This window comes from Pseudorca crassidens, chromosome 10 (assembly GCF_039906515.1).
Source record: "Pseudorca crassidens isolate mPseCra1 chromosome 10, mPseCra1.hap1, whole genome shotgun sequence".
Taxonomy (NCBI): domain Eukaryota; kingdom Metazoa; phylum Chordata; class Mammalia; order Artiodactyla; family Delphinidae; genus Pseudorca; species Pseudorca crassidens.
The window spans coordinates 56,541,430-56,829,787 of record NC_090305.1 but is presented as its reverse complement, the minus strand read 5'-3'; the positions used below and the strand labels follow the sequence as shown (position 1 = coordinate 56,829,787).

Below are 288,358 nucleotides of genomic sequence, written 5' to 3'. Positions count from 1 at the left end.
TGAGAAGATTCCTTTAAAAAAAATTAATACAATGAGTTATATTAGGTTTTCTCATGTCAAACAACTTTTTTTTTTTTTTGTGGTACGTGGGCCTCTCACTGCTGTGGCCTCTCCCGTTGCGGAGCACAGGCTCTGGACGCGCAGGCTCAGCAGCCACGGCTCAAGGGCCTAGCCGCCCCACGGTATGTGGGATCTTCCCGGACCGGGGCATGAACCTGTGTCCCCTGCATCGGCAGGTGGACTCTCAACCACTGCGCCACCAGGGAAGTCCATATCAATCAACTTTTGACGTCTTTCAAAATACTACTTATTAACAGTACGTAGTTAAACCTTATTTATATGAATATTCTAGTTGAGATTGATCTTCACATTTCCTGTTAGGCTATTTTTCTAATCTAATTTAATTTTAGGGTTATGCTAGCTGTATAATATTAATGGGAAAGCGGGCATTTTTCTATGTTCTAGAACTTAATGTTGCCCTTGGAATTATCATTCTCTGAAGGTGTTACAGACTTCATCCATAAAACTATCTGGGCTGAGGACTTTATTTGCAACTTTATTTGCAATCATCACTGCAAATTTACCTTTGCAAATAAAGTATGTGTATTTTAATGAAATAACATTTTAGAGACACGCACAGCATGAATCCAACATCTCCTGTTGTTTCCAGTAGATTCTATTTGTGTATCCCAGCTGTGTGTACTTCTTGAGTAAATAAATAGAATCAATTGGAACTCTTATTACTAAGGACCAGCAAAGAAAGATGATTTTTAAATTTCTTAAGATTCATAATTTCAGCAATAATCTTTATTTTCTAAAAATTCAAATGTGTTTCCTGTAATGCATTACCTATTTCAGAAGGGACATTTTAAAGCAATGTGTTTTTTTCCCCCACTCATTTATAAAAATTTATCCAGGAAACAGATGTCCATATGAAATTTATCTTTGTAAATAAAGTATGTGTATTTTAATGAAATAACATTATAGAGACATGCACAGCATGAATCTAACATCTCAGATATATAATCTCCTAAAAACAAGGCATTTCATCTTGATTTTCAAATGTATTAGCATGGCATGGTGTATATAGTGTGTTCTTACATTTCATCTTTCATATGTCTATGACTATGTCCTCAATAGTATTTCAAAATTTTTGTAATTGTAGACTATTTTTATACTTGGTGGATTCTTTTCTTTCAACACTTTCAATATTTCACTCCACTCTTTTGTTGCTTCTGTGTGTTCTGAGGAGAAGGGTAGGTATTTTTTACTAAGATGAAAAATAAAATAAATCACGGTACATTCATATAACCTGCTGCAGTTAAAAAAAGAGAAAGAAATGTAGATCTGTATATACTGGCATATAAATATTAAAATTTAAATTAAAGATATTTAGAGTTAAACAAAGGAAGACATTTCCAAAAGACTATACTTATATATGTTGCTACATGATTAGACTTTAAATATATTAATATGAATATATATTATACATATATGTTCATATATATGTATATGCATATGTATATGTATACACATACATGTATTTTTAATATCTTAAGGTATATCAGTTAACTTGTTAACAGTGGTTAATTCTAAATAATTGTTTACAGAAGATGATGAGTTGGAAAGATACATTTTCACTTCATACTTCATGTCCTACTTATTGCATTTTATTTGTTTGTTTAAAGACCATGCATTATTTTGATGATGATCACGTAAAGCAGTGTCCATTTTGAAAACATAAATGAGTCCTAAAGTTGGAATTCCTAAACTGATAACTCATTTCCAAACCTATGTCTGCCATAGAAGAACAGAACTCAAAAATCACCTCAGGAGGATAACTCTTGGGGTAATAGCAAGTAGATCACAGAGAGCTGGATTCTAGAGTAAAACATAGAACTCTCAGAAAAATAAAAACCTACAGTTGATCTTGCTAGGCACAGAGAACAAGGTGACCACGGGCAGAGGGCTATATCCCAGAAAGCCACCTCAGTAGAATGGTCTCCTCAGAAGAGAGCGCTATGAGCTGACCACAGAGTAGAAGGCAATGATGCAGATTCCATGATAGGACCCATGGAAGCATATGCAAAACTATGCTTCCTAAAGGCTGAAAGTGACATCGTGCATGATCTTTAGGGGATACAAATAAACTATAGGATTCTGTGGGATTACATGTATCTAGAACTTAACCATTATTAGCTAACAGTATTCTCTAATTTTAAAAAAAATTAATCAAAAATTTTAAAGATACCAAATAACATTAAAAGAAAAAAAATCATAGTATATCTGTTTAGATTTTTTCCTCCCCTTCTCCTTCCCCCCAACCTCACCCCACCCAGGATTATGGTGAAGAGATGCCCAAAATAACTGGAATTTTTGGCGCCACAGCTGTCCCCCATACAAGGAATAAATAGATACAGACACTGTTAGATTTCTTTTTTACCCTAACGTCTTTCTTGACTTGTGTGTAGTTTCTTACCCCAATATATTTTCCAGTTGAGTGAATTCTTCAAATAATTTTTGTATTGTAGAAGTGGACAGGTGTGTTGTTTATTTGTGCTGCAAATAAGTATTTTCTTTCAACTAGGAAAAGGAGTGGGAACCCATTTACTTGTTGAAAAGCAATTCAATTTCATTGTCGACTGTCAAATAAGCCAGGGATGAAATTGATCAATTTCAGAAAAGTAATGAAAAGAACTGTCTAGGGATTCTAAAGGGTCTATTTTGGGAGAAACATCAGTATGTAGATACACTTCAAGCTAATAAAATTATGGCCAAACTGAGTAACTACAATTTTTTATATTGACATCATTATCAGAAAAATATTTATTGGGTTTCATACCATGTACAGTATAGATCTGAGACAACATTCTTTATGGCCCCTCATATGCCAAGGTCCTCATGTAATGCTTTGGGCTTTGAGTTATGTCATCTGACCCCTGTAGCACTGGTGAGATTTCTGTTGGGTAAAAGTAAACTGTGAATCTATGTGTGTGGATGTTTGTATTGTGAGGTAGGAAAGAGCTACTGGAAAGAGGTATAGGAGCAGCTGACAACAACTGGGTAGAGAAAACAGGTGAAGGATTTACTTGGGTAGAAATTATGATGCCACCTTCAGACATACGACAAAACCAAACTAGCCAGTGAATATGTTACCTATTGGATCACAGTAGGAGATACATTTTCCCAAGTGATAGTCTGACATCATAAAAAAGTTTAAAATGTAGTTGGAGGGATTAATTTTATCTTTGAAATATTTATGTTGTTGATTGTTTTTAAAGCTAGAGATTAAGATTATGATAATAGTATATTAGAGAGATTTATCTAGTGCTAAGAACAGGATTGATTGGAGCAGCAGTCAGTGAAAGACAAAAAAAACAATTACCAGGAGCTTGACATGTTTGTGTGAGAAGAAAAGACTATACTCAAGGGCTGGAAAGGATAAAACTAAAGAAGGGAAAGTTTGAAGGAATTGTGAATGCGATTTGCTACAGTATGGACGAAGTAAAGATAATGTGACTCTTAGAATTAGATTTTCTTTGATATCTGAACACTGTGTTCCTAGGACTCAGAATATCTGGTTTCTCTCTCCAGCAGTGAGATCCACTAGCTGTGTGTTAGAAAGCCAGTTATTTAAACTCTTAGAACTTTAGAACCTTGAATTGATAAAAAGAAGGCCAATGGACTATAACCAGAGTGTGCCATTCCTAGTACAGTCGACCTCACACTGTAGTCCCGTGACTGAACCGGACATCGTTAATCAATCATGGAGCTTTCCAACTGGGTACAAATGAGGCCTCATTATCCTGATCAACTAGGTTCTCAACAACCAGTACCAACCGAAGGAATTTTGCAGTCAAAACAAAATCAGTTTCCAATGTAGAATGCAGGTGTTTTCCAATGTCTCTTCCTGTTCTAGAGTGTTTAATCCTCCAATTCTACTGTTTGCAATGTATGCAAACAAAGGAACGGAAGATCCTTTGATGGAAATAGGAAAGTTGGAAAAGGGAGTGGGGCAGGGGAGGCTGGAGAAGGGGTGTGTGGAGCAGGCTGGTACCAGTGGGTGTTTGTGTTAGAAGTTCAAACTTTACTGCCCTTGGTTACCACAGCTACAGTCTTTCAATCAGGAATAAGAATGCTCAACAGAATGAGTGGTACTGGATAAAGAGCAGAGAAACTCAGGTCAGTGCACTGAGAAGCCAACAGGAAATTGATGTTGAGATAAGCAGGTACCAAAATGAAGGTCCTTTCCTCTTGTCGGGGAGAGGAGGTGAATATTATCTTTCCTGCTTAAAAGAGCAGTTGAGGAATCAGGCAGCTGGTTACGAAGGGCAAGGGTTACATGAGACCCTTGCAAAAGGTGGCAAAAGTAAGAGCAGCTAGATCCAGAATCCTGGACACTCTCAACAACAATTCACAGAGATGAACGATGTCGCTTCACCACTGAACGTCTGGTTGTGATACTTCCGGTCTAAGTTAGTTTCCTATGCATATTTGCATACCTGGGCACAGAAACCACAGTTGGCACCCCTCCCAGGTGTATTCACTCCCTACCTGTTGCAAGGTCTTTGGCTGATGAACACACACACGTACAATTCCATTTTAATTGCTTGTTTTTTTCCAAGGAAGAAAATCCAAGTCAATAAGATTCTAACTTTGTAGCCTACAGACTAATGTCTATGATTCAGTATATAATTACTGCAATAAGCTTTTTCCTACAGAGGGCTTTACTACCTGTCCTGAGTGTGAATGAAGGTGATGTACAAGTGGAATGAACTGAAGGTTTCGGATCTTAGGGAAACATTGGATCTGTATAAGCAAATCCCATCTCATTTGTCTTCATTAATAAATTCCTTCCCGGGAGAGGGGGAAGTTGGCGGAAGAGTAAGACGCGGAGATCACCTTCCTCCCCACAGATACACCAGAAATACATCTACACGTGAAACAACTCCTACAGAACACCCACTGAACGCTGGCAGAAGATCTCAGACCTCCCAAAAGGGAAGAAACTCCCCACGTACCTGGGTAGGGCAAAAGAAAAAAGAATAAACAGAGACAAAAGAATAGGGACGGGACTGCACCGGTGGGAGGGAGCTGTGAAGGAGGAAAGGTTTCCACACACTAGGAAGCCCCTTCACGGGCAGAGACTGTGGGTGGCGGAGGGGGGAAACTTCGGTGCCGCAGAGGAGAGCACAGCAACAGGGGTGTGGAGGGCAAAGCGGAGAGATTCCCGCACAGAGGATCAGGGCTGACTGGCACTCACCAGCCCGAGAGGCTTGTCTGCTCACCCGCCGGGGTGGGCGGGGCAGGGAGCTGAGGCTCGGGCTTTGGTCGGAGCACAGGGAGAGGACTGGGGTTGGCGGTGTGAACACAGCCTGCAGGGGGTTAGTGCACCACGGCTAGCCGGGAGGGAGTCCAGGAAAAAGTCTGGACCTGCCAAAGAGGCAAGAGACTTTTTCTTCCCTCTTTGTTTCCTGGTGCGCGAGGAGAGGGGATTAAGAGCACTGCTTAAAGGAGCTCCAGGGACGGGCGCAAGCCGTGTCTACCAGTGCGGACCCCAGAGACGGGCATGAGACGCTAAGGCTGCTGTTGCCGCCACCAAGAAGCCTGTGTGTGAGCACAAGTCACTATCCACACCTCCCCTCCCGGGAGCCTGTGCAGCCCGCCACTGCCAGGGTCCCGTGATCCAGGGACAACTTCCTGGAGAGAACACATGGCGCACCTCAGGCTGTTGCGATGTCATGCTGGCTTCTGCCTCCGCAGGCTCGCCCTGCATTCCATACCCCTCCCTCCCCCCGGCCTGAGTGAGCCAGAGCCCCCTAATCAGCTGCTGCTTTAACCCCGTCCTGTCTGAGCGAAGAACAGACGCCCTCAGGCGACCTACACGCAGAGGCGCGGAGGCGGGGCCAAATCCAAAGCTGAACCCTGGAAGCAGTGCAATCAAAGAAGAGAAAGGGAAATCTCTCCCAGCAGCCTCAGGAGCAGTGGATTAAATCTCTACAATCAACTTGATGTACCCTGAATCTGTGGAATACATGAATAGACAACCAATCATCCCAAATTGAGGAGGTGGACTTTGAGAGCAAGATATATTATTTTTTCCCCTTTTCCTCTTTTTGTGAGTGTGTATGTGTATGCTTCTGTGTGAGATTTTGTCTGTATAACTTTGCTTTCACCATTTGTCCTAGGGTTCTGTCCATCTGTTTTTGTTTTACATACAAATTTTTTTTTCTTAATAATTATTATTTATTTATTTGTGGAATGCGGGCCTCTCACTGTTGTGGCCTCTCCCATTGCGGAACACAGGCTCCGGACACGCAGACCCAGGGGCCATAGTCCACGGGCCCAGCTGCTCCGCAGCATGTGGGATCTTCCCAGACCGGGGTACAAACCCGTGTCCCCTGCATCGGCAGGTGGACTCTCAACCACTGCACCAACAGGGAAGCCCTATTTTTTATTTTAATAACTTTATTTTACTTTATCTTACTTTATTTTATTTTATCCTCTTTCTTCCTCCCTCCCTCCCTCCCTCTCTCTCTCTTCCTTTCTTTCTTTCTCCCTTTCTCTCTTTCTTCCTTCCTTCCTTCCTTCCTCCCTCCTTCCCTCCCTCCCTCCCTCCCTCCCTCTCCCTCTCTCTCTCTCTTTCTTTCTTTCTTTCTTTCTACTTTTTCTCCCTTTTATTCTGAGCCGTGTGGATGAAAGCCTCTTGGTGCTCCAGCCAGGAGTCAGGGCTCTGCCTCTGAGGTGGGAGAGCCAACTTCAGGACACTGGTCCACAAGAGACCTCCCAGATCCACGCATTATCAAACGGTGAAAATCTCCCAGAGATCTCCATCTCAACACCAATACCCAGCTTCACTCAATGACCAGCAAGCTACAGGGCTGGACACCCTATGCCAAACAACTAGCAAGATAGGAACACAACCCCACCCATTAGCAGAAAGGCTGCCTACAATCATAATAAGTCCACAGACACCCCAAAACACACCACCAGACATGGACCTGCCCACCAGAAAGACAAGATCCAGCCTCATCCACCACAACACAGGCACTAGTCCCCTCCCCAAGAAAGCCTACACAACCCACTGAACCAACCTTAGCCACTGGGGGCAGAAACCAAAAACAACAGGAACTAAGAACCTGCAGCCTGCAAAAAGGAGACCCCAAACACAGTAAGATAAGCAAAATGAGAAGACAGAAAAACACACAGCAGATGAAGGAGCAAGATAAAAATGCACCAGACCTAACAAATGAAGAGGAAATAGGCAGTCTACCTGAAAAAGAATTCAGAATAATGATAGTAAAGATAATCCAAAATCTTGGAAACACAAAAGAGAAAATGCAGGAAACATTTAACAAGGACCTAGAAGAACTAAAGAGGAAACAAGCAACGATGAACAACACAATAAATGAAATTAAAAATACTCTAGAAGGGATCAATAGAAGAAAAACTGAGGCAGAAGATAGATAAGTGACCTGGAAGATAAAATAGTGGAAATAACGACTGCAGAACAGAATAAAGAAAAAAGATTGAAAAGAACTGAGGACAGTCTCAGAGACCTCTGAGACAACATTAAATGCACCAACATTCGAATTACAGGTGTCCCAGAAGAAGAAGAGAAAAAGAAAGGGACTGAGAAAATATATGAAGAGATTATAGTTGAAACCTTCCCTAATATGGGAAAGGAAATAGTTAATAAAGTCCAGGAAGCACAGAGAATCCAGTACAGGATAAATCCAAGGAGAAACACTCCAAGACACATATTAATCCAACTATCAAAAATTAAATGAAAAGAAAACATATTAAAAGCAGCAAGGGAATAACAACAAATAACACACAAGGGAATCCCCATAAGGTTAACAGCTGATCTTTCAGCAGAATCTCTGCAAGCCAGAAGGGGGAGGCAGGACATATTTAAAGTGATGAAGGAGAAAAACCTACAACCAAGATTACTCTACCTGGCAAGGATCTCATTCAGATTTGATGGAGAAATTAAAACCTTTACAGACAAGCAAAAGCTGAGAGAGTTCAGCACCACCAAACCAGCTTTACAACAAAGGCTAAAGGAACTTCTCTAGGCAAGAAACACAAGAGAAGGAAAAGGCCTACAATATCAAACACAAAACAGTTACGAAAATGGGAATAAGAACATACGTATTGATAATTACCTTAAATGTAAATGGATTAAAGGTTCCCACCAAAAGACACAGACTGGCTGAATGGATACCAAAATGATACCCATATAAATAGTGTCTACAAGAGACACACTCCAGACCTAGGGACACATACAGACTGAAAGTGAGGGGATGGAAAAAGATATTCCATGCAAATGGAAACCAAAAGAAAGCTGGAGTAGCAATTCTCATATCAGACAAAACAGACTTTAAAATAAAGACTATTACAAAAGACACAGAAGGACACTACATAATGATCAAGGGATCGACCCAAGAAGAAGATATAACAATTGTAAATATTTATGCACCCAACATAGGAGCACCTCAATACATAAGGCAAATACTAACAGCCATAAAAGGGGAAATCGACAGTAACACATTCATAGTAGGGGACTTTAACACCCCACTATCATCAATGGACAGATCATCCAAAATGAAAATAAATAAGGAAACACAAGCTTTAAATGATACATTAAACAAGATGGACTTAATTGATATTTATAGGACATTCCATCCAAAAACAACAGAATACACATTTTTCTCAAGTGCTCAGGGAACATTCTCCAGGATAGATCATATCTTGAGTCACAAATCAAGCCTTGTTGAATTTCAGAAAACTGAAATCATATCAAGTATCTTTTCTGACCACAACACTATGAGACTAGATATCAATTACAGGAAAAGATCTGTAAAAAAATACAAACACAATACACTACTTAATAACTAAGTGATCGCTGAAGAAATCAAAGAGGAAATCAAAAAATACCTAGAAACAAATGACAATGGGGACACAACGACCCAAAACCTATGGGATGCAGCAAAAGCAGTTCTAAGAGGGAAGTTTATATCAATACAATCCTACCTTAAGAAACAGGAAACATCTCGAATAAACAAGCTAACCTTGCACCTAAAGCAATTAGAGAAAGAAGAACAAAAAAACCCCAAAGTTAGCAGAAGGAAAGAAATCATGAAGATCAGATCAGAAATAAATGAAAAAGACAGGAAGAAAATGATAGCAAAGCTCAATAAAACTAAAAACTGGTTCTTTGAGAAGATAAAATTGATAAACCATTAGCGAGACTCATCAAGAAAAAAAGGGAGAAGACTCAAATCAACAGAATTAGAAATGAAAAAGGAAAAGTAACAACTGACACTGCAGAAATACAAAAGATCATGAGAGATTACTACAAGCAACTCTATGCCAATAAAATGGACAATCTGGAAAAAATGGACAAATTCTTAGAAATGCACAACCTTCCAAGACTGAATCAGGAAGAAATAGAAAATATGAACAGACCAATCACAAGCACTGAAATTGAAACTGTGATTAAAAATCTTCCAACAAACCAAAGCCCAGGACCAGATAGCTTCACAGGTAAATTCAATGAAACATTTAGAGAAGAGCTAACACCTATCCTTCTCAAACTCTTCCAAAATATAGCAGAAGGAGGAACACTCCAAAACTCATTCTATGAGGCCACCATCACGCTGATACCAAAATCAGACAAGGATGTCACAAAGAAAGAAAACTACAGGCCAATAACACTGATGAACATATATGCAAAAATCCTCAACAAAATACTAGCAAACAGAATCCAACAGCACATTAAAAGGATCATACACCATGATCAAGTGGGGTTTATTCCGGGAATGCAAGGATTCTTCAATATACGCAAGTCAATCAACGTGATACACATATTAACAAATTGAAGGAGAGAAACCATATGATCATCTCAATAGATGCAGAGAAAGCTTTCGACAAAATTCAACACCCATTTACGATAAAAACCCTGCAGAAAGTAGGCATAGAGGGAACTTTCCTCAACATAATAAAGGCCATGTATGACAAACCCACAGCGAATATCGTCCTCAATGGTGAAAAACTGAAACCATTTCCACTAAGTTCAGTAACAAGACAAGGTTGCGCACTCTCACCACTCTTATTCAACATAGTTTTGGAAGTTTTACCCACAGCAATCAGAGAAGATAATGAAATAAAAGGAATCCAAATCGGAAAAGAAGAAGTAAAGCTGTCACTGTTTGCAGATGACAGGATACTATACATAGAGAATCCTAAAGATGGTACCAGAAAACTACTAGAGCTAATCAATGAATTTGGTAAAGTAGCAGGATACAAAATTAATGCACAGAAATCTCTGGCATTCCTATACACTAACGATGAAAAATTTGAAAGTGAAATTAAGAAAACACTCCCATTTACCACTGCAACAAAAAGAATAAAATATCTAAGAGTAAACCTACCTAAGGAGACAAAAGACCTGTATGTAGAAAATTATAAGACACTGATGAAAGAAATTAAAGATGATACAAATAGATGGAGAGATATACCATGTTCTTGGATTGGGAGAATCAACATTGTGAAAATCACTCTACTACCCATAGCAATCTAGAGATACAATGCAATCCCCATCAAACTACCACTGGCATTTTTCACAGAACTAGAAAAAAAATTTCACAATTTGTATGGAAACACAAAAGACCCGGAATAGCCAAAGAAATCTTGAGAACGAAAAATGGAGCTGGAGGAATCAGGCTCCCTGCCTTTAGACTATACTACAAAGCTACAGTAATCAAGATAGTATGGTACTGGCACAAAAACAGAAAGATAGAATAATGGAACAGGGTAGAAAGCCCAGAGATAAACTCATGCACATATGGTCACCTTATCTTTGATAAAGGAGGCAGGAATATACAGTGGAGAAAGGACAGCCTTTTCAATAAGTGGTGCTGGGAAAACTGGACAGGTATATGTAAAAGTATGAGATTAGAACACTCCCTAACACCATACACAAATATAAACTCAAAATGGATTAAAGACCTAAATGTAAGGCCAGAAACTATCAAACTCTTAGAGGAAAACATAGACAGAACACTCTATGACATAAATCACAGCAAGATCCTTTTTTGACCCACCTCCTAGAGAAATGGAAATAAAAACAAAAATAAACAATTGGACCTAATGAAACATAAAAGCTTTTGCACAGCAAAGGAAACCATAAACAAGACCAAAAGACAACCCTCAGAATGGGAGAAAATATTTGCAAATGAAGCAACTGACAAAGGATTAATCTCCAAAATTTAAAAGCAGCTCATGCAGCTCAATAACAAAAAAACAAACAACCCAATCCAAAAATGGGCAGAAGAACTAAACAGACATTTCTCCAAAGAAGATGTATAGACTGCCAACAAACACATGAAAGAATGCTCAACAACATTAATTATTAGAGAATTGCAAATTAAAACTACAATGAGATATCATCTCACACCAGTCAGAATGGCCATCATCAAAAAATCTAGAAACAATAAATGCTGGAGAGGGTGTGGAGAAAAGGGAACACTCTTGCACTGCTGGTGGGAATGTGAATTGGTACAGCCACTATGGAGAATAGTATAGAGGTTCCTTAAAAAAGTACAAATAGAAGTACCATATGACGCAGCAATCCCACTACTGGGCATATACCCTGAGAAAACCGTAATTCAAAAAGAGTCATATACCAAAATGTTCACTGCAGCTGTATTTAGAATAGCCTGGAGATGGAAGCAACCTAAGTGTCCATCATCGGATGAATGGATAAAGAAGATGTGGCACATATATACAATGGAATATTACTCAGCCATAAAAAGAAACGAAATTGAGTTATTTGTAGTTAGGTGGATGGACCTAAGAGTCTGTCATACTGAGTGAAGTAAGTCAGAAAGAGAAAGACAAATACCGTATGCTAACACATATATATGGAATTTAAGAAAAAAAATGTCATGAAGAACCTAGGGGTAAAGCAGGAATAAAGACGCAGACCTCCTAGAGAACGGACTTGAGGTTATGGGGAGAGGGAAGGGTGAGCTGTGACAGGGCGAGAGAGAGTCATGGGCATATACACACTAACAAACGTAGTAAGGTAGATAGCTAGTGGGAAGCAGCCGCATGGCACAGGGATATTGGCTCGGTGCTTTGTGACAGCCTGGAGGGGTGGGATAGGGAGGGTGGGAGGGAGGGAGACGCAAGAGGGAAGACATATGGGAACATATGTTTATATATGACTGATTCACTTTGTTATAAAGCAGAAACTAACACACCATTGTAAAGCAATTATACCCCAATAAAGATGTTAAAAAAAAAATTTTCTAATTACGATATTATTTACCAATGTCATTATTTGTGGTCTATAATATCTTTACTTAGAAAATAACAAAACACATGTGTATCTTTACCCAGACCAGCTATTTGTTCAAATATATTTTGGGTGGTCTTCCTTGACTGATTTCACACCTTGTCTAGGCCCTATGTGTGCCATTATCTTCGAGCCGTATTTCAATACTACTTTTCTATCTCCTTTTTTGTTGTCAAGAGCAGCAAAGCAGACTTAAAAGAAAGGGCAAGATAGGCAATGTTTTAGGGTTTTAAATATGGAATGCTTACTCATCACTGGAAAAGTGATTTTCAAAAGGCATTTTTCATGTGTTTTTATTAATGATCAGGGAGAATTTTCTTTGTGCTCATTCCTGTATTTCTCCTGGCCATGGCAAAATAATGGCAAACTAAAGATTTTTTTCCTTCTTCTTTGCATCGTAATTATCCACAGTGACAGGTATGCTTTTTGTTTGTTTTTTTCTAAAGGGGTTTTCAGCTTCTTTACATTTGACCCACAGTGGATTTCCTCCATTCACATCCTTCCTTATGGGGCTATCACTGAGGTGTTTTTGCTTCATTTTGTTTTTAAAGACGTGATCTTCTGCCCTGACTCATTAGTTAAATTTGAATCATACGGGGTTTTATAATATTGGTACATTTTAAACTTATATTGATATATTTTGTTAGTTTTTGGAGGAAGGTGGTATAAATCTGCTTTTGTGTCATTATTTCCTCCCAAACTGAATTCTCCTTCTTTCGTCATCTTTTTCTTGGTCATTAAGTGATGACAAAGACTAATCAGGCAAGCTATAATTTTCATCATGGAAATTAAAGACCCTGTGGTCCCTGAGCCCATCTAAAAAACACCTGTATATCACAGGAAGACCTCTATCGCAGTGCAGATAGTACAGCAATCTCCTTTCAAATTATTTGTCTCCTCTATCATGAGAGTAAGAGCAGTTGGAGACAACATTATGGTAAACATGATACATTAATTCAATAATAAAGATTCATTGAATCCCTACTATTGGATGTAACTTAGGAAATGATGAGCAAAAGAGACATGGGCCTGATGCAGCTTACAACCCAGTGAAATATGATCGTTAAACATACAGTCACATAAACTAGAGAAAATTACAATTATATTAATTGCTAGTGAAAAGAGGTGTATGTTGCTTTGAAATGCTATAAAGTTGATATTAAATCTCATCCGGAAAGTCGGGTAAAGCTATTTTAAGCAAGCAGACATTGAGGTGAGGTCTAAAGGAATAGAGTTAACTAAAGAGAGAGATGGGGAGGGAGAGAGAGAGAGAGAGAGAGAGAGAGAGCGAGAGAGAGAGAGAGAGGGAGAGAGAGATTGGTTAGGAATTAAGGGAGAGTGTTTTTAGTCATTCAGGTAAAGGGAAGAATATGTGCAAAGGCACTGAAGAGTTTTTATTTTTTCATGAAGGCAAAACTTTCATAAAGAAGTTTATTAAATATATATGTATGTGTATATATATATATTATATATATATATTCTTTTTCAGATTCTTTTCCATTATAGTTTATCACAAGATATTGAGTATAGTTCCCTGTGTAATGTTTGTCATTCTTAAAAAATTTCTGTTTCATTATGGATACTTGCCTTACATCTATATTCCATTTCACCAATGATTTTATACTTGTAAGTTGCATAAGTCAAATGTAATTGTTTTATATGTATGTGTACAGACATATATACTTAATTATAGAATTTTATGTTGTTCTTTTCTCCCACTTCCTGATAGTATTTATTTCTTGCAGTCTTTATTTTTAGTTTTTTAGTTTTAACTAAATCATATCATATTTTAACAAATTGCTTAATAAACAAAACTGCATAAGTAATATTATAGTATAGGTTTATCTGGCTTCTCGCTCATTTATCTCGTAATTAATTGTAATTTGGAACTTGAACCCATGTTTAGAAGGCTGTGTTCAGACAATCTTGGAGATGTGGATTAAAGGCGTGTGGCTGTGTCTGCCAAGTGTTCCATGGGGAAGGCCATGTTTACGTTAGTGCCTCTTTAAGAGTTTCCAGATCACACAGGCTATTTACAGTGGAATCCCAAATCCAGGCAAGGTGGCCACTACATCTGTTAATTCAAAGATTCTGTTTTTGTTTTTGTCTGCAAAGAGTCCACTCAGATTCTAACAATCTTCTTTGTCATCTTTTTGGGCCAGGTGAAAGATTTTTCTAGGCTTCAGTTTGCTGCACATGGACCATTCTGCTGTATCCTGCTTCAAGAGAAGGTCTCAATACCAGGACCACACCTAGAAAGGGCATAGTAAACCATCTCCTCTACCTGATTGTGGACTGTGGTATCCTCTTATCCCCTGACTGCAGGGAAGCTGCAGAAGTAGATTATGAAATTACTTTTTTGGCTTTCAGTTTTCTTTATTCCTTCCCTGTCCTTGGCAATTTTCTTTGGAGATTAATTGAGGTCATTTGTGAATGTAAAAGGCTGTTTGTTGTATTTCATCTAACATTTACAGTTATTTATATAGAGTGCTTTTGAAAGTATACAGTTTTCCAGAAAACCTTTTCAAGGTGCAGGTGCTAGTTTAGTCTTAAGGAGGTAAGAATTATTAGAGATTTGCATAGATCTAACACAACCCTTTTTTCATAACAATCTCTTTTATAAAGTAAAATATTTTTCCATTCATAAGATGCTAGACTCTCAATCAACTTACTGTGAATAATCAGTTACCAGCAGAGACAGACAATAAACCTACACTGATAAAAAGATGTCCAAGTACATACTATGATTCCATTTCTATGCAGTTTGAGAACATACAAAACCAATCAATGGTTACAGAAGTCAGAATGGTGGTTACCTCTGGGGTTAATGACTGGGAAGGGGTTCAAAGGAAACTTCTGGGATGCTTCAGTCAAAGTGATCAAGGTGGTGTTTACACAGATCTTTACCTATGTAAAAATTCATCAAGCTGTATACTTCAGATTATTATTCTTTATGCTACACACATTACAGCTCAATTTAAAGGAGATGTCCAAGGTCTTTGATAAGCCATCCTCAGAAATTTTAGAGTCATTAGATTAATCTTAACCTAGCTATTTTCACTTTATTTTAGCTTAAAAAAGTTCATTGTTCACAGAACTAGAAGAAACAATCCTAAAATTCATATGGAACCATAAAAGACCCAGAATTGCCAAAGCAATTCTGAAGAAAAAGAACAAAGCAGGAGGCATAAGCCTCCCAGACTTCAGACAACACTACAAAGCTACAGTAATCAAAACAGTATGGGAGGGAGGGGTTCCCTGGTGGTGCAGTGGTTAACAGTCCACCTGCCAATGCAGGGGACACAGGTTCGAGCTCTGATCTGGGAAGATCCCAATGCCGTGGAGCAACTAAGCCCGTGTGCCATAACTACTGAGCCTGCACTCTGGATCCCGTGACCCACAACTACTGAAGCCCGTGTGCCTAGAGCCTGTGCTCTGCAACAAGAGAAGCCACCACAATGAGAAGCCCGTGCACTGCAATGAAGAGTAGCCCCTGCTCACTGCAACTAGAGAAAGCCTGCACGCAGCAACGAAGACCCAACGCAGCCAAAAATAAATAAGTTAATTAATTAAAAAAAACACAGTATGGTATTATTCTAAATTCAGAAAGCAGAGGTAAACACTTTTGTTTATAAATCAGTGGTATTACTAGCTAATATGTTTTAGTTAGAACACTATACCTGCACTTCAGAAGTACTGATTGGATTCCATTAAAAAAAAAAAAGACATTCAAATTAATAAAAACAGTCTTCTAACAGCAAAAACAAAAACAAACAAACAAACAAAAAAACAGTGTGGTATTGGCACAAAACAGGCATACGATCAACGAGACAGAATAGAGAGCTCAGAAATAAATCCACACACCTACAGTCAATTAATCTTTGACAAAGGAGGCAAGAATATACAATGGGAAAAAGACAGTCTCTTCAGCAAGTGGTGTTGGGAAAGTTGGACAGCCACATATAAATCAATGAAGTTAGAACACACCCTCTCACCATACACAAAAATAAACTCAAAATGGCTTAGAGACTTAAACATAAGACATGACACCATAAAACTCCTAGAAGAGATCATAGGCAAAACACTCTCTGACATAAATCAAACCAATGTTTTCTTAGGTCAGTCTCCCAAGGCAACAAACATAAATTCAAAAATAAACAAATGGGACCTAATCAAACTTATAAACTTTTGTACAGCAAAGGAAACCACAAACAAAACAAAAAGACAACCTACAGAGTGGGAAAAAATATTGCAAATGATGCGACTGACAAGGTCTTAATTTCTAAAATATATGAACAGCTCATACAACTCAACAACAACAGAAACCAAACAACCCAATCAAAAAATGGGCAGAAGACATAAATAAGCATTCCTCCAAAGAAGAAATACAGATGACCAATAGGCACATGAAAAGATGTTCAACTTCACTCATTATTAGAGAAATGCAAATCAAAACTACAATGAGGTATCACCTCACACTGGTCAAAATGGCCATCATCAAAATGTCTACAAATAACAAATTGTGAAGAGGGTGTGGAGAAAAGGGAACCTGCCTACACTGTTGGTGGGAACGAAAGTTGGTGCAGCCACTATGGAGAACAGTATGGAGGTTCCTCAGAAAACTAAAAATAGAATTACCATATGATCCAGCAATCCCACTCCTGGGCACATATCCAGACAAAACTCTAATTCAAAAAGATACATGCCCCCTATGTTCATGGAAGCACTTTTCACAATAGCCAAGACGGAAAAAACCTAAATGTCCATCGAAAGATGAATGGTTAAAGAAGATGTAGTACAGGTACTTCCCTGGTGGTGCAGTGGTTAAGAATTCACCTGCCAATGCAGGGGACATGGGTTCGAGCCCTGGTCCGGGAAGATCCCACATGCCGCGGAGCGACTAAGCCTGTGTGCCACAACTACTGAGCCTGCGCTCTAGAGCCTGCAAGCCACAACTACTGGGCCTATGTGCCACAATTACTGAAGCCCGCGCGCCTAGAGCCCGTGCTCTGCAACAAGAGAAGCCACCGCAATGAGAAGCCCGCGCACCGCACCAAAGAGTAGCCTCTGCTCACCACAACTAGAGAAAGCTGCGCACAGCAACGAAGAACCAAGGCAGCTAAAAATAAATAAATAAAATAAATAAATTTATATATAAAAAAACAATGAAATAATGCCATTTGCAGCAACATGGATGAACCTAGAGATTATCATACAAAGTGATGTAAGTCATAAAGAGAAAGACAGATACCATGTGATATCACTTAGATGTGGAATCTAAAATACGACACAAATGAACCTATCTTTGAAACAGAAACAGAATCATGGACATAGAGAACAGGCTGGTGGGAGGGGGGAGGGGTGGGGGGAGGGGGGAGGGGTGGGGGAGGGTTGAGTGGGAGTTTGGGGTTAACAGAAGTAAACTTCTATATACAGAATGGACTGTCCTACTCTATAGCACACAGAACTATATTCAACATCCTATGATAAACCATAATGTAAACGAACATAAAAAAGGATGTGTGTGTGTGTGTGTGTGTGTGTGTGTGTATAAAACTGAGTCACTTTGCTATACAGCAGAAATTAACACAACATTGTAAATCAGCTATACTTCAATTAAAAATACTGAAACTGAAAAAAAAGTTAATTGTTTTGTTATAATATAAATCCCAACATTATAAGAATTAATGACTTCTAGAAGTGGAGGTTAGAATCAGGATTCTTCGTAAACTGACACTCTTCCTATTCAGGCCACCACAAACGTTATTAATCCATCTCACTCACTTTTCTCCTGTTTCTGCGCAAAGCCCTATAATCCTTCTGAACATGGCTAACCACGCAGCCATTACCAATCAATTATGGTTGGAAAGTGAAAATAGCTCCACTTGGGATGCCTGAACCGGATGATGTCTAAGGGCATACCAGTCTCACATTTTGTCTATGACTGACTTATATTTTTCATCTATCAGTAGACTAAACAGACAGCCTTCAAGAGAAAGTGAATATTCACTGATGACGTTTTATTTTTGAAAGCAAGACCTACTATTCATATATCTATGTCGGTTTGTTAATTGTTTATCCGCATACGAATTTGTTCTTAAAATCCAGCATCCTACTGGTTTCCCTTCAAATTCAGTCATTTCCAGGATGTTGATTATATTGACTTAAGTTCCAGTAAACTACAGAAGGTTAAAGAAAAAAAAACCTAACAAACAAAACCACTGCCTCACAATTTATAATCATCCGAGAACACTGCGATCCAATCCAAGGTTTGCACCAATTACAGGAATATGGGCTGCTTCCCTTTTTCTTGCTGTTTTCACAAGAATCTCTGTGCATCTAGATGAAGCATCGCAGGTCTTTATTATATACTTAGCAGAGGCAATAGAGGTATGAAGGGGAAGCGGCAGAAAGCTCTCTTTTACTGTGCTTGGTTTTTGCTATCAAATAACTTAGAAGACTTGAACCTTTATTTGACCAATTATGTGCTCAAATTCCTTTTCAAGGAAGATCTCAGAAAAGAGTCAGATTTCAGAATCAACTGATTTTGTCTTTTGTTCCCTTTGGTGAAGTCTTTGCTTTTCCGTAACAAATCATGTATCCTTAAAGAAATGGTTCTAACATTTATACACCCTTACATTGCTTTTACCTTCACGCATATCATCTTTGAAAGAAACATGTTCACTTGAAAACTGCATTTATTTAATAATACGTATTTTTCCAATTTTTATAAACCACAGAATGTTGTTTTAGTTTGAGTTCCACATAAAGAGAGCCCAAGAAAAGGACCTGAGTACGTACAGGGTGTGCCGTTCATGTTGGTGTTGGTTGTATCAGGTGTAGGTTATCATATTTGATCCCACATCAAACCATGTATAGACCAGGAGACTGAGTTTCAGAGAGACAACAAGTGATAAATCAGAATTCAAACTCAGCTGTGTGTGTGCCCAGGGAACTCAGAGTTGCTCTGACAGCCGGATGTTCATCCTGGACCAGCTATGTGGTATGTGATCTTGAGCAAATCACTCAACCTGTGTGAACCTCAGGATCCTCAACTGTCACAACACAATCTCTGCTTTGCCTGTCAGACATGGCTATTCTGAAGACCCAAGCCATCAATGAACCTGTCTCATGCTTATTTGGGACAGCCAGTGTTTAAAAAAATTGGATTGCAATGTCCTGGATCATCTCAGGGTTGAAAGTTCCTGTTGCCCCATCAGTCACTGATATTTGTCAAGGACGTGTTGTGTGCTTCTGGGTCTCCTGCAACAGGGTACACAGCTTCAAAAACAAGGAGAAAACAAACTTTGTCCCATCATACTTTTTGGGGGGAATTGCACATAGAAACTGATGTCTGCCTGTGTGTGAATAAGGAGGTCAGTTTAACAAAGGGCCAAAGTAGGGGACGTTCGGCCACTGATACCTGAAACTCTGGCCCGGCTGCCCTAAAAATACATCTAGTTTCTCAGGGTTTCCAGCATCACTTAGGACCCAGCATCCCTTGCCTGTTTGTACTAGATTTCTTTCTTTAACAACAGGTGCCTGTATTACAGAGAGAGGGTTTTATTGCATCTTGATGTCATGACTGCAGCTGCTGGTATATAAATAAACTGGAAGCCACCCCAGGGGCTTTTCAAAAATCTAAGACCTACAAAGGAGAAATGTCTTAGAATCTTAACAGAGGAGACTGAAAACTTCCATTGAAACTGATTTTTAGCATTTCAACTAAGATTCGACACCAGTAATTTCTTTGTAGATATCACGTGACCATTGTAGGCAGAATAAACTAAGTGTAGATCATGCTAGTGTGAGTTAAACTATAGTAGCCACTTAATTTTTCACAGATGTGTGGATTTCACTCCAATAGTATCCTTTCTTGATTTCCTTCCTTTTCTACTCTCTGACTTTAGCACCATGTAACACAAGAGAAATTACGATTATTAAGAGGTTGGTCCATTTGTTGGCAGAGGAAATCCTAAAACACTCCAGTTAAACAAAACACTTCTCATTTGAATTAAACAAGGTGAGGGAAGAAAAGATGAAACCCTTGGAAAACTGTTAGGTGTATGCATTACTGAGGTTTTCTTTTTTCCTCGATATATGTATGTATGTGTATGTGTGTGTGTGTCTGTAGGTGTGCATGGGTGTATATTTTTTCTCTCTCTCTTCTCCATTGCCAAAACTGTGAGATTGAATTTGGTGGTGCAGTCTCTCGTCTGTAACTAATAGGAAAATTAGCTATGGCTCTGGGGAGCTTTTAAAGACTGGCTACAGCAATGGAGTACTACATTCTGCCACCATCCAGTCTTTGAGAATGGAAGGAACTGAATTTTAAGTAAGTCTTTCAATACCTCCTTTTCAATACTTGTTTAATAGTACATGTCCTTTAACCAAAGAACACAGATGGTACAATGAGGTTTTAATTAGATTTCACGTTCAATGCAATTAGCTACATTTGCAAATGTAAAATCTACAATAGAGCCTTAAGAAATAACTTTATCAAGTCACTTCAATTTGTTAGGTCACTGGCCTTCCTGGATTGCAGTGGGCATACAGCTCAAGATAAGTGTTGTGAATTCCTATTTAAAACATACGTCAGTGGTTAAAATTGTGTCTGATTTGCAGGTTCAGAAATGGTCTTTCTTGATTTCTCTACTTATGAAAATATGAATAAAGATGAAAATCTCTCCAACACAGATATAAAACCTAAGTCCGGAATTTGGGAAGAACTTATTCTAACAATCAAGTCAATTGGGCTGGATTAGAAATTAAAACACAGCCACAGAGGTATCTGAAATGCACTTTGTGACGTAAGTAGGCTTTTCTTCATATGACAGGATTTGGGAGGTGGATGGGTAGCAGTGCAAGAGCTAGAAAGACAATTGGTATATCTCTCATGGTCTTGCTTTGAGGAAATAGTCAAAAAAGTAAATAATGAAAAATAACATGCCTGCTACACCTCTCCCACTCTTTTTCCTAAAGTGTGTTGCTTTTTGAGATGTCTGAGCATGGTTATGCCTCGCGTGCCTCCTACATCTATCCCCTCATCTTCACTTTAAAAAATATTAATTCAAAGCAAGAATCAGGGGGAAAAATAGGCTTAAGAAGTAGGGTAGGAATGGTCAGACTGCTAGGCACTGCATCTTGATAGGCTGTAGCTCCTACACTTAGAGCAGGAGGTGCTGACAAAAGGAGCATGGTAGTAGGGCATGATGACGGTGACGGTCCATATACTGTATCATCTCAGAGTAACAGAGGAGTAGGAGGTGGGGAAAGACAATAATTTCACAGCAGTTGATCAGAAACACACAGGATGAGAAAGAGGAAACATTTCTGGTGACACATCAACTCTGGCTGACAGTAGGGGTCCTCGGTGGCTCTGTTTAAAAAAGCTCTGTTTCTCCATTCTTAGAAGGAAGGCCCTGATAACATACAAGGGTCTGTCACGGGTGAAGGAGGATTGATAGTTAAGTTCCATGTATTTAACAATCACCTAAATATTCACTCATAAAATTTGGTTAAGTAAATCAAGGCATATACATTATGATGGGTAAACTGTATGTGTCAACTTGACTAGACCATGATGTACCCAGCGAGTTGGTCATATATTATTCCGGGGTTTCTGGGAGCATCTTTTTGCCTGAGACTGACATTGAAATCAGTGGACTTTGAGCGAAGCAGATTGCTCTTCATAATACAGGGGGGCCTCATCTAATCAACTGAAGGTCGGATTAGAACAAAAAGACCCACTCTCCCTTGAGTCGGAGAGAACTCCCCAGCTGATTGCCTTTGGATTTCATCTGCAGTATTGACTATTCCTGATTGACGGTCTTTGAACTTGAACATCAGCTCTCCCTGGGTCTCCTGTACCAGTGGCAGCAGATTTTACCAATCTTCATATTCATGTGAGTCAATTTCTTATAATAAATCTCTCTCTATACACACACACACACACACACACACGTGGTTCTTAATATACAATATGTAATATATATATATATATTATTGGTTCTATTTCTCTGGAGAACCCTTCATATACATTCATGGAGAACAATCTTATTCTTAAAATCACATTGTAAAGAATATTTAAGCTCAGAAAACATTATTTGATGTCAAGTATAAAGGATAAAAATCAGGACTTTCCTGGTGGTGCAGTGGTTAAGAATCCACCTGCCAGTGCAGGGGACACAGGTTCGATCCCCGGTCCGGGAAGATCCCACATTCTATGGAGCAACAAAGCCCATGAGCCACAACTACTGAGCCTGTGCTCTAGAGCCCGCAAGCCACAACTACTGAGCCCATGTGCCACAACGACTGAAGCCTGAACGCTTGGAGCCTGTGCTCTGCAACAAGAGAAGTCACCACAATGAGAAGCCCATGCACCACAACAAAGAGTAGCCCTGCTTGCCGTAACTAGAAAAGCCCACACGTAGCAACGAATACCCAACGCGGCCAAAAAGAAATAAATTAAATAAATAAATTTATCAAACAAAAGGATAAAATCCAACACTCTCCATATAACATTACTGCATTTTATGATATGTATATGCAAAGAAGGCTTGAAAGGAATTTAGCAAATATACATAGTGGTCATCTCTGGGTATTAGGATTATTGGATGATTTCATCTTTTCTTTTTAATTGTCCATATTTCTAAATTCTCTATAGTGAATACACATTGCTTCTTAATCAGTAGAAAAAATGCTATCACTTTTAAAAAAATGCAAGTAGCTTAAAAGTCAAGTATCATGGTTAAAATTCTGCTGCTTGCAAGGAAGAATAAAGAGTAATCAGTTCCCACAAGAACAAAAACAAAGTGTATGTCAAAGAACAGAAGTCACAGTTTCTTTCAGCAGGTATCCTATCTGAGCAGATGGTATTTAAGAAGGAAATCACTGCATCTTAATGGAAGGCAGAGATACAATTTTCCCAAAAGCTGACGTTAAAAATAGATGACATTTGGGGGCATCCCATGCCTTTTCAGCAGTCCACTCTACATATTTGTAGCTGTTCCTTTTACAGAGATTTGTTTTCAGGGGACCAGACATCCCTAGTCTCCAGTTCCTGGTACTGTGTAAAACCCAGGACACTACACACCAGTCAGAATGGCCATCATTAAAAAGTCTACAAATAATAAATGCTGGAGAGAGTGTGGAGAAAGGGAACCCTCCTACACTGCTGGTGGGAAGTAAACTGGTGCAGCCACTATGGAAACCAGTAAACTAAACAAAAAAACTAAAAACAGAGTTGCCATATGACCCAGCAATCCCACTCCTGGACATATACCCAGACAAAACTATAATTCAAAAAGATACACGCACCCCTATGTTCACAGCAGCACTATTTACAATAGCCAAGACATGGAAGCAACCTAAATGTCCACTGACAGATGAATGGATAAAGAAGATGTGGTGTACATACACACAGACACACACACACACACAGGAATATTACTCAGCCATTAAAAGAATGAAATACTTCCATTTGCAGCAACATGGATGGAACTAGAGATTATCATACTAAGTTGAGGTAAGTCAGAAAGAGAAAGACAAGTACAATATAATATCACTTACACGTGGAATCTAAAATACAAATGAATCTATCTACGAAACAGAAAGAGACTCACAGATATACATAGAGAACAGACTTGTGGTTGTCAAGGGGGAGGGGAAGGGGGAGGGAGAGAAGGGTTGGGAGTTTGGCATTAGCAGACGCAAACTATAAACAACAAAGTCCTACTGCATAACAGAGGGAACTATGTTCAATATCCTGTAATAAACCACAGTGGAAAAGAATATAAACAAGAATATATATGTATATGTATAACTGAGCCACTCTGCTGAACAACAACATTGTAAATCAACTATACTTCAGTAAAATTTTTAAAGAAAGTAATAATAAGGTCAGTAAAAATAAAAACATAACACAGGACACTAAAAAATCAGAGAGAAAAGGATTATGTTTCCGACTGCGGGGTTGTGATTTACTGTTTTTATTATAAGATTATTGGAACATAGTTTACTGTACAGCTGAGCACAAATCTCTCCCCTGCCTACTCTTCTTTTAACTTTTTTTACTATTAAAATAACATAATTTATCCAAAGCTTAACTTGTGTGTATTTATATGTGAAATACACATGCGTAACTATACGCCTACATTTTCTGTCTTCTTTCACCTTCTCCCCTTTTCATTTATTTTATCTTCTCTCTGCAAATGAAGGGACTGTGTATGCTGGTGTTTGCCTGAAAAAATCCAGCACAGGTTTATGGTGTTACCAAACACAAGTTCATATGCCCAATGCACAGTGAGGCCAAACAAACCAAAATGTTGGAGTTTGGAGCAGAGGAAGGTGTACTGCAGGGCCAAGCGAGGAGAACAGGTGGCTCGTGCTCAACAATGCGGACCTCCCTGATGGTTTTGGGGGAGAAGCTTTTATAGGCAAAATTTGGGGTGAGGGCTGCAGGGTGTGTGGCTTTCTTCTGATTGGTTGGTGGTGAGGTAACAGGGTGGTGTCCAGGAATCTTGTGCTCAGCCTGAAGTTACCATCCTCCACCTGGGTGGGGGCCTGAGTTCCAGCAGAAGAACTCAAAGGTGTTATTATGAATATCCCTTGAGGAGGAACCAGGACCCTGCCCCAGGGTGGCTGCATTATTGTTTCTTGACTGTTCCTCCCATGTTCCTGCATCCCCTCCCTTCCCTGATTAGCAAGTGTTTGAATCTGCCCTTTGGAACTCAGGGAAGGTCTAGGAGGCTGAATGAAGCCTATTTCCTATAAACATGAAGTGTGTGGGGGGGTCGGGGGGCAGAAAGGATTTGTACCCTGGAGCCCCACAGAGTCCTGCTTGGTTTCACTAACAGAAGTTGAGAGATGCAAGGAAGAAATCCGCCCCCCGCCTCGTTAGAGATTCTGGAGGGAACCTGGCCCTGCTAACAGCTTGATTTAGGCCAAGTGAGACTGATTTTGAACTTATGGCCTCCAAAACTGTGATAGGATAAATTTTTGTTGTTTTAAGCCACGGTTTGTGGATATTTATTCCAGAAGCTCTAGGAAAGTAATATAGGGTACAATTAAATTCTGTGGCTGGTGTCAGGTAATTTAGAGAGGACAAGTTCTCCCTCTGAAGTTCTAATCTGTCCAAACCCATCAGATCTCATTTTCAATTTCATGGATCCAATTGGCTGCTGCAGTGGACCTTCAGGAAAGCCTGTGAACTTGCACATTGACATTCTCCTAAATGCCTGAAAGTGTAGTGATGTATGGATATCTCTCCCTGCCTGTGAGAACACAGCACCTGCATGCTCTGTGTGTTGAACAACTCAGACAGAAAACACACACACACACACAAACACACAAAATCCAAAGACTATCCTACACATATCCCCTGGTCTTCTTTGTATCTACTAAGTGTTTTCCAGGCAAGCAATCCTACCCAATTGTTCCTCCCTTCCATACCAATTATCGCACAATGAATTCATATGAAAAAGTGAGTTCTGATATGTACCAGATTTCACTCTGATCCAACTTGATTCTTTTGACTGTTGTTCAAATTTATGACACCGTTTTTGACCTCCTGAAGACCTAAAATATATGTCGGGTATTTAAATCTATATGTCAGACCTTTCTTTTTGTTTTTTCAGTTTAGAAGAAAAGCATGAGTTCACACTGACCCTGAGGTTTAAGAAATACATGAAAAGGATTTCTTCTTTACACTGTCTTTCTATTTCAAAGTTCCTGAAGACTAGTGCTAAAGCAAATGGCTATTTTGATAATTAAAGGTGCTGGTGGGGAAGCAATCACAGGTCATTCCCCTTCCCTATATTGTGCTGATGGGCTGTGCCTATATGCCTAGGTGGCTGTGAAATTCCCTTTGTCACATTGACCTCTACTGGATGGAATGTCTCACCAACTCAGCTCACTTTAGAAACTTTCTCCTATCACCTAAGGCTCCAGTCTAAAACCCTGCTAGAAAGCGAAGGGGACAAAAAAAGGCAGAGGGAAATGCAGTGAAGAAGGAAGGAAGACAAGGAAGATAAGTGGAAATAGTGAAGACCAGAATACAGCAAAGCAAAGGAAAAAAGAGGGGAAACACAAGAGGCAAAAAGTTTGAAGTGCTGAGGAAGAAAGCTCACTACCTGGTCAGTCTTTAGCAATCTCTGCCTCCTCAAAAGGGGACAGAAGCAATTTTGCTACCAAACCAAACTTGGGTCCGCTTGCCTGCGTGCAATAAAGCCAATCTACTGGATTGTGGTGAAGGAAAGTGTGGCGTTTATTGCAGGGTGCTAAACAAGGAGTCCAAGACAGCTAGTGCTCAAAAAGCCCAAACTCCCCAATGGGTTTCAGGGAGACCTTCTTTTCTTTTTTGGTTTTTGTCCTGTTTGAATGTATTATTATTTAAAAAAATTTTTTATTGAAGTATAGTTGATTTCGTGTATCAGGTGTACAGCACAGTGATTCAGTTATATATATATATATATATATATATATATATATATATATATATATATATATATATATATATATTCTTTTCCCATATAGGTTGTTACAAAATATTGACTTTAGTTTTTAGTTCCCTGTGTTATACAGTAGGTCCTTGTTGGTTATCTATTTTATACATAGTAGTGTGTATATATTAATCCCAGCCTCAGGGAGACAGTTTTAAGGGTAAGGTGAGGGATTGGGGTCGTAGAGTATGTGATCAGCCTGTGCACAATTCTCTGATTGGTTGATGGTGACGTAACAGGGCAGCATCACAGAGGTTAACAGTATCAATCCTTAGCCTCCCCGCAGGTTTGGGGGCTATGTGCTCCTGGTCATCAAGTACAATAGTTAACTTCTTCCATTTGGTGGGGGTTTTAGCATGTGTAAAACAACTCAGGAAACGTGCATCACACATTGGAATCTAGGTGCTTCAGAGAAGAGCTACAGCAGAGAATCTGAGGGAGGGGTTAGTCTTGGGAAGGCCTCATAGGGTTCTGCTCCGTTACAATTTGGCAGCTGTCTCATTTGATCATTTAATTAATTGGAGACACCCCTGACTATTTAGATTGTTCATTTGTTTTTTTTGTTAAGGTTACTTGAATTACTCAGGTTGAATGTCTCCATGGACCAGGCATACGGGCACTTATTAAGTCTCCACTTATTAAGTGTCCATTTCACTCTGGGCTCTACAAACCCTGCCTAGAAGGAGCCAGCAATGCAAAGTCTAAGAGTTCGACAAAGTGAGGTGTGCGCCATGCCCACTGCCGTAAGGACCTAAATCAGGTATTTCATGATGAATCTGAGAACTGGGCTTTGGAAAACCCAACTGTATCTTCCAAAAGTGTGTGCTCCTTGCCCACAGCCTTTCAGGACAGAAAAACAACAGGGACCGTGAGGTGGCCCCTTCCTCAACAGGAGGTTGCTATGTCACTGGCCAAAGTTTCCTCTCTCAACTTTTTAGATTCATGCCACTCCCACATCTAGGTTCCTGGTATCCTGCAGGGACGCTTTTCCCTGTGCAGCCCTGGGAAAGAGGACATCATCAATGCTGCTGGCAACCTCAGTCTCCCTGTCCCATCTGGACATAAGGTGCAAGGCCCTCCAGCCCCACCTTCTTTACCATCAAAAGAATCTGTCCAATGGGGCACCTTCTCAGGTTTGTATAAAAAATCAGAAAAACAAAAACCTGCCCATCTATCACTTCATTTTGTCTTTCTCTCTTTCTACTCTTCTCAACTTTTTTTTTCTCACCTCAGCTCAGCATTCTACCGTTGAGAAAGGTATGCTTCATAATGCAGCTTGACTTAAATTATGACCCTGCTGCACTACTTCTTTGAGCTGCTATTTTCCCTGCCTGTTCCAGCTGCTGAGCACAATTGCTACAGCTCAATTATTAAAGAGATGCTAAAAATAGCCAAGTGCAAGGCTGTCGACAAAGAACAATCATTCAAACACAGCAAGAGACACAACCTGGGCAGTGAGCTCTCACTGTTATTAGATCCTTAATTCTCCCTACCACCCCCCCTCCCTTTATGCTTCTCTTTTCTTTCTTTCAGCAATAATAAACTAATAGGCAACTTAAAATGTCCCTTTTCTGTACCCAGAGGAATCTGCATAAGCTGATGACTGCTTTGCTGCCGCAAAGACTCCTTAATAAAAAAAGAACAGCCTTACTTCAGGAGCCCCTTGAACAGCTGCACACAGAGGTACTTACAAATGATTCTTTCCCTGGTAGGTGGTGTCTGAGTCCCATCCACTGAAGTGTGACAGTCTCCAATATGCCCCTCCTCAGATGTATCCCTCTGAACTGTTAAAATCAAGAGTTTTCCACCTGCAGCTTGTTTTAGAAAAAGTATTTTAAAATGGTAGGCATGGGCTTCCCTGGCGGCACAGTGGTTGAGAGTCTGCCTGCCGATGCAGGGGACACGGGTTCGTGCCCCAGTCTGGGAGGATCCCACATGCCGTGGAGTGGTTGGGCCCGTGAGCCATGGCTGCTGAGCCTGCGTGTCTGAAGCCTGTGCTCCGCAACGGGAGAGGCCACAACAGTGAGAGGCCCGCGTACCACAAAAATAAATAAATAAATAAATAAAAATAAAATGGTAGGCATTAGAAAAATGAGAAATATTAGAAAAGACAGCCACAAGTTTAGAGAGTTACAGTATTTGTATTTTCTCCCCCTTCCCCCAATATACTATGTGACACTGTTCAACAAAAATTACCTGTCTGAGCTTTACTTTTCATATATATATATATGTGAGCTTTACTTTTCACATATATATGTATACATATATATATGAAAAGTATATATATATACACACATATATGTGTATACATATATATATACATATACATGCTAACTGAATATATTCCTTTTTTCATAAAGAAGATAGGAGAGTTGTAGTCTGATCAGTTTGAGAGAGGTGTAAAATTCTCTGTGCCCAAGTTTCTAAGTACCACTTTTCCCTTCAGGGAACTTGCCCAGTTAATCTATGGAAAGAGGCTGAGAATTTGAGGAGAGGGTTGCTGCTAAGAGTCACAGAATCGGAAGACTTTACAGCAATCCCATATGATTGGGAAGCAAAAATTGCATTTCTGGTCAAGGCATCCAAGATGCAAGAGCCCAACATCCCAGAAAGAAGGGAAGTGAGAAGTGAGTGCAATATTTTTGGACTCTTTTTCTCTAAACAGTTGCTGATACTTAAGTTTCCCAGGGCAAGAGGCCCTAGAAGCTATTCAGACAATGGTTGAAAAACAGAGCACAATTTCAGCAGTCTCACAGTGGTGGGGATTGAAAAAAATAGAGTACAGATCCCGGCAAGAAGGGACCCAATATATCCACCCAGTTCTCATTTGGAATCCCTGGTGGATTAACAACAGAGTTAAATCAATGTAGAAAGAGTCTTATCAGTACTGCAACTCTTACACAATACTAAATGAGAACACAGTTGGAAGAGCGGCATTACCTGATGTTAAGACTTACAATAGGGGAGACCTTCAAGATGGTGGAGGAGAAAGATGTGGAGATCACTTTTCTCCCCACAAATACATCAGAAATACATCTACATGTGGAACAACTCCTACAGAACACCTACTGAATGCTGGCAGGAGACCTCTGACTTCCCAAAAGGCAAGAAACTCCCCATGTACCTGGGCAGGACAAAAGAAAAAAGAAAAAAGAGAGACAAAAGAATAGGGAAGGGACCTGCCCCTATGGGAGGGAGCTGTGAAGGAGGAAAAGTTTCTACACACTAGGAAGCCCCTTCACTAGTGGAGACGGGGGGTGGCAGAGGGGGGAAGCTTCGGAGCCACGGAGGAGAGCGCAGCAACAGGGGTGTAGAGGGCAAAGCAGAGAGATTCCCACACAGAGGATCGCTGCCGACCAGCACTCACCAGCCTGAGAGGCTTGTCTGCTCACCCGCTGGGACGGGTGGGGGCTGGCAGCTGAGGCTCGGGCTTTGGTCAGATCCCAGGGAGAGGACTGGGGTTGGCTGCATGGACACAGCCTGAAGGGGGCTAGTGCGCCACAGCTAAACAGGAGGGAGTCTGGGAAAACGTCTGGACCTGCCTAGGAGGCAAGAGACCATTGTTTTGGGGTGTGCAAGGAGAGGGGATTCAGAGCACCACCTAAACGAGCTCCAGAGACGGGCACGAGCCACAGCTACCTTCGAGGACCCCACAGATGGGGAATGAAATGCTAAGGCTACTGTTGCCACCACCAAGAAGCCTGTGTGCAAACACAGGTCACTATCCACAACTCCCCTCCCAGCAGCCTGTGCAGCCCACCACTGCCAGGGTCCCGTGATCCAGGGACAACTTCCCTGGGAGAACGCACAGCGTGCCTGAGGCTGTTGCAACGTCACACTCGTCTCTGCCATCACAGGTTCACCCCACATTCCGTACCCCTCCCTCCCCCCAGCCTGAGTGAGCCAGAGCCCCCTCATCAGCTGCTACTTTAACCCCATCCTGTCTGAGTGAAGAATAGATGCCCTCCGGCGACCTACACGCAGAGGCGGGGCCAAATCCAAAGCTGAACCCCAGGAGCTGTGCAGACAAAGAAGAGAAAGGGAAATCTCTCCCAGCAGCCTCAGGAGCAGCGGATTAAAGCTCCACAATCAACTTGATGTACCCTGCATCTGTGGAACACCTGAATAGACAACGAATCATCCCAAAATTGAGGCAGTGGACTTTGGGAACAACTGTAGATTTGGGGTTTTCTTTCTGCATCTAATTTCTTTCTGGTTTTATGTTTATCTTAGTTTAGAATTTAGAGTTTATTATCATTGGTAGATTTCTTTATTGATTTCATTGCTCTCTTCCTTTTTTTTTTATATATATAGATACATTTTTTCCCCATTTTCTCCTTTTGTGAGTGTGTATGTGTATGCTTCTTTGTGTGATTTGTCTGTATAACTTTACTCTTACCATTTTTCCTAGGGTTCTGTCTGTCTGGATTTTTTTTTGTATAGTTTTTAGGTGGATTTGTTTTTTGGTTTGGTTGCTCTCTTCTTTCTTTTTTTTGTTATTACCTTTAAATTATTTTTAATAATTATTTTTATTTTTTATTTTAATAACTTTATTTTATTTTTTTCTTCTTTCTCTCTCTTTTTCTCCCTTTTCTTCTGAGCCGTGTGGATGACAGGGTCTTGGTGCTCCGGCTGGGTGTCAGGCCCGTGCCTCTGAGGTGGGAGAGCCGAGTTCAGGACATTGGTCCACCAGGGACTTCCCAGCTCCACATAGTATCAAACAGCAAAAGCTCTCCCAGAGATATCCATCTCAATGCTAAGACTCAGCTCCACTCAACAAACAGCAAGCTACAGTGCTGGACACCCTATGCTAAAAAACTAGCAAGACAGGAAGTTCTACTTGGAGTTGTACTCCACCCATTAGCAGAAAGGCTGCCTAAAATCATAATAAGTTCACAGACACCTCAAAATACACCACCAGACACGGTCCTGCCCACCAGAAAGACAAGATTCAGCCTCATCCACCACAACACTGGCACCAGTCCCCTCCACCAGGAAGCCTACACAACCCACTGAACTAACCTTACCCACTGGGGGCAGACACTAAAAACAACGGGAACTACGATACTTCAGCCTGCGAAAAGGAGACCCCAAACACAGTAAGTTAAGCAAAATGAGAAGACAGAGAAACACACAGCAAATGAAGGAGCAAGGCAAAAACTCACCAGACCAAACAAATGAAGAGGAAATAGGCAATCTATCTGAAAAAGAATTGAGAGTAATGATCGTAAAGATAATCCAAAATCTTGGAAATAGAATGGAGAAAATACAAGAAATGTTTAACAAGGACCTAGGAAAACTAAAGAACAAACAAACAATGATGAAAAACACAATAAATGCAATTTAAAAATCTCTAGAAGGAATCAATAGAGGAATAACTGAGGCAGAAGAACCTATAAGTGACCTGGAAGATAAAAGAGTGGAAATAACCACCGTAGAGTAGAATAAAGAAAGAAGAATGTAAAGAACTGAGGACTCAAAGCTTTTGCACAGCAAAGGAAACCATAAACAAGACCAAAAGACAACCCTCAGAATGGGAGAAAATATTTGCAAATGAAGCAACTGACAAAGGATTAATCTCCAAAATATGCAAGCAGCTCATGCAGCTCAATAACAAAAAAACAAACAACCCAATCCAAAAATGGGCAGAAGACCTAAATAGACATTGCTCCAAAGAAGATATATAGACTGCCAACAAACACATGAAAGAATGCTCAACATCATTAATCATTAGAGAAATGCAAATCAAAACTACAATGAGATATCATCTCACACCAGTCAGAATGGCCATCATCAAAAAATCTAGAAACAATAAATGCTGGAGAGGGTGTGGAGAAAAGGGAACCCTCTTGCACTGTTGGTGGGAATGTGAATTGGTACAGCCACTATGGAGAACAGTATGGAGGTTCCTTAAAAACCTACCAATAGAAGTACCATATGACCCAGCATTCCCACTACTGGGCATGTACCCTGAGAAAACCATAATTCAAAAAGAGTCATGTACCAAAATGTTCACTGCAGCTCTATTTACAATAGCCCGGAGACGAAAACAACCGAAGTGTCCATCGTCGGATGAATGGATAAAGAAGATGTGGCACATATATACAATGGAATATTACTCAGCCATGAAAAGAAACGAAATTGAGCTACTTGTAATGAGGTGGATAGACCTAGAGTCTGTCATACAGAGTGAAGTAAGTCAGAAAGAGAAAGACAAATAACGTATGCTAACACATATATATGGAATTTAAGAAAAAAAAATGTCATGAAGAACCTAGGGGTAAGACAGGAATAAAGACACTGACCTACTAGAGAATGGACTTGAGGATATGGGGCGGGGGAAGAGTAAGCTGTGACAAAGTGAGACAGAGGCATGGACATATATACACTACCAAACGTAAGGTAGATAGCTAGTGGGAAGCAGCCGCATAGCACAGGGAGATCAGCTGGGTGCTTTGTGACCACCTAGAGGGGAGGGGTAGGGAGGGTGGAAGGGAGACGCAAGTGGGAGGTGATATGAGGATGTGTACAGCTGATTCACTTTGATATAAAGCAGAAACTAACAGACCATTGTAAAGCAATTATACTCCAAAAAAGACGTTAAAGAAAAAAAGAAGACTTACTATAATGCTACAGTAATGATGACAGTATGGTATTAATAAAGGAATAGACAAACTGATGAATGGAACAGAATAGAGAGCCCTGAAATAGATTCACGTAAATAAAGTCAACTGTTGGGAGATTGGGACTGACATATACACACTACTATATGTAAAACAGATAACTAATAAGAACCTACTGTATAGCATAGGGAACTCTACTCAATACTCTGTAATGGCCTATATGGGAACAGAATCTAAAAAAGAGTGGATATATGTGTATGTATAACTGATTCACTTTGCTGTACAGCAGAAACTAAAACAACATTGTAAATCAACTACACTGCAATAAAAATGAATTAAAAAATATAACTGATAAGAACGTGCTATATAAAAAATAAATAAAATAAGTACATACAAAAAAATATATATATATAGTCAACTGATCATTGAACAAGGAGCAAAGGCAACACAATGGAGCATTACAATGTAATGGAGTTGTGTCTTTTCAAAAAATAGTACTGGAACAACTAGAAATCCACATGCAAAAAAAAAAAGAATCTCGACCATCCTTACGCTCTTAACAGAAGTTTACTTAAAAATTCATTGAGATTACATGAGGAACTTGACAAAATTATTCTATAGCTCATCTTCAAGAAAAAAATAAAAGACTGAAATTGAAACTTTGGGAGTAAGAAAGAAGAATGAGGGCAGAAACAGAGCAGTGAAAATGACTATGCAGTTGAGAAATAGATCCAAGAACTTATTATAACAACTTATTACATAATACAATTGGAATTTCAAGCAATGGGGAAAATAATTCAGTAAACTGTGTTTGGACAAGCTGAGGAGGTATGTTAGAATTCTATCTAACATCAAATTAAGTATAGATGTATTAATATCCAATTGCAATAAAATATATTTATAAATAAAGAAAGCAGAGATGTAATTTTGGATTGCTGAAGGTATTTCATATTATAAGAGTAGACTGTGAAACCATAATATAAAATACTGATAGATTTTATCACATAAAAACTAACATTTCTCTTAATACAAAATGCTGTGAGCAAAATTTAAAAGCAAGTGACAAAATGAAAGATATATTTAACAAAGAAGGGTCAATGTCAGAGAGAGATTACATGATATATTTGTGTATATATGTATGTATGTGTATATATAGATGTACATACACACATATACAATCTCACACATTTATTTTTTAAAAAACAGGACTCTAGTAGAAAAAATGGTGAAAGGATTTGCAGGAGTAATTAACTAAAAATAACTGTAAATCACTGTTAAGTTTATAATGATATTTTCTTACTTATAATAATTCAAGAAGTAAAGCTTCAAAGAACAAAGCCGCCCCATGTTCAGTTTCTGACTTTTGGCTAAGATATAATTATTATTATTTTTTTTTTTTTGCGGTACGCGGGCCTCTCACTGTTGTGGCCTCTTCTGTTGGGGAGCACCGGCTCCGGACGCGCAGGCTCAGCGGCCATGGCTCACGGGCCCAGCCGCTCCGCGGCATGTGGGATCTTCCCGATCCGGGGCATGAACCCATGTCCCCTGCATCGGCAGGCGGACTCTCAACAACTGCACCACCAGGGAAGCCCAGATATAATTATTCATTAACCACTAGTGCCAGAAATGAAGCAAGGTCGTACACAGCCTCACATAAACTGAATTACAAACCAGTGCAAATTTTGTAGAAGGCAATTTGCTGAAATGTAATAGAAGTATTAACATATTCCCTTTAACCTAAAGTTCTACTTCTAAGTTTACTTCTTTAAATGATGAAGCAAAATATTCTTTGAAAGACTGTATAAAATAACAAACAAGGGGGAAATCCCTAAAGTAAAAGTAAACACTGGATAAGAAAAATACATTAAAAATATGATGAACTGCTGTACTACGAGCCTTAAAAGTAAAGATGTCAAAAAAAATAAATAAGTAAAATAAAATAAAATGATGCTTACAAAAAAAGAAGATATACTGTTGTAAAAGGAAGTAGGCTGGTATAGAAAGAAATTCGTTATTTGCTATATATTTTTATGAAAAAAGGAAAATTAAAAATAATCTGTAATGTATATTCATATAAAGTATAAAAGAATGTACATAACAAATTAATGTGCTTATGCATGGTAGTGGGATTGGCTGGACATATCTTTTTTCCTGTTGCTTTTGCTTATATATTTTAAAATATTTTTTCCTCCAAACTTAATTATAAAATACAATGCATAGAAACAAGGTTTAGCAAAGATTGAGAACCATCATCTGAAGAAACCCTATATGTTATGAACTGAGTTATCCAATCTCATGCTTATACTGTTCAGTGAAAGCCCCGTACACTGGTCACCATGTCACAGTGACTTCCTAAGACCTGATTGAACTTGCTGAGATGGAAGACAGAAGAGAGGCACAATTGATTCATCCATGTTTAAAACATCCAGGGTAGCCAATAATTAGTAACCCAAGAATTCTGTGGTATACCTGACTGCCACAGAAGCAAGCCTGAGAACTAAAATAACTCCAAGGATAAAGTCATTATGATAGCCAGTATCCACATTCACACAGGAAGATACGCTTTCACTGATTCTGAAAACAGTGTCCATACATTTCATGCTAGTATCTGGTGTGAGGATTTTTAAGAATTTCCCTTCACCAGCTTATAGCTATGCTCTTCAGTGGGAATGCTGAGTCCCAACCTACCTTTATAATATATTGTGAAATCAATACAAATCAAGCAGAACATCATTCTCAGGAAGCAGAAACATCAATCATAGCTCCAAATTTGAAGTTTTCTGACATTTCTGTCTCTATAGTTTCCCACTGAAAAGTCCCTCTGATATAGCTTTTCTCTATTCTTTGAGTCTGTGATTTAATCCTACTGGCCACCCAGGACAGAATGAATGCAAGAGTGGAGAATGGCAGGTAATTGGAAGAGAAAGAAAAAAAGAAACTGAAGGCACATCACCTTGTTATTTATAATTCAGCCTCCTGGTTACGGGATGTAGCTGAAATGCTTCCCAGTGAAGGACAAAGGGGACCAGATCCCCAGAAAGTCACCAGATCACAACACAAGCTTCTATAACTGGCTGGGATTCTTCATGAGACTCACAAACCATCCAGGCAGCAAAATCCCAGAGGAAATGTGTCTTCAGAACAGAGGGAATATAAGATTTGATATGAAAGCTTTGGGCAACTAACCACCCTGTAGGTTTCAGACCATTCCAGCCTACACTCCTGCATTCCCCACAGTCTTTCCCAGCATGTAGCTAAATACCCCAATTGCATATTTATAATGAACAAAATGGTATCAGCATAAGACCTATGCACAGACGTTGACATTTATAAAAACCAGAAGGAGAACAAAGACATACAGATGGCCAAAAAGCACATGAAAAGATGTGCAACATCACTAATTATTAGAGAGATGCAAATCAAAACTACAATGAGGTATCACCTCACATTGATCAGAATGACCATCATCAAAAAATCTACAAACAATAAATGCTGGAGAGAGTGTGGAGAAAAGGGACCCCTCCTACATTGTTGGTGGGAATGTAAACTGGTACAGCCACTATGGAGAACAGTGTGGAGGTTCCCTAAAAAGATAAAAATAGAGCTACCATATGATCCAACAATACCACTCCTGGGCATATATGTGGAGAAAACCATAACTCGAAAAGATACATGTACCCCAGTGTTTACTGCAGCACTGTTTACAGTAGCCAGGACATGGAAACAACCTAAATGTCCAACGACAGAAGAATGTATAAAGGTGTGGCACCTAGATACAATGGAATATGACTCATCCATAAAAAAGAATGAAATAATGCCATTTGTAGCAACATGGATGGACTTAGAGATTGTCATAGTGGGTGAAATAAGTCAGAGAAAGACAAATATCATATGATTATCACTTTTTTGTGGAATCTAAAACAAGGATACAAATGAACTTACCTAAAAAACAGAAATAGAGTTACAGATGTAGAAAACAAATTTATGGTTACCAGGGGGTAAGGGGGGGGAGGGATAAATTGCAAGATTGGGATTGACATATACACACTTCTACATATAAAATAGATAATGAATAAGGACCTGAACTCTACTCAATACTTTGTAATGATCTATGTGGGGAAAGAACCTAAAAAAAAGAGTTGATATATGTATATGTATAACTGATTTACTTTGCTGTACAGCAGAAACTCATACAATATTGTAAATCAACTAAACTCCAATAAAATTTTTTAATGAAAGAATAGTAAAAGAGTAACTACTAAGATAATGGAGAGAAAAAAATCAGAAGGAGAAAAAGATAATGAACAAAATAAAAGGGTAAGCTTACATCAAGTGAATAATAATTACTCCAGGAGACAAATGAGTTTTCCATAGTGCCAGGAAAAAGTAATGAAAACACATTTTTCCTGAAAAGGGAGATAAAATAAGAGATGTTGATAAATTAAAACAAGATGATGAGACAACCAAAAGTGATCAAAATGAGCTCCACAAGATCTGGAAAGAAATGGAAAAGAAAAATAAATCCACTACAAAGATGAAAGTGACATCAGAAAAAAAGTAAATGGGGAAAGAAGTCTTTCACCATAGTCAGGTACATGCTGGAAAGGGAGAGAGAGAAAGAATGAATAGATAAGAAAGATAAGGAAGAAAGACAAAGGAGAAGAAAAATAAGGATACATGACATTATTCCTGGGAATGAAAATTAAATAAATAGAAACGAGAACAGAAACTTCAAAATTATAAGACAACACTTATGTGAGAGAGATTTACACCCACACATCAAAGAGGAACATGGTTTCCTAACAGTAACTGGCAACAAAACCAAAGTGTGACATACGAATTTTGTATCTAATGGAGTAATGCTTCAATTGTAGAAACTATGATCTGACAAGGTCAAACATGAAGGGTTTAGGGAGTATGCTATCGATGAGCCTTTCTTGAATCATAATAATTTTAAAATACACTATAAAATGAAGTCAACAGAATCAAAAGATGAATAAAAATAAGGAACTCAAAAATGTCCAAGTCATGGTAAAAGAACGAGTGTGTAGTAACCCATGTAAATATTAAACTGAAACTAACATACTCTGTGAATGTAGGTAGAAAACCAAATGTAAATTCTATAAATCACAATGCTGTTAAAATAATAATATCGGGCTTCCCTGATGGTGCAGTGGTTGAGAGTCCGCCTGCCGATGCAGGGGACACGGGTTCGTGCCCCGGTCCGGGAAGATCCCACATGCCGTGGAGCGGCTGGGCCCGTGAGCCATGGCCGCTGAGCCTGCGCGTCCGGAGCCTGCACGTCCGGAGCCTGTGCTCCGCAACGCGAGAGGCCACAACAGTGGGAGGCCAGCGTACCGCAAAAAAAAAAAATAATAATAATAATAATATCACTAAACAAAAACTAGTGGAGGAAAGAAGGCTAGCAGGGGGCAGTTCAAGAGTTATTATTATTATAATTATTAAGGGATCAATAAATCTTCTGGCATTGAAGCAGAAGATACAATGACCCTAAATTCCAGACTTTACTTTGAGCTATGTATTTTAAATTAAAAAGTAAAATTTGGAAAAATAAACATTACATCCGTATCTGTCTGTGTCCATCTACCTACCTACCTACCTATCTATCATCTATCTACCTGAAGCAAGAGGAAAAAGCAATATGGATTCTATACTTTTTCTATCATGAAGTTTGGAGGGCGGTAGAATGGGGCGGAATTCTATTCAAACAGCTGGGTAAAGGTTTTAAACTTGCACTCTGGTGAAGCCCTTTCTTGGAGAGTAGGAGAAGGGTCTGGGTCTGGTTCGCGATGGTTATTCTTCTCCACCCCTGCCATGGCCATAAGGGGATTTCTCTTTCTTCGCCTGGAGGACCTGGTGGAATTCCTGATGGAGGAACCCACACATGTATAGACGCTCTCCTAACACTGCTTCCTCCAGAATTTACCCACTTTCACTCTCTTGCACACTCAGCCTCCAGCAATTCATCAGAATGACCATTTAAGTTTTTATCAGTTAGTGGCTTCAACAGCTTTCTCCAACAGCTTCTCCTCCAGCTAAGCAGATCTCGGTGCTGTATCTCTCCGGATGCACCTGTCTTCCCAGCTTTGGGGGTAACAATTAGCTTTGGATCTTAGTTCCCTGATGGACCCAAGAAATCTAAGGACAAGGCTGCCAACTCCCAGGCATTGCAGAAGCCTGTTACATACCAAAAAGAATACAAAAAACTGCTGTTTCTTTCCTTTATCTATTTTTTGAAGGTCATTGTTGAAAATTTTCTATATTTTTAGAGTTTGCAATTCATTCTAATCTCTAATGGAGCCATAATCCAAAAATCAATGGGAAGTAAACCAAAAAGACTATGCTTTGTCATGTCTGGTTGATATAATTTGGTCTGTTCTTTTGGTCTTTTGATCCAAGTAGATTGGTGGGAAAAAAAACAAAAAAACCTTCAGAAAGAAATTCTTAAGAACAGGGAGGATTTTAAAGGAAGATAGGTACTTATCCTTGCATATGCGAAACAAACCAGACTGGTTCCCACTATACCCACAGAGCCAGTTCATGGTACGATAAATAACTCTTGGATCCATGAGTTTGTGACACATGGAAATGCTGATTGAACACTACACATGGGATCAACTCCAGGTTCATGCAGAAATACAGCAAAACATCTGGTACTTCAATTATAGTTGCAATGACTGTATAAATGATATTGGGGAAACTATTCATCTTAAAACTATTGAGATAGACTCTATGAACCCAATATATCTTTCCATCTATTGTTTTCTCTTAATAGTGTTATTTCTAAACGGAATTGTGGTATCCACCTTATGTATCTCTAGATTAAATTTAGATTGGCATGCAGTTTTCCTTTCTTGTAATATATTTACTACATTTTTGTATCAAGGTTATATCGGCCCCATGAAACAAACTGGTCAGTATCTCCTTTTCTTTTCTTTCCTAGAAGAGTCTGTGGAGACTGTTGACTTAACTGTCTGATAAAATCCACCAGTGAAGTTCTGGGGCCCAAAACTGGTATTTTACTTTTTATGTCTGGATGGCTCAGGAAACATTTCTTTAACCTTGAAATTCAGTAGACCTGTGTGTCATGTTTCATTTTCACAGATTCATTTTTGCCTCACGTAGGTGGATAATCACTGTGATACAGCGAGTCAAGGAAACATTCCAAAAGTCATGTTTATCACCCAACAGATAAAGTGTAAACAAAGTCCGATGCCAGTGTCTCCCAGTTAGGTACTCTTGCCATGTACTTTGAAACTTCAGGAATGAAGCGCCTTAAAGAATACTTACACTCGTACACATAAACCCCCCCCCCCCACACACAGAGTGTATCACAAGGTTCAGTACAAGCAGTGGCTTAAAAAGAGAGAGAAAAAGGTATGTACAGAAAGCAGGAAAAGCATCTGTTTTATTTCCTCTCTGATTCAAGGTTATTTTGGGGTAAAGGAAATGTCAGCAGGAGAAATTCCCTCTTTCTTTTATTCCAATTTTATATGAGTCCTCTTTACTCTGATGGAGATACTAAGAAAAAAAGTCCCCCACACATACCAAAAGGCAGGGAATGCCAAGAAAGCATCTATTTCGGATGTTCACATATTACTCCCTTCCTCATTCTTCTCACCAGCCTAACCTTCTATACAAACCCACTCTCTTTTCTTTCAAACTCATTTTTTTTTTTTTTTTAAAGCAAAGAAGCACACATAGAAAGAGGGTAAGAGGTCTTGATACAGTGGCAATTTGCAATACTGGCATGAGTCCCAGTCGGAGTCAGTGATGGATTGTGTTAGCTGATCACAATTCCAGAGTGGAGAGAGAAGAAGTTTTTTTGTGTTTTTTTTTGTTTTTTTAATTGCAGGTGGCAATTTCAAAGTTCGCACAATTTGAAGTGTCTGGTTGCTCTTCCCATTTTTTTTTAATTCAAAAGATTTTGCAAAAAGAAAATCTAAATTAGTTCTTAAAGTATTATGAGGTACTAAAATGTCAGCATTTTAATTCCTATGTATGTTTGCTGTGGGTACTGAAAAGAAAAATAACAAGCAAATTCTCTCCCTTTCTTTTCTCTCTTGAAATAATTGGAGACGGTCTTAAATCAATTACCATGTCTAAAATCCAGACCCAGATTGTACTGGGACATTTAATACTATGACATGAACTGTCAGAGTCAGATAATGATTGATGATAGAAAGTCTTAAAAGAGTCCTCCAGGTGTTGATTTCTATAAACGTGTATGCCTCATGTCCTGAGGCATTTCCTTGCACGCAGATGTAACCAGAGATGTACGAAGCTGTCTGTCTTCATGACATGGAACCTCTATATGTGGGCCAGGCCATCAATCAGTTGATTAACGGGTAGTTGCTTAGTGCCTACTATGGACTAAAAAGACTATTCACTCCTATGTAGGTTACTGTTTCACAAGTCTCACACTTACTCTTTGAAATAGTGTATACTGTGTTTTCACAGAAGAAATTTTGGTTTGTTTTGGAAAGTTATCTTACAGCTTAACCCCAGTATGGCTAATAAAAATATAATCCAAGATCTGTAAAATAAAGTCATCTAAAACGAGTAAAATAATAAAAATAAACAAATTCTATTAACCCTTTTAGATATTACTAAAATATAACCAGATACTCATCTCAAATCAGACTATAGAGTAGATACAGCAAAGCTCTCTTCCCCTTCCACTGACTTCAAAGAGAAAAATTTTAAAATAAGTTTATGGAAGATGTTTTGAGGGGTAGGGATTACATGTGTTTGCAGATTTTATCTCAATGGCCAGTGTGTGCATCTTCATATGCTTTCTAATATAGATCAATGAGAGCATCCTCTTCTGAGGAAGGATTATAACATTATTTTAAACTACACATTTTCCACTATTTAAAGGTTGTTGTAGTTACATATTGCTGTGTAACAACCTCTCCTGCTCCGCAAATGCATTATAATCTCTCACGGTTCTGTGCATTGCAGGGGTCATCTGGGGGTTGACTGCTTGGGAGCTCTTATACAGTCGTCTTCCAATGGTCCCTGGGGCTGGCATCATGCAAAAGTTCTGTGGTGCTGGATGGTCCAAAGGCTGGGTGGGAGCTGGAGCTCAACTAGCCTGTCTCCTGGAGCGTCCATATAGGTATCCTACGTTTCTCACAGTAAAATGGCTGAGATCCCAGAGGCAGCAAACCAAAAGAAGACAGGAGTGGAAGATTTTAATCCTGGACCAGGGAATTATCACAAAGTTGCATCTGTATTCTACAAGTGAAAGCAGCCACAGAGCCTTCTATCTTCATGGGGAGGGGAAGGAAATCCCAAGTCTTGATGGAAAGGCTGCCGCATAATTTGTGGTCATCTTTAATTCAACAGGCAGCTCATCTGAGCACCAGTTTGAATCTGGCACTTTCTAAATGACTACATTTGCAGATTGCAGCATGAAAATACCCCTAATAAGAAGGTTAACTCTACATCAGGACCTGAGACAGAGAGGGGCCAGCAGTTGTAATGATCATTGATCTTTCTCATGAGTTAGCTACTTTCTAACCCATGCTCCTGTGTCCTCTTACAAGTCAATTTAAACCAATTTTCTGGGTCATATTTCATGACACACTGTAACAGGCATTTTACTGATGTCAAAGTGCAGAGCTTCTACTATGTTCCCTGTTCTTTACATGGTAAGAGATGCTTTTAAGGGAACGACAGTAATTTGTGTTTGATTTAGACAATTAAATACAGTCAATCTAAGTCTTCCCATTATTGCTTCGGCACACAAGATATTATTTTTTATCCTTTACTAACTGTCCACAACTTTTCGCGTCTAATTTTGTTTTCACAATGGAACTTTCATTACATTAACCCTCACGGAAAAATAGGGTGGAGGTTTTAAGTCAGTTTGGCAGAGTTAGAAACAAAGAAACAAACAGAAAACTCCATTTATCAACTGTACTGATTAGAACCATTTTTTAACAGCATTTACCGTGAGTTATCAGTAGCCTAAGGAATTTCATCCCCAATTACAACCCAAAGCAAGCATCATGAGTTAAGTGAAAATTTATTATGTTTGTAGAAAACACTGCTTTTAATTTTTGAGATCTTCTTTCAAATACTGTAGGCCTGTCCTCCATGGAAAGACATGGGACCACGGAGCTGTGCAAAATACCTGGCTGCGCATTCTACCTCTGGTTCAGAATAAATAATGAGAAGAGCCATGGTTGTCTCGTTATGAGCATATGCTTTGTAAGGGGGTATTGCTAGCTATTATTAGCATATCTATAAGGGAAATAATAAAGGAGTAGAGGGCCCCAGAGGCCAATTACAAAGTGTACAGTGGGTCATTTAAAAGTGAGAATGTCTAACACAGAACAAAGAAGTTTTACATTAGAAGTAATTACTATCTTTGTATGTTCTGAAGTGTCATGTGAACTTTCTGTGTGATTTCATAAGACTGAATGAATAAATATTTCAGGGGATAAAATTCTGACTCAAATTTAAATATATGTACATCGATATCTATATCTTTATGTATAAAACTACTAATCCAGTTCTAGAACAGCACAGAATGAAATCTTTTGAGAGTTACAAAGTTCTCTATTTTATGGAGTTTTCCATAAGAAAACTTGGGAGGGAAATTATGAAACAATGGATGCAAAATGAATCAGCTGGATCAGGGGCCCTTGTAATGCCTCTTTCCAGCATGAGAGGGTAAAGTGCTGATGGGTTCCAATGAATATTATCAGTGCTGATTTCTCCCCAGAGCTGCAGAAACACATAGTAGATTACCTACTTAAACTTCCACTTGGATACAGGAAAAATAAAACACTCATATATTAAATTTTAAAGTAGAACTCTTGTCTTTTAAACCCCTAGTCTACAATCTGCTCTTTCTTCAGTGTTCTCCATTTTAGTAAACTGAACAGTTATGCAGACTAAAAACTTGTCTTCTCAGGTTCTCTCAGATCATACACCACATTTATCAGTAAATACATCTGGAGTAGTACCACATATGGCAATTCTACCATTATCATTCTCCTCCAGGACACCATTAACTCTAGCTTGGATTCAAACAAGAATCTCCTGCATAATACTCTTTATCTGTACAGTTTATTCTTTGCCCAGCAGCCTGGATGATCCCCTGCTAGACACCATCTGAAGATTTCAATCCCAGAGCCTTCTCTTGCCCTGAAGCCTCCATTAGTGCTTGACTTTCTCTTCTGACCCCCACCTTCTTCCACTCTCCCAGCTGTTCACAGGCTTCAATACTGGCCTCTTTGCTGTCCCTACGACACTACAAAGCGCGCTTCTACCTCGGGACTTTTGCACTTGCTGTCCACTCTGCTTAAATGCACTTGCTTATCTACCCCAACTGCTTGTCCCACTGTATTGGGTCTCTTTATTTCTTTATTTTTCCCTACCCCATCACTATAGCCTGGTCTATGATTTATCTCCATTATAATTTTTAACACTATCTGACCAAATATCTGTGTGCTGATTTATTTTCTTTCTCCCCCACTAGGCTCCAAGCTCCATAAATGTGAGAACTTTTTTATTCACTGCAATGCCTGCTATGTCTAGAGCAGTGCCAAGCCCATAGAGTTCGCTGATTATACATATACGTTGAATTATTTTAATAAAACAATGATGGTCGAGAGATATTAAGTGACTGCCTAAGATGCATGGCTTCTCAGTGGCCTCTGGGACCTGGCACTTTCTGCAATAATGCCTATTAATACACCTATTCTGCAAGATATTACATTCTACGGAATTGTTTTAAAGCAAGTTTGGGATGTATTATTAACCAGAACCGAAGGCCCTCATGAATTCACCTCTTCCAAAATCTTGGTGAACCCCTTGCTTTTCTTCTCTGGGACACTTTTAAGCATGAATAATGACACTATTAATACCCACAGAAGGACAATCGGTATAAACAGTGATTGTTCCAGGCAAACCAGGACATGTGGACACTTACTGTGTTGTATTATGAAGACTGAGAATTGATCATGGGATTTACCAATGTGGAGGTCGGTGATGAACTTGAGAAAAGATGATTCACAGGAGCGGTGGGGGCAAAGTCTGATTTGAGAGAATATAAGAGAAAAGATAGGAGAGATATAGTGGGTATAAAGGACTTGAGGCATTTTGTCTTAAAAGATGGCAGGGAAATGAGGCAGTAGTTATAAGTAGGATCAAGAGTTTTATATATACATACATACATACATATATATATATTTTTTCTTTTTAAATACAGAAAATTCCCAGCATGTCTGTATGCTTACTGGAATGAAGCAATCGGAAGGGGAAGATTGATGATGCAAAGGGAGAGTGAAAGACTGCTAGAGTGATGTTCCGGAGGAAATGCTGGAAGGAAATGCATCCTGTGCACAAGTAAAAGGGTGGCCTAAACAAGGAACACAACCAAGGCATCCACAGTAATAGGTGGGGAGGCAGATTTTCGGTGTGTGGGTTGGTATGAAGGTATGGGTATATGCCTTGCAAAAAGTCTCTTCTACTTGGTTGCATTTTGTCAGTGAAGGAACAAGGTCATCATCTGAAAGTGAGGCTGAGGCTGGGAAGAAGATGGGAGAAAGTCAAGATTAGAGGGAGAAATTGTGCCTACAGGGCAGCATTACTGGTCCACTTCAGATTATTGCCTAAGACCAGTCAGCATACACCTGTATTTTTTCCTACCATACATAGCTATGCGAGTGGATGCACAGAATAAGTGGAAACTGCATTTTACTGGGGTTATTGGCTTTCCAAATAACCATAATAAAGTAAGAAAAATAAAGAAAAAAGTTAATTGAAGATGTAACACTGACTGTGAAATCTTTGTTATATAAGGAAGCATTTGAAAGCATGAGAATGTACGGGTCATAAAAATAGGTGGTATGATCAGTAATGAATGTTTCATGTGTCCTGGTGGGGCTGAAGGATGATGCTGGTGCGTACTGAATTAAGTGAACTGGAGAGACAGTAGGTTAAGTGTGAGATTGTAGATCGGTTTTTATCACTGGCAATGAAAAGTTTCGGGTATGACCATGGCTCAGTTAGTGTGGAGGACAAGTTCATCTGAGGAGAGGTCAAGGAAGTGAAAGATGATTGTACTGGAAAATGACGTGAATGCTGGCATCACCAAGGGTCGTGGCAGGCAGAGTATAAAGGAGAGTGACTGAGGTGCTGGAGCTAAAATCTTCAAGAAAGGGAGTGAAGGTCCCGAGTCTTGGTAGTTTACTCAACAGCTTAAGATAATGGATGGTATATGAAGATCTTAAACTTAAAGCTGGCTTTTAGTGGCAGGGGAAAGAGAATGCTCAAACAAAGTTATGCGGGCCAAGAAGCTCTGGTCTTAGCCATTTTACATCATTGCATGATTTTTCTAAGAAGTTATAGTTGCTGCTGACATTTCTTAAAGGAAGAATGTGGAACATTCTAGCACTATTAAAAAACCATAGGCTTCTCTGTTGAATCTCATATTAATGTGGAGAAAAAAAAGCAATGCCCCCTTCCTTACTTACCTTCCCACCTCCCATTTCTACCCCAACAAATAGAGAAGATTCCCCCCTGCAAAGAGCCAACTATTCCTACAGGCAGGCTCATTAGCTCTCACGCTTTCTCCATATCCTGGTTCTTGTCCTGTCATCAGCATGTGCAGCTCAGATGTTATGAAAACGTTCTGAGTCACAATTTAATGGTTAGCTTTCCACATTCTGAACTCCTTTGGTGGTGAAGCTCATTATAAATAATATCCTTTTATCAGTAGAACTGAAATTCCCATTACTTGTTACAGGTGCTTAAATAGCTACAGTTTAATTAACTAATGATGTCTTTCTGAGGACAGTCAAATGGCATCTTCTAAATTGCGTTTTCACAGGTAGTCACTGGGGCAGCTCTGGGAACAACAGCATGAGGCTTGTGGCAGACTCAGCTTCTCTCTGGCTCAGCAGGGAGGGATGCTCTGTGTACCCGAGTGAGCTTTCTGAAGTTATGTGCTACCTGAAAACTTTGAATTTTATTCCCATTTCATTAAATTGTCTTTTGCATTATTTGTGCATTTCATTTTGACTTAAGGTTTTATGTTTTCTTCTCTGATTGGGGTATTATTAGTTTGTGCTGGAATTCTTCAGAGGATGCTCTTAGGACAGGTTTTTCCTAAATTGAGATGTTAGGAGTCATCAACTCATCCAAAAACATGTTCAGTATTATTTGAAAGGTGCTGAATTTCACCAGAAGATGCCAAAGTATGACAGAAAGACCTCCAAAGATAAACATTAAATGCTGTTTTTTTCACACCTCTGGATAAGAGCACTCATTGTGATAATAAAGAAAGGGGGTGGGCGTGAATTTTAAGGGAGTGAGAAAAGCCTAATGCAATGTTTACATCTATATGAAATAGCTCTCTCTGAGCTAGTCTTGAGAAACTTAAGCCAAACCTACACCGCCAGCTAAATAATCCTCCCTACTTAATCTGCTAGGCAGAATGGTCTTACCTTGATTATAATACCCTGGAAACGCCATGATAACCAGGGGGAGAGAGGTTAATGTGTATAAATGGACATACATATTGACATCCTTGCACATAAGTGCCTCAGTTAATCATTACTTACATGTGCACAATTTTTGCACACGTCATTCACAAGTAATTTACTTAAATGGCTCTACTTCCTTGGCAGAAGCAAGAATCACTGCTGAGTATTAGTTTCTGTGTTTATTTACACTGCTTCTATATGGTTACTACTGGATAAAATTAGGAACTCTTAGACCAGAGACCCATTGTTCTAGGACAGGGACCCATTTTCTATTCAACAATATTTTTGCCTCAAAATTTTAGGCTGCTGGATATTTTTGAACTGTACCTCTTTTGTATATTTTCCTTTTGCTCTTGAGATGTGGGTTCCCAATCTCAAGACTGCACTTTCTTGTTGGCTACTTGCTTCTAGGGGCAAGTCTCGGGTCTCTCTGGGCTTTAAAGTATCCAGACTGTCGGCTGACATTTACACACTGCTATATTTAAAACAGATAACCAACAAGGCGCTACTGGATAGCACAGGGAACTCTGCTCAATATTCTGTAATAACCTAAATGGGAAAAGAATTTGAAAAAGAACAGATACATGTAAATGTATAACTGAATCACTTTGCAGTACACCTGAAACTAACATGACATTGTTAATTAACTATACTCCAATATAAAATAAAAATTTAAAAAAAGCAAGATCAAGGGAAAAAATAAACTAAATAAATAACTTAAAAAAGAAAGAAAAAAGTATCCAGACTGTCAAAAATCCAGAAATAGTAAAAATTAAAACCAGATCAGTAAAATAGCATTTAGTAAGACTGTATTGTGCACAAAAGAAGAGTTTGCAAACTATGAGTCTTCAAATCCCAAACTAATATGAAGCCCAGAAGCATAACATCACAGAATGGCTCATAAATGAGGATGAGGAAGTTGTTAAACCTTTACAATGACTGTTTATTACAGTGGGGGTTTCCAGACAGCAGGGGATTGGTTAAGAGATTATCTTAACACCAGTTTAGAAAATGACAAGTTTCTTCTGTGATTATGAGAAGCATTTACAAGAAATAACCTAAGCTGAGTTTTGCTTATGTTCATGAAATAAGCAAGATTTAGTTTTGCTCGCGTGGCTTATATGATTTTGTCTGTCTGGGGGATTTTCAAGCCTATTCTCCATTTTATCTTAACAACATCTAGCTGCATTGGCAAAAGCATCAGTGCTGCCACTGATTATATTTCTAGTCTTTTAAGTTCCACCTCTATCAGCTGTCCCTGATCTCAGAAACCCCTTGAGCTACATAGATTGTTCTTGACATTGACCATTCATCTGTGTGGACTCATGGCCAGGGTTGACGTGCACAAACCACTTTATCTTTCAGGGATTCTACTGTTTCCTGTTTCCTTCTATACGTGGTAAAGTTTTCCATGCATGTCTGCTTCCTCAATTTGGCCCTTGGAAGAGATGTTCCCTCTTGGAACATCCTGGGATTTAGCAGGAGTGTCATTTCTTTTTTTTTCTTTTCTTTTTTTTTTTTTGCGGTACACAGGCCTCTCATTGTTGTGGCCTCTCCTGTTGCGGAGCACAGGCTCTGGACGCGCAGGCTCAGCGGCCATGGCTCACGGGCCCAGCCGCTCCACGGCATGTGGGATCTTCCCGGACCAGGGCACGAACCCGTGTCCCCTGCATCGGCAGGCGGACTCTCAACCACTGTGCCACCAGGGAAGCCCAGGAGTGTCATTTCTAAGACTTTTCCCCCAAGAGAAACCCGGATCCATCTGTCACTGCAAGTGACCCTTTTTCCTCTCACACTTTTACCTGTTTGTTAAAATCCACACGTTAGTCTTGGAACCAGATTCACTTCAAATTGACAGAAAGTGAACACACATGCAGACAAACAAAACTTCTAACTAAACAAGAGAGAGTCTCGTATCATCATGAGAGATGGTTTACAACATTATCAATATTAGAATCCTGCCCAGAAATATTTTTACCGAGGATCCCTTTACTACAGAAAGAGATAGAGAAGATTGTTTAGAACTACTATTTAATGTTGGTTAAATACTACAGGAGAGTACTTCAAGCCAAATAAAAAACCCCCCCAAATATCTAGATTTGTTGATTTTTAACCTTCCCTACTTGTTATATTTTAAAAGCACATCTATTTTTATATGAAATTAAATTTCTCACTTTTTTTTAACCTCACGATCTTTTTTTTTTTAATGAATCATGGAACTTTATGCTGTAAATGAATTCCAGTACCAGAAGCCCTTCAGAAAAATGGATTCAAATTCAAGAAATATATCATTTGTACATTTGGAGTGAAAAGTAGGCTCAGTTGAGAACTGCCCTGTGAATATTAAAAATTATGCTGAAAATAATTTTGAGACAACACAGGAGCAACAGCTGATGGGTGCCTCTGTTTCCTTTTTCTACTACCAATACTATTAAACCTGGTTGTACCTACTGAGGTTTGCTTACAGCAGAAAACTGAAATGAAGGGAATTTCAGAATTCTATATTAGCAGCACTATTTCCTCCACTGTTGCAAATACTTTAGATATATCAACATTTTAAACTCTAAAAGGTAAGAAGAATTACAATCTAGGAAGATCAGATCTAATCTAATGATCTATACTTGGATCATTAATCCAGTCCCTAGTCTAGAGACTGGATTAATGATCCCAGTATGTATATTCTACACAATACACTTCAAACAAAAGAACTGGGCATCTAGTTTTAAAATAGTGGCATAAAATCAGCATTCGCCTTTTCGAGAAATCCTCTCAAAATATCAAGGGGGATCAGAAATAAAATGTAAATGTGGACTCAGCGAAACATGGAGAAAGCTAAAAATATGAACCGCAAGATAAGAGGAATGACTACCCCAGGTAGTTGAAACTGGAGGAGGAACTTTGGAATGTACATCTAGGGTGGCAGAGTTCAAAAAGAGCCAGCAAATTACATTTCTACAGGTGAGGAGCATACCTGAGTGCCCAAGAGAGATCTCTCTTCTTTAACAGTGGAAATGAGATGCCTAGTGTCCAGGGAAGACCCTTCCTAGACCTATTTTAATTCTTTAAATCAGAGGAGGGAGGGTGAATAAGTTTTCCACACATGAGCTAAATTTGAAGGAAGCAGTCTCTCTAAGTCAGGAGAAAGAAAGAAGCTTTGCCTAGAAAACTACCTTGCCGCCACCATCTCCCTTGACTGGGAAAAATGAAAGACTGAAAGAACTCACATGCATAAATATGTGTAAAACATAAAATGTCTCCCAGGTTTGAATATTGCCTCACTGCAATTTCCTATATTCCTCTCTGCAAAAAAAAAAAAAAAAAAGTTTTAAGAAAGTATTACTTCCTAAAAATAAGAGAGGTAAAAAGATCCATCCCCTCAAAATTACTACCATTTAAAAAAAAAAAAAAGACAAAACAACAATAAAAAAGACAGAACAAGAGAGAAAAGCTGGGACTTATTTTATTAACTATAGACTTATTTTAGTAACTGTATCTGGGCTGCCTTAGCTTTTCCTCTGCCATAAGACCACAGAATAACCAATGACTCAAGAATTTTCTTATTCAGGATTTTCTCTTTAAAATGCTTTTGGCACAGTCCTTCAGTTCAGCAAATAATCTCATTTGGCAATTTTTGGAGCATTTAAAAATTCTGTACATCTTTACCATATTTTCCAAAATTCTGCACATTTTGGTGTGCATCCCTGGAAGCAAGAGGTCACCTAGTGAAGTTGTGGATGATTTATTTTTTAGTAACACAAATATCATGAGGTTCAGTGAAGTTCCTGGCCTATTATTGTAGAATAAAGTTTATGTCAGCATTTATAATTTATATATATGTGTAGATATATATATATATGTATATATCTAAAGATGTAAATATAGATATAGATAATGGATATATATCTGAAGCCTGGGTACCTCTATAGATATGCAGGATACGACTGAGGGGAAACCCAAGTCCCCGTAAGTATCTTTTCTAGTGATGCTTGGGTGTAGGATCTTTTGGTTGCTTAGGTTAAGAGGATATAACTTCTGCCACTCCCATAAGTAGCAAAGATTCCCCATAGTATATCAGAGAGCATGTGCCATATTAAGACTCAAATATGTGAAAGTTCTAGTTTAGTTCCAGGGTTTCCACTAAACTTCCTTCCAGTGGCAAAAACACCCAAAGCCTCCTGGCTAGTTGCCTTAACTTCCGCACAAAAGCATCACTGTATGTTGCTGTAACACTCTCCCTGGCCACCCTTCTTCCCTTACTCAATAAGGACAACCATGTAATTTTTACTTCCATTAAGAATAAACTATTCACACCCTGCATAGACCTTGAGAGACTTTCCTGGATAACCCTGGTTTAATTTTGCAGGTTGATAGTTCATATTTAAAGAGAAAAAATAAAGATGTCAAGTAGACTATGTTATTTCATATCTAAATTCACATTTGAAATAATAAGCCTTTCCCCCAATTAAACAGTTTCAGAAAGCAGTTAACTGGTTTTTTTTGCCTGAGCCTACTAACTAGAAAATTTTAAAGGGCAAACATTTCTGCTAATCGTGGCTATAATTTTCAGTTTGTTCACAATTGTGTAACATTTAGGGAAAAAGAGGTTTCTTGACCTCTACAGGAATCCCTCTAAAATAAGACATCAAGTTGAAGAATATTTAGATGCTTTGCTACTGGAGTAGTTGCTGATTACCGGGAGCAGCCTGACTGTTTGGTTCTGGCTCAAAGTCTTTCCTGAGCTACAGTGAAGCTGTCAGCTGGGAATGTAGTCATATGAAGACTTCCAGGTTCATGTGGTTTTGGCAGGTTCCAGTTGCTCTCCGGCTATAGGCTGGAGACCTCATTTCCTTGCCACATGGTCCTCTCCATAGGCTGCCTGGATGTCCTGAAGACATGGCAGCTGGTTTCCCTAGAGTGAGATATCCAAGAGACGGAGAGAAAGAAACCCAAGATGGAACCTGCAGTCTTTGATAATCTAGTATCAGAAGGTGTTACCGAGTCCAAGTTCATACTGCTTGCTGCAAAACAGGTCAATAAATCGAGAGATGAGTTGTTGAGGCAAGGAATAGCGGCTTTATTTGGAAAGCCAGCAGACCAAGAAGATGGTGGACTAGTGTTCCAAAGAACCACCTTACTCAAGTTAGAACTCAGGCTTGCTTTATACCAAAAGGGGAGGGGGGTTGGTTGTTGCAAACTTCTTCATGTCAGAAGCCTTTGTTCCTGCATCTGTCCATGTAGAACAGGTCATGATGCTCCTGTAACCCTCCAAGAAGACAAATGTTATTCTCTGTTCTGCAACTTTCTATCTCTATATGATTGGGAAAGTGTTATACCTTTAAAGGTCAGAGCCTTGAGAATGGGCTATCCTGTATATTTCAGGCTATAGGCAACATTCTTAACTTGTAGCCAAAGCAATAGAATACCAAGGTTAAAGTAAAAGAAACAGATCCGAGGACTTTCCTGGTGGTGCAGTGGATAAAGACTCTGTGCTCCCAATGCAGGGGGCCCAGGTTCAATCTCTGGCCAGGGAACTAGATCCCACATTCATGCTGCAACTGAGTTTGCATGCCACAACTAAGGAGCCCACGTGCCGTAACTAAGGAGCCAGCAAGCCACAACTAAGAAGGCTGCCTGCCACAACTAAGGAGCCCAAGTGCTGCAACTAAGGAGCTGGTGAGCCACAACTAAGAAGCCCACCTGCCACAACTAAGGAGCCCACGTGCTGCAACTAAGGAGCCAGTGAGCCACAACTAAGAAGCCCACCTGCCACAACTAAGGAGACTACATGCTGCAACTAAGGAGCTGGTGAGCCGCAAATAAGGAGCCTGCCTGCCGCAACCAAGACCCGGTGCAACCAAATAAATAAATAAATAAATAATAATAAAAAAAAGAAACAGATCCAACATGGAGTCATATTTGTTCTTCCCTATTACAAAACAAAGGGACATGCCATCACTTCTGCCATATATGTAGTAAGTGACCATTTTGTACACATAGTATGTCCACCATACAGTTACAATATGCTTTAAAATATAGAAAATAGTAAAACGTAGTAAAAATATTTAGGAAGTGATAAATTTTGAGTATTCATCACCTTTGTACTATAATTTAATTAGCTAATGTATATAATTTAATGTTTAACAATGGCTATATTTACATAGCTTAATATTTAACAATGTGTTTAACACCAGCTGTTGAAATTTCTAACAATTTAACAGTCAACTCTCACAAGGCAATGTGAATCATCCCTACACACCCCGGATTCTTCTCCAAAGTGAGCACTTTCAGTTCCAGGTCAGTTTTGAAAGATTCCTATTATCTTCTGTTTGCGTTTTTAAATGTGATTTCTTGCAATATATTGGGAGTCAATGTGAGATTTCTGAACGAGGTCAGGCTTAGTGTCAGGAAATGTATGTAGGGTCTGATGTGTTACGAGTGTCAATGAGTGTAAAAATAGCCAGAAGGGAAATCTCTGTTTTGCAACCTTCCAGCTCTGCAATGTTAGACAGTTTACTTAATGTTTACTGAACCTGAACTCTCATCTGGAATTGAGAGTTAAACACACACACTTACACACACAAACACACACACACACCCCCAAAAAACTGGTCTACCCTCCCACTGGTATTGTAAGAATGAACTGAGATAATGCAGGTGGTTCCCTTTCTAAGTAATGAGGCTCTTTCACATTCACTATATATGTAATCCTGACAACAACTCTGTTTAGCAGGCATTAATAACTGCTTAATAGCAAAAGTCACAGGGGTTAAGTGACTTGCCCAAGGTCACAGGACTAATAAAGCTGTTGTATAAATACAAAGTCGCGATGACAGTGTTGGCTCACAAACAATAACATTCCCTGAGAACTGAAATTCAATGGACGGACTTTAATTATATCAGGAAAAAGTTATTGTGGGACTTAAACACCGACAAAGCTTTTTCAGCATCCTCCCTTTATCAATGAGGTACCTTGGGCAGATAGAAACTCAGATTTAATTAAATGAAAAATCCTACACCAGCAAATACTATACATGCTGCTCCTCATTTAGCCACTGCAATGAACAATGAGATTTCTTCTGTGTTCACTGCACAGGTGACGGAAGGTTACAGGCCAAAGACTTAGGTCTCCCAATGCCACAGCCTCCTCAATTACATGACAGATATATTTCCATTGATGCCCCATCAGGGACAGGATCTGTTGTTATTTCAAGCTTGCTGAATTTCAAATGGAAAAGAGTAGGCTAAGTGCAGAAAAGGGTGTTATCTAGCAAAAAAAATAAAAAAATAAATGGACCTTTCGTGGTGTGCTCCATGTGACAGGCAATTGAGCAAACAGGAGAGGCCTCTCAGGTATCCACTAGATGGGTTCCTAGTTGTGAGAGATTAGCCTCACATTAGTGTCGAATCTGGGAGTGTGCGAACATGAGGAGGGTACCTCTTAAATGCAATTGGTATGTATCTATAAATAAGCCCCCCAAAAGATGTTTTTTTCAGCTGCAGCCTAGAAATGATTCTAGAATCCATGGAAATGGAATACAAGGCATACAGCCAAACGAAACAGGGCTGGAGTATCAGAACAGCTAGAGAGATAAACAGCCTACGTAAAGACATCCGAGACAGCTTTTCTTGAACTTTCCATAGACAATAGGGCAAATGACATTTGACATCAAAATATTCCTCATAACAATGTGTATTCAGATGAACTGTAAGTCTTGAGTCTTTCTTTTCTTCTGAGTCATATAGTCGCTTAGCAATCTAGACAGTGTAGTATGTGAAAAAACAGACAAACAGATCAGTGGAACAGAATAGAAAGCTCAGAAATAGACTCACATAAATAGAGTCAATGAACTTTTGACAGAAAAGCAAAAGTAATAGCATGAAGCCAAGACAGACTTTTCAACAAATGGTGCTGAAACAACTGGACATCCACAGGCAAAAAAAGAAAAAGTATCTAGATACATACTTTACATCTTTCACAAATAGGTCAAACCTAAATGTAAAACACAAAACTATAAAATTCCCAGAGGATAACATAGGAGAAGACCTAGATGCTCTTGGGTATGGTGATAACTTTTTAGATACAATATCAAAGCATGATTTATGAGAGAAATAATTGATAAGCTAGACTTCATTAAAATTAAAAATGTCCGCTCTGTGGAAAGCAATGTCAATATAATGAAAAGGGAAGCCACAGACTTGGAGAAAATATTTGCAAAAGGCACATCTGATAAAGGACTGCTATCTAAAATATACAAAGAACACTTAAAATTCAATAGTAAGAAAGCAAGCAATCTGATTTTAAAATGAGTCAAAGATCTTAAGAGACACCTCACCAAAGAAGATATACAGATGCAAATAAGCATATGAAGAGATGTGCCACATCATATCTCACTTGGGAAATGCAAATTAAATCAATAATGAGATATCACAACACACTTATTAGAATGGTCAAAATCCAAAAAACGGATAACATCAAATTCTGGCAAGGATGCGGAGCAACAGGACCCCTCATTCCTTGCTGGTGGGAATGCAAACTGGCACAGCCACTTTGGAAGACAGCTTGGCAGTTTCTCAGGAACCAAACTTACTTTCACCATACAATCTAGCAATTTGCTCCTTGGTATTTGCCCAAAGTAGTTGACAACTTACATCCACCCAAAAACCTGTACATGGATACAGCTTTATTTATAATTGCCCAAACTTGGAAGCAACCAAGATGTCTTTCAGCAGATGATAAATAAACTGTGGTACATCCAGACAATAGAATACTATTCAGAGCTAAAAAGAAATAAGCTATCAAACGATGAAAAGACGTGAAGGAAACCTAAATGCATTTTACTAAGTGAAAGATGCTAATGTGAAAAGACTACCTACTGTATGATTTCAACTATATGATATTCTAAAAAAGGCAAAAGTATGGAAATAGTAAAAATGCCAGTGATTGCCACTGGTTGGGGGAGAAAGGGAAGGATGAATAGATAGAGCACAGAGGATCTTTGGGGCAGTTAAACTACCCTGTATGATCCTGTGGACATTGGATGATTATGATGTGTCAATGTAAATTCCCCATTGTAACAAATATACCATCTGGTGGGTGTTTTTGATAGTAGTGAAGACTCTGCATTTGTGGGGCAGTAGGTAGATGGGAAGTACCTGCCCCTCAATTTTCTGTGAACCTAGAACTGCTCTAAAAAATAGTCGTAATTAAAAAAAATTAGAAAACAGATAAATAATGAAAATCAACTAAACACAGCCAACCAGATAAGCGCACTACCCTGTAAAATGAAAGCTGTCCAGAAGAGGAATTTGCTATTTGTTACATGAGGATTTAGTGAGCTCATGGCACTGGAGACTGCCACGTACATATCGATCAGAGTGTGTCTGCTTCTTGAAAAGGGCACTTATCCATCTGGGAGAAATCTGGACCAAGTGACATTCAAATATGTTCCAATGCTCAGACTCCAGGAACCAAAAATGTCCATTTTGTAGGGAAATGTGGCAGAAGCATTATAACGTAGAAAGGACATTGCAACATGTTTAAAGTGTGATCACATATTATGTAAGTCCCCACAATCTACCGCTAACATATTTAAATGAATAAAGCAGTCATAAATAAATAAACAAAGTGGGCAAAATATGAAATTGGATATGGCAACTAAATACAGGTTGTAAGTAAGGTAGAAATAACATTGACTTTGAGGTTGGAGTTGGGTTGCTTTGAAAAATAGCAGTGTCCTAAAAAATAATAATGCACTTATTATTATATATATGTATATGTCCAATTGTTCCACTTGCTGGCAATGATGCCTCTTTATTTTTGTTCGATTCCCTCCCACAGAACCCAGTGAAGTTATCAATAAGGGTTTGTTGAACAAATGAGAATACATATTACCAAAATATCTAAAGTCAACATTAAACAAGCCATGGCTATTTTGCCAAGAATTAAGAAGTCTTTTTCTCAAGTTGGCCTTTGTGTTTGATCTTTGGTTGATTTGTTCCTGGAATCTCTACTGCAGTGAAGCCACTGCTTCTCTGGGTCTTGTCTGACAGGGGCAGAGTTACAGGGAAGGCACACAGCCAGTTGGGCTGATCTGTCTGCCAGATTAGGTTGCAGCAAACACATATTCTTCCACTGAAGCCCTCTCAGCACTTGAAGAAACCAGGCAGATTTTTCAGGAAATTAGAAAGTTGTCAGCATTTGAATTTGATACTAGTATTAATGTATTGCTCTCTATTATCTGTACCACATACATCAGGGTTTGGACGTGCATGACGATATTCATGAGTGTTTGACATTCATTTAACATTCATTTTGGGGGGCCAACAACGCATCAAATATGGGTGTTATGAGTCTGTTCTACTGGGAGATGAGTGAACTATGTTCACTCTTAAGTTAAAACCAAGACAAAAAAGCCCTTAGAGAGAATCAGATCAGATGAAATGAATTCAGAGGACGAAAAGATTGCTTCTGGTTGAAGAGGGCCAGGTTAACAGTATAGAGTAAGTGATGTTTCATTAAGCTTTAAAAATAGGTAGACCCTAGACGGGCAGATATTGCAGTGAGGGCAGAGTGGAAGGAAGGGCATTTGGGGAGGAAGGCAATGCCTGCACAGGGGTGAGGGCGTGCATGTTCTGTCTGTCTGTCTGTCTCACACACACACACACACACACACACACACACACACACACACACACAGGCAGCACTGAATCTTTGAGGATTCACACAGTGCTCTTTGTCCAGTCTACCTGAAGAGTTACAACAGATGTTTGTAACTCAGACGACTCTCAACCTGATCCACTTTAGCAACAATGCCAGAGAACAATCGCAAGCTATTTTAGTGGCATGTTACTAGTTTCACTGAATCCAGTGTAGAGCCTGTGTAAAAATTTTGCTTTTAAAATTTTGAAAGGTTCTCTTTTCCTGAGTATTACTAGCATACATTCAGCCCCCTGCACACACACAGCATAAACAACACTGAGAATTCAACGGTCATTGCAGAGAAGGAAGACATGGGTCAGGTACCCTCCATACAAGCATCTTGGCCAAACTGGCATCAGAGGAACTTGAAACATACTGTTCCACTCTTGAGGCTCTTTGCTGTCATCTGTTACTGACAAACAATCAGTACTTAGGACTTCACCACCCTTCTCAATTGTTGGTGCTGACAAAAGAAAAAATATTGTCCTTCAAAAGGTCTATGGACAAATTTTACATCAGCCAGGTGGATAAGAACCACAGTTTATAAAGCTGAACATGGGAAAGACATCTCCGGGTTTCTCCTGAGATTACCAACGAGGCACCAGATGGGATCTAACAGCAAAAGCTGCTTGGAGCACCCAAATGTATGAAATGTATAAATCAAAGCACTCCACTAAGAGAGCTCTGCCTAATGGTCCACCAGTGTGTGACGATTAAGACCACCAAGAAATGCCAGGGATGGCTGGGGACACCTGACCTCCCGTTTACTTGAATATGATCCCAGGTGGTAGTTATCTCAAGAGGAAAGGGGGGAGATGTAAAGTAATAATAATGATGATGATAATCAGACCGTTGTCTGCTACATTCCAGACAGGCAGTATTTCAGTGGAGATAGTGTATCAACAGCTAGAAGTAATTTAAATTTAAATAAGTCTGTAGTATTGTTTTTCTCTCCACGGGCAAATACAGCTAGTATTAAAGGGACAGGATGGGCTACTAAAAAGATGTTCTTTCTTTGTTTATAGTCTCTCTTGCTCATGTTATCTCTGGTGAGTTTGAAACCTGGAAGAAGATGGCTATTTATTACTATTATTTTGACTTTATGGATTTCTCTCCACGCACTTTGGGGATTAACATCCCTGCTTTGGCCTAACAGCACGAACTCACATTTCTCTTGATGCTCATGTTGTTGACTGCCCCGCCCTCTTGGCCCCACCAGCCCTGTGGATCAGAGAAGGGCTCTGGGATTGATATGGCATGTTTGTTTACTCTCATCAGTTGCAAAGCCAGCAGGAAAATGCACCAGGGATGGTGGGTATTAAAGATGCCTTTACAGGAACCAAGGAAAGGTAACAACGTATGTAGAAAGATTTGAATGGATTTCAGTTTCATGCAGTCCTACCACGTTGTAATTATTTTTAGATATATGCAACAATAATCTTAAAAATCTAGGAAACAGCATTATTCATATAATACATTTTGATTGGACAAGAATGCTATACTATTTAATTGTTCACCATGAAATATAATCCTTATGTGGTCCTTTGCTAAACAGATCATCATGTCTTAGCACCTTTATCATTTATTACATCTTGATTTGTCACGAACATCTACATAGTATGTTAAATACCATAACACGCAGAATTTTCGCCCCATTTTCCTTAACCAAACTCCAGATAGCTCTAGGAGATGGATAACCCATAATCAAAAGAGACTTGTACGACTTTGATAGTAGCTACAAATTTGTGAGCGATCGAATCAGTCCATCCTATTTCATGTAGATTGTGTTTTCTCTTCTACAACAGCCTAACAGTCTCATAAGGGAGATGTTAGTATCTATTTTTACAGACAGGGAATCCAAAGCTCAGAGAAGTTTAAGTAAGCAAGGTCGGACAGGCTGGGATGAGAACTTGAATCCCGATCAACCAGACACCACAGACCCCTTCTTTATGCTACACCAGGCCACTTATTATGCATTCTGCCCAGGCACAGATTACGTATCTCCATCCACCAATTCAGTTCAACACCAAATGTTGAACCAGCACACCTTTGAGAATGCAGACGTGGAAATGTCATGATCTCTGCCCTTATGGACAGTGTAACTTGGCAGAACTAATTACACCCAAGGCAGTTCTAAGCGTCTGAAGAGGAGGCTAGACTAAGTGTTACATGGGCTTCAGGAGGACATCTGTCCGTTCTGGTTTCAGAAGCCAGAAGTGCTTTCGAAAGAAGGCTGCCACTGCAATAATATTCTGGCCTATTATCCTGGATATTGGTCAAGGTAAAGTGAATTTTGACTAGTATCCAGTAGTTTTATTTTTTAAATAAAGACAAAGATGAGGACTTTATTTCTTAATGTCGAGATTTCTCTGTGTTGTTGTCAGATCATCGTTCCAAGCTAGTCTGAGTATAATGTTGAAAGTAAGCTGTGGAGTCAGAGCCCATTAACTGCTTCTTGTCTCAATTTAAATGCATGTGCATATTCTTCACAGAGTCTACCTTATGGCAAACAGGTGCCTGTGTTTTCCCCTCTCAGAGTGTGCTGACCTTTTCCTTTGGAACATCACAACTTGTAACAGTATAATGAGTCGTGATTTTATGCTCATGTTTTGTGCATCTCGTTTAGTGGACATTTTACGAAGAAAGAAACTCTGCTTGCCTTGTTCATCACTGTGTCTCCCTTGCCTGGCTCAGTGCCTGGCACATAGTAGGTTTTCACGACCTAACTGTTGAATGAATGAAGAATTGGATTAGAGTCCTACCTCTTAAGAGCTGAAGTGGACTTGGGTCATTTCATTAACTTGATGAATCTCAGTGTTCTTATCTGTAAAAAGAAAGAAACATCATTCATGACACATAGGGCTGTAAGGATCTACTGGAAAACGTAATGATGAAAGCACTTTGTCCATGTTCAAGTGCTAAGCCAATATTTATTACTATTTTCACTGTGGTTATAATTTGGGATGAACATAGAGCCAGGAGCATATGCTAAAACCAAAGTTAATGCAGGGTGTAAAACATGCCACCCAATTTCTGAAATGACACTGCAGATCCTTCTGAGAAGATCTGTGCTAGAAAGCATTAAGTTGCAGAGAGCTCAGTGGAAACCTTTAATAACCCTGTATTTACGTGCCATCATGGCTTCCCCCAAAATTATATTCTGTGACCATGACAAGCCCTAGTCTAAGGGTCTGGTAATTGCTTTTGCCCAATCTGAGCAAAATCTGTTCCGCTACTTTTGACTTATGCAAGGGTAAAATAAATATAGAACAAGCTTGCAAGCGACGTTAAAGAAATTCAAGACGTGTTTTGCACACCGATAAAACTTAAAAACACCTGAACTTTCAAAGTCAATCCAGACAAAACTATAATTCGAAAAGATGCATGCACCCCTATGTTCATAGCAGCATTATTTATAATAGCCAAGACATGGAAATAACCTAAATGTCCATCAACAGATGAATGGATAAGGAAGATGTGATACACACACACACACACACACACACACCGGAATATTACTCAGCCATAAAAAAAAATGGAATAATGCCATTTGCAGCAACATGGTTGGACCCAGAGATTATCATACTAAGCAAAGTAAGTCAGAAAGGGAAAGACAAATACCATATGATACTACTTATATATGGAATCTAAAATATGATGCAAGTGAACATATCTATGAAACAGAAACAGACTCACAGAAACAGAGAACAAACTTGTGGTCACCAAAGGAGAGGGGGGATGTGTAAGGGAAGGATTGGGGGTGTGGGATTAGCGGGCACAAACTATTATATATAGCATGGATAAACAGCAAGGTCCTATTGTATAGCACAGGGAACTATATTCAATGTCCTGTGATAAACCATAATGGAAAAGAATATGAAAAGAAATATATATCTCTGAATCACTTTGATGTACAGCAGAAATTCACACATTGTAAATCAAATATATTTCAATTAAAAAAAAAAACTTTTACAAGGAAGAGTTTCAGGAGTTAAATTTGGAAAGCCTAGTGGAAACATCATGGAGTGCTCTGAATGCAACGTGTGACATTATGATGTCCTCCAAGATGATTTCACAAGATGAAGCTTGCCTCCCACTCCCACATCACAAAATACAGAAATAAGATGAGTCTTAAGTAGTTCTCCCCCCAAAGAAGAGCTGCTCCTCCAAAGGAATATCTACTGTACTTTTATTTTTTGCCTATCAAGGACAATGTAATAACTAAACTAATCACATTTCTCTTCTTGCTCAAAGCAAAATGAAGAGTCCAGTTTTAATAATTTGCAGAAAGTTTTACTCATCTACCTAAAAGTGTCCTAAGTTTTTATATCATTCATATTATCCATATCGTCCAGCATATGTTATATATTTAGTTATATCATTTATGTTTCAATTTGATTCCATTCTGATCTTTTTTATGCATTTCATGGTATACAGAGTATTTTAAGAAAATGTAAAAAATCATTTCAATCACAGAATGTTAAGCAAATCAAACCCAAGTAAAACCTGAATTAAAGTAGTAAGCTGGTGACAATGATCTACTCTCAGGAAGAATCATAAAACAATGACTGAGAAGGTGTGACAAAGTCTGTGTCGGTTAAAGTGCCCAGGGCAAAATCTCAGGAAGGTGAAATGCATCAACATATCTGAAGGTGTAACTAAGAAGGTTATTATTTAGGCAGTTAAAATAATCATGATCATCATGATCAATTCTAATAATTGGGCCTGAGGAGTCCCTTATGAGTGACAGTAATAATATTAATATATCAAAAAGCATTAACAATAGGAACAACAATAACTCTATCCAGCTTAAAATACATAGGTCTACCATCACCAAACAGAGATACGGAAATTACAGAGTGCATGATTAAATTTCTGAGACACTTAGCGCATAGGTATCTGTGATTAGATTCTGGAACTAAACTAATCTCAGTCACTTTTACTAAATGGCACTGTGCATAGATGTGTTTCACAAGTAAACTCTGTGTCTCAGAATAGACCAAATATTGGACAGTGAGTGATTTGAGTGAAAATCTTCCTTCTCAGCAACCTGTAGCATGTTGTATATATTTGCTGTTATTAACCTGAATCCCCAATATCTAGCCTTACATGGAGCACAGTTGTGATACATTTTTCTCACATTTTGTTTTTCCCTGTTGATTGTAGTTTGTTGACTATTCACGTCTAGCACCTCTCCTTGATGAGCCTGGTGTTATTTCATTATTCTCTGTATTTCTGACTGTTCTTTTTTCTCTTCTAGGATTGTCTGACCTTCACTGTGGTTAGTTTCCTTTGAGAGTCATGGTCTACATTAGTTCTCTTAATTTTGTTGGAAATTCTTCTGGAGTTTCTCAGACTTCTTACACACTTTTGTAACTCATAAAATTTAAAAACACTTAAAGAAATGTTCACCCAACAATTCATATGATATTTCAAATTTTAATCTCCATTAATTTCAAAACAGTTGATATACTGAACAAATTAATAACATTCAAATGCATGCAATTCTTAGAGTCGCTTCTGACCTGTCACCTGTCAGTATCAGCATGTGATCACAGGAAGCTAGCCTGTTAATTGGGTTGAATGATCATAAGAAAACAATGCACAGCTGAGTCTAGGGACAAAATAGCAGAACAGGAGAGAGGGAGGGTGGGAAGGAGGGAGAGAGAGAGAGATAGAGAAAGAAAGAATGGCCTAAACAGAGAAAACAGCTTTTATGTCTAATTGGGAGTCCACTATGTGAGAAGCATAGAACTAAGTGCATTATTTCTTTTATCCTCACAATATACCTGAAGACTAGGTATAGCTTTTCACATATAATGAAGCAGGCTAAGAAAGTAATCAATTTGTTTAACTTGTTCAAAGTCACGCAACTCATAAGTAAATGCTGACCTATCTGACTCCCAAACTTATCATACAGTGCATTTTATATGTTCATGTGCTTTTGACTACAAATAAAGAAGGCAATTTGAATTGTGCTCAAAGAAAGTTGAGCAAAGAAAAAGTAGTCAGTGACTGGAAGACTGTCCAAGGGAGATCCACTGGACAAGGCAATGAACATCTGCATCCTGGAAAAATACTCTGACGTGGGGTAAAAACATTTCAGCTGGCTTTGAATGGGTGAGTTATGCCCCCAAACCTTCCTTCCTACTGCCTGTGCCCTGATATCATGCTTACCAGATGCCTTCTGCTCTAATATGGCTTCTGCTTACACTAGAGAGGTGTATAATTTTTTTTTTTTTTTTGTGGTACGCGGGCCTCTCACTGTTGTGGCCTCTCGCATTGCGGAGCACAGGCTCCGGACGCGCAGGCTCAGCGGCCATGGCTCATGGGCCTAGCCGCGCCGCGGCATGTGGGATCTTCCTGGACCGGGGCACGAACCCATGTCCCCTGCATCGGCAGGCGGACTCTCAACCACTGCGCCACCAGGGAAGCTGGAGAGGTGTATAATATGATGGACATGAAAAATTGGGTCAATTCAAAGCCATGAAAATTAAATTAGCTTCCTGGTTTGTTTATAATCCTTTTGGGAATTCAGTTAAGATAGTCACTTCCTCTGAGTCAGCTCTAGCACTAGGACAACATCAGATTTCCTAACCAGTAAAGCTGAGTTCCAGATCCAGGACTGCAGTGACCCAGATAAGGAACTGCTTTGGAAATTACCTTAGCACTTAAAGTGTGACCCTAGACAACATCTCTTTCACCCTGTTCTCTTCTGTTCTTTCTAAATACAAACTAAAGTCTAAACATGAGGACAAGGCATGAGGAAAGGACTTTGAATCATAATTTCTTTGGTTTGAGGCTTTGTGCCTCTCTTTTTATAAACATCCTTATCACCCTGGAAGCTCCTAATAATGGTCTGTAGAGAAGACTGACGTTTTAGAGGGCCATCTCTCTGAACGTTTTAACCTGCCAGTTTCGGTTATACTCTTTCATACAATGAAATATATCTCCTGAGCTAATCCCAAGCACTCAACAATGTTCTAACTATAAACCCACAACTCTTATTTTTGTTTTCCCTTTAGTGTATTTTTCTCTGAATTTTAAAGTTGATAATTCCTTGTAAAGACTCCTTTAATCTTCATGACGAAACTATGAAACCAAAGGATAGGATAATTTGCCCAGGTTTGCACAGCTGATTTAGCCAGGATGCAAACCCAAGATTTTGAACTCCAAATTTCATCTATATAAAAATATTTCTGTTAACTTCTTGTGCACAAAATTATTAAAAAGAATAGATGTTCTGTGTTGGGGTAGGGTGTGGGGAGGCAATGTTCACTGGTATAATAGTATACACATTTCATACCAACAGATGCAGCGCACCAGCAAGTCCTGTCGGCTCTCCATTTAAAATGTTTCAAGAGGTTGATGTGTTCTTGTCATCTTGCCTGTTACAATCTTGAAACAAGCCAATTATCACCTTTCATCTGTCTCACTGTTTCCTAATTGGTCCATCAGAGCTGTCGGTTGCTCAACCAATGTCTCCTCCTGTTATATTCTCAAAATAACAGCCAGAGAAGTTTGGATAATATGTAACTCAAAACATGATCTCACCTGGAGTAAAAGCCGCAGTCCCTGAGGGATCTTAAAGGCTCTGCAAGATATGCTACTTCCTCTTGCCTACTTCTCTCTACACTCCTTGCAGTTTGTTGAAAATACGAAGCGCATTTCCACCACAGAGACTTTGTATTCCCTCTTCCCTCTGCCTGGAATGCTCTTCTCCCAGATCTCCTCCCATCTCCTTCTTCCCTAAGTGTTCCATTACCTTGTTCTCTGAAACAACCACTCCTGATACCAGTGGGGACTTAGTATTTATTACACACGTCCAGAGGGCATCAACACATGGAATGCAATGCATGTCAACCCTGAGGTCTAACAAAGACACTCTCTATTCTCTGTACACTGTTTTATTTTTTCACAAAACTCATAAAACCTAATGTTTTGTATAGTATTTGTCCATTCCCCTAAAAAGTAAATTCCACAAAAGAAGAATTTGTCTCTTTTTTTCTCTTCTATCCCCATGCCTAGACCAGTGCTCAGCATGCAGTAAGTAGATAAGAAAAACTGAATGAATTTATAAATGAATGTAAAAATCAAGGAACTAGGGCTTCCCTGGTGGCACAGTGGTTGAGAATCTGCCTGCTAATGCAGGGGACACGGGTTCGAGTCCTGGTCTGGGAGGATCCCACATGCCGCGGAGCAACTAGGCCCGTGCGCCACAACTACTGAGCCTTTGTGTCTGGAGCTTGTGCTTCACAACAAGAGAGGCCGCGATAGTGAGAGGCCCATGCACCACGATGAAGAGTGGCCCCCACTTGCCACAACTACAGAAAGCACTCGCATAGAAACAAAGACCCGAAAAAAGCACGAGGGGGCTTCCAGGAAGATGGCGGAAGAGTAAGACGCGGAGATCACTTTCCTCCCCACAGATACACCAGAAATACATCTACACGTGAAACAACTCCTACAGAACACCTACTGAATGCTGGCAGAAGACCTCAGACCTCCCAAAAGTCAAGAGAGTCCCCACGTACCTGGGTAGGGCAAAAGAAAAAAGAATAAACAGAGACAAAAGGATAGGGATGGGACCTGCACCAGCGGTAGGGAGCTGTGAAGGAGGAAAGGTTTCCACACACTAGGAAGCCCCTTCGCGGACGGAGACTGCGGATGGCGGAGGGGGAAAGCTTCGGAGCCGCGGAGGAGAGCACAGCAACAGGGGTGCGGGGGGCAAAGCGGGGAGATTCCCGCACAGAGGATAGATGCCGGCTGGCACTCACCAGCCCGAGAGGCTTGTCTGCTCACCCGCCGGGGCGGGCGGGGCTGGGAGCTGAGGCTCAGGCTTCGGTCGGAGCGCAGAGAGAGGACTGGGGTTGGCGGCGTGAACACAGCCTGCAGGGGGTTAGTGCGCCACGGCTGGCCGGGAGGGAGTCTGGGGAAAAGTCTGGACCTGCCAAAGAGGCAAGAGACTTTTTCTTCCCTCTTTGTTTCCTGGTGCGCAAGGAGAGGGGATTAAGAGCGCTGCTAAAAGGAGCTCCAGAGACGGGCGTGAGCTGCTGCTAACAGCGCGGACCCCAGAGACGTGCATGAGACGCTAAGACTGCTGCTGCCGCCTGTGTGCAAGCACAGGTCACTATCCACACCCCCTTTCCAGAGAGCTTGTGCAGCCCGCCACTGCCAGGGTCCCGGGAACCAGGGGCAGCTCCCCCGGAAGAACGCACGGCTCGCCTCAGGCTGGTGCGGCGTCACGCTGGCCTCTGCCGCCGCAGGCCCGCCCCGCACTCTGTGCCCCTCCCTCCCCACCGGCCTGAGTGAGCCAGAGCCCCCGAATCAGCTGCTCCTTTAACCCCATCCTGTCTGAGTGAAGAACGCCCTCCGGTGACCTACACGCAGAGGCGGGGCCAAATCCAAAGCTGAGCCCCTTGGAGATGTGAGAACAAAGAAGAGAAAGGGAAATCTCTCCCAGCAGCCTCAGGAGCAGCGGATTAAAGCTCCACAATCAACTTGATGTACCCAGCATCTGTGGAATACATGAATAGACAACAAATCATCCCAAATAGAGGAGGTGGACTTTGAGAGCAAGATTTATTATTTTTTCCCTTTTTCCTTTTTTTCCGTGTGGATGAAAGGCTCTTGGTGCTACAGCCAGGAGTCAGTGCTGTGCCTCTGAGGTGGGAGAGCCAACTTCAGGACATTGGTCCACAAAAGACCTCCCAGCTCCACATAATATCAAATGGCGAAAATCTCCCAGAGATCTCCATCTCAACACCAGCACCCAGCTTCACTCAACGACCAGCAAGCTACAGTGCTGAACATCCTATGCCAAACAACTAGCAAGACAGGAACACAACCCCACCCATTAACAGAGAGTCTGCCTATAATCATAATAAGCCCACAGACACACCACCAGACGTGGGCCTGCCCACCAGAAAGACAAGATCCAGCCTCAACCACCAGAACACAGTCCCCTCCACCAGGAAGCCTACACAACACACTGAACCAACCTTAGCCACTGCGGACAGACACCAAAAACAATGGGAACTATGAAACTGCAGCCTTCAAAAAGGAGACCCCAAACACAGTAAGATAAACAAAATAAGAAGACAGAAAAACACACAGCAGATGAAGGAGCAAGATAAAAACCCACCAGACCTAACAAATGAACAGGAAATAGGCAGTCTACCTGAAAAAGAATTCAGAATAATGATAGTAAAGATGATCCAAAATCTTGGAAACAGAATAAACAAATTGCAAGAAACATTTAACAAGGACCTAGAACTAAAGATGAAACAAACAATGATGAACAACACAATAAATGAAATGAAAAATACTCTAGAAGGGATCAACAGCAGAATAACTGAGGCAGAAGAACAGATAAGTGACCTGGAAGATAAAATAGTGGAAATAACTACTGCAGAGCAGAATAAAGAAAAAAGAATGAAAAGAACTGAGGACAGTCTCAGAGAACTCTGAGACAACATTAAACGCATCAACATTCGAATTCTAGGGGTTCCAGAAGAAGAAGAGAAAAAGAAAGGGACTGAGAAAATATTTGAAGAGATTATAGTTGAAAACTTCCCTAATATGGGAAAGGAAATAGTTAATCAAGTCCAGGAAGCACAGAGAGTCCCATACAGGATAAATCCAAGGAGAAATATGCCAAGACACATATTAATCAAACTGTCAAAAATTAAATACAAAGAAAACATATTAAAAGCAGCAAGGGAAAAACAACAAATAACACACAAGGAAATCCCCATAAGGTTAACGGCTGATCTTTCAGCAGAAACTCTGCAAGCCAGAAGGGACTGGCAGGACATATTTAAAGTGATAAAGGAGAAAAACCTGCAACCAAGATTACTCTACCCAGCAAGGATCTCATTCAGATTTGATGGAGAAATTAAAACCTTTACAGACAAGCAAAAGCTGAGAGAGTTCAGCACCACCAAACCAGCTCTACAACAACTGCTAAAGGAACTTCTCTAGGCAAGAAACACAAGGGAAGGAAAAGAACTACAATAACGAACCCAAAAAAATTAAGAAAATGGGATTAGGAACGTACATATCGATAATTACCTTAAATGTAAATGGACTAAATGCTCCCACCAAAAGACACAGATAGGCTGAATGGATACAAAAACAAGACCCATATATTTGCTGTCTACAAGAGACCCACTTCAGACCTAGAGACACATAGACTGAAAGTAAGGGGATGGAAAAAGATATTTCATGCAAATGGAAACCAAAAGAAAGCTGGAGTAGCAATTCACATATCAGACAAAATAGACTTTAAAATAAAGACTATTAGGAATGAGAGGAAGATGGCGGAAGAGTAAGACGTAGTAAGAGTAGTAAGAGTAAGAGTAAGAGTAATAAGAGTAAGACAGACCTCCCAAAAGTCAAGAAACTCCCCACGTACCTGGGTAGGGCAAAAGAAAAAAATGAAAAAGCAGAGACAAAACAATAGGGACGGCAGCTGCACCAGTGGGAGGGAGCTGTGAAGGAGGAAAAGTTTCCACACACTAGGAAGCCCCTTCGTGGGCGGAGACTGCGGGAGGCGGAGGGGGGAGCTTCGAAGCCGCGGAGGAGAGCACAGCAACGGGTGCGGAGGGCAAAGTGGGGAGATTCCCGCACAGAGAATCGGTGCCGACCGGCACTCACCAGCCCGAGAGGCTTGTCTGCTCACCCGCCGGGGCGGGCGGGGCTGCGGGCTGAGGCTCTGAGGCTCGGGTTTCGGTTTCGGACGGAGCGCAGGGAGAGGACTGGAGTTGGCGGCTTGAACATAGCCTGTAGGGGTTAATGCACCACAGCTAGCCGGGAGGGAGTCCGGGGAAAAGTCTGCACCTGCTGAAGAGGCAAGAGACTTTTTCTTCCCTCTTTGTTTCCTGGTGCGTGAGGAGAGGGGATTAAGAACGCTGCTTAAAGGAGCTCCAGAGAGGGGCGCGAGCCGCGGCTAAAAGCGCGGACCCCAGAGACGGGCGGGAGACGCTAAGGCTGCTGCTGCCGCCACCAAGGGGCCTGTGTGCGAGCACAGGTCACTCTCCGCACCCCTCTTCCGCGGAGCCTGTGCAGCCCGCCACTGCCAGGTTCCCGGGATCCAGGGACAACTTCCCCGGGAGAACGCACGGCGGGCCTCAGGCTGGTACAAAGTCACGCCGGCCTCTGCCGCCGCAGGCCCGCCCCGCACTCCGTGCCCCTCCCTCCCCGCCGGCCTGAGTGCGCCAGAGCCCCCGAATCAGCGGCTCCTTTAACCCCGTCCTGTCTGAGCAAAAAATAGACGCCCTCCAGCGACCTACACGCAGAGGCAGGGCCAAATCCAAAGCTGAGCCCCGGTGAGCTGTGAGAACAAAGAAGAGAAAGGGAAATCTCTCCCAGCAGCCTCAGAAGCAGCGGATTAAAGCTCCACAATCAACTTGATATATCCTGCAGCTGTGGAATACCTGAATAGACAACCAATCATCCCAAATTAAGGAAGTGGACTTCAGGAGCAAGATCTATGATTTTTTTCCCTATTCCTCTTTTTGTGAATGTGTATGTGTATGCTTCTGTGTGAGATCTTGTCTGTATAGTCTTGCTTCCACCATTTGTCCTAGGGTTCTATCCGTCCATGGTTTTTTTAAAAATTTTTTTCTTAATAATTAATTTTAATTTTAATAACGTTATACTTTATCTTCGTTCTTTCTTTCTCTTTCTTTCTTTCTTTCCTTCCTTCCTTCCCTCCTTTAGACAACGAATCATCCCAAATTGAGGAGGTGGTCTCTGAGAGCAAGATTTATGATTTTTCCCCCTTTACCTCTTTTAGTGAGGATGTATGTGTATGCTTCTGTGTAAGATTTTGTCTGTATAGCTTTGCTTCCAACATTTGGCCTAAGGTTCTATCCGTCCCTTTTTTTTTCTAAATAAGAATTTTTTAATTCAATAACTTTATTATACTTTATTTTATTTTTACTGTATCTTCTTTCTTTTTTCCTTCTTTCCCTCCTTCCTTCCTTCCGCCCTCCCTCCCTCCCTCCTTTCTTTCCTTCTTGCCTTCTTTCCTTCTTTGCTTCTTTCTTTCTTTCTTCCTTCCCTCCTTTCCTTCTTTCTTTCCTCATATTTCTACTAATTCTCTCTACTTTTTCTCCCTTTTATTCTGAGCCGTGTGGATGAAAGGCTCTTGGTGCTCCAGCCAGGAGTCAGGGCTCTGCCTCTGAGGTAGGAGAGCCAACTTCAGGACACCGGTCAACAAGAGACCTCCCAGCTCCACATAATATCAAATGGCGAAAATCTCCCAGAGACCTCCATCTTAACACCAGCACCCAGCTTCACTCAACGACCAGCAAGCCACAGTGCTGGACAACCTATGCCAAACAACTAGCAAGACAGGAACACAACCCCACCCATTAGCAGAGAGGCTGCCTAAAATCATAATAAGGCCACAGACACCCCAAAACACACCACCAGACGTGAACCTGCCCACTAGAGAGACAAGATCCAGCCTCATCCACCACAACACAGGCACTAGTCCCCTCCACCAGGAAGCCTACACAACCCACTGAACCAACCTTAGCCACTGGAGACAGACATCAAAAACAGCAGGAACTACGAACCTGCAGTCTGCAAAAAGGAGACCCCAAACACAGTAAGATAAGAAAAATGAGAAGACAGAAAAACACACAGCAGATAAAGGAGCCAGATAAAAATGCACCAGACCTAACAAATGAAGAGGAAATAGGCAGTCTACTTGAAAAAGAATTCAGAATAATGATAGTAAGGATGATCCGAAATCTTGGAAATAGAATGGACAAAATGCAAGAAACAGTTAACAAGGACCTAGAAGAACTAAAGAGGAAACAAGCAATGATGAACAACACAATAAATGAAATTAAAAGTACTCTAGATGGGATCAATAGCAGAATAACTGAGGCAGAAGAACGGATAAGTGACCTGGAAGATAAAATAGTGGAAATAACTACTGCAGAGCAGAATAAAGAGAAAAGAATGAAAAGAACTGAGGACAGTCTCAGAGACCTCTGGGACAACATTAAACGCACCAACATTCGAATTCTAGGGGTTCCAGAAGAAGAAGAGAAAAAGAAAGGGACTGAGAAAATATTTGAAGAGATTATAGTTGAAAACTTCCCTAACATGGGAAAGGAAATAGTTAATCAAGTCCAGGAAGCACAGAGAGTCCAGTACAGGACAAATACAAGGAGAAATACGCCAAGACACATATTAATCAAACTGTCAAAAATTAAATACAAAGAAAGCATATTAAAAGCAGCAAGGAAAAAACAACAAATAACACGTAAGGGAATCCCCATAAGGTTAACAGCTGATCTCTCAGCAGAAACCCTACAAGCCAGAAGGGAGTGGCAGGACATACTGAGAGTGATGAAGGAGAAAAACCTGCAGCCAAGACTACTCTACCCAGCAAGGATCTCATTCAGATTTGATGGAGAAATTAAAACCTTTACAGACAAGCAAAAGCTGAGAGAGTTCAGCACCACCAAACCAGCTTTACAACAACTGCTAAAGGAACTTCTCTAGACAAGAAACACAAGAGAAGGAAAAGACCTACAATAACGAACCCAAAACAATTTAGAAAATGGAAATAGGAGCATACATATCGATAATTACCTTAAATGTAAATGGACCACATGCTCCCACCAAAAGACACAGATTGGCTGAATGGATACAAAAACAAGACCCTTATATATGCTGTCTACAAGAGACCCACTTCAGACCTAGAGACACATACAGACTGAAAGTAAGGGGATGGAAAAAGATATTCCATGCAAATGGAAACCAAAAGAAAGCTGGAGTAGCAATTCTCATGGCAGACAAAATAGACCTTAAAATAAGGACTATTAAAAGAGACAAAGAAGGACACTACATAATGATCAAGGGATCGATCCAAGAAGAAGATATAACAATTGTAAATATTTATGCACCCAACATAGGAGCACCTCAATACATAAGGCAAATACTAACAGCCATAAAAGGGGAAATCGACAGTAACACATTCATAGTAGGGGACTTAAACACCCCACTTTCACCCATGGACAGATCATCCAAAATGAAAATAAATAAGGAAACACAAGCTTTAAATGATACATTAAACAAGATGGACTTAATTGATATTCATAGGACATTCCATCCAAAAAAAACAGAATACACATTTTTCTCAAGTGCTCATGGAACATTCTCCAGGAGAGATCATATCTTGGGTCACAAATCAAGCCTTGGTAAATTTAAGAAAACTGAAATTGTATCAAGTATCTTTTCTGACCACAACGCCATGAGACTAGCTATCAATTACAGGAAAAGATCTGTAAAAAATACAAACACATGGAGGCTAAACAATACACTACTTAATAATGAAGTGATCACTGAAGAAATCAAAGAGGAAATAAAAAAATACCTAGAAACAAATGACAATGGAGACACAACGACCCAAAACCTATGGGATGCAACAAAAGCAGTTCTAAGGGGGAAGTTTATAGCAATACAAGCCCACCTTAAGAAGCAGGAAACATCTCGAATAAACAACCTAACCTTGCACCTCAAGCAATTAGAGAAAGAAGAACAAAAAAACCCCAAAGCTAGCCGAAGGAAAGAAATCATAAAAATCAGATCGGAAATAAATGAAAAAGAAATGAAGGAAACAATAGCAAAGATCAATAAAACTAAAAGCTGGTTCTTTGAGAAGATAAACAAAATAGATAAACCACTAGCAGACTCATCAAGAAAAAAAGGGAGAAGACTCAAATCAATAGAATTAGAAATGAAAATGGAGAGGTAACAACTGACACTGCAGAAATAAAAAAGATCATGAGACATTACTACAAGCAACTCTATGCCAATAAAATGGACAATCTGGATGAAATGGACAAATTCTTAGAAATGCACAACCTGCCAAGACTGAATCAGGAAGAAATAGAAAATATGAACAGACCAATCACAAGCACTGAAATTGAAACTGTGATTAAAAATCTTCCAACAAACAAAAGCCCAGGACCAGATGGCTTCACAGGCGAATTCTATCAAACATTTAGAGAAGAGCTAACACCTATCCTTCTCAAACTCTTCCAAAATATAGCAGAGGGAGGAACACTCCCAAATTCCTTCTACGAGGCCACCATCACCTTGATACCAAAACCAGACAAGGATGTCACAAAGAAAGAAAACTACAGGCCAATATCACTGATGTACATACATGCAAAAATCCTCAACAAAATACTAGCAAACAGAATCCAACAGCACATTAAAAGGATAATACACCATGATCAAGTGGGGTTTATTCCAGGAATGCAAGGATTCTTCAATATACGTAAATCTATCAATGTGATAAACCATATTAACAAATTGAAGGAGAAAAACCATATGATCATCTCAATAGATGCAGAGAAAGCTTTTGACAAAATTCAACACCCATTTATGATAAAAACCCTGAAGAGAGTAGGCATAGAGGGAACTTTCCTCAACATAATAAAGGCCATATATGACAAGCCCATAGCAAACATCATCCTCAATGGTGAAAAACTGAAAGGATTTCCACTAAGATCAGGAACAAGACAAGGTTGCCCACTCTCACCACTCTTATGCAACATAGTTTTGGAAGTTTTAGCCATAGCAATCAGAGAAGAAAAGGAAATAAAAGGAATCCAAATCGGAAAAGCAGAAGTAAAGCTGTCACTCTTTGCAGATGACATGATCCTATACATAGAGAATCCTAAAGATGCTACCAGAAAACTACTAGAGCTAATCAATGAATTTGGTTAAATGGCAGGATACAAAATTAATGCACAGAAATCTCTGGCATTCCTATACACTAAGGATGAAAAATCTGAAAGTGAAATCAAGAAAACACTCCCATTTACCACTGCAACAAAAAGAATAAAATATCTAGGAATAAACCTACCTAAGGAGACACAAGACCTGTATGCAGAAAATTATAAGACACTGATGAAAGAAATTAAAGATGATACAAATAGATGGAGAGATATACCATGTTCTTGGTTTGGAAGAATCAACATTGTGAAAATGACTCTACTACCCAAAGCAATCTATAGATTCAATGCAATCCCTATCAAACTACCACTGGCATTATTCACAGGACTAGAACAAAAAATTTCGCAATTTGTATGGAAACACAAAAGACCCCGAATAGCCAAAGCAATCTTGAGAACGAAAAAAGGAGCTGGAGGAGTCAGGCTCCCTGCCTTTAGACTAAACTACAAAGCTACAGTAATCAAGACAGTATGGTACTGGCACAAAACCAGAAAGACAGATCAATGGAACAGGACAGAAAGCCCAGAGATAAATCCATGCACATATGGACACCTTATCTTTGATAAAGGTGGCAGGAATGTACAGTGGAGAAAGGACAGCCTCTTCAATAAGTGGTGCTGGGAAAACTGGACAGGTACATGTAAAAGTATGAGATTAGATCACTCCCTAACACCATACACAAAAATAAGCTCAAAATGGATTAAAGACCTAAATGTAAGGCCAGAAACTATCAAACTCTTAGAGGAAAACATAGGCAGGACACTCTATGACATAAATCACAGCAAGATCCTTTTTGACCCACCTCCTAGAGAAATGGAAAAACAAAAATAAACAAGTGGGACCTAATGAAACTTCAAAGCTTTTGCACAGCAAAGGAAACCATAAAAAAGACCAAAAGACAACCCTCAGAATGGGTGAAAATATTTGCAAATGAAGCAACTGACAAAGGATTAATCTCAAAAATTTATAAGCAGCTCATGCAGCTTAATAACAAAAGAACAAACAACCCAATCCAATAATGGGCAGAAGACCTAAATAGACATTTCTCCAAAGAAGATATACAGACTGCCAACAAACACATGAAAGAATGCTCAATGTCACTAATCATTAGAGAAATGCAAATCAAAACTACAATGAGATATCATCTCACAGCAGTCAGAATGGCCATCATCAAAAAAATCTAGAAACAATAAATGCTGGAGAGGGTGTGGAGAAAAGGGAACCCTCTTGCACTGTTGGTGGGAATGTAAATTGATACAGCCACTGTGGAGAACAGTATGGAGGTTCCTTAAAAAATTACATACAGAACTACCATATGACCCAGCCATCCCACTACTGGGCATATACCCTGAGAAAACCTTAATTCAAAAAGAGTCATGTACCAAAATGTTCATTGCAGCTCTATTTACAATAGCCCGGAGATGGAAACAACCGAAGTGCCCATCATCGGATGAATGGATAAAGAAGATGTGGCACATATATACAATGGAATATTACTCAGCCATAAAAAGAAACGAAATTGAGCTATTTGTAATGATGTGCATAGACCCAGAGTGTGTCATACAGAGTGAAGCAAGTCAGAAAGAGAGAGACAAATACCGTATGCTAACAAATATATATATGGAATCTAAGGGAAAAAAATGTCATGAAGAACCTAGGGGTAAGACAGGAATAAAGACACAGACCTACTAGAGAATGGACTTGAGGATATGGAGAGGGGGAAGGGTAAGCTGTGACAAAGCGAGAGAGAGGCATGGACATATATATACTACCAAATGTAAGGTAGATAGCTAGTGGGAAGCAGCCGCATAGCACAGAGAGATCAGCTGGGTGCTTTGTGACCACCTAGAGGGGAGGGGTAGGAAGGGTGGGAGGGAGACGCAAGAGGGAGGTGATACGAGGATGTGTATAGCTGATTCACTTTGATATAAAGCAGAAACTAACAGACCATTGTAAAGCAATTACACTCCAATAAAGATGTTAAAAAAAAGAGAAAAAAATGAAACACAGCAACACAGCAAAAATAAATTAATTAATAAACTCCTACCCCCAACATCTAAAAAAAAAAAAAATCAAGGAACTAAACCTTAACGGTCTTTGGATCATATCAACTTACCTTAGAGTCCATGATTCACCTGTGGCAATGCCATAAACTCCCTTGCCTTTTCCTCTCACTTATTCAGCAAAATCCCAACCCTGCATTAACCCAAATCACCATTTTGACATGTCTATAGACAAGAATCTTATCACTTCTAGAGAAAACCATCTAACAGCATAGACTAATTCCATTATCAGTTTCTGATCACCAATCCCAAGAGGGTATGCAACACTGCCTACTGCTCTACATATTTCTTAGCTTAATTTAGTATCTAATTCTTCACCCATGTAGTATTGCACTATCTTTTAGTAAAAAATAGTGTAATTTTCCAGGATTAATGAACAAATCTTCATGTATTTATTCTATTCATTCTCTTCTTTTAGTTGTATTGTTTCCATGCATTTCAACCAACTCAAGACTCTCCTATAATAATAATTTTTTTAAAAAGCAAACAAAAAGAAAAACTGTCTAGCTGTTACTCTTTACCCCTACTTTTTTTTCTTTTTAAAAAAAATAGATTCTATTTGTTAGAACAGTTTTAGGTTCACTGCAAAGTTGAAAAGCATATAGTATAGAGTTTGCATACACCCCCATCCGCACACCCATATAGCTTCACCCTATATCAACATCTTATACAGAGGGGTACATTGTTACAGTCCATGAAACTACATCCTTGATACATCATTACTAAACAATGTCTAGGTTCCCTCTTAATGTTGTGCATTCTATGGATTTTGACAAATGTATAATGATATGCATCCACTATTATAGTATCAAAGATAAAAAAATACTGCCTTGGAATGATAAAGAAAAAAGCAGAAATGAAAAAGAGTAAATGTGCTGACGTTAGGTGTGTTTGCTTATGAAAGACCAAGAGTCAGATTTGAAAATACAGGCAGAGGCTACCTTCAGTTCCATGTCCTATATATAAATCCCAGAGTGGAATTTTACTTGGGGGTGGCAGCACTTGCAGAAATGACATCTTGGCCTATAAAGAACAATCCTGGGTGTGTACAGAGAAGGCTCTCTTTCAGCTAGGGAACAGATAATCCTAAAGAGTCCACCAGTCTCGTCTGGGCCAACAACCTCAATCTGGAATTCATAGACACTTAATGACATACTGAACATGGACTTGCTTATTTCTCACTGTCTGTCTCTGGGATGCCTATATTAGTCCAACTAAAAGACTCAGGGGGCTACATTTGTTTTTAATATACATGTGAAAGGGGAATCTAATCCTCTCCCCTGTTTTGTCTTTCATTTGGGCTACGTTGTCATGGTTGCTCTGTATTGAACTATGTATGACAGTGGGGACAACACAAACATGCACTGATATAAATTGGGGAAAAGCCTCACGATGATAGGAGCAGGACATCTTGAGACTCTTCTGACTCTCCCCTCAGTGACTGAATATAGGCTTGAGTGTTAAGCTAAATGGATTAAAAGAAGAAAACAGAAGGGGATTTTCCAAAGTTAATTGCTTTCTCTTCATATATCAGGCCTGCCTTTCCTCTCCAACCAAAACAGAAAGAGTTGCCAATATTACTGTCATAACCTTGGTTAGTCCTGTGCTCCTATGGGCAGAGTTACTGTGCCTTAAAGAAAGGAGACATGCTTCAGATTTGGGCACAATATACATCTTCATTGGGAAAGATAACCATCCTCCTGTGTCTCTTTTTCACTCCATGAGGTTTTTGTGGACATACACACTCAGGTCCTACTTTGATCCAAGCCAACTATCTTGGAAGACAAGGCTGAGGCTACTGGCTTCACATTTAGATTCAGTGCTTTTTTGTTGTTGTTGTGTGTAATCCGTTTGTTTCTTTACTGGCTTATTTTTCCTTCCTTTCTGGTGGGGGTAATGTGGAAAGTGAAGAGGAGAATAAAGAAGTATGGAAGACCTGCCTAGGCTTCTAAGTCTGAGCCACTTGCTCTTATTCTTTTATTTTTGTAACATCTTTATTGGAGAATAACTGCTTTACAACGGTGCGTTAGTCTCTGCTTTACAACAAAGTGAATCAGCTATACATATACATATATCCTCATATCGCCTCCCTCTTGCATCTCCCTCCCACGCTCCCTACCCCACCCCTCTAGGCGGTCACAAAGCACCAAGCTGATCTCCCTGTGATATGCGGCTGCTTGCCACTAGCTATCTATTTTACATTTGGTAGTATATATGAGTTCATGCCATTCTCTCACTTCGTCCCAGCTTACCCTTCCCCCTCCACGTGTACTCAAGCCCATTCTCTATGCCTGCGACTTTATTCCTGTTCTGCCCCTATGGTCTTCAGAAACACTTTTTTTCTTAGATTCCATATATATGTGTTAGCATGTGGCATTTAGTTTTCTCTTTCTGGCTTACTTCACTCTGCATGAAAGTCTCTAGGTCCATCAACCTCACTACAAATAACACAATTTCGTTTCTTTTTATGGCTCAGTAATATTCCATTGTATATATCTGCCACATCTTCTTTAACCATTCATCACTCGATGGACACTTAGGTTTCTTCCATGTCCTGGCTATTGTAAATAGAGCTGCAGTGAACATTGTGGTACATGACTCTTTTTAAATTATGGTTTTCTCAGGGTATATGCCCAGTAGTGGGATTGCTGGGTCATATGATAGTTCTATGTTTAGTTTTTTAAGGAACCTCCATACTGTTCTCCATAGTGGCTGTATCAATATACATTCCCACGAACAGTCCAAGAGGGTTCCCTTTTCTTCACACTCTCTCCAGCATTTATAGTTTGTAGATTTTTTAATGATGGCCATTCTGACTGGTGGGAGGTGATACCTCATTGTAGTTGTGATTTGCATTTCTCTAATGATTAGTGATGTTGAGCATGCTTTCATGTGTTGGTTAGCAATCTGTATATCTTCTTTGCAGAAATGTCTATTTAGGTCTTCTGCTCATTTTTGGATTGGATTGTTTTTTTCTTTTTTTTTTTTTTTTTTGATATTGAGTTGCATGAGCTGCTTGTAAACTTTGGAGGTTAATCCTTTGTCAGTTGCTTCATTTGCAAGTATTCTCCCCCATTCTGAGGGTTTTCTTTTTATCTTGTTTATGGTTTCCTTTGCTGTGCAAAAGCTTTTAAGTTTCATTAGATCCCATTTGTTTATTTTTGTTTTTATTTCCATTTCTCTAGGAGGTAGGTCAAAAAGGATCTTGCTGTGATTTATGCCATAGGGTGTTCTGCCTATATTTTCCTCTAAGAGTTTGATAGTTTCTGGCCTTACATTTAGGTCTTTAATCCATTTTGAGCTTATTTTTGTGTATAGTGTTAGAGAGTGTTCTAATTTCATTCTTTTACATATAGCTGTCCAGTTTTCCCAGGACCACTTATTGAAGAGGCTCTCTTTTCTGCATTGTATATTCTTGCCTCCTTTATCAAAGATAAGGTGACCATATGTGCATGGGTTTACCTCTGGGCTTTCTATCATGTTCCATTGACCTATGTTTCTGTTTTTGTGCCAGTACCATACTGTCTTGATTACTGTAGCTTTGTAGTATAGTCTGAAGTCTGGGAGCCTGATTCCTCTAGCTCTGTTTTTCTTTCTCAAGATTGCTTTGGCTATTTGGGGTCTTTCCATACAAATTGTGAAATTTTTTGTTCTAGTTCTGTGAAAAATGCCATTGGTAGTTTGATAGGGATTGCACTGAATCTGTAGATTGCTTTGGGTAGTATACTCATTTTGACAATGCTGATTCTTACAGTCCAAGAACATGGTATATCTCTCCATCGGTCTGTATCATTTTTAATTTCTTTCATCAGTGTCTTATAGTTTTCTGAATACAGGTCTTTTATCTCCTTAGGTAGGTTTATTCCTGGGTATTTTATTCTTTTTGTTGCAATGGTAAATGGGACTGTTTCCTTAATTTCTCTTTCAGATTTTTCATCATATGTGTATAGGAATGCAACAGATTTCTGTGCATTAATTTTTTATCCTGCTGCTTTACCAAACTGATTAGCTCTAGTAGTTTTCTGGTAGCATCTTTAGGATTCTCTATGTATAGTATCAAGTCGTTTGCAAACAGTGACAGCTTTACTTCTTTTTTTCCAATTTGGATTTCTTTTTTCATTGCTGTGGCTAAAACTTCTAATTGAATGTTGAATAATAGTGCTGAGAGTGGAAAGCTTGTCTTGGTCCTGATCTTAGAGGAAATGGTTTCAGTTTTTCACCAAGAATGATGTTGGCTGTGGGTTTGCCATATATGGCCTTTATTACGTCGAGGTAAGTTCCCTCTATGCCTACTTTCTGCAGGGTTTTTATCATAAATGGGTGTTGAATTTTGTCGAACGATTTTTCTGCATCTAGTGAGATGACCATATGGTTTTTCTCCTTCAATTTGTTAATATTGTTTATTACATTGCTTGATTTGCATATATTGAAGAATCCTTGCATTCCTGGGGTAAACCCCATTTGATCATGGTGTATGATCCAATCACTGTGCTACCGTATTCTGTTTGCTAGTATTTTGTTGAGGATTTTTGCATCTATGTTCATCAGTGGTATTGGTCTGTCTTTCTCTGTGACACCTTTGTCTGGTTTTGGTATCAGGTTGATGGTGGCCTCATAGAATGTGTTTGGGAGTGTTCCTCCCTCTGCTATATTTTGGAAGAGTATGAGATAGGTGTTAGTTCTTCTCCAAATGTTTGACAGAATTCGCCTGTGAAGCCATCTGGTCCTGGGCTTCTGTTTGTTGGAAGATTTTAAATCACAGTCTCAATTTCAGTGCTTGTCATTGGTGTGTTTAAATTTTCTATTTCTTCCTGGTTCAGTCTCGGAAGGTTGTGCTTTTCTAAGAAATTGTCCATTCCTTCCAGGTTGTCCATTTTATTGGCATATAGTTGCTTGTAGTAATCTCTCATAATCCTTTGTATTTCTGCAGTACCAGTTGTTACTTTTCCTTTTCTAATTCTATTGATTTAAGTCTTCTCCCTTTTTTCTTCTTTTTTTTTTTTTAAATCTTTCCTGGAGTATAATTGCTTTACAATGGTCTGTTTGTTGCCGCTTTATAACAAAGTGAATCAGTTGTACATATACATATGTTCCCATATCTCTTCCCTCTTCTGTCTCCCTCACTCCCACCCTCCCTATCCCACCCCTCTAGGTTGTCACAAAGAACTGAGCGGATCTCCCTGTGCCATGAGGCTGCTTCCCACTAGCTATCTATTTTATGTTTGGTAGTGTATATATGTACATGCCACTCTCTCACTTTGTCACAGCTTACCCTACCCCCTCCCCATATCCTCAAGTCCATTCTCTAGTAGGTCTGTGCCTTTATAACTGTCTTATGCCTAGGTTCTTCATGACATGTTTTTTTTCTTAAATTCCATATATATGTGTTAGCATACGGTATTTGTCTGTTTCTTTATGACTTACTTCACTCTCTATGACAGATACCAGGTCCATCCACCTCACTACAAATAACTCAATTTTGTTTCTTTTTATGGCTGAGTAATATTCCATTGTATATATGTGCAACATCTTCTTTATCCGTTCATCCAATGATGGACACTTAGGTTGCTTCCATCTCCTGGCTATTGTAAACAGAGCTGCAATGAACATTTTGGTACATGACTCTTTTTGAATCGTTTTTCTTAGGCTACATGGCCAGTAGTGGGATTGCTGGGTCGTACAGTAGTTCTACTTGCAGCTTTTTTTTGGTTGTTTCCTTTTTTTTTTTTGCGGTATGCAGGCCTCTCACTGTTGTGGCCTCTCCCGTTTTGGAGCACAGGCTCTGGATGCGCAGGCTCAGCGGCCATGGCTCACGGGTCCAGCCGCTATGCGACATGTGGGATCCTCCTGGACCGGGGCATGAACCCATGTCACCTGCATCAGCAGGCAGACTCTCAACCACTGAGCCACCAGGGAAGCCCCTATTTGTAGTTTTTCAGGAACCTCCATACTGTTCTCCATGGTGGCTGTACCAATTCACATTCCCAGCAGCAGTGCAAACTGTTCCCTTTTCTCCACACCCTCTCCAGCATTTATTGTTTCTAGATTTTTTGATGATGGGCATTCTGACTGGTGTGAGATGGTATCTCATAGTAGTTTTGATTTGCATTTCTCTAATGAGTAATGATGTTGAGCATTCTTTCATGTGTTTGTTGGTAACCTGTATATCTTCTTTAAAAACATGTCTATTTAGGTCTTCTGCCCGTTTTTGGATTGGGTTGTTTGTTTTTTTGTGATTGAGCTTGTACATTTTTGAGATTAATCCTTTGTCAGTTGCTTCATTTGCATATATTTTCTCCCATTCTGAGGGTTGTCTTTTGGTCTTGTTTATGGTTTCCTTTGCTGTGCAAAACCTTTGAAGTTTCATTAGGTCCCATTTATTTTTTTTATTTCCATTTCTCTAGGAGGTGGGTCAAAAAGGACCTTTCTGTGATTTATGTCATAGAGTGTGCTGCCTATGTTTTCCTATAAGGACTTCATAGTTTCTGGCCTTACATTTAGGTCTTTAATCCATTTTGAGCTTATTTTTGTGTATGGTGTTAGGGAGTGATCTAATCTCATACTTTTATATGTACCTGTCCAGTTTTCCCAGCACCACTTATTGAAGAGGCTGTCCTTTCTCCACTGTATATTCTTGCCTCCTTTGTCAAAGGTAAGGTGACCATATGTGCGTGGGTTTATCACTGGGCTTTCTATCCTATTCCATTGATCTATATTTCTGTTTTTGTGCCAGTACCATACTGTCTTGATTACTGTAGCTTTGTAGTATAGTCTGAAGTCAGGGAGCCTGACTCCTCCAACTCCTTTTTTCGTTCTCAATATTGCTTTGGCTATTTGGGTCTTTTGTGTTTCCATACAAATTGTGAACTTTTTTGTTCTAGTTCTGTGAAAAATATCCGTGGTAGTTTGATAGGGATTGCATTGAATCTGTAGATTGCTCTGGATAGTAGTGTCATTTCCACAATGTTGATTCTTCCAAACCAAGAACATGGTATATCTCTCCATCTATTTGTATCATCTTTAATATCTTTCATTAGTGTCTTATAATTTTCTGCATACAGGTCTTGTGTCTCCTTAGGTAGGTTTATTCCTAGATATTTTATTCTTTTTGTTGCAGTGGTAAATGGGAGTGTTTTCTTGATTTCACTTTCAGATTTTTCATCCTTAGTGTATAGGAATGCCAGAGATTTCTGTGCATTAATTTTGTATCCTGCTACTTTACCAAATTCATTGATTAGCTCTAGTAGTTTTCTGGTAGCATCTTTAGGATTCTCTATGTATAGTATCATGTCATCTACAAACAGTGACAGCTTTACTTCTTCTTTTCCAATGTGAATTCCTTTAATTTCTTTTTCTTCTCTGATTGCTGTGGCTAAAACTTCTAAAACTATGTTGAATAAGAGTGGTGAGAGTGGGCAACCTTGTCTTGTTCCTGATCTTAGTGGAAATGGTTTCAGTTTTCACCATTGAGGACAATGTTGGCTGTGGGTTTGTCATATATGGCCTTTATTATGTTGAGGAAAGTTCCCTCTATACCTACTTTCTGCAGGGTTTTTATCATAAATGGGTGTTGAATTTTGTCAAAAGCTTTCTCTGCATCTATTGAGATGATCATATGGTTTTTCTCCTTCAGTTTGTTAATACAATGTATCACACTGATTGATTTACGTATATTGAAGAATCCTTGCAATACTGGAATAAACCCCACTTCATCATGGTGTATGATCCTCGTAATATGCTGTTGGATTCTGTTTGCTAGTATTTTGTTGAGGATTTCTGCATCTATGTTCATCAGTGATATTGGCTTGTAGTTCTTTTTCTTTGTGACATCTTTGTCTGGTTTTGGTATCAGGGTGATGGTGGCCTTGTAGAATGAGTTGGGTAGTGTTCCTCCCTCTGCTATAGTTTGGAAGAGTTTGAGAAGGCTGGGTGTTAGCTCTTCTCTAAATGTTTGATAGAATTCGCCTGTGAAGCCATCTGGTCCTGGGCTTTTATTTGTTGGAAGATTTTTATTCACAGTCTCAATTTCAGTGATTGTGTTTGGTCTGTTCATATTTTCTATTTCTTCCTGGTTCAGTCTTGTCAGGTTGTGGATTTCTAAGAATTTGTCCATTTCTTCCAGATTGTCCATTTTATTGGCATAGAGTTGCTTGTAGTAATCTCTCATGATCTTTTGTATTTCTGCAGTGTCGGTTGTTACTTCTCCTTTTTCATTTCTAATTCTATTGATTTGAGTCTTCTCTCATTTTTCTTGTTGAGTCTGGCTAATGGTTTATCAATTTTGTTTACCTTCTTAAAGAACCAGCTATTAGTTTTGGTGATGTTTGCTATCGTTTCCTTCATGTCTTTTTCACTTATTTCTGATCTGATCTTTATGATTTCCTTCCTTCTGCTAAAATTGGGTTTTTTTTGTTGTAAGTTTAGGTTCTTTATTTGACGTGTTTCTTGTTTTGAGGTAGGACTGTATTGCTATAAAGTTCCCTCTTAGAACTGCTTTTGCTGCATCCCATAGGATTTGGGTCATCATGTTTTCATTGTCATTTGTTTCTAGGTATTTTTTGATTTCCTATTTGATTTCTTCAGTGATCTCTTTTTTATTCAGTAGTGTATTGTTTAGTCTCCAAGTATTTGTATTTTTTACAGATTTTTTTTTCTGTAAATGATATCTAGTCTCATAGCATTGTGGTCGGAAAAGATACTTGATATGATTTCAATTTTCTTAAATTTACCAAGGCTTGATTTGTGACCCAAGATATAATGTATCCTGGAGAATGTTCCACAAGAACTTAATAAAGTGTACTCTGCTGTTTTTGGATGGAATGTCCTATAAATATTAATTAAGTCCACCTTGTTTAAGGTATGATTTAAAGCTTGTGTTTCCTTATTTATTTTCATTTTGGATGATCTGTCCATTGGTGAAAGTGGGGTATTAAAGTCCCCTACTATGAATGTGTTACTGTCGATTTCCCCTTTTATGGCTGTTAGGATTTGCTTTATGTATTGAGGTGCTCCGATGTTGGGTGCATAAATATTTACAATTGTTATATCTTCTTCTTGGATTGTACCCTTGATCATTATGTAGTGTCATTGTCTCCAGTAATAATCTTTATTTTATTTAAGTACTGCGTGCTAACCGATTGCGCCACTGGAGCTCTAATAATCTTTATTTTAAAGTCTATTTTGTCTGATATGAGAATTACTATTCCAGCTTTCTTGTGATTTCCATTTGCATGGAATATCTTTTTCCATCCCCTTACTTTCAATCTGTATGTATCCTTAGGTCTGAAGTGGGTCTCTTGTAGACAGCATATATATGGGTCCTGTTTTTGTATCCATTCAGCCAGTCTATGTCATTTGGTGGGAGCATTTAATCCATTTTCGTTTAAGGTAATTATATGTATGTTCCTATTACCTGTTTCTTAATTGTTTGGGGTTTGTTATTGTAAGTCTTTTCCTTCTCTTGTGTTTCCTTCCTAGAGAAGTTTCTTTAGCATTTGTTGTAAAGCTGGTTATTTGATGCTGAATTCTCTTAGTTTCTGCTTGTCTGTAAAGGTTTTAATTTCTCCATCGAATATGAATGAGATCCTTGCAGGTTAGAGTAATCTCAGTTGTAGGCTTTTCCCTTTCATCACTTTAAATATGTCCTGTCACTTCATTCTGGTTTGCAGAGTTTCTGCTGAAAGATCAGCCGTTAACCTTATGGGGATTCCCTTGTATGTTATTTGTTGTTTTTCCCTTGGTGCTTTTAATATTTTTTCTTTGTTTTTAATTTTTGATAGTTTGATTAATAGGTGTCTTGGTGTTTCTCCTTGGATTTATCCTGTATGGGACTCTCTGCGCTTTCTGGACTTGATTGACTATTTCCTTTCTCATATTAGGGAAGTTTTCAATTATAATCTCTTCAAATATTTTATCAGTCATTTCTTTTAATCTTCGTCTTCTGGGACCCCTATGATTTTAATGTTGGTGCATTTAATGTTGTCCTAGAGTTCTCCAAGACTGTCCTCAATTCTTTTCATTCTTCTTTGTTTATTGTGCTCTGCAGTAGTTATTTCCACTATTTTATCTTCCAGGTCACTTATCCATCTTCTGCCTCAGTTATTCTGCTATTGATTCCTTCTACAGTATTTTAAATTTCATTTGTTGTGTTGCTCAGCATTGTTTGTTTGCTCTTTAGTTCTTCTAGGTCCTTGTTAAACGTTTCTTGTATTTTCTCCATTCTATTTCCAAGATTTTGGGTCATCTTTACTATCATTACTCTGAATTCTTTTTCAGGTAGACTGCCTATTTCCTCTTCAGTTGTTTGGTCTGGTGGGTTTTTACCTTGCTCCTTCACGTGCTGTGTGTTTCTCTGTCTTCTCATTTTGCTTAACTTACTGTGTTTGCGGTCTCCTTTTCACAGGTTGCAGGTTCGTAGTTCCCGTTGTTATTGTTGTTTGCCCCCAATGGCTAAGGTTGGTTCAGTGGGTTGTGTAGGCTTCCTGGTGGAGGGGACTGGTGCCTGTGTTCTGGTGGATGAGGCTGGATCTTGTCTTTCTGGTGGGCTGTACCATGTCTGGTGGTGTGTTTTGGGGTGTCTGTGACCTTATTATGATTTTAGGCAGCCTCTCTGCTAATGGGTGGGGTTGTGTTCCTGTCTTGCTAGTTGTTTGGCATAGTGTGTCCAGCACTGTAGCTTGCTGGTTGTTGAGTGGAAATGGGTCTGTGGACCAACGTCCTGAACTTGGCTCTCTCACCTCAGAGGCACAGGCCTGACATCCGGCTGGAGCACCAAGACCCTGTCAGCCACAGAGCTCCGAAGAAAAGGGAGAAAAAATGAAAGAAGGAAAGAAAAAAATTATAAAATACAAAGAAAAAAGTTATTAAAGTAAAAGATTAAAAAATTATTAAAAATGTAAACAATTAAAAAGTAATAAAAGAAAAAAGAAAGAAGAGAGGAACCAAACTGAAAAACAAATCCACCAATGATAACAAGCCTAAAAACTATACTAATAACAGAAACAAAAACAGACAGACAAAAGTCTAGGACAAATGATAAAAGCAAAGCTATACAGACGAAAATCACAGAAAGAAGCATACACATACACACTCACAAAAAGTGAAAAAGGAAAAAAAAAATATATATATGTATTTTTTAAAAAAGGAAGATAGCAACCAAATCAATAAACAAATCTGTCAATGGTAATAAACTCTAAATACTAAAGTAAGAAAAAAATAAAACCAGAAACCAGTCAGTCATATACAGCAAACCCCAAGTCTACAGTTGCTCCCAAAGTCCACTGCCTCAATTTTGGGATGATCTGTTGTCTATTCAGGTATTCCAGAGATGCAGGGTACGTCAAATTGTTTGTTGATATTTAATCCGCTGCTCCTGAGGCTGCTGGGAGAGATTTCCCTTTCTCTTTTTTGTTCGCACATCTCCTGGGGTTCAGCTTTGCACTTGGCCCCGCCTCCGCGTGTAGGTCACCTGAGGGCGTCTGTTCTTTGCTCAGACAGGAAGGGGTTAAAGTAGCAGCTGATTAGGGGGCTCTGGCTCACTCAGGCCGGGGGTGGGAGGGGTACGGAATGCGGGGCTAGCCTGCGGTGTCAGAAGCCAGCATAACTTTGCAACAGCCTGAGGTGCGCCATGAGTTCTCCCGGGGAAGCTGTCCCTGGATCACGGGAACCTGGCATTGGCGGGCTGCACAGGCTCCCGGGAGGGGAGGTGTGGAATGTGACCTGTGCTCGCACACAAGCTTCCTGGTGGCTGCAGCAGCAGCCTTAGTGTCTCATGCCCGTCTCTGGGGTCCATGCTTTTAGCCGCGGCTCGCGCCCGTCTCTGGAGCTCCTTTAAGCAGCGCTCTTAATCCCCTCTCCTCGCGCACCAGGAAACAAAGAGGGAAGAAAAAGTCTCTTGTGTCCTCGGCAGCTCGAGACTTTTTCCCGGACTCCCTCCCGGCTAGCTGTGGCACACTAGCCCCCTTCAGGCTGTGTTCACGCAGCCAACCCCTGTCCTCTCCCTGGAATCTGACCTCTGAAGCCCAAGCCTCAGCTCCCAGTCTCCACCCATCCCGGCGGGTTAGCAGACAAGCTTCTCAGGCTGGTGAGTGCCGGTCGGCCCTGATCCTCTGTGCGGGAATCTCCCCGCTTTGTCCTCCGCATCCCTGTTGCTGTGCTCTCCTCCGAGGCTCCGAAGCTTCTCCCTCCGCCACCCGCAGTCTCCGCCCGCGAAGGGGCTTCCTAGTTTGTGGAAACCTTTCCTCCTTCACAGCTCCCTCCCACTGGTGCAGGTCCCGTTCCTATTCTGTTTTGTCTTTTTTCTTATGCCCTACCCAGGTACGTGTGGAATTTCTTGCCTTTTGGGAAGTCTGAAGTCTTCTGCCAGCGTTCAGTAGCTGTCCTGTAGGAGTTGTTCCACATGTAGATGTATTTCTGATGTATCTGTGGGGAGGAAGGTGATCTCCACGTCTTACTCCTCTGCCATCTTGAAGGTCTCTCCCTAACTTATTCTTTACTCAATGATCTGCATTGGAGAGGCACCTGTATAGTATGTGAAAATGTGGAATTCTGAATCCCATTGTTATGTATTGCTTTGGAAGATACAGAAATTTTAGAGTCACTCTCTAAAAATGCCATTTATAAACTCTATCAAAATATAATCCTTAATATGAAATACAGGTAATCTCTCACTGTACATATCATCCCGGAGGCCAACACAGAATAAAGGTGAATGAGATATGGCCCAGTTTTGCATGGTCTTCAGCTAGATTGAATCAAGGATGTTCACTGGGTTTAGGGAGATCTGAGGTCTTGGGAATTTTACTTGGTCTGTAAGGTCCAGTATGGAAGGGTCCTCCAAGACAGTGGGATTATAGGATGGCCTAGGGAAATAGTTTACAGTTTGTCTCAGTCCTGTCAATTCCCTTCTTAGGTGAGTTTGCAATTCCTTAGACTCTGGGGCCTCCATGTCAAGCAGATTTGCAGGATAAGAGGTGCTCAGGATCCATATGACATAAACTGAGTCACCGGTAAGATTGCCTGATATCTCCATGACTTGAGGATTAGAAACAAAATTGCCAATCTACCTGGTTCTCCCTACCAGTGGGCTAAATAATGGTAAGCATCTCAGAGATTCTACAGACATGAAACAACGTTTTTTCCAGACCACACCCCTGTCTTCAAAATGGATGTTACAGGAATATTAAATAGTAAATAAAAATATTTCCCATTATTGGTCATAATGACTGATTATGGAGTCTTGAGTCAATCTGAAATTAAGAGCAAACTTTCCTTAATCCGTTTCAGAAAATCTTAAGTGAAAAAAGTAGTGCATTGACTGAAAAGCATCATCTCTCACTTTAGAGACAAATGTTAGCATACTTAGAGATTCTACCCCTGCCAATGATCAAACTGAGGATTTGTGTAGAGTAAGGAAATAGGAAAATTAGGGCAAGATCAGACCTGAGAGCAGCAGCAGCAGCTAAATCTCCCAAGAGCTGTGGATCCTTAAGCAGAAATGAACACCAGATTTAAATATTTCTGAGTCAATGACACAGAGAAATATTTAGGGAAAATCTGATTTGTAATGTGAAATTTCCATTGCAATTAACCTCAATCTGAGAGCTAACTTTACAGATTCATCGGAATAAATGGATGGAATAGAATTTTATCCTTAAAGTTCTCTACCTCCATGCCATGAATTGGGCTCCATTACCTGTTAAATATCCTCATGGTTGATTTCCTTCATTCTCCCTCTCTCAAAGTTCAGAGCTAAACTGATTGTTGCCATAACTATGTTTAGCTTAGGTTTTCTGGTACCATTTATGCCAATTCCTTCCCTTGACAAGGCACCTGCTTCTTTAACTTTGGCAAAGGTACTATTTAATCAATTCTCCACAGATTACTAATGTTGACTGACTCCCACATTTTAACCTGAAGCATTGGTTAATGAATTGGTTGGTTACATCACAAAAGAACAAGCTGGTACCATTTCTATAAAACTGTCTTGGGACTTCCCTGGTGGTCCAGTGGTTAAGAACCCACCTTCCAATGCAGGGGACGCCGGTTTGATCCCTGGTTGGGGAACTAAGATCCCACATTCTGTGGCGCAGCTAAGCCCATGCACCACAACTACTGAGCCTGCGCACCACAACTAGAGAGTCCACGTGCTGCAAGTATAGAGCCCATGTGCTCTGGAGTCCATGTGCCACAACTACAGAGCCTGCGCACCGCAATGAAAGATCCTCCGTGCCACAACTAAGACCCGACACAGCCAAAAATAATAAATATTTAAAAAAGTAAAACTTTCCTGTTAGGTGTGGGGCACACACAGATTCCTAGAGAATGTTTAACCTGTTCTTTATCTAACATTCAAATGTTAAATTATAAGCTACACATAGTCCAATGGATGCTGGAAATTTTGAAATGGCTTCTGCCTACTCAACATACAGGTGCCTTTTCTCTCTCCATGGCATAGGACCTTCATTCTAGATCATTAAGGTACATTCCATGGCTGCAAGCCAGCAAGTGGCTCCACACTTCTTCTCAGGACCCCCTGCATCATCCTCCTTCCTTTACAACTCCCAAGTCCAACTCTTTTGGTCCAAGGTCTTCAAGATAAGATAGGGATCATACCTGCCATGTGTGATTTTAATCCTGGATGGAGGTAGGGGGTTTAAATTTGAGATTGGAGGAATGTAAGGACTGAGGCCTTCATGGAGGGGTGAAATCATACAGGAGCATCAGACATACGATCAGATATGCTGCACTGTGAAGATTAATTTTCTCTACCTGTCATTCTTGAATCTTAAGAAACTAGAAGAGAGTCTAGATTCTTCCCAGACTAGAAAAATGTATCAAAACCACCCCATCATTTCTTTAGCCTCAGAGAGGTCCAGGAAAAGTGAGGGGCAGGTGAGAGCTTGAGAAGCCACTTTGAGTGACAAGAAAGTAGGGAGACTGGACTAGACAGACGGCCAGGCTGGGAGGCAAGAAAGTGGAGGAATCAATGCAGAGCCAGCAAAGAGCTCCCTGTTAGGATTTAGGTCCTAAGGAAAAGGATCTGAACTTTCATACCATTCTTAGCATGAGGCACTATGCTTGGCACATTTTAGACACTCAGTAAAGGGCTTTGAAAGTACTATTTTTAAAAAATAACAAGATACATGTAGGCCAAATTTCCATTCAGTATAAGTACAAACACTGACCTCACAGCTATTTTTTTCTAGCTCTGTATCTTTAATTCACTGTGTCACAAGCCATTTGATGAATCTGGGGGAAAAAAGGTATGAATCCCCTCTCCACAAAAGGCAACTATAACATTTTGAATATCAATTCAGGGGCTAATGGAATTTTCCAAAGTCCAGCTGAAAATGTCATAATCCATGGGGATAGGGGGTTAGTATTTTCTTCATGCTTTTAAAATGCTACAGAATGTCTACTTTCTAATTTTATTCAAATAAAACATGAATCTTTAAGTTCCTCATAGATATATCATTCTAACTTATTTCTCTCACTTTTCACTGTACTAAATTGCTTTGAAATGGTTCATAAGCATTCACAGAGGTTAGAGTCACACAGCTATAAAAAAAGTGATGGCACGTCTAAGTGTATTTCTCAACTTCGATGATGAAAGGAAAGCCATCCAACCCTCTAAACCCACAATAATCTGTGGGGGCATTGAATGGTTCTAGATTGATCTGACATTTTTCATTTTCTTAGGGTATCTGCTAGGATTGCAATTAATGCCTAAGATTTCTATAAAGAAGCCCAGGCTGGTAAGAAGGAGGAAAACACAGAGATCGAGTGTATGAGTCTAGCAGGTAAGGGATCAGAATGCAGCAGCTCATCACACTCAGACCTCATTTTTTGGAAGTAGTGGTTGTCAACTCAAGAAGCAGAATGTACTTGCTGTCAGGAGATATCTGCTGATCTAGCCATGCAATGGTTGCACAAGTAAACACTGGAAGAAAATAGAGCCTTCCGAGATCCAAACAATTTTCAACCAAACTTGGTATGTTTGACATAATCATAAACTCCTAGGAGTGTTACAAACAGCATTCTTAATAGAACAAGAGCAAAACACCTTGTAGTCCCTCATGTTTGAATGAAGGCAGAAGTCAGGAAGGCACCTCCTGAGAACGAGTGTTCTAAAACTGTGAAATGGGTTCACAGAACAAAAAGGTTCTTAATTTTGGAGTTCTGACAGAATCACCTGGGGAGTTAAAATGCACAAAGATCTGTAGTTTTCCTTTCCCTGCCCATAATGTGGCCTAAGGTTGGGAGGTAAGTCCTGGAAAAGACAAGGGGAAAACAACATTTACTGGGTCTTACTGTGTGCTTATTTTGCATTTCACCTTTATTATATTCATATCACATAAGAGATATTTTACCTGGGAGGAAGCATAATTTGCTGGGTAAATAAATAGAAACCAGATGGCCTGGGTTCAAATGCTGGTGTCCTCCCTTAGTTGCAATGTGACCCAGATGGGATGATTTCTTTAGCTTTCCACATTTCCATTTCCCATTCTTAAAATGGAGATGGTTGTACTCTGAGTTACTGGGTGATTGTGGGGATTAAAGTGGGTGAATTCATGCAAAGTACCTAGAACACTACTTGTCACAGAGTGACCATCAGGTAAGGGCCAGCAATTACTCTCGGCAAAATTTTACAAGTGAGAAAATGGATGGTCTAAAAGGTTAAGTAGTAGTTAACCTAGGGTCGTGCAATGCTGGATATTTTCAAATGACTCTAACACATTTATAATTGTTCTGGGGCCCATGGAATACAGCCTTGAGGTGGGAGGATGGATTCACTACCTTTTTAAGAGCATGCCAGATTTGGAGTTCTGTGACTGACTTAGTGCGAGAGTGCAGGGCTGCACCATTTTTGACATTCAAATGAATTCCCCCTTCTGAATGTGCAACTAAGTAGCAAAAATAATGTAGCAATTATTTTTGTGAAAATCAACCGAGTTAATATGAATAGATGGGGTTTTTTTTTTTTGGCTCGTGTGCTTCAGCCTCATATATGCACAGGAAGGAAGCGAGCTAATCATTTAAAAATGTTCTGGCTTATGTACAGTGAAAGAGGTGAGGATTTTCAAGAGCCCTCAAACCACCCCTTGTTCTGATTTCATCTGCCCAATAGTTCTCTTGGCCTTCTCCACTCAAGTTTGGAAAATATTGGTCACTACGATGGGCTACAACTAGTGCTGTGTACTCTGAATATCAGGGCCCCTGATTAGCATTCCTAACCAAGTGACTAGACTATTATAAATATTCTACTCTAATGACCCACCCCCATCACCATTCCTAACCAAGTGACTAGACTATTATAAATATGCTACTCTAATGACCCATCCCCATCACCTACAAGGTTTGCCCTGAGCTCAGGGACTCTAGAATTTTCTCCACACTCAAAATTCCAAGTTATTTTCTCATTCAGATCTGTGTCCTATGTGAAACTTTGCTTCTGATCTAACCCAACTCTTGCCTGGGACATAAATCTCATTTCCCCCTTGCTTCAGGTGCATCCCTTTTATATCCAAGATCAATCCTAAATAAACATTCCTTGGACAGAACACTCAGAATCTATTTGACTCTATTTGATTCCATTAGATTCAACTCAATTTAATTCAACACAATTCAAGTACTCTGAGCCCCTGCTTTGAGACCAGCCCTACTCAGGGCACCATTCTGCCTGACAAATGGAAGATAAAAATGCATAAGGATAAAATGTCACATATTCATATGAATCTTCTACCTTTCCTTTTCTCTCAACTTTAACTTCAAATAAACTCCATCTTCCCATTTTCTATTTTTTATTTTCCCCTAGAACAAGCTATCAGGCTTTTAAGGGTCCTTGTCACATAAAAGGCAAGGCTCTGGTTTGAGATATTACCAGAGATGTGACAATTGCTTTGGAAGCAGAGTTATAGCACTGCTTTCCCATGGGTGCCACGGGCAGTTTGATTTCTTCCACATATGTGTGAGAGAGTGTGTATGTGGGGGGGGGGACTTTGCTTAACAAGTGTGGCTGTAAAAATTAAACTATATCAGTGTGCACCGAATATCATGTCAAATCTCACCTTTTAAGCTCTGCTCCTGCTTTGTGGGAAGTGGATCTAAAAAACAGCATATGCATGCATCCGTAGTGATCTGCACACACACTCCCACACTCCCACATTTGGATTTTCACTCAGAGCCTGTATGCTGGTAAATACAACGATACCACCTCTGCCAAATGTCTGCAACCCTGACATATGATATTACCGTGCCAGTTACTTCACCGGACATGGGACTTAACACAGCCACCGACACAGTGAGCTCCGTTAAATCTCTCCTTTTCCTTTCCTGGGGGAAGTGAGTGCCCATTAAGAAACCCCAAGGAGTCTGTGAGCTTCTCTGAGCCATCACTTGCTCCTTCAGCTGGCCGCCTCCCCAGCTCGGCCTTGTGCCTCTGTCTCAGGGCTGAGGCTGGTATGTGTGCCGCACTTGGTCAAACATCCCTCACTCAAACCGATGCTGGTGTGACAGCTTGGGATCAGGCTGAATTCTACATGGCACTTGTGCACCACTGTCGTTGGCAGTGAACTTCTGGCTGCCATCCAGTCAGTGACAGTTAAACGTAAGATGGCAGAGCAAAATGAAACGTAACCTAGAAGGTGTGTTCCATCACAGAAGGATATTGCAAGTCAAATACCTTTGGAAAACCCTGCCCTCAAAATTCCTCTGTTAGACAATAATGGTTCACCTAAGCCTATTAAAGGCTCTGGTAAGGTTTGCAATTAAAAAATCTGTTTAACCTTGCTTGATATTGTCCTCCAAAATCTTTGACCTTGGAACTCTCCACTGTACTCAGACAGCTCCCCAAACACATACTGAAACACACATCCCACACATAGTACCTGTCTTGGTCAGCTCAGGCTGCTATAAGGAAATACCACAGACTAGGGGGCTTGAACAACAGTTACTGATTTCTCATAGTTCTAGAGGCTGGGAAATCCAGGGTCAAGGTGGTGGCAGATTCAGTTCCTGGGGAGTGTCCTCTTCCTGGCTTGCAGAGAACTGCCTTCTAGGTGTGTCCTCATATGGTGGAGAGAAAGTGGCTCCAGTGCCTCTTCTTATAAGGGCACTAATCCCATCATAGGTGCCCCACCTCCATGACCTTATCTAAACTTAATTTCTTCCCAAAGTCCCCACCTCCAAAACCACCACATTGGCATTAAGGGCTGCAACATATGAGTTGTGTGGGGGGACACAAACATTCAGCCCATAACAGCACCCATTAACCAAGATTCTGTGTTAACAATACTTGTTGGAATTTTCCTAAAGCACATTTTCCTTAATGTCTTGAGGAGTATATATTGCAGTGACTAGAGTGCAGATTCTGGAGTCTACCAAAGCTTATGACCTTATAACAGAGTGAACTTCAGCAAATCTAAAAATAGTGACTCTCTTCTAAGGTTATTGCAAGAGTTAAATATAACAAAAGAACTAAGAGCAATGCCAGGCTCCTCACTAGTAGGTAATAAATGTTAATTGTCGTTAATTTCCTGGGTAGACTAAATTTTAGGGAATGTTACACCAAATTATTCTTGCTGGTCACAATGTTCAGTTTTTCTCCTGTACTGAGTCAATTTTGGTTTCTCATTCTCAAGCTTCTACCAAAATGAGGTCTATTATCAGTATTAAGCCCAGCATTTATATTTTTTTATCAGCAAGGCAGCCAATGTAGTGATCCTCTGTGAACCTAGCTACAAACGTATCATGCTCTGACTCTAGCTGGGATGTTACTGGGCAAGAAGCACAAGAGCTCAGCTCATGCAGTGTCACCTGGGTTCCTCTCTACTTGTCTTGCATCTTGAATTGATACTCTTGGGAAAATGGAGGAGGGGATGTCTAGGGCTCTGGACAACCCTGAGAAGCTCAAACCTTGCTGCCCTGAGATAAAGGAGAAGGAGAGACGGGGCTTGTTGGGTCTGTTGTCTTATAAGCCCCATCTTTGGGGAAGTGATTGGCACAACAATATATGTCAGCTTTGAGGGAAGGGAATCCTCAACCGCTAATTGAGATCACTCAGAACTTGTTGCAAAAATAAATAAAAACAAAAAGCAAACAAACAGCCCCCACCCCGCCAAAAAAAAAAAAACCCCAAAACACCCTGCAAACAATCAACCCGAACAAAAGCTTCCCAATTTAGACTCGGGCTTAGCAGCCCTTGTGTGCTGCCTTGAGATTTTCAATGTCATAGAAAAGTAGGAGGTTCTTTTACTACCTGGCTTGTAAGAGCCAATAGGAGAGGCCTCGCCTATTCTTTGAATAATTCTGGTATCTGCTAGCTTAAGCCAGATTTAGACTGGCCTTATACTAGGTGAAAAGTGAGACTGGACATATAACAGGAGAAGGTGGGATGGCAGGGCCTGGACTGGGTCAGGCAAGTGAGGCACCTGGGTATAAAATTTAAGAGTGTATCAAAAATAATAATCAATAATTTTAATGTAATATTTAAAAAAATAACAATTCGTGTAAAAAATTTATGATGAACCAAATATCAAAATTTTAAGACAAGATCAGCATTACTGAATTTTTGTTTTGCCTTGGACTCTAATATGTGAGCAGGAATATGTGAGTGATAGGGAAAGATTAGGTCAGCAAGGAAAATTAATGGACAATTTCCATAAGACTATCTTATATTTCTCAAGATTAGCAAAACTCAATCTGTATCTAACAGTAAAAACAGTAACTGAATATCTTTCTAATTGTCTTAAAGCAAGATCAACATTAAAGATTTCTATAAGCAAAGAGAGGGTTTGGGGCAGAGAGGAAGAAAGATTTATTGGATACCTGTTACTGTTTTTTGATTCCATAATTTGATATTTTATTACTATTTGATTGCTGGGGGAACTGAGCTTGGAGAGTAAAGTCCAAACTAAAAGCTAATATAGGGATAAAGGTAAAATTTACGACAGATCTGCTTTGCTCCAAAACCCGTTTTTTCCTCCACACTACTTTGTGTGTGCCCTGGTTATTTGTAAGGCGATAACAGCACTAATTCCTGCCACTTTTATTAGGGCATAATGTAAGTGAACTACATTTACTTTAACTACAAAAACACTACCAAAATAAAGGTTCATTTAGTCTTTAATTCATTCATTACCTATTTATTGGGTACCAGGAAGTCAACTATTTTGATCTGGAATATTGCAGAGAGCAATAAAAAGAGCCTGCCCTTTGGACTTCAAGTTTTCATAGATTTGCAGACTTTGAACACTTGAGTGTTCTCAATTCTTGTACTTCATATCAGAAATGAAAATGTGGCTGGTTTATTTCTGGTATACACTGTCTGGAATTGCTTAGGAAGGCAGGTAAATTATTCTTTAGATAATTGTCCAAACTTTTGCTTCTCCTCTGCTATCAGAGATATGACCCACAGGTACAAACAAAGCATCTTATCTTAGAAGCCCTATTTTTTTTCTTTTGGTTCCTCAGTTTACCAAATATAAGATGTCTACAGGTAGGGAGACTTGACATTCTGCACGGCTATTTCTAGAATGAGTAGACAGACTTCATTCTCGACCTCATGGCAACTGGACATTGAATCCTGGCGTCAGAAGAAGAGCACTGTGTTCCCTGAGCTTGTTTTAAGTTCAAGGGCATGGCAGGATTCCAAGAAATGCTGCTTCAGTTCTTCAGTTGGATAATTTAATTATATTTAATAACATATGCCAGCACATTTGAAGTGCGGTCTTTTATAGTGAATATTGCTGGTAGGTAGTTTATTATTTATTAATCTAATAACTTAAAATTCCACGATAAAAGCCTTAGTACAAGAGATTGTCTACCCTTGCCCGAATAATTACTAATGGGATGTTAATAGCTGTTATACTGGTAACAGGTCTATTAAATTATGTAGACTGAAATTGCTTTGGTGACCTCAGGTGAGCAGCTCTCTGGGAATGGAGATATACTTGAGCAAGCAGAAGCAAAATCACAGTGCTCAGATAGGTTCTTTTAAATACAATATCTCCCCTGATAGGAGTGTTCAAATGAAGAGCAGAGTTTATATGAGAGTCTGGACCTTGATGTGCTTTTTGGGAATGTACCGTGCGAGGAGGTATAGCAATACTGTAGAGAAGTCAAAGCATAGGCATCGACATCAGATAATGTGTCTCTAAATCCGCATTTCTTCACTTCCAAGACAGTCTGCTAAAACTTGGGCAAGCAATTTGACCTCTCTGAGATTTGCTGTTCTTAAATGAAAAATATAGTTATGATATCAAACCCACAGTGTTGAGAGCGCTAAATGAGATCACACATATATGATGAAAACATATTCATGAGAACTTACTCAGAGATGTTCTCCTCCTTAAATTTGCCAAAGAGAATGTTTCAGTTGCTAATCCAACTTTCTGGTTTTAGACCCCCTTCTATAGAGTTCATCTCTGCCAAAGGAACCTTTTGCGATGCAGCAGAAGCCAAAAAGAACTGGACCTAAGACTCAGGAGTAAGATGGGAAGAACTTAGGAAAGAAGTTAAGTCAATAAGTAAAAAAAGTAGAGGTGGAAAGAGATTGTAGAAGGAGAGTCTGGAGAATGTGGGAAGGTCAAGAGCTGAGGAAGTGAGAAATGGAGGTACCAGAAGTTTCCATTTGTGCCCTTTGAGAGACTGGAATAAAGAAATGGGTTCTGGGACTTCCCTGGCAGTCCAATGGTTAAGGTTCTGTGCTTCCACTGCAGGGGGCATGGGTTCAATCCCTGGTTGGGGAACTAAGATCCTGCGTGCCGTGTGGTGTGGCCAAAAAAAAAAAAAACAGAAAAATTGGGTTTCTCATTTCATTTTGTTTTATTTTAGACTGTTGAGTTCTGAAGTTTTACACATGACCTTATTGAAGAAACTATGCAGAGGTCCTAGATTTCAAATGATTATATATGTACAGTGATTATTACAGAATATGGGACGTAGGAAATAATGAATAAATTAGAATGTTTATAATAATAACTACAAAAACAATGAAGAGGATGATGATAATTATAATCATTATCATATCTGAAGTGAAATGTCCATCATTAGAGATGCTCATGATGGGAGCATTTAGGAGAAATGATATTTAGTTATCCCTTTCTTCTGCAGAAATATATTTAATCAGAAAAAATACTGGAGGAGCTTTCCAGTTTTGATGAGATGGAAAATTAACATGTGCTGCTGGCCTCCTCCCCTTACATCAACCCTAGAAAAATTAGGGAAATAAAAGGATGGGAGTCTTTGGGGGAAATGTGGAGCCATCCTCATTCTCTGGTGTGTGTGTGTGTGTGTGTGTGTGCGTGTGCGTGTGCGCACGCGCACGCATGTGTGTGGTGGAGTGGGCTGTGGACTTGAGGCGGTGGAGAAGCCAGGCATTTGAGGAGTTGTTTCCTGGCCTTTTCCCACATAAACTGCATTGGCCAGGCTGCTGGTGCTGAGTGGTTGGTATGAAAGCAGCACAAAGTAACTGTTGGGGTGGAGGGCTGATAGAAACAACCCTTGAGGATTCATTACTTTGGCCCTTTCCCTCCAATTCCCGTGGCTGAAGGATTACAGCTGTGGATAAATATCTCTTCATAATACATTTTTTCCCTAAAAACTTCAACGTGATTTCCTGACTGGCATAGTTGCCTGTGAGTGTTGACAGTATGGAGGAATATCCAAGTCGTTCCGTTGTGTCTCGGGTTCAACCCTTGTCCTCAGCTGGGATGCACACCAAGGCCAGAACTTAGACCTATCGCATTATACATTATCATGGAGCTAGTATCCCAGGCCAAAATGACTAGACACCTGAAAGTTACAGACACTGTGCAAAAAAAGAAAATCAAATAGATGACTATTTAAAATAAGTACAATAAATATACTCCCAAAGGGGGAAATATCGGCAACATGAAGTTGGGAAGAAAAGTCTTAAATTAGAAACAAGTAGAAATATTTTGGTATCAAATACTCAGCAGATAAAATAGAATAGTCAATAGATGGTATAAATACCAGAAAGACACAGATGAAACTTGGGTTACTAAGGTGAAAGACAAGATGAAAGAATTTTTTTAGAAGATAGCAGTTCATGATAAAAGGAAAGCCAGGGAGAATCAAAGTAGAAGTGTTAAAAACTAAATAATGTTCCAGGAGCCCAAAAACTGGAAGGTAGGAAATATCTGATCAAAATAAATTTATCACAACTTAAGAAAGATTTAAAAAAAAAAAAAAGTAAGATTGAAGTGACTCTGGAATGCTAACCAGGACTAACAAGGAGAAATGCACATAATGAAGTGGAACCCAGAACAAAGAAAACACAAGGAATATTCTAAAAGCTTTCAGAGAGAATGGAGACCAAGTACCAAGAAACAAAAATGAGACTGGCATCATATTTTTTAACAGAGCCCTTCATACTCTGCCACCTTCTCTGCCACCTCTGGTCACTACTGTGCACTGTCACTTACTCTTGAATCCGAGCTGGTCTTAGTGACTCACAACCAATAAAACGTGGCAGAAGTGACACTGTTTCTTCCAAGACTAAGTCAAAAGAAGTCCAGAAGCTTCTGTTTTGGTGATGCTCCAGATCTTCCCTCTCCAAAGCCAGTTCCCACGCTGAGAGAAACTCAAGCCCCATGTAGGAGCTCTGGCCAGGAGTCTCAGGTAAGCCAAGCCTTCCAGTAATCCCCTCATTGCACCAAACTGATGAGTGAAGAACCCATCAGGAAGTGGATCCCTCAGCCCCAGATCTTTCAGCCCCTAGCCTTTAGAGTCATCTCCAGCTGTTAGGGTCATCCCCAGCTGTAGAGTCATCCCCCACCGTCAGGGTCACCCCCAGTTGTCACAGTCATCCCAGTTGAGGCTCCAGACATTGTGGGGAAGAAAAGAGCCACCTTCATTGTATCTTCGTGAATTTCTGACCTACAGAATCCATGAGCATAAAAATTTAAATGTTTTTTTTTTTGTCACTGTGTTTTAGGATTGTTAGACAGCAACAGATAACTGGAACACCTGGAGTATTCCTTCTTAAGAGCCACTTTTTAGCAGATGTAAAGAAACTCAAGTAGGCCTACTCTATTTCATTCATATATTCATTTGTTCATCCCCCCAAATATTTATTAATTATCTACCATTTGTCAAACACTGCCGAAATTGTAAAGGATAAAATGGTGTGCATTACTGAGCTCATAGATATTACAGCCGTTTCTGAATTTGAGGGAAATAGAGTTTGAGTGAGAGCTGCAGCCTTGCATGGCATATACACAGTCTTACACACACACACACACAGACACACTCACATACAGTTAATACAGTATTGCATGTCATATAGTCATAAATCAAATAAATGAAATCATTAATGAAAAAATAAAAATAGATGAATATTGGAATGTCTCTCTACTCTCTGCCTTTTTAAATCTTAAATTCTTTTTATAAGAGAGCTAGCAACACTCATACCCTTGCACACAAGCTTCTGTGAGCACACAAACATACACACACAACACATATATATCTTGCCTTCTTAAATATGTACATTATACACAATGAGCTAACTGCATTCCCTGAACAACAATGAAGTTCTTGATCAAGAGTAGATAATTACATCAATAATACTAATGAAGGGGATTTTTTTTTTCTTACAATAGCATATTCAAGCTCAACCCTGGAGAACTCCAAAAGCAAATTCTATAAATTACTGAGATTCAAAACATTCTGGAGCTGACATTAACTTTTGAGCTTGCTGAATCCAATCCCTTTACTTTACAGCTGGAGCAATGGAGCCCCAGCAGGCAGTGGAACCAGATGGGTCATGCTATCAGCGGTGGTGCCAAGCAAGCTAAACTCTGTGAGGTCGGCTGAGGTCCCGTGTAACCCAGAGGAATCCTGGCATGAATTTCAAATCCTCTTCTCAATTCTGGCACTGATTCTGGTATCCATATGTCTCTGCATACATAGAAGCTGAGGCAGAGAAATGCATGAGAATTGCCAAGGTCCTAGAATCCTGAAAATAGTTGCTATATACTGTTGCCATGACAACCCACTCAGGAAAGTACCTAGGTGCCAGACTTAGATTATTTTTTTCTTTCTGGGTCCCAGAGGAATACCAGAGTGAAATGATAACTCTTTTATTGCTACCTGGAGAGAGGCCTTCTGCCCTGTATAGCTTCCCACGATACCCCAGGGATGGTAACTGATGCAACTCTGGCTGGTTTTATTTTCTGTGGAGACAAAGGTCTCTGATGATGGTTGTGTCCTGAAAAAATAAGGTGCTTCTATAAGCTAACATGTCTATGAAAATTTGTGATTTCTTTAGTCCCAACTTCCACTGTATTTTTGAGGCTCCCTGCTTTATTTCCCCCCTACTTGTTTTCCACCAGAGCATCTGCTCCTTCCTGCAGGGGAAACATTTGTACTGTTCAAATGGTTGGACTATGAGTCACTGATTAAGCATGAGGGACTTTTCTGAACGATGCTGAGCAAGGCCTTAATTAAAAGGGAGGAAGAAGTTCTGATGGGTGGGAGCAAGGCTGGGGTGTTTAGAACCATGCAAAGTGCCAGCTTCTCCCTGGCGGCCACTCGATCCTTCTGGCAGGAAAGCATCATCCACATGTAGGATCTACAAGATGAACATCATCTGAAAGTTCCTAGAACTGCATCAGGATGCTACCAGAACCATGTACCTGAATGTTGGAATAAGATAATGATCACCAACACTCGCACTGTGCTTCCTCTGTGTCAGACACTATTTTAAGCACTTTCCTATTTTAACCCACTAACTCCTCACAATAACTCAGTGAGGTAGGTTCTAGAGAGGTAACATTCCAGGCATGGTAACTGATGCAACTTGGCTGGTTTTATTTGCTCTAGAGATAAAGGTCTCTGATGACTAGTGTGTCATGAAAAATGATGGGCTTGTAGGTATAAGCTAACCAGATCATGGACGCCCCAGCTAAATAAGTGGCAACTCCAGGATTCACATTCAGGCAGAGTTTGCTCTTACCCAGCATGCCTTATCATCTCTGCTGACATGTAATTGTCTATCCAATTGGCACTGGATGGCAATCACATTGCTAGATCACCGCTTGTTCAAATAGGTCACCACTTCCATATTCTCTGCCCTTCTCCAAAATGCCTTTGGCCACCATCTCTTTTTCCCCATATTCCATATCACTGCCTTAGTTAGGGTACTGAGTCTTTCTCACCTGGGCAATCAAACAGCAACATGTCGTATCTCTCTGCCTCTCATGTTGGCTTTGTTCAATCCATTCGCCACAATGCAGCCAAAAAGATTCTCTTAGAAATGTATCTCAGATCTTTTTTCACTTCCATTTAAAATACAGGGCTTCTCCGTCCTTTCCTGGATCTCACACCTTTAGCAGACTATGCTCACGTCTTAGGCATACTTCTGCCACAATTAGGGTTTTCATTATTTTAATCATCTATTTGTTCTGGTTTAACTGTGACCTAACACAAGACAGAAGTTTTGCTTTTTATGCATGTTTCTCCACTTCCTAAAACACTTCCTTGCACATAGTAAACATACAAGAAGGTAAAGAAAGCTGAATTAATGGCTATCGAATTAAAATGCTTAATTAGGCCTTGGTGTTCATGTTAGGAAGCTGCCATGAAACATTCCCTATTGTATTTACGTCTAATTATGAAATTGCCATTATAAAGCATGTATTCATCTCACAGAACAATTAAAGAACTCGAATCTGACAGCCACAATTAGTATAGTACTCTGGGGACAAAATTTGTTCAATCAGAAAACAAATGGCTTTCAGTCTCAATCCAGGAATCACTGTCAGAAGCATGTTTTTGTTTTTGAAAATTAATGCCTGCTTCTCTTTAAGTACCAAAAACCATGGTCATTCTACTGGGAAACACCACTGTAACTGCTTTGAATGCACATGATCCATTAATGTCATATGTCATAATATGCCTCGTTAGAGAACACTGTTTCAGAGTCTCATAATCAGCCATGTTTGCTGAGAATACGAAGTATTGGGAACCGTGTATTACATAGTTTAGTGAGGAATGCACAGGAAATGCTTTCACTTTCTTAAAGAAAATCTCTTCATTTCAGTTGATGACACCTTCTCTCCAGCCATATAATCTATCATCATGGGTTTTCCTTTTTCTTCCTCAATTACCATATTCAATAGCTTAAAAGACTGTTGAATCCATCTCCCCCTCATCTGCATTGCTACTACTTCTGCTCTTGCCTTGCCATCTTTTAAGAGAAACTGCAACATCCTCTTCATTAATTTTCTTGCCTCCTGTCTTAGCCCTTCACAATGCCTTCAGAGTATTCTATCTAAAAAGCAAAACTTACCATGCCATTTTTTTTTCTTTCTTTTTTTTTTTTGGCGGTACGCGGGCCTCTCACTGTTGTGGCCTCTCCCGTTGTGGAGCACAGGCTCCGGACGCGCAAGCTCAGCGGCCATGGCTCACGGGCCCAGCCGCTCCGCGGCATGTGGGGTTTTCCCGGACCGGGGCACGAACCTGTGTCCCCTGCATCGGCAGGCGGACTCTCAACCACTGCGCCACCAGGGAAGCCCCCATTTTCTTTTTTTAAAAAACTTTTTAAATTGGAGTATAGCCGATTAACAATGTTGTGACAGTTTCAGGTACACAGCAAAGGGACTCAGCCATACATATATATGTATCCATTTTCCCCCAAACTCCCCTCCCATCCAGGCTGCCACATAACATTGAGCCATGCCATTTTCTTATTTAAAACCCTTTGAACACCCTCCACGATCCAAGTTCTGTCATGTGGCATTCAAAGCCTTCTACTATTTGACTAACAATTATAGAGTATTTATTGGTTGTCAGGCACTGTTCTAAGCACTAGATATATTAACTCATTGATTCTCATAACATTCCTAGGAGGGAAGTATTATTTGATCACTAACTTACTTTCAAATTTCAAAACTTGCCATTCCCACTACATATTGTATATATGTAATGTGGTTTATAGTTCATGAGATTTTATTCGTATTTCTTCCTCTGCTTAGTATGACTTCCATTTGCTTCCCATTTCATCTTCTTAACTGGCTATTCATCATTTACAACTCATTTCAGGTATGTTATTAGCTCCCCCAAAACCTGTTTTTCCCTTTCTCCCAAAGGTGGGAAAAGAGTCTTTGTCTAAACTCCCATAACACTTTACATAAAATCTGAACGATATTCACATGCTGAATTGTCATCACCTCTTTATGGACATATAATTAGTCTGAGTCTCCAAGGACAGGGACTATGTTTTATTCTGTATCTACATTTGTATTCCACCCATTCCCAGCAAATGCCCACTGGATGCCTATTGAATAGAATGGGTACTTTCCTGCATATTCATGAAAAAGAATATTTACATGGTAAATATGATTGACCACTAGTGTAAAAAGTATGTCGGCAGGGGTGGGAAAGAAAAGGAGTTAGGGATTAAAGTAGAGGAACTGGTTCAAATCAGGTAAAAGTCATGAAAAGCCATATTTTTGAGGCAAGTTTTAAAATACAAGAAACAGATAAAAGAGAGAAAGAGAAAAAAATTATTCCAGTGGCTAGTTTTCTGTGAGGTATTTGGAAGATGTTATTCGGAAAAATGGAAATAAAATAGATTTTACCAAGGTATAGAGAAAATATTTGGAAGAATGGTTGTATTGAAATAACCAAGTGGTGAAGTATCTTAAATAGTAGCCATAGGAGAATTAGTGTTATTACAGGCAATATGGTGCCACTTAAGTTCTTGCACCAGGCAGGAGACTGACTAAGAAGGCAATTAAGAAAGATCATTAAGCAGCTGTCAGGTAGATTAGACATTAAAGATTATAGGAACAAGGAGAACAGACAAGAATCTATTGCAGACTGTAAAAATAAATTGTGGTATACTTATATGACAGAATATTATAGAGCAGTGAAAAAAAAAAACGAACTGGAACTATATATACATCACAATGGAAGAATTGCCAAAGAATAATTCTGAGAGCAAAAACAGCACGACAACATTTACATAAAATGTAAAAAAATCAGTTATTTTTAAGGAAACAAATATGAACAAATGTTTATACTTTAATGGTGAAAAGTCATGTATGAGAAAGGAAAAGAATAAATTCAGGAGATCAGTTGCTATTTATAGAAAAAGAAAGAATACGCTTGCAGAACTGTACACAAGGGTCTTCAACTTTTTTCTACTGTTTTGTTTCTCACCCTCAACAGTGTGCATATTAGGTATTTAGTCTCAATATGCTTTATAGAGCAGACATATTTTATAATAGTAATAAATAGTCAGAATACAATGGAAATGTATTTTAATATATTCTATTGCAAATACAGCTGTGGGTAGAAAGGGAAAGAAAAGATCCATGAATTATTATAAGGGGAAAAAAGGAGTTAAGATCTTTAATGAAGCATTTCAGGTCAACAAAAGTAAAGAAGAATGAAGACAGTAGAACCACTTAGGCAACTGACATCTTGGTGAGACAGTTTCATATTCCTAGTAGAGTTATGACATTTAGATATAAAGATATTTTAGAGACAGCAAGGAACATACAACTGTTGAAAGAAAATTGGATATAATCTGAGCACAGGCAATAGCTGAAAACATGTGAGTAGTGAGTTCATTGAGGGACAGAAGAAGAAAACCAAAGGGCCTTGAAACACTGCAGAGTTAGTGAGCCTGGCTGAAAGGAAAGCCGGCAAAGAAAAAGTGTGTTTATTTGTTGGCAAGGGCTCCAGAGAGAAGTCAGCTCTTTATTGAGTTCGAACATAAGGAGAAATACCCAAGAATGTAAGCCTTTCATCACATTTTGTTTCATCTGTCACTGTATTTACTTTTCCTTGAGAATTTAAATGGAGAGAGATCTGAGTGAATTTGAAATTTGCTATTTTATAATGTTAAGTCTAAAGCTTCTAAATAGTTCTGAAAAATCATCAGGTCGGTTAGAGATTTATTTAGAACACTTTAAAATGTGCCTGTCTCTTAAGTTTCAAGCCACTCTTTCCTCTTCTACACATTATCACCTACATTTGACTTTCAATAAGAATAAGAAAACTATGATTGTCACTAATATGTGTTGGGAGGTTTCTATATGACAAGAAAAGCACAAAACTTGTATATAGATGATCTCATCTAACCCTCACAACTTTATAATCAAGGATTTATTTAATCCACAACTGCTTTTTAGCAATCGGTTTCTATTATGTGCAGACACTGTCCTAGGTGCTGAAAATAATTCCTGCCCATACGGAGCTTATATTCTTGTGGGAGGAGAGACCATAAATAAAATAAATTAGTATAATATAACATACAGTTTTATTATATTTGTATTGACACAAATAATGAGGGAAAGGGGGTTGAAAGTTCATGGGGGTGGTGTTTAATTTTAAGTAGTACGATCAGAGAAGGTCTCATTGTGCCACTGATTTTATTAAAGCCTGGAGGAGATAAGGAAGTCAATGGTAATAATGATATCGGAAGTGAACTCACAGCAGAGGAAAAGACAAGAACAAAAGCTTATACCCCAACAGCATGAAGCCTGATTGTCTGGGGTGTGACCTCAGGGCAGGGAGAGTAGTAAGAAATGGACTTGGAGGAGAGGGGGGGGAGCGGAGGGGAGAGGAATCCTGGAGAGGCCTGGAAGCCCTTTCAGGGAATGGTGCCTTTACTTTTAGTGAGATAGGAAGGCTCCATCAGGCTCTGAGCAGAGGAGTGGCCTGATTTGAGTTCTATTTTAGCAAGATCAGTACAGGAAACAAGGGCAGACATAGCAGTGCCCAGGGAGGGGGCAAGTGGGAGTTGCTGATGACTTAGACCAGGGTGGGAGCTGTGCAAGCTGGAAGAAGTGATATTTTTCTGGCACAAAATGTTTTGGTTGTGATGGGAATAGGAAATTGCTCATTAATGCATATGTGATTTTGAGGCTAGCATGCTTGTAAGGTCCTATCTGATGGATTAAGTACTCTTTTTTTCTTTCTTTAAACCATTGGGAAACCATCATTTGTTCCACATGCTATGGCTACACTGCATGCAATGACCTCCATCTGTTGCATATAGATCACTGCACAGTAAATTCCTTTCTATTCTTTTTTTCATTAGACAACTGCAATAAAATTAATTCTAGTGGCTGGTTACACTGCCATTTTTATGATGTCAAAACAATGTCTCACTTTACTAAAGAAGTTAAACAGGAAAGTCTGATCTTGTGGAACTATCCTTCTATGGTGAACTATCACTGCATAAATAAGCATATGTTGCTGATAATTTAATACAGTTGCAGATCTGGGGTGAATTTGATCAAGTTGACATTAAAACATGCCCTACTAGTGTCAGTCAAGTTTGTCTGCCTGCATATCAATAGATAAATATTGTTACTGTGGATATTCACTTGGCATCAAGATAATCACAAATACCAATCAAATGTAGTCACTAGAGTTATGAGGTCACCCCTGGTAATAAACTGGCCAGATGGATGATCCAGGATATCCCTTTATATCTTTTTAGACTAAATTCCACAGAAAATATAAAAATAAATTATAGTGCTAAGTTCAGATAATGATAAATATCTTACTGGTGCTTATAAAAGCAACACGATATTTTGTTATGATATGATTCTTTCTTCTCAGAAAGCAGTTGCTATATTAGTCATATATCACTCCAATCATACTATGTAACAAATTACCTCCAAAACTCAGGAGCTTGAAGTAGCAATCCTTCATTTCAGTGGATCTGCAGCACCTGAGGATCTGCTCCCCTTGGCAGGGCTTAGCAAGGCGGCTCTGCTTCAAGTTGCAGGTCAGCGAGTGAGCTAGGAAATACTGTTCCCTGTGTGTTTATCCTCCTTGAACAGGGGGCTAGTCAAGGCACCTTCTTCTCAGTGATGGCAAGAGTGCAGGAGAGCTGACCAACCTGAAAAGTTCAAGCAGGGGTGAGCTACAGCTGGTTGTACTTATTTACAGAGGTTGACTGTTGTATTTTTAGCCTTTTGTGAGTTGGTTGTTAAAAACAGCCATTATTAAAATTTAAATGATAATAAGTCACAATTAAATACATTACATTGTAACAAAGAGAAACAAAGATAAATATTTAAAATGTATCACTTTCTCATTATGTTTCTACATTCTCTTGGTATCTAGAATCTTAAGGTTATTTAGGTCTATTCTGTCTGTATGGTAGAAATACTACAAATGGTTATGTCTGTATGTCTCTTCCCAGCATTGCACTCACCAGTGTCTCCCAGGTAGCTTGAAAGTGGCAGTAGTGGGAGTATTGATACCATGGAAATTAGCAAATGCAACAAATCAGAACGTTTCTCCTCATGTTGTTAACAACTGATTCTCCACCCACGGCGTTTAATAAATTGAGAGTTGATTGTTGAACATTTTCAAGGAGAGCATTCATTTCAAGCCTTTGCTTGAATCAGGTCTGCAAATATCCCATCAGCCGAAATCAAGCAGTAATGAAACACGTTCTACCTTTAGTCAAAAGACTGCAAAAGGACTCAAAGGTACATCCAGGAAGAGGGATAAATTGTGGAAGTTCAATCCACCACAGTTAGGAAAAGGCACAAAAGCCATGTGGACAGGGAAGTCAGTGTTTCCCTGTATGAGTGAGTACAGATAACTTTGATTTTCCTCAAAAGCGACTATTCCTCATTATTGCTAACATTTCTTAGAGAAAATATTTAAAATTGACAATTTGGATTACAAAATAGATTCTTTTCTATTTGTACTTATAAAACACTGTTTAATTATGATGGCAGACAAACTTGAATAAGCTGGCAAGAGTTGCTTGTTTGTGATTCCTGAACTCTGATAAGCATAATTCCTAGTAAATTTTATTTCATTCTGAATCTATCATGTTCCACCCAAACCCTGACTCTTTCAAGATACTGCAAAGCTGACATGGTCTACGAGAAAAAACCTCTAAGCTTAACTCCATGAATTTAGTAGTCTTACTTTCCTTACATGCAGATTTGTCTGTTAATTGGAACTAGTATTCCCAGCTGCACTGAGAACGTTTTCTGAACAAAAGGAGGAGGACATCTTAAAAATTGCAGTGGAAGTCAAGGCAAACCATAATTTACATTTCAGAATATAAATGCCCCAGGGAAGCCTTCTTCCTCTGCTGCCTGGAACTTTGATTGGCATTTCAATAGGACTCCACCAAATTGGAGGTTGGTCCCAGGAAACCCATCCTCATGGTTTCCAATGACTGTAGTTCCAGGCATCTGATCTGAGAAAATAATGTCTCTGAGATCAGGACTTTAAGAAGTTCAGACATCCATGAAAGCCAATGAGAGCCAGAAAAGGAACCCAAGGAAGAGAGCAAGGACATAGGTCCTAAGGATTTGCATTAATAGATGCTTCACTCTGGAGATCAGATGTATTTCTAATTCAAGTTAATTCTGCTGGTATGGTTGTCAATAAAATGGCAAAGAGCAAATACATATCCCAGTCCTACCTCAATACTCATCCTCTCCAGAGATAATTATCTTCCATAATCTCTCTTTAAAGCATTATAAAAATGGCATCTTCTTGGATATATAAAATTCCTAGAAATTGCTGGATAAAAATTTTATTTTGGTTGTTAAAGTCTGGCCTCTTTAGCTCTAAAAATCATTTTTTAAAAAGAGAGAAAGAAATTGAGGTACTTCAGAGTTATTCTCAACTTCTCCCTATACTTAAAAATGGTCACAAAGTTCTATATCACTCCTTTTCTTTTCCAATTCTCCAAAGCATGTAGCTGGAAAACAGTAACCATGCTTTAACCTCATGTCTATTTTTTTCTTTTGTTGCTTGTGCTTTTGGTGCCATATCCAAAAAAATCATCAGCAAGACCAGTGTCAAGGAGATTTTTCTCCTTTTTATTCTAGGAATTTTACAGTTTCCAGCCTTACATTTAAGTATTTTTTTTTTAATTGAAGTACAGTTGACTAATAATATTATAATTAGTTTCAGGTGTACAACATAGTGATTTGATATTTCTATAGATTATAGTCCATATTATTATAACATGTTAACTATATTCCTTGTGTTGTACTTTACATTTTGTAACTTATTTAATTTATAACTAGTAGTTTGTATCTCTTAATCCTCTTCACCTATCTTGCCCCTCCCCCAACCCCTCTCCTCTGGTAACCACCAGTTTGTAGTGTATCTATGCCTTTACTTCTGTTTTGTTATACTTACTCATTCATTTTTTAGATTTCACATATAAGTGACAACACAGTATTTAACTTTCTCTAAGTTTTTAATCCATTTTGAGTTAATTTTGTAACTGGTGCAAAAAAGCATCCAGTTTCATTCTTTTTTTTCTTTTTTTTTTTAAGATTTAATTTTATTATTTTTGGCTGCGTTGGGTCTTCGTTGCTGCGTGCGGGGTTTCTCTAGTTGCGGCGAGCAGGGGCTACTCTTTGCTGCGGTGTGAGGGCTTCTCACTGCAGTGGCTTCTCTTGTTGTGGAATACGGGCTCTAGGTGCACAGGCTTCAGTGGTTGCAGCACATGGGCTCAGTAGTTGTGGCTCACGGGCTCCAGGGCACAAGCTCAGCAGTTGTGGTGCACAGGCTTAGTTGTTCCGTGGCATGTGGGATCTTCCTGGACCAGGGCTCGAACCCATGTCCCCTACACTGGCAGGTGGATTCTTATCCACCGTGCCACCAGGAAGTCCCAGTTTCATTCTTTTACCTGTGAACATTCAGTTTTCCTATCGCCATTTGTTGAAGAGACTATATTTTCCCTACTAAGTATTCTTTACTCCCTTGTCAAATATTAGTTGCCTGTATGTGTGTGGATTTATTTCTGGGCTCTGGATTCTGTTCCATTTGTTTTTCTGTCTTTTTATGCCAGTACTATACTGTATTGATTACTATAGGTTTGCAATATACTTTGAAATCAGGCATTGTGATACCTCCAGCTTTGTTCTTTCTCAAGATTGCTTTGGCTATTGGCGGGGGGTGGTGCTCTTCTGTGGTTCCACACAAATTTTAAGATTGTTTTTTCTCCTTCTGTAAAAAATGCCATTGGAATTTTGATAGAATTTTGAATCTACAGATAGCTTTGGATAGTATAGACATTTTAACAATATTAATTCTTCCGATCCATGAGCACAGAATATATTTCCATTTATTTGCATCTTCTTGAATATTTTTCATCAGTGTCATAGTTTTCAGTGTACAGATCTCTCAATTACTTGGTTAAATTTGTTCCTAAGTATTTTATTGTTTTTGATGCTATCACAAATGGGGTTATTTCTTTTTCAGATAGCTAATTTTTAGTGTATAGAATTGCTACGGATTGTCATATGTTGATTTTATATCCTGCTACTTTACTGAATTCATTTATTTGTTCTCACATATTAAAAAATTGCTTTTGTGGAGTCTTTAAGGTTTTCTACATATAAAATCATGTCACCAGACAATTATACATTTTCCTTCCCAATTCTGATGCCTTTTATTTCATTTTCTTGCCTGATTGCTGTGGCTAAGGCTCCCAGTACTGGTGAGAATGGGCAAACTTGTCTTTTTCCCCATCTTAGAGGAAAAGCTTTCAACTCTGATTCCTCTGGCATATATTCTGCATGTTGAGATTGTTTTATTTTTTCAATTGCATTAGTTATGCACTCATCTTTCTATTTGAGATTCTCCTGTGCATGCAGTTTGATCTACCTTCAGCAATCTTGGAAGAAAGAAAGGACATGCTTCTCATGGGTATACACAAGTAGCTTATGTGTGGGTGTATGTGTTCTCTTTTCCTCTTTTTTTTTTTCTACAGGGAGCATTTGCTTGCCTCACTGGTCTCAGTGCTTACACTCACTGCTCTGGTTGATTAGAACCAGCTTGAGACATGGAGTTGGGGGCCACTTGCTGAGTTATTTAAAAGTTAAACACATCCTACACCTGGTTCTCTGTAATATCTAGACTGAAAATACCAATGGAGTCACTATCTCCGTTTACTGTCATTTTTCACAGAAGTACTCTCCTGTGTTTGTTTTAGCATGCTGTCTCCTTAATTAGTTGGGTCCTATCAAAGTTTCATCTCTTAGAGTCTATACTTGTAAAACATTAATAAACTGAAACCTCAATTAGAGTTGAGAGACCAGAAGAGGGAACTTTCATGCCCTGTGCTGAGGGTGGAGCCCAAGAGGAAGAAGAAAGAGTCCCCTTCTCTCCTGACAAGGGCTCAGCCAATGAAAATCCATGAGCTCTTTGTTTACTACAGCCCTCCCAACTTCCTTTTCCTCTCTATAAAAGGGTTCTCCTTTCCTTCCTGTGTGGGAACTTGCCATGAATATAGACCCTGAGTTGCAATTCTCTGCTGATCCTGAATAAATCCATTTTTGCTGCAGAACTATCTGAAAATCTATTTGTTTTAGGTCAATGAACTCCAACTTTGACATGTTTTAAGGGTTAGAATATGAGGAGGCAGGAGATGTGCTTAGCCCTCTATATTGATCCTAAGCCAGTATTGCAAAATGTATAAGCATAAGATACATTAGTGATTGTGATAAAGATAATGATGAAGAGGATGCTTTATTTTGGTTTACCATTACTCTAATCAGAATGGATATTCAGCTAATATGCACCAGGATATCCACACTAGCTGTATATAACCAGCATCTATTTTGATTGGTTCCTGCCCATGCCATGCTTGCTGTTAAATAATGTAAATATCATATTTAGCTGTGATGCTTGCAAGGTACACAAAGAATAATCTGGAAAAGCTGGTAAGGAAATAACACTTCGGAAGTTCTTGCCCTTTTAAATTGGTAGAGTTGCCGACATCTTGTTTCTCTGCCTATTTGCTACAGGAATCTATTAAGGAGAGGAGAATGTGCCTGTCCATTTGATAGGAAGCAAGATGTAGTGCAGGCACACTAGACCAAAATAAATCTCTCACTGATGTATTACTAAGCCTTGGTTTTCATCCACTAGACCCACAAAAACGGACTCATGTTTTTTTTCCCTTCTAGGTATCTATTATGACAAAGCCTAAGGTCTATATTGCCCCAAACTTTAAGCAAGCTATTCCCACATAAACCTGCCATCTTTACCCACTGAGATGAGATGCAAATATCTGATAGGATTAAATACCTTTCTTAGGATATCACTTTCTTGTTTTAGTCTTCACCCTTTGACTTTATTCTTTAAAAAGATGTGTTTTTTTATTTTTGAATTTTATTTATTTATTTATACAGCAGGTTCTTATTAGTTATCCATTTTATACATATTAGTGTATATATGTCAATCCCAATCTCCCAATTTATTCTTAATGTCACATGAATGCAATTTTATTTTTTGGAAGATGGTCAGGGTCTGCTGACCATCCTTACACACAGACTGCCTGGAGCTAACTCTAAGTACAGCTCCAGGGGTTAGAGATAAAAAATAATAAAAAAGTGAGCAAGGGTTTATGTGTTGGCATGTCAAATTTCTAGGCAACCAAAGGAAAAACCTGGAAACATTATTTTATCTGTAATAATGAAAGCTTGAGGTCTTTGGGACACAGGAGGTGGTTAAAAGGGCCTTCAAATTGCAGGCTTGGAGATTTCCTCAAAATGCCTCCTCCACAGCTGTCCTCTTAATGCACCTGTCAGAGGCTCCACTCTGTTCTGTAATGGTTTTTAAAATGTCATACTCCCATGTAAAGATTTTACCCCTTTTTCTCTAAGCAAATTTTGCTGAAAGCAAAACAAAATAGGCCTTTGAAGTGGGGGAAAAAAATCAAACGCCTAAGACATAAAAAGGAAAATTTCAAATTTGGAAGATTAATACCAACTTTAGGACTGCATTTTTGGGGACCAGCAGTGTCCAGTAAATTCTGATGACAGTCTGATGGCGCTTGAAACTGGACACTGAAAATAGCACACTTGCAGATAGGACACTTACAATATTGATAATATTGCAGATTATCAATATTCACCAATATGTTAATCTTGAAGCTCTAACAACTGCTTCCAATTTCGGTTAAACTAATCTCTTCAAGCAGTGGTTCTCAAAAGTGTGGTCCCTGCACTAGTAGCAACATCACCTGGGAGCCATTAGAAAAGTTCATTCTCAGGCCCTACCCCAGACCTACTGAATCAAAAACTCTGAGGGTTGGCCTTGCAATCAATTTTAATGAACTTCCCCACAAGATTCTGATATCTCAGAGAATCATCCCGGGAAGAATGTCATCCAAGGTCACAGCCATGGTACTCTCCCTTTGGATATCTCAATTTCCCCTATGTATAGTGTTTCTCTGGGTAAGTAAACAATGTTCATATAAAGCTGCAAAGGACTGGCAGAGATTTCTAAAGTACCAGGAACTGGGAGTGTGGGCAAAGCTTGCTATTTGGCCAATAATCCTGGGCCTGCCCCATCCGGGGACTTTGACCTCTATACAGACGAGACATTTGGCTATTAGAATTTCTCTGTCTCTGCTCCTCCAGCTCCCAAACCTGCTTCTGGCCTCATCCTCACTGGGTGACCAGCCTGAACTCCCTTCCCCCACTGGTTGGTGTTCTGGTTTGTTTTCAACTCTGCTTGCTTCCTTCATTTTCCCCATCACTCCTTCTATCAGCTCTCACCATGGAAACAAGCCCTGAATCAGCGGGAGGTCTAAGAGGCCAGCATTTCCCAGGGAGGGTGATTAACACTGTTCTGTCCATTCCCAATCCATCTGTATTTAAATTTAAAATCTGTCTTCTGGTGTATCTAACACAACTGCCATTTCTGGAATGAAGAAACGGATTGAGAGAAGCTCAAAAAAAGAAAAAAGTCCCAAGGTGACACAATTCTCAAATGCTTGATGTGGAAACCAAACCTATTTTTACCTGCCTGTAAATTTCTTGTTGCCATCCCTCACCACACTCTCTCAGATGTGTTAGGCTCCTGTTTTGTCTGTAAGGTCTGTACTGTACTTCTGGTTTGTATGGACAGAAATTTAGGGCTTGAAAATTATAGGTGTTGCTGAGTTTGCCTAGTTCTATTTATAAACGAAACACAGCCGATGCTTTCGTTTCAGATACAGATCACAGAAAAAAGGTAAAACAGTTCTTAATCACTTGCCATTTCTTTCCTCTTCTTTCACAGAGGACTGTGTTACTTTTTCATCCGCACTTTAAAAATACCCTTTGGAAATGCCATTGAAGATGAAGGAAGGAGAGAAAGATGGGGTTTATCCTGGTACGCTTTGCAGGTCAAATATAAAACTAAGGACAGTGGCACATATAAAAAGGAATATATTTTTTCTGCTTTAATCAACGTGTGAGTAAGGCAAAAATTAATTAATATTTTTTAAGTTTAAAATAAGGGTGCACCAACTGAAGTCAAGTTCAGGAGTCTGAGTGGTGAGAACGATTCTAATATGAGAATCTGTATAAATGACATAGAGTGAACCCAAATACCTTCTTGGATTAGACTCTCAAAACTGTTTTTACCTCTCCTTTCCAATCAGAATCTGCACTTAAGAGGAAAAAATGAATAAAACTGTTTGGTTCTCACTCAAAGGAAATAAGAAAATAAGGATGCAAAACAAAACAAAACAAAACAAAAAGGAATATGTTTGGATATCTTTACCTCTCCAGAGGCAACAGCCCAGAGAAATGGGCTTAAAGCTACAGCAAAAAAGATTTGAGCATGACTTGGTCAGAAAGGAAGGCCTAGGGTTGCTAGTTGTTTTTCCAGTGTTTTTTTTTGGTTAATAAATCTGGCTAAAACTACTCCAAAGATGACAAATGCAAGAGACAAAGAGACATATACAAAACTTGTGAATGGGGGTATGAGAAATGAAGCCACAGGAGACAGCTAAGAAATAAGACACAAAGGGAAGTTTGTGTATATTACATCAATGTCTCTTTTTAATGGATGAGGCATACAAAGACTGGTGAATGAGCTGTCTTCAGCCTTTCCTTTTCATACATATGGAGCACAAGGGAAAAAAAAAAGACTGTGTATATCTTGGTGTTCTCTTCCATATAAACATTGGAATCAGTTTTTTGATATCCACAAAATAACTTTCTGGAATTTCAATTAGGATTGTGTTAAATCTATAGATCAAGTTGGTAAGAACAGATATCTTCACGATATTGAGCATTCCTAAACAAGCACATGGAAGATCTCCCCATGGGTTTTGTTCTTTGGTTTCTCTCATTAGGGTTTTATAGTTTTTCTCATATATTTATGTGTACGATACGTAGTATCATTCCTATAGTATCATATGTATACATATATAACACATATTTCTGTATTTTTTGTTTCATTTTTCTCTGCTGTAATTCTCCATCATTTGATCCAGTTTTGCCCATTTATTCGATAATTTCCTTAGCAAATTTATAATACTTATTTCCAACACACTGTTTTTACTTATTTTTATTTATTTATTTATTTGGCTGTGCTGGGTCTTAGTTGTGGCATGCGAACTCTTAGTTGCGGCATGTGGGATCTAGTTCCCTGACCAGGGATTGAACCCATTGGGAGCTTGGAATCTTAACCACTGGACCACCTGGGATGTCCCCAATACACTGTTTTTAAATTTTAATACCAGAGTCTCTGTGGATCTACCTCTATTATATACTTTTACCTTTGCCTATGTACCATATTTTTTAGACCTTTTTACATGGTTCATACTTTTTACTGTGTTCTGGACATTGGATTTAAACAAAAATAACAGAGACTAGAGTTAATACTATTTTTTACCAAAGCAGGCAAGAGAGTTCTATTGTGAGAAAACGAAGGACAGAAAATGTTCCCTTTCATCTGTTCAGGTATTTAGCTGGGTCTAAGCTGTGTGTAGCTTTAATTAGTTTCAATTTGCATTTGGTTTTTAAAATCTTCATTGAATCTGACTTGTTTTTAAATTTAGGGCTCTTCCTCTTGAAGGTTTCTGGGATACAGATACCACATGACTATGAAAGATTTCCTTCTGCTTATAGCATGTGCCACCCCCCGCCCCCTGGCAATGGCAGGTAGTAGGACAGAATATGCAAGCATGGAGAACTAGAGCTCTATTGGGGGAGATTCCAGATCCCAATCCCTCTTGACATCCCACACAGCCATTACTTCTGAGAAATCTGATCCACAATCACAGTGCCATTGAAACCGAGCAGGTCCTTCCTCCCCATGTCCTCCGCCTGGCTTTTGTCTGTGCAAAAACTTTAGCCAAAGAATACGTTTAATCAGAGAAGTGAAAAAATGCAGAAACAAAGGAAAATAGTCCATCAAGACTAAATAATAATAGTTTAGTCATGAAGCAAAGTCAAGGACCTTTAGTTCCTCCTCAAGGGCTATAGATAATATCCTGCGAGCTGTCTTATAGATACTAAAACCCCCACCAGGTGGAAGAAGTTAACTACATGATGACCAGACTGTAGCCATGACATAAGCTGCCGCAATTCCAAGAACAGCCTCAAAGAAATGGGAACAAATTGACCCTGGAACTGTACTTAACACAATCAAGACCATGCTGATCAGACCATCACATGACCAGTTTCAAGATGACTGTCAGAGCTGACTGTGCTGTTTCCGCATGTAGCCCCCTCCCTCCTGCCTGTAAAAGCTCTTGCCCATTGGTTGTCAGTGGGGGGAGTGGGCCTTTGGACATGAGTCTGCCCTACCCACTGTTTGCCGGCCTGCAAAATAAAGCAAGCTTTCCTTTCCACCAGCCTTGCCTCTTTATGGGCTTTACAGCGGCGAGCAGCCAGACTCCGCTTTCGGTAACGCTATCACCACTTACATATATTGACTCATTTATTATTAATGACAACATTGTGAGAGATTCACTATTATTGTTCCCATTTTGGAAATGAGAAAACTGAGGCAGAGATGTTCAAACAAGCAAACAAACAAAAATCCTTGCCCAAGGTCATACAACTAGTAACTAGCTCACATGAAGTTCAGGCTCTGTAATCAGTATAGCAAGCTCAATTTCAGAAGGACTTCCCTGGGGAAGCTGCTTTCTACGGCTTGAGAGCTAGAATTAGTAATAAAGGATGTCTTGTACATATTTCAATCCCTTTGCTCCTCCATACCCCCAGGTAGGGCTGTTTCTTTTCCAAACAATTGTTTGAATAAAGAAGCCATGTCTGCTCTATCTCTGTGCGTTTTCAGAGGGTACTGTTTAGCATACCCTATATGATTCTATCAACATCAATAAGATTGGTAGGCTTATACTTTACCCTGATCATGTCCTGCTCTTTATATATGTCTGCTTTCCCGGTTCCATTTGGCTTGAGCCCCCCTGACTGAACCCTGTGCTTGTTCTTTGGACAGAAGGAGGGATCTGACTTTTCTTTATCCCATGATCTGTCTCACTAAGCCTCCATCTCTGGTTGTCTTGGTCAGTAGAAAGCCCTTTCCCAGGCCCTGAGAGCACATCTTGGCCTTTGTCCCTTCTGGGTTTTTTGATTAGGAGGAATTTGGATGACAACAAGAAGACAGCAGCAATAGCTTAGATATATTGCCTATTAAACATTTGCATGTGTCTCAAATGCTGATAAATATTATTCTGACTGGAAACTATATGGTTATTAAATTTTGTATTTTGTGCTCCAATATGAAATGATTCAATTATGAATGGAACTGAAGCCAAATTTAAAAAAACGCAGAACAGGTAGATTCAATAATGTAGATACTCAATAGTATTTTATGTGTCAGGTTTCAGGCAAGACTGAGGATGAATTCTAATTCAGGTTGAAAGAATATTCAGAGTGTCACCTCATACCAAGCAAAGAGCTACACTGTACACACAACAAGTGGATATTCCACCAACATTCATTTTGATAAATGTAAAAGACCATCATTGGCGTTTAGATAACCAATGTTCATATTTGGGGCTCTCACTGTCATGATAAAGATTGGAAACAGAACGGAAAATGTCACAGTATCAGGTATTTTTCTAAAAGTACAAGAACGTGTCACTAGTATCTTGTGTTCTTACGAGCACATTTTCTTTAAGATGAAAAATGACAACTCAACATGACTGTTCTCTCCACAAAGCAGAGAACAAAGTCCAAAGAGAAGCATACTAATTTTCCAGCCAATGACTATTCTGGTGCTTAAATAACCTAAATACTGTGGGCAACTGCTTTAGTTGCAGAGAAAATACATTCAGAAATGAAGTAACCATCCCTAGCTAATGACAACGGGAGCCCACCCTTATTCCTGCATTTAGCGAAGGCCTGTCCTGCTGTCTTTTCCTTTGAAGTTCCACAGAGAGACACATTAAGGGGGTGAATGCTTCCATTTCGGGTTCCATTTAGGCCACCCTATTAACTTTCTGTTAAAAGCTTTTTCTTTTTCGTTTTTTTTTTTTTTTTTCCCCATTTGAACATTTTCTTGTAAAATCTCTGGCCGGAAGAAAAATTCTTTTTAGAAAATTTTGACTGAAATATAGAAGCAGGTGTTAAGTTACAAGCCTTTGAAAAGCAGTGTAGGTTTTCCAGCTCTGTAAAAAAATATTCAGTTCTATTTTTTACTTGCTATAGTCTTAAGTCAAATACAGTTTGATATAAAACTCCAAATCTGCCCTTAATTGATCCTATTTGAGAAGCAGCGGGTCAAAATTTTGGTGAAATTTCATGCATTAACTTTTTTTAACTGAAACTCCTGACGATCACAACCCTAGGATGATGCTATTCACTGCTTTATCCCATACTTGCAGGTATAAAAAATGGCAGAATCGTTATTCTGAAACAATCCCCTAGTTGTCCCCTGTGCAACATTTGTAAAGATATCACTTGGCATCTCATAGGGGACTGCCAGTGGCTTAAATTATGATTAGCCAGAACAGCTAGGAAAGGGGTAATTTGAGGATGCATATTAGGACCTTCTGCTCCCAAATACCAAGTGTGCTATCTCTTGCTACTATAGCTTAGGTTCTTTGCATGTTGAAAACTTCAGAGAGGTTTTTGCAGTCATTTGTGGATGTGCAGGACCCTGGGAAGTACTCAATGTTAAGAACTAAGATCACAGCAAAGGAAACCATAAACAAAACAAAAAGACAACCCACAGAATGGGAGAAAATATTTGCAAACAAAGTGACCAACAAGGGACAAATCTGTAAAATATAAAAATAGCACATGCAGCTCAACATAAAAAAAAAACAAACAGGGGCTTCCCCGGTGGCGCAGTGGTTGAGAGTCCGCCTGCTGATGCAGGGGACACGGGTTTGTGTCCCGGTCCGGGAAGATCCCACATGCCACGGAGCGGCTGGGCCCGTGAGCCATGGCTGCTGAGCCTGCGTGTCCGGAGCCTGTGCTCCGCAACAGGAGAGGCCACAACAGTGAGAGGCCCGCATACCGCAAAACAAACAAACAAACAACCCAATCAAAAAATGGGCAGAAGATCTAAATAGACATTTCTTCAAAGAAAACATACAGATGGCCAAAAGCACAGAAAAAGATGCTGAACATCACTAATTATTAGAGAAATGCAAATCAAAACTACAATGAGGTATCACCTCACACCACTCAGAATAGCGATCACCAGTAAGTCTACAAACAATAAATGCTGAAGAGGGTGTGGAGAAAAGGGAACCCTTCTACACTGTTAGTGGGAATGTAGATGGTAACAGCCACCATGGACAGCAGTATGGAGGTTCCTTAAAAAACTGAAAATAAAGCTACCACATGATCCAGCAACCCCACTCCTGGGCATGTATCCAGGGAAAACCATAATTCAAAAAGATACATGCACCCCAATATTCATAGCAGCACTATTTACAATAGCCAGGACATGGAAGCAACCTAAATGTATATCGACAGAGGAACGGATAAAGATGTGGTGTGTGTGTGTGTGTGTGTGTGTGTATATATATATATATAATGAAATATTACTCAGCCATGAAAAGAACAAAATAATATCATTTGCAGCAACATGGATGGACCCAAAGATTATAATACTGAGTGAAGTAAGCCAGACAGAGAAAAACAAGTATCATATGATATTGCTTATATGTGGAATCTAAAAAAATGAACTTATTTACAAAACAGAAATAGAGTCACAGATGTAGAAAACAAACTTACAGTTACCAGGGGAGAAAGGGTGGTGGTGGTGAGGGATAAACTGGGAGATTGCGATTGACATATACACACTACTATATATAAAATAGATAACTAGTAAGGACCTACTGTACAGCACAGGGAACTCATCTCAATACTCTGTAATGACTTATATGGGAAAAAAATTTTAAAAACAATGGACTCATGTATATGGGTAACTGATTCACTTTGCTGTTCAGCAGAAACTAACACAACATTTTAAATCAACTATACTCCAATAAAATTTTTTTTTAAAAAAAACTAAGATCACATTAAAGAGAATCTTGTGAGAGTAACAGATTAGTCCTGTTTTGAGAAGGCTTAATAACACACGAGGTTAGGTTCATATAACCCTTGATGATGAAAGCTTCTCAGTCAAAAGGGGTCATAATGGATGCTTATATAGAGGAAGTAGAATATCCAAACAAAACCTTTTCATAGGGAAACTGCAACTTTTGGACAAAGTGGATGGGCTAAATATCACAATGTGAGAGTTGGAGGAATGGACTTAAAAGTGAGATGCGGGATCATGTAAGCCAGTTAAGAAAGGGATTTACCCATAGTCCTTGAGGAACGATGGAAGCCTTTAAGGAGAAAAATGAAGACATATTTGAATTTTAGAAAGTACATTCCATCCAGAAAAACATCAGGGAAGGTGGATCAGAAGGAGAAATCAAGGGAGAAAGAAAATCCATCAAGAAAATTGTAATTTGGATGTCTGAGGGGAAGGAATGAAGTTAATATATTTTGAAAATAAAGAACATAGTATGGTTAAGGATGATTTGAAGATTTTATATGAATAGAAAGAGAAAAAAATTTCAGCATGTTTATGAGCAGTAATATAAGGGACTGTAGAACACTGTACTACATTTTCTTTTATACTTTATTTTTTAATTTTATTAAAAATTTATTTAATTTAACCCTTCTGTTTGTTAATATGGTATATCACATTGATTGATTTGCGTATATTGAAGAATCCTTGTATTCCTGGGATAAACCCCACTTGATCATGGTGTATGATCCTTTTAATGTGCTGTTGGATTCTGTTTGCTAGTATTTTCTTGAGGATTTTTGCATCTATGTTCATCAGTGATATTGGCCTATAGTTTTCTTTCTCTGTGACATCTTTGTCTGGTTTTGGTATCAGGGTGATGGTGCCCTCGTAGAATCAGTTGGGTAGTGTTCCTCCCTCTGCTATAGTTTGGAAGAGTTTGAGAAGGATTAGGTGTTAGCTCTTCTCTAAATGTTTCACTGAATTCGCCTGTGAAGCCATCTGGTCCTGGGCTTTTGTTTGTTGGAAGATTTTTAATCACAGTCTCAATTTCAGTGCTTGTGATTGGTCTGTTTATATTTTCTATTCTTTCCTGGTTCAATCCTGGATGGTTGTGCTTTTTTAAGAATTTGTCCATTTCTTCCAGGTTGTCCATTTTATTGGCATAGAGTTCCTTGTAGTAATCTCTCATGATCCTTTGTATTTCTGCAGTGTCAGTTGTTACTTTTCCATTTTCATTTCTAATTCTGTTGATTTGAGTCTTCTCCCATTTTTTCTTGATGAGTCTGGCTAATGGTGTATCAACTTTGTTTATCTTCTCAAAGAACCAGCTTTTAGTTTTGTTGATCTTTGCTATTGTTTCCTTCATGTCTTTTTCATTTATTTCTGGTCTGAGCTTTATGATTTCTTTCCTTCTGCTAACTTTGGGATTGTTTTGTTCTTTCTCTAATTGCCTTAAGAGAAAGGATAGGTTGTTTATTTGAGATGTTTCTTGCATCTTGAGGTAGGATTGTAGTGCTATAAACTTCCTTCTTAGAACTGTTTTTGCTGCATCCAACAGGTTTTGGGTCATCGTGTTTTCATTGTCATTTCTTTGTAGGAATTTTTTGATTTCCTCTTTGATTTCTTCAGTGATCTCTTAGTTATTTAGTAGTGTACTGTTTAGCCCCATGTGTTTGTATTTTTTACAGTTTTTTCCTGTAATTGATATCTAGTCTCATAGCATTGTGGTGGGAAAGAATACTTGATATGATTTCCATTTTCTTAAATTTACCAAGGCTTGATTTGTGACCCAAGATATAATCTATCCTGGAGAATGTTCCATGAGTACTTGTGAAGAAAGTGTATTCTTTTGTTTTTGGATGGAATGTCCTATAAATATCAATTAAATCCATCTTGTTTAATGTATCATTTAAAGCTTGTGTTTCCTTATTTATTTTCATTTTGGATGATCTGCCCATGGGTTAAACTGGGTTTTTAAGTGCCCTACTATGATTGTGTTACTGTCAATTTCCCCTTTTATGGCTGTTAGCATTTGCCTTATGTATTGAGGTGCTCCTATGTTGGATGCATAAATATTTACAATTGTTATATCTTCTTGGATTGATCCCTTGATCATTATGTATTGTCCTTGTCTCTTTTAATAGTCTTTATTTGAAACTCTATTTTGTCTGATATGAGAATTGCTACTCCAGCTTTCTTTTGATTTCCATTTGCATGGAATATCTTTTTCCATCCCCTCACTTTCAGTCTGTATGTGTCCCTAGGTCTGAAGGGGGTCTCTTGTAGACAGCATATATCCGGGTCTTATTTTTATATCCATTCAGCCAATCTATGTCTTTTGGTGGGAGCATTTAATCCATTTACATTTAAGGTAATTATTGATATGTATGTTCCTATTACCATTTTCTTAATTGTTTTGGGTTTGCTATTATAGGTGTTTTCCTTCTCTGTGTTTCCTGCCTAGAGAAGTTTCTTTAGCATTTGTTGCAAAGCTGGTTTGGTGGTGCTGAATTCTCTTAGCTTCTGCTTGCCTGTAAAGGTTTCAGTATCTCTGATGAATTTGAATGAGACCCCTGCTGGGTAGAGTAATCTTGGTTGTAGGTTTTTCCCTTTCATCATGTTAAGTATTTCCTGCCACTCCCTTCTGGCTTGCAGAGTTTCTGCTGAAAGATCAGCTATTAACCTTATGGGGATTCCCTTGTATGTTATTAGTTGCTTTTCCCTTGCTGCTTTTAATACTTTTTCTTTGTATTTAATTTTTGATAGTTTGATTAATATGTGTCTTGGTGTGTTTCTCCTTGGATTTATCATGTATGGGAGTCTCTGTGCTTCCTGGACTTCATTGACTACTTTCTTTTCCATGTTAGGGAAGTTTTCAACTACAATCTCTCCAAATATTTTCTGAGTTCCTTTCTTTTCTCTTCTTCTTCTGGGACCCCTTTAATTTGAATGTTGGTGCACTTAATGATGTCCCAGATGTCTCTGAGACTGTCCTCAATTCTTTTCATTATTTTTCCTTTTCTGCTGTGCGGTAGTTATTTCCACTATTTTATCTTCCAGGTCACTTATCTGTTCTTCTGCCTCCGTTATTCTGCTATGGATTCCTTCTAGAGAATTTTTAATTTCATTTATTGTGTTGTTCACCATTGTTTGTTTGCTCTTTAGTTCTTCTAGGTCCTGTTAAATGTTTCTTGTATCTTCTCCATTCTACTTCCAAGATTTTGGATCATCTTTACTATCGTTACCCTGAATTCTTTTTCAGGTAGACGGCCTATTTCCTCTTCAGTTGTTTGGTCTGGTGGCTTTTTACTTTGCTCCTTCATCTGCTGCGTATTTCTCTATCTTCTCATTTTGCTTAACTTACTGTGTTTGGGGTCTCCTTTTCGCAGGCTGCAGTTTTGTACTTCCTGTTGTTTTTGGTGTCTGCCCCCGGGGGCTAAGGTTGGTTCAGTGGGTTGTGTAAGCTGCCTGGTGGAGGGGACTGGTGCCTGTGTTCTGGTGGATGAGGCTGGATCTTGTCTTTCTGGTGGGCAGGACTGCGTCCAGTGGTGTTTTTTCAGGTGTCTGTGAGCTTATTATGATTTTAGGTAGCCTCTCTGCTAATGGGTGGGGTTGTGTTCCTGTCTTGCTAACTGTTTGGCGTGGGGTGTCCAGCACTGGAGCTTGCTGGTTATTGAGTGGAAATGGGTCTTAGCGTTGAGACGGAGATCTCTGGGAGAGCTCTTGCTGATTGATATTACGTGGGGCCCGAGGTCTCTGGTGGTACAGTGTCCTAAACTCGGCTCTCCCACCTTAGAGGCTCAGGCCTGACACCCTGCCAGAGCACCAAGACCCTGTCAGCCACACGGTTCAGAAGAAAAGGGAGAAAAAAAACAAAAGAAAAAAAAAGTTATTAAAATATAAAATAAAAAAATGAAAAATAATAAAGAAAGAAGAGAGCAACCAAACCAATAAAAAAATCCACCAATGATAACAAGCACTAAAAACTATACTAAGATAAACATAAAAATCAGAAACTAGTCAGTCACATACAGCAAACCCTAAGTCTACAGTTGTTCCCAAAGACCACTGCCTCAATTTTGGGATGATTTGTTGTCTATTCAGGTGTTCCAGATGCAAGGTATTATCAAATTGGTTGTGGAGATTTAATCCACTGCTCTTGAATTTGCTGGGGGAAATTTCCCTTTCTCTTCTTTGTTCACAAAACTCCTGGGGTTCAGCTTTGGATCTGGCCCCGCCTCTGTGTATAGGTCACCCTCTGGTGTCTGTCCTTCGTCCAGACAGGAGGGGGTTAAAGGAGCAGATGATTAGGGGGCTCTGGCTCACTCAGACAGGGGGGAGGGAGGGGTATGGAATGTGGGGCAAGCCCGTGGCGGCAGAGGCCAGCTTGACGTTGTAATAGCCTGAGGCGCCATGTGTTCTCCTGGAGAAGCTGTCCCTGGATCATGGGACCCTGACAGTGGCGGGCTGCACAGGCTCCCGGGAGGGGAGGTGTGGAGAGTGACCTGTGCTTGCACACATGCTTCTTGGTGGCTGCAGCAGCAGCCTTAGCGTTTCATGCCCGTCTCTGGTGTCCGCGCTGATAGCCGCAGCTCGTGCCCGTCTCTGGAGCTCGTTTAGGCGGTGCTGAATCCCCTCTCCTTTTGCACCCCGTTAACAATGGCCTCTTGCCTCTTAGGCAGTTCCAGAGTTTTTTCTGGACTCCCTCCCGGCTAGCTGTGGTGCACTAGCCCCTTTCAGGCTGTTTTCAAGCAGCCAATCCCAGTCCTCTCCCTGGGGTTTCACTCCGAAGCTGGAGCCTGAGCTCCTAGTCCCCACCCATCCCAGCTGGTGGGTGAGCAGACAAGCCTCTTGGGCCGGTGAGTGCTGGTCGGCACTGATCCTCTGTGCGGGAATCTCTCCGCTTTGCCCTCTCCACCCATATTGCTGTGCTCTCCTCTGTGGCTCTGAAGCATCCCTCCTGTTACCCCCTCATCTCTGCCAGTGAAGGGGCTCCCTAGTGTGTAGAAACTTTTCCTCCTTCACAGCTCCCTCCCAGTGGTGCAGGTCCTGTCCCTATTCTTTTGTCTCCGTTTTTTCTTTTGCCCTACCAAGGTACATGGAGAGTTTCTTGCCTTTTGGGAAGTCTGAGGTCTTCTGCCAGCATTCAGTAGGTGTTCTTAGGTGTTCTGTAGGAGTTGTTCCACATGTAGATGTATTTCTGATGTATTTGTGGGGAGGAGGGTGATCTGCACTTCTTACTCCTCTGCCATCTTGAAGTGTCCTCTTCTGTACTAACCTTCTATGTCACATTAATTTGTCCTTCAAGTTGCTAGACACTAAACACTTATTTTTTTCACATGAGTATCTGAACACATTCCTAAAATGTAAACTTCTGTTCCCATGTCTACTAAGTTGTACAAATTGGAAGAGATCATAGTCTTTGTACATAACATAGGACAGGTAAAGGACAGGTTTTCAGAAAGCATTTACTTGACTAGATCGACCAGGATATAATAGTAACAATCACAATCATCAACACAATGGCAAATAGCTCTACTATACTGTTTACAAAATACATTTCACATGCATTATCTCATGTGACTGTGTGTCAGCCAGGTAATTTTACCATTGGGAAAACTTTACAATAGTTAAGTTACTTTCCCAAGGTCACGGGTCCTGTAAATCTAAGGGGTGAGGTGAGAATCACACAATTTTCTGGTTTCCAGTAAACCAACTACCTCATCAACCAATGTCAAAACTGATGCTGGGGGTCCTATGATCTTTCCGTATCAATTGAACAGAGACAGCATTGTTTGGGGTATTTCTCATTGAATATTTTTATACAGTATTTCTTATTAATGGCATATGTGTTTCATATTTCTCTAGAAATGTTATCGCCTTTTAGTTACAATACCAACAGTCAATTTGCCTTTGTTCTTCGTTAACTTAGCTTGGATAAATTTGTTACTATCAATTAATTCAGCAGAGCTGTTTCCACTGTCTTCATAGATTCCCAGATAGCATGATCCTAAACCCCACAATCGAAAACTGACATTTCTTTATTCGCAAACACATTGATATGAGTAACAATGGAGAGTGGCGTAATTGTTTCACCTAAAATTATTTTAAACAGTATAATAGTAATGTGCCCTACCATAGAACTTTAAAGAAGCGAGTGATTGAGGACAAATAGGTTCATTGGTAGGTAACAATTAGATTTTTGAAATGGAGTGTTTATCAAGTAGATAAAAAGGGAAGGGCACTGCCCGCAAGGGGAACACGATGACAAAGGTAAGATAAGAAGAAATGTAGTAGAGATTCCCCCCACCCCGCCCCAAACACATATACCTTTTACTAAACATAACACATAACCCAAAGGAAGAGAAGACATTCCTGTTAGAAAAATAAGTGTGTGCAAAGGCATAGATATAAGTGATATCATACAGTATTTGTCTTTCTAAATTCTTGTTTCTTCTGTTAAGTTTGTCATCTTAACTCCCCGGGCATGGATTTGTTCTTCTCAAACATGACACACTGCTGATTTGGTGTTGCTCAGAGAAGAGGAGCTCAAGGAGGGCTAGGGTGTGAAAGGACATCTTCCATGACAGAATGAAGCCAAAGCTCAGTTTTGAAATTTCAATAGGATTTGGATGGATGGAGAGGTCCAAGAAGGCTTTTCAAGGGGAGGGAGGCTGGGATTCTGACTCAGTTTTATGAGCCACGCAGTCAAAGGCTGATGCATATGCTGGACAGTGCCTTTTTTTACGCAGAACTCCTGCCTCTATTGTATCTCAGTATTCCATGCCCTCCAGTATTTATGCACATGGTACCTTTTCCAATCCTTACGGCAACACTATGGCACAGGTATCTCCCTCCTCATGGTAGGAATAAGGAAAAAAGCCTCTGAAAGCTTAAATGCGTTTTCTTCCAAGTCACACAACCAGAAGCTGATGACAGGGAATTAAATCCTAAATGTTTCTGAGTCCAAACTCTGTACTTTCCAACTATACAACAGGAGAAGGATCCTCCCTCCTCCTCTCCCCGTCTCTCTCCTTCCTCACTTCCTTTGAGTTTATTTAGTATTTTTACAGAACAGGAGCAGCACTGACTAGGACACAGGTTGTATAAGATAAATCTCTTTGACAGTGCGTCACACTCATGTCTTTATGAAGATAAGAAGGTTTTAAACCCCAAATATCTGTATGCATTTGGTAAGAGGAGCAAGGTGTCTTAATTACGATCAGGAGAGCACAGTGGTTTTTTGCAGGGGGCATGCTCTTCAGCTTTGAGCCACACAAAAGTCAATGGTAACTGCTCATGTATCTACCTGCCCTGTTACACTGGGGGGTGCTGGAGGGCACAGGCTGTGTCATCACTATTGCTACACTCCTGGCTTCTGGCTCTATGCCTGGTCCATAGCATGTGGTCAGTAAATGTTCTCTTGAATGAATGAATACTTATATGAAAGAATGGTTCTATAGGATGATGAACAATCTGTGTTCCTTTAGTTCTCACTGATTATTACCCCTCAAGGGGTCTGTAATACATATGAAGCATCTACGCTAAGACTCATTTAAAATGGAGGGCTTCATGCTAAATAAATTTTACTAAAATAATGAAATTATAATCAATACTGATATGTTTAGTAAGAATCTGTTTTTGTTTAAAACAAATAAAATGTTCAGCCTCTTTCTGCCTTGAAGTAAACCTAAATATCAGGTTTCTCTTGCTTTACTTTCCCTTCTCTGACAGTGCATTAGTCGTCTAGACATAACACACAGTTAATAGAGAATATTCTGCTATTACATGTGTAAAAGGAAAACAAGAAAACCTAGTTAAGAAGCCATACAACTTTTCTGCTAAATCCTTAACTCTTGTTTTAATGATTAATTTATACAAACCAGAATGTAAACACATTTAGAAAGTTTTCTGATCATTTAAACTAGACCTCATCAGGGTAACTGTATTCCCATCATGTGTTTAGGAATCAGCCTTCCCAAACAGTATTGTATTAAAATCATGAGACAGTATGCATATGCAAATTGCTCAGATAAAAAACTATCTTCCTGGACACATTAAACAGTAGATATTAGACATAACAATAATTTGACATATAAAATATCTTCATTTATTCAGACAAATCATGCAAAAAATATAACCAGCACAACCTGATGTGCTCACAGTTCACTAAAAATGTACAAGACAAGATGGACTTTGATGCCAGTGGCTTTATTTTACATGATGAGAAATAAAAAGCAATATTCTTTTCGCAATTCTGCCGTGGAAAAGTCCCAAATCTTTTCTCCTGCCAATGGATCAAAACGCCAACCTTGCTGCAAGTCACTTGTGCCCTGATCCCACAAGAAAAAGCTGCCAACATTTCTGCTGAAGAGTCAGACAGATCCACGCATCAGTTTTTTCCCCTTCTCTTTCCTACTCCTCCCCTGCAGTGTATTATTTCTCTGGATGTCTTTTGCTATACGTTGACTCTTAAGAAACATTTCTTTGTATCTCTCTGCTTATTTACCTAAATAGCCATTGCCCCTTGGGGCCCCTTGGCCTTCTGGGGAGCTCTTTTATAAAGCATGGCTTCCACTGGGGCATCAGAAGTTGTTTCCCAGGCGTGGACTAAGGCCCAGTTTTCCCTCTTCTACCCATACTGCTTTGCACAGGCTAAGGAAAAAGCCAGTTTCCTGTGGAGAACTATTTTTCTTGTAAACTGGGGAGATGTGTCAGAAAAATGGCCTCTCAGTAACGGAAAAGAAAAAAAAAAAAAGATTCTTCTCAAGTCTATTTTGTTCTAGACATTTTTCAAGGGCATCAGCAAAACTCTGGGAAGCAGGTATTATTATCTCTGTTTTTCAGATGAGCCAGTAATTTGCTCAAGGTCATACAGTTAAGTGGTAGGTGTGGGATTTAAACTTTGACTTATCTGTCCTCAAAACTCTTTCCACCGTACCTACTGACCCAAGAATATGCCTCCAATTAGGATAAAGCAAGCAGTACAATACCAAGCATCTTTATACAAGCTGACTTGGCACCATGGTACCGTAGTACCGATGAGGAGGGGACCTTAATGAGCATTTAGTCCAAACACCCCATTTAAGGATGAAAACTGTGGCTCCAAGAGACCCAGTGTTTCACTCAAGGCAACACGTTATGACAATAACTCCAATCTTCTTGCTCCAAGTTTGAGACTTACTGCTATACACTGAACGTTTGGTCCCCACCCCCAACTTCGTATGTTAAAACCTAATCCCCTGTGTGATGATATTAGGATGTGGGGCCTTTAGGAAGTGATTAGATCATAAGAGTGGAACCTCAGGAATGGGATTAGTGCCCTTATACAAGAAACTCCAGAGAGCTCTCTTGCCCCTTCCACAATGTGAGGACACAGGAAAAAGATCACTGGTCTTCTATGAACCAGGAAGTGGACCCTCACCAGACACTGGTGCCTTGAGCTTGGACTTCCAGCCTCTAGAACTGTGAGAAATACATTTCTGTTGTTTATAAGCCTGGGTGGCATTCTGTTATAGCAGCCTGAACAAATTAAGATACTCATTCATACTGATATTCTACCTCCCATTTAACAGTTTTGTTTGCTTTAATTTAGTTTTTCTTTCATTTTTTTCCCATTTTGTATTATCTTCTTTACCCTCTATTTTCATTGATTACTTTCAATTAAAAGATATTACTTTGTTATAATGCAAATTGCTCAAATAAAAAACTATCTTCCTGGACACATTAAACAGGAGACATTAGACATAATGATAATTTGATGTATAAAATACCTTTATTTATTTAGGCAAATCATGCAAAAAATATAACCAGCACCACCTGATGTGCTCACAATCCACTAAAAAAGTGCAAGAGAAGACAGACTACGAAAATGTGCATTCATCAACCTTCCTTTCTCCCACTGCGAACAAGTCTGAACAATTCCTTAGAAAAAGTGCACTTGAGATTACTTTGAATTAGAGCAAACTACAGGACTATTTGGAGTTTAATTCACAGACTATTGAGAGAGTTTCCTTTCTTTCTAGTTTCAGCTTCTTCTGAACTGAACTGATTTTAAAATGCTGTAAATGTCCTCACCAACTTCCCAGTTAGCAAGTTTGCAACTTGCCAGTTTATCTCTGCTCAGGCCTAAAAAACAAACAAACAAAAAAAACAAGCAAAAAAAAAAAAAAGTACAACAAAATAAAATTGCACAGCTACTTAACAAGACAGACAGCTTCAATGTTATCCCAGAGTCAGTCGCTGTCTAAGAGTGCATAACATTTCTCCTTGTTAGCCAATTTCCTGCCATCTTGGGAACAGTTAGCCATCCATCCATCACTATGCTTGGACGGCATAAAAAGGAGAATGGTTGTAAAGATCTTTTATCTTGCTCCCAAATGATGAGAGGAACCAAATGCTTGTTGTTCCTCTTAATGGAGTTTGAGTGAACAATAATAAAAAGGAATCAACTAAAGGATATATTCAAATATATCTCACAAGGCATTGTCAAAATCTTTCTCTTTTTTGACACTTGTCTTTTGAAAAGGGTTTTTGTTTTGACATTTTCCCTAAGGGCATTTATCACTCATACTGAACAATATGACTGACCCTGGGATCTGATTTTAGGAAACTGAGAACAGGCAAAGCCCACTCCAGAGACAGAACTGTGGCAAACACCTTGCACATGGGTTCGTTCCAAATTCGAAGTCAAAGTCCAAGTCAGGAGTTTTGATAGTTTGTTACTTTACCAAGTGATTAAGAATCTCCTTTTTAATGGATACTAAGAGGTAACTGCCGCTGACTGTGGAAATTCTTACTGAATATATATTCTCCAGTCCAAGTGGAGTATGGAAAGAGTGAGTAGAAACTGAAGAAAAAGGAGACAGGAGGTATGGTAAGGATGAGGTGGTAACAAGTAGAAGCCTACTTGATTCTTTGTTAAGTAAGAAGTACTAACTTTTATTAAGCACTGGTTTACGTCAATTTCCCTAGAAGCAGAGCCTGAGATTTTTGTACAGGTGATGTGTTTGGGGGAGAAATGGCTAAGAAAAGCAGGATAAGACAGGTAGAAGCTAAGCAGTGATGTGGTCTCAGCTAGAGACTACCTTTAGCCAGATCTTATAAGGTGGTCTGGAATTCTGCAGTTCTGGAGCTGCAGTGTCCAGTATAGCAGATGCTGGCCACATGTGGCAATAAAACACCTGAAATGTGATTACCCTGAGTTGAGATGTGCTGCAAATGTAAAATACATACCAGATCATAGGCATAGTACCAAAAAATGTAAAATGCCTCGCAAATAGCTTTTTACTGATTAATGTTGAAATAATAACATTTTGAATTAACTAAAATATATTAAAAATCCTACCCAATTTGTTTTACTTTTTAATGTAACTACCAGAAAAGTTTTAATTGCATAAAAGCTTTGCATTTATTTTTATCCAGTAATGCTAATTTAAAATGCTAATCTGGATTTATTTTAGCCAAGGAAGTCTGATATAAAGTCATGCAATGTCTTCCTTCCTTCCTCCCTTCCTTCCTCTTTTCCCTTTTTATTTTATTTTTTCAAAAATTCCCTAACCACTTCTGTTATTTAACACTTAGCAAGGTCAGACTGTTTTCCAGTCATCTTACTCAAGTTACACACAGGCCTGTGATCTCATCAGCCAAACACCCAGGCAGACATATCCATAAATGTACCAGTTTAACACAATTACAAAATGCTCCTGACAGCTTGGTGGTGGGAAGAGAGATTGGCAGTAGCTCCTCAAAATAAGAAACTCATCCAATGTCCAAAAACACACTATCAACTGACTTCCAGATGCTACCATCTTTTCATCTGTAGGCCCATTTTGTTGATGGCAGGTGAAAGTTATCCCGAAAGGATATCTAAAGAGAAAGGACCCACCACATTCCATTTCTGAAGGCTTGCAATTTGCAGGTACCCAGAGGACACTTAAATCCTCAATAACAGCAGCCGAAAGCCAAATTATATACTATAAAATTCATATTTACACATTTATCACATGCCATAAATTGCACTGCGATTTATACCACTGTCTCTACCCCAGACTCATTCTTCTTTAATGTGTGAAATCTTTTGGCGCATGTGCATTTTCTAGAAGCACTTGGTAAATGTAGTAATTTTTTTGCTAGGGACTCTCCCTGTGACATAAACTCTTCTTCATCACCATCATCATCATCATCACCATCATCACCACTGTGTCACCACTGATGATGTTTTTTCAGCTTTTGCCCACGGTGCGTTTATCCATATTAGGCACCATAGATGATACATTATATTGGACATTTGGGATAAGAAGGCAAAAATTCACATGGTGAACAAAATCAATAATATAGCCAGTGGCTTATCTCCTCTGGCAAGTTTCAGCTCAAGGGAATATGAGGTCAGGTAGCAATTCTAGAATACACTACATAGCGTGTTATTGGCTAGGGTGAATTCTACTCCTTTCTCTTTTCTTGCAGTTTCAATTTCCTTGCATTTTAAAAGGGAAACTCAACAGCCACTCCTGCAGAGCAGCATAAGGAGCAGGCAGCTGACCAAAACTCCATTGTCAGCAAGAGCAAATATAACAGTGGGGTGGAACAAGGAGGAAAGGGAAACAGTGCAATGAATTTCTAGATAGATTAGATGCCTGAAAAGTAATGAATGTTTAGTAGGCCTACCAATATTTGATCTAGAAAGTAACAATAGCGCCTTGATTTTAAAGTTTGGAACTAACACTCATTTATCTAATTTCTGTTTCAGTTAGATTATAATGGATATTTTTTTCAACAAAGGATAGAAGTCGCATCACAGCCAAGTAATAAAATGCTATTTGTGTATGCAAAATCATTCAATTATTTGATGCAATTAAACTAGCATCTCAAGAGTGATTTGAAAGGAGAATATTTTTGTAGAGAAGACTTCAACAGAATTAGAAAAATAAAGCATTTTTTCTGTGATTTTGAGAAAAAAATGCAAAATAGACCAAAGAAGTTAGTCTTCAGTGTTTAATGTTTATCATTACCAAAACCCAAATCTCTGATGGCTTTCTTAATGATCTAGGTGAAACTCTCATTTTGCAAATGTGACAGTTTTTAAGGGAGGTTTTTTCTTTGTAGAGCTGGTGTTTTACTGCTGCCTACAGGAGTGTAAGTGCGAAAAGTGGGGGAAAAGTTTGCCTCATACACATCATTCTTAGACATTTGCTCTTTGAATCTTTCTGAGTATTACTTTGCTGATAATTTCTTGAACTAGAACCTTCCACTTGACTCTTTGATTTCAGAAAACAATAGGGCTTCACATGTCAGATCTTTTCTGTAAAGGATCTTACCAGCAACCACATTATCCTTCACAGAAATCCCTATGTAAAAAATAGCTCAAAGGGGAGAATGACATTTCTAAGTGGCAAACCTAAGGGTCCAAAAAGCCAGTGACTTAACCCAAGACTTGAACAGACTCAAGTATGAAATTCTGATTTTCACATCCCTGTATGATACTGTACTTCATCGTAATAAAACCACTCCCTACGAAGTTTAGTAAATCAATGACCAGGCCTTAATAACAAGTTCAAGGAGAGCATGATGACATAAACGTTAGAATAGTACTAGCTCTTGGCCAATTTGTAGAAGGCATAGAGTCCTTCTAGTTAGTACACCAAAAAATTTCTGATATGGTAAAAGATACAGGTTCTGCTAATCAGTTCAGTTCAGTAAGTATGGCCCTCTGCTATGAGACCAGCCTCACACTAGATTCTTGGGAGACTAAGCTCACAGTCTAAGATAGAAGTCCAACTTGTATGTATGTATGTATTTATTTATTTTACACATACAGACTTTTTAAAATATTCTTTTCCATTATGGTTTATCACAAGATATTGAATATAGTTCCCTGTGCTATAGAGTAGGAACTTGTTGTTTATCCATCCTATATGTAATAGTTTACATCTGCTAATCCCAAACTTCTTAGAATGCAGCAAGTTTCTATGATTTGCATTAAATGGTGTTATAACACTGCATTAGAATTGGTAGTAAGGTGGGCCAAAGCACTGACTTAACATATTATTTTGAAAGATTACTTTATCTGTCCAGTGGGGAAGAGTGATGAGCCACAAGAGTAATGTTTCACTCCTTTCGAGGCATGTGCATGGTCTCCATGATTATGGGATAAAAAGCAAGGGGTCAATATCTTCGGATACTTAGCAATGCACACCCATATTGTCTACAACTGTGTACAGGAGTCTCATGTGAATGTTTACACAGCACACCAGAAACGCTGATGATTGGAAATGTTCTTTAATAAAGAATATTACAGCTATACTGGAAGGATTTCCAGATATTTTTACTCCCAAATCTGGAACCAGGACTCCATAATTTGTCAACCAGTAATGCAAATGGAAACAACAAACAAACACACAAAAAACAGTATGACTGAGAACCTGGAATCCAGATTTCACTCAGTGTGTTACCCTACTGGGCATTGTATTTTGGCTCTTCTCTATTTATCCACTGCCACAGCTCCTGATCACCTCCTCATCAACTCAGATCTATCGCTTGAATCATCGTACTGAAGGGTAGATCTAAACGTGGCTCTGTCCTTGCTTGAGGAACTGTTGCTTACAGTTGACACATTAAAGTCAAGGTGTTCCGCCAATGTACTACTAACTGTCAGCTTTATTGGTCAATACCATCCTTTTCACATTTCCATGAAAACACAATACTTTGCAAAATGCTATTTCTTTTAGGTTGGCTAATTTAATTTTTCCTTTCTGAGGAATGTATACGAATGCACTTCCTGATTGGCTGCTATACTTATGAGCTTAAATTCTTGCTTCTCTGTCTACATATTCTGTACTTATACAATTGGTTTCAATTATTATTCTGTGCTTTAATTATTTACAATTAGTAGCCAATGTTAATATGTTAATAAAATACTACCACATTTCTAGTGCTTGGATTCAGCACACTATATATGCTCTTAAATATGCATTGATTTGAATGGACTATATTTAGCTTCATTATCTTTCTCCCTTATAAGTCACAGATCAAAGAATACTTGCTTTAAGCAGATATTTCACAGGGGAAATATCCACCATTGTTTCAGAAACTGATTATGCAGATTGACTCTCTTCCTAAGAAATTAGAAAATTAACTCAGCACCACAGCTGTGGGACTTAAATTACAGAACTAGCTATATTTTGAAAACTTTGAAAATCTACCAAAAGAGAAAATTGTAAGATTGATTCTGTAAATGATGCTGTTCAAAGTTAAACTACTTCTCTAATAGACTTGTTAGAGGGGATTATTTTTTCCCCAGCCATATCTTTTATTTTCTTACTTTTGATCAATGAATATCTTCTATCTCATCCTGTAGTGAGTAATGCTACCTGCTGAACATGTAAACCTATAATCATTTGTGAAATGCAAGGACAGCCCTTGATCAAATAAATGAATCATAAACAGAGTCCCAATACTTCAAATACCACAATCTCATCCTACACCTCATTCTTCTTGAGTATTGTCACTAGAGTAACAAACATGGTGGGTGGAGGGGTGGGGTGGTAGAAGGGACTAAGTATTCCTTGTGTTTAGACATACAGTGCTGAAGTGAGAATCTTTCCCAATTAGAACCCATTTATTCCGTCAGCGAGTGCTGAACTAACTATACAGACATTAAAGTGAGCATAGCAGTAAGTGTAAAAGCTTCATACATTTTTACAGATGTAACACACGATGCACCAACACACAGAAGTCCCCTCATGCCTGCTCCTAACTGTGATCTTTCTTCCACCCTGGGGGAGCCATTAGCCAGACTTTTAACATCATGGATTACTTTGCCTATTTTTGTACTCTATGCAAATTGCAGCTTAAATAGGTAGTTTTCTCCTTCTGGCTTGTTTCCCTCAATACTATATTTGTATTTGAGTAGCTATATTTTGTTCATTCTCATTGCTGTAGTATTGCATTATGTGAATAGCCCAGTATTTATTTATTCATTCAACTGCTGATAGACCTTTGGGTAGTTTCCAGGTTGGCTTGATGAATGCTGCTGCTATGAATATTCATGGACAAGTCTTCTAGTGAACATATGTATGTATTTTTCCAAATGTTAAACCAATCTTACATGCCTGGAATAAACCCACATTTCGTGATATATTATCCTATTTATATGTTGCTGGATCTGATTTTCTAGGATCGGATTTAGGATCACTGCGTTTGTGTGACTAAAAGAACTTAGTCTGTAATTTTCCATTCCTTTAACGTCCTTGTGAAGTTTTGGTGTTGGGTTTCCCTGGGTCTTATGAAAGATTTGGGAAGTGTTCCCTCTTTTTTTCTACTCTCTGGATAAGTCAGTTTAATATTCGTATTATTTCTTTCTTGAATATTCCAAAGAACTCATGTTGAGGCCATATGGGGCTGGGGTTTTCTGTCTCGGAATGTTTCTAATAACAGATTCAAGTTCTTTAATAGATACGAAATTATTAAGATTCTCAACGTCTTCTGTTAACTTAGATTATTTTTTCCAAAGAAATCCCCATTTCATATAATTTTATAAATTAATGGCATTAAGTTGTTCATAATGTCAATACTTTTTGATGTCTGAATGCTCAGAGTGATGGCTTCTCTTTGTGTTTCTAATATATGCAACTTGATTTTTCATTCTTTTATTGATCAGTGTTGTAAGTATTTATAGATTTAATTAATATTTTCATACATTGTCTACATATGTTTGAGATTTGAATTACTGTCTTTCTTTAATTTCTTGAGATGGGTACATCAACACTGTTCAGTCTCCTTTCTAATAGATTCATTATATAATATAAATTAACAGTTTTTCTTCCCTGAAAAACATTTTTACTTCACTTTCATTTATAAAAGATCTTTTCAACTGCATATAGAATTCTAGTCATATTCTTTTAGCATGTTAAAAATGCCATTCCATCATTTTCTGGCTTCCATTATTTTAAAAGTAAGCTTCAGTCTTGCTGCTTCTTCGAAAATAATATATCTTTCTTATTTTGCTGCTATTAATATTTCCTGCAGATTAAGGTGTCCTGCAGTGTGACTTGGATAGGTCCTACTTGGGGTTCAATGAATTTTTTCAGGCTGGACTGATGTCATTCATCAACTGTGGAAAATTTTCGGCCAACATCTCTTCAACTGTTTTTACAGCCTTATTCACTGTTTTCTCTCCGAGACTCCATTTATGCCAACAGTAAACTTTTCTCTCTGTGCATCAATTTTGTGTATTTCATTTATCTGTTTTTATATTCACTAATTGTGCTGTATCCAATCTACTGTTAAACCTGTCCACTGAAGTTCTTAATTTCAGATATGTATTTTTTTTAGTTCAAAAATGTCCATTTAATGTGTTTTATATAGGTTCCAATTTTTGGTTGAAATTTTTGATCCTTTCATCTCCTCCTCCCATATTTTTGTCTATTTCATGAACATATTTATTACAATTAGTTTAAAGTCTCTTCTGCTAATTCTGATATCCATGAATCTTGTTCTATATTGTTTCTTAAATTTTTGATTATCAGTCATATAGTCTTGATAGTTTTCAAGTCCATTGTATAAAAAGAACCACAGAAACTCCAGATTATGTAATACTCTACCAGACAAGTTTAATCCTGCTCTCTGTTGGGCAGAGAGAATATGGGGCTGATGACCTCAATCCAAGTTAGGCTACCATTTTGGTAAATGTATCTCTGGTTGCCTTTTTCTCAGGCATGAGGTTCTCTGCCAGAGTCAAGCCTGGATTTCACCTGCTAGCTGGCCGACTCCCCATGGAAGAACTTTTTTTTTTCATATTAACATGAGAATACACCTTTGCCTTTCAGAATTTTCAGAATTTTTACGCCTACTTCTTTAGTCTTCTATCCAGCTTCAGGAATCAGAAATTTTATTGCAAGAGTGAAGAGATATGGGAACATATGTATATGTATAACTGATTCACTTTGTTATAAAGCAGAAACTAACACACCATTGTAAAGCAATTATACCCCAATAAAGATGTCAAAAAAAAAAAAGATAAGAATGGCAAATTAAAAAAAAAAAAAAAGAAATTTTATGAGTGTACAACAGTACAGGAAGCCTCCCCATTCTCACCCTTTCTCGCTCTAGCTCTATATAACTGGTGAAAGATGTGTTATTTTCTCTTTCCCTAGGAAGATTCTGCTGCCTAGAATGAGCCACAGTTCTCAATCTCTAAACTGCACTCAAAATTAGTAAATGCTACCAGGGCAAAAACTGCTGGGATTTTCAGTTCATCTCTGAATGGTTCTCTCCTCTGCGGAATTTTATTCCACTAGTCCTTATTTTTCTTAGAATTCTTGATGCCTTTCAATTTGAGTATTGTATTCAGGTTTTGCAGGTCCTTTCATCAGATGAATGAACCTTCCAAAATCTACTATAACTTACCTGAAGTGACATGCTCCCATACTGACCAAACTTTTTTTTTTTTAGTTCAACATGATTTGAATTTTGAAAGGTTAAAAAATAATATATTTTTATTTCCTCTCAATAAATTAGTAAGAATTTAAAATAAAACTAATTAAATTTTATTGAGTGATAATTGAAAGTTACTATTTCAGTGGGAGATAATCCCATCATATTTTTTTGAGTACCTACCCAGTATATGTAATTATGCCTTTTTTAAAATACATAAACTACAAAGTTGTCTGAAAGGTATCACAGCTAAACATTCTTAAGGAGAAGTGGCTTCTCAACATGTTACTTTAACCCACTTAAATGTTTTAATTCAAATTTTACTTCTTGTTTTCTTTTCAAGAGTGGAAAATGGACAACCATGCTGGTAAATGTTACTGCCCACATTCAAATAAAAACAATGTGAACTCTGGGACTTGCGTATAAAGAGAAATGATAGGAAGTGTGATTGTATGTCCTAGCACCTAATAGTCAGGGACCCTAAAGCTTCTGGCAAAGAGAAGGGAAGAATGTGATTTTTCTTTTTAAACAGCATAACATTATGGTATGCTGATTCTATATGGAGTTTTTCTTTTGAGACGTGAAAAGTCAGGCATAAACTTGGAAGATAAATTTGCAAGCATTATTATCCCACTAAGTTCAGTTTAAGATCTTTCCCTTCCAAACATGTTTTGAACAATGGCATTAGTCAGAAAGAATGAAGACCTCAAGGAGTGGTGTAATCAAATAAAAAAGAAATATAAAACAAAATGAACACCTGCTATCTGTTTGTATGAATGACTGGAGGAAAAAAATTAAAGGAAAAGATTTTGAGTTATCTCATTTGTCCTCATTTTCTGATCTTTCTTTATCCTTTTCATTTCCATTTTTCTTCCCTTTATCAGTATTTTCCAAATATTGTATCCTCCATTGTCTTTTAAGCCACCTTCCCTTACTCCTACTTCCTTCTTCCACAAATGTCATGAATATCAGTAATCAAGAGTTATTAGTTCACCAGCATTTCCCCCTTTTTAAAAGGGGGCTCTATTCAATGATTTTACTTTTGCCTGGCTTAAATATCTTGTCAGTGTTTCTTCTGAGTCCCCCTTCTATTCAGCTGACATAGAAATATATCAACCTCATTTTCAGAGTGTTTTCATCAAAATAAGATGCGTCGGGAAACTTACGTTAATGGCCAGATCTCTGAGATTTTTTATTGTGTGGCCAAATATTGCAGCACATCTATATTTTCCAACCCATGCAGTTTGTATGGCTGTGAGTAAATGACAAATGATAAGAATCAAATTTGTGGAACTCTGGCAATGAATTCTGACCTCATAAAAAGCCTTTATATGACAAGTTATGTTCTACTCACTCAGGAGAAAAAAATTTTATACTGAAGAATGAAAGGCAATTATGATAGCTTTAATGTCCTGGCATTATCTCTCAGACTCATGAACATTTGTCACCACATTGACTGGAAAAGTTGGGTTGGAGCTACGGATATCCTTATCCAGTTGTGGATTGTTTCTTATATAGACAATGGAATCAGGAACCTCTGGGACCAACTGAGTCACCTTCAAAAATCAATCCCTGCCTCCTTCTTTCTTGAACAGAACAAAAATATAGATAAAATATGTTGCACTGATCAGCTGCTTCTATGAGATTAACAGAATTCATAAAACTCAGTATAGAACACAATATAAGTCAGGATCACTGATGAACACCAATCCAAAAGCAATAACTAAAATATGTGAACCAAAGGGTTATTAAGGAATACTAAGTATGGTTCTTCACAGAAATTATAATGGTTAATATTTATTGACTGCCTAATTTTTGCCGGGTATAGTGCCACCCTGATTTATGTGCATTAACACAGTGTATCTGCTCAACATTCAAAAGGCCCAAGTATTTTGATTATTACCATTTTTAATTGAGAAAATTAAGACACAGGTTAAGTAGCTTGGGTAAGTAAATGTTAGAGATAGATAGACATTAATTCTCTCATTCTTAACCTACAAAGAAGGAAACTGACTTAAAATCAAATGTATAGGCAGAAAGAACCATTTTAAATGTATTTAAGATTATGGATTAATATGTACAATATACACAAAGCTAATAAAAATCAATAAAAGAGCATGTAGACTATTAAGCAAATAAGAGCATGTAGACTATTAAGCAAATATGAACATATTAAGCAAATATGAACTCACAGAGACAAGGCAACTCACAGAGGCAACTCACAGACACAAGAAAAGATCAACCATATACGAATCTATATCTAAAATCACTGGCATTCACAGAAACATAAATTGGTAATAAATGATCATTTCTCAGTCATTAAATTGGAAAAAATCATAAGCACTGATAATGTCTGCATTGACAAGAATGTGAGGAAACAGATATTCTCTTCTACTTACAGTGAAATACTAATTTTGTTAAGCTTTTAAAAGGGATGTTCGTTAGCACTGGCAAGTGAAATTTAACATTTAGTGTATTCAGTATTTTTCAGGATTTATTCCTTTAAACCAACAATACATGTCTAGAAATGTATCACATAAACATGTTGATGTGTGCCTAAATATCATGTGTTTGTTATTGCAGGTTTATAAGAGTAATACTCATAATAGAATTATTACTCTTATTTATAAGAGTAATCATTGGAATAGCTTATCAATATGGAAATGATTTTTTAAATATATGTCAATATGAGATACTACACAATCTCAAAAAAGAATGAATACATACAGAAAAGGAAAGCAATTTAATACCTATTAAATTCAACAATTTTCCACTTAAAAGTGGGATTAGCAGATGCAAACTATTATAAAATGGATAAACAATAAGCTCCTACTGTATAGGACATAGAACTAAATTCAGTATCCTGTGATGAACCATAATGGAAAAGAATATGAAAAAGAATGTATATATGTGTATAAATGAATCACTTTTCTATACAGTAGAAATTAACACAATATTGTAAATCAACTGTATGTCAATAAAATAAATTTTTTAAAAAGTGGAAACTTTAAAAATTTTTAAAAGCTGACTTTCACATGGAACATTTTCCAGGATATATCAAATGCTGGGTCACAAAGCAAGACTCGGTAAATTTAAGAAATTGAAATTGTATCAAGCATCTTTTCCAACCACAGTGCTATGAGATTAGAAATTAACTACAAGAAAAAAAATGCAAAAAACACAAACATGTGGAGGCTAAACAAGCAATGGGTCATTGAAGAAATCAAAGAGAAAATCAAAAAATACCCAGAGACAAATGAAAATGAAAAGACAATGATCCAAAACCTATGGGATGCAGCAAAAGCAGTTCTAAGAGGGAAGTTTATAGCAATACAAGCTTACCTCGGAAAACAAAAATCTCAAATAAACAATCTAACATTTACACCTAAAGCAACCAGAGAAAGAAGAACAAAAAAAACCCCCAAAGTTAATAGAAGGAAAGACATCATAAAGATGAGAGCAGGAATAAATGAAATAGAGACTAAAGAATAATAGAAAAGATCAAAGAAACTAAATGCTAGTTCTTTGAAAAGATAAAAGTTGATTTCAGAACAATATTAGAATGATTCATTTGGATAATTTAAAAATGTGATACAGACATGCATGCATGTAAGTACAGAGAAAAAGAGGTGGAAAGGGACACATATAAATATATGCAATGGTTGTCCTTGAAAGAGGGGTTTGGAGCAGGGAGGTAGAAGAGAGACTTTGATGTATCAGCATGTATGTCTCTTTGTTTGAATCTTTTTGCAATGAGTATGTGTTTACACATTATTTTTCAGAAATTAAAAATTAGAAAAGCAAATTTTCTTCAACCCAGCTGGACCAACTGGCTATATGTTATGTTTCCATCAGGGACTATGAAGAAATAAAGATTTACTCATATAATTTGCTATCCCTGGCTATTTCTGGTCAATTCTTTGGTCTTTAGGAATTATATTAAGTTGTACAAGTCATCTAACTTTGAAACACATTCTAATATTTTTTTCATTCTTTATTAGGAACATGTTGGTGCCAGACTTTATGTTGGTTGGCAGTGATACAAGATTGAACAATGTACACTCAGTCCCACCCTTAAGACATTTCATGATTAAGACACTGATTCATACATCATGGCTTCCAAACACAGTGGGGTGATTTTTTCTAAAATAGGAGAAAGTAAAGGAAATAGAGCCTTGTTCAAAGTACTATACTCTGAGACAACAGAATAGGAAAGAACACTTTCCCCTGCTAGAGTATTTTATAGAAAATGAATTTGTCATCAATATTTTAAAATTAGTATAATTTTTACTTAAAATCTATATGTCCAGTTTCTTTAAAATTTTTAATACACCAGGAAACACTAGGGTCATTTTCCCACAAGGCAGCTGAATGATTAATGTACTCTTTAGAATGAGAATGTTCACTCCATTTTGGCAGAACTCTCACTACTCCTAGGTGATTATCCCCTCTCTCTCTCACACAAACACATACATGTATCATAGTCACATTTATTCCTTCTTTTCCTTGTCTAAAGAATGTTCCTGCTTCTCACTAGCCACTGAACTTACTACCATCACCTCTTGGGTCCCTGTAGATGTTTTATATTTTGTCACTCTTGTTCCAGTTGGCAGAGTGAAAAAAAACTCAGCCTGGATGACTTTGGAAGTGTGCCAGGTTGAAAAGAGATTTCTCTATTTTAATCACCCCCAAAAGAGGAGAAAATGCGTTAGAGACTTACCTGGTGACACAGTGGTTAAGAATCCACCTGCCAATATAGGGGACATGGGTTCAAGCCCTGGTCCGGGAAGATCCCACATGCCGCAGAGCAACTAAGCCCATGTGCCACAACTACTGAAGCCTGTGTGCCTAGAGCCTGTGCTCCACAAGAGAAACCACTGCAATGAGAAGCCCATGCACTGCAATGAAGAGCAGCCCCCACTCGCTGCAACTAGAGAAAGCCCACGCGCAGCAACGAAGACCCAACACAGCCCAAAACAAATTTATTAAAAAAAAAAAGAAAATGCATTAGCTGCAACTAGAGTCACACTACAGAAATATCTCTCTGTTTCACATCTTCATCTAATTGTGAGCTGTGTAAAAAATTAATAGAAAGTTACCATGAAACAAGTTCTCAGCAGAATCCATTTCTTCTGGTTTTTAATACTGTGTGTTCTCTCAGATGGCACTGGCATTGACATTCCCGTGAGCTTTTCCTTTGCAGCCTTATCCTGTGTGTCTTTCCTCAAATCATTTTTTCTATTTACTATAAAGAAATATGGATAACTTCTCTGGCTAGGAAGACAGGATTACTTGAGATACTTTGCTCTGTGCATAAGAGTATAAAGAATAAAGCAAAAGTCCCTGAAAGAAAAGGATCACGTGAAAAAGAGCTACCAGATAACCTGCATAGCAGTTTAGAGTGCTATTTAAGATTCCACTCCAGAGTTTTACCTAGAGCCTTGCGTCACTAGGTCTATGGAGATATCTGTAGCATTTGGTCACTTGCCTATGCTCTCTGGTACAGTAGCTTCTTTACATGATTTTACTCAGGTAGAGGGTATGGCAGATTTCCATTTCTTAAGATGACCATAACAATAGTTCCCATCCCTCATGCTCTTCAGTGCAACTCTGACCCTCCATTCACTGAGAGATGTGTCTATATGTTCCCTCCTCTTGAATTTAGGCAGGCTTGTGACCCAAGCAGAAGTGAAACTGACTGGCTTCCTAGGTTTGGTCATAAAAAGGTGATTCAGCTTCTTCCTGGTTCTCTTGCAATGCTCACTCATGGAACTCAGCCACGATGCTTCAAGGAACCCCAGGTCACATGGAAAGGCAGTATGTAGGTATCACAGTTGAGATTTCCAGCTGAGCTCCCAGCATCAATCATCAAACATGTAATGGATTCCAAAAGGATTCTTATCCCTAGCCATTTACCCACCTCAGGCTTTGAGTCTTCCAGCTTGGAGATTCCAGAAATCATGGAGCAGGTATCACCTGTCCCAACTGTGTCCTGTCCAAATTGTTGTCCCACATAATATGTAAGTTTAATGATATGAATGTTTTATGCCTCTATGTTTCAGAATAATTTGTTATATAGCAATAGACAATTGTAATATTGGGTGAACCCCCTTGAGTACAAATAATGGTTTCTGTACCTTTTGCATCTTCCATTCTACCTATCCCTGTCTTGGCAATAAGGGAATTAGAGGAAAACAGAGAAATGAGAATTGTTTAATATCAGACAGACCTGGTTTGAATACCATTTCTGTTCCTTACTCATTCTAAGGTGTTAAGTCTTGTTGTCTGACATCTCTAAATTCCCTTATCTGTAAAATAGGATCAAAGATACTTCACAGAATTGTTGTAAAGATTAAATTAGATACGTGTAGCTATTTTACATACTCCACACTTTTGAATGATTCACTAGATTAGTAAATTAGTGAATCCACTATTAAGAGCATAGTTCAAGTTCTTATCTTTATTGTTAGCACTGCGAACTAAGGGAAGTCACTAGTCCCTTAGTTCTCACCGGAAGGAGAACCTCCCAGCATAAGATGGGTGACTCTTCCCTTGGTGATTCATGTGGAATCAGCCTGCCCTTTATTCTTGGATACAGATTCAGGAACCACTCAACAAGTTGACTTCAAAGATCACTCATCAGTGTGATAAGTTGCTAAGCACACTCACCTCCCAGTTTGTCATTTTTGTTGTTGCTGTTAATTTCAAGAGCCAGTGGGAGGGGGAAGGCTGAGATTATTTGCTGCTATTCCACAGGACTGTGGATCATGTCTACTGCTTCCAGGGTCTTCCTGAAGTAGCCTTCATTTGAATATCAAATATGATGTCCTTTCTAACAGCATGCTTTTGTATTGTGCTCAAGCTAGATTCCAGTTAGAACCTTCTTTTTAATGTTCTGGTGCCATTGAGATGTGACAAAGCATCTGACACATTAACTGCTTCTGAAAGACAGGAACATGTGTCCAATAAAGCTGCTAAGCTAAGAAAAGAAAACAAAAATGAGACTGAATCTGAGACACAGCAATGTCCCAAAATGAAACATTTCATGCCAGCATAATGCCTCCCTTCTGTGCATGTATGAATGTCAACTGCATACAAAGTACCTGTTTATCTGCTCACAGCCGGTCCATCCTTAAAGCCAAGTGAGAACACATTTGCTGACCCAAGGAACATAAATGACATTATTACCTAATGAACTGTTGCAGAATTCATTTGAATGTGGCTGTCCTTTGGAAGAGTATGAATCTTTCCAGTGATTAAAGTGATTTAGACAGGAGTAGTTCAGGATAGACAATATTAATTTAAGGATGAGTCATTATGTTCAGTACCAGTCTGGAACCTAACGAGCTGATTCAAATTCATTTAAATCACTTGGAAAATACATACAGAGGCTGCACAATGTACATAATTTGGAACCAAAAGACATTTTCTCTAAAAACCAATATATTTCAATCAGTAGAAATAAAATAAATCCACATTTTTTCCCCCCTAAATGACTAGGCTGCTTCAGTTCTGAGGTTTTGAAATTAACTGAGACTGTGGAAGCACCTGAGTTTAGAACTTCGTTTGAAAAAGGAATGAACAAAAAGGCTGATGAATATTATTTCATTATTTACTTAAGTGAGAGATTTACAAGATGTGGTGTCACCTCAATGATGAGAGTAACTTTTGTATGCAATTAGTTTGCATGGCTAAGTTTGGGATTGTGCTAGCAATCTTAGCCCCACTGGTATAGAAATAAGAATTAGAAGATCAATTAAATAATTACAAAAAATATTTATAAGATATATATTTAGAAGGTGCCAAAATAAGAAGGAAATGAATCACTTTTGGTAGTTTTGGAAAAGAACTTGTATTAGCAATGAACTGATAACATAAAACTTAAATTTTAAAATTTTCGAGGAGTCATATTTCGCTCTTCTGCATTAATAAAGAAATATGATTCAATAATAACTTTGCAGACACTGGTTGTTCAGGCTTGGTCTTATTTGTTTTGTGGGTTTCTCTTCCAATTTAGACACTGTATGTTGATTAAACTGAGCTACCCATGAAGATTCCTGAAACTTGGCCAGTGATTATTTTGATATAAGTGTGAAATACTATCCTGGTCAATAAGACATAAAACAAAATGTTATGAGGGCTGCTAGGAAGTTATTTTCACTCCTTTTTAAAACATTTTTTTTTCTTTTTTTAATTTTTTTTAAATTTATTTATTTTTGGTTGCGTTGGGTCTTTGTTGCTGCACGCGGGCTTTCTCTAGTTGCGACGAGCGGGGGCTACTCTTCGCTGCGGTGTGCGGGCTTCTCATTGCTGTGGCTTCTCTTGTTGCAGAACATGGGCTCTAGGCACGTGGGCTTCAGTAGTTGTGGCGCATGGGCTTAGTTACTTCGCGGCACCTGGGATCTTCTTGGACCAGGGCTCAAACCCGTGTCCCCTGCAGTGGCAGGTGGATTCTTAACCACTGCGCCACCAGGGAAGCCTTATTTTCAATCTTAAGGAGAAACACAAATGTAAGACTCCCCTTCCTTTTTTTAGGATATGATGCTTACTAGTTGGCAGTCATCTTACAACCCTGAGGAGAAGGTCACTGAATGTTGATCAGAAGCCTTGACATCACTGAACCAATCTCTTAACTGGTCCTGGACTTATTCTGCTTCTCCATTTTTTGTTACATGAGGCTATAAAATTTCTATTCCTTTAAGCCAGGTCTGCTGGATTTTCATATATTTGTAGCTGCCAGAATCCTAATTGGTATCCAGACTTTCATAAATAGGAATTAACCAATCTCATTCACATAAATATTCCAGGGTACTGAGCAAACTTTGTCAGGAAAATTTTCTTCTGTCTAGCTTCAATGTAAAGAACCTCTAAGCTTATCCTTCTTATGCTGCAAGACGATTAAGAGAATACTTCTATAAATTTAAATGTAACTTCTGCTGACTTCTAGCTTCTGGTGTTAAGTTATATAAATTTAAAGACAGCAATTTTTCTCAGGGTGAAACTAATTGCACTGACCTAAAGATTAGCATAAGGTGACAGTGAGTTCTCTCCAGGCTAAGAAACAGATATCCCTTATTGCAGAAATACAAATTGTCTCCACTCCCTTTTTACACAAAATATGCCACCTTGTTACCTTGTCATCTCTCGTCCCCTTTGGGGTCCAAACTTTCTCTCCCATTCCTGAAAATAAAATTCCCTTATCTTCATTACGCAAATAAGATTCTCTACCTTGATGAATGAATGGAAGAATTAGAAGCAATGTACATATAATGTCTAAGACAATCCTTGTCTCCTAGATGTTTGATAGAGAATGTATTATACTGCTAAGAGTGAATCTTCTGAAGTCACTGGTAGTACGAAATGCCAAATACCTCCTCACCTCACCCCGGCCCCAGCTTAACACTGTTCAAGAGATATGTGCTTTATAGAGCAGCCTTGGTTTGCTTAAGGAACAAGACCTGAGTAAATATTATTGTGATGAAAGATAAAATTTGGGATTAACAGTTACACACTACTATATATAAAACAGAAAAACCATGAGGACCTACTGTATAGCAAGGGAACTATACTCAATATCTTGTAACAACCTATAATGAAAAGGAATCTGAAAAAGTCTATATATACGTGTGTGTGTGTGTGTGTGTGTGTGTGTGTGTGTGTGTATATAACTGAATTAGTTTGAGTACAACTGAATCATTATAAATCACCTAAGCTTCAAAAAACCTTTTTTTAATTTAAGCAACTTTTAAATTAAAAATAGAAAAAAAAGATTAAATTACATTAGAGTGGTTTAAATTAAGGGTCCACTTCTCCTAAATAATATCCAGCCTTTCACATATTACATGTACTCTAAGAGAGATTCCTAGAATCAAAATTTGGGTCAAACGGGGTGCATATTTTAAATTTTGATAGACTATGCTCAATTTCCAAGCAAAAGTTATAGTCTCACCAAAACCAGATGAAAGGAATAGTTTGTCCACACCCCCCAGGAGCACTTTCATAATCAACATTTTATTTTTTGCCAATCTGTTTAGTAAAATGTGATATCTCATTGTTAATTAATTAATTTTTTATAAATGTATTTATTTATTTCTGGCTGCATTAGGTCTTCATTGCTGCTTGCGGACTTTCTCTAGTTGTGGCGAACAGGGGCTACTCTTCATTGTGGTGTGCAGGCTTCTCATTGTGGTGGCTTCTCTCGTTGTAGAGCACAGGCTCTAGGCACATGGGCTTCTAGTAGTTGTGACATGTGGGCTCAGAAGTTGTGGCTTTCAGGCTCTAGAGCACAGACTCAGTAGTTGTGGCGCATGGGCTTAGCTGCTCTGTGGCATGTGGGATCTTCCCGGACCAGGGCTTGAACCCGTGTCCCCTGCATTGGCAGGCGGATTCTTAACAACTGCGCCACCAAGTAAGTCCTGTTACTTTAAAATACATTACTTTAATTATGACTGTATTAAAATTATTTTTTTTAATTTATCCTTTATTTACTTTACTTTCTGTGAAGTATCTTTTCATATCTTTTCCCCATTTTGTTTTCCTGGATGAGTTTTTTTTCCTTATTAATGTCAAGGAATATGTATGAACATAAATACAAAGCTATAATTAACCTTCTGTAAGGCATATGTGTTGAAAACTCCTTTCCCATTTTCCCATTTGTCTATTGACTTTATGTTTATTGCCTTACATTTAAAAAACAATGTGGTCATCTTTCGCTTTCTCACTCTGTTATGCCTTCGCACATTTTCTTTTATTATTTTCATGCTTTCATAAAACATTGTTTATAAAATTTTATGTTGGAACAAGAAGGTAAACTGGCTTTAATTGTTATTTGGTTTTTATACCTCAGTTTGTTAATTAATCCATTTCCTTTCATTTGATTTGAATTGCAAATCTCATTTTATGTTCATATTTACTTGAGTCTATTTCTGTGCTTTCTTTTTTGCTTTAATGAGTGTATTCCTGAAATATTAACACATTCTTTTAACTGCAACTTGATAATACATTTTATTACCTGGTAGGATATACCTTGCTTCTTGACATTCTTACTATGTTTTCGTATTAACTTACGATTAGTTTTAATCGTTAAAACCAAATTTATTGATTATTTTATTAGACACTAAATTGTCTAGCTATTGTCTAGCTCCAAAAATCAGGCCTTTTATACCGTTTATTCAAACATTCTTTATCTGTCTTAAGAGAATCTTAAACTAGACTTTACATAAATCCTAAATGCTTTTTGTTAATTATTTATATCTTTGTAACCGGCCAACATACTGAATTCCCCTCTTAGATCTAACTGCCTTTTAGTTGCTTCTCTGGGGTATTTGCATTAATGATCATAATAATTTGAAAACATAGATAATTTGTGGTTTTCTTTTCAACTTATGTACTGTGGTAATTAATTCAGTAAGTATATACTGAATTGGAGACAAACTGTGACCTTCATGGAGCTTAAATTCTAGCAAGGGCTTGCATTTTTCTCTTATACAATTGCATTGGAGACTACTCCTAGACCCTTTTCAGTATCAATGGTGATAAAATGCTTACTTGTCATGTTCTGGAACCAAGAATGGTTCCATGCTTCCATTCTGTGATCATTAAGTGTGATGCTGACTCTCTTCACCTTGGCATATGTGGTTTTCATGTTAAAATAGTAACTATTATTTTTAAATTAAGAGTTTTCATCAGTAATGGACGTTGAATGTAACCAAACACCTTTTCTACATCTATGGAGATAACTGCATTTTTTTCCTCCTTAACCCTTAAGATAATGTAGTATCTTAATAGATTTCTCAAAATTGAATGGTTAGTGGTCTCCTGAAAAGAAAATACAATCTCTGTTTACAAAATTTCTAATGGTATGTCTAATTTAACTAGCCATATGTTGTTTAAGTCCTTTGTATCTTAAATTGACTGAAATAGCTGAGTTTTGTTAATCATGCTAGCAATTCTTAAGAAGGAATTCAAATACTGTACAATAGAAAACTCTGCATATTCTAGGTCCAATTTTTACAATACAATCTTATCCAGAATTGCACTAATTCTCACCCCAAATAACAATGTAAATATCACTTTTTACTCACATATATTGTGTATGATCTATTTTCCATTTTTTTTCTCCTTAAAGCAAAGCCTTAGTTGATTTTTCTTTGAAAGTACCTACTAAATAGCCTGCTATAAAAGAAAAGGAAAGAAAGACCTCATTATTTCCTCCACCTCTTCTCCCCCTTCTAATTATTAGAAATATGGTATTTTACATTGACACGGTTTATAGCCTATACATTCTTGTCTGTTAAATAAAATGAGTTATTTGTGCTTTGTCTATATTTTGATTTGCAAAATAAAAACAATTATATAATTCATAATATAATGATTATGTCCATGTATATTCCATTTGTAGAATGATGAAATTGTGTAGGTGAAATCATGTAGAAAAAAATGAAGCCTTATACCCTATACATTTTTGTTTTTAATTTTTTTGCCTATGTTGGGTCTTCATTGTGGTGCACGGGCTTCTCACTGTTGTGGCTCCTCTTGTTGCGGAGCATGGGCTCTAGGTGCACAGGCTTCAGTAGTTGTGGCACATGGGCTCAGTAGTTGTAGCTCACGGGCTCTATAGCACAGGCTCAGTAGTTATGGCACACAGGCTTAGTTGCTCCATGGCATGTGGGATCTTCCTGGGCCAGGGCTCGAACTCATGTCCCTTGCATTGGCAGGCAGATTCTTAACCACTGCGCCAGCAGGGAAGCCCCCCTATACATTTTTGAAGTTAATCCACATGAATCATACTTGCAATTTAGTGTGTTAGACTACATTTTATTTTTTTCTAGCTTTCCTATTCTGTATCCTGCTCAACTGTCATTGTTTATTTTAGTTCATGTCATTCCCTATGTTAAATTTCTTTTAATTTTGCTGAAGTGACATCTTGATCAATATGTTGATAAAATACACTTTGATAATGAAAGCTCTAATGTCATTTTTTTTGGTAAAGCATCTTTATTTTGTCCTCACATTTGACTGGGGACAGAATTCTAGGTTTATATGTGATTTCCCCACAGAATTTGGAAACACTTTTTCATTTTTTTCTGTATCCACTGTTGTTGAGAAAAATGGATGGTAGTCTGTAATATTCTTTTCTTTGTAAATAACGTTCTATTGAGCTTCAGGAGCTCTTGGAATTTTCCCTTTGTTTCTGAGGTTATGGAATTTCAGTGTGTTTACATGTGGACAATACTTCATCAATCCTGCTTTCCATTCAAGATGTCACCTCAGTGAAATAATTGCTTCTTCATTTCGGAACACTTTTCTTCTAATTCATTTTACTATTTCTTCTTTTCATTTGTTTCTGGTATTCCCCTGTTTACAATTTGTACTACATGGTTGATGGATTATTTAGATATTTTTGCCAAATCTCTAAATTCCTCTCTCAAGTTATCTACCTCCTAGTGGCGGATACAAGGCCATATAGTCACTAAACCATTTCATTTCCCATCACCACACAGTAAAACATCATTTCCCAGCTTCCCTTTGATGCAGTTAGGGTTTACACAACTAGTTCTGGCCAACAGGAAGTTGATGAAGTTATGCATGTTCCTTTGGGTACACCTGGATGTGAGTGTCCAGTGGTCTATCTCATGTTCTCTCTTTCCTTCATTTGAAGGCTGACTGATGTCAATGCAACTTAGAAGCCAAAACCGATGGTGAGCCAAAGATGGGACAAATTTGGCTTCCTGAGGCCCTAGTTAGAGAAGCGTTTCCTGGAAGTGTTGACTTACTTTTATTAAGGAGCTGAGTTTTAGGCAAAGTTCTTTTATATAGCAGCTCATGTGAATTACTGTGACAAGGACTCCTTGCTTTTTTTCATTTGGGTTCTGGGAATATGACCGAATTTACCTTCCAGATAAATAATTTAAATGTTAGCTCTAAAAATGCATTTATTCCACCCATGTGTTAAATATCTTAAATGATTTGGGCAATTATAATGTTAATTTTTAAGATATTTTTCTTGTTTTCTGTTTGCTACTTTCCATTGTACTCTGTTCTTATTTTTATTTATGCAGTAACTCCTAGAATCTATCAAATTAAGATTTTTCTCCTTGGATTATTCTCTTGTTTTTGTAGAATTGCTTGTTCTATTTATTTACCCTGGTACTTCTCTCCCATCACTTGTCTTTTCTTTTGAAGTTTTCATCATATGCCTTTTCTATTATTTGAATTTTTAACTATGAAAATGCCCTACTTCTATAAAACAGAGTGAAATAAAAATTAATTTACATTAGTTTAAAATAATTTAGGAGAAACAATCCCCAAATGTTAGGCATAAACTCCTCTATGTCAGATTTCTCTTGCTCTTTACATTTGTTGACTTCTGACTGTTTTTTCACATTAGTTGAAATATCTTTGACTTTACATTTGTTGACTCAGCTTTGAGTATTTCTGGGACTCTACTCATAAATCTTCTAGTCTCATAGGCTATAATCTAATGTCATTTTCCTTTAAAATTGATCTCATCCACTCTCTACCTTCCAGTTATCTGCGCTCCCTCCTGTCTTATATTTGTTTTAGTTTTACACTTGAAATAAACTTTTGCCATTACAATGCAGTTTGGGGAAAACAAGAAGACAGATGTTTGTGCTGCTGGACAAGGATTAGGGTAAAGCAAGTGAGGCAGCATTGTGGAGGGCAGGGTTGGAGCATGTCTTGACAATCTTAAAATTGAGATACTTTATTACGGATTTTTGCATTGTTTTTGGTAATTTAAAATGCACTACAGTATTGCATGAAGATATCAGTTATCTTGATTACTGAGATTTTTGCTACCTTTTAAAATTTTATACCTGATATGAATGCCTTATTTGCCTCAGCCTAGTCCTGGCCCTGATAAGCTATCGTAAATCAAAAACTAGGAGATACTTCAATGGAGAAGGAGATACTGCAGAACGGATATTTAGGTGCGGTGTAAAAAAATCTGTTTTGCAGCTTTAATGTAACCCTCTTTTTGCCTGTGGAATATGCAGCCTGGAGAAAAGAGGTCACCTTTATATTCCTATGAATGTAATTTCTATAAACAGTAATAAGCAAATCAGACAAAATTTACATTTATGACTGTAATGTGAAAGATGCATGCCAGCCACATCTGAGATTATGAGTCAGCATAGTCCTTGAGCCTGGGTATTATTCCCTGCTTGCCACACAAAATCTACTTCTTCTTCTTTCCTTTTTTCTTCCTTTCCAGTTTTGTTGAGATGTAAATGACACATAATACACACGATACATTTAAGGTGCATGGCATAATGTCCTGACATAAGTATGTCTTGCAAAATGATTGCAATAAGTTTATTTAGCACCCATCACCTCATATAGTTACACTTTTTTTTCTTGTGATGAGAACTTTTAGAATTTACTCTTAGTAAATTTCAATTACCTGCTCTATCGTTCCTATGTCCCCAGTCTTTTCTGTGACCTGGGAGTCTGACCCAATACTTACTTCCTTGTTGTCTGATTTCAGGTTGTGTTCAGTCAGTGGGAGGCACAAGCAGACGATCAGAACAAGGAAGGGGAAATGTTTTGGGCATCCACTCCCCTGGATCTCTTCCTTCCAGGTCACGGATTGGCCGTGGGTGTATTTCCTTCCTATTGGTTGCATGTTGTACCAGGAGCCTTGCCTTGCAGCTTTCTGTGTTGTAGCAAATCCCTCTCCCTACTGGTCCCATCAGACTTAGGTTTGACAACTGCTCTCCTCTGTTGTTCATCCCAAGATGCTCCACCATTAGCTGACCTTAATGACTCATCCTGAATGTGCCAGGAAAATAATTGATGGTATCATGGGTCCGAAATGCTCATTAGTTATTTGAATCAAGTTTTTGGAAAATGGAATTCAAAGTCTGTGGAACTAGATTTAGAAGAAGGTTCATCATGTAGTTCAGCGTGATACGTGATGGTCAGTTCTTCCACATTCCATGATGAAACTTAATAGCCATAATATTTCTTTCAAAGTTCAATTTCACTTTTGTCCATCTCCTACTGAATGAGGACACATGGTATGTTAAGCTTCAAATAGAAACTTTAATTTATGTCACTGTCACTTGAATTTATGTCACTTAATTATTTGGTAGTAGGATAATGATAGTAATGTGATTATATGCTGCGGCTGCACTACCCTTAGTTTATTTGAAATTTAAAACTTACTTCAACTTAACTGTTAACAAAACCTCTTAAATTCCATATATGCAAAAACTAACCACATGTATTTATAGCTGTATCTGACTTGGGGCATACAAATATTCAATGGTTTAACACAATGACACTGCGTGAGAAGATGAATTTAATATCCCCAAATCAGTCTAATACTCCCCAACTTTTCCTAAGGGGAAACATATGTGTTAGTTAATGCCTCAAAGATTTAGAGCCTAGAGTGTTCAAGAGTCTGAGAAAATCCCCAAGTGTTAAGTCAGATTCATGGGGAAGCTGAGTTGAGTTATTCAGGACACCTGGATACCAGCTTATGCACAATTTTATCCAAGCATCTTTAAAATTTTTCACTTAATAAGGTGTATTATAAGGAGAAAAATGACCAGAGAATGTACGATATATTTGGTAAAGATAGCAATCCAATTGATAAATTCCAATCTCCCAACCATCTGGAGGGACCAGATTGGCAGGATTTCTCGTCAGCATTCTGTATATTATCCATGCTTCACAAGGCAAGAAAGGGTATCACTCAGCACTCTCCAATGCTTAAAATGATGGATTCCTTTAACATGTTGCTAACCAGTCTGCAATATTTCTTTAAAAATATCTCTTTGGTATTATGCATCATTTAAAAAAGAAGAATTAGGGATTAACAGTGTAAGTTGCATTTGTTATAGATAATAGCAAAGATTTAAAATTGAAGGCTCCCCACCCATTCAACTGGAGGGTGCATCTTCTCGCTCTCTTCAACCCTCTTGCCACTTGGGGCTCAGGTTAAATATAGTGGTGCTATGTCAGACTAAAGAAATCCACAGATTTGGGAACTGCACATAGTATGATGGGTTCATTATTTCTATGTTAAAGCATGAGCAACAGTGTGAAACATACAGGTAAGACAGAGTGGGAGAAGTGGAATAACAGTAACTTTTAAGCATCTATTCTACCCTTTAGTAGTTTTCTTGAAATAGACAGTTTTTTTCTCTGCTATTGTTGTGTAGTTTGAAAGACTTAGATTCCTAGATTCTATTCAAGCCAAATGTGAACTATAGCCTTCTGTTAAATATTCTTCTGTTTATATCAGAGGTCACAGTATGTCTGAAGCCAATAGCTATGATACAACCAATAGAAACACTGAAAAGTAGTTTCAACTTATTCCAAATTGAAAAAGTTAACTACAACACAACATATGAATTAAAAAGTAGTTTCTCAAAGTGAAATACTATCTGAGGATTGTCTAAGCCTAAAAGTTTCAAGATATAGCTAAATGTTCACTAATAGAAACATTTAATTCTGAGATTTTCTATATCCTTTCAATTTTGGGTTTAACAACAAAAAAACCAACTTACTGAGTTATTACTCTAATGGAAGTAAAACTGAATTTGCTTGTGGGAAAGGAATAAGAATCTCAAAAAATGGGCAGAAGATTTAAATAGAAACTTCTCCAAAGAAGACATATAGATGGACAAAAGGCACATGAAAAATGCTCAACATCACTAATTATTAGAGAAATGCAAATCAAAACTACAATAAGGTATCACCTCACTCAGGTCAGAATGACCATCATCAAAAAATCAACAAATAATAGAGCTTCCCTGGTGGCATAGTGGTTAAGAATCCACCTGCCAATGCAGGGGACGTGGGTTCGAGCCCTGGTCTGGGAAGATCCCACATGCCTCAGAGCGGCTAAGCCCGTGCGCCACAACTACTGAGCCTGCGCTCTAGAGCCTGTGAGCCACAACTACTGAAGCCCGCGCGCCTAGAGCCTGTGCTCCCCAGAGAAGCCACCGCAATGAGAAGTCTGCGCACCACAACGAAGAGTAGCCCCCGCTTGCCGCAACTAGAGAAAGCCCACGCAGAGCAACAAAGACTCAACACACCTAAAAATAAATAAGTTTATTTTTTAAAAAAGTATACAAGTAATAAATGCAGGAGAGGACGTGGAGCAAAGGGAAGCCTCCTACACTGGTGGTGGGAATGTAAATTGGTAATAGACACTATGGAGAACAGTGTGGAGGTTCCTAAAAAACTAAAACAAGGGCTACCATATGATCCAGCAATCCCACTCCTGGGCATATTTTCAGAGGAAACTCTAGTTTGAAAAGATACATGCACCCCAGTATTCCTAGCAGCACTATTTACAATAGCCAAGACATGGAAGCAACCTAAATGTCTATCGACAGATAAATGGATAAAGAAGATGTGGTATATATATATGTATAAACACACACACACACATACCGTCCCCATGAATATGGTATGTGTGTGTATACACACATATTTATGTATGGTATATACACACACACACACACACACACACACACAGAGTGAAATAGTACTCAGCCATATAAAAGAATTAAATAGTGCCATTTGCAGCAACATGGTTGGACCTAGAGATTATCATACTAAGTGAAGTAAGCCAGACAGAGAAAGGCAAATATCATATGATATCACTTATATGTGGAATCTTAAAAAAAAAGATATAAATAAACTTATTTACAAAACAGACATAGAAAACGAACTTATGGTTACCAAAGGGGAAAGTGGAGGAGGGATAAATTAGGAAGTTAGAATTAACATATATACACTCCTATACATAAAATAGATAACCAACGAAGACCTACTGTACAGCACAGGAAACTATACTCAATATTTTGTAATAACCTATAAGGGAAAAAAATCTGAAAAAGAATATACCTATCTACCTATACATATGTATGCATACATATGTATGTATAGATATATATAACTGAACTACTGTGCTGTACACCTGAAACTAACACAACATTGTAAATCAACTATACTTCAATAAAATTAAAAAAAAAAAAGAAAGAATCTCAAGACTGAAGATGTAATACTTAAGTGACAGGAATTGAGAATTCCTGTTTCTTGGAAAAGATACTCTCTTGACACCTTTAGGATTCAGCTAGACAATGAAGCTGAACTAAAGGACTATGATTTAAAGACAAGAAAAAAAATCAAACGAGATCTGTTTTGTGTGTCAAAAAACATAACAACAAGAAGGAAACAGGGCCTTGATTTCTGAGAAGCAGACTGTATGTAATTTTAAAAATACTAAACTGATAAGAGAGAAAACCAACAGCAATGAAAAGATGGTTTCTGCCTTTAACATTCAAATGTCATTTTGTTTTGCCTTGTTTTTCATGTGGAAAGACTCAGTTTATGTTTACTAGAAATTTCAGTTGAGAACAGTCCTCAGATATTACTGTATATATTGAGGAAATGGCTTAGACCAATATTAGATTTTAATATTTCCAAAGCACGGAGCTGACAACGGACTCTGAAACATGAAAGTAAAGCTGTGAAACTCTTCTTTACAGGTGTTCTGGTGGATGATCCCCAAACAGATGGAGGAGTGAGCTATTCGGGAAATGAGCTGAACTGAAGCCTGGCTTCAGTTTTGAATTACCCAAGTTCAAATAACATTTAGGTTGAGCTCAAAGAAAATCCAGGTGAACTGAAGCAACAAAGAGCACAGAAGTTCAGCATGAAATAAAGAATTCTAAAGCAGGAAGTGAAGTATAGATTTACATAGTTTTTTGCCACGAGCATACAGATACTACTATTCTTTTGGGAATATTCTTTACAGTATCTGGTCAAGGAAATGCAGTTGCCTGTACAAAGGAAGACATATGAAAGATTATGGCAAAAAAAGAAAGTGCCTTTCTCTCTCCACTCTCTAAAACATGCTACCTATTCTGTCACTTTTCTTTTTAGTAAGCATCTCATGCCATGTGACTTTCACTTTCCTTCCTTGAGGTCATGATATCTTCAGGACATATCTGCCTGGGGCTAAGAATTATACATCCTTTCCTATCATGTACTGTGCATGGGATCAGGAGTCAGAGATTTTAATATTGGAACACAGGCATCTTGTTTTACCAAGGAACATCTTTTAGAATACTTGTAACAGCTTGCCGTGTGTGTGTGTGTGTGTGTGTGTGTGTGTGTGTGTGTGTGTGTTTGTGTGTGTGTGTGATTTATGTTTTGTCTGGTTCCCTTGTGATAGTAAGATCCTGAAGAACATATGCATATCCTATTTGCCTTTTAATCACCAGCATCATTGACCAAAGGACTTTTCACATTATTGTCATTAATAAATGTATATTGGACTGAAAAAAGATGAGTGTTTATTAATAAAATAAAAGGAGAGAAGGTTTTTATTTGGAATCAAATTCCAAACATTTTAAAGGGATATATGGTAAGCATAGGAGAGGAAAGACTCCATATTCATCATTAAAAATCTAAATTCATATTCTAGATGATCCAGTCCCCTGAGCTGGACAGTCCAAGAAAATTTGTAAAATTCCCATTCTTCATTATGTTTAAGCAAAAAGGGACACTTAACAATGGGAAGCCAAATAATATCAATTACCAAGATATAAAAGCATGAAAAAGTAGTAAGAAAATTAGAAAGAAAAATAGGGAGAAAGCAGAACAGGTTACAGTGTTTCTACAGAGACATAAAAAACATTAAGAGATCTGCAACTGTCTTCAGCAGTTAATCATGTGACAAGATATTTTTAGTTCATAGTTTTATTGAACAAATTTGTACTGAATGCCTACAACCTGACAGACTAATTTCCAGGGATTGTTCTAGCAGAGCTCACATCCAGCAGAGGTAGGGAAACAATAAACGGCAAATCTAATGCCATGTCATCAGCACCATGAACTCGGTGAGGTAAAAGCACAGAGCAGAACAGCTGACTTATCGGGGTGGGAGTTCAATGTGAGATGTGAAGAGGGTACATGTTATCCAGGTGAGGAAGGCAGGGACCAAGGATAACAGGGAGAGGAGAGATGCTGACTTGTGGTACAAATTTTTGAATTAATTCCTTACTAAATTGTGGGTTTAGATGGTCACACATTTTCCAAAAGGATTAGTTTTCACAAACTGGTGATAATATCTACAGTCTCTCTGGAAGGAGTCCCATGTCTTGTTGTTGATAAGATATATATTAAGCTTTTGTGTTACAACTAAGAAAATTAAAATATGTATACCAAATCATTAAAGGTATTAAATTGTTACAATATAAGATAGCCACAAATACAAAAGAAAGCAGTACAGGAGAAACAGGGGAATAAATAAAATATAGAGAAAGAAAACAAGAAGCAAAATGGCAGAGCCAAATACAACCAAATCAATCATAATATTAAATGTGAATGGATTATTATTCAGCGGTAAAAAGTGCTGATACATGCTGCAGCATGGTGAACCTTGAAAACACTATGCTTAGTGAAAGAAACCAGTCACAAAAGATCACATAATTGCATGATTTCGTTTATATAAAATAACCAGAATAGGGAAATTCATAGAGACAAAAAGTAAATCTGTAGTTGCCTAGGACTATGGGGTTGAAGGGAGGGATGGGAGGAATGAGTAGTTATTGTTTATAGACATGGTGTTGCTTTGCGGGGAAAATTCAACATAGGTTGAATAGTTGTACAACTTAGGTGATCGTTGTACAACCTTTTAAAAATACTAAAAAAGCATTAAATTGTACACATTATATGAGTGAATTTAACTGGTATTTGAATTATTTCTTAACAAATATGTTGGGAAAAAAATACCATCAAGATGCCAAATTGAAGAGCCCAAGAGTAGAGGTGTGTTGCTTCACCAGCATCAGTAGTCTCCATCCCATCTCTCCAAGGTAAGCAGACACTTTGATCAAGCTTGTCTCTTTAGCATAAATATTCTTTCCCTGTTGTCTGTCTTGTAAATCTAAAGTCCTGTTCAAAAAGTCACTTCTCTTCTTCCTCCAACAATTGGAATTAATTACTGTGTTACTTTATTATCTCTGTTCTGTTAGTACTTTTATAAAATATCAATGGTAGCATCTTCCCTTCATTTTTGAGAGGTTCTTTGTGCATCCATTCCTTCTGCTAGTCTGTGGGTTCCTTCAGAGTAACGGTGATTGATACCTTGTAAATTTTTATCTCTTGTTTTCTCTCAGTGCCTAATGCAGTATTCAGCCATTGGTATACTTAAATAATGTTTGCTGAACAAAAGAAAAGTACAAGAATGTTGGATTATCTGGTTGGAAAGTAGCCTGACATTATCATGGGTGACTATAACACACGCCTTAAGTTTTTGGTAAGCAGTTTGAACAGTAAACTGAAAATAATGTTGCTGAAAACAATGAAGAAGCTAGAAGTACTAATGACATCTTCTATTTAGCTCCTGCTTTCTTCAAAGTTGTTCAATAGACTAACACTGTCCAGGTGGCGAAACAGTTCTTCACTGATGTGGCTCCCCTTAACAGTCACCAGTTCTCATGGAGGGTAAACCACAAAAAGGAAACTGTGAACCTCTTTGAGGTGTGGGGCAGGGTCGGGTGAGGTCGGTTTACAGATCAAATTTAGGCAGGAGAGGAGCACAACCCAGGTGTCACAAAGACTGACACTGAAACATCTGCTCGCAACCACAGAAAGAGACTGTCACGGACTGTGGCAGCACCAGCTGTGGAACACTGGCTGGCTAGGGGTGCCCACTGTCAGGGGAGCCTTGATCAGACCACCTCTGGTGATGCAGAAGCAGCATTTAAACAGGGCAGAAAGGGAAGAGACAGCATCTGCCACATTGCGGGAATGGTGAGGTGGACAATGGAATTGTACTAAATATGCCAGTGCTATTTTAGGTCATCTTAGGCTTAAGGAGTTTTCTCAAGATGATTGTATGAAACGTACGTTAGCATTTTGTATGATGAAATGCTTTCCTTGATACTGAGACTGGTGGCTCTCAATTGTGGGTGATTTTGTTCCCCAGAAAATATCTGGCAATATCTGGAGACATTTTTTGATGTCTGTGGAGGGGTGCTGTGTGCTACTAGCCTGTACTGTGTAGAGGTCAAGGCTGTTGCTAAATGTCCTATTATGCATAGGTCATCCCCGAACAAGAAAGAGTGATCCAGCCCAAAACGTCAACAGTGCGGCAGTTGAGAAACCCTGGTTTAAAGTCATGTGACAGAGGCTTGAGATCATCTTGTCTTAGTAGACACAAGAGTAAACAGAGTCAAAGAGGGTACTTGATGAATGCAAGAAATCACAACTAGTTATCGGCAACATTGTGATTAAAGACTAAACCCCTACATCCTCTAGGATTAGCAGGTGATAGTTCCCAGATGAAATGAGTCACAGAATGGCTCATTTGGATGGCAATGCAGATCCTAGGATCAAAAGAACCAAAACATGAGGACTTTAGTATAATGGGAGCTGGGGGAGGAACCCACTGGATTAGGAATAAAAATTCCTAGTATTACTTGAAAAATAAAATAGCCATGGGACTGCTCTAAGCTGTATAGTAAGATCTCATCACCATTTATGGCAGACCCTGCCCAGTGAGATCTAGCCTGAGTAGAAATTTAAGCAACTCCCAGAAACGTGAAAAGAGAAGCACAGGTTGCAAGAGCAACTGAGGACCTGTTCAAAGTGATGCTGAAGACAGACTAGCTCATTTCACAATTCTGCTTTTGGTTTATCCTTTAAAAAAGATCAAATAAACCACTGCCTTTTTCTAGGGAAATGCCAATTATTTATTGATTCTGAAGAAAACATAGTCTTGCTTTTTTTCAGAAAGAGAACTTATTCTTTTTCTTCCCACCTTTGGATCAAATTTCTTTGCCAGAAGAAAAAAATACCGACGTGAGCTTCTCTGGGTTAAAAAACAATCACAAATTATATTGAATTACTTCTCTCTTATTTCAGGTTAAATAAAAGCAGACATCTGGCTTGACAGCATTTACAGAGCAGTTCTAGTAGTTTAGTTTCCAGGATCTTACTTGGTCTTGTCGTGTCTCCCCTGATGCAACTTTTGTATCTCCTCCTTCTGTAAGTTTAAATTCTACTAAGTTTGATCTTTTCAATTAGTTCCACTTGTACACTCACAGAAGCATTCCCCCAGGAAACTATGAAATGAAAAGTTCACGGTAGGTGAGGGAAAAAAGAAAAGGCAAGTGGAAAAGAATCTGGCACCTTAAAAAAAAAAAAAACAACCAATAATATTTTTGTGATGATTTTCTCCCATGAATGTTTGAACTCAGGTAAGATATGACTGTCTATCTAATATGGGGAGTGGGGGGAAGAGTGACATCAGAAAATATATGTTAGTCTTTGGAGACCACTTAAATAATAAAATGGAGTAAAGATGGAAAAATCTAGGCTTTTTCATGTTAGTCTGAAAGATTCCAAATAAGAGAACTTTGATCATTTTCTGGTATCCAGATACTTTTCATTTCATTTTCAATGGTCTTATTTCCTTTTGTTTCAACTGAAATAATTCTTCTCCATCTTTGCTGTTTACCCCTTTGAAATATATCTCTGCAGCCCTGACCCTCCATTAAGCACTGCCTAACAGAATGATGAACTACGTGTCCTGCTTTAATCTTGCCCTGTAGATCAGTCCCGTCAGCCTTTGAATTATTTTTTTTTAATCTTCTGAGGAGTCAATTGAAAAAGCTACCTTTCTACAGAAATGTGCTCCAGGTGGCCTGGAAAATACAAACATCAAGCATTGTGCTAGATCTGGAAGGGCTCACATAGGCAGTACTACTTCAAATATATATGATATCGGATGATTAAAATTCCCTTATTACATATTTTTTTCATTTGATACAATAATCAACCCTGCAACACAGGCAGGCCAAGAATTAATACCCTATTTTTTAATACCAGAGCAAGGCCTTCAGGAGTCTGTGACTTGTCCAAGACACACAGCTAGTAAGCTACTCAAGCCAAGGATTTTGACTCAAAGTCCAGAGAATTCTGTCCCTTTAAGTTGAGTCTGGGATCTTGAATATACCCATTTTTTTTCCGCACCGATGTGCAGTTGGTAGACGTTCAACCGAAGAGTAAGTAGTTATTGCTTAGTGGATATTCCCAAGTGCCAAGATCAGAGATCTTTTCATAAGTCTCAATAGGACTGGCTCATACATGGGCCCATGTAGACCCAAGACTAGAAATTGTCTTTCTCTGGTAGAAATGAATAGACATATATACGTTGATATCCCAAGAATTCTACCTTACCTCATATAGTTTCCTAATATTTCTATTTTCACTCTTTTTTCCTTTGTCAGTTTGTATATTCAAAGAGAACACATGGATTTTATTACCACAGCCTCTTGAGTCTGTGGATATCTATTTAAAATATGCCTCAAAAATGTGAACATCAAAGATTTTAAAGACCAGTATTCTTATGCTCAACAATATAGGTTAACTGATTTTGTACTACTGTTAGGTTACTGGAGTCCTAAAGAGTTATCATGGGGACTAGATAAAGCCTATGCCTCTTCATGTTCTCACTTTGCCTGTAACAGGTTTTGGAAGACATTCCTTGGGCTCTTTCCTTCAACCTTATTTATTTATTTATTATTTATTTATTTTTTTTGCGGGACGCGGGCCTCTCACTGCTGTGGCTTCTCCTGTTGCGGACGCGCAGGCTCAGCGGCCATGGCTCACGGGCCCAGCCGCTCTGCGGCATGTGGGATCCTCCCGGACCAGGGCACGAACCCGTGTCCCCTGCATTGGCAGGCGGACTCTCAACCACTGCACCACCAGGGAAGCCCTCCTTCAACCTTAGAGATTACTTTAACTTAAAGCACATTAATCTTGGCCACATTAGCTCCACTGGTTTATTCACACATTCATCTGTTGATTAGATACTATGAATCCCTTTTATGGGACTAAAGTCAAGTGCTAAATATGTAGAAATTAATCAGCCACAGTAAGTGAGGACAGAAAGCCTTGAGGCTGCCCTGAAAGCTAGGTCAGGATTGGAAAGGGTCTTTTCATATGCTTGCCCATATGTGCCCTCTTTTAGTCTGGGCTTCTCAGAAAACACAGACAAAAAGGTGTGTGCTGGTAGTTTGAGGAAGCAATCCAAGGGAATAGGGATGGTGAAAAGGCAAGTATGAAAGAGGCAAACAGAAAGCAAATGCAAGGGTGCACTGTTGAGCTTGTCACTGCTCTGGCAACTGGCACTCAATCCTCCTGGATTCCTCTCAACAGTCATGAATTTTCTGCTCAAGGAATAGAGCTTGTATCTGCTAGCTCCCATGCCCCATTGGTCAGTTGCCACAAGAGGTGCTAAATCCCTCACATTTCCATGTTTGTATTATGAATGAGTGTCAGGGGTGTCCTGGAGATCTACGGCTATGGTCTTTGAGAATGCCTATGGAAGGAATACATACAATGGGCAGCTGAGACAAAATGTTGTCAATTTACCCCCGCATCAAGTTGTCTGTTGTAGCAATGGATGGAATAAAGACAGGGGGTTGGGGTTGAGAGGAGGTGAGATGTGGTATAAGAGGTAACAGTTATGGTGTCAAATAATACAGAAGCCTGAAGTAGAGGCATTTATTCAGCGAGATGACAGCTTAGTGGACCTTATGGAGGGAATTCAAGTTTTAAATGTGTAATTGAACTATATTGCTTGTATGATCTTTCAAATCCCTGAGTGTGTGACTACAAACACAAATCACCATCTAATGCCAACTCCCAAACTCACTCATTGCTTCCTCCTCCTGAGTAGTTCCTTCTTCACCGTCTCAGTAATTCCTGCCTCTTTAGGGTCAGCTTTCGTCGTACTCACTTTTCCATGTGCATCGTTCTCACGTCTTTCAGAAGCACGTGGCAGATTAGCATCCCAGGAATTGTCCAGAGCTAAGGGAGCACTTCCTCTACCATTAATTACAGTTTGGTCATGAACAGGTATGTAACTGCTCTGAGATTCAGATTCCATACCTGAAAATGTACACTTATATTGCAATATTTTAAATAGGTAAAAGGGCTGAACATGCAATCGGAACATAATAAATACCCATTCCTTTATCTCTTTACATTGAGATTATCAATTTTGAGGACAACTTGTGGTAGCACTCCCTCACATTAACCTTCAGAGTTAAGTTACCCAGAGTTACATGAGGAACGACCAATATAACATGTATCTGAGCTTTTCTCTCAGATAACCAGGGAGCTACAAACCTGGAAAGGGATGCAGAGATCCCCTCCTTGTCTCTTTCACCCTCCCCTACCTTCTCTCTTCCCTGCCACCATTATAATGCAAATAAGACTGGACAAAACCTAATTGTTATCATTTACTAACCATCTGTATGAAATATGCCATTCTTGTTGCCTTTGTCTGATAGTTTTTATTCTAGGAAAATGTGTTAGCGGCAGCGAGACAATCTGGGCAGATCATGTCAGTGACATTTTCAGCCACTGGGTGAAATAGTTTCCAATGTATTAGGCCATAAGGCTATGTTGAGGCCATGCCAAAATGCCTGGATGAATCAGTAAACAAGGTGAACAATGCAGATAAATGACATCATGGGGACAACATTTCCAGATAATTTACTGAATCAAGTGATGTGATTAATTTTTTTGGTTTTCTATAGACATTTTGTCTTGTTTTGTATCTTTACCACTGCAATAATAAGGGACAGATTCATTATTACTTAAATGCTAAAGTCATTCACCTGACTTCTTGTCCTGCAAAATCCTAACCATGGTCCAGTAAATAAACCTCTCTAGGACTCCGTTTCCTCATTTGTATCACAAGATAGGGCTGATAAATCTAATATTACTAAACTGCTATCTCATACCATTAGTATAAAGGTCAAGTGGAACAAAGTAGGAAAAAGTGTTTTGTAAACAGACAAATGTCTTTAACAAAGCCTTTAGTTTTCCCATACTTAATTGTAAAGGTGTGTGTTTTTATTCTTAATTGGAATTTTGAGGAGTTATACTGTGTCTTACTTATCTTTGAATATCTTTGAATTGCCTAAGTATAATGCCTGGCACATAGGAGACGTCTATTTTCAATTTTTAAAAAATGCTAAGTAATTAAACTGCTTTCTTAATTATATATATATATTTTAAAGCTCTTGATGTCACACAGGATTATGGTAAGTGCACTGATTTCCACTTCTTTTTTCACACTTGTAGAAAAAGATGCCATTGAGGAGAAATGGACCATCCACAATCACAACCTGCAAGGGCTGCAGCCTGGATTTACCACCTGTGTCTACTTTTTCTAAGTAATATTTCGCTTTCCTTATTCACCACAAATGTCATAGTTGACTTCCTTTAGGGCATGATTTTCAAATGAATCAATCAATTATTTTATTTTCTGATTATCGCAATAGGTTTAGTAAACATCCATCACCTCATATAGATACAAAATTAAAGACATAGGAAAAAACCATTTTTTCCCTGTGATGAGAACTTTTAGGATTTAACAACTTTCATACGTAATACACATCAGTGTCCATTATATTTATCATGCATTTTTAAAGGTAATAAGCAATTTCTCACAGGTCGCAATTCATAAGATTAGAACTGCATATGTTTATGTCATAAATATTTCCTCTTCACCGCTAGGTACCAGTAGGAATGCATGCTTTTTCCTGGTTCTTCAAATGCAATATTCTGTGTTAAAATTAGCTAAAAATAAACTTACGTCTCTTTCTCTTATCATACCCTTAGCACCCATGACTGTTCTGGTACCTTCAGCTTGCCCATAAACGCCAATCCCTTATCTCCTGCTACAGGAAATCTGCTGCGTTGCCTGATCAGTTCTCATTATGTGTCTGAGAAATCTCACTATCATGTTTTGTTTCTTCTTACCCATCACCTGTTTCACCAAGTGGAAGTTATTAGTGTATTTTATTATTTGTTGACATATCTTTTTCCACTCTAGTCTGTGGCTTCTTGAAATACAGATAACAGTTTTTTGTTTTTGTTTTTTTCCCATCTCTTTGACATCTCACTGCAAACAGTCTTGCTATAGGAGGTATTTCACTTTGGCTGGATGAATAAATCAATTCATCAAACTACTAATGTCTCTTACCCTGGTCCTTTTGTTTCCCTCCTCTCAACGTAGCATGCATTTTGAAACGCTGTTAGTCTTCTCACTGGTTTCCTTCTCTGTGATATTCCTGTCTCTGACCTAAGTGGCAAAGCACTATCAGCTTAATATTTTCCTGAAACTTGCTCTAAGAAAGAGCGAGTTCAAATTTTTTGGAGTGATGAACTTCATCACTCTTGGGGCAATAGTATTTTAATGTACTCCCTCCTTTTTTTCCAGTTAGTTTCATAGTTAAATATGTTCCTGGGCCCTCCGCTGATGCCTAAGCAAAACCCCCTCCTGGAGCCTTCGATAGAAATGGGCTTCCTGTCAGCACACTCTGCAGCTAGGTCAACATCACCACCGAGAATGGGAACAGCTGCCTTCAATGAGCTTGGCAATCAGTGGGTCATACTCCACTGGCATCAGATGTGCCATTTCATGTGCTTTGGACACGGGCACTGCTTGTTGAGATGAATAGCAGCAAATCGTAATGGCGCTACTTGACTTTATGGTTTAGTTTGTGGTCATTTTGAGGTCAGCCCAAATACTCCACTGACACTGACCCCTGCGTAAGAAAACCAAAAATGAGGCCACGAGATTGATAAATATGACGTTTATAGCCTTTACTTCTTCTTAGACCCTACCTTTGATATCTGCTTTCCAAGAAAGGAAAATTTATTTATAGAATGTGGGGAATACCACTTCAGCTCTCACACAATCACAAACATCTTTTGAGTATCTACTATGTGTAAATGACTGTGCTAGAAACTTTCATATGGTATAGTGTTTTACTTTTCCAAACAATCTGTAAGTCTCTATATAGAATTGCATCAAAATTATGTTCTCTCATCTACTTTATATTATTATTTTAACCAAATCGTTCATCTTTCTACTTCTGTCTCTCTCTGTTTGCATACTGTCCACTTAATGTTTTAATGTTCATCAAGCCCAGCAAATAACAAGCACCAGTATTAATTACTGAAAATCTGCATGCTGGATTCTTGATGGAACCTAGAGCTCGCAAGCTTTTGTCGATTACAAATTATCTTTCAGTTACGTGGACACAGTGCTATCTAAATAGGTCTAAGCGCCCAGAGGATGCCAAAATACCTGCTTTGAGTTGGGACTGGGTGATATATCATGAAGACTGCAATGGGCCTGTATTCAGAAGGGCTGGATTTAAGACCTAGCATTGGCATTTATCAGCAGAGTGAATTTGAGCAAGTTCCTAGTCTCTGTGAGTCTCGGTTTCCACTGCCAGACTGGGGCAATATCTTAACAGTCTCAGAACGATATTGTGCCAGAGAAGTCTAATGCATTTGGAAATGTGTGGTGACACGGATTGTTTATCTTTTCTGGAGATTCTATAAGAACCATAAATCATGGTGTCTCCCTAAATCCCTGTTCCCTGGTCTCAGAGGTAGGTAGATGGACCAAGTTTTTAGCCAATTAGGCTGTCCAGTTTGTTTGCTTCTCTGTGATTGGTTCAGGCTGGGGAAACTAACTGGGGCATTTCTTCCAGAACTGCTTGTGAAGTCTGAAACGTTCTATTTCTGCCTTGTCCAGCATGATAACCTTTAGCCAAATGGGACTATTGAGCAATTGAAATGTGACTTGTGACTACTGCAACTGACAAACTGAATTTAAATTAAACTTAAATAGTCCCATGGGGCTAGTGGCAACCATATGGGACAGTACAGGTCCACAGTTTCCCATTCATTATTCTGCATGTTTCCTTATTTGTTCTTTGTTGCCTTTCTAGGAATATCTTTTAAAGCTTTCTTTCTCTATGCCCTATTTAGATAACCCTTAAAATACTTGTTCCTTGCAGATTTTAAGTAATTCACCTGGAAAAAACACCTTTGCCGGGCACTGTTTCTTAACTTATTTAATATATTATGCAATTATTGATCTGGTTATATTTTCTTTTTCTTCTTGAGTAATTTTCTTTGCCATTAATGTTTTCTGAGAAACCATTTATTTCATACAGATTTTCAAATTTATTTGTATGACTGGGAAGAATGTTTCCCACTACTTCTTTATTTGGTCATTGCTAGTTTCCTATCTTTGATTATTTCTGCATTCTCAGTTCTCATTCTATAAGCTGTTTTATCCTTCTTTTTATTTAAAAATAAATTATTTATAAAAATAAAAATTTTAATTTATCTTGTTTTGCTTTGTCTTCCTAAGAATTAACTGTGTTTTTAAACTCATTTTGCTGTAATTAACTTGTTTATAAATAAATCAATATTTGTTTTTATGTTTACTAATTCCTTCCTCCTAGATTCTTCCCCTGCCACCCCCCTCCCTTCCTCCCTCCTTCTCCTCTCCTCTTTCCTTCCTTCTTTCTTTTTCTTTCTTTCTCCTTCACTCTTTCTTTGCATTTTAAACAAGCTGAATTTACTATTTTACAAATTTTTATCAGTTATGTAAATGTTTGAGGTAAAAGTTTTCCCCTTTAGACTGACTTTAGGTTTACTCTATGAGTTTGGATACTTATCACTTACCATTAAAAACTGTGGGGGGAGGGGAGAGATGAATATGCTGAGCACAGAGGAATTTTAAGGTAGTGAAAATACTCTGTATGACATTGTAATGATGGATAGATGTTACTATACAGTTGTTGAACATGCAACACCAAGAGTGAACCCTAAAGTAAACTATGGACTTTGGTGATTCTGATGAGTTAACATAGGTTCATCCTTGGTAAAAAAAAAAAAAAGTACCATTCTGGTGAGTGAAGTTGATAAAGGGGGAGCTTATACATATATGTAGAGGTAGCTGCACATTTCTCTCAATTTTATTATAAACCTGAAATTGCTCTAAAGATTGTCTTTTAAAAATTAATACATATATTATGAAATTCCAGTTCTTTTTGAACTCAAGAATTCTTCAAAAAAGATATTTTTAAGTTGCATTAAATTGTTTTACTTAACTTGTTATGACTTTTTCTCACTATTTTTCAAGAAGATTGTACTATATTGCTTACAGTTTTTGAAATTTGTTGTGACTTTTGGTGGCTTTATAGCCATTTTAAATTATTTTAAATATGTTTTAAAAGAGAAGGTGTTTTATTCAAAGAGTTACTAATCAAAGCCTCAACAGCCTTACCTGTTGTAATTTTTTATAGCTAGTTTTGGCTGAAAGAATTATTATGCTGTTAGCTCTCCTTTAATTTCATCCAGTTTTGTATCTATATTTTTGATGCCAAGTTTCTTGGTGTATGAAAAGCTTCATAACTGTTATATATTTCTGTAGAATGCATATGTTATAAGGCACACCACATTTGTCTCATACAATGCATTTGGCCTTTAATTAAACTCTCACATGATGGTAATGTTAGGACCCCTGCTTAATATTTGTTTGCATCTGCCCATGTGTCTTTGCCAATGCTTATTATTTTCAATAATAATGTTACTTTCTTTTACGTGTATCTCTTTTACAAAGCAAAAATAACTTTTCATAACAATGTTTTTCCCATTTACTTTGCTAGTTCCCCCAGTTTACATTTATTATTGTTAGAGTTAACTTTATTTCCTTTGTATATACATTTTGTCATACTTGTTACATTTGCTATACTGCTTATACTTTCTTTCCTTTTTGCTTCCTCTTAGTTATTTGAAATGTACAGAATCTAATTTTAGTTTATTACAAGCTGCCTTTACATTTTAAATAACAGACTTAAATCTCTATTTATTAGTTTATTAATTTTTAAATGTAATAATTTCCTGCTATGAAAGATAATAAGCATATTTAAATTTATTTAACGTATTTTCTTATATCCATATTATTGGTACTCTGCACATTCTCTTATACACACACATTTTCTTATTTTTAGTATGTTGTGTAGCTTCTCTTTAAATATTTATAATGTTTACTTTATGTTCCTTCATTATAATTCAATAAATTTCACCCTCAATTTAAAAAAAAAGATCATAAGTTTATCCCCCTTCATTCAGGCATCTATCCATTCAAGACACATTTACTGTGTGGTCCTTCTTTGTCAGACTGCTCCAGACACTGGGGCACAACGCAGAGCTGCAAGGCAGAAAAGACTGCAGTCATGGAACCTATATTTGGGGAGGGGAGAAACTAGCAATGACAAAATAAACAAAGAACATGTCTGGTGCGAATAAATCTTTTAGAATGGGAAAATACTAGTCAGTCATGACTCCTTTACATGGGTTGTTGAGAGAGGCTGTGTACGATTAGACAGCGTGCTAAGATTCAACTGATGAAAGAAAAAAGCGTTTTTAGTCAATCTTGCAAAATATGAGGAATGAGCATTTTAGACAGGGAATGCTGGTGTCAAGGTATTTTATTGGTTCTATCAACAACTGAGTTAGGGATTGTGCATTTGCCTATTTTTCCTTTTAGCTCTGTCACTATATGCCTCATGCATTCTGAATGTTGCCAAGAGTGTACACATTTGGGTAGATATGTCTTCTTGACAAACTGACTCTTTTAATGTCATAAATTTTCCTTTTTTTTTTACCTCTGGTAATACTAGTTATCTAGGATTTTGCCTTGACTAATTGTATGAATGCCAAACTAGTTTTAAAATAAATGGTATAGAGGCTTCCCTGGTGGTGCAGTGGTTAAGAATCCATCTGCCAATGCAGGGGACATGGGTTCCAGCCCTGGTCCAGGAAGATCCCATGTGTCACCAAGCAACAAAGCCCATGTGCCACAACTACTGAGCCTGCACTCCACAGCCCGTGAACTACAACTACTGAAGCCCGCGCGTCTAGAGCCCGTGCACCACAAGAGAAGCCACCACAATAAGAAGCCCACGCACCACAACGAAGAGTAGCCGCCGCTCGCTGCAACTAGAGAAAGCCCACATGCAGCAACGAAGACCCAACGCAGCCATAAATAAATAAATAGATAGATAACTAATTAATTAAATAATTAAATTAAATAAATGGTATATACTTTTCCATCTTTTTACTTTCCAACTGTGTAAGTCATTAAGTGTATGTTCTATACAAACCGTATTGAGTTTTGCATTTTATCCAGTCTAACAATCTCTACATCTCATTGGAGTATCTAGTCAATTTATATTTAATGTAAATGTTGGTGTTTTTCTGATTTAATATATTCATCTTGGATTTTTTTTTTTACCTGCCCAGTATATTTCTTGTTCCTTGCTTATTGCATACCTTCTTCTGGCTTAAAAAGTACTTTCAATATTTTGTTTTAATGACTCTATTGGCTTTTATTTTATTATTTTTTTTTGGTTATTACATTCTGTGTGTGTGTGTGTATTTTGTGTCATAACTGGGACTACAATATGCATCCTAACTTATCTCAGTCTGCCTAGAATTACTATTGTATCATTCTGTGTAAAGTGTAAGAAATGGTCCAATGTTGTAATTCTATCCCCCACCCATGTTCTTTGTGGTACTGTTGCTATGAACTTTTCATTTACATATGTTATACATAACAACTTACAAAGCTATTAATTTTTGATTGAAATTTTCAGTTGTCATACAAAGAAATCAAAACAAAGAACAAATATCTTATACTTATTTACATATTTGTCACATTCTTTGTTTCTCATGACTTTCCATAGATTCAAATTTCTATATGGTGAATTTCCCCTGACAGAAAAAATTTCTTTAGCATTTACTCTGGTGTAGGTCGACTGCCAACAAATTCTCTCACCATTTATTTATCTGAAAAATATGCCTTTACTTATCTTACTTTTTAAAGGATATTTTCACTGCATATAGAATTCTGGGTTGATTATCTTTTCTAAATTTTGGAGTTGGAGTTTTTAACAGTTAGTCTACTGTGTTCTTGCTCTATTGTTTCTGATGAAAAGTCAACCATTAATCATATTTTTGTTCCTTTCTATGTAGTGTGTCTTTTTCTTGGTTTGTTTTCAAGACTTCTTATTTGAGTTTGGCGTTTTTGTGCCTGGATATGGTTTTAATTGCCTAAGTTTATATTCTTCAGAAAATTTGGAAATTCTCCATTAGTTCTTTTTTTTTTCCTCCCTGCCTCATTAACTCTCTTCTCTTTCTGGGACTCTGGTTACATTTACATTAGATCACTTCATATTGTACACTGATCACCAGTGTTCCATTTATTTTGTTTTCAATATTTTCTCTCTGTGTTCTTTAGGTGGTCTTCTAACTTACTGTCTCTTTTTTCTGAACTTTACAAACTCCTGTTAAGCAAATTAAGTGAATTTTAGTTTTTATTTCACCTTAAAATTTCTCTTGTAAGTTTCCCCTCTGATCACCAATTACAATCTTCTTTTCCTTTAAAATGCTAAACATATGTTTATCAGCTGCTTTAAAGCTACTGAAGTTATTTCCAACATTTGTGTTATATTGGAGTCAATTCTAATGACTTTTAAAAAATTAAGTATTGGCCATTTTTCCTATTCTTTTCATATATAATACTTTCAGTTGTATGTTGAAAATTATGAATGCTACATTGTAAAGAGTTTGGAGTATCTATTTTTCTTTACAGGGTAATAGTTTTTCTTCTGGTGAACAGATAAATTATTGGCAGATTCTTTTATTTTTGTAAAATTTGTTTTATTATTTTTATGGTGAATGTATTTTGTTTTTTTTACTTATTCCTAGAAGCAACATTATGCAATATTTGATATCTCTGTTCAGTTCTCAGCCCACAGAAGACCCATTCCAATAGGCCTGTTAGAGTTAGGGGATTAACTTGTGTATTTTTTTAATCTCAATTATGACAGATCTGAGTTACCTACTGTCTAAAGTCTGCAAACAATTGTCTCAAATCGTTTTTCCAGTTTTACAATTATTTGCAGTTTTGAGTGCAAATGCAAGTCTAGTATCATTTACTCCTTCATGACTTTCTAAATATCTGGCTAATTCTAATTCTTCACATCTTCACCTTTGCATTAATGACACCTCCTTCAAAACATCTTCCATGGTAGCCTTACAAAATTTCTCTCTTTAACTTTTACCATTTTAATTATATTGTGTCTTGGTGTGGCTCCCTTTGGGTTCATCTTAATTGCAACTACTGAACCTGAATGTCTATTTCCTTCTTCAGATTAGTGACGTTTTCAGCCATTATTTTGTCTCTCTCTGGGGCCCCTATAACACAAAAGTTGTTTCACTTTACTTTGTCCCAAGGTCCTTTAAGGTATCTTCACTTTTTAAAACTTCTTTTTACTATTTGTTGCACTGCCTTGACGAGTTCCACTGTTTTGTCTTCCAGTTTGTTGTTCTGCCTCATCCAGTCTGCTGTTGAAACTTTCTAGGGTATTTTTCAGTTCATTTATTGTATTCTTTGGCTCTGTGACTTCTGCTTGGTACTTCCTTATGCTTTCTATTTCTTTGCCGATGTTCTCACTGTGTTTATCCATTCTTCTCCAGTGTTTGGTGAGCCCCACTGACCATTACTTTAAACCCTTTATCGGGTAGATTCCTTATCTCTGTTTCATTAAGATCTTTTTCTGAGGTGTTGTTCTTTTGTTTGGAACAAATTCCTCTGTCTCCTCATTTTGCTTGACTCTCTGTGTTTGTTTCTATGTGTTAGGCAAATTAGCTACCCCTCCCAGTCTTAAAGGAGTGGGCTTGTGTAGGAGGTGTCCCATGGGGCCCAGAAATGCAATCCCCTCTGGTCACCAGATGGGGCACTGAAGGGACATCCCCTGTGTGGAGTACATGGGCCCAGGTGCCGTGGTGTGTGCAGGTGGGTGGGGCTCTTGTCCAGCTCACTGCTGTGGCTCATGGGTGTGGGCAGGGCTCTCAGTGGGGCATGCCTCCCCACTCTAGCAGGGGAGAGGGAGAGTCCAAAAATCGCACCTGCCAGCACCAGCACTGGCAATGCAGAATAAGATCCTGCCTACCTTTTATATAAAATAATTTAACTTTAAAAAAAATCATTAAGTCACTTTTAGTTGGGTGTTTCTGTTACTTGTCGTGAAAATAAAATAACTAAAGTGCTTTATGGAAATGAATCAACTAGAATATACCAGAAATCTCTGGTATAGTTAGGTTTTAAATAGATTTTTAGTAACCCCACTTAAAAGAAATAGGTGGAAACCCAAAAAGAATTATTATTCACTCTATATCTGTTTTTATGGCCTGCACCCTAGGATAAAACTATCTCTTTTTGCCTTTCTATTTCTTGTCTCCTTAATTCAGTTCTTAACTATCATGAGCATAAGTATACTGACATCTGAGCTATATGCTATCAATCTTAGAAAGGGATAGAGTGGGAAGAGAAATTTAATTGGCCAAACTGAGCCCATAAGTAATTAGTAGAGAGCGAAGCAAAGAATACCTGGCTAAAGAAACAAATGTATTATAATTAGGCCAATTATCCTAGATGTAGTTCATCAGCTTGTAGTGATAAAGGCTGTTAATGGGCTCTGTCACTGACAGCATTACTTTCTAATCTTAATCCTTTCTAGGGTTATTAGCTTTAAAGCTACTTGCACAGAGATAAGTTAATTTATACTGAAATTAAATTGAAAAATAACAAGTAATGATTGTTGCATTTGAGCAGAATCTTATAAAGTTTCTTTCATGCTGACAAAACTCACTAAAGGCAGTGAAAAATGTCCAAGACTTTTTGAGCAGGTGAAGGAGAACTAGAGAAACACTTGTTAAAGGAAACAGTTATAGATATTCTTAAGGACAGTTATTAAATTTATAGTTAATATAATTTAATGAAGTGGTCAATAGCTATTTTATTCATTTTAGGTGTCAGCACACTATGTTCTGTCTGCCATTAAGAAAATTCTTCAAAAGGTCAACCTATGAAGATCACTAAACATAACAACTGCTCTATATCCAGACATACAGTACTAAGACATCTGCACAAATTTAACAGAATCTTGAACTATGGCCTCTATTGGTCTCGCTCAGCCAGAATTCTTTATCTGAACCTTAGAACAAAAAATGATTTGAGTGACAGATTTTTAAGTTCTCCTAAGAATGGTGCAAAACTAGTGCCTGTCTAGATGCATAGAAGTTCATTCATTAACATAATGGATGATTTAGGACATTAAAGCATAGTCCTCTCAAGAGTCATAGTTCAGAAAGTTTGCTAGACATTGGAAGTATTCTTAGAGATACATTTGTCTGACCCTTTACTTAGGTACTTTTATATTTATCTGTCAATACATACTGAACCACTAGTTTGTGTATAGATTCAACTGAATCTAGGTTTAAAAGTACTGTGTTTAATATATGTAGAAATAGAAGGTGACCTTAACTCATTCTCATTCCACTGAGGAAGTTTTTGAATATTTCACCATGGAATATCATAATTTCCATAGTTTGTGTGTGTGTGTATGTACACTATTTTCTACAATATATTAAGAAATGTTCTATCAAGTTCTAATACACTAATACCTTTTTTTAACATTTTTATTGGAGTATAATTGCGTTACAGTGTTGTGTTATTTTCTGCTGTATAACAAAGTGAATCAGCTATACGTATACAAATATCCCCATATCCCCTCCCTCTTGTGTCTCCCTCCCTCCCACCCTCCCTATCCCACCCCTCTAGGTGGTCACAAAGCACCGAGCTGATCTCCCTGTGTTACGCAGCTGCTTCCCACTATCTATCTATTTTACGTTTGGTAGTGTATGTATGTCCATGCCACTCTCTCACTTTGTCACAGCTTACCCTTCCCCCTCCCCGTGTCCTCAAGTCCATTCTCTACGTCTGTATCTTTATTTCTGTCCTGCCCCTAGATTCTTCAGAACTATATATATATATATTTTTTTAGATTTCATATATGTGTGTTAGCATATGGTATTTGTTTTTCTTCTCTTTCTGACTTACTTCACTCTGCTAATACACTAATACCTTCTTTCAAGAATGAATTTCATCAAATGATTTTCTGTATCTATTGAGATGATACTATGCTTTTTCTCACTTACTTTGTTACGTGGTGAAATATAATGGCTCATTCTAAGACCTTAACTGAGATAGAGTGTACATATAAGAAATTTGGCATATTAAAAATATACCATTTGATAAGTTTTAACCTATGTATACACAATTGAGACCATCACTACAATCACAACGATGAACATATCTATCATTCCTGCAAGTTTCATTGTATTTCTTTGCATTTCTCCAACCGACCATAGTAAATAATTTTAATATACATCTGTTAGTAACTCAACAAATGCAAAAAAAGTCATGTACTGGAGTTGAGCAACATGAATAAATGCAATTGATGGGCTCAGCACACCTCAAAACTGCAGAATACATTTATTTCAAGCACACATAAAACATTTACAAAACTTAAGAATATGCTTAGCCACAAAGCAAGTTTCAACAAATTTCAAATGACTGAAATTCTGTTGAGATGTTCCCTTATGAAAACAGAATGAAGGCTTTATGTCCACTCTACCACAAAAGCATAGACTTAAATATTCACCTCTAAGCCATCAGAGATAATCAAATGCTCCAGGAAATATGCCATAATCAATTCTCAGTACTTTTCTAAATTTGCTTTTTCTTTCAGTCTCTAGCCTCTGAAGGTTGTCTTATTTTACTCTAGATCATACATTTCATCTAGGACTTTTTAGGTGTCCTGTATCAATACCGTTTCTCCAGTCATCTCAGCCACCCTGTTACTAGAACTGAAAATCCAGTTTTGTTACTTTAAAAGTCACAGCTGTCAAAACTAGAATCTAACATATAATTTAAAAATACAGAAAAAAAACCCCACAACAACTTCTATTTCTGAGTTCCACACTCTCCCTTCACACAAACATAAACTATAGTTTAAGTGAATACTTAATTATACACTGGTAAAGTTGCTAGAGAACTTGGCAGACGTTTTACTTTTAGAAGCACTCCACATAGATTTGTTTATCATGTTTTACATCATGAAGACTACTTCCCCACCTCCTACCAAAGCAAAGTAATAATAATGATAATAATATGCCTCTTAAAAGAAAGATAGGGATACATCAGGAGGGTTTAGTGAGCTGATACAAGGAACAAGTTAAGGGTGTTGCAAGTCAAAGGGAGGGTGGTGGATACACTCTAGATAGAAGGTAAAAGACTTAAGATTTTGCAGCCCCAATTAGATTATGAGTATACTCTTGCTTAAAAAGATCACAGATTCTCTGCATTGTTGAGGGAAAGGCACAAAATCTAAACATATGACTGAATAGTCTTTCCCCTGATTGCATCCATGTGGAGTTTCACGTATGGCTGTGCTCAACTTTGCAATCTCCAAATTAAGCTATAATTTTAGAACACTGTTTGAGAAACTGTCTGGGCACACGGGCAATGTAACTTATTTTTCCTATTGTTTGAAATGAAATTATCAGAAAAGCAGAACTTCATGCTTCCAAGCTTTAGTTTCTATTTGGTTTCTGTTTCTGAAAATGCTGACTTGCTCAAGAATGCCTCATTAATCTTTTTATCAACATACGCTAATCTGATTAATTCTACCTGCATGCTTAGGCATGTGGCAAGGTGCCTCATTTACAAAAGCACCTCCCATGCAAGACACAGGAAATAATCTTTCCTTTGTAATGATTTTGGCAGAGGTGACTCTATGCCATTTCTGAGTCTAAACTTTAAGACCACTGGTAGCTTCTCTCTTGGTCTCTTGGGACCTGAGCACCAGTAAAATTATCCTGCTGGAGAAATAACATGAAGAATCCCTATGACTCCATCATAGGGAGAAATTTCATCTGAGATCAGCCTTGAAGACAACAGCCATATGACTGAAGCCATCTTGGACCTTCCAGACAAACCCAACTGTCAGTTAAACAGCACTGAGTTTAACTGATACCTCAATACCACAAGGAGCAGAAGAATTGCTCCTCTGAGCCATGCCCAAATTCCCAGCCCACAAAATCGTGTGACTTAATAAAATTGTTATTATTTGAAAGTAGTTTGTTTAACAGCAATAAATAAATGGAACACCTGTTAAGGAGAACCTATCTACTTTGTCAATACTTGGAAAATATAATTATCTTGGATATGGAACTTTCCCCAGCAACTACATTGTTCAGGAGTGAAGTAGAAATTGGACATTTGGACAAAACTAGCTCCTGAGATGAGCAGAATTCAAGTCAAACAGCAGAAGATGTTACCTTGAATGAGATGATGAGTAATCACACATTTTAGCTTTTCCAAGCCAACTGTCATCTCTGGCAAAAGCAATGCAAGAGCCTCTTTCTAGTGTAACCACAGTCCTAATCATGTTACCAATTAGAGATCTGGACTCATGGAATTTCATTTGAGAAGTCATTGATTTTTTTAATTGCAAATGCCCTGTGTAATAATGTTAGTCACTATTATTAGTTCCCAGTTACCAGAACTGGGGCAATATACAAGGATATCCATAAAAGTAATAGACCAGAAAGCATTATGCCACTTATTAAACTACTGTTGTTCAGTTCAAAACCCACCCATCCTCTAGAGTCCTCTCTGATGTTGGGGCTGGGAATCAACAATTATATTTTTCCTTTTAAGGTGGCTTCCTGCTGTTGTGTGCCAGTAAGGGCGCTAGGCAGAAGAAGTAGAGATTAGCTCCTTGGTTGCCTTATGGTTCCTGTAAGCAACACATCAGCAACAGCTCTGCAACCTGGCAGCAGCAGTTGGTTTAAGTAGCAGGTGGATCCAGGTTTTAGCTTCTTTCAGCCCTCTGAAATCCATCGTCTCAGAGATACCAGCACAAGCCAGAGATATCGGGTTTGTGGATTTTTCTATTTCTCCCTGTGAGGCTGAAATGTTTTTGCCACATGTATATTGAGGCTCTCTTACTAGGTATGCTCACATTTAATATTAGTATATCTTTCTGGTAAACTGCTCTTTTTATCACCATAGAATGTCTCAACTTATTTTTGGATAACAACTCTTGTCCTAAAGTCTTCTTTGTCTAATATGTTTCTTACTGTTATAATGTGCGTGTCGTATCTTTTTCTATCCTTTTGTTTTCAACTTACCACATTGACAGCATAGGGTTCAGTCTCTATTTCTTTAATCCTGTCTGAAGTTCTCTGCCTTTTAATTGGAAGGTTTGGTCCATTTACACTTAATAAGATTACATAAATCTGAATTTATGCTTCCCATCTTAGTCTTGATATATGTTACCGCCATCTGTTCTTTGTTTTATTCTTCCTCCTTTCTTATCTTCTTTTTTGTTATCTTTTTTTTTTTAATGAAGACCTAGACTTATTTGTTTTTTGAAAATTCTCCTGGTAAGATAAGGTTTAACCTTTCACTTCACCTCATCATGAATATTCTCTCATTCAGCATATTTCCTCCAGTTTGTTTTAAAAAGCATCAATTTTTCCATCCTGGCATATCTATATCAATGGGATGCAGAGGAGGGGAGAGACTGCTCGTACACCATTAGTCATCCTCCACTTGCTCTGCTCTTGTGTCAGCATCTTTTATCTACCTTCTTGAAACCATGTATTAATGCCATACATTGTCAAAGTGAGTGGTTCATTTATCCAATATAATATCAGGAAATATACTGTCAAGTGCCGTGCCTAATCAAGTGCAGCTGTAAGACTGCAGTCTAGTTCTTCTGTTAAAGAAAATGCAGTTAGCCTGGCATAGTTTAGAATTCCTGAGACTTTCTCTCTTCTTGTTCTACACATTCCCTAAGGACTATTTCATCTTCTTCTGTGGGTTCAGTGACCATTCATTTGCTGATTGCTACCAAAAGTATATTTTGTGGTCCTAGCTTTCATTCCTGAGCTTCACCCATATTTCCAAAAGCCTCCTAGGCATCTCCACATGGATGATATAGGTACCACAAACACAGCATATTAAAATAGGAACTTATGGTCTTTCCTTCAAACCTACTATTCAAATTCCTCATTTCAAGTAATACATTAATCATTTACCTAGTTTCCCCAGCTAACAATGTTATATTCATATGGTTCCTATTTTTCCCTTATCTGTATACACAACTGATCTTTAATCCCTATTTATTCTACTCTTCTGCATAATTCCCTTTCATTTGTGCCCTTATGATTCCCACAGCCCCTACCATCATGCAGGCCTTAATGTCTCACCTAAAGCATCTCAACCACTTATTAACACATATCTCCTCTCCACTTTCCAGCCCCTATCCCACCAGCAGCAGCATTACCTAGCACTAAACAGAAACACAAATTCTCAGCCACCACCCCAGACTGACTATATCAGTAACTCTGTGAGTGCAGTGCAGCAATCACTGCTGATTCTAACGATGTACACTCAAGTGTGAGGACCACCGCCGGACACTAAAGATGATTTCAAACATTTCCTTCCACCAACATGTTATCTTTAAGGCTAGTATTCCTCTTAATGTTTATTTAAATTATTGTCTATATTTTTAAAGTAAATCCAATTTTATCTTTGGCTCTTCATGATTACTAATAATTCTTTTGGCAAACACTAGCATCTGAATCAACATCTAAGTATGCTCTGACACCAGAGTTGTCAACAAATGACCTACTCCAGCAGTCAGCACACTTTGATACAGAGGCCAAATCCAGCTCATCCTCTGTTTCCACAAATAAAATAGCATTGCAACATAATCATGCTTATTTATTGGTGTATTGCCTATGGCTGCTTTTGTACTATTGTGGCACAGTTGAGCAGTTACAACAGACCCCATATGGCCTGCAAAGCCTGAAATATTTACTATCTGGCCTTTTACAGAAAAAAAGAGAAGTTTGTTGACTGACACTGTCACCGTGTACTCATTCAACATATATTTATTCAAATATGCTATTAATCAGGCACTGTTTCAGGCACTGAGAAACAGGCCATGGCAATTATAGGACATATATTTGAATGGGTGGTGGTGGTTGTGGGTAACAATAAATAAGCAAACATGTAAGTAATTAATAAGTCCAGAAAGTGATTTGTGCTGTGAAGAAAATAAAGTGGATGCAGTGGTAGAAAGGGAGTGTCAGAAGGCAGCACCATCGAGTTAGGTATCAAGAAGGTCCCTCCGAGGAGATGGCATTAAGCTAAGACCTCAGTGAAAAGGATGAAATGATGACAAGGAACAAGGTGGGCTAAGTTCTTGGGATGGAAAGGACTTGATTTGTCCTAAAACCATAAAGGCCAGTGTGGAGGAAAGTAAACGCTGGGAAGAGGTCCTGGCTAAATGTCTGTGACACGTCTGATTGTTGATAAATTGCATTCTTCCATTCCCACTGAGCTTCATAGAAGGAAGTGATATTGACTAAGGTTGCTTAGTATTCTTTCGTGTTAATGATTTATGTTGGTTGCAGTGTAAGCATAAATGATTTTTATATCAATGTTGAAAAAATTAAGAACTTCTGATTAAAATGAAAAAAACACAAAGAACAAGATTTATGTCCCCTTTAGATACCAGGTTGAAATACTGCTCCTTATTCATCTCCACCTTGATCAGGCCGTTTAAGGTGATGGAGTTAAGCTAGACCTTAAAATTTTCCTCTCCCCAAACCTAGTGACACGAACAAGTACAAAACAAAACAAAAAAACAACTTAAAGACTACCAGTGGAATAAAGAAATGAGTTCTGATGACTTGAACATGAGCAAGAAATAAGTTTTAAGAATATACACAAATTTTCTTCTACATTTTCATGGAGAAAATGTTGGGAGTAGGTGAATAATGGAGGGGATGGTGGTTTGTTGAGAAGAGGAAAATATGTTAATGAAACACTGAAAATTCTCATTAAGAATCAACAACTTAGGTGCTTGCTTTGGCAGCAGATGTATTAAAATTGGAAAAATAAAAAGAAGAGTAGCATAGATGATGTGTGAGAAGGACATGAAAATTCATGAAGTAGTCCATATTTTTTTAAATGGGCAAAGGGCTTGAATAGACATTTCTCCACAGATGATGTACAAATGACCAAAAATCATGAAAAGATGCTCAACATCACTAATCATTAGGGAAATACAAATTAAAACAAAAATGAGATATTACTTCACACCTATGAGAATAGCTACATTAAAAAAACCCCCAAAAAACAGGAAATAACCAGTGTTGGTGAGGATGTAGAAAAACTGTAACTCTTATATACTGTTGATGGGAATAAAAAATTGTGCAACCACTATGGAAAACAGTATGGAGTTTCGTCAAAAATTTAAAAAGAGAACTGTCATATGATTCAGCAATTTCACTTCTATATCCAAAAGAATTGAAAGCAAAATCTCAAAGAGATATTTGCACACTCATGTCCAGAGCATCACTATTTGCAGTAGCAAAGAAGCTGAAGCTACCCAAGTGTCAATCAATGGATAAATGGATAAACAAAATGCTGTACATACATACAATGGAATATTTGTCTGTCTTAGAAACTGAAAGGAATTCTGATGCATGCTATAATATGGATGAATCTTGAGGACATGATGCCAAGTGAAACAAGCCAGACACAAAAAGACAAGTACTGTATAATTCCACTTTATACGAGGTTCTTAGAGTAGTCCAATTCAAAGAGACGGAAAGCAGAATAATGGTTGCCAGGGGGCGGTGGGAGGGGAGAATGGGGTGTTATTGTTTAATAGGTAGTGTCCGTTTTGCAGAATAAAAAGAGTTATGGGGATGGATGGTGGTGACAGTTGCCCAACAATGTAAATGTACTGAACACACTATTGAACTGTAAATTTAGAAGTGGTTAAGATGATAAATTTTAGGCTATGCATTTTTTTACCACAGTAAAGAAAAAGTATCAACAATGTGTTGAGAGGAAGGAGACATGGTGTCAACAGATCAGAACAGAGCCTGTGATAGTGTAGATCAGGTATAAGAGCTAGGAATTGTTGACTTGTTAAGACCACATGAAAATATTATACAGATTTAAGGGATTTATTACTTCTCAGGTGGGGTGAAGAGATGAAGAGCATAGAAAATCTTGCCCTCTGCAACTGCTCAGATTGAAAAGACTAATAAAAAACTGCTTTCCCTGGCTTTTTAGAAAGGGCAAATGCTAACTACTCATACATAGATTCTTGTCTTCTCCTTTCAAGTATGTTGTGAGCCAGCATCTTGAAATTAGCAAAAGGTAACCACACAGCAATTAATGATTTGACTCTGTTTTCTGGTTAAAGGTAATTTCAGTCATGTGTTTATCTGATATAGCATTATCAGCACTACTTTAAAAATAAACAGAGGGTCAAGGAATTGAAGAAATATACATGGTAGGAATTACCAGTGGAAGAGATGAATAACTGCTTATTTCTCTCACGTTCTTAATCTTGAGTACATGGTACTACAACGTTATGTTTCTTTTCTATAACTTCTATTAGAACCAATCTTCTTCACGCATCTATGTGGGCTTTGGAAATGCAGAAAATAAAACATACCAATTCATGGGAAGCAGCTATTTATAAACTCACTTGAACTCCTTTCCATATGACTCACCCAGGCAGTTCATTCTTTTAATTTTTTTTTCCTTTGAACATTTAATTTAATTAATTAATTTATTTATTAGAGTAAGTCCTTGTTGGTTATCTATTTTTAATATAGCAGTGTGTACATGTCAATCCCAAACTCCCAATCTATCCCTTCTCCCCCGGTAACTATAAATTCATTTTCTAAGTCTGTGAGCCTATTTCTATTTTGTAAATAAGTTCATTTGTATCTTTTTTTTTTTTTTAGATTCTACATATAAGCGATATCATGTGATATTAGACAGTTAACTCTTTACTGCTTTCCTCAACACTGGCTGTAGTCAAAAACTTCATAAATAGCTATGCTGCAGTAGACAAAACCTTGCCTCGGAATACAAAAAGATGTGGATTCATTCATTACCTGGTTCTGCCAAATGTGAAGTACATTAGTGTGGGCAAGATGTAATCACTGCAATTAAGTTTCCTCATCTGTAAATGAGTCCATGTACCTCATAAAGTTGCTCCAACAGTTAAACGAGATAACATATGTGCAAGCACTCAAACAGTAAAATGCCATGCAAATGTAGGCTATAATTGTCATCGAAGTCCCCAGAAATCTGGGAGGAAGTACCTTAATCAAGAGTCAGAGTACACAAAGAATACTTTTAAAAAATCCTAAAAATAGCATCTTTCAATGCATTATATATTGAAATAAACATTCAGAGATTAAAACATGAGGATATTTCCTTAGTCATTTATTTTGAGAATAGTAGAGAAATAAGAGACCTTTCTGCTCTCAGAATACTTTTTTTAATATTCTGAATATTTTTCAGAATATTCAGTGTTCTAGGCCTTAAATTCTTATCAAGGAAATATTTCTTTCCTTCTTTCATACATAAGAATTATAACTTAGAATCACAGAATTTCAAGTTGAGCCTATAAATATTTTATTTATCTATAACAGTGAAATAATGAAAACCTTGATTTTGATAGATTCGGTTCTGCTTAATGCTGGAAGATCAGAGGCCAATCTGGATTCTAATCATTTCTGTAGATGATTTTGTTCAAATTCTTAAATTTTTATAACCTCATTTTTCTATCTGTTAAAGCGAGGGGCAATTTGTTCCTGTCCTAGTTTAGATTCTCCACAAACAATGCCTGAGGCATAGATTTGGGTGCAGATATTCTATTGGGGAGGTAACTGCAGAAAGAAGAGTGAGGAAGATAGGATAATGAAACAGTAAGGATGAAGACAAGGAAAGGGGCATCTGTGACCCTAAACTAAAGCTCCATGACCCTCGGAATTGTCCAAGGAACCATGTGGAATGCTTCTTCAAAAAGATCCCTCCAGAGGGAGGAAAGCTGAGGGGTTACTCCCAAGTGGCACCTGTATCCTGGTTGAGTGGCTAATAAGGCTTTAGGGATAATCTGAAAGATAGAAAAGCAGAAAGCCACCAGAGCATGCATTCGTGGGGAGGTGCTGGCAGAATGCAGTGAAAACAAGTGGGCTGGGTGGATGTGGGGCAGGAACAAAAATGTTTCCTACCTTATTGGTTGCTATGAGGATTAAGTAACTTGATACGTATGTACTTAGAAAGGTGCCCTGCACATTGTAAGAGCCATAAGTGGTAGCTGAAGTTTTTCCTAGACTAAGAGATTTGTTTATAGATATTACTAATTGGTAAGGGTCTTGCTCTTTTCTATGCCTTCTTTCCTGTACTCTATTGCTAAGTATATCTTTCCATGCTTTACATGATCACTCTTCCCTTACCATTAGCATTTTATAAAATGTATTATCTCATCTATGTTGTCTTATTTAAATGGCAATCCATTTGAAAAACATGATCAAGTGCTTCACTCAATTTTGCATAACTGTGAGGACCTAGAACAATTTTATGTATAAAAAGATGTTTAATAAATGTTATGTGTTTCATCATGGTTATAAAATGAAATGTCTTTCAATTGCCCTCACCACTGAGTTCTACCTGTGTTTAAAACACATGGCCTTATTACTTCAATGAATATTCAAATTCATAGCTCCCATTAGCATTGCAGACAACTGCTGGCCTAGTTTTCCTGGATATTAATGGAAGTTCAGATCTTTTAATGAGCTTAATACAGGAAGAATTTTGGTATTCACATAAACTATTGCCCCTCTCTTAGCCTAAGGCTAGAGAGAAAATAGTCACCATTACAAACTAGACAGATAACTTCAAAGATACTTAACTGTCAGAAAAGTCATTATGACACAATCAACAAACGCACAGTCATTTTTGGTGTATTTCACGCACCAGTTCTTGGACACCACTTTCTTCTCTTGGTCTCCTCCTATCTCACTGATAGATCCATCTAATGCTATTTTTCCTTGTTGCTTTGATTTTTAATTTGTGGACAACATCAGGGCTCAATCTTCGGAAGGATTCTCTGTTCCATCAATCTACATTCATTCTCCAGCCAAGGCTTCTCTCCTAAACTTTAGGTGCATATAAGTTAACATGTTCTCAACATCTCCACTTCAATGGTGTGGTAGATTTTCTTTTTTTTAAGCCACCATTTCTTCCCTGTGTAGAGGGTTTTAGTTTGAATTGATGAAAATGTTTGGAATTAGATGTGGTGGTTGCACAAAATTGTAATACACTAAATGCCACTGAATTGTTCACTTTAAAATGGATAATTTTAAGCATGAGAGTTTCACCTCAATTTAAAAAAATGCTTCAATGGGTTCTCATGTCACTCAGAGCAATTATCAAAATCCTCACAAAGACCTCATGTTCCTAGAGGCTGTAGCCTCTGCTTCCTCTCATCCTCTGCTCTCTCTTCTCTCCACCATAAGTTTCGTCACTATTTGTCAAATATTCCTGGTACTCGCTCATCTTAAGAGTCATGCGTTCTTGATTTCTCTGGTCTGGATTGCCTTTTCCCTAGATATTAACATAGCTCACTTTCCACTGCCTTTCAGCTATACAGATGAATATACAATATTTTATCTTTAATTTTGGGGTTTTGTTCTAGTCTATTTAGTCTGTATAGAAGGGAAGGAAGTAACATGCATGATGTCAAAATGTTGGGAATACCTAGCTCCATCTGGATAATTTTCCCTGATCCTGAGTAGGTACATGATGATCTAATCTGCCAAAACCTCTCAAGAAAAAGAATATGAGACCTCCAAAGACAAACATGTACACATTGAAAGTAAAGATCGCAAAGGAAGGCTCATTTTCTCGTACATGCTGATGATGTCCTAGGTGCCTGGGATATGTGTTGTTATGGTGATGAGGGGGAGATGAACTAGGACAGGATTGTAATATTGTATGGGCACATTTTAGTTTTGTCTTAATTCTACTCTTGAGAAAGGCTATAAACATTCTAGATCCTGATTGCATTATACTACCAGAAATCATGGCATCTTTAAAATTTTCTTGATCCATACGGGATTTAGTTTGCTACATGTCACTTTAGAAACTCAGAAGAGCTATTGAAATTAAGCACGGTACCCAGAGGAGGCAACAAAATGTTTTTCATGAAATTAGCCAAAGACAATTAAAGGTTTAATACGCGCAACCCAGCCCATAGTAAGAGGCGTCTTACTGGAAGATATACATGGAAACAAAAGCTGGAAATTTATTCTAGCTGGAGTGGAGAATACCGTCTAATTTATAAGTAGTGATAATCCAAATCTACCTCAGGCTATAGATATCAACACCTATATTCATAATTTTACAAGTATTCTTTCTCTCTATTTTTGTTCCTCTTTCTTTTTGTCCCTGTACGGATAAAGGCATTCTATAAATTCCCCTAGATATTTACATGTTTCCGTGGATGAAAACTGCTTGTTTCCATACCTTGGTAAGTATAGCAAGTGTTATCAGTGAGTCACCTGTGGACTGGTAGTGAATCAACTCCAAATTCAGGGAGAGTGATGGCCCTGGTACCAATAAGGCATGGGATTTATGAGAAATGGAGTCCAGTATATTCAGGGATCATTTTTCCATCTAGAAACTCTTTTCCACCTTCAAGACTATTTATTTTGTTTGATTAGATATCCAGGAACTCAGCTCTGAGTTTAAAATGTAAAATGTGTTGCTCTTTCCATGTGTCCAGTTTCCCCTTGACTTTTTAAAAATCTCTTGACTAAAACAGAATATTTCAACTCTTATAGCTCTCAGTGTATGATGGAGCTTATATAACATCCTGTGTAGGCAGAGTTTTACCTTAAGCCCAAGTCTGTAGCTGATCTGAATGCTGATCACCACACTACCAGTGAGATCTACACACAGAACAGCAGCAAACTTCCCGATTCAAGTGTAATCACTTATTTTGTATATGCATATGCAGGTTAATTTTTCAGAAAAAGTACATGTTGGGCCTAGTTGAACAATTATTCCCTTGTTTTAAAATTCCTTTGAAAGAAAAGAAAAAAAATAGTTTTCAAGCTTTTGAACATATGTCCTATATCTACAACCAGAAGTTTTGTTTAAGGGTTTAGCTCATTATTAGCTTCTAAAATATATGACAAACTGCAATTAAATTATTGGAACAAAGAAACAAGGATACTCTGTTATATAGGTTGTAGGTATCCAATAAGTGTTTGAATATATGTTTTAAAATTATGGGTCACTTTTGACACAGCTAGGCATTTAGTAAATATTTGAATGAATGCAAGAATAGAGAGAGTATGACTTTAGTATGTTTCTCTCGATCAGAGACTGAGTTCTCTTGACTTCATTCTTTTCACACACAATAACTTTCTCTGTGGTATGACTCACACTCAAAAGCCAGAAACAAATATCTATATATCCATCAATTCACTTATTTATCCATTCATCCATTCAATCATTTGTTTGTTCAACTAACTGAGTCATTCAACAAATATTTATGAGAACTGACGATGCCAAGCACTGTTCCAGGTGTCGGTAATCAAGGATCATGGAACAAATGAGGACAGTATATAGCATGACATGAACTAAAATGAGGGAAAGTACGAATTGTATGTGACCTCATAGTAGGGGCAAATAATCTCCAGTTGGTGAATCAGGTCAGGCTGTCAGAAATAGGTAACATCTTAGTAAGTCTACAAGTGAGTAGGGGTTAGACAAGTGAGTAAAAATCTTGGATGGCCAAGGACGTTTCAGATAAAATAGAAGGAATAACACACATTTCAGCACATTGGGGAATTGGTGGGAATTCCCTATAACTATAGCACAAAACCCAATACTATGAGGGTTCAGTGTTCAAACGGGACCTCTTTGGAAGCAAACCAGGGGTTTTGCAAACCATTTTCTTCCCCCTGTGTTCGCATAACATTTTATTTATAGTTCACTTAGCAGATTTTATAGTGTATTAATAGTTTTTTCCCTTTGTCTGTCAAGATAAACCTTCCTAAGTACTGACTTCATACAGAAGTCTTGGGATCGTGGAAAAGAAGAGCAGTAATGACTAGCGATTAGGGCGATTAGGATTCATGTGTGTTTACTATGATTGCTCTTATAGAATATCTGATTTCTTCATTTCTAGAGCCTCTCTGTCTGCGTAGGCCTTCCTAAACAGATTGTTCCCCACTGGCTTCCCTGATTTTCTCACCTGGGCTAAATGTAACCTGCTTAAAAATCCAGAACCTGCTCCTGTGTACTTTAGAAACCTGGGCCATGACAAAATGCCCAGGCTTCCTCTAAGATAGGTTAGATGTGCAGCTTGGGAAAGTAACTGAGTAAAAGCCCTATTTCAGTTAATGCAAATACACTCAGAGAAGGAGTTAAGAACCTATGAGAACTTTCTAATGAAGGAGCTGAAGCCTCAGGGCCACAGAAGAGTATATGAGAGTTGGAGAGGACATCAAAGGCTTTGGGTGGGGCAGAGCATCTAGAGTGGTTTCAGCTGATGGTGCTGAGGACGATAGAAGGTGGGGGAGTTTATACTTCAGGCAGTGAATGATGGACATGGTGGCAAATTAGACTCAACAGTGCCAGATGTAGAGCCAATCTAAGGTCTGGGACTTACAATGCCCAGACTTGAGAGCTGACTCCCAGAGAACCCAGAAGCCACTCTGCCCAGATGACCTAGCTTATAATTGCAGATTAAAAGCAAGTCTTGTGAAAATGATGATATCTTGAGCTTTCCTATGGTTGTTATGTGGCCTTGACAATGACTATACCATGCAGTCCAAATATGCTTAACATGATTTTAAGTGTCCTCAGACACCCGTCCCAGCTTGGTGTATTCCAGGGCTTTACTCACAAACGTTGTGTTCCATTCAGACAAAACCACTGCTTATACCCGTAACACCAATCCATTTCCCTGCCCGAGGGTACTGAACTGGTAGGGTTTGCTGTTCTGATTCCCTTTTCACGAACTGTTTCCAATTCTACCTTCTGTGGTAAACTTTGTGCAATGTACTCTGTGCTCCAATAGTGCTTTGTATAACAGATCGCTGTGGTTGCATTGTCATCCATATACATGTTTGTTTCCAATAACCAGTCTTTTTCAACTTTACTATTTTTCTGTTTTAACCACAAAGTTCACTTACGCAACATACTCCCCAGGGAGTATTCAACATTGCAAGCTATTTCTCATTCTATCTCGATAATGCAATTACTTCCACATTTAAGACAGTGTATTAGAATCATGGGAGTGAAAATTACATTATTAAAAGGAAAACTTTGAATTTATTTTATATAATAGGTAAGTCACCAGTGAACTTTAATGTTTTGACAGATAATGGGAAGGTGTTGTGAAATGCCTTATAACTCACCAGTTAGAGGATGAGGATGCCCAGTGACAGCTGCCTTTGTGCTGTGTCCCAGGCTGGATACAGCTCCTGATATACTGTCAGAGCTCAGCACATGTATGCAGAATGATTTTAGGGAAAAATGAGTGAATTAACTACTTGGTTTGTTAACATTATATTCTCATTTGAAGCTATGCTCAAGAGGACACAACTTCTAGGGAACCTGACGACATCATCGAAGTCCTGAATGTTCTGAATAATTAGATACCTGGTTCAAACTCCCAAAACCTCCAATTAAGAATCTGAAATCATAGGCTGTGAAGATGAGGTGCCTGTGTATTATAACGTGTATATAGACCTGCGGTGCAAAGGATACAAACAAAAACTCCCCTATCTCTCTTGCTGAGTTTCATTCAGGGAAAACATAGCTGTTTAGCACAGAAACTTCAACCATCATGCAGTGGGAGACGCAGACAGTGGCTGTGTGTACAGAACTACTGAAAATGCCTTGAACCAAGGGCAGGTCATCAAAGGCCAGGGTGAGAATTATGACCGCTGGACCAGTATGACATAGACCTTTCAGGAGAATGAAATGTCTTCATTATGAGCAATCCCTCTGGGCTCTTCCAATTGAGATCACTGACTCTGACAAGAACCCATTTCAGTTCCTTTCAATTGAGGACAATGTCAGAATGATGAAACCACAGATTTTATAGAGAGTGAGAGGAACAGAATATTCTGCACTTTGTCAGTCTTGGTGTGGAGCAGTGGGTGGAGCAGGAGAAAGGCTTGGGGAACCTATTACCTGGGTTTGTTGTCCAGCCGCACCACCTCCATGCAGAGCAACACCGGGAATGCTACTTAAAGGGGCTGTCACTCTCCTTATTTGTGATGCCTAGATAACAATGCCTGCCCTGGAGGGGTGATGTAAGTGGCAGTGATAATGGTCAGTGTGTCAGACACTGCAAGTGTTTGACAGCACAGAGCTCTCATTAACACTGAAGAAGTGCTTCGATTATATATAAAAGAAGGAAAATATATAGTGCGTCCTCTTTGAGAAGCAATGGGTTTTCATCAATAGCAGAGACTTGAACTGGGCAGCCAGAATACCCTTTTATCTCATGAGTGAACTAGAAGAGGCTCACCAAGTCACTCTGTTGGGTTAAGTCGTTGCAGCCCCATCCTAGTATTCCCATGCAGCATCAAGTGTTCACGATATGCCTGATGAGTTACTCCTCTGCCATATTAAATCATCAGTGCTTGTTCTATGCTTTTTCAAATTTTCTGATTTTACATTTTTCTGTTAATCCGTATTCATTTGTACCAACTCAATCAAAAGATTTTTCATCGCCTTTTCCTAATCTTACCACTTCCTAACGTGGGCATTTCCCTTAAATTTCCTCAAAAATGCCTAGAGCCCAGAGCTAACTTAGGTTCTCAGGGTCGTTTGATTTTTGAGGGCCTTCTCACTCATCTTCAGGCGCTTTTGTGTTCATTTCTGCTTTTTCTTTCCCACAGTATGGCTGTAAATCTACGGTTTTCAGAATGCAATGTTTTTCATGCTGCTTACTGATTAGATGAGAAAAGACACCAACTAGTCTTTCCAGCATTGAGAAAATTTTAGGATAGCTAAGGGCAGTGATCTCTTTCATCAGGACTGCTATCACACTGTCGGACTTCTCTCTCATTTGAACTGCAAGATGTGTATAAGTTCTCGAGCTAAGGCCTTTGAGTTCTTTCTCTTTTTTTGAATACTTTTTTTGAATTTTATTTTTTATACAGCAGGTTCTTATTAGTTATCTATTTTATACGTATTAGTGTATATATGTCAATCCCCATCTCCCAATTCACCCCACCACTGCCACCCCACCCCTCCCCCACCACTCTCCCCACTTGGTGTCCATACATTTGCTCTCTACACCTGTGTCTCTATTTCTGCCCTGCAAACTTGTTCATCTGTACCATTTTTCTAGGTTCCACATGTATGCGTTAATATATGATATTTGTTTTTCTCTTTCTAACTTACTTCACTCTGTATGACAGTCTCTAGATCCATCCATGTCTCTACAAATGACCCAATTTTGTTCCTTTTTATGGCTGAGTAATATTCCATTGTATATGTGTACCACATCTTTATCCATTTGTCTGTCGAAGGGCATTTAGGTTGCTTCCATGATCTGGCTATTGTAAATAGTGCTGCAATGAACATTGGGGTGTATGTATCTTTTTGAATTATGGTTTTCTCTGGGTATATGCCCAGTAGTTGGATTTCTGGGTCATATGGGAATTCTATTTTTAGTTTTTTAAGGAACCTTCCTACTGTTCTCCATAGTGGCTGTATCAATTTACATTCTCACCAACAGTGCAAGAGGGTTCCTTTTTCTCCACAACCTCTCCAGCATTTGTTGTTTGTAGATTTTCTGATGATGCCCATCCTAACTGGTGTGAGGTGATACTTCACTGTAGTTTTGATTTGCATTTCTCTAATAATTAGTGATGTTGAGCAGCTTTCCATGTGCTTCTTGGTCATCTGTATGTCTTTTTTGGGGAAATGTCTACTTAGGTTAAGAACTCTTATCTCACCCCACCCACTGCCCTTTTGAGCCTAGGTCTCCCCTTCGATATTCATAGTCCTGTTTTGATACTTTTGCCTCTTTGTGGTTTTTATACATTTTCTCTGACTTTAAGAGAATAACATCATTTTAAAATCTTTTAAACAACTCATTAATAATTTTGTTAATCATAAATAATAAATCCTTTAAACAAAACAGAACCAATATTAACCCATACTGAGCCCCATTAGTCATTTATATAATCTCCCACAGTTTCACCACTCATGATGAACTTTAACCTATTTCCAAAACCATGACTTAATAACTTTCTTTGAGTGATTAATTTTTCATGCACAAATGGGTGACTCATCAAATTAGAAATGAACCTAATGTCCAAATGTTTGACTTTTGCTATTTGCCATCCAATTTCTTTTGTGGGTGTGTGATGGCAAAACTATGAATTCATACGGCCTGCTTTATTCATATTGAAGGCACTCTGCCAGTTTCCCATTCTTAATATTTTTCGAGGGTATTCAATACTACATTTTACTGATGGTTATCTTCCTGGGCAGAAGTTTCTAGTACCCTCAAGAGTCTGTTCTCTCCATATTCTCCAATATGCTAACATTCTTTCATTTTCTAAGAATAAATATGCATGGCTCAGTAAATATGCTGGCCAATCCCCTAAATAACTCAGGGTGATACGGATCTTCCAACGACTGCCAAGTAAGGAATTCCCTTATCTTCATGTTGGTTAGAGCAATTTTTGCAATGTCTTCATTACTCCCTAATTGTCTATATTTCTTTGCTTCATTTCTCTTGTTAAAGGCAGATTTTAAAAAATGAGTTCAATAACTCAGCCATTTTAGAGTCATCATTAATTTCATGCCCTTCCTCATTAATTAGTGGACCTATTTTCTTGTGGCTTTCTTCTCCCTCTGGGTTTAAAAAAAAATTCTTCTCGTTTATTTTAACCCTTTAATCACACTCCACCATGACCTTTATGTCTTCCTTAGCAACACAAATAACATCTCAGTGAAAAATGCTTTTTGTTCTCTAGTTCCTCATCATTCCTGAAATAAGTGCTCTTTTTTTTTTTTTGCTCTGAAAAGTTGCACCATTACTGATCAAATTTTAAAAGGCTTCTTATTCAGAGGAAATTTATAGGTAATTTCTTTAAAGAAATGCTAAAAAATGCTGTGTCTTCTACAGTAAGGCAGCATTTATATCTTTGAATTAAAATGTTGAAAAAAGGCCTAAGAACAAGCTTTTTTTTTTTTTTTGGTAAAATTGTTTTCACTTCATCATACATTAAATTTCTGCAGCTCAACAACCCTCTCACCTTCAAAGTGGTCTTAGTGTCGTATTAACAGTCCATACTTCTCCAGAATTCAATAAAAGCCATGGCACCATTTTTTTTCTTCTCCTATGACATGTGTGGTTTCCCAAATATTAAGATAGTTTTTATAATACATGAAAGTATGAATATTAAAAATGAAAATTAAAAATATGCTCTTATAATTTGAATGCTGGAATACAAATTAGATGCTCAGCTCAATATTTTAACCATAATTTCGACTTTCTGAAAATATATCCTAAGTTAAATGGTTTTCTATTTACCATGGTCTTACCTGAGGGGTCAGTAGTGTGAGTGCCTACATGCAAGTTCTCTGTAGCATTTTTCATTCTTTCAAAATGTCACTGTCTTCCATTTCCTTCCTCTCATTCAACTTAAAATCTGTTGTTTCTATGCTAATATCAGCATAATAACATGAAACAGAAATGAAACTGAAATTCCCCTGACCTGGACGTATATCCCAATTGTTCCATTTCTAGGTGTAAGCTATAGAGCAGCTTACATAAAGTTCTAGAGATTCAGTCTCAACTGTAATATGGGAATTACTGGTAACTAGCCACAATAAGGGGCACTGTAAAGCTTAAGTAAAATAATCAACAAATGTTCTCCTGTTGTGGTTGTTTTGTCAGTGGTTTTATGTGTTCCGTCTTCTTTAATCTATGGTATTTTTTTTGAGCTAGTTGGATACTGAAATAATAATGAAGGAAGTAAAGCACACAGAAAGTGTGACTTTTCTTCATCATTAATCTGTCAGTCACAGAGTTAGGTCACTACGACATCAAGTTTCAAGCTCCAAAAGATCTTAGAAATAGTTCAGTTCAACTCCCTCATATTTTTAGAAGAGGAAAAATTTCTAGAACCCCAAACTCATCCAGCCTCACCATCATCTCTAACTTCCTACTGACTCTCAGAAAGAACCATTAGGGGACTAGAATAGGAGAGAGGTTTCAATACCAGAAAATGCCTTAAATTGGTGAGAAAGTTACTGCAGACTTTTCAAATCATTATTATAAAAATCTATTCCAATGACACATTAACAATTTCCACGGATAGTTGGATGAATCACAAATATTCTGTAAGTATAATCTAAAACAGCTTTCCCCATAGTTTGTTTCAGGGAACAATATTTCTACAAGAAGTTACACACACAGAGATTGCCTTGAAACTTCAGAGATGCTGAACTGAGCTAAACCAAACAAGTCTGCTACTTCCTGAAAACTCTAAACATCTTAAAAGAATTGTGCTGCTTGTGTGTGTGTGTGTGTGTGTATGTGTGTGTGTGTGAGAGAGAGAGAGAGAGAAACAGAGAGAGAGAGACAGAGAGAGAGGGAGAGAGAGGGGATGAGAGGGGATGGGTGTGCTTGGGGTATTACAGTACTGTGTTGTACACAAAGTTAATTCACCATAAACTGTTTGAGAAACACAAAAATTGTCTTTTTGTCTGCACAACTCAGAACATTTGCTTAACCTGTCAGTAGATGATCACAGTAAAAAAAAAAAAAAAATCAATGAAACAGGGTATTTGACATGAATATAAATAAGAGCAAATAGAATTTTTTGAATAGGTTTCTAGACTTTTCTACTAGACATTTTGGTATCAGGAAGAAACTGTCACTGTCATCTTAAAATAATCTGACCACACTGAACTTTTAAAAATCCATCTACAAAAAATGTGAAACTAAAGCTTTCACCTTTAATCTCTTGACATTTATGGAACAAGATGATGCAGCTGTAATGAACCTCACCACTGACCGTTTCAGTAATGTGGGGAGGCATCATTAGTTTATGATAACAAGGGGCGGGGTTGTCAGGCTTTCCCCCGAACTGAGAAGGTGAAGTCTAATTAGTCATATAACTGTTTTATTTTCCTTGGTAATGAGCATATGCCAAGGAGCTGATTGCAAAAAGGTACATTTTTTAGAAATCTAAAAAATACATCAAATGTGAAACACAGTTGTTTCAAAATCTCTTCTCCAAGACCCACGTTGATTTTCACACCATATTAATTAGAAGAGCTTTAAACTCTGCAGCTTTTTTTTTTTTTTTTGGAGGTTTAAAAAACTCTCATAATCTAACCTATATTACCTTGTACCTGCCTTTTCCTTTTCAGTCAGGGATATTCATAAATATAATATGAACTGCTATGACTTTCTAATAATACCCAGCAAATGCTGTGTATGCAATAGGATCTTTAAAATACCCAATAACTGGATTTCTCATGAGTTGGTAGGCGGGAACACAGGCAGTAGGTATTACCGGTTTCAAATTGTCTACATTCCTGTAAGTGGCTAATATTCTGCCTCCATAAATAAAGGGATATATTATAACATTCCTCTCTGGCAGTTCTTAGGATGAGTCTGAATCTTTCACCCCTTTTTGACAGGATCTAATTTCTGTTCTTTTCAGCAGCTCCACTGACCTCCTATACTCTCTCCTGTGCTGCAGAGTTTCACGTGGCTGCTGCTCTCCCAATCTCCATACATTAAAGATGCATTTATACTTTTTTTTTTTTTACAGTGCTCTGAACATAATTACAAAAGCTTTGAACCTAGAATCAAAAACGAGTGGTTTGATCACATAAAAGCTAATTTCTGAAAACCACTACACACAGAGATTCAAAGTCAAAGGGAGGACAAACTTAGAACTCTTCAGGTGCAGCCAGGGGAAAAAAAATATTTTCTAAACCGACCCACAGAAAAGTTTTTTATGCGCAGCAATTCAAGACTCTGGCCACATCTACCTATTGTTGTCTAAGCCTGTTGAAGTCCCATTATTCAGTCTGCTGAGTTTTTTCATTATAGGTAACTAATGTGCCATTTCTATTTAATAACATTCTCCTTCAATTTCCTTTTGTAATTGGAGTACATGATCAACCATTTAATCGAAAAAAATTTAAAATGTAATATAGCAGCCACTTTTAAGAGTCAAAAAGCAAGTACAGAGCTCTCTTACTGTTATCCACAAATGCTTCCAATGTACTCAGTGTGATAATCTTATCATTTGCGTGCAAATTCAACTCCAGTAACTGCAAGGAGGGTAACAGCTGGCTGTATTTGTTCCCTCCCTTTAAACTCTAAACAACAAAGTTTTGTATCCTATTGCAGGTAAGAGAAACTCTGCTCGAAATGCTCTTCCCTTCCAACCCTTTACCTGATGACTTACACTGCTCTTTCAAGACTTCTCATGCTATCACCTTTCATGGAAATGTTTCCCTCACCTTTTGGTAAGGTCAGAGATACTACTTCTGTTTTTCAAGATAGTCCCTGGGCTGCCCATTACCAAATCAACCCTAATAACATTAGTTTCAATTATTTCCTTGTCTGTTTCCCTACTAAGCTCTGAATTTCTCATAAATATATATAAATCCTTTAAGGCACAAAGCTTTTTCTGGCTGGGGGCAGAAGATGTCAGAGATTCAAGGTGTAAGAAGGACTCAACTCACTTTCTAGTTTAAAGATGGAGAAGCTGTGTGAGATGCAATACAGATGGCCTATATTACTGAGAGAATCCCCCAGCTGAGAAACAAGAACCTCTGTCCTACAACCACAAAGAACTGAACTCAGCCAACAATCTGAGTGAGAACATGGAAGTAAATTATTCACCAAATCATTCTGATAAGAGACCAGCCCAGATGAAACCTTAATTTCAGCCCTGTGAAACCCTATGCAGAGGGTCCAGTCAAGCCCATCTGGATTCTGGTCTACAGGACTGTGACCTAATAAATGGGTATTGTTTTTATTCCACTAGGTTTTGGTAATTTGTTATCAAGCGTTAAACAGTTATATAGATTTATTGCTTATTATCCTAAAATTTTTATCAAATGAGAATTTGAGAATATACTAAATGTTCAAAAGTTGTTGATTAGGCTAACCAAGAAAAAATAGAGAGAACAACATATTACTAATATCAGAAATGAAAGGGGGGACATCGCTACAGACCCCATGGACATTAGAAGGATAATAAAGGAATATGAACAACTCTATGTCCACATATTTGATAACCTGGATGAAAGGGAATAATTCCTTGAAAGACACAAGCTGCCAAAACTCACACAAGAAAAACTATAAAATCTGAATAAGCCTTTACCTATTACAGAAATTGAATCAATAATTAATAACCACCCAAAAGAGGAAGCACCAGGCCCATTTGAGTTTACTGGTGAATACTGCTAAACATTTAAGGAAAAAATTATACTCTTTCAGAGGACAGAGGCAGAGGGAATACATTCTAACTTACTCTGTGATGCCAGCATTACCCTAATACCAAAATCAGGCAAAGATATAACAAGAAAAGTATAGACCAATATCTCTCATAAAGATACATAAAAAAAATCCTTAACAAATTATTAAATTGTATCCAAGAATGTACAAAAATAATTGTACATCACACCAAGTGTGATTTATCCCAGGTATGAAAGGCCAATTCAACAGTCAAAAACCAATTATTGTAATCCATCACATTGACAAGCCAAAAAGATAAATCACATAATTACATCAATAGATGTAGAAACAGCATCTGAAAAAAACCAACACCCATTAATGATAAAAACTCTCAGTAAACTAGGAATCAAAGTGAATTTCCTCAACTTAATAAAGACAATATACAAAAACCTACAGATAGCATAATACTTAATAGTAAGAAACTCTGTACTTTTCCACTAAAATCAGATACAGGGCAAGAATGTCCCCTCTCATTATTCCTTTTGAGCACTATACTAGAAGTTCTAGCTAATGCAGTAAGACAAGGAAAGGGAATAAAAGGTATACAGATTAGACAGGAATAAATAAAACTGTCTTTATTCACAGATGACATGACATGATCACCTTTTATAGAATCCAAAAGAATTGGCCAAAAAACCCCCCTAGAACTAATGAGTGATTATTACAAGGTTGCAGGATACAAGTTAATATACAAAAATCAATCACTTCACTTTATACCAGAAATGAACAAGTGGAAGTTGAAATTAAAAGCACAATACCATTTACATTAGCATCCCCAAAATGAAATACTTATGTATAAATCTAACAAAATATGTACAATATCTATATGAGAAAAACTACAAAACTGTGATGAATGAAATCAAAGAATAACTAAATAAAGAAATAGTTCAGGCTCATGAATAAGAAGATTTAATTTTGTCAAGATGTCAGTTTTCCCAAAATGATCTATAGATTCAATGCCATCCCAATAAAAATCCTAGCAAGTTATTTTGTGGTAATTGGCAAACTGATTCTCAAATTTATAGGTAAGGCAAAAGACCCAGAATAGCCAACATAATATTAAAGGAAAAGAACAAAGTTGGATGACTGACACTACCAGATTTCAAGATTTACTATAAAGTACAGTGATCAAGACAGTGTGGTATTGGTAAACAGACAAACAGCTCAATGGAATAGAATTTAAAGCCCCCAAACAGACCTTCATAAATATAGTCAGCAGATCTTTGACAAAGGAACAAGGCATTACAGTGGAGCAAAGATAAAGATAAACTTTTCAACAAATGGTGCTGGAACAATGGACAGCCACATGCAGAAAAAAAGAATCTAGACATATATCTTACACCCTTCATAAAAACTAACTCAAAATGGATCTTAGACCTAAACGTAAAATGAAAACTATAAAACTAAATGATAACATAGAGGAAAAACTAGATGACCCTGTGTAGGGTGATACCTCTTTAGATACAACAAACATTAAAGGCATGATTCATTACAGAAGTAATTGATAAGCTAGAATTCATTAAAATAAAAAAAAAATTTCTCTTCTTTGAAAGACAATATCAATAGAATGAGAATACCACCAGAGACAGGAAGAAAACATTTGCCAAGACACATCTTAATATATCCACATATATATTCAAAGAATTTTTACAACTCACCATTAAGAAAACAAAAAACCCTTAAAAACTAAGATATACAGATTTCAAATAAACATATCAAAAGATGCTCCAAGGCGTCCCTGGTGGCGCAGTGGTTGAGAGTCTGCCTGCCGATGCAGGGGACACGGGTTCGTACCCCGGTCCGGGAAGATCCCACATGCTGCAGAGCGGCTGGGCCCGTGAGCCATGGCCGCTTAGCCTGCGCGTCCGGAACCTGTGCTCCACAACGGGAGAGGCCACAACAGTGAGAGGCCCACGTACCGCAAAAATAAAAATTAAAAAAAAATAATAATAAATAAAAAGATCCTCCACTTCATAGGTCATCATGGAAAGGCAAGTTAAAACAATTAGCTACCACTACATACCAGTTAGAATGGCCAAAATCCAAAACAATGACAACACTAAATGCTGATGGGATGTGAAGCAATAGGAATACATTGCTGGGAGGAATGCAGAATGGACAGTCACTCTGAAAGACAGTTTGGTGTTTTCTTACAAAACTAAACCTACTCTTATCATATAATCCAGCAATTGTACTCCTTGATATTTTACCCAAAGTAGTTGAAAACTTATGTACCCACAAAAACCTGCATATGGATGTTTATAACAATTTTATACATAATTACCAAAACTTGGAAGTAACCTTTCAGTAGGTGAATTAATAAACTGTGGTACATTTATACAATGAAATATTATTTAGCACTGAAAATAAATGACTATTACGCCACCAAAAGACACAGAGAAATCTGAAATGCATATTATTAGGTGAAAAAAGCTAAGGTGAAAAGGCTACTTACTATATGATTTCAATTATGTGACATTATGGAAAAGGAAAAAATATGGAGACAGTAAAAAGATCTCCAAAGTTTTCCAAAAGTGGTTGCCAGGGATTGGTGTCAGGGTAGAGCACAGAGGATTTCAGAGCAGTGTAAATTGTCCGTATGATACCATACTGACACATACAGGTCATTATACATTTGTCCAAACCCATCAAGTGAACCATAGGGACTTCTCTGGTGGCGCAGTGGTTAAGAATCCGCCTGCCAATGCAGGGGACACAGGTTCAAGCCCTGGTCCAGGAAGGTCCCACATGCCATGGAGCAACTAAGCCCATGTGCCACAACTACTGAGCCTGCGCTCTAGAGCCTGCATGCCACAGCTACTGAAGCCTGCGTGCCTGGAGCCCGTGCTCCGTAACATGAGAAGCCACCGCAATGAGAAGCCCACGCCCCGTAACGAAGAGTAGCCCCAGCTCTCCGCAACTAGAGAAAGCCCGCATGCAGCAACGAACACCCAACACAGCCAAAAATAAATAAATTAATTAATTTAAAAAAATCTTTAAAAATGCAACATGCAAAAAGATAAATGACCCTTAAAAAAAAAAGTGAACCATAACATAAACTATGGACTTTGGGTGATTATGATGTGTCCTTGTAGGTTCATCTATTGTAACAAAGGTACCACCCTGGTAGGGGATGTTCATAATGGCAGAGGCTATGCACGTGTGGGGGCACGGCTATATGGAAAGTCTGAATTTTCTGTGAACTAAATCTGCTCTAAAAAATAAAATCTTTAAAAAAATTTTTAATAGGAAAAAATATGTTCAACAGAGAGTTGAGGGAACATAGTAGATACTCTCGTTGCCTAACCTGACATCCACGCCTCTTCTCCCTTGGTAAAAAAACCAAATCTGTTTAGCCTGGCAATACGCTCATCCATAAGACTATTCTACCAAGTCCTTCTTGCAGCCAAATGTGGCCAAGTTTTGGCCAGCTATTTTTAAAAAGGAATGTTATTCTGGAAAGTCTTCCTAAAGGTAGGGGCCGTGTACTTTTTTGTCCATTTCTCCTTTCTCCTGCCTGCATGGTTTCCTGCAACACGATATGATGCCTTCAGCTCATCCTGCATCATAAGATAAAACTGTAGTCTACTGGTATGTTATAAAATAAAATACCCTAAAACTTAGCAGCTTAAAAGACAAACATTTAGATTATATATTCTAATTCCGTGGACGATTCTTCTGTTCCACAGAGGATCAACTGAGGTCTCTCACTGAAATTCAGCTGAGCAGCAGGCCTGGTCTGCAAGAACAAGAACAAGAACCATGGCAACATATTCTCACTTCTGGCATTTTGATTATTGTGGCTGAAAGGCTGAACCCAGCTGGACCCCTCTCCTTCTCCATGTAGTCTCAGAGCCTGTCTGGATGATCTCTGCAATAGGGTAGTTGGATTTGTTACATGACAGCTCAGGGCTCTAAGAGCAAATGTTTCAAGAAGGAGGAAGTAGAAACTGACAGTACCTTGAGGCATGGCCTAGAAATTGTCACAGTGTCACTTCTGCCATATTCTATTATTCTAAGTAGTCACATATTCTGTTCAGATTCAAGGAGTGGGGTCACAGACCCCACCTCCCAATGGGGGAAGGGCGAAGAATTAGTGCCATCTTCAATCTGCCATAAATGACCTAAGGATGGCAAAGAGGAACTGGAGGAGCCTGGGTCCCTGACATAAAGTTTCTAAACCACCCCAGTACTGCTTACATCTGAACTTATTTTATGTTACAGTGAAATAAATGTCCATCTACTTTAATTTCTGTTTTATGCAGCAGAAACTCATTCTGAGAACTTCAATAAGAATGTTTCAGAAATAGACCAAAATCATGGTGATTTACTTAGTATTTGCAACTTTTGTCTTCCAGGGCTTCCCTCAGCCTTCTATCATAACATATCCAGTGATAACAAATATTCCATTTTATCTTAGAATATCTTACCTGTAACTTTTTTCTGGTTGATATGTAAGAGTTACATAATTTTGGAATTCATTTGCTCTTCATGTTAAATAGCCTTAGCGACAAAGTATCAAGAGTCACTATATTAAGATCTAAAAAAATCAAACTTTCACGGATAAGTAAAATGAAAAGCAAAGATCTTGGAAAAAAAGAAGGTGTAAAATCTGATGAAATATATATTAAAATGGGAGGAAATGTCTGCATTGGTGGCTTGTACTTCCCATCTTTCCTGATAATATCCTGGCTGGTTTTTTAATGTATTGTAGGTTGTCACGGTGATAGGCAGAGGATCTGAAATCAATTCAGTAATGGGAGACTTGGGTTTATTTGTTGCTTTATTTACCTTACCAATGTTTCACTTGATCACAACGCATTCCAAAGCAACATTCTGCCACACTCAGCATCGTTTGCACATTCATACCCTTACTCATTCAAATTCTTACGCATTCCCACTCTCAGGCACACCCAGACTTATTCTCAAATTTTCCCAATCATGTCCTAAGACCTTCACAAAGTATTCTGAGTGCATGCACACAAACTCTTATTCTCTTTTACATTCTCATATTTTTAACACTTTTGTTTATTCAATTCTTTGCTAACTTACTCTCAGAAATTCATGCTCTTACCTAATGACACATTCACTTATATACCTGTCGGTTGCACATACACTTTTTGATGCATTTCTGACAAGATAAATGAGTTTTCTTAAATTTCTCCAAGCCCAACTAACCTCTAACTTTTCTATTTCAGACTAAAAGGTCATATCACATGAAAGGGGAGGAACCAGAGGCAGATGATTTGTGATGACAGTAAAGAACTCATGCCTCCCCTGTGGAAAACAATATGGATTTTCTCAAAAAAAACTGAAAGGAGAACTATCATATGATCCAGCTATTTCACTTCTGGGTACATATTTGAAGAATATAAAAGCATTCATCTGAAAAGATATATGCACCCCCTACGTTCATCACAGCATTATCTGCAATAGCCAAACTATGGAAACAACCTAAGTGCCCATTGACAGATAAATGGATAAAGAAGATGAAAAAAGCCATTAAAAAATGATAAAATCTTGCCATCTGAAACAACATGGATGGACCTTGAGGGTGTTATGCTAAGTGAAATAAGTCAGATGGAGAAAGAAAAATACTGTGTGATTTCACTCATATATGGAATCTAAAAAACAAAAACACAGATACAGAAAACAGAGTAGTGGTTACCAAAGGGAATGGGGGGAGGGGAGGGCAAAATGGTAAAGGGGGTCAACTCAGTGGTGGTTGTTGGAAACTAAACTTTGGTGGTGGGCACACTGCAGTGTATACAGAAGTTGAAATATAATACTGTACACAGAAAACTTATATAATGTTATTAAAAAATAAAAAACAACATTTTCTTAAAAAGGAAAAAGTAAAAAAAGAACTCATGCTTGCAGACCCCCTGCTTGCATAAATCCCTTTTACGGCTCTGGTAGGAGCCCTAGAAATATGGTCACATGTGTGTTCACAGGCTTTTGTAAACATTTCTATATTAAGGTATTTTACTTGAATTGGTTTAGATCACTATTTTCACACTTTGCCACGTGTAGGATATTGTTGGAGTAGCACTGGACATCGTAGGGATCCATTTCAGAAGAAGCTTATTTGGAATTACACTATTTTAACTGCAATACGGAAAGATAATGAACATTCCAATAAAAAAAACCTGAGAAATTACAGACTCTGATCTGGACTTATGAATGGTAGCTTATTTTCTCATGTTTAATTAATAAACAAAAGAGAAGATTCAGATAAAATGGATTATAAAGTGAAGGCACCAAAGCAATGAAATTATAAATATTTTTATATAGAGAAGCAAACGTGACCCCCCAATGATTAGATCACATAAAAGTAGCAGTTCATTAAGAGGAAAATCTCCCTTTAAAATGGAAGTAATGAATAGACTCTTAAATTGTTTGAGAATTCTCCTTAATGAAGAGGCATGAAACATGAGAAGACATTGAAAACAATTAAATTTCTTGCTGATCTGATGCAAATATTGACATCAATGTAAATAACATAAAATTTTCATGTGCCACTGAATAGAGGACATTGGCAACAAATTGGTTATGTATGTAGTTATTTCAAAACATATTTAAGTCATTGCATGAGAAAACTTGAAATGCTCAGTAATCTTGCAACATATGTATAAAAGAAGTTTGATAAAGTTTTTTGAGATCACTTATAAAACATGGTATTATCTGCAATGAGCTGTAAAGCAGAAGGAAAATTCCCTGAACTTCTACATCTACTATATTGTTACTACTAATAACAATAGATTTTAAGCAACCGTACTAGAGAAAGTACTGAATTATCTTTCTAGTCTCTTTATAGAAGACAGCACAAAAAATTCCTATGTGAAGAGGCATTTTAAGGAATCCATATACAGCCAAAAATGCATGGAAAAGCATTACAGAGGTGTAAGAGACAGCTAATTAATAACAATACTATTTTGCATTTATAATGTTTGTGTTGCCAACGTTTAAAGTATATATTTGCCATGACACATTTTCTCATTTAAATAAAGGCTTAATTTCATATTTAATATTTTATTCACAATTTTGTATTCTTTCTCCTAAGGAGCCCACCTCCAAATCACATCAACTGGCAGCATTAAAGCTGAATCTTATATGCACCCCAATGTTCACTGCAGCACTATTCACAATAGCCAAGACATGGAAGCAACCTACATGTCCATCAACAGATGAATGGATAAAGGAGATGCGGTACATATATATTCAATGGAATATTACTCAGCCATGAAAAAGAATAAAATCATGCCATTTGCAGCAACATGGATGGACCTAGAGACTATCATACTAAGTGAAGTAAGCCAGACAAAGGCAAATACCATATGATATCACTTATATATGGAATCTAAAAAAAAGATACAAATGAACTTATTTACAAAACAGAAATAGACCCACAGATATAGAAAACAAACTTATGGTTACCAAAGGAGAAAGGGAGGGGAGGGATAAATTAGGAATTTGGGATTAACATATACACACTAATATATATAAGATAGATAAGCAACAAGGACGTACTGTATAGCACGGGGAACTATACTCAATACTCTGTAATAAGCTGTAAGGGAAAAGAATCTGAAGAAGAATAGATATACATATATATGTATAACTGAATCACTTTGCTGTACACCTGAAACCAACACATTTTAAATCAACTATACTTCAATGAAAAACTTAAAAATTAAAAAAAAAACAAAACTGAATCTATCTCAGGGAGAGACTCACATCAACCACAGTGAGAACAAATGGATTGAAGTGTCACCAGATTTCTAAGGACTATAAGAATGGGGAGCTCAGATGAGGAACACAAGAAAGGAATTCACAAAAATGGGAATGGTGGTTTTTCAGTGCTATGTGAAAGAAAACAAAGGAGATAATACTAAGGACATAATGATAAAGTTGAATCTTTGAATAGTGAGACTTTAAAAAAATTTCAATCAAATATTTAAGTTTTCTCATTCATACAGATCACTAAACTAAATGATCACCAGAGAAACCAAACGTTGGCCATCTTTATCTTTAGACACCTGGAAAGAGCCCACAGCATTTTTTTTCCAGCATCAGCAGACATCCAATGCCATTACATTAATTGATTCCTGCTGTAAACAGATGAAAACAACACAGGGACCATTTGCTGCAGATCCAAACTAAGTTCCACATCACCAGCTCACTGAGCCCAGTTGGCTCATTATAAACTCTTTATTTAGATTAAGAATATACAAAACATTTAGGGACATCCAAGGTCTTTTAAGAACAATCCATTAGCAAACCGGCCACTAGAATCCCAATATATTGCATTAAAATGAGAAAATGAAAAAAAATTCAGTATAGAAGCCCCAAATTTCAAAACATATCTTGAAATTTCCCAAGGAAGGATGACAAAAAATAATTTAGTTTTTCCACTGAAAGCCTATTCAAGACAGTACTTAGCCACTCAAATTCTGTTCTCCATTCTCAATTTCTCATACCCCCCACAGGTATCTTGGTGAACATAACTATGGGAAAATCCAAACTGGTAATATTGGAAAGATTGTACGTACTCCTAATAGTGAATATATTTTATAACAGCTTTTACATCATGCCCCATTAGGTTTTGGGTTTTTTTTTTTACACTAGTCTGACATGACAGTGTAATTCCCTGTTAAATGCTATAATAGCAAGGATGAGTAATAATTCAACATGATGCTAATGTAGCAGAAGTTTAAACTGCTAATTCGATGAAGCTCTCATTTTGTTTTACATTGCTCTAATCATTGTAATTCTTGAAGAAAAATATGAGAATCATGTAAAGACGAAAAGAATCATGGCAAGAGTTCCTACCTGTTTCTTGTTCTTGCCTAAATGTACGTCTTCGGAAGGAAGTGGTTCTCTGGCTTCAGTATCACCACTTATCAAAGGAGAAACTCAGGAATAGTCCAGAAAGCTTTTCAGAAAACTTTGCTCCAGGTATGAATAGTGTTGATTTCTCCCTCACTCTTCTGATTCCTTTAATATGAGAATAATAAATTACCAAGTCTGTTCTCATGCTGTAAAACCCCTTTCAGACTTTCTCTCTCTTCCTTTCCCAAATTTTATTATAGTACTACAGGGTATATGCCTAGCTCCGAGCATTTCTCCTCACCTACAGTTTGTAATACATCAAATCCTTATTGTGTTCTCCCACCATTGTAACCATCACACACACACACACACATACACACACACACACTTTAACCCTGTCACTCATCTACTCAAAAAACTTAGAAGCTTCCCATTGCTTTTGGTTTTTAAGGGACTATAGAATTTCAGATGGTTACATCTATAAACAACTTATATATACAGATACATATATTTATATATATATATATATATATAACAGAACATAACATGTAAGTGTGTATATATGTGTGTATATAAATTTAAAACAGCTGCTACTTAATTCAAGTAGCTGTGCAACATTTAAGAAATATTTTTCTCTTCTAAGTGTTTGCATGCGGAAATCAGGATACCAAGAGTTTCCTACTTCATAATAATAGTGCACGTGTTGGAAAAGGTGATGTTTGTAATGTGTTCCTCACAGTGAGTGGAGGTCGTGTGGAACATAATGTTCAATTTTTGGAGTTTTAATAAAGTTGACTAATTTTTCTTATAAATGCTATTGATATTGGCCCTGTGAATTGTCTAAAATACAATTTCCTCAAATGTTATACCGGTAAATTCAGACTAATTTTATGATTTGTAAGGATTATTTGATATTAAGACATTGCTCAATGTCTATTATATATGTTTGAATTTTTTTTTCAATTTGCATTTGATTTTGCTTATGATGTTACTTTTGCTGGGAAGATGATTTTATCATGTATATTTCGATGGAGCTATATACTCATATCTTCTAGGTTTCCTACCATGCTCAAAGGGGGTGAAGCTTGTATAATATTGAAGATTAAGTAATTATTCAATGACTACTGCTAATTTCGTATTTATTTAATTAAAATTTTGGAGCCATCTGTACCTGATTTTAGTCAAAGTATCCCACCTCATAATCTTCCTCTAAAGTGCTGGCTTCTTGTCCCAAAATTATTAATTGGACAGATTTCTTCACCATAGTGATTGTGAAGTACATATTCAAGTTCCCAAGTATTTATTATTAGACTCTCTAGTTCAATTCATTAATCTGCTTTAATTGTGTTTAATACCAACTTTTAAATGTCATACAACTAGATTTCTTCCATTACTCATATTTTATAGGATTTTATATCCTTTTGGATAATCTTTAGTAGTGTTTTTCAGTCTCTTCCCTCAATATCTCCTCTCATCTTGTGGTTATCATAATTCTTATTATATTGTAGATGCAATAATATTATAGATGTTTTTATTTTAGAAAAAAACCAGACATGTTTATAACAGTCTTCTTTGTCTAAAATAAAACGTTTTAATTTTCCCATTGTTCCTTTTCTTTCGCTCAAATATATTAGTTATTTTTATATGGGTCCTGCATACTTCTTTTTTTTGTTGTTTTTGGTTTTTTTTTTGCGGTAAGCGGGCCTCTCACTGTTGTGGCCTCTCCCGTTGCAGAGCACAGGCTCTGGACACGCAGGCTCAGCGGCCATGGCTCACGGGCCCAGCTGCTCCGCAGCATGTGGGGTCTTCCCGGACCGGGCTACGAACCCGTGTCCCCTGCACTGGCAGGCGGACTCTCAACCACTGCACCACCAGGGAAGCCCCTGCATATTTCTTTTTAATATTTTTACTGGATGACTTATATTTTTGATGTTAGGTCAAAGGGACTCTTTCATTTGATGATATGCTTAAAATGACTCATATACAGGAAATTAATTTTTTAAACTTTAATGTCATTAGACTTGTCACTGAATTATCATAATTATTTCAACTATTTTATCAAGCTGACACCACTATATAATATCACCATATTCAACTGCGTTTTCTGAAATTAATAATTATTCTCAAATATTATGATATTTGCATCTCTTATTGTACTCATTTGTTTATTAAGCATTCCCAACATGAAAACATAAGTTCTAACTGTTCTGCAGTTATTTATGGTATTTTTGATGTATCAAATATTCAAGTTTTACATTGTCAGATCTATCATTTTTTTCCTGTTTTATGATGAAAGGAATCTCTTAAACATGATGATCTGACAATTTTTTCCAATTTTTCAAACAGTTAAATGATTGTACCAACATGATTTATTGAATAATTTACCCTTAACTCACTAATTTGCAAAGCCATGCTTTATATACATTAATTAATCCTATACTAATTTCAATGTGCTACATATTGATTTAAAGATACTGGGCCAGAATCATGCTATATTTTATTCTTATTTTCCAAAAGCTATTAAAATAAATTAATTCATTACCATTTTTGCTGGAAAGCAAAACGCAGACTTCTCTGTGTTTCAGAAATTGTGCAAAATTCCTAAAAGATGGAAAGAAGATAGGAGTTCATTGATTAATACATAAAAATGTTTGCCTCCTACTTAAAGATGTAGGGAGTAGAAGGGGACACAGAGGTCATTTGTTTGGGTTCCCCTAGAGGTGAAATATTCCCTGCATATTCTCCCTCTTGCCTCGTGGGTACTGACAGTAGAGTTAAGATGTCTTCAATGAAAGACTTCAATTTATTGATCAGAAAGATCAATAAATGGGAGCATTTGTGTTAGTGTCCCAATGTTTGATAAACTGGACGTGCATGTATGCAAATAAGATCCGTCAAGGATTGCCCTTTTCCAGAACCATGGGAAACAGATCAGCAGCAAAACCTACTGCTCCCCAAAGGCTGATTGTATGAGCAGCAACTGTTGGCACTGACTGACAATCCAAAGCACATACTGAATCAACAACCATTCAAGGAGAGCTATTCCAGGAAAGGAAGAGATAACAAACTTAATGAAATAAAGTATTTATAGCTAAGACCACAGCATTGAGGTGACAAGGAGAAAAGGACTTTTGAATATGTATGGGGATTGTTGATAATATGGCACTATCCAAATTTTTTTACAGTAGGATAGGAAAGTTAAATATTAGATATTTTAATATATATAGCATTAAATATAGAGAAGCTATTTAAAATATATAAGATATGCTTAGCTAAAGAACAAATTAGTAAATTAAAAAACTGAACTTAGATATTTTCCTAAAAAGAAAAACAGAAATAAATGAAAATATGAGATATGTAATTATAAAAGGGTTAGAAGACATGGAATACCAGTTCAGTAGTCACGATATTTATTTTAATATAAATTTTTAAGGAATCTGCTTTTAAAAGACTAAAGAGGAGGAAAGATTAAAGGATATAACTATTTTTTCTGATAATATAGCAGGTTAAGTTACTCGCACCAACATTCCATTACAAAAAGAGTAAAATAAAATTAAAACAAAAGAATAGAATACTTTACAAGCATCAATAAGCCCACAAGAGGGAAGGCTGAAGGAAAATGAGGAGTGATTATTAATGGCTACAGAGTTTCTTTTATGGGGAGGAGTTTGATGAAAAGTTTCTAAAATTGATTGTGGTAAAGTTTGCAAAACTCTGTAAATATACTAAAAGCCACTGAATTACAGACTTTAAATTAGCAAACTGTAAGGCATATAAATTATATTTCAACAAAGTTGTTACATGATAAAGAAAAGAAAGTTAATAGGATAATATGCAGGGAGAGCAAGAAAAAATCAGTAAAGGACAATCATGATAGACAGCTGAGAATAACTCCAAATAGATTCCTAGTAAGAAAAAAGAAATAAATTGTGATTAAAGCAGTATTTTAAGAGAAAAGGCAAAGAATTTTCCAAAACAGATAAAAACACCAAAAGAAAGATTTCACAAGGCCAACGAATCCCAAATAAGATGTAATAAAAGGAAAATCATAACTAAACCCATCATAATGAAACTGCAGCTACCAATGACAAAGATAAATTTTTGAAAGACATTAGAGGAGGGAAGAATACAACTTATTTCTTTCTTCCAGTTTTACTGAGATATAACTGACATACAGCACTAAGTTTAAGGTGTGTACAGCATAATGAATGACTTACATGCATCATGAAACGACTGTCACCTCTCAATTTCACTCATCCCTCCACTGCCCTCCCCTCTGGCAATAACCTATTTATTGTCTCTATCTATGACTGTTTCTGTTTTGTTATGTTTGTTCATTTGTTTCATTTTTTTTAGACTCCATACATAAGTGAAATCATATGGTATTTTTCCTTCTCTGTCTGACTTATTTCACTTAGCATAATAGCCTTTAGGTCCATCCATGTTGTCGAAAATGGCAAGATTTAATTCTTTTTTTATGGCTGAGTAATATTCAGCCATAAAAAGACAACACAAAGAGGTTGTCTTTTCCCCACTGTATATTCTCGCCTCCTTTGTCATAGATTAGTTGACCATATAAGTGTGTGTTCACTTCTGGGCTGTCTGTTCTGTTCCATTGCTTTATGTGTCTGTTTTTGTGCCAGTACCATTCTGTTTTGATGACTGTAGCTTTGTAGTATAGCTTGAAATCAGGGTGCCTGATAGCTCCAGCCTTGTTTTTTCTCAAGACTCTTTTGGCTATTGATAATCTTTTGAAAATTTTAGAATTACTTGTTCTAGTTCCTGTGAAAAATATCATTGCTATTTTGATAGGGGTTGTGTTGAATCTGTAGATTGCCTTGGGCCATATAGCCTTGAGTAATATTTAACAGTATTCTTCTAATCCATGAACACAGTGTATCTTTCCATCTGTTTGTGTTGTCTTCAATTTCTTTCATCAGTGTCTTATAGTTTTCCAAGTACAGGTCTTTTACTTCCTTAGATTTATTCCTAGGTATTTCATTCTTTTTAATGCAATTGTAAATAGGAGTATTTTATTAATTTCTCTTTCTGACAGTTCTTTTCTAGTGTATTTATAGAAATGCAACACATTTCTGTATACTAATTTCATATCCTGCAACTTAAGTATATTATTTTGAAGTCACAATATTCAACTTTTAATTGTTTTAACTGTTTAATATTCAAGGTTTTAATTTTTGAGAAAACCTAGACCTAAAAAGCATAAATAATTTACCCAGTGTCTCAGAGTCATGAAATTCTTCAGGCATGGTTCAGAATTATATTATTTACATCCAATTATCTTTTTAATATAACTCATAGCCTAAAATTTTGAAGAAGAAAAAGTGAAACAAAAATTCAAAATATATGACTGATTTGTTCACACCCTGACTGTTGAATAGTACTGATTATAATGGTAGCTGTTTTCCTATTCTTCCATGAGAAATGGTGTATTTTCAAGTATGGGCCCAGTTGTCCTTTCCATGTCCTTTATTCAAATATTGAATGCTCATGGTGGCACCAGGAATTTTCTGGATGAAACTATTTATCTGACTTATCTCTACTTCCTTTTCTTTTAGCTGTAAAAGGAGAGAGGAATTCCCCAGTGTATTAGAGGTACAGATGTATAAGTAAGGTAAAAGTAGAAATTAGTTCAATATTGAGGTCCAAACAGTTATACTTATTATTTCCAAAGCACTCTCATCTATTTACCATATTCTTTCTGTGTGAGTGAGGGATCTTTACATTATTCCAAACCTAAATATACTGAAATCCATTATTTACTAAAATTCAGTGTCAAATGCAGATCAGTGTTTCATCTTATATAACTTCCCGAAGGGTTTTGGAATGTGAACAGAATGATTTCGAATGGACATGTTTTCTCAGGCTAATATACACAAACACTTCCGCTAGTGTACCCCACTCCAATTTTTATCTCTATTCTTTCATACTCATCCCAGTAAACCATAATTAGAGGAACAACAGACAGTTAATAGAGGCTGCTATTTCTATGAGGATACCAAGCAATGGGCCTTGTTTGACAATTACTAGAAAAACAAACACAAAAGACTGGTCTAGATAATTTCCCAAGTTGAAAAAGAAATCAAAAAGGAAAATGGACAAATTAACACTAATCACAATTCTCTAGAACACATTAATTTTTTAGCCTTGGGTTTATTCTACTTGGCTCAACCTCTACTGTGACAAAAACTGTCTTCTTTATGCTTTCAAATTATTTGGAACATTGGTGGCTAATAATAATAGCAGGTATGGTCATTATAGTATATATCAAGGCTGATTAGGGTTTCAACAGACTTTTATTTTTCTTAATGATAAAGCCTTTAAAATGTCACTTGAAAGTGAAACGGTTTCAATAATATCATGAATGTGGAAACATTGCAATATATTATATATTCATCAATAACTAATTTTAAATCACATAAAATTCAGTCATAGTAAATCTTTTTACATACTCATTTTACTCTCCCGAAATTTGATGTGGCGTATTCGTTTACTCTATCTCTGCTTTGAACACATCTAAAAAGTGTTTTAATACACTTTGCTTAAAACTGTCAAATGAGAAAAATGAAACTCTCAAAATGACATGAAATGGTATTTAGGCTGTAGCTTAGGGCAGTAAAAGTTAGCAATCACCTACTGAAGATAAAAATGCCATTAGAATAAAGAAGACACTTCAATAGTTTTTACATCAAAGTCACCTGGCTATTTAAGTCTCCCTATCTTTTTGGACTAATAAGCCTTTTTTTTTCCAACAGAAATATTTCTTCAGACAATCAGGGGGGTACATGTCTGTGATTCTCACTGTAGACAGAAGTTCCCAGCTGCTGTAGATCTCAGATGTAACCAAGAAGGAATGGCTTCCTATTGACCTTGTTTATTTCTTTGGGGGGGATGGGCATCTGCTAACTTTTTTTTTTTTTTTAATTTTTGGCTGCGTTGGGTCTTTGCTGCTGCATGTGGGCTTTCTCTAGTTGTGACGAATGGGGGTTGCTCTTCATTGCGGTGCATGGGCTTCTCATTGCAGTGGCTTCTCTTGTTGTGGAGCACGGGCTCTAGGTGCACGGGTTTCAGTAGTTGTGGCACATGGGCTTCAGTAGTTGTGGCTCACGGACTCTAGAACACAGGCTCAGTAGCTGTGGTGCATGGGCTTAATTGCTCCACGGCATGTGGTATCTTCCCAGACCAGGGATTGAACACGTGTCCCCTGCATTGGCAGGCGGATTCTTAACCACTGCACCACCAGGGAAGCCCCTCCATCTGCTAACTTTTTACAATGAGGAAAAGGAATGGATTATTGGGGTGGGGTGGGGGTCGGGGTGGAGGGAGAAAGAAAGAGAGAGAGGGAGGGAGAGAAACTCTAAATTTTAACCTATTTCAGTTCTTCAAGCCCCTGCCTACCTTCTATAAAATTTTTCCTTCTTGCTAGAATGTGTTTTGCTTCGCTTTCTACCTGGAGAACTCCTCAGCCCAGATTTCAACTTAAATATCACTTATTCAGAGATCCCTTTCTCTAACTCCCACCTCAGTCATATTATATTAATCAATCACCCCTTTAATATTAGTTATAATAGTTTATAAGTTTATATTTGCATATATGATTATTTATTTTGATGTGTGACTTCTACACTTAAATGACTGTTTTGTTCACTGGTGTGTTCCCAGGATGTAACACAGTGCTTTGCACATAGACAAATTGTTCTCTCTTTCCTCGAATATTTTTGGGGACTTACTAGGAGCAAAGCCTCGTGGCTGTGCTGAGCCCGTGAAGGACATAAAGATATATAATGCCACACTGTTGCCTTTAAGGATCATATAATTTAGAGGGTGCAATTATATAAATTGTCCTAGAACAAAGCAAAAATTGAAGTCGCAGCAGAGGGAGAGATCAAGAACTTGAAGTAAAACAAAGGTCACAGTTATCAGGATACTTTCTTTGAGGGACTTCAAAGACACTAATTAGTTAACTGCTCTTTGTTCTTAGGATGAGCAGGTAGTTCTTTCGGCAAAAGGCAAGTAATGATTCAGTAGACACATCTCTGTATTGGAGCAACTTCCTTCCCTCCCCCAGGCTTCCTACACATCCAAACTATTTTTTTCTTATCTTCTTACATAGGTCTCTCCGTTTTTTTTTTTGTTTTTTTTTTGTGCATAGCTAAAGTTCAAGCATGTTTAGTAGCAAATGTGGAAGTATCATGGAGAAAGCTATGAGGCAATTAGAAGATTCTAATCACGATGACGTCTAACCTTCACAATGACACAGCACTCATGAGACAGTGTTAGCTTCTGCGGTCTGAACTAGCTTCTTTAATAATTAAAACGTGTTCAACTACCAAACTAAGTTCATTCCAAACCTCCAAGTGCGTGCTTGTCACTATTTCATCTACTTATTGATCTCACTGTAAATCATTTGCAACATTTAAAAAATAAGAATGTTGAATACTGACATACAAAGATGTTTAAACACGAGTTCTGCTAAAGTACTGGGAAGTATAGGAAAGACAGATGCATAAACAACTAAACAACTAAATAAAATTGTATGTCTAGTAATATAGGGCTAATTTTCAAAATCTAAGTCCTGTATGTTTTTTTGTTAGATTTACACCTAAGGATTTCATTATTTGAGCTATAATAAATGATATTGTACTTTTAATTTCTGTTTCTACATGTTCACTGCTAATACACAGAAATACAGTTGAGTTTTATATGTTGGTCTTGTATTCTGTTTCTTTGCTGAACTAAATTATTAGTTCTAAAAGTATTTTTGGAGATTTTTGGGAATTCTATGACAATTATCATGTTACCTGCAAACACAGAAACTTTTATTTCTTCCTTTCTGATCATTATACATTTTATTTCCTTTTCTTGTCTTTTTAAAAATTGAAGTATAGTTGACTTACAATGTTATATTAGTTTTAGGTATACAGCAGAGTGACTCAGCACTTTACAATTTATACTCTATTAAAAGTTATTACAAGATAATGACTATAATTCCCTGTGCTATACAATACATCCTTGTTGCTTATCTATTTTATACATATTACTTTGTATCTCTTAATCTCATACTCTTCATGTGCCCCTCTCCGCTGCACTCTCCCCACTGGTAACCACCAGCTTCATTTCTTATATCTGTGAGTCTGTTTCTGTTTTGTTATATATATTCATTTGTATTATTTTTTAGATTCCACATGTAAGTGATGTCATACAGTATTTGTGTGACTTATTTCGCTAAGCATACTATTCTCTAGTTCCAAAAACCACTATACATGTATACAAAAATGAACAATTAACTAAATGGATGGTGGAGAGTGGTAGCCAGGTTTCTTATCATTGGAATGGTAATTCTCATGTGAGAAAAGAGAAGAAGCTAGAATGATTCATATGTTAATGGTTTAAAGACATCAGTAAGAGCTTACGTTTAGTTTAATATAGTTATAAATTGTTAAGTATAGAAATATTTATTAATATTTGTATATACACAGGTTAGTCTAAACACATATATTTCTTTGCTTTGCCACCTGGGAGAGCCTAAAAGGAATGGGCACACAAGCCACTGCAAGAGATTCCAATGGCCAAAGCTCAAATGATTCAAGCAATAAAATAAAGTAGTACTGGACTATAATCCAAAGTAAAATCAATATTCATTTGGATATAAATAAATGATTGAATAAATTGACTAGACAAATCTTACTTGCAGATGAATTCAAAATAACTTATGTGGATACCCTGTCCTCAAGCAGGCAACCGTAAGTCTCCACTCTTTACGTCTGAGGTTTGCACACAGAATTTTTCCCAAAGACGAGAGTATGGCAATGGCGTAATAAAGGGTAACCTTACAATAGAGATACTAAACACATCTCAGCCAAATGATCAAGGTCAAAGCCAACAGCCATAAATCATGTCAGTAGTAGGTATTCTTGTGACGACATGATGAAAAGGACACGACCTCTGCGTTCTTCCTCTCAAAAACATAGCATCGGTGTATCTCTGAGAAAAACATGAGACAGATTCCAATAGGGGGGCATCCTACAAAATACCTGTCCAGAATTCCTTAAAACTGTCAAAGTCATCAAAGTAAATCTGAAAAACTCTCAGTGAAGAGGTGCCCAAAGAGACACAAAAGCCAAATGTAATAGAAAGGATACTAGAAAAGACAAAGACGTTAGGTAAAGAATAAGAACATCAGATTAAAATATGGACTTTAGTTAATAATAATGTAACAGTAATGGTTCATTTATCGTGGCAAATGCACCATACTAATGTAAGATGGTAATAATAGGGGAAACCGGGTGTGGTGTGTATTAGTATTCCCTACAGATTCAATTTTTCTGTAAATCAAAGGGTGCTCTAAAACATAAAGTCCTCTAAAAAAAATCCTTGTCAGAGAATCCTAATATGCATATCACCTTTCTGTTGGTGTCTGCTAATCTTCTTTTCTCAAATTGTTTTCATAGTTCTTGGTATAACAGGTAACTGTTTTGAATTTAAACCCGGAAATCTGAGGTATTGCCTGAATCTTACGTAAATCTTTCGTTTAAGCAGGACTCCTCTGACACTGCTCCATTGGGAAAAAAAGCACTGCCACCTCATTACTGCCAGCTGCTGGTGGAAGTCCAGTTTCCCCATGCAGTCTCTGTTGATATCCAGGGAAACAGGCTTCTTACTTCTGCCCAGTAAGGTTACGAGTTCTGGGTTCCCACGTGGTAGCAGGAGGTGACATCATGGGGTGAGTGTTCCAATTACTGCACTGAGGTTGTTAGACCCTAACTCTCCACTAGAACTCCTCTGACATCAAGCCATGGGGGAAGGGAGGAAGCAACTCAACACCCATTACCACCCACTGGTGACAGAAGTCTCCACTGACGTGGAAGTGGGGAATGGAGAAGTGGAAGCGGTGGGATGGTTAGCAGGGATCATCACTGCCCAGCAAGGATGGAAGTTCAGGCTTCCCACTTACCCTGAATCCAACATCACCCTGGCGGGAATGGAGGTGGGGATGCGGTGCCTTATTATAGCCTAATGATGGTGGCATTCTAGGCTCCCCATGAGGAACTTTCAGGGCGCTTTTGGACTACAATATGGAAGAAAAATATTATTGTATCTGAAATCTGTAGTAAATATAAAACCATGTCATATTTGATTTAGATTTGAAGTCTTTCAAGGTTTCTGGGTAGAGAAAAATAAGGCAGCTCTTCCTTCTGAAATAAAATGAAAGGTGACTCCAAGTGATTAGGGGTAGCTGCAAGACGGGGAGGGGACTGGCTTTCCAGTGTTTGGTTAGATACTTGCTTGGGTCTATCTGGAGATACAGGAAGAGAATTAGAGCGAGCTGGCACATAGGCAGTGGGCAGTGTGGGAGGAGTATGTGAGCTTCCCATAAGTCAAATGGTAGCTCAGCTGGAGTCCCCTGGTCCATTTAGATATCCTAACTCAGGATCAGGGAAAGGTAAAATGGACAAACCTCACAGTATAAGAACTTAAACATGCATCCCATGAGACAGGCAGGATTTACAGGTCTGCCATTTGCAGAACAACAAAGGTCAGCCAGCACTGGCAAAAGCAACAGGAGCGGTCCATACGAGAACATTAAAATCTTGTTTTGTTAATTAAGGAGAAATTTCACTTATGCCTGCCCCTTTCCAGTTGCAGCTCTCCGGATGAGCTGGACTAGAAGAGGTGTATGGGTCTCAGAGTCAGAAATCGTCTTCCTCTCTCGCTCCGTGGTCAGCATCTCCGCTCAGTCTTGCACTGGCAGCAGCGACTAGGGCAGGGGGATGGGGGATTATGTAGAGCAAGGTGAGGAAATGAATTTTAAATTGAGTTTGACTTTGAAGCTTTAAAATGGACCAAATTTTAATAACTGCCAGTGAATGGGTTTGGCTTTTAAAGCTTTAACACGGTCCGCATTTTAATAACTGCCAGTGAATGGAAAGCTGTGGAATTCACATGGTATCATTAATGGATCGCAGTGTGAAGTTCAACAAAGCAGTGATGGAAAAAATAAAGTTCTTTCACCTTTAAACCCCACCAGGTTGAGCCTTCTTGACAAACTGGTTACTGAATAAAAGATATTTAAGACACGAACTATTTTTCTTTTTTATCATTGGGTTTGTGACCACATGACTGTGTTGGCTGTAATAAAAGGGAGGTATGAATATACCTAATGCCATTTACTAATACAGAAAGAAGTAATTTTCATGTTCAGTGAGGGCCATTGAACATAATGCTTCTTCTTTCTATCCATCTTCCCGTTTACAAAGCGGACTAGGATACAGTTTGCAGCCTTTACTGCCGCTCTCCTTGACATTTCACTTAACTGATTTTCTCCCCCATCAGCCTGCCTTTGAGAGAGCATGGGCATCACGTAGTAGACCAGCATAATGGCTCGGATATCTGGTGCAGCCTGACAGACAGATTGCCTGCCTACCTAGACCCTCTGCATGAGTAAAAATCATAAGAACTTGGCCTTTCCAAAGTGGAGCTGACCTGATCAATGTCACCTCCTTCCCAGGAAAAAACAAAAACAAAAAAACCAACAACTGTGCAATGTTAGAGAGGAAACAAGATGAAATTAGAGCTGATGAGACTTGGCTGCCATTTGATTTTGTGAAAAAACAAAATCTTTTTAATGTTAAATTTGACATTTTGAAATAATTTTAAAATTTAAAATGTTGCAAAAATAAACAGTAAAAATAGTAAAGAGAACATCTGCCTGTGTTTTACGTCTACTTACCTATTGTTAATACTTTACCACATACCCTATATGTGTATGTTTACCTATCTTTTTTTTTTTCTGAGCCATCTGAAAACAAGCTGTATACAGCATGACACCTTTATCTCTAATACTTCAATGAGTATTTCCCAAGAATGTAAATATTTTCTTGCACACCACCAACGGAGTTGATAAATTCATCAATGTGTACTGACGTAGTACTTTTTTCTAAACTATCACCCATAGAACAATTTTATCAGTTGGTTTAATAATATCCTTTATAGCATTTTCAAAAGAACAAAGTCCTTAGAAATTTAAACTTAGTGAGGAATCCATCATCTGAACAAGCATATTTAAGAAATTGTAGGGAATATTTTCATAATGTCCCAATGTGCCAAAAAAATTGGCAGTAACAAAGATGCTCTGTTACTTATGTCTTTCCATGAAACTGATACAGTTATGTAAGAAGAAGATAAAAAAATCAAAGAAACAGAAATATGACCTTAGGAAACTCCCTGGTCTAATCTATAGATGTTCATAGGGTAACTATGAGAATTCAGTTGTAATTGTTCAGTCAAAATGTCCATTTGGAACCTAAATTGCAGTTCATTACCAAAAGACTGTATTTCTGGTCTGTGAATACAATTGCCTAGATGAGCAACGTCATTAATCATCAGGGAAACGCAAATCAAAACCACAATGAGCTACCACCTCACACTTGTCAGAATGGCCATCACCAAAAACACAACAAATGATAAATGTTGTTGAGGGTGTGGAGAAAGGGAACCCTTGTGCACTGTTGCTGAGCATGTAAGTTGGTGTAGCCACTATGGAAAACGGTACGGAGGTTCCTCAGAAATGTAAAAATAGAACTACCATATGATTTAGCAATTCCACTCCTGGGTATATAGCCAAAGAAAATGGAAACACTAATTCGAAAAGATACACGCACCCCAATGGTCACAGCAGCCCTATTTACAATAGCCAAGATATGGAAGCAGCCTAAGTGTCCATCAACAGAGGAATGGATAAATATATATGTATTTTATATATGAAATGGAATATTACTCAGTCAACAAATAGAGTGAAATTTCACCATGTGTGACACCATGGATGGACCTGGAGGGTATTATGCTTAGTGAAGACAGACAGAGAAAGACAAATACTGTATGTTTTCACTTATATGTGGAATCTAAAAAATAAAGCAAAGGAACGAATATAACAAAACAGAAACAGGCTCAAAGATACACAGAAAAAACTGGTGGTTACAAATGGGGAGAGGGTTGTGGGAAGTGGACAGATTGGGGAAGGGGATTAAGAGGTACAAACTATGAGGTATAACATAAATAAGATACAAGGATATAATGTACAGCACAGAGAATACAGCCAATACTTTTTAAAAACTTTGTGAGTATAGTCTATAAAAATATCAAAGCATTATGTTGTACACCTGAAAGTAATACAACATTGTAAATCAACCATACTTCAATAAAAAAAGAAAAAAACAGTCCATCCAAGTGACCTTTTTTTTTTTTTTTGTGGTACGCGGGCCTCTCACTGCTGTGGCCTCTCCCGTTGCGGAGCACAGGCTCCGGACGCGCAGGCTCAGCGGCCATGGCTCACGGGCCCAGCCGCTCCGCGGCATGTGGGATCTTCCCGGATCGGGGCACGAACCCGCGTCCCCTGCATCGGCAGGCGGACTCCCAACCACTGCGCCACCAGGGAAGCCCCAAGTGACCTTTTTATCAGTTAATCTAATAATATCCTTCATAGCATTTTTAAAAGAACATGCACCTTGGGGGCATACTTGAGCCATATGCTAGATTGTGCTACCCACAGATCATAGGGTAGCGGCCACATCTCAAGGGTATAGAGGTGGAATGATAAAACCAGCCAGACGTTTTCCTCATATGTGTCCATGCCTCTTTGCAATGCAACTTATAGCTCCTTCCATCAATAGCTAGAGATTATTTTTTATTCTTTGACTCTGGTTAACCACATGACTTTCTTTTGCCTATGGGACATTAGCAAATATGATTCAGACAAAGTCTTGAAAATCGCTTGAACATGGGGCTTACTGTCTTTTTGTCTTCTTTGGAACCCTGAAACTACTGTGTATTAGTTTCCTGGGGCTGCCATAACAAAGTGCCACAATTTGGTTGCTTGAAACAAGACATATTTCTTCTTTCACACTCCTGGAGACTAGAAGTCTGAAATCACAGTGTCAGCAGGATTGGTTCATTCTGAGAGTTATAAAGAAAAATCGATTCTATGCTTTCCCCCTAACTTCTGGTGTCTCCCAGAAATCTTCAGCTTAACGTTGGCATGCAGCTGCATCACTACAATCTCTCCATCCATCTTGACATGGCCTTCTTCTCTATGTGTATACCTGTTTGTCCTCTCCCCTTAAAAGGACACCCCACATAACTGAGCTAAAGAAAATAGTTGTTTTAAGCCACTATGCTTTGAGGTGTGTGTTCACAGCAAAAGCTGATGTAGCTCTTTTCATTATCTCGGGAGCAGGTTTGCTAACAAATCAACTTAAACCAACAGACAGACACAACTCCAGTCTGTTTCTCTTTGCAATTTCTCAGATGGAGAAACGAACATAATAAAAGCCAGTGCTGAAGATACTGTAGTATTGCTAACTAACCCTTCAGAAGAGTCACAAGCAAAGGCAAAAGGTAGGTAAAGGGCAAGACCTGAGATTATTACACGTCTTTGAACATGAATCTAGATTGACATGTGAAATATGTAAACCTTTAAATTTAGTTCCACAGAAGCTCCTGACTACACGGTGTCCCTGGACAGAGAATCATTACTTGGTCTCTGCCTCAAAACTCCTCAAAAATCAGAATTATTATGGCCATAGATGTTGACCCAAGGTTGCAACTTACATCTATTCAGTTTTTAATTCAAACTCTGGACTCCTGAATATTGAATAGGAGAAAGTATGAGAAAATGGATCTCAGGGAAGTTGCAATGGTCATTCATTTTACAGGACAAGGTTTAGAGGAGTTTTTCCCAAAATATCTCCAAAAGAAGACTCTCTTGCTTATTCCACAATTTTCTTCAAAGACTATTACTGCAATAGGTTAAAAAAGAAACCCATCACTTTTACTTTGAACAAGAGTTTATTTTTATTCTCCTTAAAATGTTTAAAGGGAATGTTTAAAAGGTGATAAACATGCAGAGAACTAAAGAAAATCTCAACAATAAATGTCACGGTTCAAAATGTAATTTACGGCCAGCAGTGGGAATGATACGGTATTCCCAACATGTCTCTTTATCCTTTTTCTACTCCCTGGAGTGTTTCCTGAGTGCTATCATTATACAGCCTGCAGTATTTCAGCTCACATCTTCAAAATGGAAACAGGTTTTTGAAGATACGCTATCCCCAAAACATGTTCTAGATTTAATGAAGTATGCTTTTGACATAATGTATTATCTTTAAGAAACTGGAAGAAACTGGAGAATGAAAATTGAAAAACTATATGCGTTTTTATTCTTCTGGGTAGTAATAGCCCACAATGCACAGAACAAAGAATAATGAAAGAGAGAAAGAAAAAAAATGAAACTTAAATGGTGGAGCAAAGCCATTAGGAGGCTACCCATCTGTCTGTATGGTTTAGAAGCATCCTTGACAGGTGGGATACATGGAATGATGACCTCAGAAGGCCCCTTCCAGAACTGTGAATAAATGAAACTGAGTAAAAGCCAAGTTAATAGAGTAATTAATTCCTCCTCTGATTGTGTCTTAGTTTTTCTCCCTAGATACTTAAAATAATTATATTCAAAGGGAGAGCAAGGAGCTTTTAGAACAATTATCTCTGTAATCTGATTGGCTGTTCTTCAATATAAGAAGGAAAAAGACCCTTGTTCTTGAAAGAATGTGATTATGAGAGATGTTATTAGAGTAATTAATTCATTGCTGTGATTGTTTCTTGTTCGTCTGAACGAATGTGGGAAGAAAAAAGTTCAAAAAATGATTTCAGTGAATTTTTTTCTGAAATGCATTTTACGAAGAAACTTTTGCAAGCCAACTGCAAAAGGGAAAAGTCCATGAATCTCTTCAGTTTGATTTATATCATAAAATGGAAAGAGAAAGATTATTCTTACGGTAGATTCTGCATCTCCTGGTGGATGTTCATATTTGATGTTCTTTGAAGTGCTTAAATTAAGGCTAACAAAATGCTCACCTTGAATTTTAGCCTTACCTTTCCACACACAATGGGGAAACACAAGATCATGCTTCAGAAATACAGGCGTTGCTAAAAGCAAAAGTGACTTAAGCTGTTAACCAAAACCAGCAAGGAAAATGAGATCCCCATCTTTAGGTCTAGGGAGGCTATCAAGTCATTAATCAAGGGAAAGTCTTTCAAATGTATGACAAGCTGTATATGCAGTGCTAGCAATCATTTGTAGAAAAAGATGGGATTTTAAGCCCCCATTATGAGGCTAGTATAGTAGTAAAAAGATGATCTTAGGAGAAGCTGAATTCACTTGCAAAAGAAGAGTCCTTCCTCTCTTTCAGCAGAGGTTAGGACAGAGCACTCCTAAGGCTGCCCTTATACCTAAAGGTATGAGTTGCAGAATTGTTGCTAAATTCATCCAAAACCATCCAATGGAGAGTTTAACTCCAGTGTAATATGAAGTCTCTGAATAATGCTGAGACTAAAGATAAATCATTCCAGTCCAGCAGCTGTTATTGTAACTCGAAACAACCTAGTTGCCACTGTTCCGACCCTTGCTGCCTTTTTTTTTTTTTTAATTTTTTATTGGAGTATAGTTGCTTTACAATGTTGTGTCAGTTTCTGTGGTACAGCAAAGTGAATCAGTTATACATATACATATATCCCCTCTTTTTTAGATTTCCTTCCCATTTAGGTCGCCAAAGAGTACTGAGTAGAGTTTCCTGTGCTATACAGTAGGTTCTCATTAGTTATCTATTTTATACATAGTAGTGTATATATGTCAATCCCAATCTCCCAGTTCATCCCACCCACTCTTCCACCCTTGGTATCCATTAAGTTTGCTCTCTACATCTGTGTCTCTATTTCTACTTTGCAAATAAGTTCACCTGCATCATTTTTCTAGATTCCACATGTAAGTGATATTATATGATAATTGTTTTTCTTTCTGACTTACTTCACTCTGTGAGTCTCTAGGTCTATCCATGTCTCCGCAAATGGCACTATTTTGTTCCTTTTTATGGGTGAGTAATATTCCACTGTATACATGTACCACATCTTCTTTATCCATTCCTCTGTTGATGGACATTTAGGTTGCTTCCATGTCCTGGCTATTGTAAATAGTGCTGCAATGAACACTAGGTGCACGTATCTTTTTGAATTATGGTTTTCTCCAGGTATATGCCCAGGAGTGGGATTGCTGGGTCATATGGTAGTTCTATTTTTAGTTTAGTTTAGTTTATTTTTAGTTTTTTGAGGAACCTCCACACTGTTTTCCATAGTGGCTGCAACAATTTACATTCCCACCAACAGTGTAGGAGGGTATACACCCTCTCCAGCATTTACTGTTTGTAGGTATTTTTGATGATGGCCATTCTGACTGGTATGAGGTGATACCTCACTATAATTTTGATTTGCATTTCTCTAATAATTAGTGGTGTTGAGCTTGTTTTCATGTGCTTGCTGGCCATCTCTATGTCTTCTTTGGAGAAATGTCTAGTTAGGTCTTCTGCCCACTTTGTTTTTCTGATATTGAGCTACATGAGCTGTTTGTATATTTTGGAGATAAATCCCTCGTCAGTTGCTTCGTTTGCGAATATTTTCTTCCATTCTGAGGGCTGTCTTTTTGTTTTGTTTATGGTTTCCTTTGCTGTGCTTGCCGCCTCTTTTAAACGACTCACTTTTCAAGATTAGAGCTGACGGTAAGGGGAAAACTTGGTATATCTCAGCAAGATCTATACCATTTTAAAAAGAAGCTATGATGTCTTCTAAACAGTAGCATACATTACAGACAGCATCTCACAGCAGCTTCCCCAGACCAAGGAGTGCTCAGAGACCCAGGATCAAGAATGTGGAACCCGGAGCAGAAATGCTAGAGAAGGTGACTGTAAGGAGAAAATAAGGAATGGAAACATTAACAGATAATTCACTACACATCTTTCGTTTGCCTCTTCATATTGACCCTCTCTATGCTCCATCCAGCTTTTGTTTTGGAGGTAGATCTGTAACCATTATAGCTGCAGCACTGGGATTCTCTGTTCTCTGGTTCCTGGTTGTGTTAGCCAACGGCGAGGCCCCCATAAGTGAGGAAGAGAGGTGAGTAGGGAGTTATATATTCCTCTGGTTCCTTCCATGAGACACAGCTAGGGCTAACTGTGTCCTATGACAAAAGTCACTCTGTCTCTCAAGGCAGACTCCTCTGCATAGCTCTCTAGTCCAGATTCCAATAACCACTCCATTCACTCAGGACTTGGGGTGGTAAGAGCAGCAAATTTTCCCCAAGATCAGTGCACTCTTTTTTTTTTTCTTTCCCACCCTTGGCAATTCATTTATAAGTAAATCTTTCTCAAATTATTCTAATTTGAGTACAGTTTTTGTTTCCTGTCTGGGTTCTGATTGATACAGGAAAGGTATATATAGGAAAAGCCTATTCTTTACCTTCGGGTAAATCACTCAGGGCTTCACACAGATAATCACTGAACACACATTATGTACGTTTCTGACTTGTTGCTCTTTTCGTCTTCTCTGAGAAAGGAGACCTACAGTTTTAATGGCTTATGCGAGAATGAAAAAATAAACTGGTTTCTCTTATTAGGGCCTGAATGTATTCTATGAAAATAAAAATGGCTCGCAGGTAGTTATTCTTCCTCCAGCTCATCGCTGCACATTTGTAAAAACTGCCCTATCCTTTTCTGTGAGGCTTCCAAAAACCTCTGCGGCACAGTCATCCGTTATTGTAGGAGAGCTTGATGCATAGGGAGAAGAACCACAACAGCACGGGAAATCTGTATCCTGACTATGTCTGAACAATAGAACAGACGGTGTTTTTCTGAACTCTGAACAATGGGCATGTACGGATAATTTCAGCTGCAGAGCTAAGCAGTTTGGATGGACAACAACATAAATCAGCTTTGACAATGAATCCCCTCAGCCAAGTTCGCTCATCCAAATTAGAAAACAGAAGCTTAGAAGTACTGGGCTCGTTACTGAAGGATAGGAAACATGTTCGAGAAAATGACTTGTGGTAACATGCTAGGTGGGAGATAAAATGATGTAGGCCTTAGCTGAGCGATCAGCACAGTCACTAGTACTCTTTAGATACAGGATTCAACTGTTCCTCTTTTTGTCTTAGTACATATATTAGTTTCTGAGATGAAGCTTAGGAGAAACTAAAACACGTTTGGGTTGATAGGGATGATAACAGAATCAGGAAGGTTGACATATTTGACAGTAGGGAGAGAAGGCAGGGAATATTAAACAATCAAGCACACAGGCTGGGGATGGATATTTGATCATGTGTTTCAGTAGAAACAACAGTCCCAGGTTCCTCTTACATAGCCAGTGTTCTACCAACAGAACAAGAAGAAATGGTATTTGACCAGACCACCCTCTCAGTATGCTAACATTCTCTCCCATAAACGGAAACCGTAGAGGAAACATGTACAACTTTCTACACTCTTAGGATCTTATAAACAGTCACCACTACACCACTGTAGAGTTGCATAGATAACTAGACCTATAGAGAATGGATTACTGTAGTAAAGTTTTTCAGATTCCATACATGGGACACGTTAGCACTTAGGCAACTGTCTTCATTGTATTGGTGTACAACGTCTCCCCCGTTCCCTTCTCAATGATATTCCTTAGATCCTTCCTAGAAAATTACCATCATTTTCTTACTAATCTTTTCAACTCTAATCATATTCTTCACACTAGTTCCAGAATTATCTTCTTAAACCCCAAGCCAGGCTGTGCTATTCCTTTGGCTTCTGATAGCTTACAGTAGCAAGTCTAATTGTTTGCTGTAGAATTCAAGGTGCTTCATGCTCTGACTCGATCTCATTTTTAGTGGCAGCTGGAAGTCAGAAGAATCAGCACAATTTCTAGCCGCTGGTAATGGGTAATGTGACCTTTGATAAATCCCTTCTCCTTCCTTGAGTCCGCTTACCTATCACTTAAAAAGAAAAACAAAGGAAGGGAAGAAGGGAAGAAGGGAGGAAGGGGGGGAAGAGAAAAACCAAAACCAGTTCCCTCTAAGTCTTTTCCAAGTTAATACTATGGATCTGGCACTGCACTGTCCTGTTTTAATCTTTTAATTCATAACTCCATGTTTTTCTATCATTCTTCTCTCAGCCTGGAATGCAGCATCCACCTTCTGCACCCATTAAACCTCTACACATATTTTGAAACTCAGTTCAAAGGCCACCTTCCTAATGAAGTCTTAATTCCCCAGATAAACGTAATTGCCCTTCATCTGCACTTTAATAAAACTTCAGTAGTAATTTTTCTATAACTTATACTATAGCTAATGATTTCTCAGCCAGCTTTCTCTGGTAGACTGTGTCTACACAGTTCTGACTAGAAGATCTCCTGACAAATACTTGTAGAATGAATGAAATGGTGTCTCCATCAGGAAATAGAAGGGCAAGTACTTGATAACGCCATTTTTGTTACCATCACTCATAGCGCATGTGCACAAAAATGCAATGCAATCTCCTTCTGCCAGCTAAACCAAAATAAAACCATGCTGGGAGCAAACTGGAACAAGTGGTCTGCAGCTCACTGCATACCTTGCAAGTATTCTGGATCCTCTCCAAGGTGATCAGATCGACATTAAACTTTAGAATCCCAGAAAAAAAAAAATTCAGGTAAGGAATCTGGGGTTGATCTGGGTGAATGCCTTGATTTAGCAGAAGTGGAAAGTGTGACCAGGAGAAATGAGGTCACATCCCTATGGACGGCAGTACAGGATCTGATATCCAGCTCTTGACTCTTTCTAAGACCTTGCTCCTTATACTCTTGTGTCCCAACATCAGCTTCCATCTTATCAAGAAACATCTTTTCCTTCTAGCATATCTTGGGAAAGATGGAGCTTGTCTCAACTCTCGAACTGCCAACCTAGCTGCAGCCCACCCCCTGCAAGTTCCTCATAATCACTTCTTCCTCTGAGAATGTGAATCACCTCATGCTTCACTATCAGGCACTTCTTAGAGTTACTATGAGCAGTTCCTTTGAGAGACAATGGCTAATTCGTCCCAAGAGTCAGGCAGGGGAGAAATCTTGTCATGGACCAGAGTTCTTTTTATTCCCCCCATCATCATACCAGACTTCAAAAGTACTTAATATTTTAATGATACTTTAAATAGTAAAACTACTCTGATCCTCACAGTTCAAGAGGGGAAACATGATCCAAAATGTAAGACCATCTCAAATGGTTTTCTTTGTAGGTATGCTTTAGTTCTTAGTCTTGTAGCCCTGCCATACTCCCTAGTTTTATACTTACAGTGTGGGAATCTTCCTATTGTTTTTATCTCTATCCCTTACATAGACAATATGACCACCATCTTTCCCTCATGACTCAAACTATGGGCAGAACTTGACTCATCACTAGATTTACCAAAGTCTGAATTATTCTACTTGGAGAATATCACAATTTCAACTTCATCAGAAGATCAGGGGGATATTCATTTCTGGAGAACCTGACTCTGAAGTGTCTGTAGGCATATATGTCAAAAACTGCTAGTTATCTACTAATAACTACTTTACATTTCCCTCTTGCCAACAGAATTCCAACGCTATTTGGTAAGGGTATATGCTCACCTTAAAAAAAAAAAAAACAAATAAAAATTTTATAGGCATTGCCACGTGACTTGAGCAGAAGGTGACTGGTCTGGACAGGCAAGAAGGCTATTTTGTGCAGACATACAGTGACAGGTCCAGCTGACATCCCTTGTTCCAGGCTAGAACGCATACACAGTGTCCAGAAGCTCCACAGCCATTCTGTGACCAAGGGCCAAGGATGGCAGAACAGAAGGGCAAAAGGAGTATTGTGGAAGCCAAGGCACTAATCCTGGATCTCCTACCTTTGGATGCTTTGTAATCTGGGAAAAAAATAAACGGTTGAGTCATATGTGTTGGGTTTCTTTTATATGTGGCTGATTCATAAAGATGCAGCGTTTAAGGAGAGGTTAATCCCCTGTAAAGAATCAAAATGCTCACACATTAAATCTGTTAGCAGCAGAGTCTCTGGTTAACCTCTGTGAAAATGTTAAGGGGCGAAAGCAGAAGAGTTTCCCTCATAGGGACTTAAAAATACGAAATGAAATACTTTCCAGTAATTTAAAATTGTTCCAGACACAGGCTGATTAATATAAATTCTTTTCTAATCTTCCCAACAGCCTTATGAGATGTGCTAATGGAGATTTAGAGCACATGAGTGTCTTTACCCAGCTATACAAGTCATGGAACTGGGATCCAAAGTTTGCCAAAAACCTCACCCTTCAGTGTACCCTTTAAGTAATTCGAAAAACTTATAAAGGACACAGAAAAATGAAAATGGGCCCAGCCTTTGCAACACAGGACATGGAATGCTATGAGAGTAAAATCTCTTGAGTTTTTGGTACCAAAGATATAGGGGTGCAAAGCTATAGAAATTGGTGTGGAGTAGTTATTGATCTTTTTGGCTAAAGAGATGATCAAATGCAGATTCTCCCTTTCCCCTCACCCAGCAAGTCAGAAAGTGCTGAGCAAATAGAATGAGAAGTCATTCATGGTGTCTTGCAGAAACAAGATTCCCTAAATAAACACTTGTAGTTTAAAGTTACATATTGTGGTTTAATAATGCATTTAAAAGCTGAAGATAGTAGTATGTGACCATAGGAACAGGACAGCATAAGAGCACATACTAATTTCTCAGCACCAGTAGGAAGAGGATAAATAGAGCATGGATCATTCAGAAGAGTACTAGCAGAATTTGGACAAGTAAAGAAACTTTACAGTATTAGTTAACTAGTCTGTTTTCTTACTCAGGACTAATTAAATGTTTTCATTAGATGAAAATTCATAGAAAATCTTATAGAACATTTTAATTATGTGCCATTATGCTTGAGTAAACCGTCTAGTAAATTTTACACAGTTTTCATCACAAAGTCATGTATCTAGTACCACTTACCTCATCTTTGTGTTATTTTATTATTCCTCCAGATATTGATGTAATGATACATGGATTGAGAGGATTCTATTTTAAAATTTACATCAATATTCTGGTGCACTGATGAGAAAGTTATGGAAGCAATACCTTTTTCTTTAATCAGGCTTATTCTAGACTAAGTATGGCATATGTTATTTTGATATAATAACATATAGAGTATACAGCAGAGACAAGAATGTGTTATTGTGCCATTCAAAATCTCTCAGTAAATACAAAACTCAGCCTTCTTCCAATTTCCAGCACAAAATATTCTCAGGAGTCCAAGCCATTCTTTTTAAATCTTTTCCTCTCTTTTAAAAATGTGACTGGTCCTGTTTCTCAGAGCTTGTGCTGATACCCTCTTCCAGGCATGGGACACAGGATGCTACGTGCCACCCCATGGGCTCCAAATAACTGGACTAGGAATAGCTACTTGAAACAAGACACAATCAGATTCTCGCCCGAGTCAGTCCCAGGTGATTCTCAAAGTGAGCAAACACAAGAGATATGGAAACAGGCTAGGACTTGGGCTCCTGAAAATGTTTGCAGATTTTACCCTGTACATCGACCTTATCTGAAATCCAGCCTGTATTTCACTTGCCAAGTGTGTTTAACAGAAAAAAAGGACACCTCTTCCTAATACCCCCAGAGGCACTATATGAGCTCACAGTGTCCAGGCTAGGATAGGCGTGTTTACTAACTATGTAAAGAGAAGCAGAGAAAGTGGACTGCAGAAGGCAATGAAGCAGGCATGAAGATCACAGCAGACATAAAGGACCAAAAGGTGCAGAGATAGAGAGAGCATAAAGAGTGAATCTGAACGCAAGAGAGCCTTGGGGTGGAGGCTACAGTGTAGGTAGCTGAGAGCTCTCTTCTTTCTCACTACAATTCAGGTAAAGGTCCGCTGCTCCTGAAGCCCTTGCTTTCTGTGTGTAGTTGTCTGCAAAAACAGCTACACATCCCCCTTCTCTCTGGGCTGGTGACTTACTTTAGTAACCAAACAGCGCCCTATGGGGCCTTCCCAGAACAGAACCCCCATATCCTCTGCCTGCCTCTTGTCTGTAGAAAAACTTTAGCCTCCTAGGCCTTCCCCCAGTTCCAAAGAGTAAATTTAATCAGAGAAGCGAGAAAATGCAGAAAGTGAGGAAAACAGTCAAGCAAGACAAAATAATAATAGTTTAGCCATTAAACAAAGTCAAGCACCTCTAGTTCCTCCTCAAGGGCTATAGATAATATTCTGAGCCATGTCCTTTGAACTGTTTTGCAGATACTGAAACCCCCACCAGGTGGAAGAAGTGAACTGTATTCTGCCCACAAGCACAGAGACCCCAGATGGGTTGGAACCAGAAGGTCGATGATGCAGACGGCTGATGACCTCCCCAGCAACCAATCAGAAGAATGTGCACTAGCTGATCACACATTCTAAACCCCCATCCCTTACCCTGTCTTTAAAAAACTTTCCCTGAAAGCCTTCCATGAGTTCGGGCCTCTTAAAGCACTAGCTGCCTGGACTCCTTGCTTGGCGCCCTGCAGTAAATGCTGCACTTTCCTTCACCACCACCCAGTGTCAGCAGATTGGCTTTACTGCCCCGCCCACCCAAGGGCAAGGGGACCCAAGTTTGGTCCTGTAACACTTTGACCTGTAGAATGTGAAGAAAGTGACATTACGGCAGCTCCAGGTGCAGGCCTCAAGAGGCCTAGTGTACTTCTATACTCCTTGGAACTCTGCCAGCCACCATGTGAACAAGTCTAGGTTACTTTTTGGATGATAAGAGACATGTGGCCAAGTTACTTCCAACATCCCAGTCCACAGCCACTAACCCCCAGAATCAGAGCAACGTAACTACCAGACAGCTGACCACAGATGTGTGACAGAGCCTAGCAAAGACCAACATTACCACACTGCTGACACCAGTGCAAGTTTCTGACCAAAAAAAGCATGCTCCAAGTCAGAGGTGGGCACAGTTTTTCTGGAAAGGGCCAGATAATGAATAATTTAGGCTTTGTGAGCCATATGTCTTCTCTGTCTCGTATTCTGCTTTGTTTGTTTATAGTCCTTTAAAAATGGGAAAGCCATTCCTATCTCTTGACTTGTACTAAAACTGGCTACTGGTCAGATTTGGCCCATGAGCCAAAACTGGCTGGCCTCTGATCTCTGTAAATGTTTCTTGTTTTAAGATCACTATAGACTGAGTGTCTGTGTTCCCCTGAAATTCATATGTTGAAACCTAATCTCTAATGTGAGAATATCTGGGGATGGGGGCCCTGGAAAATGATTAGGTCATGAGGGTGGAGCCCTCATGAATGGGATCAGTGCCCTTATAAAAGAGACCCTAGAGAGTTCCTTGCTCCTTCTACTATGTGAGGATGAAGCAAGAAGATGGCATCTACGAACCAGGAAGTAGGCTCTCACCAAACACTAAATCTGCTGGCACTTTGATCTTGGACTTCCCAGCTTCCAGACCTATGAAAAGGAAATGTTTCTTGTTTAAGCCATGCAATCTAAGGTACGTTTTGCGAGAGCAGCCTGAACAGACTAAGACAAAGGCACTATGTTTTTGGATGGTTTGCTTTGCAGGAGAAGTCAGGGGATGCAATGTGAGATACTTCTATCAATTTAAACAAATAAACTTTTTTTTTTTTTTTTTTGCGGTATGCAGGCCTCTCACTATTGTGGCCTCTCCCGTTGCGGAGCACAGGCTCTGGACACGCAGGCTCAGCGGCCATGGCTCACGGGCCCAGCCGCTCCGCAGCATGTGGGACCTTCCCGGACCGGGGCACGAACCCGTGTCCCCTGCATCGGCAGGCGGACTCTCAACCACTGCGCCACCAGGGAAGCCCTAAACAAATAAACTTTTACACAATTTTTTTTTTTTTTTTTGCAACCCAAATTGCCTAGACTTAGATTGTAACTTTGAAATCACAGTCCATGAGGGAAGATGTCAGTATCACACTGAAATAACTGAAAAGAGCAAGGTTGGAATCCCTCAAGAATTCATGGCCTTTGGTTAGAAAGAGTTCACATATCTCTTATAAAAAGACCTTCTCTTTGAACCTTGAAAATCTGACGTACTCAGAAAGCAAACCATTCTCTGCATTATTTCTTGGCACTTAATGTAGCTTACTTCTGTTCTAAATGTGATTCTTTACAACATATGCTTGCTCTGATGGAAGAAATTAGCAAAGGATTATTGCTTTCCATAAGTCTATTAGGCTGAAAAGAAATGAGTTGTTTTTTCTTTCGCTGTCACACCAGCTTTATTTCTAAGACAACACGTGTGGGGATTGGATTCTATTAATGAAAAGATTACTGCAAAATTTGCCATCTTATGTTCCACGCACATCTTGTGTCAACCTTATTGGAACTGAACTCAATGTATATTCTCATGTAAATAAAATCAGGAAAACTTATGAAAAACAAAAGAGCCTTGTGTAATGAGGTAAGGGGTGTGTGTGTGTGTGTGTGTGTGTGTGTAAGAAAGAGAGAGCTAGAGGGAGAGAGACTTTCTTTCTTTTTTTGCTTTCTTTCAAAGGATAAAGGATAGCTTTTGAAAGAAGGGCAACTAGAAAACCTAAGTTTCTTTACATGGCACATTTCTTTCAGGGAGAAGCCTAGTTCTGTATAGATGTGGCTTTAAAAGGATGCTGATGTAACAGCACAATTCCTTATCTCCTAAAATTGTATCTGGTTCATTAACAAGGAGCATGATCAAAAACAAAGGAGACAGTCTTTTGTTTTCCAAAGTAGCCAAGTGAATATTATGGATTGCTTTGCTGAGCAAGTGTGGTTGTTTGTGGACCAGCAAGACTTCAGGAATCAACAGAAGAATTTCTCTGTAAGGTATGTGAAAAATCTGAAACAGACAATGATTTCCACCACAGAGGTAGAAATAAAGAGCTCAAAGTCTTCAGTTACCTGGTTGCTTGGGCAATACACTGTTGACAAGATTGAGTTCAATCGTGAGTCATAATAAATATCAGATATTAATAAATTCTATTTATATTAAGTGAAATTAAAGTCTTATTTTAAAAATCTTAATTTTGCCCCAGAGCAGTACCTGTCAGTATAATAGTTAGAATCCTGTAAATAGAAGTAAATTCTCTCACTCTCTCTCTTCAGGAATAATGATTCATATACTTTATGCAAATATAGCACAATGTATGCAGGCAGGATCACTAGAAAACTTCACAATTCTTACCAGGTGTTTAGCCAGGCCAAGATTCCAAACTATCTGTTGGAACCTGGCTTTCCATACAGGTTACCACTGAATTATTCCACAGGTCTAAGCCCGTAGGGATTTCTGTGATTCCTTCTTCTTTATCAAGGTACCTTGAGTGGTCATTTAGAGACTTCATCTATCTTTTCCACATATGGACAGAAAAATGCCTTTTTTTTTGCCTGCATAGGGTATATGTCAACACACTGTGGAAAAGAATTTTTAAAATGTTTCATACTAAAACTATTTCCATATACCCTGAAAAATCTAATCACTTGCCCTTGTTATTATATATACGTGATTTTTCCACATCACCCAGTACCCATCACCTTTTTTTTTTACTTTCTTATGAAAACCTCTTATTCTTTCATTTTTGATTATTTGTTGAGAACCTGCTATGTGCCAGCCTTTACCTAGTACCTAGGAATACAAAGATGATAGGAGTTTTTCTTTAACAGTCAGGGTTCCTTCAGAAAAACAGAACAAAAAGGAGATCTCTCGCTCTCTAGTTATTTATCTATCTAGAGAGATTTATTTTAAGAAACTGGCTCATGCAATGTGGTGACTATCAAGTCCAAAATGTGCAGGACAGACCAGCATGCTGGAGACCTAGGGAAGATTTGAAGCTGCAGCTCCAGTCCGAAGGCTGACTGCTGGTAGAATTTCTTCTGCATCAGGTAAGATCCATCTTTTTCTATTAAGGTCTTCAACTGATTATATGAGGCCCACCCACATTATGGATGATAATCTGCTTTACTCAAAGTCTGGTGATTTAGTGTTAATCTCATCTAAAAATGTTTTGACAGAAACATCTAGAATAACGTTTGGCCAAATATCTGAGTGCCACGGCCTAGCCAAGGTGACACATAAAACTAACCATCATAGTTCTTGAGTAACTCCGAGTCCAAGATGAGGATGATAAGACAAAGGTCAATTTTATCTGGGATGGAAGTGCTTGGAATGTGCAATGTGAATACTGGAGAGAAGCCCTTCAGTCCTCATGGAGTAGTTGAGGAGGATACTTAGGAGGAGGGAGGTTTTAAGTGATGGCTTATAGTCTGAATAGGCACCCATGAGGCAGATGGGTGTCAGAACCAGATAATGAATTCCATCACAGAGGTTGAAAACGTGTTAAAAACAAACAAATAGGAAAGAGAATGAATGTAAAAACAAATAAATATGAAACAACATGTATGTTCTAGAGATCAGAAGCAATGCATTATACATTGCAGTAATGATGAAGAGCAGCAGTAGTATAATGTGAAATGAGGGGTGAGCAGGAGCTTCTCAAACTCCCATGTCCTTTCTGAGACTTCTCCATCTACTGGTGAGTACATCCTTACGTTTTGGCACAAGACGTTCCAGCCTCACTTTTGTTTGCTCCTTGACTAGTTCGGCTTGATTTTTTTGACTCTACTACGTTGAAAGATTTCAACATAGGCGAAGCATGATGTAATGGAAAGAGATTTCAGAGTCAGAGAGAAGAGGCTGCCCCCTACTAAACACAGATCTTGGGTAAACCACTTCCTGTCTCTGGGCTTCAGTTTACTGGTATGTAAAATAAAAACAAGGATTATCAATACCTTAACAGGACTGGCATTCAGAAAAATGGCTGCTAACAGATAAAAGTACTAAGCAAATGACAGCTATAATTTTGATTATTACTGGGCTTTGGATTAAGAAATCTGAGAGTTCTCTTGGTGAGGAAAGAGGACAAATTGGAAGAAAAGACAGAGAAAAATTTCCACTGAATAGTTCATCATTGACATGAATGAGGTCAGGGAATTAGATTAAATTTAACAAAGTCCCGCCTAATCCTCTTTAGCTTTGATTTAAAGATTATAGAGAACATAAAATAGAAAAGCCATTTCCTGAGATTCACAGTAGCCCCTCTCAGGTCTTTCCCTTGCCTGGAACACTGCCAATTCTTCTCAGTCTGCTGGATCCCTAAGGAGTACGATTCTGAGAGAACTGGCTTTCAAGTATCAACCTCTCATCAACACTTGAGTTCATCTCTACATTTGCGTTCATCTCTCACCTAGTATCCTCCTTTGTTAAATGTAGAAGATAATTCCAAACTCAGAGCCTGTTGTGATGACTAGTTGATAGGATATCTGTAAATCGAATAGTGCTGTAATTGGAATAGAATTCACTCTCAATGTATATCAGCATCGCCCTCTAATTGTCATTGATCACATGTAGGGAATGAAGTCCTTCCTCTTTGCATTCCTGCTCTAACAATCCTAATCCTTTCTGAGGCCGTAGGTATTTTTGGCTAAATCCAGGGATACTTACATACAATAAGTGCCAAAAAGAAAATCACAGAAATCCAGTTGAAAAAAAAACAACTCTTAATTCTCTGATGTACTTAATATATTTTAGATATGGAGCTAAGTATTTTGTGTGATGTATTTGTTTCACAAAAGCAATACGGGTTAGATACTATTATCTCCATTTTACAGATGAGGACACAAGCTTATGATAGCTTGCTCAAGATTTTATTCATTCATAAATTATTTACTGAGCTCCTTTGTTATGCCAGATAATACACCAGGCATTAGAAATACAAAGGTGAATATGGGAACGCCCTGATTTCTGATTATAGACGTCTTAGTAGGTCAAACAGAAATTAAACAAATAGTTAGCATGTGATGCTCGCACGGGGGCACAAGGTTCATTACAGGTGTAAAGCTGGTGTATACAAAGTGTGTGTGTGGCAGGGGAGAGATAGGGAGGGTACTGCACGAAGCTACAAATACAGTGCACAGGCCACTAACTGCTGTGGCTAAAACACAGGAACAACTGTATCTTACTTTTATCAAAATTCTGTAGGTGATCTGAAGTCTACTCCTCAAGCTCTACTGCAGAGTAGTTAATAGTTTTTTAAAAGGCTTCATAGTCAATTGCACATTTTGCAACTAGTTCTCTGTACCAAGCAGTTTATGCACTTTTGATGTCAGGATACATGACATTGCTTGACTTAATTTCAAACTCTGCATCATTACAGACAAGAATATATATGATCGCTGCTATTCAATCCTGCCACTGTGCACTATGTGAGGTGAATCTAGAACTTACTAAAAATACCTCTAAATCACTGTTATGTTAAATGCTCCGGGAAAATGTGCTTATTAAAGGAATCTCCAAGACAAGTCAAAACCATCAGTACCTCTGGATTATCCAGGACAATAAAAAAATCAATTAGAACTGATAGGCATCTCCACCTAGCAGATGTCTCTTGCATTTTTCATATAGTGTCTGTGCTAATTAGGAAACAAACAGTGTAGGACTATTGGCTTTGGAGAGAGATCTATGTACTGCATAGGCAAGATTTTTAACATGTGTCAGCAATAAACACATATTGGGTTTCAATTAAAAGAAGAGTCTTTGAAGCTAAAAATGTTAAAGTATGCAGTCATGCTGATGAAGCACATGCCTGCAGTGAGGGCTTAACTTTCTTAATATAGCTTTAAGTGATGGATGATTTCCCCCTTCTTCTACACTTCCATTCCAAATAAACTCTACTTAACAAGCTATTTTACCTGAACATGATGATATAATTTTCTATTTTTGAAAAGAGACAGATGAATGGCTACAGATTGATCACTAATTTTACTGAGCATAACTTGAAGTATCCAAGAGATATTTAATTTCCTGAATTAGAATGTATTTAGCTAATGAATGCTTCTTCTGGATGTTAACGGCAGTCATCTGTTTTTTTGCCTCTCTGGACTACTGCTATCCCCAGCCAGCTTCATAACATGTCAAGGCAATCCTTCTCCTTTATCAGTCGTCCATACTCACTTTACACTTCATCAAACTATAGGAAATATCCATTTTTTAATCAATGATTCACATATTCACTTAGTCAATACTCACTGAACACATGGTAGGTTACAAAGATGAAATTGTCACTGATGGGGAGACAGAAAAGAAGAACACTTCCATATCATATGATAATCATTAAAGTGATGTACATGTATATGTGAAGATCGTAGGTAGGGTGATGCATGGGGTAGGGAGGATGACCATACATTTTATCATGCAAAGCAGGACACTTTCAAGAGCAAACGATGTCACTAATAACGATACTGGGTAGTAGTTGTAAAGCTGGACTCATCCATGCTATTTCACATATATAGCCACCCAGAGATAAGGAATGGGAATTAGTTCTTTTCATCACAGTCAGTATTTAATGAACAGACTCAATACTGACTAAGATATAATACTTGATAGCTAAGTAAACCTTGTGTTGTTTGAGACACACTTCACAGTTATATTTCCAGCAACAGCTCAGGCTGCTTGCACATGCCTCCTTAATACCTTACCATCCATCTTCTATCCTGAGTGACAGTCTGGGGTAACTTGGGCTGTGAACCTGAGAAAGTTTTGAGGGAGGTGCTAAACTCTTGCTGATATGGTGATGATTACTGAACCTGACACATGAAAAATGCTCATAATGTATCTGTCCAGTGATACACCCTGAAGGAGTATGTGAGAGTGCTTTCCTTCAACCTTCAGAAAGTCCACAGAGTAGAAGTGAAACGGGATATTATAACCCCTTTCTACTCAAGAAGGAGATCTTGTGTTTAACTTGACCTAGCATTCTTGACACTCTCCCTCCTGCCTTCAGGTACTACGTAAATATCAACCTCTTCCGGTGTCCAGGGTAAACCTCCCGAACCTTCTCCCTTTTGTCTGTTCTCTACTGCTGTCCCTTAGCTTGGAATCTGGTTCCTGTTCTCCCGCTACCCAGCTGGCTTTTCTCCCTACTCTGCTTCTTGTTTTCTGGTTCCTGAGCCACCCTAACCTGGTTCCATTAGACTCCGTTATACCTTCAGGTCACAAGCCTGACCATGCTCAACCTGTAACCACATCAACCTGGTTTTGTAGTCCAGAGCTCTCTTTCTTCTATTCCTAGCAAACAGAAGGGAGCTGTGGGTTCCAAAACAGGTTGATGCATGAGATAAAACTTACACAGGGCAAAACACACACATCTTAAGTCTATACATGCTGATGTATTTTTCATAGAATGCCAATGCCAGTCCATGTGGCTGCCATCAAAATCAAGATGTAGATCGTTTCCAGTATCCAAAAAGGCTTCCTCACATCCCCTCACTGTAAGTATACCTCAAGGGTAATTACTATTCTGAATGTTATCATCCTAGATTATTTTTGCTTGATTTTAAACATTGTATAAATGGGCTCATACAGATTGAAAATGAAATCAGACATACCTTATAGGTATGTGAAGACACCTACCTGCACCCAGCTTTTAGATCTGTGGTGTGGAACAGGCTGCACTGACCATGAATAAATCTTAGGATCTTGGCCAATATTTGCTGAATGGACTCAATGTTGAGTGTGCAAAGATCCAAACAAGGGCACCCCCAAACTGCCCAGCTGGATTCCTTTGCTATTATTTTGCCATAGGTGAACAGGTGCGCAACACAAATGTGTAATGAACATTTCCATCGATTCCGTAATGTTTTGAATGTTTTGAAAATAGATCCTTTGAGCATTGAATGTAATATCAGGCAGTCTTTTGGGTGATGGGCACAAGATCCATGTAGGGCTTTGGGGGAGTTCATCATTTAGAGATGACTTCAGGAATATTTAGCCACAGGATATTCTTAAATATACCCTGCTGTTTTCAGACCTGGTGTTAGGAAACTATTCACTGCCCTCATGACTCTCTCTAGAAATGAACTGAAAGAACTTGGAACATTTCTTATGAGTTACTGCAAATACTACTATTAGCTCAGCTAGAACAGATTAGAAAGGAATCCAGGGTTGTAAGTTCAAAACTGAATTTGGTCGCTCAGTACTTTCACAGAAGGGAAAAAAAACAAAAACAGCAAGTAAGCAAAAAAGAAAGCAAGCGAGAGAAATTACATATATATATATATATATATATATATTTAAATTTGAACTTTATATATATATAAATATATTGCATATGTAGAGTGAATAATATTAAGTCATTCCTATCACTGTCAGGAAAAAATATATATGTGTATTTTTTTATTCACTCATTACATTGAGCTATTTATTCATACCAGTCATATATTTTGCCCAGACAATATATTTTTGTTAATGCTATGTAACATATTTTAGTGAGCAATCACCATGTTCCAACATAAGCTATTTATGGACATACAAACATGATTAATTCCAGGGGTCATATTTTGGATTTCACCTTTGTCCAAAATAACAAGACATGGAAGAGAAAGCATGAAATATATTTAAGTCACGGAAGCCCTCTGGCTGTAATTGTTAGAATACCATTTCATAGCTTTAACCAACAAGACTATATAACTATACCTGAAAATGCTGAAATTAGGAGAAGCAATATCCATTATAAGAGGGTATGCTTTATACGAACCATTTTAATTTATGAACAAAAATATTAGAGCATCAGAGCTACTTTTTTTTTCTCCTTATGACATTTTTTTGAGGATTCTTATCTACGTAATTCAAAAACTCAAGTACTTCAAACAAAGAATAGTGTTGGCAATTTGGAAGTGTAAGCATTCAGTAAAATATAGGACATTTTTTTTTTTTTTTTTGCGATACGCAGGGCTCTCACTGCTGTGGCCTCTCCCGCTGTGGAGCACAGGCTCCGGACGCGCAGGCTCAGCGGCCATGGCTCACGGACCCAGCCGCTCTGCAGCATGTGGGATCTTCCCGGACCGGGGCACAAACCCGTGTCCCCTGCATCGGCAGGCAGACTCCCAACCACTGGGCCACCAGGGAAGCCCAGGACATTTTTGAATACATAAGAAATATTGCCATCATATTAGAGGCTAATCAACTACCTAATCTCCCTCTCAAGTGGAATTCTTTACTCCGAGATACATGTATCAAAGAGTGAAATTATTCATACCAATAGCAATTTACTTTGCTTTCTTCAGTTTTTCAGATTTTTCTCAGTGGTTAGATTCCATCTTGTTGCCTATTTTCTTTTTCTAATGCTAGTGAAGCAAATGTTTTTTTAATATGATAGTGCTCCCAAGTTCAGAGTGGACAACTTCAATACAAAGCAAATTTACTGTGATTTTTTTAGGTTAAACTAATCATAGTCATCATCATTTTGAAGTCTAAATGACTTTCTGTTTATTCACAACTATTTGTGCCAAGAATTAGGTTGAATATTGGGGAAATATAAATAAGACAAAGCCCTAGCACTCAAGAAATCTAAGGCATAGATAGAGATTAGAAATACATTAACCCAGAAGTTTGGGCAGAGAAGAGAGACAGAAGAAGAGATCACTGACGATATAGGTGACACAGAGTCACTCTATAAGGGACTGAACTTCCAGTTTTATATACTGATACATCTATTTTATTCATTAAGACAAAGTTCATTGCATTTGAACACATCCCAATTTCTATCATGTGAAGAACACTGACAAATAAATACTAAAACTAGACAGAGTTTTCATCTAGTCCAACAGTCTTTTCTACAGAGAATAATGATGGTCAGACCACGTAAGGGACTTTCCTAAAGTCTCATAGTTGGGACTGCAAATTTCAGGTGGAAACTATCACACCAATCAGAGTTTGAGGGTCCTAGCAATTCCAGGTAATTTTGATGAGAATGGAAGCTTTAATTCTATTGTTAATAAACATAAAATTGAAACATAACCCTTGGTACAAAAGATTAACGTAGCAGTTTTCTTAGATACAAATGCCACCGTGCCTTACTAAGTGAAACAATTCCAAAATGGAGTGTACCAACTCCATATATGGTAAACTCCAGTGACAAATGTTTTGAATCATTATGTAAAACAAATTGAGTTAAACAGTTATTAAGCAAAAAGCATAATTGAGAGGCTCTGAGATATTAAACAGTAATTAGAATGCAAGCAGAATTATATTTGTTGAACTCTGGATAGCTAAAACAGGATATATAAATGCGAGAATCACATAAAATCCTGCTGTTGTGTCGAGGCCAATGTTTGGAGAAAAGAAGAAAGAAAAAAGGCATTTGCTCTAAGAGCTGACCTTGGTCACCTTTTCCTCCTCAGGATCATCTTGAAGATTACCAACCTTCTCATACTAAAATGAACACCTATACATTTCTACATTGTGAATTCAGATATGCTTATCAATTCTTTATGTTCATAAATTGCTGTTTAAATACAATTCTTTTCTGAAGCTGCAACACCAGAAGGTGGTGGGGGGTGGATGTTGAAGAATGCTTAGAAAAATGTAATATTATACAGAAGGAACATAAAAAGTAATTGATTCATAATGGAATTATTGGATGGAAAAGAGTATAAAACAGTTTTACATGTACAAGAAAATGTGTAAACCATAACACTTCAATCAATTCAGCAATCAATTTCTGTCAGCAAAATCTCAATACTATTGAAATCCAAGAGCAGTGAAACAAACCAAAAAGACATTTTCTTTACAGCTGCTCACAGAAATACATATGCCTAGTCAACTGTCTCATATAATCAGAATGTTAATACGGTATAATGTGTTGAAAACTGGGGGTGTTTGTGATTAATTTACTACAAAATGTAGTCCACATGTGATTTTGGATATATCCACACACCCCCACATACTCAAAAAAGGAGAGCACTTTCACATATAATTAACCTGTAAGATAAACCCTTCGTCCACTTTGGGGGCTATTAATTTCATAATCATCCTTTGAATCTCCTTGACAGTGTTTGATATTTAGAAAGTGCATTGAAAATGTGAATGCTTCTCCAAGGTCACCCATGGTTTAGAAGAAAGGAAAGAGAGCATTTACGCAGAGAATTATCTTTACAAGACCAAAGAAGGGCAGCACGTAGGAAAGCTAACGATTATTTCTAGTGGATGCTACCATGCCCCTTGCAGATGTCCTTCACAAGACCAGTGCACCCATCCCCCCGCTATGGGTGACTGCTGACTCCTAAGGGCTCAGAGCTGCCCTCCGTTCTCAGAGATCTTCCCAAGGAATGGAAGACAGGGAGAGTGTTCCCCTTCACTCCAGCGGGAGTAGACAGCAATCAATGAATGACTGACATGAGGGGGCCAAAAACAGACACCCCAAGGAGGGACAACTCCTCAGGGAAGGACAACTCTGGTGCAATTCACAGTCCAGTGCTCCTGTGAGAGCTGATCATAGCCAAGAACCTGCCTGTAGCTGAGTCCCCTGCCCCTTCCTGCATTTCTCACTCCCTTCTAAAAACAACCCATCCCCCAAATGAATCACTTTCATAAGGATCCCTGTTTCAGGCTGTTTCTGAGAAAACTGATGTAATACAATCTTAAATGGAAAAGCTGATATGTGCTTGAGGCAAGCCCTTAGCCCTAACAAGCCTCTGTCTCCTATATACCGTGAGACTAAATGAGATTCTATTCTGTCTCCTAGAAGCTTCCAGCCAAGTTCCCCAGGCTCCCTTAATGGCCCGTAACTTAACAGATGTTCACTGGGGGAAAACCAATCATGCTTTCGGACCCTTCAAGTTTCCAGATTTTTACACCAGCTCTGCATGATGGCTAAATGCTTTTCTTCTTTTACCCAGAAGAGGTCCTGTGTGAAGGATAAAACTAATCCTTAGCCAAAATCCAAGATGTAAAAAAATTTTTTTTTTATAATTTATCCAGCTTTTGCTAGTTGTTGCAAGAGAAGCACACGTCTTTCCAAGCCTTGTCAACTTACCAAGAAACAGAAGCTTTTAGAATAGAGTTGTAATATGTACTATATCGGCATATAATATAAATCACACAAGATAAAGTTCTGCTTTAAACAGTCCAATGAATCTGAAAGTGTCTTAGAGAAACAAGTAGTTTTTTTTATATTTACTCAGTTTTTTAAATCACATATGATATTTTTCACTGCTTCCAGAAGAGCCAAGTTTCATCTGGTAGCATGTTTCTTCAGGCTGAAGAAAATCCTTTACCATTTTTGTACTTTAGGTCTGCAAGTAATTAATTCTCTTATTTTATTTGAAAATGTTTTTATTTCATTTTCATCCTTGAAGAATATTTTCACTGGATACTGAATTCTGAATTGGCAATGTTATTTTCTTTCTTTCAGCATTGTAAATCTGTTGTTTTCCTATCTTTCGATTCCCATGATTCTTTTCTTCTAAGAGGTCAGCATTCATTCAAATAATTATTTTACATATATAACATTTTGTTTTGCTTTGGCTGCTTTAAGACTTCTCTCTACGTTTCATATTCAGCAGTTTGAGTATTATGTGCTAATGCATTTTTAAGTTATCCTGTGTTCTGTTCATTGAGTTCCCTTGAGTTCATAAATTTGTTTTTCACCGAATTGAGGAAATCTTTTCTCTTCCCTACTTTTATTCTCTTCCTTTTAGAAGTATAAATGCATATGTTAGATCTCTTGATATTGACCCATAGGTCCATGTGATTCTGTTCATATATATTCAATCTCATCTTTCTTTGTTCTGATTTGATAAATGATATTGATTAATCTAATTCTTGATGTTTTCCTCTGCAATCTCCATTTTTTTCTGTTAAACCGTTGGGAGAATTTTTCATTCAGATATTATAATTTTCATTTCTAAATTTTAAAATTTCTATTTATATGCTGATATGTACTGTTTAATTATTTTGAGCATGTTTTCTCTATATCATTGAGTATAGATGCAATAGCTTTTAAAATGTTTTGTCTGCTAATTCCAACATACACCTCATTTCATCGTTAGTCACCTTTGTTGCCTTTTCTCTTGAGAATGGGTCACATTGCCCTTGTTTGTATATGATTAATACTTTTGGATTAGATCCTGGTTATTTTGTATGGTATGTTGTTTATGATATGGATTCTATTAAATTCCTCTGAAGGACTTTTTTTTCCAAACCAATTAACATGCTTAAACCTACACTGTGAGCTCGGTATTAACTTCCGTGGTTCAAATCTCAGTTTAACTATATAAGCCTTTTCTACACCGCTTTTAGTCTGATTCTCAACATGTGCGATTCACTGAGAAGCGTGAGACTTACACAGTGTTTACGTGGCACTCCCTTCTGGATTAGTTTTCTCAATCCCCAGGGGAAAGCTGGCATAGACTAGACTACTCTTTTTGATCTCTCTGACCACCTTGCCACTCTACAACTGCAAACCACCCTTGAAGCAACATTACAAGTGAATGGAAATTCATTCTCATTCTGGTTTCTTCTCCAATTATTCAGTCTCCTCCAAAATCTGTCTACTTTTGTTGACTCTTCAGAATTACCAAGTATTTATCTTTTTTATTCTGTCTGAGGTATAGATGTTGTCACCAGCAGGGTTGGTCTCTAGGGGGTGATTATACCACCATACTTTAAAGGCAACCTCTACCCCATGAACTCGTTGTAATTTTACAATAGTTTTCTTTTCATAGCAAACTATATTTTGTTTAATGACTAAATATCTTCTCTAACTTTTTGAGAATGCAAATGAGAAATTTAAAAATATTCTTATTGTCTCTAACATTTCTTTTATTTATGTTAAAAATTAGTGGATCTGTTTCATTTAATTAGCTCCTCCTCTCTGAATGCCAAAATGATAAAGGTCCTTACTCTGCACCTTTAATTCCTAACATGGAAATTCTAATTTCAACCTGTGTGCAAACAATGATGCTGAACAACAGGGTGTTGGGGGCAAAGGAGCAGATAGGGCGATGTCAACCCACACCATCAAATTGCAAAGTTCTTTATATTTTTAAAACAGCTTTCTTGAGATAAACTTGATAAGCAAAGAACTGCACATATTTAATGTGTACAGTCTGATGAGTTTGGACACATGTGAACACCTATGATGCCATTGCTACAATCAAAGGAATAGACATATCCAATAATTCCCGAAGTTTCCTTGTGTCCCTTGTTTTGGTTTTTGTGGTAAGAGCCCGTAACATGAGATTTACCTTCTTAATAAATTCTGAAGTGTACAATACTGTATTAACTCTAGGCACCATGTTGTACAGCAGATCTCGATTTAGTCACCTAGCACAACTAAAACTTTATACTCACACAACAAGTCTCCGTTTCCCCCAACCCCTGAGCCCCAAGCAACCACTATTGTCCTCTGTGCTTCTATGAGTTTGACTATTCTGCATACCTCATATAAGTGGGGTCTTTATGTTCTTTTAACTCGTCTTTCTTTTAACTAGTCTACTGTTCTTATCAAGGGACAGTGGTCTTGGTGTTCCATTACATGCACCAATTTGTAAATCTGTTTCCATCTTCTACTGCATGGACTTCGAGTACCATTATTTCTGCTCTGGTTCATCTTTCTTCCATCCACATTTAGACTTAACAAAAAAAAAAAAAAAAAAAGGAAAGAGTCCTTGCTTCTCCAATAGCCTCCTCTCTGTCTTCCTTCGTTCTATGTTATGGGCATTTCAAATAATATTTTACAAAGAATAAAAAGTCAACATATGTCTTCAATTAGAACTGGAGTCCCAATATAATTTTAAAAATAAATTACTTTAACAGGGAAAAGAAACCAATTAACATGGTAAGCAAACTGAACATCCTATTCAGTCTGGTAAATATTATCTTCAAATGAAACATAAGCAAATACTGTTGTAAAAGAGAAAGGTCTTTGGGAAAGAGGCCATATTTATTACCCCAATGTACCAATTTTGTGAGTGAAAGGGGTTCTAAAATAATTAACAGCTGAAAACTGATCTATACCAAGTATAAAATGAGACTTTGACCACCCAAGACTCAGGGCTTTATTTATTTCCTTTTAGTTTCAAGATCTTTATATTCTGGATAGGGGAGAATCATAAACTAAAGAGAAGCTCCAAGAATATATGTCATTGGACTGGACAGATCCCCAGTCTACAAGATGCTGTCAGCCATTTCAATATTCCATTCCACCAATCAATGTGAGTAGTTGCCACGGGGTGACTGGGTCTATGGAAAGCCAGTGAATCCCAAAGGTATGAGCCAATGCCCCATTTTGTACGTTGGAAGAGAGAGAGAGCTCTCAGGCGAAGGTGACGGTGTAATCCCAGATGCAGCAAGTCCACACATCTGCCAGCTGAAAGTAGAAAGAGGAATAAAGGGGTGCAGGAATGAGTCCTTTCCAGGTGACTGACTGCCCCTTTGGGCAGAGGCAAAGTTGTAGGTGCTGACGTGACTCAGGCACTTGTTGCTGTGTCTGGTGGCAAACCCTGCCATTTGCCAACTCTGCTAAAGCTCCATTTGCCAGATGGAGCTGCGACTTCGGTTGCCTTCTCTGTCTTTTTGTTTTTCCTCATCCCCTATCACAACACTCTTAAGCCAAGCCTCCTTTCTCCTTACTGCAACATTGGACCTTTATGATGGCTTCTTATTTCACTTCTTAAATCCTGTAGCGAGCAGGGAGCAAATGTAGTTATTTTATTCTTCTCGTTCTCTACGAAATGGCTGGCGAGACAGCAGATGTTAGTAGTCCAGTTTCCTCCTTCAGCTGCCTGTAGGTTACATTCCTCAAAAGAGAGCTGAATATCCCCAAATCTGGGATGCCCAACGTGTGTTCCCCCATAACTGCTCTGTGAAGAAACTGTCTCTGCTGCCAAAAGGTGTGGCAACTCTTAAATAACATATGACTAAAATAACTGTGCCATGACTATGACACAGAATTTCATATTCCTTGTTCTTGAATTATTGATTTATATTTTAATACTCACTGAGGGGGAAAATAGATTTGAAGTGTCTTACAATGTAACTGTATGTAATGCGTATGTTACACACACACACCAGAAGTCTAACTCAAATTGTACAAGTCAAATGCACTCACTTCCTAAGCAAATCTAGTTAATGTGATTGAATATGAGATCAGTTCTCACTTTTCTGAAAGACATTGTAAAGAGAGAAACCTAATTTTCTTTTGAAAGAGGACATGAAGTAACAAATCAGGGAGCTATCCTCTCCTTGGTACAAAATTTCAAAGTAAGGTGATAATATGGAATTTTATAACTATTGATTAATAAAATTTTGTGAAATGCTTAAAAATAAAGATACTTTTGCAGCTTTATTTTACTTATTTACTTTTGTCTGATTGTTTTATATCAAGCCTTTAAAAAAAGGTTTGATAGAGTAGTATTATTTAAACTTATTCCCAAGTCCAATTTATCTCTTCATCTATTTATCTATCTATGATTCCTAAATTCTGCTTCCAAGTAGTACTCTGTGGGAAGAATTCTACATTTACAGAGTTTGGCAAATGCTGCACAACTCCTTCTTTAATTATACCAAAGGTATCGCAATATAGATACTGTGTACTCCTGCATTCACGGACCCTTTATGCCCTGTCTAACTTCATTAATCCAAGAGCTTGTCAAAGTAATTTGACTTTTGAAGCTCCTTTTCATAATTAACTTTTCATAAAACCTAATAAATTACTTTGGGGAATGATAGCATAAATAATTCAAATCAGTTGCTTTATATAGAGTATTTTTTTTAAATAATCACAGTTTAACATTTGATCAATGTCTACTTTTATTGCTTGTTAATTGTCCTGCCCTAAAAGAGAGTGACCATGCTTGACATTTCTTCTATCTCACAGTGCACAATAAATTAATCTTGGAAATATACTGAGTCCTAAAAATATATATATACGTACATGCATACACACATATATACATACATAAATTGTTGAGGGGATGGTTGCAATATATATATTCCTCAACCATAAGAAAATTATTAGTCAAAACAGTCTGGCTGAAGCAGAAGTCAGTGAAGACATCTGTGAAAACATTTCACCCAGTCAACAATTTGGAAATTTTAAACTTTCAAAACGTTGAGTCTGATGACTAAACTTAACATTACTGGCCAACTTTCACGACATAGCTACACATGTTTCTCTGGTAAGAGCTACACTTTATCAGAGGGGTGGGATAGGGAGGGTGGGAGGGAGATGCAAGAGGAAGGAGATATGGGGATGTATATATGTATAGCTGATTCACTTTGTTATACAGCAGAAACTAACGAACCATTGTAAAGCAATTATACTCCAATAAAGATGTTTAAAAAAATAGTAAGAAAATAGATAACAACAAAGAAGAAGAGCTACACTTTATGTAATAAACCAAATTACAAAATGCCAATGAAGTTTTTTAATAGTTTTTGTTGGTTAATTTTATTCCCATATATTTAAGATTCTTTCATGAAAATGCACTACAGTGATGGGGGCCCAGCGGCCCCATCACTCTACCCCACCATCCAAAAGGAGGGCTTAGTAGGAGACTAATCACATAATAACTCTTAAGAAATATATTCCACAAAATGAATAGGTGATTTATCAATTTTCACAAAGGAGATGGGAACAATTAAGATTTCACCAACACATGTGTCGATAAATTGAAGTGCTTTTAGAAGGAAGATTTCAAGTGCTTTCTAAAGGACAGGGTCCACCTTTCTTATTGCCTCAGACAGAGAGGAAAAGTAATTCATATATTTAAATTAGCTTTGAGTAACGGTGAAAAGAGACCTGAATGAAAGTAATTATCGGGTGTAAAATCTCATTAACTTGAAATAAAAATGAACTGGGGAACGGCAGTTCTGAGTTTCATTTCCCAAATCTGTTCATAAAGGTATACATATCGTCCAACTTTTCTCCTATATCACCAACTACATACTCAGAGGAAATAATTTTGTAATGAGTAATACAAGACTTGGAAAACATGAAAAGGAGAGAGAAAAATAAAATTTGGACCAAGGGTGGTTGATGCACCTGAAGAGTATACATAAGGATGCTTCAGAGACTCAAAAAAATATTACTTCAAATTAAAATGCCTTAACACAGATTTTCCTCCTTATTTATTGTTTTCAAGTTTATAAGATACTATATATGCATAAGTTTTAAATATCCAAACAATCAAAAAATATATAGGGTAGAAACAGTATTCTTCTTTTAATTTTGTTATCTTCTTTTAGCATATCATTTACAAGCTTCTAGTAACATCCACTGGGTATGTATTTTATATATTATATATATATATATTATAACACACACACACATATATGACATAAACACAATTTTATTTTTTAATTTAAAATATGCCATAAGTCCTGTTTTATGACAGTTCATAGATCTACTTCCTATGAAAGCTTGCAGAATATTCTGCAATATGCATATAAATGCAATTTATTTATCCAGTTTTATATTGAAGGATATTTAGGTGATTTTCACTGATTTTCTATTATACATGGTGCCCTAAATTATACCTTGGTACATTCTACTCCGTGTACACAGAACCTGCTTAAGAATATGTACAGAGAGCATCTCTGGAGTGATAGGTTTGAAATATGTAAAGGATAAGGTACTTTGAATATTCCACTGGGTGCAATCATACCTTCTGTTCATCTGTGGGTATACGTGGAAGCTGTGAAATAAACTTGCAGAAAACTTCTACAAATTTTTTTTGACCTTGTGCTTGAGATTTCATTATTATTGGGAATAATTTTTAAATATGCTGGCATTAAAATATCAGGTGTCTTTGAACATTTCAGCCCCAAAAATGTTTGAAATATGCTTTTACGACAGCAGAGAGGGATAAAAACCGAAGTACTACCATTAAGTGCTCTTACAAAGGCAAGCACAGGCATCATCTATTTATTATAGGAGCTTCTCTTGAAATTGCTGCCGAAATTTTATATTTTGAGTAGTCACAGGAGGGAATTACAATATTATGCTGCTGCAGAAGAAATCTTCGCATTACATATCCCAATGAATATTTGATACCACTTATTTTTCATTCCTTGACTCTCTAAATACATCAGAAACTATACTATTTTTTTGTCCAGAACATTTGGAAATAACCCTGATATTCTGAAGAGTCTCAGCTAGTCATGTTTTTAAAATGATTTGTTCTTTACGACATTTTCAGGATGTTTACAGTTTAAGAACACTCAGGATTTAATACTGCACCTTCTACAGTTGAATACATTTTACTTAACACATTTTATTCTGATCATGAATATTTTTGTCTTGCTGGATATTGAATTAGATACAGTTCCTGCTTTGAGGCTCACAATCTCACTGAGAATATGGTGGCAGGTTAGGGTGAGAATGTCGAATGAGGACCACTCATCCTGACCCAAATGGGATAACTTCAAAATTAGAATATCGTGAGGCTCTGGGTCATGAATAACAACTGTTTCTACCTACAGAAATTGTAAAAGGAAACTACATTTTTCACTATAAAGATGCTTTAGATTGAAGTCAGAAAATCTGTGGTCATGCCTCACCTTCACCACATACCAACTGTGGCACTTTGAACTGTCCCTTGCCTCCCTAAGCCTCACTTTTCTTGTCTCTGAAATTGAAATGTACAACGTGGAATACCTATCACACATTCTCACCCCATTGCTCCAGGGGAAATATGCTTCTTTTGCTTTGCCTTCCATCTCCCTCCCCATCCCCCACCAATCTCTGCTGGTAAATTTCTTAGCATTTTTCAAGCCATCTCTGAGTTCACTCCCCTGGGAAACATTACTAGTCCCTTTTTGACAGAAGTTGTTACTCCTTTGCATAGGATACCATGGCGCTTTTAATGCGACTCTAATAGAACAGGGAGGTGGAATTGGAAATTAACACATTTCTGGAGAACTTGCTGTGTGCCAGGCACTGTGCAAATGATATTCACACTTTCTCAGTTAATTCTAAAAACAACTTTTAAAGGAGGTGATGATCTCTCCATTATCCAAGTGATAAAAGAGAAAAGTGAGAAAAAGAGCCTCTGGTGTTTAAAGTCATAGAGCTGGCGATGAGGGAGTTCACAAAAAGGCCCATTTCAGATGCCAGGGTTTGTATTCTTTATACTAAGTAGCACTCATTTTATTATTTTACTTTATATTATATATTGTCCTTGTTTTTTTTCCTGAAGATTCCACTTATATGGCGTTCCTTTTCTTTTTTTTTTTTTGGCGGTACGCGGGCCTCTCACTGTTGCGGCCTCTCCCATGTGGAGCACAGGCTCCGGACGCGCAGGCTCAACGGCCATGGCTCACGGGCCCAGCCTCTCCGGGGCATGTGGGATTTTCCCGGACCGGGGCACAAACCCGTGTCCCCTGCATCGGCAGGCGGACTCTCAACCACTGCGCCACCAGGGAAGCCCCTATTCACTACTTTTTGATTGTTCGCTAGTTTGCAATCTGAGTTAAACAGGAAGCTTCTGCCTCCCTCACACTTCTTACATATATAAACGTCAGGTAAAATATAACAGGAAATATTTATAAGATATACAGAGAGTCTTAGAAGCAAGTAGGAAATTCAAAGTACCAGGAGTGACAATGAACTTCTAAGACATTGATGTAAGTGGGAGATGAAGCCAAAAGGAACACAGTTGATTGGAAACAGATACATACTTTGGGTCTGGGACGGAACATCCACAGGAAACCCATACACAGTGGAGAATAAATAATAATCTTTTTCTCCCATAAACACCAGGAAAGAAAACAACAGCAGCAGCAGCAACTACAATGAAACCTTTAGACAGTAAGCTGTCTAGAGACACTGTCATTAGGCCTAAGCTAGGAATACAGGCCTGCGCTAGCCCTAGGTGTGGAGTGCTAACATCAATTACTAAACTTGTGAATACCCCAAGCCAAAAAATTAACTGAAGCTCAGTCCAGTAAAATAGTTAGGGCTTCTGGAGACGAAAGCTCATATCGAAGCCCTATGAACATTCCCGCAACTCAGCATAAGACCCCTAAAAACAATACCGGCTAAAGGGGAGATTGCAGAAACATACGAAGCACCTGAAGAAATACATTAATGTTAAAGCTCGTAGACAAACAAATGGGAGGGTTGCCTCCCAGGGACACAGGTAATAAAGCAATCTGAAAAATAATTTTAATTTAGGATGTTTTAAATAGAAAAATAACAAAGAATGTTTCCACTATGATGATCTGAAAGTACTCTTGCTACAAATTCCTAGGAAGCCTGGGTAAAACATAATAAAAGCATATTTTAAAGGCACAAAAGAACACTTACAAATGAAAAGTAAGCCACCAGGTGCCAAAATGAAGAGGGAATAAAAACCAGAGCTCTAAGCATCTATTTATTATTAATGCCTCGGGGGCTGAACAGGAGGGAAAGAAAGGCAGGTAGGTGCTTGCCTCTGTCAAATTTGGGTTTGGGTTTCAGTGCCCTTGTATGGACAGGAAACAGGGGCTTACTTGGGGTGCACTGTTGGAAGAGACCCCTGCACAAAGCTGGAACCTACAAAGGACCACAGGAATTATAAAAAAAAAATGTCCACTTACTGGCACAGGTGGACCATGGAGGCTTCTCTTCTCTATCTCTCTTCTGGAACTGATTAAAAATTTTCTCCTGAGGTATCCAACCCTGAGTGAGGGATCTGTACGAGAACATAATAAATTTCTGTTTTAAATGATTGCAGAAATAAAAAGAATTACTGAAACTAAAGACATGAAAAGACATCATGACAAAAGGGAAGGGGCCAATTTTTTTACAAAGAAAATTACATACAATTTCTTTAGAAAAAAATTAAAACTGAAATATAGAGTGCAGAGAGGAGAGGGCAAAAGTACGGATGACAGATTAAGATACATGGAGTATAGGAAGAGAAGTTACAATGCTGTGACAATAATCAAAGAGACAATGGGAAGGGTTTTTGAAAGTTAATGGCAGGAATTCTCATGTTTGAGAGATACAGTGAGTCTTGGGACTTCCCTGGTGGCACAGTGGTTAAGAATCCACCTGCCAATGCAGGGGACACGGGTTCGATCCTTAGTCCAGGAAGATCCCACATGCCGCGGAGCAAATAAGCCCGTGTGCCACAAGTACTGAGCCTGCGCGCTAGAGCCTGGGAGCCACAGCTACTGAAGCCTGCGCACCTGGATCCCGTCTCCGCAACAAGAGAAGCCACCACAATGAGAAGCCCGCACACCACAATGAAAAGTAGCCCCCTCCCGCCGCAACTAGAGAAAGCCCCCACGCAGCAACAAAGACCCAACGCAACCAAAAATAAATAAATAAATAAATTTTTAAAAAGACAGATACAATGAGTCTCAAGCAGGATAACTGATAAATCTACAACTATATGACTTGTATACAAATATAGAGAAAAACTATCTCAATAGCGAACAGAAAGAGAGGCTACTTTAAAAGGAATAATAATTAACACAGTTGTAAACTTTTCAAAAGAGAAAAACAGAGACCAGAAAGAAAATGAGCAAACCAAATAAATAGGAAGGCTGGTAAATGGCAGGAAAAAATAATGTGGTATAATTGAATTTAAATATATCAAGAATTATCATCAGTATTAAGAATTAAACATGCCATTTAGAAAACATATTTATAGATTGAATAAAAAATAAACATCAGCTCTATATAAAATTATACACAATGGAGAACTAAGGAAGGAAAGCTAAAAGAACTGATATTTCCTTAAATTATTTATTAACATTATTAACCAGAAACACAGGAATTAATATAAAAGGTATTTATGTTTCTTCAATTTCCACAGTCATGCATTAAAAATAGTCATTTGAAAAATGAAAAATTATGTTTAAAATTTTCTTGCAATTTATCTATTACATGACCCTACATCTCGCAACATACCTTCTTGGCCCCCAAAACTCCACCCATCCTGGTGGTCCTCACAATATAGGGAGATTGAAACAAGTCAAACCAGTTAACCCTGAGACAGATCCTACCCCATCCCATCCAACCCAGTTTTTTTCACCCACCCTCATTTATTACATTAGGACTCAGAGTCTATTTGGAGTATGGAATGGGATAAATACAACTGTTTCACTGCAACCTATTTTTTAATCCAATCTAATCCAGGATTAGAATAATTGAATGTGAAGACATCAACACGCTAGATGAGATTTTTAATTTTAAAGAAACCTTCTCACAAGCAAATGACCTCAAGTTCCTCATTTTGAAGGAAAAAGCCCAGTTTAAGGCTGCAACGTATCAGGTGGTTGAGATGTCTGTGACGATGATGTTGATGACAGTGGAGATTTAACTGTGATAGGCTTTTTTGTTGTTGTTGATTTGATTTTTCATATTTTTCCAGTGTTATGATTACAAAGTTTCATACTTTTTAATGATTTTCATCTACTCGATTTTTTCCATAAGCCCTGTAAATTTTAGTGTTGGGAGTGTGTGCACGCACACACACAGTTTACCCTTGAACAACATGGTTTGAACTGCACAAGTACATGCTTTTTCAGTAGTAAACACTGCAGTACTACAGGAACCATGGTTAGTTGAACCTGCAGGTGCAGAACAGTGGGTACTGAAGAACCTTGTACACTGAGTGGTGGCTGTTAAGTTACACTCAGATCTTACACTGTGTGGGGAGGTCAGCTCCCTTAACCCTTGTGCTGTTCAAGGGTCAGCTGTAGAAACAGATATACACAAACATGCACACAAACACACACAGATATACACAACACAAATACAGACACAGATATACACAAACACACAGATATAGGTACACATACACACACATTCACATATGCATATATAGCATTATAGAAGAAACACATACATCTGAACCTCTCCATTCCCAGAACAAAGACACAAATGACAGCACAAGCCTGAAGACACTGTACCTACTCCTTTGGACCCTGTTCTCTTCAAGACACACTGAGTCCACTGGACAATTAACGTCCTGTATATATCCTGTCCTAAGGCCCATCACAAGTATCTGGTTAAGTGTAAATCTGGTAGGGGATGAGGGTTATGCTCAATGTTTGATTCTCCAATAACCCCTCCACCACCTTGACACACACTGTACATGGTGCTGGTAAAGGAACCATATTTTCATACAAACACTCATTTTATTAATTGAGGTCAATGAACTGGGTATATTTTTTACTAAAACAATCTCTATACCTGTGTCAGTAAAGCTTCTCTGTATTTTCAACCAGATTTATTTCATTCTTTGTTTCCTGTCTCCTGGGGTGAAAAACGTAAACTATTTTTTAATAGAGAAGAGGGGATATGCCATAGGATAGAACAGGGGTTAGCAAACTATGACCCATAGGCCAAATCCTGCCCAGCCCACTTCTGTAAATAAAGTCTTATTGGAACACAGTCAATCCATTCATTTACATATCATCTATGACTTCTTTGGAGTTACAGTGGCAGAGTTGAGTAGTTGCGACAGATAGCATGGTCCACAGAACTGAATTAGAAATAAAATAGAATATTTACTATTTGTTCTTTTAGAAAAGAAGTTTGCCAACCCCTGAGATTGAACCCTAAGGCCTCTAAAAACTTGTAATTAGAGTTTCTGTTTCTCTTGCCTGTTTTCCATCCCAGAGTAAGCCATCAATTGTGCCGTCTAGTAACTCTTATCTCCCTAAAGGTATTTTAAGAGACAGAAAACACTTCCATCAACCACTGTCACTTCTTCCCTAACCAAAGAAGGAGGAGATTGAAAAGATTTAAAAAGTTCTTATTTTGGTAAAAGAAGACAATTTTATCTTCAATTGGGAAAAAATAATTGATAGCTCAATTTCTGCCCTTGCATCCACACTTGTGTTGATTTTGCCCCCTTTATATTATGCATTGGAATTTGTATGTCATAGATATATACATATACAAGTGTCACATACAATATGTGATGTTGTTGTCTCCTTTATCCCCTCCTAAAACAAATCCTTGGGTATTTGTTTTTTGGTTATCTTTTAGCTTCAGTGATAATTTGCATAATTTGTGTCACTTTAGATGTACCTCTAACCCCCCACCAAATGTGTAAATTGAAAGAAGTTAGCCATCTCCTCTCTGAGCTATTTAAAGTAAATTCTGTTGAAAGATATTAGGTGAGAAAGGTTAATGTTAAAATAATGCAGACAAATGGTGTCTAATACAATTGAAATGATAAATGATCATTTGAATTTTGTCTCCAGTGGAGATGCAGGGTGCTGATGAGCTCAGTGTGCGGTGCTGCTGTCTCCTATTTGTCATAATTATAGAATAGATTTTAGGTCATTTACCTAGAAAGAGTGTCTAGAGTTTATTGTTTAAATGGAAACCTTTCTCTGCCTGGAAATCTTCCTGTAATCTTTTATTATCTGAGACAGATGAGCAGTCATCCCTGACAAACTGAATGAAGCCATTATTAGTTGGGAAATTGTATGTTCTGGAAAGTCTCATACTTGTTCACTGCTCTTAAATACTGTGACTGGCTATTCTCTCTCTTTTGTCTCTGTAAATGTGAGGGGATGTGTGTTATGCTGGTAAATACGTTATTGGCTTAAATGTTCCTTAATGTCCAGTATGCCCAGTCTTCTTCATTACTACTAGGAGAAAACTTTCTCAAGCTGGCATGCCCTCATTCTCCCAGTCTAAGAACAGTGGAACCTGAAGAAGACTTCTAGAAAACTATAGATGCTCTCTTGACAGGGTTTCCCTGGTGGCGCAGTGGTTAAGAATCTGCCTGCCAATGCAAGGGACATGGGTTCGATCCCTGGTGCGGGAGGACCCCACATACCACAGAGCAACTGAGCCCATGTGCCGCAACTGCTGAGCCTGCGCTCTGGAGCCCGCGAGCCACACTGCTGAAGCCCACATGCCTAGAGCCCATGCTCCGCAACAAGAGAAGCCACAACAATGAGAGGCCCGCGCACCGCAAGGAAGAGTGACCCCCACTCACTCACCGCAACTGGAGAGGGCCCGCGCACAGCAACGAAAACCCAATGCAGCCAAAAATAAATAAATTTTTTAAATAAATTTTTTAAAAATATTAAAAAAAAGAGATGTATCAGTCATATCTCACACATCTGACTTTTATTAATAAGTTTCTTTTCCAAGACACATATACTAAAAAAAAATCTAAAACAAACAAAATACCAAGAAAATTAAAACACCATTACTTCCTCTCCATCTTCACTATCAGCAGATGCCCCTGTTTATATTCCACTGAAGGAAGAGAAGCAGTCAAAGGAACATATGTACAAGTTCCACCATATAAACCCAGCCACCTACATCTGGGCCCGCATGCTCTACCTTTTCTCCCATTACCAGGATGAGTTATCTATGCCCCTACTGAAGGTCAGCTCATCTGTTTGTGCACTATGTCTCGCAATATGATTTTCCTCACTATTGGATGATTCCTATCAGCATTAAAATAGGTTCTTATTTCTCCATTTGAACAAACCCTCAAACATACCAACACAGACCTCTTGATTTACTTCACCCTCCAATTTGGTATTACTTGTCTCCTTACCTTTATATCTAATTCCTGGAAAGAAATCATAACTGACTCTCATTTCTCTTTCCCGTTCTCTTTAGAACCCACTTCAGTCAGGTTTTGCATCTCCAATTCCATTGCAATTTCTCCTACCAAGGCCACCAGTGAATGTTGTTAGGTTAAACGGTAAATATTCACTCCCAATGTTCCTCCACTTATCAATAGCATTTGATCAGCGTATGCCCCTCCTCCCACTCAGTTATGAGGTCAGCATTACCCTGAGAGCAAAGACACTACAAGAAAAGAAAACTACAGACTAATATGCCCTTTATAAACATTTGTGTAAAAATCCTTATCAACATAGCAGCAAACTGAATTCTGAAGCATACTGGTAGGATTATACACCACGACCAAGTGGGATTTAGTTTTGGAATGCCAAGATGGTTCAACATATAAAAATAAATCAATGAAATACACTACATTAATAGAGTAAAGAAAAAAAATGATCAACTTCAATTGATGTAGAAAATAAATTTGACAAAATTCAACACCCTTCTTGACAGAAACACTCAATAAAGTAGGAACAGAAAACTACCTCAGTATAATAAACGGCATACATGAAAAACCCACAGAGAACATCATATTCAAATACTAAATGTCTTTCTTTAATATCAAGACCAAGGCAAGGATGCTGGCTTTCACCACTTATATTCGACACAGTATTGGAAACAATAACCAGAATAATTAGGCAATAAAAACAAAAAATACCAAAATGATATAGAAAGAAGTAAAATTGTTACTGTTCACAAATTACATGACCTTATATACAGAAAAACATAAAAGATTCCACAAAAAAATTGTTAGAATAAATGAATTCATTAAAATAGGAAACAAAGGCAATACACAAAAATAAGTTGCCTTTCTATACACTCACAATCTGAAGAGAAAGTTCAAAAAACAGTTTCATTTATAATAGCATTAAAAAGAACACTTAGGAATTAACTTAATCAAGGAGATGAAAAACTTGTATAATGAAAATCTACCAAACATTACTGAAAGAAATTAAAGAACACATAAATAACTGGAAAGACATTCCCTGTTCATGGGCTGGAAGACAATGTTGTTAAGACGGCAGTATTACCCCCAACAATCTACAGATTCAATGCAATCCCTCTCAAAATCCCCATGATGTCTTGCAGCAATAGGAAAATCCATCCTAAAATTCATATGGAATCTCAAGGGACCCTAAATAACCCAAACAATCTTGACAAAGAGAAACCAATACTAGAGGATTCACACTGTGTCCTGATTTCAGAACTTACTACAAAGTTTCAGTAATCAAAACAGTTGGGTACTGGCATAAAGACAGACATGTGGAATAAAGAGCCCATAACTAAAACCTCCCATATACGGTCAAATAATTTTCAATAAGAAGGCCAAGACCATTCAATGGGGGAAATGACGGTCTTTCAACAAATAATGCTAGTAAAACTGGATATCCACTTGCAAAAGGATGAAGATGAACCCTCACCTAATACCATACACAAAAATTAATTCAAAATGAATCAAAGACCTAAATGTAGGGCACAAAAGTAATAACCTCTTAGAAAAGCTTCAGGACATTGGATTTGGCAGCAATTTCTTGGCTATGACACCAAAGGCATAGTCAGTAAAAGGAAAAAAAAAAACTGACAAATTGAACTTCATGCTTTTTTAAAATCGTGCCTCAAAAGATACTATCAACAGAGTAAAAAGGCAACCTACAAAGTGGGAGAAAATGTTTTCAAATCATGTATCTAATAAGGGATTGATAATCTTAATACATAGGAAACTTGTAAAACTCAACAATTACAACAACAGCAAAAAAAGATTCAAAAATGAGCAAAGAACTTGAATAGACACTTTTCCATGGAAGATACGTAAACGGCTTCTCCTTCCCCAGAATTTTACCTAGATGATGATCCTCTTTCCAAACACCTACAATTCCTTTTCTCCAATCATGCCTTCTCTATGAAGAGAGATTTCTTCTTTCTGTCTGTATGTGTGTGTGTTATTTTTAAGAAAAGTGGGAAAATGTAGACACTTCCTTTTTTAAGAAAACTCTTACAAGCAACATGAAAAGATTTACAGATACTGGTAACTAAGCAACTGAAAAAAAATCTAAATAATATCATCTTGTTAGTAAGATTTGAGAACATACTGAGCATCTCCTACTTTCTCACTAAAGGTCAATAATGCTACGTGGTGACATATTCTAATTCTGTCTTCATTACAGTCATTTGGGCATTTGTCAGCCATCCTGAATTCTTTGAAAAAACAATTCCAAGTATGCAAATTGTGTAATACAAATATGAACTGTTAAAAATACACATTAGAGAGAAAAGAGAGTATCAATCTCAAAGTAGATTCCCCAAGTTCTTATACTGGGCAATTTAGAGAAATTGGTAATGAAAATCAATAGATGCCTGTACCCTTCATGGGAGAAAAGGTTCTTACCAGTTACACATATTCATCCAATATTTTAGGCAACATGTGAGCACATTAACATGTACTGACCATCTACACCCACAAGATACTATGATTTGTGTGTTCACATACACTATTTTATTTAATTCTTGTATCATTTCTGTATTATTATTCCAATTTTATATATGAGAAGGGAAACTACTTAGTGAGGGATGCAACTGATTAAATTCATGTCTGTTTGACTAAAAGGATAATATAGTTTCTACTGGTATACATTAGTTCGTTCATCAAATATTTACTGACATTCTTCTTGGTGCAACAGTTCTTGGTATAGCTATTTGAAACACAGTGTCTTTCATCAAAAGCTTACCCTCTCATTGGATAGTGACAATGAAAATGCATACAACTATAATACATGAAAGGATGTGATCGATTTCATGGGAATTTTATAAACGAAATGCTGTAGTATAATTGATGTAAGTAACTCTGGAGGCCAGAACTTCATTTTGGAGGAAAATGGAACAACCTAAGTGAAAACTAATAAAAACTGCCTGACCAATAATAAAAGCTAATATTTATTGAGTCCTGCCAAGTGGTTTACACATTAATTCATTTGATTTTTCAGCCATCGTGTGAACATTTACTATCCCAATTGTCTATATTAAGTGCCTTATGCAAATTCATCCATCTAATAAGTGGCATAATTAAAACCCAAGACCAGGTTGTCAATCCCAATTTCTGCTTCCCAATAGTTATGCCTCACTGCATCTCAAGCAAAGAATATGACATCTCAGGAATGATTTCATCAAAGAATGCAGACATAATGTATGCAGATACAATGTTTATGAAAAACTGTAACATAAATTACACTAGGGATAGCAAAAGGAACATCGCTGGTTCTACAAAAAGTTTCTACATTTTGAAGTGGTACAGTGTTAGTTAGTTCTAAGTAGATTGTGAAAGGATATGTATAGTGCAACTCCCTAGAGGAGGCATGATAACGATACATAACGATAATACAGCGATGAAGCCAAGATACCAGTAGATAAATTAAAACAGAACACTGAAAATATTTTAAATATCTAGTCAATCAGATAAAAAACATATTAAGTATATGGGCCTGGAACTCACTATGTTAGACACTGGGGTACACCAAAGACATGGATAGGTACAATCTGGGTAGGTATAATCCCAGACCTCAAGGGACTCATGATCCAGCAAAGAATATAAGTATTTTAAATTGATAATGCACATATTAACTTCAGGAAGATGGCTATTTCTGTCCAGTGAGGAAAGGAGGAGAAAGATTGGAGGGTATATGTGTATGTGTGTGAGTGATTTCTCAAGGGCACTACTGATATTTTGGGTCAGATAATTCTTTGTGTGGTGGATAGTTGTGCGCATTGTAGATGTTTAACATCATCTTTAGACTCCACTCACTAGATGTGATTAGATATGTACAGATACACATATATACATGTAAATGATTGCATGTAAATCATTATTAGAATGCAGTGTTAATAATATTAAAACTAAGTTATATTAATATGTGTTAAGTCTTATTAGTGAGCTCTGGCATGCACATTACAATTGAAATATCTACAACTTTTTAAGTATTACAAATAATTAATGAACATATAAAAAGGATGATTAATGGCCCAATGGAAAATAGCAAATAATGGTACCAAATTGTTTGGGGGTTTTGAGGAAGCTAGAATTTAAGGCCAGATTTAGAAGTTGAGTGAAAATTAATTGAACCAAAAAGGGTGTAAAAATCGTTGCTTTAAATCGATATGTAATATACTGTAGTGTAATCACCCTAAATTTGTTCTGCTTTTTCAAGTTTGCTTTGACATTCTTGAGCTTTTGCATTCCATTTTGCATTTTAGAATTAATTTGTCAATTTCTAATAATGTAGCTAGAATACTGATTGAGATTTCATTAAATCCACAGATCAATTTGAGGAGAGCTGCATCATAACAATATTGAGTTGTCCAACATCTGAACATGGTATAACTGTCTATTTATTTAGATGTTCTTTTATTTTCCTTAATATGATTGTAGTTTGAAGGGCAGAGGCTTGTACAACTTCTGTTAGATTTATCCTTTTATTTGAGCTGTTTGATGTTATTGTAACGGTATTTTTTAGGCAATTTATTTCCTATTTTTTGTTGCTGACAGAATTATAATTAATTTTACAGTAAGTTGCATATAGTAAACTTGCTACATTTACTTATTAATTCTAAAGTTTGTCGATGCTTTTGTATTTTTCTATGTTCACAAAAATACCATCAGACAATAAGAACAAATATATATTATTTATTAATTATTATGGATTTCTTATTTTTTTCTTGCCATATTGCACTAGCTGAGGCCAGTAGTATAATAATAGTTGAAGTGGTGATAATAGATGTTCTGCTCTTGTTCCCTGTCTCTCCAGGAAAGCTTTCAACTATGCACCTTATCTCAGTCAGGAACCTGAGATAAGGAATAAGAAAACCCTGAGAGGTAGAATCACCAGGAGAGAGCAGTTATTTCCAAAGCCAAGGAAGGAGGGGATTTTAAGAAGCTGGTGATGTATTTCTTGAGATCTGTAGAGTTTTCAAGCAAAACGAGACTTGAAGTATTTGTTGTGATCAATTATTCTTTACTTGTCAAAGGCAAATAATAACTCCCTTAGAGACATGTTTTGGAAAGATCAAATAAGAAAATACAGAAGAAGACCTACACTATTTGCACATCTAGTGCACTAGAAGTTTTCGTTTCATTTTTTTTCTCCATCTAAAATAAATGAAAATTTGTCATACCAACATGGTTTAGTAAACATCGAGATGATACACGAACTGTTATTCACCAAATTGCTTGATTTCCTGTCAAGCTAAACCTTGATTTATTCACTAGACACAGTCTAGAAAAGTGATGTGTATCCACATTTATTAGACACTTTCTGAATGATTTGTTGTTTGTTTACGAACAGCAAATTCCTTTTATAGTACAAGCACTAATTTAGAAGTATTAGTCTGGAAACGTGGCCTTTCTTATATAGACTAGTGATTTCAGAATTTTTGCAAATATTGCATGTCGTTTTGTCAGTACAACAGTAATACGCTGCTATATTGATTATATGTCTTGATTATATGATATGTCTGCTCTGTTAGTAAATTAACACTTAAAATACTATTCAGAAGCCCATATTCATGGAAATAGTAGATGAGGATATTATTTTAGTAGCACTTGATACTTCATCATCTGCAAAGTAAAAACAACTTTTACCATAAATAAATTTTAAGAGATGCTAAAAAAAGTGCTAGACAGTCACTTGGACCCCAAATTTAGGGGGTGAATAAATAAATCTTTGGGTTGTACAACAACAGATAAATACTTTTCTAGAGATGGCTAAAAGATAGATAGCTTAAAGTGGAATGTTTCTTTAGTGGCCCTGGTGAATTTACAAAAAAAAAAAAATTGTGTAGGATATCATCATTAAGTGACTCTAGTTCACCACCCCTCTCAGACCCCACTGTTCTTTCTGAACTTTGCTCTAAGATTAGTGTTTTTCTTTGTCCCTGAGTGACTGCTCAGCCAAGAAATATCACTTCTCAATTAACTCTTAGGTAATTAAAGAAGACCACTGGTCCCTTCTATCTATTAGAATAGATAATTTAGATGCCCAGTCCTCTGAAATAATTTAAAGTTAAAGCTTCTCTTTTCAACCAGCTCAGGTCTACTGATGGTGGAAAACCTGTTGAGAACAAAGGAAAAGGTTGACCTTTTCACTACTATTCCTGCTTCCTCCAACTTCCCAACTCGGCTTCAATTCCTGATCCCTCCACTGTTGAGCTGGGAAGGGAGGAGGATGAAGGACACAAAATGTGTTAATCAGTCCCCTTTGAAATGTGTCTCTCTTACCCTCATGGATAGAGTTGAGTCTGTTCCCTGTGGGGTGATTGTATAGATTCTTGGGAGAGTCCCCCTTTCCCTGGAATTCTCTAATGTGGGGATTCTGTGGTTGTCCCCCCAGGACTCACCTTTCAATCTACAGTGTCACCTCCTAACAGGCTCTCTTACTTGGGGTTACTTGCCCACAGTCTTATTTCTTTCTCTGTCTTTTAGCCAGGCTTTTTTCTCCATCCTTCCTCCATAGGAAGCTTGCACTTTTCTCATGCCACTGGTGCAAGTGAACTGTTTCTCAAGTGGCAAACCTCACCTCAGCTGGCACAGACTATTGCTGCCAGCCGTGTACCCTCCTATTACTGGGGTGTGAGTCTAACTCTTCTAGGTCCCTCAAACTCTAACACACACATATCAAGGTCCCCAGGTAGATCTCTGAAGCCTCTCTTTCTAGGCTAAGGTAAGAAGGAAACAAACCCCACGCTGGAAAAGGCAATCCCAACGACCATCTGTATTTGTAGTCATTGTAAAATGCAACAGACAACCAAATAGTTAAGACAAGACCATATTAAATTTAGAAAAAGTAATTTTCTAGCAATTTTCTATATTTATACGAATTTTTTTAAATGATTTTCATTACGAAGTAAAAGGAGGAAGCAGAAGGTGAAGCTAAAAGGATAACAGGTAAGGAAATGGGAAGCAGAAGACAGAAAAAACAGAGAAGGGAGGATATGGGGGAGAAACTAGGCATACGACAAAAAGAAAAAAATGGTAAAAAAAAAAGATTTCAACAAGCGTATAAAACTGATTAGCTAGACAGATATGGTTTCCATTTATTTCATGAACTATCTACTCCCTCAACTCATTTAAAATTAACTAACAAGGGAGACAAGATGGTAGAAGGATGTGAGCTCACCTCTTCTTCTGGAAACACCAAAATCACAAATAACTGCTTAATAGCCATTGACAAAAAAAAGCTGGAACCTACCAAAAAAGATATCTTACATCCAAAGACAAAGAAGAAGCCACAATAAGGTGGTAGGAGGGACACAACTGCAATAAAATCAAATCCCATATACGCCAGCTGAGTACCCACAAACTGGAATATAATTATACCACAGAAGTTCTCCCACAGGAGTGAAAGTTCTGAGCACTACACCAGGCTCCCCAATTAGGGGGTCTGGAACTGGAAGGTGGAGCCCCTAGAGAATCTGGCTTTGAAGGCCAGCAGGGTTTGATTGCAGGAATTCCATGGCACTGGCAGAAAGAGAAACTCCACACTTGCAGTGTGTACACAGTGTCTTGTGCACACCAGAACCCAGGGAAAAAAGCAGTGACTTCATAAGAGACTTGTTTAGACTTATCTGCTAGTGTTGGAGGGTCTCCTTTGGAGGTGGGAAGCAGCTGTGGCTCTCTGCAGGAATGCGGACACTGGTGGCAGTGGTTCTGGCGAGTGTTCTTTGTCATGAGCGCTCTTGGAGGTTACCATTTTCTCACCAAGACCCGGCCTTACCCAAGAGCCTGTAGGCTGCTCCAATGCTGGGACACCTCAGGTCAAATAACCAATGGAGTGGGAACACAGCCCCACCCATCAGCAGACAGGCTGCTTAAAGTCTTCCTGAATAAACAGCTGCCCAATAAACACAACCCCTGACACTGCCCTGCACACCAGAGGGACAATACCCAGCCTCAACCACCAGTGGGCAGGTACAATTCCCTCCCACCAGGAAGCCTGCACAAGCCTCTTAAACAGCCTCATCCACCAGGGGGCAGACAGCAGAAGCAAGAAGAACTACAAACCTGCGGCCTGTAGAATGGAAACCACAATCACAGAAACGTAGACAAAATGAGATGGCAGAGGAATACGTCCCAGATGAGGGAACAAGATAAAACCCCAGAAGAACAACTAAGTGAAATGGAGATAGGCAATCTACATCAAAAAGAATTCAGAGTAATGATAGTAAAGATAATCCAAGATCTTAGAAAAAGAAAGGAGGCACAGATTGAGACAATAAAAGAAATGTTTAACAAAGACCTAGAAGAACTAAAGAACAAACAGAGATGAACAATACAGTAACTAAAATGAAAAATACACTAGAAGGAATCAATATCAGAATAACTGAGGCAAAGAATTGAAAGGTGAGCTGGAATACAGAATGGTGGAAATCACCGATGTGAAACATGGTATAGGAAAAAAATGAAAAGAAATGAGGACAGTCTAAGAGACCTCTGAGACAACATTAAATGCACCAACATTTGCACTGTAGGGGTCTCTATACAGAAAGGGGTCCCTATACAGAAAGGACCTGAGAAAATGTCTGAAGGGGTAATAGATAAAAACTTCCCTAACAATGGGAAAGCAAACAGTAACCCAAGTCCAGGAAGCACAGAGGATCACAAATCATGATCAAGTGGTGTGGTGTATGATCCTCTGTGCAAGGATCCTTGCATCAAGGATGCAAGGATTTTTCAATACCCGCAAATCAATCAGTGTGATACACCACATCAAAATTTAAAGAATAAAAACTATATGATCATCTAAATAGATGCAGAAAAAGTTTTTGACAAAATTCAACACCGATTTATGATAAAAACGCTCCAGAAAGTGGGCACAGAGGGAACCTACTTCAACATAATAAAGGTCACATATGACAAACCTACAGCTAAAATCATACTCAGTGGTGAAAACCTGAAAGCGTTTCCTCTACAATCAGGAAGAAAACAAGGGTGTCCACACTCGCCACTTTCATTCAATGTAGTTTTGGAATGTGTAGCCACATCAATCAGAGAAGAAGAAGTAAAACGGTCACTGTTCGCAGATGACATGATACTATACATAGGAAGTAGGCACAGTGGGAACTACTACAAAAAATTACTAGAACTCAACAATGAATTTGGTAGAGTTGCAGGATACAAAATAAATACACAGAAATCTGTTGCATTTCTATACACAGTGAAAGATCAGAAAAAGAAATTAAAGAAATAATCTCATTTACCATCGCATCAAAAAGAATAAAATACCTAGGAATAAACCTACAAAAGGAGGCAAAAAAAACCTTTATAGTTTTCAGAGTAAACTATAAAACACTGATGAAAGAAATTAAAGAGGACACAAACAGATGGAGAGATATACCATGTTCTTGGATTGGAAGAATCAATACTGTCAAAATGACTATACTATCCAAGGAAATCTACAGATCCATTGCAATCTCTATCAGATTAACAATGAATGGCATTTTTCACAGAACCAGACCAAAAAAACCTTAAAGTCTGTATGGAGATACAAAAGACCCTAAATAGCCAAAGCAACCGTGAGAAAGAAAAACAGAGCTGGAGGAATCAGGCTCCCTGACTTCAAACTATACTGAAGGATACAATAATCAAGAAAATATGGTACTGGCAGAAAAACAGAAATATAGATCAAAGGAAAAGGATAGAAGGCCCAGAGATAAACCCATGCACCTATGGTCAACTAATCTATGACAAAGGAGGCAAGGATATACAATGGAGAAAAGACAGACTCTTCAATAAGTGGTGCTGGGAAAACTGGACACCTACATGTAAAAACAATGAAATTAAAACTCCCTAACACCACATAAAGAAATTAACTCAAAATGGATTAAAGACCTAAATTTAAGACCAGACACTGTAAATCTCTTAGAGGAAAACATAGGAAGAACACTTTGACATAAATCACAGCAAGATCTTTTTCGACCCACCTACTAGAGTAATGGAAATAAAAACAAAAATAAACAAATGGGACCTAATGAAACTTAAAAGCTTTTGAACAGTAAATGAAACTGTAAACAAGATAGACAACACTCAGAATTGGACAAAATATTTGCAAATGAATCAACAGACAAAGGATTAATCTCCAAAATATATAAACAGCTCATGCAGCTCAATATTAAAAAAACAAACGACAAAATCAAAGAAAAAGGGCAAAAGACCTAAATAGACATTTCTCCAAAGAAGACATACAGATGGCCAAGAGGCTCATGAAAAGCTGCTCAACATCACTAATTATTAGAGAAATGCAAATTAAAACTACAATGAGGTATCACCACGCAACAGTCAGAAATGACCTCACCAGAAAACCTACCAATATCAAATGCTGGAGAGAGTGTGGAGAAAAGGGAACCCTCTTGCACTGTTGGTGGGAATGTAAATTAATACAGCCACTATGGAGAACAGTATGGAGGTTCCTTAAAAAACTAAAAATAAACAACCATATGACCCAGTAATCCCACTACTGGGCATATACCCTGAGAAAACCACACTTCAAAAAGACACACACACCCCAATGTTCACTGCAGCACAAATTACAATAGCCAGGTCATGGAAGCAACCTAAATGCCCATCAACAGACGAATGGAAAATGATGTGGTACATATATACAGTGGAATATTAGCCGCAAAAAGGAACGAAATTGGGTCATTTGTAGAGATGTGGATGGACCTAAAGACTGTCATGCAGAGTCAAGTAAGTCAGAAAGAGAAAAACAAATATTGTATATTAATGCATATATGTGGAATCTAGAAAAATGGTACAGATAAACCAGTTTGCAGGGCAGAAATAGAGACACAGATGTAGAGGACAAATGTAAGGACACAAAGGGGGGAAAGTGAGGGGAGCAGGGGGTGATGGTGTGATGAACTGCGAAATTGGGGTTGACATATATCCACTAATATGTATAAAATAGAAAACGAATAAGAACCTGCTGCATAATAAAATAAATAAATAATTTTTTAAAAAACTGGATTAAAGACCTAAATGTAAGACTGGATGCTAAAAAACTCTTAGAGGAAAGTATCAGCAGAACACTCTGTGACATAAATTGCAGCAAGATCTTTTTCAATCTGCCTGCTAGAGTAATGGAAATAAAAACAAAAATTAACAAATGAAACCTAATTAAACTCAGAAGCTTTTAGACACCAAAGGAAACAATAAAATGAAAAAAAACCTCACAGAATGGGAGAAAATATTAGCAAATGAAGAGAGAGACCAGGGATTAATCTCCAAAATTTACAAACAGCTCATGAGGCTGAATACTGAAAACAAACAACCAAAAAACCCAATCAAAAACTGGGCAAAAGACCTACACACATTCCTCCAAAGAAGACATACAGATGGCCAAGAGGCACATGAAAAGATGCTCAACATCGCTAATTATTAGAGAAATGTAAATCAAAACTACAGTGAGAAGACAGACCTTCAAGATGGCGGAGGAGTAAGATGTGGAGATCACCTTCCTCCCCACAAATACATCAGGAATACATCTACATGTGGAACAACTCCCACAGAACACCTACTGAAGACTGGTGGAAGACGTCCAACTTCTCAAAAGGCAATAAACTCCCCACGTACCTGGGTAGGGCAAAAGAAAAAAGAAAAAATAGAGACAAAAGAATAGGGACAGGACATGCACCTCTGGGAGGGAGCTGTGAAGGAGGAAAAGTTTCCACACACTAGGAAGCCCCTTTGTGGGCAGAGACGGGGGGCGGTGGGAGGGAAGCTTTGGAGCCACGGAGGAGAGCACAGCAACAGGGGTGCAGAGGGCAAAGCGGAGAGATTCCCGCACAGAGGATCAGTCCTGACCAGCACTCACCAGCCTGAGAGGCTTGTCTGCTCACCCGCCGGGCTGGGTGGGGGCTGGGAGCTGAGGCTCAGGCTTTGGACGTCAGACCCCAGGGAGAGGACTGGGGTTGGCTGCATGAACACAGCCTGAAGGGGGCTAGTGCACCACAGCCAGCCAGGAGGGAGTCTGGGAAAAAGTCTGCACTTGCCTAAGAAGCAAGAGACCACTGTTACGGGCTGCGCGAGGAGAGGGGATTCAGAGCACCGCCTAAACGAGCTCCAGAGACAGGAGTGAGCCACGGCTATCAGCGCGGACCCCAGAGACGGGCATGAAACACTAAGTCCGCTGTTGCTGCAGCCACCAAGAAACCTGTGTGCAGGCACAGGTCACTATCCACACATCTCCTCCCGGGAGCCTGTGCAGCCCGCCACTGCCAGGGTCTGGCGATCCAGGGACAACTTCTCCGGGAGAACACACAGCACACCTAAGGCTGTTGCAACGTTACGCTGGCCACTGCTACCACAGGCTCCCCCTGCATTCTGTACCCCTCCCTCCCCCCAGCTCAAGTGAGCCAGAGCCCCCTAATCAGCCGCTACTTTAACTCCGTCCTGTCTCAGCAAAGAACAGACGCCCTCAGGCAACCTACATGCAGGGGCAGGTCCAGATGCAAACCTGAACCCCAGGAGCTGTGCGAACAAAGAAGAGAACGGGAAATCTCTCCTAGCAGCCTCAGGAGCAGCAGATTAAATCTCCACAGTCAACTTAATGTACCCTGCATCTCTGGAATAAATGAGTAGACAACGAATCATCCCAAAATTGAGGTGGTGGACATTGGGAGCAACTGTAGACTTGGGGTTTGTTTTCTGCAACTAATTTGTTTCTGGTTTTATGTTTCTCTTAGTTTAGTATTTAGAGTTTATTATCATTGGTAGATTTGTTTATTGATTGGGTTGCTCTGTTCCTCTTTTTTATATATAAATATATATTTTTTTCCTTTTTCTCTTTTTGTGAGTGTGTATATTTCTTTGTGTGATTTTGTCTGTACAGCTTTGCTTTTACCATTCATCCTACAGTTCTGTCTGTCCTTATTTTTTCTTTTTAGAATAGTTTTTAGCACTTGTTAACCTTCGTGGATTTGTTTTTTGGTTTGGCTGCTCTCTTCTTTCTTTCTTTCATTTTTTTTCTTTATTTTTCTTTTTTCTCTTACTTGTTAATTCTGTTTATTTTTAACAATTTTATTATTTTGTATTTTAATAACCCTCTCCCTCTCCCTCTCCCCCCTCCCCCTCTCCCCCTCTCTCCCTCTCCCTCTCCCCCCTCCCCCTCTCTCCCTCTCTCTCTTTCTCTCTTTCTCTTCTCTCTTTTCTTCTGAGCCATGTGGCTAACAGAGTCTTGGTGCTCCAGCCGGGTGTCAGGGATGTGCCTCTGAGGTGGGAGAGCTGAGTTCAGGACAAGGGTCCACCAGAGACGTCCTGGCTCCACATAATATCAAACGACAAAATCTCTCACAGAGACCTCCATCTCAACACTAAGACCCAGCACTACTCAATGACCAGCAAGCTACAGTGCTGGACACCCTATGACAAACAACTAGCAAGACAGGAATACAACCCCACCCATTAGCAGACAGTCTGCCTAAAATAATAATAAGGTCACAGACACCCCAAAACAAACAACCAAACACGGTCCTGCCCACTAGAAAGACAAGATCCAGCCTTGTCCACCAGACAACAGGCACCAGTCACTTCCAGAAGGAAGCCTACACACACTGAACCAACCTTAGCCACTGGAGGCAGACACCAAAAATTCATTGGGAACTATGATCCTGCAGCCTGTGAAGAGGAGACCACAAACACAGTAAGTTAAACACAATGAGAAGACAGAGAAACACACATCAGGTGAAGGAGCAAGGTAAAATCCCCCAGAACAAACAAATGAAGAGGAAATAGGCAGTCTACCTGAAAAATGTTCAGAGTAATGATAGTAAATATGATCCAAAATCTGGAAAACACAATGGAGAAAATATAAGAAATGTTTCACAAGGACCTACATGAACTAAAGAGCAAACAATCAATGATGAACAACACAATAAATGAAATTAAAGATTCTCTAGAAGGAATCCATAGCAGAATAACTAAAGCAGAAGAACGGATAAGTGACCTGGAAGATAAAATAGTGGAAATAACTACCGCAGAGCAGAATAAAGAAAAAAGAATGAAAAAAAATTGAGGACAGTCTCAGAGACCTCTGGGACAACATTAAATGCACCAACATTCAAATTATAGGGGTCCCAGAAGAAGAAGAGAAAAAGAAAGGGACTGAGAAAATATCTGAATAGATATTAGTTGAAAACTTCCCTAATGTGGGAAAGGAAATAGTCAATCAAGTCCAGGAAGCACAGAGTCCCATACAGGACAAATTCAATGAGAAAAACACCAAGACACATATTAATCAAACTATCAAAGATTAAATACAAAGATAAAATATAAAAAGCAGCAAGGGAAAACCAGCAAACAAGGGAAGCCCCATAAGGTTAACAGCTGATCTTTCAGCAGAAACTCTACAAGCCAGAAGGCAGTTGCAGGACATATTTAAAGTGAAGAAAGGGAAAAACCTACAAACAAGATTACTCTACACAGCAAGGATCTCACTCACATTAGATGGAGAAATTAAAACCTTTACAGACAAGCAGGAGCTAAGAGAATTCAGCACCACAAAACCAGCTTTTTAACAAATGCTAAAGGAACTTCTATGGGCAGGAAACATAAGAGAAGGAAAAGACCTACAATAACAAATGCAAAACAATTAAGAGAATGATAATAGGAACACACATATCGATAACTAACTTAAATGAAAATGAATTAAATGCTCCAACTAAAAGACACAGTACAGACTGGATGAATGAATACAAAAACAAGACCCATATATATGCTGTCTACAAGAGACACAGTAAAACCTAGGGACACATACAGACTGAAAGTGAGGGGATGGAAAAAGATATTCCATGCAAATGGAAATCAAAACAAAGCTGGAATAGCAATTCTCATATCAGACAAAATAGACTCTAAAATAAAGACTATTACAAAAGACAAAGAAGGACACTACATAATGATCGAGGGATCAATCCAAGAAGATATAACAACTGTAAATATTTATGCACCCAACACAGGAGCACCTTAATACATAAGGCAAATGCTAACAGCCATAAAAGGGGAAATCGACAGTAACACAATCATAGTAGGCGACTTTAACACCCCACTTTCACCAATGGACAAATCATCCAAAATGAAAATATACAAGTAAACACAAACTTTAAATGATACGTTAAACAAGATGGACTTAACTGATATTTATAGGACATTCCATCAAAAACAACAAAATACACTTTCTTCTCAAGTGCTCATGGAACATTTTCCAGGATAGATCATATCTTGAGTCACAAATCAAGCCTTGGTAAATTTAAGAAAACTGAAATCATATCAAGTATCTTTTCCAAACACAACGCTATGAGAACAGATATCAATTATAGGAAAAAAATCCGTAAAAACAAACAAACACATGGAGGCTACACAATACACTCCTAAATAACCAAGAGATCACTGAAGAAATCGAAGAGGAAATCAAAAAATACCTAGAAACAAATGACAAAGAAAACACGATGACCCAAAACCTATGGGATGCAGCAAAAGCAGTTCTAAGAGGGAAGTTTATAGCAATACAATGCTACCTCAAGAAACAAGAAACATCTGAAATAAACAACTTAAACTTATACCTAAAGCAATTAGAGAATGAAGAACAAAAAAACACAAAGTTACCAGAAGGAAAGAAATCATAAAGATCAGATCAGAAATAAATGAAAAAGAAATGAAAGAAACAATAGCAAAGATCAATAAAAGCAGAAGCTGGTTCTTTGAGAAGATTACAAAATTCATAAACCATTAGCCACACTCATCAAGAAAACAAGGGAGAAGACTCAAATCAACAGAATTAGAAGTGAAAAAGGAGAAGTAACAATGGACACTGCAGATATACAAAGGACCATGAGAGATTACTACAAGCAACTACATGCCAATAAAATGGACAATCTAGAAGAAATGGACAAATTCCTAGAACAGCACAACCTTCTGAGACTGAACCAGGAAGAAACAGAAAATATAAACAGACCAATCACAAGCACTGAAATTGAGAGTACAATTAAAAACCTTCCAACAAACAAAAGCCTAGGAGCAGACAGATGGCTTCACAGGTGAATTCTATCAAACACTTAGAGAAGAGCTAACACTTATCCTTCTCAAACTCTTCCAAAATATAGCAGAGGGAGGAACACTCCCAAACTCTTTCTATGAGGCCACCATCAATCTGATATCAAAACCAGACAAAGATGTCACAAAGAAAGAAAACTACAAAGCAATATCACTGATGAAAAAAGATGCAAAAATCCTCAAGAAAATACTAGGAAACAGTATCCAACAGCACATTAAAAGGGTCATACACCATGATCAAGAGGAGTTGATCCCAGGAATTCAGGATTCTTCAATATACACAAGTCAATCAATGTGATACACCATATTAACAAACTGAAGAATAAAAACCATATGATCATCTCAATAGATGCAGAAAAAGCTTTTGACAAAATTCAACACCCATTTATGATAAAAACCCTCCAGAAAGTAGGCATAGAGGGAACTTACCTCAACATAATAAAGGCCATATATGACAAACCTACAGCCAACATTGTTCTCAATGGTGAAAAACTGAAACCATTTCATTTCCTCTAAGATCAGGAAGAAGACAAGGTTGTCCACTTTCACAACTTTTATTTAACATAGTTTTGGAAGTTTTAGCCACAGCAATCAGAGAAGAGAAAGAAATAAAAGGAATCCAAATCAGAACAGAATAAGTAAAGCTGTCACTTTTTGCAGATGACATACTATACATAGAGAATTCTAAAGATGCTACCAGAAAACTACTAGATCTAATCAATGAATTTTGTAAAGTAGCAGGATACAAAATTAATGCACAGAAATCTCTTGCATTCCTATTCACTAATGATGAAAAATATGAAAGAGAAATGAAGGAAACACTCACATTTACCATTGCAACAAAAATAATAAAATATCTAGGAATAAACTTACCTAAGGAGACAAAAGACCTGTATCCAGAAAATTATAAGACACTGATGAAAAGAAATTAAAGATGATACAAAGAGATGGAGAGATATACATGTTCTTGGATTGGAAGAATCAATATTCTGACAATCACTCCACTACCCAAAGCAATCTACAGATTCAATGCAATCCCTATCAAACTACCATGGGCATTTTTCACAGAACTAGAACAAAACATTTCACAATTTGTATGGAACCATAGAAGACGGTGAATAGAGAAAGCAGTCTTCAGAAAGAAAAACAAAGCTACAGGAATCAGGCTCCCAGACTTAAGACTATACTACAAAGCTACAGTAATCAAGACAGTACGGTACTGGCACAAAAATAGAAATATAGATCAATGGAACAGGATAGAAAGCCCAGAGATAAACCCATGCACATATGGTCACCTTATTTTTGATAATGGAGGCAAGAATATACAATGGAGGAAAGATAGACTCTTCAATTAGTGGTGCTGGGAAAACTGGACAGCTACATGTAAAAGAAAGAAACTAAAACACTCCCTAACACCGCACATAAAAATAAACTCAAAATGGATTCAAGACCTAAATGTAAGGCCAGACACTATAAAACTCTTAGAGGAAAACACAGGCAGAACACTCTATGACATAAATCACAGCAAGATCCTTTTTGACCTACTTCCTACAGAAATGGAAATAAAAACAAAAATAAACAAATGGGACCTAATGAAACTTAAAACCTTTTGCACAGCAAAGGAAAACATAAACAAGACAAAAAGACAACTCTCAGAATGGGAGAAAATATTTCCAAGTAAAGCAAGTGACAAAGGATTAATCTCCACAATTTACAAACAGCTCATGCAGCTCAATATGAAAAAAACAAACAACCCAATCCAAAAATGGGCCGAAGACCTAAATAGACATTTCTCCAAAGAAGACATACAGATGGCCAAGAGGCTCATGAAAAGATGCTCAACATCAGTAATTATTAGAGAAATGCATATCAAAACTACAACTTCACACCGGTCAGAATGGACTTGAGGATATGGGGAGGAGGACCCCCCAGTGCTGTCAGTGCTGTGACAAAGTGAGAGAGAGGCATGGACATATATACACTACCAAACGTAAGGTAGACAGCTAGTGGGAAGCAGCCGCATAGCACAGGGAGATCAGCTCGGTGCTTTGTGATCGCCTGGAGGGGTGGGATGGGGAGGGTGGGAGGGAGGGAGACACGGGAGAGAGGGGATATGGGAACATATGTGTATATATGACTGATTCATTTTGTTGTAAAGCAGAAACTAACACACCATTGTAAAGCAATTATACTCCAATAAAAATGTGAAAAGAATTTTTTAAAAAATAATAAAATAAAAACAAAAATCAAAAATCTACAAACAATAAATGCTGGAGAGGGTGTGGAGAAAAGGAAACCCCCTTGTCTTGTTGGTGGGAATGTAAATTGATATAGCCACTATGGAGAACAGTATGGAGGATCCTTAAAAAACTAAAAATAGAACTACCGTATGACCCAGGAATCCTATTACTGGGAATATACCCTGAGAAAAACCATAATTCAAAAAGTCATGTACCACAAAACCATAATTCAAAAAGAGTCATGTACCACAAAACCATAATTCAAAAAGAGTCATGTACCACAATGTTCACTGCAGCTCTATTAGCAACCTAAGTGTCCAATGACAGAAGAATGGATAAAGAAGATGTAGCACATATGTACAATGGAATATTACTCAGCCATAAAAAGAAACGAAACTGAGTTATTTGTAGTGAGGTGGATGGACCTAGCGTCTCTCATACAGAGTGAAGTCAGAAAGAGAAAAACAAATACCATATGTTAACACAAATATATGGAATCTAAAAGAAAAAAAAAAAAAAAAAGGTCCTGAAGACCCTAGGTGCAGGACAGGAATAAAGATGCAGACATAAAGAATGGACTTGAGGACATGGGGAGGGGGAAGGGTAAGCTAGGATGAAGTGAGGGAGCGGCATGGTCATATATACACTACCAAATGTAAAATACATAGCTAGTGGGAAGCAGCTGCATGGCACAGGGAGATCAGCTCGGTGCTTTGTGACCACCTAGAGGGGTGGGATAGGGAGGGTAGGAGGGAGATGCAAGAGGGCGGAAATATGGGGATATATGTATATGTATAGCTGGTTTACTTTGTCAGAAACTAACATACTATTATAAAGCAATTATACTCCAAAAAAGATGTTAAACAATAAATTAATAAATAAAATAGAAAAGAAAAAACTACCTCAAACTGGTCAGAATCACCATCATCAAAAAATCTACAAATAACAAATACTGGAGAGGGTGTAGAGAAAAGGGAACCCTCCTACAGTGTTGGTGGAAATGTAAATTGGTGCAGCCACTATGGAGAACAGTATGGTGGTTTCTTAAGAAACTAAAAATAGAGGTACCATATGATCCAGCAGTACCACTCCTGGGCATAGATCTGGAGAAAAACATGGTTCGAAAGGATACATGCACCCCAATGTTCACTGCAGTGCCACTTACAATAGCCAAGACATGGAAACAACCTAAATGTCCATCAACAGATGAATGGATAAAGAACATGTGGTGTATATATATATATATACACACACACATACAGACACAATGGACTGTTACTCACCCATTAAAAAGAATGAAAAAATGCCATTTTCAGCAACATGGATGCTCCTGGAGATTATCATGCTAAGTGAAGTTAGGTCAGACAGAGAGAGATAAATATCATATGACACTGCTTATATGCAGAATCTAAAAAATATGATACAACTGAATTTATTTACAAAATAGAAACAGAGTCTGACTTAGAGAAAGAGCTTATGCTTATTAGGGGGTGTAACGTGGGGTGGGTACAGATTAGGTGTTTGGGACTGACATGCACACACTGCTATATTTATAATAGATAACCAACAAGGACCTACTGTACAGCAGGTATGCATGGAACTATGCTCAATACTTTTTAATAACCTAAATGGGAAAAGAATTTGAGAAAGAATAGATACATGTATATGTATAAGTGAACCACTTTGCTGCACACCTGAAACTAATAGAACATTGTTATTCAAATATACTCTAATATAAAATAAAAATTTTTTAATTTTTTTCTAAAAAATAAAAAAAAATTTAATAAGATTAACTAATATTCTCACCTAAGATTAAGCAGAAAATGTCTCCATGGAAATCATCTAAATGTGGCACATCATGGAAGCATTAAACCAACTATACCTTAAAGAAGACACAGACACTCACATTGCTTGCGGGAAATGAAAATCTTCTTTTAAATTTCCAACTTCATAGCCATGAGTTATTTTAGTAATTGTGAACGATTTATCATAAATATTTTAAATGAAAGATCATACATTATTTAAGAAATTCATCTGATGTTTTTCAAATGTACTTATTAATGCATTGACTATGACTCTCCAATCTGTTTTTTAAAAGATGCTTTATAAATGTATACCATAAAAAAGTATACCATCAAGTATGATACTGACTAAAAATGAACTTGTTAATCAAAACTCCAAAGTGATTAATTTTCTCAGTGAGCACAAATGCATAAAATAAAATATGTTGTCTTGAAAATATGTTCTCCCATTCTGAGGTTTACGTTTTGCCCTCTGAGTGGTACCTACTACGACCAGGAGTTATTGAGTTATATACAGTCTAAAATACCATTTTTGGCTCTACTGTATTTGTTTCATCCAATATTATCCAATTTCATACAATGGATTTAAAATTATCTTTGATATCTGTTACAGCCAGTCAATATTTGCAATTATTCTAAAATAAAAACCGTGGGTTATTATCCCTCTTTACTCTTCCATATTATTTTATGGATTTGGGATAATACAAAAAAGCAGACTGCCACATAAGTCTAACATGAATCAGAGTCTTACCCAGTATCAAATTTTACTACTAATTCCAAGGATACAAATAGTCTCAAAACAGAGGAAAAGAGGGAGACACCTAGGACCTCCAGTGCTATGCAATTTCCTTCTTTCAGTATCAAGATATTCTCTGGGTCGAAATAAACATATGGGTCTTTAAGCAAGGCGTGCAGTTGTGAGATATCTCCATATTATACTCAGAGTACCCAGAACTTAGAATGGTGCCCAGCCTATAGCTGAAGCTCAATGAATATCCGTTGGATGAATGGAGCACAGAGAAGTTCAGTAATTCATCTATGCCATGTGGTTGGTAAGAAGGCAGAATATGAACCCAGGAAACCCAACTCGAGCTCCAAGATTAACCAACTAACCATTATGTTATAGCTGTCTCAATACTGCACATCCCTAAAATCAGCGACTTTAATTTAGGATTATATTTTCAGTATGGAATTAAAGATGTGAGCAAACTAGGCTGGATAAGAATAATTCTGATTTTTTTTTTTGGTTTTAATGTTTTCTTCAATGTAAGGTAGTGTTTCAAAGATGAAAGAATATATATATACTAAATGCTTTTTAGGTGAATATCTTAAGGCAGACTTCAGCATGTTTTCTAAACTCATGTTACTGTACATTAGCATAAAGAACAATTAATCCATATTTGGAATGTTTGTATGGCAAAGAGAACAAGATCTGGAGAATGGAAAGAGAGACTTCTTCATATTAATATAGTTTACCAGATGATTAACACTTCTCAAAACAGCTTTATATTCAATACTTTAGCTGGTTTTCCAAAGCACAAAACCAACATGACAATATTACATTCATAACAGCAGTGTTTCCTGTGTCAGAAGTTAGTGTAATACTTTCTGGCCTATCTAGAGTACTTCTTATGAAGGTTGTATTTATTCTGCCTGTTGAGATGAAAGCTGCAATAATAAAACTGTCATGGGTAGGAAATTGTCCTCTCTGAGACTGTGTTATAAAGTGTTGCTGAGTGAAGTGGGTTCTTGTCCTTTCTTCAATCATAGCCTGCACCAGCATTACCAAACTGAGGTCTTAGCAAAGCATTTGCAGGGATCTCTAGGGTAGCTACACCTGCTCAGCTAAATCTATTTTACAAAGAAGGAAAAAGAGATCCAAATTTGAAACCAGAGACAGCACATGTATTGGAGGCTGTAATTAATATTAATGTGAGTAATGACAATGATGTTCATGTCAATGATGATAAGGCCAGCAGTTATCCCCACCATTAACACAGCAGTTCATCCACGCCAGGCACTGTGCTGATGGCTTTACCTATAGTATCTGACTTAATCCTTACCTTTGGGGGTAGATATTATTAAAACTATTTCAATAATGAGGAAACCAAAATCAAAAATATTCAGTCACTTGTGAAATCTGTGGCAAATGTCAAGCTCCGAAGCTCATGCTACTGTTGAAGTACATTGGAATTATGTATTTCTCCCAGATTTGACAAGAACTGATTAGTTTCTCCTATACGAAGCCATTTTTGTTAAATTTCTACAAAGACCTACAGCCAGCTTGACAGCACCACATTCAAATACTGTCTCTGGAAAAAAGTCTCACTTCTCAGGAAGTGAACTATTATAGATCCAGAAAATAATAGCCACAATAAATTTGTGTGTGTGTGTGTATTCTCTTGCTCATAGCTCTTTCGCACTGAACCATCTTTTTATTGCTATTATTTTGAAACTAACAAGATCCTTTGCTGCCACAGACAAAAGGGATCCATCTCTATTCCATAACTTAAGCAAGGATTATATTATTCATATTTCCTCAAGTGATTCCTTCAAGAAGTTATTGGCTGATAAAACTATAGACAAAAATCTAAGCTTTTTGATACCCATTAACTAATATTTTTCACCATAAACGTTTTGAAATTTAACATTTCAACAGACTGCTCATGTTTCAGGGATGGCAGGGTAGCGCAGTGTTAAATGCAAGTGTGAATCTCATGGTTATCAGATACCAGGTATATGAATTTAGATACGGTGAATGGTGTCAGGGCTGCATAGTGGGAGCTTGCAGGCAAGTACAAAAGCTATAAACATCATGAATTAAGAATAACAGAGATTTAAATGCTTAACACTCTGTGGTAAGCAGATGCTACATGCCTCCTACGATGACAGGTCCATTGGTATGGACAGAGAACATGGATGTTTAATCAGAAGAGCTGTACCAAGTTGAAGTCTTTTGCCATTCCCTAGCTATGTAATCTTGGCCTTTCAAAAATCACATGAATGTTCTTAGATTACCTGTAAAATGGAGACAGAGAAATATGGTGATAATTGAGGTTAAGATGAAAAATATTTAGGAAACAATTCACAAGACACTTCAGAATAGAAATATCTTGCCAAACATTTTCAAAGATAAACACTTTAAACTAAAACTAATATCCACACAGAACCAGAGCTCCTAAGAAAAAAGGCAGGGATCCTGGAACATTTTGTGGTACAAGAAAGTCAGGAAGTGCTCCAAAAAGGGATGGAATCTGGCAAAAACGGTGCCGGAGCCAACCAAAAAGTGTTCCCAAGAGACAAAGCTGGAACGGTTTGATCAAGAAACTAAATACTAATAGTAATGGATTGAAAACCATAGATAAAATTAATATCATGAGTCCAAATGGATACAGATAAATATTTGAATAAATAAATACATACATAGGGGAGAGAGACAGCTCTTCCTTAAATAAGAATTCCAAGTGTAGAAGGAATAACAGAATAAAAAATTATAAGTAGACCTCCATGCTAATGATGGCTATAGGCAAGATTTAATGATGGACAATAAAATTAGTGGGCCAGAGTTTGAGGAGAAACATGCTATTTGCCA

At 38.1% G+C, this 288,358-nt stretch overlaps 1 long non-coding RNA gene and 1 other non-coding gene across 2 annotated transcripts; one reads left to right on the top strand and one right to left on the bottom strand.

Moving 5' to 3' along the window:
• Positions 1-110,315: 110,315 nt before the first annotated feature.
• LOC137233080 (uncharacterized) lies at positions 110,316-259,677 on the bottom strand. Its single transcript, XR_010947286.1, has 4 exons — positions 259,618-259,677; positions 214,844-214,902; positions 212,302-212,466; positions 110,316-110,429 (listed from the first exon to the last, which is right to left on the bottom strand). It is a non-coding gene; the product is annotated as an uncharacterized lncRNA (long non-coding RNA).
• On the top strand, positions 186,979-187,081 carry LOC137233166 (U6 spliceosomal RNA). The gene has a single exon (XR_010947336.1). It is a non-coding gene; the product is annotated as a U6 spliceosomal RNA (small nuclear RNA).
• Positions 259,678-288,358: the final 28,681 nt, after the last annotated feature.